This window comes from Sarcophilus harrisii, chromosome 5 (assembly GCF_902635505.1).
Source record: "Sarcophilus harrisii chromosome 5, mSarHar1.11, whole genome shotgun sequence".
In the NCBI taxonomy this organism is placed as follows: Eukaryota; Metazoa; Chordata; class Mammalia; order Dasyuromorphia; family Dasyuridae; genus Sarcophilus; species Sarcophilus harrisii.
The window spans coordinates 4960074-5248431 of NC_045430.1; the positions used below are offsets into that span (position 1 = coordinate 4960074).

Genomic DNA, 288358 nt, shown 5'->3' on the forward strand with positions numbered 1-288358 from the left:
TTGACCACATGTATAACAAAATCAACATAAATAATGTGGTTATTCCAATAGATGCAGAAAAAGCTTTTGACAAAATACAAAACTCATTTTTATTAAAAACATGAGAAAGAATAGGAACAAATCGAACTTTCCTTAAAATGATAAGGAATATCTATATAAGTAAAAGCAATAACCATCAGCAAACATTATCCATAGTGGAGATAAGCTGGAAGCCTTTTCAAGAAGATGAAGGATGAAGGAAAGGTGCACCCAGCAATACTATTACTAGATCTATACCCCCCAAAGAGGTACAAACATAGCAGCTCTTTTTATGGTGACAAAAAAAAAAAAAAAAAAAAAAAAAAAAAACAAACTAGAAACTTTGGAAATGTTCCTCATTTGGGGAATGGGTAAATAAGGTGTGCTATATGATTGTGATATGATACTATTGTCTTATAAGTAATGGGTAGCATAATGATTTCAGAAAAGCCTGGAAAGACTTAAATGAACTGATACAAAATTAAGAAAGTAGAATGAGGAAACTATTGTACATAGTAACAGCAATCTTGTAAGATGATCAGCTATGATCGACATCTCTTCCCAGCAAAACAATGATCCAAAACAATCCCCAGAAGTTTCATAAGAAAAAAGATATGTCCAGAGAAATAACTGATGGAGTTTAAATCTAGATCAAAGCATGCTATTTTTCATTTTCTTTCTTTTTTTCCTTTGAGTTTTCTTTCACAGAATGACTAATATTCTTGCACATGTATAACCTATATCATATTGTTTACCATTTCAGGGAAGGGACAGGGAAGGGGAGAAGACATAAAATTTGGAAGTCAATTTTTTTTAAAAATTTAACGTTAAAAATTGGAATTTTTAAAACTTGAAATTGGGGGGAAATAAAATATTATTTTTAAAAAATTAATGATAAGCAGGATGCTTTTAGAAAACCCTGGGAAAACTTACATGAAGTAAAACAAAGTGAAATAAGGAGAATATTGTACACTGTAACAGTAATATTTTATGATGATCAGCTTCAAATTACTTAGCTGCTATTTTCAGCAATTCAATGATCCAAGATAATTCCACAGGATTTATGATGAAAAATGTTATTCACCTTCAAAGAAAGAACTAAAGAAATCTAAATGCAGATAGAAGCATATTTTTTAAACTTTCTTTATTATTGTTGTTTTTGTTTTTCCTTTTCACCTGTGTTTTCTTTTGCAACCTGGCTGATGTGAAAATGTTTTTTTCATGATTGCACATGTGTAAATTATATAAAATGCTTGTTTTCTAGGGGTAAAAGAAATAGAGACAATTTCAAACTTGAAATTTTAGAAAATGAATGTGAAAGATTTTTGTTTATATGTAATTAAGGAAAAAGAAAATTAAAAATGATTTCCCTATTTTGGCTCTTACTTCGGAGGATCAAGGCTCCAGTTTTAATTTTGATTCTTATAATCGCCATCATCTTAGCAAATCACTTCTTTAGGTTTCCATTTCCCTATATGTAAAATAGACATCTTCTCAGGCTTCTCAGTCCATGACCTCAGGAAGTTTGTATTCTCCAGGTTTTTGGAGACAATATATTGAAAGAGAAAGATCCTACAAAATAGCATGTTACAAATGTAAAGGAGAAAATGTGGGGAAAGAGGAGGAACAGCCTATGAATATTTGAATAGAATTCAATCTCAATGGTAGGATATCTGAGAAGGCTTCATGGAGGAGGTTACATTTGATTTGAGTGTTGAAGGATGAAAAGGACTCAGAAATGTTTTGCTGTGTCGGGAGAGCATTGTAGGAAGGGATGAATACTGCAACCGCAAGAAAGTAATATCTTCTTAAAACAGCCATTTTCATTTTGGGCCTTTTCTAATTACCAAGGAGTTTATACATCATCCAATTTAAAATAAATTAACACCATCAAATTATTTAAGTTAAAAATCAGAATTAGTTTAAAACAAATAAAGAAGAAAAAACAGAACAAGAATATTGAGAAAATAATAGTGGAGATAATCCTGCCCCCCAAAAACTTAAACAAGTGATTAAATATTTACATAAAGGAAATGAACAACAGAAATGACATTAACCTGGTTATAATAATGTTATTCAAAAATTTAACCAATGTAAATCAATTGGCAGAAAATGGAGACCAAAGGAGCCCAGAAAGCATCTTAGCATGCAAACACATAATTTACTTGGCAAATGAAGAAGAGACAGAGAGAGGGAGGGAGGGAAAGAGAGAGGAAGAGAGAGAGAGAGAGAGAGAGAGAGAGAGAGAGAGAGAGAGAGAGAGAGAGACACTGCCAAAATCAGCACTATGTTAGAATATTACCTTGTTTGCAAAATATCATGGGGAAGGATAATGGATGATTATGAGTAGAGAAAAGTTGTAGAGGATAAAACCACTTTAAAGCTAGTGGCAAAATATCAAACTTTCAAAGTCATACGATGGATATTTAAGGAGAATAATAAATAGGAGGGGAAAAACAACAAATTCACAAAAATAATGATTGTAACAAATTTTCTCAATCAAAACCAATAAAACCAGTACCCTTAGATTATAATATTGCTGATGTAATTATGCTTGTTGAAGAGGCAGGAAAATAAGCATTAGGAGAACCAAGATAGCAATAGCAGGAATATTAAATCAATTACATATAGTAGAAATCCATGCTGGAGGTGACATTATTATAGGCACACAGAAAAGAACAGAAATCATGTGAAGGAGGGGAATACACCATTTTTTTGGGGGGGGGGGAATCTTGTACTTTATTCATAAAAAGGTGACCTAGAGACTAGAACTATTGACATATATGCTTATTTTTCCATTTGTACAAAACTTTTGTAAGTAATCTGTACATAAATCAATACCCATTGAAGATTTTATCCAGGAACAAATAAACTTTTGCAAGTGATATTCAACATGGATCATATAATTTCCACTTCAGAATTAACTGATATATGTGAACAATACAAGCTCTCATTCTGCTTACTGATTGTTGATTATGAGACAAAACACACATTTGATTCCGTAGAACAAAATGACATCTAAGTTAATTTTACCTAGATTTATTTCTCATCCATACGTACAAATAATGCTCGATTCTTTGTGAGATATAACAACTGAAATAATTTCATTCAACAGCCCCTGAAATACACATCAGTTGTGGCATACCACAGGGAGAAGTATGCTCACCAGATTTATTTGCCATTGTGATGTAGGAGATCAAATGCAGAATTCAAGTTGAAGAGGGATCCCCTAAGGATGGTGGAATTCTCCAGATGCTCCTATTTGGGAATGACAAATTGTATTGATTCTATCAAACTTCAAAAGATTGCAGAGCTATATAGCCCAAAATCTAACATAAGCATGAATGGGCAACGTATAGATTTTGTTCACCAGTAGATTTAGCTTGGATAGACAAAACAGGTGTTCAGTGAGCTGAACCCAGGGTTGAACAAGAGAAGAAAAAGGTCTGAATTATCTTTGGAAATGTCAAGTCTCTTTATTATCCCAAAGTTTTCCAGAGAAGCTAAGACTCACTTTTTTAATTCAACAAATTCTACCCTGAAGTATGGAATCCTATGTGACTGACAAATAAAAAGTCAGTATCGTTATCAAAGCAATGTGGAGACACATTCATGATGGGAAAGAACAAGATGCACCATATAATCAACGAGGAGCTCCAATGAATAGCAATAAAATACATCCACAGAAAAAGCATGCTAGGAAGAGAATTAGAGCCGATTCCTGGTGAGATCGAGAATGTAGGGCCAGAGTTATCCACTGGTGACTTTAAGAAAAATTAGAGGAATGCTTCCAGCACGTTGGAAGAATTGTTATCAGTACATTTATGGAAAGTCATAGCAGGGATACAGGAAGACAGGTTGTGAGCAACATCATTGTTGGAAATTTCAGACATGGTGAGATTCCACATTCATTCAAATGTCTGAGTTCAGGGAGTGAGAGAAAAGGATCATAGAATCCCTGCTAAGAAGATTGTTGCTGAAGTATGATCTAAACAAAAGACAATCAGAAGGGGATAAATAAGCGGAGTATAAAGAAAACTAAGAACAATAGTCCAAGAAACAAAGAGACCAAATGAGAGGAGGAAGGAGATAAGGAAAGATAAGGATACACAATATGTTTGGGAAAAGGTCATGAAATCTAGAAACTTCATAAAATCTAAGTGTAACTTTGTAGAGGACAATATCAGCCAGGTGGTGAAGTCGAAAGCCAGCTTGCAGGGCATAAATACGTGTGTGAGGAAGTAGAGCAGTGAGTGCAGAGAGTTGTTCCTAACAATTTGGACAAGGGATGAAGAAAATGGGTAGGATGTTACCTTGGGAGAAAGATAAGGTCTAGTGAACCCCTTTATTTGTTATTTGCCTGGGGGCATTGTTTGTTTTAAGCATGTTTGTAAGTAGTATGGAAGGAATCAATAGAGAGAGAGAGCTAGAAGAGATAGAGGGCATGTGCAATGGGACAGACTCCAACTAGTAGACAAGGTCCCTTCTTCTTTGGGCATTCTAAATCAATTTGGTGATGGAGTCAGGGGACAGAACTTGGGTTTTGGCATCAGGAAGGCCTGAGTTAAAACCATCCTCAGATGATTACTACCCGTATAACCTTGGTAACACATTAAACTTCTGTCTACCTCAGTTACCTCAACTGTAAAATGAGGATATTAATAGCATCTGCCTCGCAATGTTTTGAGAATTATATAAAATAATATTAGTAAAGTATAGCACAATACCTGGCATTTAGTAGGTTCTTAATAAATATTTGTTAGTTTAGTTTTTTCCATCTCTCCCCTCTTTTTTTTCAAGGTTTAAAAGTATTTATTTTACATGCTAGTATGTGAAGGTGGCACTTGGCTACTATTTACTACATTCATGTGCTTTTAGAATCCCCACTAGATCTCTCAAAGCCATGAATTCTTTCTTTGCTGAGCAGGCTTTGAAAAGTGAATTGACTGGTGATGCTCTTGACTTATTCCTTGTTGATAGAGGTGAAGTTGAGGTTTGGTCAGCATTGCAATGATTTTTCTCAAATTTTTCCAATGATTGCTATGAGGATTGGAATTTGGACCTGGTCTATGGGTAAAGAAAATACTCTATTGCTCTGAGATTCCTTTCATTCTAATTTCTATGGATGTTATTTTCTGCTTCTATTCTTGATGATCAAATTTGATCATTAAATGAACTCTGGAAGATGTCTTTCTAACCTTATCCACTGTAACTAGCCACAATGTCACCTGACTGCTCTAAGTATTCTATCATGATTGAGACTTGTACTTATATTTTCCTGTCTTCTATGACACACTGACTCTAAATATTACTCGGTTATTATATTTAAAAGGATGAAAAAAAAAATAAAAGTGGAATAGAAATGTGCAATGCTGGTTTTGACAATGATTACTAGAATTGCAAGGAGTCCCCCTGAAAGTTGGAATCAGGTGGGCTCACCTTCCAGAGGCTCCAGGAGAAACACTTTGTCTGCCTGTCCTGATGGGCAGGGATATAAACCTAAAGTGGTTCTAGAGTTGGGAGATCACTGGGTTCCTCAGTTATGTTAGGAGAAAAGGAAACCACAGGTCCGACAGTACTCTGCCTTCCTCTTGGGAACCTGAAGGACCCTTAAGAAATCAGAGGCTTGGAAAATCCATTAGAGATATATATTTGGATAAGGAAGAGGGAAATATACATTTTTTAAAGCATAGATTCGAGGAAAATCAATACATTCAATTTTAAAATTTTTGTTCAAGGGCTAGGCTCTCTAGATTGGGAAGTGAATAAGGATAAATTTACCTCACCTACCACATCAAGCTAGTGCCAATCCACCAGAGCACACATCATATCCCAATGAACCACACACCCGAGCTATCTTGTCATTTGAGCTGCTAGACTGATGAGCTACATCCTTTCACTTGAACCTTATCTTAGCTCTTAGTCCTTGGGAAGGTGAATTCACCAAATTTTGTAACTCCCACTCAAGGGCTGAATTGATTGAATGAATGCAAACTCATCTAGATGCTTCAAATGCCAATCACTCAACTAGGATATGGGGACATCCATCCCATCCAAGATGAGAACCAGGACATCTGTCCAGATGTTCAATGTTGGAGCCTTTTGCCTTCACTCTCAGAAGGAGGCTTGTCAACTGGCTGCCCTAAAATCAATAAAACATCCCCTTAATGCCTTGGGGGGAAAATAAAAACACCTTTTATTGATAAATGCTTCCATATAAGTATTGGCTTCCTTATTAGAATATAAACTTATTAAGGTAGGATCCCTTTCACTTGTTTTCCCTCTGTTTATTTTTAGTGATTAACCCAGTGCTTGGGAAAATAGTAGGTGATTGAGAAATACTTTTCACTCCCTCATTCCTTCATCCATACATTCATTTATTCATTCATCCAGGGAGCATAAAATAAATTTATCAATTTCTGCTGGATGATTCATATAATTTCAATCATTAATGGAGGAAGAAAATCAGTGAGAAAGACTAAGATGTTGTATAACCTGCAGCAAATCATTACCTCTCTCTGGATCTCAATTTTCTATCTCTGAAATTATAGGATTGGACCAGCAAATCATTACCCCATCTGGATCTCAATTTTCCTCCTCTGAAATTGTAGGATTGGACTAGCTTGTTTCCTAATTCCCTCTCAGCTCTGACTACCTCTGTCCTAAGGCCCCTCCCAATACTGACATCCCCTGTTCTAAGCTCCCTTCTACCTCTGATATTCCCTGTGCTTTTTAGCACCTCCCAGCTGACTTTTTGTGATCCCCAAATGCCCATCATTACATGCAAATACTCATTTAAAGAACTGGGGCATAATTTGATTCCAGCCTGCCTTGGTGTTTTTATTTTTTTCAGGCAGGTCTTCGGCCAGTTTCATCACCAGCGGATTCTTCCTGGTACCCTGCTAAATCCTAGTTAGTAACTTCCCTTCTTGATCATTCAATCCTAGAAGAACCTGAGATTGGGGAAAACCAGAACTAAATAAAACAATTTTGCCAATCAGATCCTCCTTCAGCCTCCAGTCTTCTTCTCCAGCACTTTGAACCAGGCCCCACCACTCAAACACCTCCTTATATTCTTTCTCATGACTCCAAGTGATGGTGAGTTCCTGAAAACTCTTCCAAGGATATTCAGGTGCCGGGAGCATCCAGGGAACTTGAAGACAGGCCCCACATGAACAAATATTTCTTTGATGCTCTCTGAGACTAAATCTGCCAAATATGAAGTTTTTTATTTGTAGAAACCTGGACACTGGAGAATGATATTTTGTCTATAACAAAACCTAAAGTCTCTGAAAGCATGGAAGAGATGCTATCTATCTATAAGAAGGGGCTTCCCACACAAATGGAATCATGGAAAATCTTAGAACTTGAAGGAACAGAATAATAATGGCCATTGCTGCCAATTAGCCTTGGCTAGGCAGTGACATGGGGTTTGAAGGGGTCAAGGGAGCAGGAAGCAAAGTTGGAGGGCTCTGTTTGCAGCTGGCTGGAGAGAACAGGGGAACAGTCCTTCAGCTTCTTCTCTTTCTTCCCTCCCTCCCTCCTCCTTCCTTCTCCATATCTCCCATGATACCCTTCCACCCTGGCAGGTTCCAGAGACCTGCAACCTACAACAGTACTTCCCCGGCCTTTCTCTCACAGGAGCTAAAGCACAGGATTCAAGCTGGCAGCAAGGGCTTTATCATGCAAATATCCCCTTCCAGAATGGGCAAAGCCACTCTCTCCTTCGTGCATTCTGCATCTCTCCCATGGACACAGGAACAGCCTCAATTAAGCTGCTTTTCACTCTAATTAGCATTTTTAAAAGAACTAAAGAAATTGCTGAAGGAAGGAACAGAAAGCAGGATATGATTGCTCCAGTTCTTTTTGCCAGCATGCTAGTGGAGGCTCTGATCTTTAAACAGAAGAGATCATCATAATGGATAATGAATGTTGATGAAGAAACTGACCTCCATTCCCTCCTCTATCCCTCTTTTCCTCCCTTCCCTTACTCTCTCTCTCTTTTTTTCCTTCCTTTTTTCCTTCTTCCCTTCCTGCTTCCCTCCCTCTGTTCTTTTCTTAATTCCTGGCTTCCCTGCTTCCTTCTTTCCTTCCCCCCTTCCTCTCTTTCTCTCTCCTTTCCTTCCTTCCTTCCCTTCTTCCTCCTTTCCTTCCATCCTCCCTTCCTTCTTTCCTCTGTCCCTCCCTTCTTTCCTTTCTTCCTTCCTTTTTCTCTTCTACTGTCTTATTGACTTCCCCCTTTTATTGTTTTTCTTTCTTTCTTTCTCTTTCTTTTTCTAAATTCAATACCCTTTTTAAAGAAATGTTTTCTTTTTAAATCTGTTTATAATAAACATCTACCCCTTTTCCTTCATCTTCTTCTGGAGAGCCTTCTTTTCTAACAAAAATAAGAAAGGGAGAAGCCAACAACCCAAAGAATGCTTGACAGACTATTCACCATTTTCCATCTGTAATCCTCAACCTCTCTATTGAAAAGAGCTCTAAAGCCCATTTAGTGTGACTCTTTCCCTTACAAAAATAAAGCTGAAATCGAGAGATGGGGAAGCAACTTGCCCAGAATGTTATATAGTTAGTGGGGATAATAATAACAATAATAACAAAGACAAAGTTTGAAACCCCGATCATCTGACTTCAAATTCAACCCTTTTACACTGCTGGGATTATTGTCTTCATTTTTGTCAGAAAGAAATTAAATCTCAATTGATCAAAGCTGGAAAGGAGCCTCAAAGGGGGAAGTTGGATGCTCCTTATTTTCAAGTATCTGAGAGACCTCAAGCATTAGATCTATGGGCAATGGGTTCATCACATAAGAAGGATTGGTACAAGAAGGAATTCTTCAATGATTAGAGTTGTCCAGAAGTGAAAGATACAGCCTTGGAAGTTAAGAGTTTGCCATCACTTGAGACATTCAAGCAGGCAAAGTGACCACAGGAACAAAATGCTATTTAGGGAATTCCTGTTTGGGGAAAGGGATTAAATCAGGTTCTCTCTGACATTTCTTCCAAGCCTGAGTTTTTGTGAAACTTTCCTTGAAGTATAAACTGAGCCTGCAAGCTGGGGATATTTGATAATGGAAGAAGAGTTAGCAAAGAGATGCTGGACAAGGTCAGCTCCCCCGCCCCCTGGGGTCACTGACAGCTTCTGCAATTAGTGGTGGTTGAGAAATAATGAATTCAGTCCTCCCCGGATACACTAACAGACCCATCTAAATAGCTCCAACAAATATGAATCCATTAATAGCATACTAATAACTTCAATTAGGCAGGTGCTGTGGCGTGGATCAGAGAACAGCGAACTAGCAAATAGCAGTGAGGCAGCCACAACTTCCCTGGGCCCTCACCAACTTGCTCTTCGTTTTATAATACTCTAGACTATTTCCCAAAGAAAACTCATTTCCAGTGCCTACCAATGGACTGGGATCTTTTCCCCTCAGACTGACATTCAAGGTCACCTAGGAGCTAGCCCTAACAACTCACAAGTTTTACAAGCTAGACCCTGTCAGTCTCTGCTCTAAACAGGTCAGTCTCCATTCTGCTTCCCACACATGCCCGTGCTCAGTCACACCTCTTGGCTGATGCTATTCACCCTCACTGAATCCCGTCCCTTTTTCTCCTAGCCTACGGAAATTATACCTTTCGTTTGAGTCTCTGGCTCCATTCCATCTCTTCTAAGAAGCCTAAATGAATGACTAAAGTCACCACTCAAAAAGATTATACAATGACAGTATTAAACCTAAACCCATTCAACCTTTGCAAGACCAGAAGTCTCTTCTGCAATAGCCCCTAGAAAGTGGTTACCCATCTGGATCGTGGATATTTTGAAGAACTAAAGAACTCATAAATTAGCATATTGAGTTTTGGGACAATTTTTATTGTAACCATCTTTTTTTTTTCTTTCTATGTATATAGCATAAACCTATCTTTGGAAAAATCCCCCAAACCCCATTTGCTCCTGGATTTGCTCTCTGAAGTTAAGTAAAATGTGTTGACATTCTGCTCCAGTTGAAAGTTCACCAGATAAGTAGAAAAAGTGATCAATTATTGTAAAGAATTGGACAAAGTGCTGAGTCTGGTATCAGGAAGACCTGCATTGACATATAGCATCACCTATCTTTGGAAAAATTCCCCAACCCCCACTGCTCCTGATTTTGCCCTCTGGAGCTAAGTAAAAAGTATAGAGACCCTCTTCCAATTGAAAGTTCACCAGTTGTTTGGAAATAGTAATTAATTATTCTAAAGAAATGGATAGAGTGCCGAGTCTAAAAATAGCACTTATTAGCTATAAGACAACTCAGCCTCCATCTATCTCAGTTTCCTTAACTATAAAATGGGGATATAACAGTACCTCCTTTTTGTGAGGATCCAATGAGAAAACATTTGTAAATCACTAAGAACAATGCCTGAAGCATAATAAGAGCTTCTGTTTTTCTTCCTTCTTCCTTCTCCAATGTACCCTACTAACCCCAGCACTTTTTATCTGTTCTCCAAGTAAATCAAAATTTCTCCACAATATCTCATCCCTGGTGACTATTTTCTATGCTTTGTTCTGTTTTTACTTTCTCTAAATCCTGAGTAAAGAACTCACCCAGAATACTAAATTCCTTTCTTTTACTATCTTTATACATCCACCTGTTGTCTCAAACACTCAGATGATGACCTGCCGGCTTCCTGATCTGGCATTGCCTCGAAAACCCAAAATATATTTTACAAAAACCCCACTGTTGAAACATTCATCAAAAGGCCAAGTTCCATCCATAATTGAGCACCCAATGAAGGGTCAGTGAGAGAAGCAAGATAAGGAGATGGAAAAGAATGGCAGAGATGCTCTTGGTTCAGGCCCTTTCTCGGTGACTGACCGATTAATTGACTTTGGTTCATCCCCTTTTCCTCTTTGGGACTCAGTTACCTCTTTTGTAAAATGAGGAGGCTGGTCTTAATGGTCCCCAAAGTCTTTGCTACAATGTCACTTATCACTGCTCTGTCAGCAATGATGAAGACACGAGAGAGTTTTATATCTAGAAGCAGCTCTTTTCTCATGAGTGTCTTACACTGGGAGTGATAAGCTGTGTATAATGCCAGCTGGAGATGAGAGATAAGGTTCAAAGGGAAGGATCCCTGCTGTAGAAACCTGACAGCTCTTGGCTCAGCTTCCCTTGGTGACAACAGGCCAACCGGTGAAGGAACAAAAAGGCTGCCCAGAGGGAGAAGGAAGAAGCATCGCAAAATGGAAGGAATGAGTTGGGGTGCAAGGAGGGGGGCACTTATGTGTCCTATTTGTTCCTCCAGTCCCTCAGGAGTGAACTAACAAGCTGGAACTCACCTCAGAGGCTCCAGTGGAGAGAGGGAGCATCTTCTCAGCACAATCAGAAATTTGATCCATGCCATTATGTATGATTTAAAAGGGTGTCCATAAGAATTCAGGGGTAGAAGAGGTCTTGGGAAAATGTGTGTGTGTGTGTGTTTGTGTGTGTGTGTGTGTGTGTGTGTGTGTGTGTATGTGTGTTCATGCTGTGGGGAAGGATCTTAAAGCAGAGAAAGTTAGAAATAATAAGTATTGTACCCTCTATCTTCCAACATGTTATAAAGAGCCTATTTTTTTAACCTCAAAGTGGTGCATAAATGCAAATGCTTTTTGTCACTATTGTTCTCAAGAAGCATGGAGTTGTCATGTACTTCTAGTACTTGGAAGGAGTTCAAAGTGACAATGAATTTTCTCTTCTATTTTTTCCATACTGTCCTCAATCCTGGAGAGAGAAGTGTCCATATTCCCAGATGACTGTGGCAACCCAGGTGTCTGGTTCCCATCACTATATTTGGGTGTCTAAAGAACTCCATGGCCCAACTAGTTGATATAAAGTGCTTTTTAATCATTTTACTTTTCTTGGTTCAATAGACTTCATTCTAAGTACTTCCTATGACTATATATTTCACTGGGAACCAGGAACATCCCAAACAAAGAGTGGGAGATTTTTAAAAATCCGAAAATGGAAACCTGCTTTGTAAATTATCATACAAGATCACTCAATAACTGACCTTCAGGACCTCTGTGGAGATGGGAACTTATCTATGCTCTCTCTAATGGATCAGAAGTCCGCTCCTCCAAGACTTTTCATCTTGGGGTAAACATTAAACACCCTGTACCCTTAAGAGATATAGAGGTTACCAGGGCAGCACAGGGCATTTCACTATCTCTCATCCTTGAGACACAGCCAACCTGCCTCATCTCTGGTCATATATGTCCAGAGGTCTTTCATACTGCTTTCTTCCTGGACATCATTGCTGGTAATTTGTCAAAGATTCTCAGCTTTTATCTGCTCATTAAATCTCTCACAAATTCAGTTCTTAGATCATGACAATTACAATGACTTGTAGTCATGGGACATCACCAGGAGAATATTAGTGCTAAGATGCTTGGATTTTGGGGGGAGTGGGCAGCTTGGAGTTATGGAAGATACCAAAAAAATGTCCCAAATGTCATCATCATCATCATGGCTAGTATGTATATAATGGAAAGTTTGTATTTTACCTGTGTCATTATGTTTGATCTTCACAGCAACTCTGTAAATTATCTGCTGTTATCATCCACATTTTACAGATGGAGAAACTAAGGTTGAGAGAAGCTAAGGGATTTTCCCAGCATCATGTGGCTAAGTATTTGGGGTAAGATTTAAAATCGGCTCTTCTTGACCCCAAGTCTAGCAGTCTATCCACCTTGTCATCTGGCTGGCTGTCCTCCCTTATTTCTTCCTGTTTCATTCTGAGCCCTTATCTCACTGCCTACCGACCCACTGATCCAGGAGCCTTCCATCTCCAGCAGCAGGGCCATGCTGACATTGTGATTAAATTTTATCATTGTGATAACAAAGGTGTGGGAGCCAAATTCAGCTGCATTCCACCGCTCAGAAAAATCTCCTGTTTCCTCTTCTTTGGTGTCTTGAATATCCATGGAGTTGGTGGATTTTATTTAGAAGAAGCAGCCAGATGGGACAACCATTTTGTGGGCGCTCGATTATTTTCCCATATGAAATAGGAGGGCATTTGACTGAAGATTTATCACTTGACTCAATGACACTGCATGGCCAGAGCCCTAATAAGTTATCAGGCTTGTTGAAATATCAATTTTGCACATGGCTTCACTTGGCTGCTCCCATTCCTACTCTGAACCGCTTACTTTATTCTTCTGTCATTAAGAAATTAAATCGAGGATTCTAGTCTTCTGGGCTGGGGGTAAGGAAAGGAAACTGCATAATAACGCTCAAACCATCTGTTAATTGTGACTTCAAAAACAGTATGTAAAACCAGGAAAAAATGAAATGGGGAACATTTCTGGAGATAAATGTAGTCTGTTATGTCTGGAATATTGTATTCAAGTCCTGAATTGGACACTGTCTGGGTCAGACCTCTGTGTGCCATCAGTTGTGGGGACATAAGGCAAGGAAAAAGATAGTCCCTCCCTGTCTGCAAGGAGCTCACCATCTAAAGGGAGAGACAGTATACAAACAACTCCCTACAAACAAGCTACAGACAGGATGAATTGGAAATAACCAACAGAGAAAGGAACAGAGAGTGTCAGCAAAGGCTTCCTGTAGAAGATACGATTTTTATCTGGGACCTGAAGGAAACCAGGAGACTGAGATAATGACAATAATAATAATAATAATAATAATAATGACAACCACACACCAAAAATTATAGAATGTTTATGGTACTGTCCCAAGGTTCTGTGCTATGCATTTCATGCAGTTATTAGACTATTCCATCCTCACAACAGCCTTGGGAAGATGAGGAGAGAGAACCTTTCAGATATGAAGGACAGGATTATGGAGTGTCTTCTTTACAGAACAGCCAATAAACCAGTGTAACTGAATTGCAGATTATGTGGCAGAAGTGTATTGGGGGTGTGGGCAGGGTGATATAGGGAACAGGAAGATTGGGAGTAAAAAGCAAGTAAGTTGCATATACACACACACACATATACACACACACATATATACACATATATGAAAAAGAAAATTTAGAAATGCAAAAAAGCTTTAGAAAAGCCATTTCCCAGAGATGGAGCCAAGATGGTGGAGAGATTGTAGGAACTCATTCAACTCCTCCCACAAACTGCTCCAAATACCTTTAAATAATGACTACACAAATTTTAGGGCAGCAGAACATCCAAAAAGATGACGTAGAACATTTTTCAGTTGAAGGTAACTTGGAAGCTCTGCAGAAAATTCTGTGATATCAGGGTGGGAATCCAGCATGCAATCCTGATGCAGACCACACCAGCACAGCCCCAGTCCTACTGATTTCTCATAAAGTCCACAGCACAGCCCCAGCCCCAGCCCCACCCCACTCGACCCCATGTCAGCTAAGTAGGACTTCTGAGTCAATGGCAGTGCTAGAGACTTGTGGACCTCTCAGCCTGGGAACACCAGCATCCACAAAGCAGGACTACAATGGGGCAGGGACACTCCTAACAGTTACAGGGCAGGAAACAGTGCTTGTGATCAGGTTCCTAGAAGGATCTCTGAAAACAGCTGCACAAAACCTCTGAAGCTCAGGACAGTGCACCCTCCACCCCGGGAAACATAACATTAACAAACAGTTAAAAGCTGAGTAATAGGCTATGGTAATGAAGAGAAAACATTTCTGACCATTGAAAGTTATGATGACAAGGAAGATCAAAACACATACTCATATCCAAAGTCTCCAAGAAAAATAAGAGCTGGACTCAGGTGATGGAGGAGTTCAAAAGGGGTTTTGAAAATCAAATAAGAGAGATAAAGGACAAATTAAAGAAAGAATTGAGAGTGGTACAAAAGGAAATACAAAAAACTAATAAGGAAAATAATGCCTTAAAAAAACAAAATTTGCCAATTGAGAAAGGAGGTACAAAAGCTCACTGAGGAAAATCATTCTTTAAAAATTAAAGTTAAGCAAATGGAAGTTAATGACTTTATGAGAAATCAAGATGCAAAAAAGCAAAACCAAAAAAATGAAAAAAATAGGAAAAAATGTGAAATATCCTATCTGAAAAAAACAACTGACCTGAAAAATAGATATAGGGGAAATAGTATAAAAATTATGAGTCTACCTGAAAGTCATGATCCAAAAAAGAACCTGGACATTATCTTTATCAAAAAATTATCATGGAAAACTGATCTAATATTCTAGAACCAGAGGGTAAAATACAAATTGTTCTTCTTGTTGTTATTGTTGTGTCAATGACTTATTCTTCATTGGAAAAAAATTTATATTTCAAGCATAGCATCAACTAAAAATTGATGACAACTTCAAGTATGGTACTGGATACAATAGTACAAAATGTTAACATTTTCTGCTACAACAAAAAGCAAAGTACAATGAGATACCAACAGAGACAAACAGTTTTTTTTTTTTTTTTTTTTTTTTTATTTAATAGCCTTTTATTTACAGGATATATACATGGGTAACTTTACAACATTAACAATTGCCAAACCTCTTGTTGCAATTTTTCACCTCTTACCCCCCCCCCCCCTCCCCTAGATGGCAGGATGACCAGTAGATGTTAAATATATTAAAATAGAACTTAGATACACAATAAGTATACATGACCAAAACAATTATTTTGCTGTACAAAAGAATCAGGCTCTGAATTATTGTACAATTAGCTTGTGAAGGAAATCAAAAATGCATGTGTGCATAAATATAGGGATTGGGAATTTAATGTAATGGTTTTTAGTCATCTCCCAGAGTTATTTTTCTGGGCATAGCTAGTTCAGTTCATTACTGCTCCATTAGAAATGATTTGGTTGATCTCATTGCTGAGGATGGCCTGGTCCATCAGAACTGGTCATCATCTAGTATTTGTTGAAGTATATAATGATCTCCTGGTCCTGCTCATTTCACTCAGCATCAGTTCGTGTAAGTCTCTCCAGGCCTTTCTGAAATCATCCTGTTGGTCGTTTCTTACAGAACAGTAATATTCCATAATTTTCATATACCACAATTTATTCAGCCATTCTCCAACTGATGGACATCCATTCAGTTTCCAGTTTCTAGCCACTACAAAAAGGGCTGCCACAAACATTCGTGCACATACAGGTCCCTTTCCCTTCTTTATAATCTCTTTGGGATATAATCCCAGTAGTAACACTGCTGGGTCAAAGGGTATGCACAGTTTGATAACTTTTTGAGCATAGTTCAAACTACTCCAAAATGGTTGGATTCTTCACAACTCCACCAACAATGCATCAATGTCCCAGTTTTCCCGCATCCCCTCCAACAATCATCATTATTTTTTCCTGTCATCTTAGCTAATCTGACAGGTGTGTAGTGGTATCTTAGAGTTGTCTTAATTTGCATTTCTCTGATTAATAATGACTTGGAGCATCTTTTCATATGACTAGAAATAGTTTCAATTTCTTCATCTGAGAATTGTCTGTTCATATCACTTGACCATTTTTCAATTGGAGAATGGCTTGATTTTTTATAAATTAGAGTTACTTCTCTATATATTTTGAAATGAGGCCTTTATCAGAACCTTTGACTGTAAAAATATTTTTCCAGTTTATTGCTTCCTTCTAATCTTGTCTGCATTAGTTTTGTTTGTACAAAAACTTTTCAGTTTGGTATAATCAGAAATTTTCTATTTTGTGATCAGTAATGATCTCTAGTTCTGCTTTGGTCATAAAGACCTTCCCTTCCACAGGTCTGAGAGGTAAACTATCCTATGTTCCTCTAATTTATTAATAATTTCATTCTTTATGCCTAGGTCATGAACCCATTTTGACCTTATCTTGGTGTACGGCGTTAAGTATGGATCAATGCCTAGTTTCTGCCATATTAGTTTCCAATTTTCCAGCAATTTTTATCAAACAGTAAGTTCTTATCCCAAAAGCTGGGAACTTTGGGTTTGTCAAAGACTAGGTTGCTATATTTGTTGACTGTTTTATCCCTTGAACCTAATCTATTCCACTGATCAACTAATCTATTCCTTAGCCAATACCAAATAGTTTTGGTAACTGCTGCTCTATAATATAATTTTAGATCTGGTACAGCTAAGCCACCATCATTTGATTTTTTTTTCATTAATTCCCTTGAAATTCTTGACCTTTTGTTTTTCCATATGAACTTTGTTGTTATTTTTTCTAGGTCATTAAAATAGTTTTTTGGGAGTCTGATTGGTATAGCGCTAAATAAATAGATTAGTTTAGGTAATATTGTCATCTTTATTATATTTGCTTGTCCTATCCAAGAGCATTTAATATTTTTCCAATTGGTTAGATCAGACTTAATTTGTGTGAAAAGTGGTCTGTAATTTTGCTCATAAAGTTTCTGATTTTCCCTTGGCAGATAGATTCCTAAATATTTTATATTATCAGTAGTTACTTTAAATGGAATTTCTCTTTGTAACTCTGACTGTTGGATTTTGTTAGTGATATATAAGAATGCTGATGACTTATGTGGGTTTATTTTATAACCAGAAACTTTGCTAAAGTTGTGGATTATTTCTAATAACTTTTTAGCAGAATCTCTGGGGTTCTCTAAGTATACCATCATGTCATCGGCAAAGAGTGATAATTTGGCTTCCTCATTGCCTATTCTTATTCCTTTAATCTCTTTCTCAGCTCTTATTGCTATAGCTAGTGTTTCTAATACAATATTAAATAGTAACGGTGATAGTGGGCAACCTTGTTTCACTCCAGATCTTATTGGGAATGGTTGCAGTTTGTCTCCATTAATATGATGCTTACTGATGGTTTTAAATAGATGCTGCTGATTATTTTAAGGAAAAGTCCATTTATTCCTATACTCTCAAGTGTTTTTAATAGGAATGGATGTTGGATTTTATCAAATGCTTTTTCTGCATCTATTGAGATGATCATATGGTTTTTGTTAATTTGGTTATTAACATGGCCAATTATTGATAGTTTTCCTAATATTGAACCAGCCCTGCATTCCTGGTATAAATCCTACTTGATCATAGTGTATTATCTTGGAGATGATTTTCTGTAGTCTTTTTGCTAATATCTTATTTAAGATTTTAGCATCAATATTCATTAGGGAGATTGGTCTATAATTTTCTTTCTCTGTTTTCAGCCTACCTGGTTTAGGTATCAGTACCATGTCTGTGTCATAGAAGGAATTTGGTAGGACTCCTTCATTCCCTATTTTATCAAATAATTTATATAGCATTGGGGCCAATTGTTCTTTAAATGTTTGGTAAAATTCACATGTAAATCCATCTGGTCCTGGGGATTTTTCTTAGGGAGTTGTTTAATTGCCTGTTCTATTTCTTTTTCTGAAATGGGACTATTCAAGCAATTTACTTCCTCCTCTGTTAGTCTGGGAAGTCTATATTTTTGGAGGTAGTCATCCATTTCACTTAGGTTATCAAGTTTATTGGCATAAAGTTGAGCAAAATAACTCCTTATTATTTCTCTAATTTCCTCTTCATTGGTGGAAAGTTCTCCCTTTTCATTTTTAAGACTACTAATTTCATTTTCCTCCCTCCTTTTTTCTAATCAGATTTACCAAAGGCTTATCTATTTTATTGGCTTTTTCATAGAACCAACTCTTAGTTTTATTAATTAGTTCAATAGTTTTTTACTTTCAATATTTTAATTTCTCCTTTTAATTTTAGAATTTCCAATTTAGTATTTGATTGGGGTTTTAATTTGGTCTTTTTTAGTTTTTAGTTATCAAGCCCAATTCATTAATCTTTTCTTTCTCTGTTTTATTCAAGTAAGCCTCTAAGGATATAAAATTCCCTCTTATTACCGCTTTGGCTGCATCCCACAAATTTTGGTATGATGTCTCATCATTGTCATTATCTTGAGTGAAATTATTAATTGTATCTATAATTTGCTGCTTCACCCAATCATTCTTTAAGATGAGATTGTTTAGTTTCCAATTACTTTTGGTCTATTTCCCCCTAATTTTTTGTTGAATGTAGTTTTTATTGCATCATGATCTGAAAAGAAAGCATTTACTATTTCTGCTTTCTTGCATTTAATTTTGAGGTCTTTATGTCCTAATATATGGTCAATTTTTGAATAGGTTCCATGAACTGCTGAGAAGAAAGTATATTCCCTTCTATCTCCATTCAATTTTCTCCAAAGATCCAACATACCTAATTTTTTCTAATATTCTATTTACTTCTTTAATTTCTTTCTTATTTGTTTTGTGGTTTGATTTGTCTAATTCTGAGAGTGCAAGGTTGAGATCTCCTACTATTACAGTTTTGTTGTCTATTTCTTCTTGCAACTCTCTTAACTTCTCCTTTAGGAAGCTGAGTGCCATACCACTTGGTGCATATATGTTTAATATTGATATTGCTATTGTTTATGCTACCCTTTAGCAGGATGTAGTTTCCTTCCTTATTCTCTTTTAATTAGATCAATTTTTTACTTTTGCTTGATCGAGATAAGGATGCTACCCCTGCTTTTTGACTTCACCTGAAGCATAATAGATTTTGCTCAGCCTTTTTACCTTTACTCTATATGTATCCCCTGCTTTAAATGTGTTTCTTGTAAACAACATATTGTAGGGTTCTGACTTTTGATCCAGTCTGCTATCTGCCTCCCTCTTTATGGGGGAGTTCATCCCATTCACATTTACGGTTAGAATTACTAAATCTGTATTTCCTGCCATCCTAATAACCCCAGATTGTGCTTTACTTATTCTTGCCTCCCCAATCCTCTTTCCCCTTTTAAACTTATACCCTCTTGTATCACGATACTTATCCTCTTTATAATCCCTCCCCCCCTTTGAGTCTTTCTCCCTTCCTTCCCTTATTACTCTTTTCTTTTCCCTTTTCCTCTCCCCCGTTTTTAATGAGGCGAGAGAGAATTTTCTCTAAAACAAATGTCAATTATTTTTTCTTTGAGCCAACTCTGATGAGAGTAAGATTCACACAATGTTCCTCCCCCTCTCTAAATTCCCTCAGATATGATAAGTTTCCTTAGCCTCTTTTGTGGGATGTGGTTTCCCTCTTTTATCCTCCTTCCCACCTTATTCTGCCATCATCCCTTTTCCATATCTACTTCCCTTTTTTATGTTATATCAGTACAATCAAATTATACATGTATTCTTTTTGTATATCCACAACAGAAATACAATTCTCAAAGAGTTATTTTTACCTTTTGTGCATCTCTTGAGTTCTATTCTTGGAGATCAAATTTTTTGTTTAGTTCTGGTTTTTTCTTCAGAAACAAATGGAATTCATTTGTTTCATTAAATGTCCATCTTCTTCCAGGAAGAAGATGCTCAGCTTCAGCTGGGTAGTTTATTCTTGCTGCATCCCAAGTTCTTGTGCCTTTCGAATATCATATTTCCAGGCCCTTTCTTTCCTTTAATGTAGAGGCAGCCAGATCTTGGGTGATCTTATTGTGGCACCTCTGGTATTTAAATGGTTTTTTTGGCTGCTTGTAAAATTTTTCCTTAATCTGATAGTTCTGAAATTTTGCCACAATATTCCTTGGGGTTTTTATTTTAGGGTTTCTTTCAGAAGGTGTTCGATGAATTCTTTCAATGCCTATTTTACCTTCTGATTCTATTACATCTGGGCAGTTCTCTTTGATGATTTCTTGTAAAATAGTATCTAGGCTCTTTTTTTTCATCATAGTTTTCGGAAAGTCCAATAATCCTCAGATTATCTCTCCTAGATCTATTTTCCAAGTCTGTCGTTTTTTGCAAGTAGATAATTCATGGTTTTTTCCAGTTTGTCATTTTTTTGTTTTTGCTTGACTGATTCTTGCTGTCTCAATGAATCATTAGTTTCAATTTGTTCAGTTCTAATTTTTAAAGAATTATTTTCTTCATTAGCTTTTTTTACTTCTTTCTGTATATGTCCAATTGAGTTTTTGAATGTATTGTTTTGGTCTGTGGAATTTTTTTCCATTTCACTAATTTTTTTTTAGTGAATTTTTCTTTTTCAATTCCACCGATCCTATCTTTGCGTGTTCTTTGTCTTTTCCAATTCACAAATCCTACTTTCTAGTGAATTCTTTATTTTTTCCAATTCGTATTTCAGGAAATTGTTGCTCTCTTGTAAGGCTTCTCTTTCCTTTCCCCATTTATCTTCTAACTCTCTTTTGAGACTTTTAATGGTCTCTTCTATGAGAGCATTATGTAAAGGAGGACAGTCTGATGCATTTTTGCTGTTTGAGGTCTCTTCAGGTTTGCTGACCTGCTCTTTTTCTGCATAGAAGCTGTCCATCGTTCTTTTCATCTTTTTATTCATGTTTTAAAGCCTTTAGGGTAGGTCTCCTAGGCAAGGGGGTTACCAGCTTCCTCTGCAGAGCAGGGAAAGATTTAAACCGATTTCCGGCTCCAAGGTATGGGAGTGCTCTGAGTGAGAGTTTTCCCTTCCCCCAACAGGAAGTGGATTCAGCACTGGCCGAGCTATCAAACTGCTTAGTAGGGCTGAGTGGATTATCGATTGCCCTCGGCTAGAGACTAAGGGGTGAAAGTGTCACTGCCCCAGGCCGGAGCCTCTTGTGGGACTGTGAGTATTAGCAGCTGACCGCAGACGGCCTGGAACTCTGCCCCAGTGTCTCTGCCTGATGCAAATCGGCCCTGGAAAAGCTCTATGGCCCCAAGCTGAGCTCCCCACTGCGCAGATTGGAGGCTAACCCGGGCTGCGTCCTCCTGCTGTGCAGGATCACAACTGCCCCAAGGAGAAGCCCCGTACTGCGGGTTGGGGCTGCACGCTTGTGCTGAGATCTGTGCCTTCACCCTGGGTTTGAGACTCTCCTCGGAACCTAATTTCTCTCCCTGTCTGCGCCGATCTCCCCCCTGGCCCCGGAACCAACCTTTTTTGGCGAGACTGCAGATTTTCTTTGGCCGGTGAGTTGTTCTACTTCTTATCTTTACGAATTGTAGCAGTCAAGACTATTTTTGAGGCTCGATATAATATTGATAAAGAGGGTAAGAGAAGAGCTTAGAAAGTCGCGTGTGTCTTCTCCGCCATCTTGGCTCCGCCCCCCGACAAACAGTTTTCAACAAAATCTACACATTACAATTTGGATATACTTTAACATTACAGTTTTCTTTTGTATTTATCTATAAAGTTGTATCAGTTTCTTTTTAAGAAAATAAATATCAGCATCTTTATCTTGGGGAAGTTAAAATACAAACTGAAAGAATCCACTGATCTCCTGAAAGATTGCCGAATATTATAGCCAAATTCTGGAACTCCTAAGTAAAGGAGAAAATATCGCAAACATCCAGACAGAAACAATTCAAGTATACTAGAGCCGCTGTCAGGATAACACAAGATTTAGCAACTTCTACATTAAAAGACCAGAGGGCTTGGAATATGATATTCCAAAGAGCAATGGACCTAGGATTACAAATAAGAATCACCTAACAAGTAAAATTGAGTATAATCTTCAGAGGAAAAGGCTGTCATTCAATGAAATACAGAATGTTCAAGAATTCATAATGAAAAACCAGAACTGAATCAAAAATTTGATTTTCAAATAGAGGGATTTAGAGAAGCATAAGGAGGCAATAAAGAAAGTGATGTCATAAGGGATTTAATAAAGTCTATCTGTTTATATCCTTACATGACAGGATGACCCTTGTCACTCACTAGAAATTTCTCATTATTATGACAGTTAGGAATATATATAGACAGAGTATATGAAGGAATTATATCTTTTTTAATGATGAAATGAAGGGGTAAAATGAACTAGGTACTAGGAGAAAGAGAAAGGGAGAAGTGGAATAGTGCAAATTATCTGTGATAAAAAAGGCAAGAAAAGCTTTTAAAGTGAAGGGGAGAGGAGAGGAGAAGATGAGTGAGTGAACTTTACTCTCATTAGAATTTGTTCAAAGAGGAAACTCATTGTAAGTATAGAAACTCATTTTAAGTATAGAAATCTATCTTATACTGCAGGAAAATAGGATGGGAATGGAATATGGAAAAGGAGAGAGGATGATAAAAGAGAGGGCATATTTGGGGAGGGATTGTTAGTGCCAAAATACTTTTGAGGAGGGACAAGATAAAAGGAGAGAGAATAAATGAAGAAAAATACTGTTGGCAATAGTAACAGTAAAAAGAATTTTGATGCAAGTTTTTCTGATAAGGACTAGTTCTCAAACAGAGGGAACTGAATCAAATTTATATATATAAAAAAATTGAACCACACCCCAGTTGATAAATGAGGGCTCTCCCTCCCTCTCTGTTTTTCTTGATTTAATTTTTCTTGAGGGCTTTTATTTTCATTAGTGTGAGCTCTATGTTTTCTTTCACAACTTGACTTTTATGGAAATATTTTGCATAACTTCACATGGGATTTCTTAATTGTGGGTGAGGATAAGGGAGAAGGGAGAAAACCTAGAACTAAAAAAAGAAAAATTAAAACAAATGTAATAGAATTTTATTTTGAATGTAACTAGGGATATATTAAATAAATCAAATACAAAAATGAAATATTTGTTAAAATAAATAAGATCAAAATGAAAAAATTACTTTTCTCCAATTATATATAAAAACAAATTTTAACATTTATATCTTTTTTAAGTTTTGAGAGACAAAGAGATAGATACAGACAGAAATAGAGAAGTTCTGTCCTTTTGCCTTATTTCAACATATTTGTCAATAGTTCATATGAAGCCATAAGAGGCATGGCCATCTAATTGTTTGGTATCATAAAATTAGAAGGAATCAATAATATCAATATCAATAAAAGGAAATAATAATATATTAAACTACAGAATTAGGTTAAAATGTAATAGGCAAGAACAATGTTACATTTGATAAGACAGGCTTTAATAAATATAAACATGTACAAAATTCAAACTGGGGCTCAAAATAATGATCTTCACAAGTAAAAAGATAGAGGAGTCATGTTGGGATAAACAAAAGTTTTCATAATGGAGTTGGATAAGTTTTTATTTTATTGAAATCTTCTTTTATATATCTTCTAAACATCCACCAAGTTATTTCTTCCTCCTGAGAATCATTCCATATAACAAAATATATTTAAAAGAGGAAAAAGAAAGACAATAAAGAAGAAAAAAATCAGTCAAGTTAATTAATACATTGAACAAAACTAGTAGTCCTGCCACTGCCACAAAGGAGTAATGAGAAAACATCTTCTCATATGCTTAGAAGATTTTGTTCTTTAATTCTAGAATATAGCTTCATGTATAAATTGTTTTCTTAGTTCTTCTTACTTTATTCTGCATCAATGCATATAAATCTTTTCATGTTTCTCAGGATTCATCATTTCTTACATGATAGTAATATTCCATTCCATTTATGCACCTTAATTTCTTTAGACATCAAGATAAGTTTTTTTTTTTTTTTTAATGGACTTCAATCCTAACATGAGAAAAATGTGATAGAACTGTCCCCAACCCTCACTCCCCAAAAGGTGCATGAAGTCTTAATTTGCATTAAGAAATGCATGGTGCCAAGGTGAGCAGGATGATAAAAAGCCTAACCCTTCTGTGAACTACCTTAATCAAATCCATCTGTTGTTCTCTTCATTTCTGGGCACCACATTTTTCAAAGGACACTGACAAACTACAACACATATAATAGTGGGTGATAATGATTAAGATTTTAAAATGTTTCATAGCTGAATGTATAGCAAAAAACAAGATATTTTTGATATCTTGTACACATCATATCTTCTAGTAGAATATAAGCTATTTGACAGCAGGAACGGCTTTAGTTTAGTCTTTACATCCCTACTGCTCAGAGCAATGTTTAACGCATAGTAGGTGCTTAATTCATTTTTCATGTTTGACTGATTGTTATTGAACCTGGAGCAGACATACCTTAGCCGTGCATAATAACTGTATTGAAGTACTTGACAGGTTGTGTGGTAGAAGAAAGAACACCCTTGTTCAGCTTCATGTCAGGGACAGAATTAGGATTAATGCCTGGAAGTTTCAACTACATATAAGGAAAAATGACCTAATCCATAAAACTCTCCAAAAATGGAATGGTGTAATCTAGGCAGAAATAAATTCTCTATTCCATTAAGTTTCTAGGCAGGGGCTAAATGTCTGTGGAAGACATTCTGACCCAGATCGAGTGCAACAATGAGGTCCCTGAAACTGGTTCCTTTCTTGTAGGGAAGCACACAAAGAATAATTATTAAGTGCTTATTGTGTAATAGGTAGGGCAACTAGGTGGTACAGGGGATAGAGTACTGGGTCTAGAGTCAGGAAAACTCATCTTCTAATGTTCAAATCTGTCCTCAGACATTTACTGGGTATCTAAATCCTGGACAAGTCACTGGACCCTTTTGGTCTTAGTTTTCTCATCTATAAAAAGAGCTGAAGAATAAAATAGCAAGCCATTCCACTATCTTTGCCAACAAAACCTGAAATGGGGTCACAAAGACTCAGATATGAATGAAAAAAAAAGACTGAATAACATACATAGCTTTGATTTCTTCTTCTATAAATGGGGTCACAAAGACTCAGACATGAATGGAAAAAAAAGACTGAATAACATACATAGTTTTGATTTTTTCTTTTATAAACTGCCTGTTCCTATATTTTGACTATCAATTATGGAATGATTTGTTTATAAATTTGTCTCATTTCTATATATATTTGAGAAATGAAGCTTTTATCAGAAAAATTTGCTGTAAAATTTTTGATATTACTTCATTGTCTATGATACTTTTTAACAAAATGCAGTTTCCATGACTACCTCTTTCAACTAGGTCAGGTTTTGTTTTTTTGTTGTTGTTGTTTATTTGTTAATTTTTTTCTTCTTCTTGTTCTTCAAAGAGGTCCAGAAAACCAAGAGATGGAAATGAGGGGGGAGGAAAGTTTAGGCATGAGAAACAATGAATCAAAATGCAGAATTAGGATGTGAAATGTTATGAAGGGTTTTTAATTCCAGAATATATTCCATTTGATCTTATATATAACATTGATCCATACAGTATGAAATCACTGTGTTAACTAGCTATTGAGTGATCAAGCAAAATAAATTTACATATTGACTTTGTAAACAAAAAGTTTCACTCTGTACTCTTAGACTTTCACATCTCTATCAGGAGTTGGGTAGTGTGTTTCATCTTTAGTCCTCTAGAATAGTGGCCATTCATTGCAAGAATTAGAGTTCCCAAGACTTTTGATTTTTATGTAATGGACATTTTGTCATTTTGTTTGTCTTTACAATATTATTGTCATTATTTGAATTTTTCTGCTAGTTCTTCTCACTTCACTCTGAATCATTTCATAAAATTTTCTCAAATTTCTCTAAATCCATCCCTTTCTTACAATAAAATGTTACATCCCATTTGTATACCATAACTTGTTCAGCTATTTCCCAGCTGAAGAGGATCCCCTAAATTTCCAGTTCTGCACTGCAGAGAGCCACGAGTATGTTGTACAATTTTAGAATTTATTTTTCTTAGAACTAATACCTCCCTTCATCTGTCCTCTCTCTAATTCTTCCTTCTTTCTTTTTTCCTTTTTCTCTTCTGTGAATGAAATGTATGATTTGTACATGTACATTCTTCACTCCTTTAACCAATTGACGTGACAATGAAGTTTAACCGATATATGTTCTCTTCACCCCTCCCTTCTTATTTATATTTACTTCTACTTGTGTATCTCAATTTTGTGAGATAATTTCCTAAATATCCTGTCTTTTCTGTCTCTCTCACTATATTCCTCTTGCTCTACTTTTCAATTTCTTGATATCACCAACATAATAGAAACACTTCTGTGTCCTATGTCTAATTGGAATTTTTCTGTGACCCTTGAAGGCAATAAAATTCATAAGAGACATTATGCATTATCTTTCCATATTTGATTGTAAACAGTTTATCCTTGCTTGGTACTTTATGATAGTTCATTATTTTTGCCTTTCTGTGTTTCTCTTAATTCTTGTGTTTGAATTCCAAAGTTTCTATGCAGCTCTCATGTTTTTCACAGGAGTATGTGGAACAATGAAATAAACATTGAATATCATTTTTCCCACTGTAGGATTAAATATGTTTTTGGAGGTAAGTTTTTATTTTGTTTTGTTTTTTCCTTTTTTTCTGTAAGCAAAATTCTCTGCCTTCTGGAATATCATGTTCCAAACTGTCTATTCCTTTAGAGTGGTGGCTTCTAGGTCATATGTGATCCATATTTTTTTCCTTGGTACTCAAATTCTTTCTTTCTGGATCCTTACAGCTTTAGTTCCTTTGAAGTAGGAGTTCCAGATTTTTTTTTTTAATTTTATTTGGGAGGTTATTTTAAGAAGTGGATTCTATGACCACCTTTGATTTTTACATAATTAACATTTTGTCATTTTAGTTGTCTTTACAATATTGGTTCTAAGAGATCTGAAGTTTTCTTTTCTGTTTTCTTGAAAAAAAGATGTCTAAATGACTAAATCAGTTAGCAAAATTTTGTGATTTATTTATGTTCAGTTCAATAACAAAAGAGGCCAATGGTGAGCGTCATCAGGCTCTAGGGTTTCACTGGTATCCTGGTAGGGAGGGATAAGAGGGTATATAATAGTATGAAGCTGACTTGGTTCATGGAAGGGTCAAGATACAATAAAAAATAGATCTAGAGCAAAGTTGCTGACTTGGGAACGAAAGAACAGAGATGAGAGGGGGCATGAAATTCAGGGCATGTTGAGGATGAAAAACTTCATCAATCAATGACCTATTATTTGCCAGGTAATATGTGAAGTTCTGGGAACACAAAGAAAAGCTAAAACCAAAATTAAAAATAAACAACAGTCCCTTCTATCAAAGAGGTCACTGTCTAATGGATTAGTTCGGCATCATGAGGCATTGAATTGAATTGAAGATTGAATGATAAAAAATTATAATTAGTTAAGGGAATTGTGGAGTTCATAAACATGAAAGTGGAATAAGTGGGTAATGGCAAGATCAAGTTTCTTGGAAAATTATTTCATCTCTTTTCCTTTTAGTGTTTGTCTGTTGCCCCAGTCACTGCAGGAAGCTTTATTCCTTGCTGGTGTCTGCGGTATCACTTCTGTTGTACCAAATAACACTTGCTTCTCTCTCACATTCCTTGGGGCCCTGCTAAATTGTTCCCACTCTGAATACTTCTACGTTTTATTTCCCAGCCCATTAATCATCTTCCCTGCTCTCTGCTGTACCCTCACCAGCACTGAAATTAATCCTTTGTGCACACTGACAGTTGTCCAAAATCCTCTCCATTTCTGTTTAAGGACCTGGGAACCCAGGAAGCCAGATCTAAATTTTTAATAAGTCTTGAAACAAACAACTATAAATGAGTAATTTTCTTTGTGATTCAATACTGAGCAGTTCTCCCTCTGTTTTGGAGACCTGGTCACAGATTTCCAGAGAAGCTGTTGGAGCCCATCTGTTGCATATAAGTCATTTGGCCTTTTGCCAAGGCAACATACCTGTGCTGTTTACAATTCTCCTTTCTTCTTTCTACTTTTTCCTAGTTTTTAAATGGATTATGAAGATGAGGAGCAAGCTCCCAGGTCTTCCTCCAATTGGCCTAATTTGGAACAAGAAGCAAGATTGTAGAGCAAATTGAGTAGGGAAAAAAAAAATTCTCCCTACAATGATCTTTCCTCTTAACCATCTCTTATCTGAAAGTACCAGGAAGTCACAAAACATGATCCTTCCCCCATTTGCCATGTTTACATCTCATGGTGAGCATGCCGTGGGAAGGCATTTTTCCAGATGCATCTCCTGCTTGGAGATAATTTTAGCATCAGTAGCTCTGTCATATTTACAGGTTGGCAGGGTCTCCACTAAGCACTATGTTGCATTCTGATTTAAGTGAGGAAGAGAACAGGCTTCAATAGGAGCTGTTAGTCCCAGGTGGTTTCAAGGATAATCAAACTCTTGTGTCTGGTACAAGCTTCTCCTTGCCTTCTCTTATGTGAAAAATCAAAGTTTCCAAGCCAGAGCCAAAGTGTCAGTCTCTGTCCTTGGTTTATCTTTGGAGATTGTAGTGGGAAGCAAACCTAAATAATAGGAAACCCCTTGGAAGAGCCAGCACGGTAGAAATGAAAGACCACTGTCCTGTGTAAGAATACAGGTTTGGAAGATCTACCTCCAATAGACTTTTTTGTGACTATAGCTAATTTTGTTCCTAAGTCTCAATTTCCTTTTTTGATAAAATTTGCACTGCCAAGGACGGTTGTGGGGAGAAATGTTATGTACAGTCTATTCTGTTCAGGAGTAGATGGCTTAAATTGTCATTTTGCCAAGAGATGATGAAGCAAAGTAGAGAGATTCAAGCTTCAGGACCAAGATAATTTGGTTCAACACTGTCTGAGATACACACTAGCTATGGGATATTACACTGAACTCCCAGTAGAGAGTTCTCTAAGACCCTAAGTAGGCCTGAGCTCTATTGAGAAAAGTCTACTGAGGAACCAAGGAAAAGGCAACTGTATTGTCAAGTAGCATTCAGAGTCTAATATGGTAGAAAGAGCAAATGTGATTGCCCCAAAGAGATTTCACTGGAAGCCTTGAGATGAGCATCCTATCCAGGATAATATCCTGAGACATTCAGGGAAGTTCCCCTTCTCTGTTCCCTCAATCACCCTTCAGTTCTTTCCAACTGAGACATAGTGACCCAGATCTATTGGAGAGAATAAGGGAGATAACTTCCTACTTCTCCCAGCTCCTGGGGTCCTTTGGTTCCAATAAAATTCCCGGGGCTTTACGAGCAAAAGTAACTTCTCTGTATCAAGAGTGATAAGGATGGTAGAGCTCGCCAGTAACTGGAAGCTCACTGCATAAGAGACCCAGCAGCATGACCTGGCCAGAATTTCCTGCAAATATACAGAAGAAAAGGCTCCAAAGGCTAATCCAGTGAGAGAGATCTTACTACAGAGAAGAGCCTGACCCTGGGAATTATGGGTCTTCTCTGATATAGAAGCAAAAGCATTTCTCTATATTAATATGGACATACAGCCTAATTTAATTACCTTGTTTTATCTCAATTCTTTGACCCTTTTAAAAAACATTCTCACTCTTTTTCTAGCTGCCAAGGCTTCAATGAACATTTTTATGGCAATCGGGACAAATCTCCATTTTCATTACCTTTCCAACTGTATTATTTCTTCCCATCATGGACAGAACAGGAGCTTCAGAGTGACCCTTCCTTTCTTGAACTTGGCAGGTTCCAACAGGGATGTCAAACAGAGCTTGTTCCCGTGACATGTGTGTGGCCATTACTGAAAGCAGATCCTACCACCACTGCCCTGCCCACCATGTTTCACTGCCTACGCAAAGCCCACCTGGGAATCAGCCAAAACAGAGAGAAAGATGTGAGGGCCCTGGTGCTGCTCCATTAGTAAGGACACAACTCTTTCTCCCTCTGGGCATGATTAAGGAAAAGCTTCCTAACAAACAGGAGAGTTCTCCAAAGGAATGGGAGCCAATCTAGCCTCCCAACTTTGGACATGATGGGTTGTCCTGTAGGGGATTTCTTCTAAGTTATGGGTTGGAATAAGTGGCTTTGAGCCTTTATGTCCCTATAATGATCATCTCTAATCATCACATACTTTCAAAAATCTACTTTCCTTTGGGAATCTATGGTCTTCTTTGCCAACAAAGCAACCTCATGCACCATCATTATCTCTCTCTGACACATTTCTGCCCTTCATAGTTAGAATGTCTTCCTTCTTTGCCTCAGCCTCTTGGAACCCCTTACTCCCTTCAGTAATGACCTCAGAAGTCACTTTCCTTAAGAAGACGTCCCTGATTCACTCCCCACTCTCATTATTAGTGCTTCTGCCTACATTTCACTGATTACCTTTTTTTTCTTCTTAATTCCTCTATTCACTTATCTGTGTGGGCATAGATGGGCATTTGTCTGTGTAACTCCAGCACTTAACATAGTTCACAGAATTTAGTAGGGTTTTAATCAATGTTTGTTAATGAATTTCAATGGGGCAGCCAAGGAACCAATTCAAGAATTAGGCAAGCTGGTCCTGCCCAGGGAAGTATATATGGGAAGATATAATAAGGAACCTTCATTGATAAGACTTGTTATAAATGAAATAATTTCTGATTCCTGGAAACATCTACATAGAATTTGGGGATAGATTTTGTGATATACCAAGAATTATCTATCACAATGGTGACTGAAAAGTCAGAAACTGCTAGTAATGGATGGTGGATACAACTGAGCACACTACTGAGTTGTCTTATTATGATATTGCACTAATGGATGACATAGGCCATCTCTACTCCAGAAAATATGTTAGAACAGATAAGCTTTAGGATTTTGCAAGATTTTGATAGATTCTGAGGTCATTTTGAAGGTTGGTTCTGACATACAAGTATTTCTAAAGTGAATCAGCCAATCAATACATCCTCATTATATCTCTGATCTTGTTCAACATCAGTTTTGGAGCATTCCCACAATGCTCCAAATGCTCACAATGCTTCTATGTTTGTGCTGATGAGTGAAGACAGAAAAAATCATAAAACCATACTGATTGTATCTACTATAATTTTATTTTACAGAACCTCAATTGAGCCCTCAATGCTACAAGACAATTTTTCTATAGCTCTCTGATCAACTCACTATCCTAATTATGGCAGCTGATTTTCTAATCCTTCTTATCCCGCCTCAGATCTCTGAGTTGCTCCTATATCTCTACCTCTGCAGTTGAGAAACTTTCCTCATGTTTTATTGGGACAAAATTGACCCATTTGCAAAAAGCTCTTTCTTCTCTGTTTCTCTTCATCTAACATCAGTGGATGCCTTTTGCCACTATCTCTTCCTTCACCCCTGTCTCTTGAAGTGACCTTTCCCTAACCACTTTAGATGAATGTAGAGGGATTAACTAAGTCAAATCCTTTTGCATTCATATAAGTGATGCTATTCAACCTTTTCTTCCCTAGTAGATTGCCCCCTCTATCATCCCCACTTTCTCACTTGTCTACTATCTCCTTTCCTACTCCCTACAAACATTCCCAAATCTCCCATCCTTAAAAAAACAAAACAAACAAACAAAAAAAAAACCTCCCTTGATCTGTTGATATCTATTAGCTATTATCCCATATTTCTCCTTCCCTCTGTGGCTAAATTTCCTGAAAGGAGAATCTACAATAGGTGTCTGCATTGCCTTTTCTTTTACCCTCTTCTGGCTTCAGGTATCATCATTCAATTGAGACTGCTTTCTTCAAAGGTACCAAGAATCTCAACATAAAAAGTGATTCCATAAAGAAATTAGGGATCATGAAATAGCCTGTTGGATTTATGGATGTGAAGAATTAATGACCAAAAAAGAGATAGAGAGCATTGTGAGATGTAAAATGGATTGTTTTGATTGCATTAAGTTAATATTTTTGCACAAATAAAGTCAACATAGTTAAGATTAGAAGGATAGCAGAAATCTGTCTTTTTACTTTTGCAGCATATATGCCTGATAAAGACCTAATTTCTCAAATATATATATTTATATTTATACTTATATATGGCCAAATTTATAAGAATATGAATCATTCTTCTATTGATAAATGGTCAAATGATATGAACAAGCAATTTCAAGATGAAGAAATCAAAGCTATATATAATCATATTAAAAAGGTTCTAAATAATTTTGATTAGAGAAATACAAATTAAAATAACTCTGAGGTATCATCTCACACCTAAGAGATTCATTAATGTGACAGAAAAATAAATGACATATGTTGGAAGAGATGTGGGGAAATTGGGGCATAATTGCACTGTTGGAAGACTTGTGAATTGATCCAGCAATTCTGGAGAACATTTTAGAACTATGTCCAAAGGGCTATAAATCTGTACATAACTTTTGACCAGCAATGATATTACTGGGTCTGTATCCCAAAGAGATTTTTTAAAAGAAAAAAGGACTTGTTTGTACATAGATATTTATATAAGCTCTTTTTGTAGTGGCAAAGAAATAGAAACGACTAATACTTTGGAATGGTTATACAAACTGTAGTATATGATTGTGATGGAATGAAATTGTGCTGTAATAAATGATGAACAGGATGGTTTCAGAAAAAAAGTGGAACAACATATGCTTTGATGCAAAGTGAAATAAGAAGAATGAGGAGAACAGTGTACACAGGAACAGCAATATTAGACAAAGATAAACTGAGAATGGCTTAGTGATTCTCAGTAATACAATGATTCAAGACAGTTTCCAAGGATTCATGATGAAAAATGCTATACACCTTCAGAGAAAGAATTGGAGTCTGAACATAGATGAAAACAAACAATTTTTCACTTTATTTATTTGTATGTGGTTTTTTGGTCTGTTTTCTTTCACAACATGATTAATTTGTAAATATATTTTGAATGAGTACATATGTATGTTGTTGTTATTCTGACTCTTTGTGGACAATCCAGGCCCTCCTATCCTCCATTATTTCTCAAAGTCTGACCAAATTCATGTTCATTGTTTCCATGACACTATTTGTATCATCTTCTGCCATGCCCTTATCTTTTTGTTTTTTATCTTTCCTAACATTTGGGTCTTTCCCAATGGGTCTCATCTCCCCATTCATTAACCAAAATATTCAAATTTCAGCTTCAGCATAACTGATATCAAAAGACTACCTTCTAAGGGAAGAAAATGTAAAATAAAAAAAAAATAAATGTTAAAAATTCATTTTGGTAATTGGGGAACATATTTTTAAATGCTAGCTATTAATAATAGTAATGACAACAACAACTTTATTCTTATGGTTTAAGGATCAATAGTATACTGGTGGTAAAGGAAGGATCTGGGTCATATTTTAGTCTGTGATAGATACAGCTTCAATAACACTTCCTAGTTGAAGTCTTCAAGACATTTTCAGGTAAATGTTTGTATTAGGAAAATTTCTCAGTCTGAGAAAAAAAAAAGAAAATTGCTGATATGATATTCTAGCTACCAGGTCATGTCTTTTTGCATTTGTTAAGTCCTAAATTTTTATAGCCTGCAATATGTTTCTGCCATTTTCTTACATGAACTATATTGAATACTAAGTTTTTTTTTAAAACAATCTTTCTATTATTTATGGTGCTAATGATTTGGTCACAAATTACCACCATAATCTGATTTATTTCCTCAAATAATTTTGCTTGATCCATCCACTTATTTGGTGCTCTTTTGGCAATATATTGTTGTCTTAGTTCCTGTAGATATCAACCATGGCAGGTCTTCAGATTCCATTTTTGGAACTTAATCATTTCATAAGCTCCATTCAACAGTAAACCATTTTCTGTTATAAATTATCAATTAATTGGTTGATCAAAATTTAGATAGATAGATAGTCAGACAGACAGACATAAAATTAGAGCATCATTAACCCTTACTATGTGTCCAGCACTGTGCTAAATGCTGGAGAAAAAATTACAATCAAACAAAAATATCTTAATCTTCAAGTAGGGTACATTTTTAGAATGTAATTAGACAATACTTAAGAGTGATACTGGAAACAAGGGTGGTAGGTTAGAAGAATATAAGCAGTAGCATGTTGAGGAGACCTCCGAGAAATAGCTTGGAAGTCTGGGTTCCCTTAAAATAATGTGAAAACTCACCTATAAGAGCTTGGAGACCTAGGGACAGAATCCAAGTTTCCAGTGGGAGGGAGATGAAGATGATAGCTAGAAAACAGAAGACATAATATGGAGGCTGTCAGGAAGTGGTATGGAGGTCTGTGCTTACTTACTATGTCTTTACTATTAATCTTATTCCAATTCTTATTAAGCTGTTTTCCAAATTTTTGTGAACGATTTTATTGTTCCAACTGGGTACATTAAGGCTGACTTTCTCTTCAGCTAAATATTGGAGTAGATTCTACCACCCTCCTTCCCTACTGAGCTCCTTTCCTATTCAGAGAGATTCTGTGACACTGCAGAGAGACCTTACCTGAGATTAGAATTTGAAAGTCCAAGTTAAAAAACCATAATACAGTTTCTGATCAAAAACTCCCAACCACACAAGCTCACATAGATAATGACTGAATATTCTTGATTTTCCTGAGGACAAGACCCATCCATTTCAGCTGCTTCTAATTCAATAGCTTACTAAAAAGTTGTTTCCTGGGCATATTTTCCATCACAGAGCAAACAGTTCTCAGAAATCCTCCAGTTACCTTATCTCGGAAATTTCATCTGAGCCCTGTGCCTGCAGCCTCTGACAGATCAACAAACAGCAGCCATCTCCCTGGCAATGGGCACTATTTAAATCATTTGAATTTCTCTTCTTGGAATATTCCAAGACAGTATTAAATTAGTTCGTTTCTAGGCAAAATAAAGAACAGTCAATTGGCTGACACACTTTCCTCAGAAAATGTAGCTCCATCATTGGAAATTACCAGAATGCATCAAAAAGGAGTAATAATAACTTATATTCAGGCAGCTCTTTCACATACAGTATCTCATTTAGGCATCCTAGCATCCATGTGAAGCAGGCAGAACATCCAGTATTATCATTGTTTTGAATATAGGGAAACTGAGGCTCAGAAAAGTCGCTTGTCTTGAATAGGGCAATTTATTTTGTAAAGGAGCAGAGCCAGTGCTCTGGGAATCACATAAATGGAAAACCCCTATTTGGGAGCAGAGGAAACTGCATAGAGAGAAAGAATTGTAAGGGCTCTGAGATACCATGGAGTCCAAATCCTTAATGTCTAGAGGAAACTGTGCCCCAGAGAGAAGGGCAGGAGGAAGGGGTAGTTACAAGGGAAGTAGACTCAAGGGGACGAGGAGACCGAGAAGCCTGACCTTGAATCCTTCCCACTGTGAGCCTGAGCAAGTTCCTTGCCTCTCTCAGTCTTAGTTTCCACATTTCTTAAATGAGGACAAATCTGCTGCAAGGATGAAATAAGATTACACATATAAAGCTCTTTGGAAACCTGAGAGAGTTACAAAAATATTAGATGAAGAAGAGGAAAAAGAGCTTATCCTTGACCTGGTACTGATTCCAGCTGTTACTTTGTGAATCTCGGTCATGGCATGAGACACTAGGGCTGATTAGCTGCTCACTGGGACAAAAGGAATGGCAGGGGGGAAAGGGAAGGCCATTTAAAGTTCTTATGCTGCCCCACAAGAGAGTAACCCAACTAAAGAAAGTGTCTGTAGTTACTGAATATCCCCAGGAAAGAAAAGATTACATCTAGGTCTAGATATACATACATAGACACATATGTATGCATGTGTATATACATATATATATATAATTTTGTGTATATGTATTTATATACCTATATAAATTTTGTGTGTGTATATATATATATATATATAATTTTGTGTATATATATTTGTATATATATATGTATATATATATATATATATATATATATATATATATATATATTCAAAGGCAGGAGATAATAGAAATCTATGAGGTTAGCGAGGGATTGGGCCTGGGGCTAAATATTCTGCACATCCCTACAAGTATAACAGAAGGCCAGAGAGCCCAATGATTCCTGCCTCCCACTCCCACCCTCACCTTCTCGGCCATTAAACATGGATCCACAAAGTTAAGCTGGGTTTAAAATGCCTATTGATCCAATCTCTCTGTAGACCACAAGTGGAGCAGCAAATATTCCCTCACCCCTTGACTGGACTTAGAGATTTAGCCTTCAGAGGCTGAGTAAAGTAAAGTAAAGAATGGAACAGAGCTCCTCAGTCCCTCCATGAACCCCAAAATTCAGAAGCTCTTTTATATTTGTGGGGCTCTCAAACCCAACTTAAGTTTAAGCAACCATTGCCTTGAAATCTAATCTCATTTTCTGTTGTCTCTGCATGCAAGGTCATTCAACAAGCCTTTAAGAACCCCTTAGTGTGTGCAAGGTACTGTGCTAAGGCATTGCCTCTCTCCAGGAGGCAAGAAACTTCATGAAGATTGGGATTATGTCTTATTCACCTCAATATTCTCCCTATGCAGCACCTCTCCTGCATACAGCTAGCACATAATACATGTCTGTTTTATTGCATTGTTGCATTTTGGGTAGTTATGTATTCTTAAATCTCTCAAATGCCAATTTTTTCCTCCTGGAGAAATGAATAAAGTAATGTTATATGATCCAGTGTTATGTAATAAAACAAACATAATGGATTTGGAGCCAAAGAACTGGGTTCAGTTTCCAGCTACCATTTGTCACCTTTGTGACCATAGGCAGCAAATCTTTCCCATTCTGAACTTAAAAGCCATCGTTTCACATAACAGATTTGTACTTTGATGGGCAGAGATATTTTTGTTATTATACTATGTTATGGAAGCGCTTGTTTTATTCCATACATTAAAAATATTAATAAAAGAATCCATCCAGTCCTCAGTCTCCTCTGACAAGCGCTCTCTCTTGTCCAATTACAAGAATGGAGTATACAGTGTCTTGGTGTCAGGCGCATACCCTGGGCTCTTCTCAGAAATGTCTTGAGAGCTTAAGATTTCCACATTTCTCTTCTATTCTCCCACACATTCTCCGTGTCGTTGCCTCTCCCAAACACACACATTCACACACACACACACACACACACAGAATCCCAGCCCCAGGTTAAAACTGATTCTTTGGGAGAGAAATAATGGCCTCAAAAGCAGAGTTGCTCCCTGTCATACCGTTTTCCCCCAAATCTCCTGCGTGATGAAACAGTGAATTTCTTGCCTTTTACTTTCTGAAAGGAGCTCAACAGTGATGAAGTCTGGGTGACTTGATGGGTAAAAATAGATATAATGAGGTTCCAAATAGCTCCATTTCTTAGTCTCCCTTTGTAGTATCTCCTCAGAATAGTGTCTATAACTCACTAGTGGGACCAGAACTGTTGGAGAATTCCCCAGGTCAGAACAGCTCTGCTCCCTCTTCATTTAAGTCCACTTAAACCTGGTTCACATATCCTCTAGACTGAGTCCCTTGTCTGTTTTGACGATGAAGGAGACACTGCTCCATCCTTCTCCACAAGATTGACTTGCCTGTCATCATTAGCTCTTGCAAAACAGAGAAACCATCAAAATATGTCACTCTTTTCTTTCTTTCCATAGTCATCCAATTGTCACAGATGACACAGGGATCCCAGCAGCCTTAATGGTGTGCCAGCAATACAGTGATGCAAAAGGGAGATGATGGAAAGGGAGGGAGTGACCTTCACCTGCTAAAAGAGAAGATTTCAAAAAAGTTGGTCACCTGAGCTAATGATGCTAAAGAATAGGAAAGATCTTTCATAAGAGCTTGGTAATTCTGTTTACTTTAACCCACAAAGGAAGCAAAATGAATGTCCAGTAAATGGGGAATGACTAATAAATTATGGCACGAGAACATATTTATATACTATTGAATCATAGAGACAATGAAAAGGGAACCCCCCCCAAATTAGAAGTAACACAGAGACACAAAGATTTAAATGTTTTTTACTAATTGACTTACACAAACCTTTCAATTAAATTAAACAAATCCAGAACACTCTACAAAGCAATTATTTTCTTAATATTGTTCTTCCTCTGATACATTATCTTCATGATGATGGACTACTCATTTAACATCTTTAAACCTCAGTTTCCCCATGTTCTAAATGAGAAGATTGGACCTGAGAGTTTTTATGGCAGTAAAATCAATAACAGAGCAACCTCATCCAAAATTGCACATAGTATTATTAATCTCTAGTACCACTCAACCTCTCTATTAAAAGAATAAAAGAAAAAAGTGTACAATATGCAAATATATCCTGCTTTATATTCATCTATCTGTCTATATATTCACATAGACAAGTCTTTATATAAGCCTATATAACTAAATTTTATTTTTAGATATATTTATCTATTTAACTGTTGCTGTTGTTCCATCATTCCAGTCATGTCTGATTCTTTATGACCCCATTTGGGGTTTTCTTGGCAAAGATACTAAAGTACTTTCATATCCTTTCATATCATTTGACCATTTATCAATTGAGTAATGACTTATATTCTTTTAGATTTGACAAAGTTCTTTACATATTTGAGATATGAGACCTTTATCTGAGAAACCATTAAAGTTGTTTTTTCTATTTTCTGCTTTCCTTCTGATCTTGGCCACATTTATTTCAGTTGTTCTTTAAAAAAAAAATTAATGGTTTAGAAATTATCCATTTTACCCCTCACAACACTCTCTATCTGTTGTTGATTCATAAATTGTTTACCTATCTATAAGTCTTTTAGATAATATATTCCTTGTTATTCACATTTTCATATAAAAATGCTCCAAATCATTATTGATCAGAAAAATGCAAATTAAAACAATCCTGAAGCATCATCTCAAACCTATCAGATTGGCTAAAATGATTGAAGAGGAAAGTGACAAATGTTGAAAGTGATGTGGAAAAATTGAAACACTAATTCACTGTTGGTGGAACTGTGAAATGATCTAACCGTTTTGGAGGGTACTCTGGAATTATGCCCAAAGAGTTATTAAACTGCCTGTATCCTTTGACCCAGCAATTCAACTACTAGGTCTTTTTCCCAAGATGTTTACAAAAAAAGGGAGGAAACCTATATGTTCTAAAATACTTGTAGCAACTCTCTTTGTGGTGGAAAAAAAAAAAAGGAAATTGCATATATGTCCATCAACTGGTGAATGGCTGAATGAATTGTGGTACATGATTGTGATGGAATACTACTGTGATGAATCAATGGATGATGAAGTTGATGATTTTAGAAAAACATGGACATAGTTGCACAAAATAATGAAGATGAAATGAGCAGAATCAAGAGAACATTGTGTAAAATAATAGCAATATTGTCTTAAGAATAACTTTAAGTGACTGTCATTTTGACTGTTATAAATACCCAAATTAACAACAAAGAACACCAGAAGAGGCTGTCTACAAAGAAAGAACTGATAAATAGAAATACATATAAAATGGTTTTACATACATACATCACACATACACGCATGCACACACACTCACACATACACACGTCTGTAATGATAGTCATCCTAGAGTGTGAAAGGAAAGAAAAATTGGGGAAAAAAAAGAAAGTTACATAATAACTTCATAATACATTTAAAGGGAATAACAAATTATCCATAATAGTTTCATGTACAATCATCTTCTTTCTTCTGTTTCATTGTTATGGAAAGATTATTTTATTTCTTTACTTCAATATAAAATAAACAATTTTAAATGAAAAAAATATATATATATATTGGAGTAGTTTGCCAATTCATTCTACATCTGAGGAAATTGAGGCAAATACAGTTAAGTGATTTCTATAGGATCATACAGATATCTGAGGCCAAATTTAAACTTTAGTCTTCCTGACCCATACATTACATGCAGTTATATCTTTATACTTTTATATAACTGTATCTCTATTATAAAAATCTACATTATATTATATAGAGAGATCATCCATATAGACTATATGATCCATATAGATAATAGATAAGAGAGACACACTGAGAAAAGAGAGACACATAGAGAGAGACAGAGGGAGACATACACAAAAAGAGACAGAGACAGACAGACAGGATATCTCATTGGATACCCTAAATTTGTTATTTTTCTGTCACAGCTAACAAGTTTCATCATTAGTTCCCTGGAATAATAAATGGCCATTCTATTAATCATTCTGTTGGTCATCATTGTTACCTCTTTCAAAGTCCTTTGTTTTTTTCCAGCATTAGTGTTAATGTTTAAATGATTCAGATTATCAGAATCCTAAAAACAGCAATTTTATTTTTATCAATTTGTAAAAATATTGAAAATTGTTCACTTTTTCCAATAATGCTTATGCTATAATATGAATTGTTCTTTTGGCTCTGCTCACTTCATTCTGTTATAGTTCATATAAGTCTTTCTATTTCTCCCTGAAATTAGTTTTCCATTTCTTAGCACAGTAGTTTCCCAATACATTCATATACCACAACCTACGTAGCCATTCCTCAAATGATGGGCAATTCCTTAGTTTGCCACTATAAAAAGAGGTGTTATAAAAATAAAGAACTTTTCTCTCTTTTTGATCTCTTTTGAGTGTAAGCCTAGGTGTGTATAGCTGGACCAAAAGACAGATATCATTTACTGATATTATGTGTATCATTCCTAATTATTTTGCAGAATGATATCTATTCATATCAGCAGTGTCAATGTTCTTGTTGCCCGACATCCCTTCTAACATTTATCATTTCCCTTTTTATCATCCTTGCCAATCTAATTGTGGGAAGTAAGATCTCATAATTGATTTAATTTTCATTTCTCTAATCATGATTTGGGACCAGTTTTTCATATGACAATAGATAGCCAAGTTATTTTCCCCTGTTGATAACAGTCTGTTCATATCCTTTGACTTTTTTCACTGAGGAAATTGCTCTTTTTTCTTTTAAATTTGAATCAGTTTCATATATATCATGGATGGGATATCTTTAACAGAGAAATTTGCTGCAAAGATTTTTTAATCCAATTAATTTCCTTTCAGTTTTAGATTTATTATATTGTACAATTTAAAAATGTTTATGCAATCAAAATTATTCACTTTGTCTTCTGTGACCTTCCATATTCTTTCTCCATCATTAACTTTTCTTCTGTCTATAGGTCTAATTGGGAATATTCCCCATCTTTTTCTAACTTGTTTGAGATGAATCTTTTTATAACTAGTTCATAGCTATTTGTGGTTTATCTTTTCATAACATGTGATATTCTGAGCTTATTAAAATTTATTCCATATTGCTATCCAATGTTCCCAGAAGATTTTATCAAATAGTGAGTCCTTATTCCAGTAGTTGGGGTCTTATTTAATACTAGAGAATTAGATACATTTTAATGTGCATTTCATCTGATCCTTTTAAAAAATCTGCTGGTAGGTTGCCTATGATTCCATATAAATTTTTTCCTACAAAGCCCATTTTTTCATTGCTATAATTGTTTGTGTTTGTGTGTGTGTGTGTGTCCTCAGAATTCCATTCTTAAAATCTTCCCAAAGTAAGGATCTGACTTTGTTACCTCCATGCTCAAAAGTTTTCAATGGCTCCCTCTTTTCTCTAGGAAAAAAAGAACTGACCACTCTTACATTCAAATTTCATTGCACTCACCTTCCTGCTCTAGTCAGTAGTTGCACAGTGGGAAGAAAACTAGATTTAAGTCAGAAGAATTGGACTCAAATTTTATTTTTACTCCTACTGACTTTTCTGACTTCGGATACGGTATTTCACTTTCTAGTTGTAATGAACTTCTGCATCCTTGAGCATTTTAAAGTGAAAACTGACTAACTCCAGGTTGTGGATGTTCTAGAAAGGATTTATGTGAGTGTTATCCCTGCCCTAGACTCTAGGCCCTTACAAGGTTCTCTCAAGTCCAGAAAACCAATCTTTAATAACCTTGATAATTAAATCTATTCCCATATTTTTCCCGTTGCTTCTGTGAAGATTGAAGTTAAGGAAGGATGGAGATACAACCATTGCTCTGATGATTAAAATTAAGCAGGATTATTTATGATGACTCGGTATCTCCTAGGGTACTTTTGTTTCCTCGGGTTTGTTTCATCAGTTGGAATTTGGTTCTTTAATTAATCCTGAACAGAAATGCCTTTTTTTTTTTTTTTTTTTTTTGGTTTGGGGTAAATCCATTGTAAGCCATTTTATACATATTCTCAAAATCCAATACATGTATTGCATCTGAGTATTTTTGGATTTATAACCAGTGTAACTTTTATATTTGCATAACATTTTGAATCTTCTGAGATAGCCAGGGCAGGGATTATCATCTCTAATTTACAGATAAAGGAAGTCATGTAGCTTGCCTGGGGTCAAATGAATAGCAAACAACAGGCCCCTCAAAACAGGGAATGTCAGAGACCTTAGCCATCATCTCATACAACTCTTCTTCCTTGCTCCCATCTTATGAGGGAGGGAAGCGAGTCCCAGAACCACAAGGTCACTTGACCAAGGTCATTTCACAAGATGGTGGGAGAGTTGGAACAGCATCCAAGATGTCCTAAATCCTAACTTGGAGCTGTTTTTGCTGCATGATGTTGCCCTTCTTGCTCTTGGCTACTGCAGGTGGCTACTCTTGAGCTGCTGGAAGATTATACGTAGGGCTGGACGCATGTGTTGTGTTTGGCGATCACTGTGATTTGGAGGTCCAGAAGCAATTTGCCAAAGGAGGGAGGAAGTGCCCACAGTGAAAGGTAGGATGGTCAATATCAAAACCGAACATTTGGCCACAGCAGATGTGTCAGCTGTCAACATGACTGGGCGACTCAGCACCCCTCCATCTGTGGCTTTCATTCCAGGGGCAGCTATTATCCTGGACCATTGAAATACACCCAGGGAAATGCCAGCTACAGAAGATAATAGAGCATTGGGCCCGGGAAAGGGAGCATTAATCTCTTTTTTTGTGCAAATCTGTGTGTTCACCTCATTTGCAGTGCCATGTGGGCTTCATTCAATTATGCTCTTTTTAATCAAGCAGTCTGGGTGTTATTAGGGCTTGTTGACTGCCCAGTGTTTCCTATATTCATGGCGAGAAAATCAATTGGCCCATCGGGTGCAGCCAGAAGGTGCTTTTCTGATTTGTGATCCAAGGATCTGTTCACAAATACTGATTTTGTATGACAATCCTAAATGAGCAATTACCTTCTCAGGTGGGTTGTCTCCCTTCCCCCCAAATAATACCCTTTTAAAACAGACTTGAAAAAAGTATTCTGCATCTGCTCTAGCTAAGTAACAAAGACCATTGGCCTGTAGGCCTCCATTTAAGATCCAAGATTGTTTTTGCTGATAAAATACAAGCAACATTCTGGCTTCCAATTACTGAGCCTCAAGGGGATAATGTCATGTGTCTTGTAGATGCAACAGGCTATTTGGAAGAGTTTGCAGAATTCCCCTTTGAAGGATACATAAAGAGATAAAATGTCCAGAGTAGAATGGAAATAAAAAGGCTTTTTTTTAAATTAAATGCAAAATGGAGAGACACTCAAAATTACCAAAGTTTAATCTTTTCAAGGGTTGCAAATATGTTAGCTTCTTACTTGTAAAGGGATGAAACTCTGAGTAGGTGCACTGGAATCAAACAACCACAACCGAGCACTTAAGGCTAATTACTGATTAGACAATACTCTATTAGCATATGCTTGAAAAATGGCCCTTCCCACTATTCTGCACTGGCTCCATAATTGGTGTATACAGAGAATTGTAGGAGGTAATAGGGGGTGGAGTAAGATAAGCCAGAGTCATTTTTGCAGTGGACAAGAAGGGAGCTAGTGGAGATCCTGCGTCCATCCCCTTTACTTCTACCCCTAAAAACCAAGAATAAAGACCAAGAATTTTTGCTTATCCTGACTCTGGCTGATTCTAAGGCATCCAGGGTGCTAATTTGGTCTTCACACTTATTATTTGTGGGGTGGGAGTTAGAAGAGGGAGAGAAGAAACACAGTTTATGGTCTTTGTCTTTAAGGAACTTTATCAATAGTTGGCGATAGTATAGATAAAAATACAAGTAATTAAAAGACCAATTGCCAAGGGAGAGGCTCTGATAGTAAGTACTGTAGGTGTATAAATAAAGAAATGACTAACTAGGACAAGTTTTCAAGAAAGACTTCTTGATAGAGATAGGACTTAAATGGAATCTTGAATGGTGTCTAGAACTTAGTCAAATGGAAATGAGGGGGCAAGGCAATTAAGGAAGGTCAAATTATGACAGAGTTAGAAATGTTCACATTATGTTTCATCTCCATTATTCTCACTAGACTTGCTCTGCCATGCCCCAGAAACCCTGAATTTCATGTACTGGATGTACCCTCTGATTGGATGGCTACTCCTAGAAGCTCCATCAAAGGAAGCCACAGGGCAGTCATGTCTCCTTCTGCTCCAATCTACACTAAGGACTCCCTCTTTCATAGCTTTTATTGGCCACCAAAGTCCTGACCCTTTGTCAGCTTCCTTCAGTGTGCTGTCTTCCACCACAGGAGGATAAGCTCCTTGAGGAAAGGAGCTGTCTTTCTATCATATTTGTGTTCCCAGAGTTTATCATAGTGCTCAACACTTAGTAAGGGCTTCATAAATGCTTGATGACTGACTGATAATATCTCACAGTCTATGTATTGTCTAGTTAGAGAAACATCTGAGCGTATGGAGCAATCTCTGTAGTTTACCTCCCATCTTGGGAACTATCTTGAGGATCCTATTGGAAGAAATGATGAATGAGAAAGGGCTTACCACTAACCCTGAGGAAGATTATAAAGGGATTATTGTAACCATTTCCAGAGTGTGGAACTGAGGCACAGAAAGGGGAGGTGATTTGTCCAAGATCACACAGCTAGTGAATATCATGATTAGAAACCAGCTTTTCCTGACTCTAGGACCAGCAATCTTTGCACTATATGCAACATGACCATCTTTAATATTACTAGAATTGTGAAATGCTTTGGTAATAAGGATCTGCAACTTTTTTAGAAAGAAAGGCTGATTTGAAACTTAAATGTCTTGGAGAGTCTCTAAGGGAAAACAAGTTCCTAAAAGCTGTTTTTTGGTGGTTGTGGACCAACTAAGCCAAACTGATATTTCCTATGACTTAGAAACAAAACCTTATATTTTCCATAGATAAAAATTTCCAACCCAGTTGATGGAAATGAAGAAATGAAGAAGTTTCCCCTAAACTCACGTGAGAGAGTTGAATGAATGGTCTTCAGCGTAGCTGGTGAGCCCTCGTCACTAAGGAGCACACTTAATAGCACAGTTATATTTTTCTATGTTGAAATAATTATAGCGGGTGCGGTTAACACTATTTAATTAGCATGACATTTATCATACTTTGGGAAAATGAGGCTGCAATTAATTTTAGTTAGGATGGAAAGAAGTCTGCCATTAGAGGGGGCTTAACCTATTCTGACTTTCTAAATTCCTGGCTAATTGAGTTAAATGAAAAAGTATTTAAAGCAGGCTGAGGTGGGAGTAAATGCTACCCATTGTCTGGGATGAGATGATCTGATTGTAACTGAAGCCCTCTGTTTGGCTGTGAGATGATAAATATCAATTCAGCAGCTCCAGCACGACTGGCTTATTAGCTGGTAATTATGTGATATTGGAGAAACATTAAGTGACATAAAATAATAACTTCTTAAGGATGCCCTGTTAATCAGGTTTAACTCCTTGGTTTGTGTCTTTCTCTAAGCTAACAATTTCAGGGTGGAACTGAACACTCCAAAAAGAATAGAATACACCTGAGGCATGCTGATGACCCAAGCAATTGTCCAGGGCAATTCTTTAACAACCAAAGGACGGAATGATCTTCTCTTCTCTTCTGGTCTTGAGTCATCACAATTTGTCAAATACTAACTCGTTTCCTACATGATTCGTTCAGATTTATGTGTTTCAGGTTGCTTATCCAAGCAGACAGAAGTGGATGTAAAGTGCATCTATGGGCATATATGTATATGTGTACACACATCTTCTAGTTTTTTGGGCTTTTTATCATATGAACATCCCTGAATCAGAAGAAAACCACTCAGACAATGCTCCCAGAGTGTTAGAACTATTCCAAAACAGCCAGTCCAATATGCATTTCCTAAGTTCCTATTATATGCACATAGTAGGTTCTGATAATATGAGAATGAAGTTTTAGGAAAAGATGAAAAAGTCCTGTTTCTACTCTCAAAGAATATTGGGAAAGAGTAGAAAGAAGGGAATACAATATACAGAGTATCCTAAAAGGCTTAATGTATTTTTTTTATTTAGATTTTTAAGAGTATTTTATTTTTTCTTATTACATAGAAAGATAGTTTTCAACTTTTGGTTTTTTAAGATTTTGAATTCCAAATTTTTTTTCTATCCCTCCTCCTCAGTATTACAAGCAATCTGATATAGGTTATACATGAATAATCATGTAAAACATATTTCCACATTGGTCATATTATGAAAGAAGAATCAAAACAAAAGGGAAAAACCATGAGAAAGAACCAACAAAAACTAGAAATATTAATCTAGGGTCCTCATTCATACTCCATGTTCTTTCTTGAGATATGGATGACATTTTGCATTATAAGTCTTTTGGAATGGTCTTGCATCATTGTATTGCTGAGAAGAACTAAGTCTATCACAGATGATCACACAATGTTGCAGTTAGTGTATACAATGTTCTTCTGGTTCTGCTCACTTCACTCAGCATCAATTCTTGTAAGTCTTTCCAGGTTCTTCTGAAATCTGCCTTTTTATCATTTCTTATAGCACAATAGTATTCCATTGCATTCATGTACCACAGCTTGTACATCCATTCCCTAACTGATGGACAATCCCTCAATTTCCAATTCTTTGCCACCAAAAAAAGCGCTGCTATATAGGTTTTTGTGTATATCCCTTTCTTAAATAGTTTTTTTTTTTCTTTCTGATCTCTTACTAGTAGTGGTATTGCTGAATCAAATGGTACACTCAGTTTGGCTGCCGTCTGGGCCTAGTTCCAAATCGCTCTCCAGAATGATTGGATCAGTTCACAACTCTACTAATGATGAAATCCCAATTTTCCCTCATCTTTTCCAACACATCATTTTCATTTTCTGTCATATTAGACAACATGATAGGTATAAAGCAGTATCTCAAAATTGTTTTAATTTGTATTTCTATACTCAATAATGATTATTTTATTATATTATAATATTTTTCATATAATCATGTATTAGCTTTAATTTCTTCATCTGAAAACTGCCTGTTCATACCCTTTTATCATGTATCAGTTGAGGAATGATTTGCATTCTTATAAATTTGACCCAGTTGGCTATATATTTTAGAAATGAGACCTTTATCAGAAACACTGGCTGTAAAAAATTGCTTCTCAGCTTTCTGCTTTCCTTCTAATCTTGGTACACTGGTTGTGTTTGCACAAAATAAAATTTAATATAGTGAAATCAAAATTATCCATCTTACTTTTCATGAAATTTTCTATCTCTTATTTAGTCATAAATTCTCCCTTTCTCCACACACCTGACAGGTAGAATAGTTAATGTACTTTTAAACTATTATAATTCCACCCCAAAATGCACTAAAACTTTTGGGACACTGTAAATAAAAACACTGGTAAGTTTTCGTTTCTTTTTGGCCAGACTTGTCATATCATGAGTGTTGGGGTTTCCCATTGCAGAAATAACTTCTGCCAAAGCTGATCAGCACCCATTCCTAAACTTGGAGGTTTTACCTGGATAGATAGGGAGGATCAATGAACTCTTGGCCAGTCAGTATATCACAGCTAGTACACAAATACATGTCTTCCTAATTTCTGAAATTCAGCACAATGCCTTGAACATAGTAGGCACTTAATCCTTGACTTAATTTGAGTCTGTGGTTGACCCTTCTATCCTTTACAGTAGTGGCAAAATTCTTTGGAATTTCCTAACTCGGGTCTAATAACATTCAAAATTATTTCATGATGACTTAAGTAGGAAATAATTGTAGACTATCCTGAGTACATATGAGATTATCCTGTGGGTTGTTGAAAGGGATTTAGGAAAAAAGAACAATGTTCTTTACTCTCTAGTATATATGTGGATTTTCCCTTTCTACAGGTGAATAAAAAAAAAGATTATGATTTACAGATGACTGAAAGAATGCTAATAAGGTGATCATGAGCATGTGATTCATTAGCTGAGCTTTGAAAGAAGCCAGAGGTGTTCAGGGTGAAGGGAAGAGAGAAGTTCAGGAATGGGGTACAAGTAGGAAATAGATGGTCAGCCTACAGAACATTGAATAGAAATGGCTGGGATGTAGCATGTGTGAAAAGGGATTTCTTTAATAAGACCAGAAAGGTAGGAAACAGCAGACTCTGCTTTAGTGGTTCAAATCTGGGAAGGACTGAAGAAGGACTCAAGACCAATATCTACAGGAAAGGAAGAACTTTGGGGAATCAGAATGAGTCCAACCACAGCTTCTTGACACTCAGAATTTTTGCCTCAATCCTTCTGAAAATCAGTTTTCCTACTTGTCTCTCAGCACGGATCTTACCTGCTTCACAGGTACCCTGGTATCAACCCAGCATGGCTGGGGATTTATACATGCTCTTCTTGCAAATTGGACTTTACCATCACTTACCCTCACTACTATCATGTCCCTCATTTGGTTAAATTTGAATCACCACACCAGAAAGGATGTGACTCCTGACTTTTCTTCTCTGTATTCTAATGGCCACTTCCTTCAGCCTTTCTCATGTGGAGGTGCTTCTGACTCACCTGCTGAGTGTGATTGTACTTTCCCTTATGCTGAATCTTTCACCAGCTGAAGTCCTGTTCACCTCAGGCTCCTGTTTCCAATATCCCCATTGGGTCTCAGCCATTCCCTTTCCTGTGAGAGTTTTATAGTCATGATGACAAAGATAAACTATTTGTACTGAATTCAGTTAAAAATAACAAAAACTCCACTTAAACAATATATTCTCTATAATGTTTATGAAATAGGATACATACATGTCCTCATCTAATCCTTATAAAGACCCAGTGAGGAAGGCACAGTGATTATAGTTACTTCTGTTTTACACTTGAGGAATACAGGGGGTCAGAGTCAAGTGATTTGCCATCGCTGGAGGCAGGATTTGAATCTTTCTGCCTTCATCTCTCCCTGTAACTGTCTCTTGGTCTACTTGCCTCATTCCTTCTTTCTCCTTACTCTGTCTCTCTGTGTTTCTCTGTCTCTCTGCTGCCTCTGTCTCTCTTTCTCCTCTGTCTCTGTTTCTCTCTATGTCTCTCTGTGTCTTTCTCTGTCTCTCTCAGTGTGTCTTTTTCCGTCTCTGTCCTTCTGCTGTCCGTTTCTTTCTCTCTCTTTCTCTCTCTCTCTCTCTCTCTCTCTCTCTCTCTCTCTCTCATATTCAGTATTATTTCTATTACATCACACTGCCTCTCAAAAAAAAAAAATCAAAACCTTGCCCTCAATTCCATCCAACTCCTTGTCTTTGGATGGGAGTTTTTGCTTCATCCCATGGTTCTGGCACAGGCAGGGTTTTGTACAGACTTGCGGCCATCTGGAGGGAACATGAAAAAACCTGAAGTGATGAATGCTCAAAAAGGGTAAGTTTATTAACTGAGAAAATGAGATCTGAACTTATTGAGTGCTTATTTCTAACACTAGGTGTTTACATACAAAATAGGGTTTTTTAAGGTCAATCCATGAGGCATGGTATGGATTTGGACTTTTAATATTTCATATTTCCAATCAAAGCTCAGTTTTGTAGCAACCAAGCATATTGTAAATAAAGACTGGCTCCCTTCATTCTCTTGTGACACATTCTCAGGTTTTTTCCAAGACACTCAGGAGCCCCCTTCACCCCCACATCCCTGTGTTCTACCACTTCCCTCACAACACCCAGAGGGAGAGAGAACATCAGATGTGGGAAGTAGTTCACAGGGCATCTACTCCAAGTCTTATGTAATCAGAGACTTCCTTTCCAAAAATCAGTATTTAGGGTATCTGGGTGGCAAAATGAATAGAACATTGTGTCAAGTCAAGAAAACATGAATTCAAATCCAGCCTCAGATATTTGAGAACTGTGCGACCATAATCAAATCCTTTAACTTTTGATTATCTCAGTTTCTTTGAATGTAAAAAAAAGGATATTAATAGCATCAACTTCCCAGGTTATAGAGCTTATTGTAAAATGCTTATAATACCAGGTACTTAGTAGACCTATGATAAATGTTTATTTCTTTCTCTTTTAGTCTTTTCCTATCTCTCACTTAAGTGATCATACAAGTACTGTTGGAAACCTTCAAATGAGGGAGAAAGCTGTATCCTAGAAGACATCCCATCCTACATTGAAAGAGTTCTGATTGTAGAGAAGGGTTTATTTACATTTAAGCTAAAGTTATCTCTCTATAACCTACTTATTGCCTCTGTTTCTGTCCTTTGGAACCAAGGAGAAAAATATCTTGCTTTTTCCATGAGGCAATCCTTTAGATTCTTATGCTTTTTATGTCTCTGATAGTCATCTGTAGCCTACATGCACTTTCTCAAAACAAAGTTTTATGTGCATGAAATGAAATACCTTGGATTAAAAATAAATCTATCGTATCAAAATATAGTTATCAAGAATATTTTTAAAAGAAAAGGAAACAATTAACTTAAAGAATCTAATAACTCCTGCCTTAAAACAATGACTGTATTTATCTTTTCTGTGCCTTAAACATTACCAATTTTTTTGGCTGACCCTCACATGAATAGCCTCAGCTTTCCTGACTCCTAATTTAGACCTGTCCCAGAATTTATCATTTCCTTTCCTGAAATTTGTTTACAAAGGAACACCATTGAGTTCCATAGTAGGTCTCCTGTTCCATTCCTTCTTATTTCTGCTATGAATGCACCAATCCTGCCCGATAAAAACACTCTGGGTTGCTTCCAGTTATCCCATGACCTTACCTTAAACAAGACAAATACAAGAAAATATTCCCTTCCATCTTGGTTAATAGATCTCATCTTTCTGGAAGGTCCATTTGTTCCTAGCAATGGATCTCAACAAGAGGTCTCTCTTTTGATTTTCTCTTTTAAAAAAACCACCTCATTTTTGGAATACTGTGAATTGAAAGTTTGCAGGGATATCCCTTGGTACCATGCACCATTCTTGACTTAAAGAAGGAGATAATACCCCAAAGCACAACTGAGATTTTTGAGAGCTTCTGACACAATGAGTACAGTCAAAGCTTGGACAGTAGGGGGAGATGACATGATGGAAAACAATGCTCTGCCTTTGCAATATTCTAACATTGATGACTGCATTAATGAAAGTACATGTCCTTATTCTTCAACTGTTTAGTAAATTATTAAAAAATCAGCCTTCCATTTCCAAAGTGATCTAAAATGATAAAACTCGGTAGGGGGAAATTCTGCCAAAACACTTTCTTATTAAAAATCATGATGTCAAAAAAAGCCTTAATATCTTTTGAGAGAACTCAAGCAGTCCAACTGGGTCTCCAGAGTAATCTCCATAAAAGGTTTTCAATATTTTTAGATTTTTATTTGCTATTTATTTGAATCACTGTGAAAGCTCAGCATGATTTGGAGTTAGGGGGTTTGATGAGTTTGTTTAATGCCCACTGTCTGAGTGTTTCAGTCCATTAATTCTCCGGAATCTGAAGGCCGCTATGGACTATTAACTCTTTCCTTCGGTTTCTCTCTGGATCCTGGCCCACTTTCAGTGCCGCCTCCCCTTGACTCATCGCCAGCAACTTTGTACTTTATATTGCTGACTCCTCACATGACCCTACCTCTAACTTGATTTCCCTCTGGATGGTGTGAATGTTTCCTTGTCTATCAGTTCCTTCACCCCTCCAAAGATCATGCTCTCATCATCACCAACAATGCTCTTCCCCTCTGGGTTCCATCTTTGACCCCATTATTGATGGCCACAACAGCATCCAATTTTGCTTTCATTCTTTATCCTTTAAGTGTCCAGTGCTCAGTGGCAGTTAAGTAATCATGTATTCACTTTTCAGAGCACTGGGGTCATACAAGACAAGCGACTGGAATCCTTCAGAGAGCTGGTGAGCCCCAGTGGGTTTACCTTCAACAATAACAGTTATCCTCATGACCCTCAAAAATATTAGATCTGGGGCCTTATAGTTTTACAGAAGAACCACAGTGTAATGGTCTTAAATTCACAAAGCCCATGTTTGAATCATGTCTGGTAAGTCAGTTTTTTTCTATGAGTCTCAGTTTATACTTCCATAAAATGAGGTAAGTAATCCTTGTACTGCCTACTTCCCAATAGTATGTTCAGAAAGTTTTATAAACAGTAATTTATATAGAAGGATAGATTACAAAGACCATTATTAAGATAATGAAGAAGAAAAAAAAGATGATGATACTGATACTGATGATGATGATGATGATGATGATGAAAGTGAAGGTCATACTAATGGAAGTAATCATACTATGAAAAGGAAGAAGAGTTGAAGAAGATGAAGAGGAAGAAGCCACACAAAAATGAAGAGTGGATGAGATAACAGAGATAGAAATGTATGTGGAGGTGGTGAAGATGAATTTGGGATGGAGATAGAGGTGAATATAATGGTCTAATGATGGAGATTCAATGATGTTGGTGATCAGATTTATTTGATGAGATTTTTTTTCCTTCATACAAATTAAGTCATCTCACATTAATATATAATATTAGTTCTCTGCTTCCTTTACATGGATTTGTAGGCAGCATCTCTTTAGGGTACTGCTATGGTCTATTAGAAGAGGATCTGAAAGCACTGAAGCCTCTCACAAGAGACATATGGTCTTTCCTGGGACCAGTGGGCCATGGTTGGCAGAACTTCTCTGTTTTCTGTGCCCTCCCTCAGACTCACAATCAACCAAAAGATTGAGATTGGAGAGTTGTTCTCTCATCAGGTGCCCCCTCAGTGTCCTCTGACTATGGTTTTTGGATGCTCTTATTATTCAGCTTCCACAAAGACAAGAAATGGGTGCCAGTACGCTGCTACAGTCGAGTCTTAGATACACTTGGAAACATGGCTTTTTATTCTTCTTCCACTACTACCATCTGTCCATTCATAGACAAAACACTGAACCTCTTTTTGCTGCAGTTTTCTCTTCTGCAAATTAATATCAGGGATAACAACACTCATCTAATGGCTTTCATAGGAAGAGTTTCAGGTTTAACTTTAATATTGAATAGAAAAGGTCTTGGAAAATAGCATTACAACGGAGGAATGGATACTGTTTGCAAGGTTTTGTCAACTAGAACTGACCCGGTTATCCAATCCAGCCAGGCTTCCTGGAGGAGGCGAGATTTGCTTCTGGAAGGTGAATAGGGAATGAATATAGATTAACACTGCCCTTCAACTGGAGTGAGGATGGGGGAAGTGAGGGTATAGATTACTGGGTTATAACTTTGATTCCATTCAAATGTTCCTTGAATCATGTATTCAAAACATTCCCTGAGCTTCTGCTATGTGCAAAACTGTGTGACAGGCACTGGAAGAAATTAAACAGTCTCCTTTTTTTTTTAATTAATCACCTACTATGTATCAGGTGCTTGACTCTGTACCAGCAATACAAAGATAAGAATGAAATAATGTCTGGGACTTTACATTCTATTGAATGTGATAGAATTGGGGAACTTAGATTCTATTAGATGGTCAGAAGGCATGTTCTCCCAGCCCATTTAGAGAGAATATATATACACACAAGTATACACATACAACACACACATATATACATGTATGTGTGTACATGCACACACTATTTCCACTAACATACATATATACATGCACATGCAAAAACACATAGATATCATATATACATACACATGGAGAAAATTTATTTGTTGCATGGACAGTTAAGTGGTTCAGCAGTAGAACATTGAGTCTGGAAGCCAGAAAGACCTGAGTTCAAATTTATTCTCAGACACTTAGACTCCTCATCTGGAAAATGAGCTGGAGGAGGAAATAGCCATTCCTGTATCATTGCCAAGAAAACCACAAAAGGTATATCACAAAGAGTAAAATATAACTGAAGCACACACAAACACACATGAACAACATATTTATTCACATATGCAATAATGCATTAATATGATTATGACCAAATGATGGACACAATTGAGGACCAAGAAAATATCAGAGCTTCTTGAAACTGGGAAGGTCTTGAGTGGGAAAAAGCTTCCTAAAGGATCTAGGATTGGAGTTGCTTCTTAAGGGCTGAAAAATGTGTGGGGATACAAAAGAAAAAGGGTCAGGTCACTTCAGGTCATAGAAAGATTGACCAAAGGTATGAAAGAGCCTGTCATTTATAAGAAGCATTAAGGAATCTGGAAACATGGTGGGGAATAGGTGTTTTAGGGGGAGGAGAGATCATCTGAAGCCCAAACCAGAGAGAAATTATGGATGCCCCACTTCCCCTGACACCACAAAGAACATGGTGACCAGGAGATATGAGTTTTGCTTTCCCCAGCCTGGCTCCCTCCTGATTCCTCTCTCTTCCCTTCTACTTGCACAGACCAAGTCCCAGGTCAATGGGATGATTCACTATTCCAAGAACAGCTCCCTCCTGCCCCAAGCTTCATCTACTTCCTGTGATTGCCTTCCAGTTACTAATGGGAGACTTTTTCAGATTTAGATTGAAATGAACTTTCTTTGAGATCCCTTCCAATTTGGAAAACCTTCCTTTTTAGAAATAAAAAAAAAATTCTTCTAACCCTCTTATCCTGCATTAACTACCAAGGACTCAATTAACAAGCATTACTTACTAGGTGTCTATTACATACCAAACACAGTGATGGGCAACAGGAATAGATAAAGAAAGGAGAAAGAGCTTCTCACTCAGGGAATTCCCATTCTCCTAGACAATTCAGCGTTTCACTGATAAAGAAGGACCATTGCCAAAATAATCTAGGAGGAATTATCATTAGCTTAGCCCTCTATTGAAATATAAACTTCCTGAGAATAGAGATCAGGTCTTATCCATTTGTGAATGAATTAGCCCCAGGCCTAAAATGTAGGATGCAGAGGGGTCAAAGCCTTCCAAGAAGCATGGAATTGTGTCAACTCTTGTATCCCCTTATTTCTGCTCAGTTAAACTCTCCATCCTTTTCTCTGGGTTCTGACAGCAGTCACCCACCATTTCTTCACTCTCCACCATCCCTTCCTGGCCATGTTGTTCTTGTGAAGAACTCCACTGGTTTCTTCATCTGCCGAGAAGGGCCATGTGCCTGTCAGATCAATGATGCAGACTGGCTTTAATCAGGGTCAGTGCTGTGCACAGAAGGCTAATTGTATTTGTACACTGAAATAAGCCTTTAAACAACTTGTCAATACTACAAAGGGATCCAATGGGAAGCCTTGCCTTTCAGTCGGAGAGCCAGCCCATGGCCCCAGCCTGGCCCTGGCCAATCTCACTCTACTGTTCGAGCCGAGGATCAAATTAGACGATGTTGGACTCTTCCGAGGTGTCAAAGTGCCCAGATGGCCAGGTGTGCTTGCTGAGATTGTTTTATGCTCAACTGAAGCACTTTTCTAGGCAGACTTCATGAAAGGGGGTTTTCTTACAGTGTGAAATGTTTTCCTTGTCCCATATGTTTACACCTAGAAATAAGCAGTTCAGGCTGTGTAGAGAACAGGGAGGAATACTCTTGTCCTAAGATATAGGAGGTCACCTTGGGATGCATCTTGACCATTTGTAGTTCTGACTTATACTCCCCAAGTCACCCACATGATTTAAGTCTAGGGCTACCTGGCAGTCAGTGGCATCAGCAGGCAGAGAACAAGTATTTATCAAGTGCTTGCTATGTGCCAGACACCATGCTAAGAAACACAAAGAAAGACAATTCTTGCCCTCAAGCAATTTACATTCTAATGGGGGAAAGAATACCTAAAAGAGAGATGAAAATATATGTCCATGTACCGAGGGCAGGGCCCACAGAGTATACCCAGGAGCATACTTAAGGCTGGTTGTTCTTGGGGTCTTTCCTCAAATGAAGGCACAAGGAGGAGCTCCCCCCTGATAGAAGGGTCTGTATGGGCAACAGCATGTTCCAGACTGAAAAGGACCTGAGGGAAATTCTTCCACGTGAAAGTCATAAATGCAAAGTCCAGAAATTCAGAACAAAAGTTGTGAGAGGAAGAAGAGATGATGTACCTGAGACCTTTCCTCAAATGAAGGCTCAATGAGGCAATCACTAATAAGAGAAAAATACTGTAAGAGAGGGGCCATGCTTTAAGATGAGAGTGAGGCAGTAGAAGACATGGGGCTGGTTTTGGACCCAGAGGACCAGCTTCGAATCTTCTCTCCAATGTTCACTGATCTGAATGATCTTGGAAAAGTCATCCAACCCATATAGACCTTAGTTTCTTCCTCTATAAAATGCTAGGGATGGTCTAGTGGACTCTACAGTGTCCTTTCAAGCTATAGAACCTCAATCCAAGGTTCATTTAAGAAGAGCAAACATTTATTAAGTTTCAATCACATCCAATGGCAATGGTATATGAGCCCTGTGCTAATCAAGGGAGAGGATGGAGGTAGGAGCATCAGAGGCCTCTTGACCAGACTGCACATTAATGAGAAGACTTTCCTTTGACAATCTTCCTGAGCCTCTGTTTGATAAACTGCAAGAGGGAGTCCCCAAGGGGTAGAAGGATCACGTATCCCAAAGCAGCCCATTCTATTTGTAAACTGTTCCAACTGTTGTTTTTTCCTAATGTGAAGCCTAAATCATTCTCTTTGTCCCATATCCCTATCCCGCTTCCCAATTCATTGATCATCATTCTGGAATCATGAGTCAAGCAGAGAGATTTTATTATGTTTGCCATATAAATGAAATTATTCTGGAGGATCTGGAGTCAAATCCAAACACTGCCACTTTCTATAAGGGTGACCTTTCCTATCTCCTTCAATAAATAAACCATGAGCTCTGGTTTCTAATCCTCTCATTACACACTTCTCCTATTGTTTCATGCAATGGTACTTCCACGCCTTCCTAAAACGGGAAGTCCAAAATGAAATGCAGTTCTCTATACCTTACAAGACTCTCATTACAGGCTTTCATCTCTCCAGTCCCTAGTTTGTTTTCTTACAGACTCTCCAACAGCTGGGTGCATGTCAATCATTCAGGTAATAAGCATTTATTATACACTTATTATATGCCAGGTAATATGCTAAGTTCTGGGGATCAAAAGGAAGACATCAACTCTGTGTGTGTGATATGTAAAGGATTTCTTGTGTTCTAGCCTCTCGTTAACCTTCAGCATATGGGAGGCAAAGCATAAGGGGATAGGAAAGTCCATCCCCTATTTTAGAGCCCCTTCTAGGCACATGTTATACTGTGTAAGGGAGGGCTTGGGACTCCCTACTTGCTCAGTAGCAGATGGCCCCCGAATACCTCCTCAGCCATTGCTTATTAAAGAGCATCATTAATGATGCTCCCAGACTCACCTCAGCCCTGAGCAGGTCCCAAGCACACATCCTCCTGTCTTGCTGATTACAGAGGCGTTGAGTTAAAAAACCTCCCTCTGAAATTCCTCAGAAGCCATTCCAAGCTCTTTTAACCCACAAAGAAGCCACGGGAACTATTGTTAACCCCAGGTTTGGGTTTTGTTCCCCAGAAAATCCCAAACATTTTAAGGGCATCTGTTCAAACTTTTCTCCTAGGAAGTGTAGGGGGACTAATTTTTCCTTTTAAAAAATATGAGGAGGAAACTGTCAGGAAGGGAAGCAGAACTATATTCTAGAGGGAAATCTGAATGTGAGTGGGGGACTTTCAGACTTGGGATTAAGACTCAACTCTGGCCCAACTCTATGGATCCCTTTTACCTTTTTAGGACTCAGTTTCCTCCTCTGTAAAATGTGTGGGTTGGATTTGTTGATACATAAGGTCCCTCTCCACCATGAAGTAGAGTCTGTGAATGAACTGAGGGCAATACTGAAGCAGAAACACTGGCCTAGAGGTATACTTTGAGATGGAATTGACATTTCTTGAATGTGTCTTAGCAACCATAAATTTAAGGTCCTCATGCAAGAAAAGCCTATAGAACAAGGCAAGGAAAAAGGAATGGAGGCAATGAACTAAGTCTCAAGACTTGATTTCATCTCTCAATGTGGAATGGTGGCTAAAGTGCTGGATTTGGACACATGAAGAACTAAAGCTAAAATTCTGATTTTAACCTTTTGAAATTGTGTTTCAGTTTCTTTGTAAAAGAGTGAAAATAACACTTGAATTACCAAATTCACAAACTTAGACTGTAGAAAACTCTTGGAAATCTAAAATAAAGGATTATAAAACTAAGTTTTTGTGGAGATTTTTTTTTCCTCCCTGAAATAACTATGGTGAAACCCATTTGTTCCAGACCTCTCAAGTTAAAAAGAACTTTAGGAAACTAAGAAAGCTCCCTTATTGTATCTTTGAATGGGAATCAAGGAGTTTTGAAATTTCATTTTTTAAAAAGAGAGAGAAAGAAACTATTTTCCTTGATTGTTTCATTTCTCAAGTTCCCAATGTTATCCAATCAGGAAGCCTGAACAATTATGCTGTGGGAGGAGGGAGGCAGTAGCTGCTGCCAATAGTTCTAATGAAAGTGTCAACTTTTTTCCACTGGGAAACTATCTTTAGGCAACTGGTGAAATCAGGGAAACACAAACCAGTGGATGACATTATCTAAACCAGCTTGTAAAGTATGATTGTGGAAGCAAATAAGTTAGGTTAGTAAAGAGGAAATGAAATCTCTTCAAGCAGGGCTTCCTGACTCTGGAGAGTTGGCTTATTTGACTACCTTTAACCTATTCTTCTGCTTCACAGTGTTGTTATTTTTTAAATTTACTGCTCCTGAGTTCAAATCTCATTTTCCTGCCTTGTCCCTGATATGAGACATGAATTTACAATTTTGCTTCTTGGATCTATAGTACAGTCTATATTCTGAAATATAGCAATGTGTCCAGACCACAAATTAGACTGAACTCTTCAAACATTTTTTATTCACCCATTTCCCACAAAATGTTGGCCCCCTTCCTGGACTCTTGGGTTCATCCTGGGCATGTGTCTTAAACTTCAACATGACTTTTTGTCTTTGAGCAGCAATTGTTAACTCCAGGAAACAGGATATGAAAGAACTAACACCCACCTTGGTTATACAAATCACAAAAGCCACTCATTGTAGGTCATATTGTGAAATATGACATCTAAGATGATGTTCCAGCCATGGCTGACATCTTCCTTTGCTCTTCTAGCCTGGATGGTGTCTATAACCAGTGCATAAAATAGCCACCTATAAAGACCCATCAATTCCCCATGGGGTATTTAAAAACATCAAGAAATAGACATTTAGTTTGCTCACTGCCAGAGTCTCAGTGTACTATCTCTGCCAAAATCTCTGTGAAACTTGTTCCACGCTCACACCTGCAGCACATCAAAGTCTGAATGCATGCCTGCTGTGTAATGATAGTTTAGTCACCTTATGAGAACTACCTGCAGCCACTCTGACCTCCTGATCGTCCAGGGACAAAAGTCCAGACACCCTAAAGTTGGTATTACCATCATTAGTGAAATCATGATTCCTTGGCTGCCCACTTCTGGAAAGAAATTTGAAATGTGAAAGAATTGATGAGTCTTTTCAAGAAGTGATTAGGCATAATAGAGTATGTCTCCAATGAGTGCAGACCTGAGCAAATTAAGCCCACAATTCCCATTAGCAATCTGGGGAGTCTGAAAGCTGAACTCGCCTATTATCGGGATGAGAATTGATTGCCTTAAGCCTGTCTTCCATTTTTTTAAAGATAGGAGATAGGGGGAACTTGGATAAGTTAAAATCACACATTCTTTCAGGGTGGGAGTCACTAAAAATTAATAGAAATTTGATTTTTCATCACCCCTAAATAGGACTTTCAACTTACCATTTGCTCATATACTTTGCCCTTTTTTTTCTGTCTCCTTGCTTAGAGACTTGGACATTTTCTCTAAAAGGATGACCCATACATTGATTCAGTAAAGAATTATTAAGATCAATATCTTATACCATTTACCAAGCATAAGGTCAAAATGGATGCATGACCCACATATAAAGGGAGATAGCATAAGGAAACTAGAAGAATATGGAACACATTACTATCAGAGAATAATTTATGAAAAAATAAAAGAGAGAGAGCATTGGAAGATAGAAAATGGGTAATTTTGATTATATTAAATTAAAAGAGGTTTGTACAAATAAAAGTCAAGATTAGAAAGAAAATAGAAAATTAGGACAAAATTTTATTTTTTCCCAATACAAGTCCCATATCTCAAATAAATAGAGAATTTTGTCAGATATAAAAATATATCATTCCCCAAATGACAAATGATGAAAGGATACAAAAGTCAGATTTTTCTATAAAGAAATCAAAACTTTATAAAATCATATAAAATGCTCTAAATCATTATTGATTAGAAAATACACATTAAAATAACTTTGAGATATCATACCTATTAAATTGGCTAAAATAATAAAAACAAGAAAGTGACAAATGTTGAAAAGAATGTGGAAAATTGGGACATTGATATACTATCAGTGGAACAACCATTTTGGAAAGCAATCTGCAATTATGCCCCATAAGTTATAAAGCTGTGTATATTCTTTGACCCAGCAATGCCATTGTTAGGTCTGTTTCCCAAGATGAATGGGGAGAAAGGAAAGAAACCTTTATGTTCTAAAATATTTATAGCAGCATTTATTGTGGTGGCGAAGAACTGGAAATTAAGGGGATGCTTGTCAAATAGGGAATGACTAAACAAGTTGTGATATATGATTGCAATAGAATACTACTGTATTGTACAGTATACTATACTTACAGTATACTGTAAGAAATAATGAACAGATTGCTTTTAGGAAAACATGAAAAGACTTACATAAAGTAATGAAAAGTAAAGTGAGCCAAACCAAGAAAACATTGTATACAGGAGCAGCAATATTGGATGAAGAATAATTGTGAACAACCAAGTTATTCTTAGTACTATAAATATGCAAATCAACTATAAAGAACCTCTGAAGGAAGATGCTATCCACTGCCAGAGAAAGAACAGACAAATAGAATACATATAATAAGCTTTTATATATGTTTATGAATCTTCATCAAATGATGCAGAAAGTATGGAAGTTAGAAAATTTGGAACTTAAAATGTAACCAAAATGAAAATAATTTTTTAGAAGAAAGAACTACTGCATTCAAATTCCTGTGCTGGGTACAGGAAGAGATATAAGGTTTAAGTGGGAGATAATTCCTGCCCTGGTGGAGAACAAGATCAGAGTCTTAGCAAGATTTCTTAATCTAGACTGAAGAAGCTTTTAAAAAATATTTTGCAAACTAAACTTCTGTTTCCTTCTTCTATATATATGATCCTTAAGGATTTCATTTTATGTATTTAAAAATATTTGAGTTTTTGCGGTTCTTGATGTCTCAGTTCTTAGCACATTGCCTAGAAAGTAGAAATTTCAGAAATGTTCAATGATTTGAATTATTCTGAAAAGAGAGTCTTAAGATCCAATAAGGTTTTTTGGGGGGTTAAGGATTTGTAGTAGAAGAAAAGAAACAAAGAATTATAATGCGCAGCATAACATGTTAACTGCTTTAGACTTTTAAAGACGTGCTTTTCATCATCAAAACTCAAATATTGGTAAAGGTTTATTTATTAATACAACTGATTCAAAATTATTTCAAAAAGACTTTCTGAATTTTTTTATGATCCTGACCAAAATCTCGGAGGCATCCAGTGAGAAGATGATTCAAACACGTGAAGATTCTGATGTCTGATTGTTATTTAAGAATTACCTCTCTCTGTACACCAGATGCCTGTAAGGAAGTTCATTGCTTAAAAACATGAGTTGGCTGAAGGAAAGGGAAGACAGGGAAGGATGTTTGAGCTGGCAATGTCTTTCATTATATGGCATAATGCTAGTGTCTCTCACAAAATAGTCACCAAAGGAGTGTTTACTGGCTAAAGAATAATCTGCCAAAGGAGATTCTAATCTTCTTAAAAGGTGGATCACCTCCATCCCTATTTTCACCTTCTCTTCTCTTTTATCCCCTTAACTCTTCTTATATTTAATCATCACTACATTCCTAGACATCCTGATTTTGCCTCCTATTTACAGGGAAACAAGACATACTTCATGCAAGACTTATCCCCACATAAAGATCCAGAAATTCCACCCTGGCCAGAAAATCTTTCTTGAAAATGGGCCAAGAGGTACCACATGTTTGAGTTTCCTTGTAAATGGATCTCAGGATGCCCTTCCACTAGCTGAGTACTACAGACACCAGCCAAAGCCGAATCATCATTTTAAAACTGAGAATTTCAAAGTAATAAATTCCATTTAAGAATCTTTTCTTTCTCATCTTCTCCTTTATGGATGCACCCATCACCATACGCTGAATTGTTGTCAAACCAGAAGCCATGAAATATAAATTCTTAAAATGACCTCAATGTTTTTTCCTCCTTTTCTTTTATAGTGGAAAATGGAAAGCTAAAAGCACAGGTCACAAGGCACAGACTTCTGAGAACATTTCACACTCTGAGGAGAGAAATAAAGTGCAAAGATTAAAAATAATGTTTTGGCATCAAAGACTAAGGCCAACGAACCGACTAGCTGAGTAAAATCTGGGTAGAGTTGATGTCTAATCAAAAGAGATAAAACAGAAAAAAATGTGAGGTAGTAGGGATAAATTGTCCTGGGAATTCAAGATCTTTCTCTGCTATTCACTGACTATGTGACACTGGAGAATTCTCTGCCCCTCTAAAGAACTCAGTTTCCTCATTGTAAAATAAAAAATAAGGGGATTGAGCTAACAAATATCTATGGCCTCTCCTATCTCTGGCATTCGGTATTTAAACTCCCTCTCAGCTCTGAAATACAGTGCTTTAAAGCCTTTTCTGCCCTTCCAAAAGAGGCACTTGTGATTTCAGAAAATAGGGTAGATGCAATGCTATACCCATCTTTATGAGGCAGGAGATGTACAGGATAAGGGCTTGAAGTTTGAAGAAAGGTGGTTTCACTTGTGGCTCAGGGAAATCAGGCAGTCTGGAAGAAGTGAAGGATTTTTAGTGCTGGGAAAGACCTTAGGGAACATTAAATAACTCATTTTTCAATAGTACTTTAAGTTCCCAAAAAACATTCCTTGTAACATCCCTTTGAGGTAGGAAGTTTACGTATTCTCTCCAGTTTATGAAGGTTCTCATAGTAAACACAGATACAATCTTGAGGTCCACTTGTCCTATGTTTTAGCACAATGTGATGAAATCATAGATCCTAATCAGGCTTAGATATGCTGCAAAGACACAGAAGCTGATTTATAAAAATCCCCATTGGGTTCCCGAGCAGAAAGAGTGGGTCAGTTTCAGCAAGGCAAACGATTTAAGGCAGTCCAGCAAGTGTTAAGCAAAGAGAGCTTTCAATCTTTGGTGACTCCCATTAATAATCATAAATTCTCTAAACTGGAAGGTACCCTTCAGTTCAGAAAGTCTTTGAATCCACTCCAATAGGAATAAGTTATTCAAACTTGGCTGAATACTTCTGGTGATTTAGATTTCACTCCATTACCATCCCAGATGTGGACTGGTCTATTGTGTAAAAAGTCTCCCTTCGGCCTCATAAGACCTAACGCACTATGAAGTAAGTAAAACCAAGTAAGCAGCACACATTGGCCACAATAATGGAAAGGGAAAGATCAATCAATGACAACAAAAAAGGAAGTGATCGTTTAAGGCTTGGGAGTATAATGGTCACGGTTGGATAGAGGTAAATGTAACTGTTCCTATCCCCCACCACCTTTTTTGCAGAGATGAGGGAATGAAGATGTCACATTTCACGTAAGCAAGAGATTGTAGATCCTAAATATGTTTGGGAAATTTGATTGAACTACATTTTACTTCTTCCCTGTGTATATATGTGTTTATGTTTATATTTTATTGTATATTTTTATTTCTAATTTTTGTTATTTTGGCTATAAGAGATGGTTTGCTGGAGAGAACATATATATATATATATATATATATATATATATATATATATCAAATTAATGAATGAATAGCTGTTGGTTGTCCATTCTCAAAGAGAAGCATGTCATCAGGAAGGTATACATCACTATTATGAGAGATGGCCCTGGATGCACTCAGAGATCTTAGCACTTTTAAATCTAAGATCTTTTCCAGGTCTCAGTGTGACTGATCCATTCAGTGATCAGGATTTCTTCCCTAGGAAAAAATGTTTGAAGATTTTGGCTATGATTTTTTCCCCTAGTTCCTATTTTTCCTTTTCCCCTCTAACAATTAGAATTGTCAAATAATGAAACAAATTTTCTCTTAAGATAATGATCTTTTTGCCACTAGATGGAAATAATTTGGTTTACTGGAAAATGCTATAAATGTTAAGACAGAGAACATGAGTTGAAATCCTATTTCTGTCACTCATTACCTTTCGCACATTGGACAGATCCAGTTCCCTCTTTTTCTAGACCTCAATATGTTCCTCTTCATAATGGGGAGATAGGACTAAATGGCCTCTAATGTCCCTAGCTCAGGACACCTGCCATGATCATAACTCCTGGACCTTTCAAAACTTGATTTTGAACTTCTTCACTGCATCTATCATAGGCTATAAAACAGTTTATTCATTATGTTTTGTTTCTTACTCTGTAAGCTCCATTTCTTCCTATGCTTTCCAATGGAAAAAAAAAATATTCTTAGAGAGTTTCTAACCTTTTTTGTTGCTATTGTTCTTTTGCTTGCTTTTGTCCTTTAATTTTTGTTTTGAATCAACATATGCATTTTAATTGGTGTTTTCTTTTCTATATTTTAAGTTCTGGGCGATTTTCTTGTGTTATCACTTGCATCCTAATGTTCAGGTTTTTTGACATTTATTCTCCTAAGAGATAATATAATACATTGCTTCTGTATATCTTTATGTTTTGCTCACATGGAGAGCATGTTTTCTTTTATTGTTATTTCTTTATTTTTCTTCTGGATTATCCTTCACTTCTGTGTATTTGCATTCCTAAACAGTTGTTTCCTTTTTGTTTTTTGGTGAAGTTTAGCATTGTAAATTCAAGTGTCTCTATTATACCAATTATTTCTATTGTGGAGGCCACAAATTATGCTTCCATAATTCTCATATCTCATTCTACACAGGAACAGTATATTGGGTTCCATATTATCAAATTCCACAGGGTCCTCTCTCTCATCCACTTTTGAGCCATTTTCTTTTGTTTTGCGTGTTTATTCATAGAGGTCTGAATTTGTTTGTTAGATCTGGAGGCTGTGCTCCTCTCTACTATTAGTATTTTCCCAGCTAATTTATTTGTTCATACTCAAAGGCACTGAGTTTTTCTTCATCCTGAAATGCTGGGTAATTTCACTCTTCCCCCCATTAGTAACCCTTATTATTCATGTTCTAACTCCCTCCTCTCTACTGGTCCCTTCCCTAGGGGCTGGATCTCAAAGTTTCTCAGGCTCTTTTCACATTGGGGGAAGGAAAAAGAAGGGAATAAACATTTACATAGTGTCTACCACAGGCCAGGTATTGTAGGGCAAGTCATGTTCCATCAGGCTAAGTCCACGCCTCAAGTGACTTTCAGCTGGATGCTGGCCTCTTTTCTTCAGAATTACTCAAGTGTCACATAGCCCTTCTCCTCCTAAACACATTGTCTTGTTCTGCTCCCTCGGTTCTTCTGTTCTCTGACCCAGAAGTCCAAGGGATGGTCATGCTGGTGGTTTTACAGTCTCAATTAGACTGCATTTAGAATTTGGGATTTCCAAGACAGAGATCGAGGCATAAGGATGAGTTCTGTGCCATTCCTTCTCTTCCTCTGCTCTCCTGCCCACTCAGCAGCACCGAATGTTATTACAGAATTGGTTATTGAGGCTCCTGGAGCTTGGACCACCAAAGCCCAGGAAAGGGAAGGCGGGACCAGTCTGTGGGGTGAGATCCTAAGCAGAATGGGATAAAATATACTCTTCTTCCATTAGAACATACATGAAACCAAAGCTACTAGGGAAGTTATAACAAGGGTACATGTGTTTGAAGGCTCTTAAAAGGAAAAAATGAGGGAATTTGCAGGGTTCTTGGGACATGGAGGTCAAAGTCCTCAAAGGACTTAGACCAGAACAGAACAGAACAGAACAGAACTTAGAACGGAAGTTCTTAGAACAGAAATGTCAGGAAGGACCTTTGAACAGCTAGGTAACACAGGAAATGGACTGATGAACTTGGACTCAGGAAGATCTGAATTCAAATTATGAACAATACACAGAATGACTTTATGACCCTGGGAAAGACTCTTAACCTCATTCAATATCAGTTTTCTTATCTGTAAAATGGGTAGTTTCTATCATTTACCTCAGAGAATTATTGCAAAGATCTACTGAGATATAATATGTAAGCATTTTGCAAACATTCTAGAAATGCTAGTTATTTTTGTTATTTTATTATCATTATAAAACAGAGAATGTCAGTGTTTGGAGGAATCTTCAAAATAATTTAGCCAAACCCCCTCATTTTATAGAAGAGGGCAATTAGGCCTGGAGAGGCTTTGATTTGTACAAGGGCCTCATTTAGTCAATGGCAAGCTCAGGAAAATAATTCTGCTCTCTTAACTTTTCTGAGGGTAATTTGTCCAGACCTTCCATTTGCTTTTCTGGGTATATGATTTCCCCCTCTCTGGCATATTTTTAAGTATCTTTAGGCAAGGATTGTGCCATAACAATAAACAAAAACAAAAAAGCTTTGTATCTCCTCTACTAGCCCAAGGAACTTCAAAACTAGAGTGTTTTAGAAATGATTGTTAAATGACTTGTACCTATGTCTCAAGGTCAACTGATCTTTCTACTACATCTCCTAGAAAGCAAAAGCATACTTTTAACTGCCTCATCACATCAGCAAGTGTTTCATCCATTAGGAATACAATGGCCAAAGTTGGATAAGGATAAATATCAGATGGAACACAAGGGGGAGTTTCCCAGTCTTCTCTCCAGAATGAACATCATTCAGAACTTAAAGGCAGCTCAGTGTAATACAAAGGTAGAAATATTGGAGAATTCATTATAAAGACAAGTTTCTAATGGGTCCAAAGGTGAATGGTCATTGCTTTTTGCAATGATTTTCCCCCTGAATTGATGTGAGGAATAGGTTGATAATTAGCTACATTTTAAATGGAAATCAGAGTTTTTGTGGGATGGCATTTATAAGGAATCAAAGGCAGATTGATTTGGCCAGTTGGAAATGGGCTTGCCTCTACTGGTACAAGACTTGGAGTTATTTCCCAACTAATGCCCTTAAAAAGCAGGAGATGATGCAGAGAAGTCTTTGGACCACCATCTTGCAGTTCTTACAATGCCCAATCTCTAAGTTTGAATAAAGGATGGAGTATGGGGCATGGTGGGCATTGTAATGGAAGCTAAGGACAAGAAAGATCACAGGATCAGTCTCTAAGTCCCACATCCCTTGTATCCTCTGTGTAAAGACTTTTTTTTTTAAACACAAGGATGTGACTTAGCAGGCCTTTTGTGATTTCTTTAGGTTGACAAAACTCCTGGAGTGTATGTGAGAATGTAAATATGGGTGGGTCTGAGTAAATGAGAAAAAAGAATATGAGAGAGAGAGAGAGAGAGAGAGAGAGAGAGAGAGAGAGAAGGAGAAACAGAGATAGAGAGACAGACAGAGAGACAGAGACAGGGAGGAAGACAGAGAACTAAAAAAAAACAAAGAGGCATCAGACAGATTGAATTGTCAGAGAGATAGCAAAACTGGTTTTACTCTCTGTATTCAAGAGCTGATAGATTATTGTTGAACATTGGAGCTAGAGAGATCTGTGGAAAGGGAACATCTAATTCAATCCCCTAATTTTACAGATGAATAAACTGATCTCCAGAAAAAGGAGGGACATACCTTGGGTGTCATGGCCACTTCCTCTCCCATTTTAGAACCTCTCCTACAACTGCCAATTATTCTTTTCTTATCCATGAAAATGGAATCATGATTCTTGTGCTCTATGTCTCCCTGGGTGTATGTGGGGGGAATAAACAACTGTGTAAACCTTAAAAGGTGCTAGAAATGGGAGTTGTTATTATTATTATCTACCATATTTTCTTGTCTAACTGTTTGTTTATGAGAAAAGGACTATGTGAGCCTTAAAGTGATACATAAAGGAAAACTACAAAATATAAAACTCTTTTGCTCTAATGTCAGCGTCTTATGAATCCAGAATGAATGGCAGAGGGGCCTGGAGTGGGCAGAACATGACACTGGAAGGCTGAGAGACCTGGGTTCAAACATCTCCACAAGCATTTGCTGATTCCATGGCCATAGGAAGGCCATTAAATCCTCAAGTATCACCCTAAAAACTCTTAAGCGAAGGAACAAATTGGGATCTATACTGAGAAAGAGACTTCCCCACACAGGGATCTCCCTCTTTTGATTCATCCCTGATTGCATAAAGTACCAGAGAAGAATCCAAACTACTCTCTCTGGGCTGTGACATTAGCTGGTTTCAGAGCTCAGTTGGCCCCAAGTCTCTCAAAGCCACAAAGCTCCCAGAAGAGGTTTCCACATCACTATTCTACCTGCTGAATGGCCAGTGCTAGGAACACAAAATCAATGATTATCAAATTAGAGCGAATTGAATTGAGATTGATGAAATCAGATCAATTTTCCAGTATCGTGGACCATGGAATCACTGATCTAGAGCTGAGAGGGACTTCCAGAAGCCATTGATAGTTGGGAAAACTAAGGCACAGAGAAGGCAAATGGTTTTCACAGGTTTGCACAGCAACTAAGACCCTGTGGCTGGATTTGTACTCTGATCTTCTTGAGTCCAAGTTAATGTGTGACCAAATGCTCTTATTGGCTAGAACAAAGGCCCACTGTTCTCTAGACTTAAGCTAAGAAAACAAATATTCAAGACCAGACTTGTCCTTATACTGTGGAGATAATTACTGCAGAACAAGGGGGTGGGGGTTATCTATAAATGACCAAGGAGGTCAATCTGAGACCATCCTGGAAATATCAAGCTTTTCTCTCCTAATAAGCAGAGTTTTTGAGTTAGCTAACAGCTGTCTCGGTGGTCTTAGATTCCCTCTTGTTTTGTTTTGCTTTCTCTCATTTCTAGAATGATGCAAACATTATAAATAGCTGCATTAATTCATTAGTCAAAGGTCACCATGTCCTGCAGCTCTGGAGAACACAAAGGAAATAAAATAGGACCTTGTATCAGGGCCATCTGTCTCCTCTTGGGGCAAGATGTTCTTTCTCTCTGGACAGTGCACGCCTCCCTGCCCAGCCCTTTGGGGGAATCCTGTGCCTCCTGCCAGTAGGGCTTGTTAACATCTTCCCTGAGGGATTCCTTCAGCTGCTGTGTTCCAAAAGGGCCTGGTAATTATGTCATTAAAAAGTGTTAGGGCTTCCTACAGCACAGTGGCTGGTATTCCCTGCTTGCCTCCTGAACGAGAATTACAATGTTGGATGACATTAATCAAGACCCCTTTTATGGGTAATTATTTTATTAATTATAGCAGTGGATAATAAATAGAAAGGGTCAGTTGTATTTTCTAATGCCAAAGACCCTTCATATAACCATTGAATGCCTATATGCCTTAGGAAAAAGTGGGTGTTCTTGTGCGTAGCAATAAATTCTGATTGGTTAATAATTAATGAGAAGAATAAATATTATAATAAAAGGTGGACCCATTCTAAGGGGGTGGGGGACATAACTTTGCTCACTCTGGCTTCCAGACTTGGGTCATCTAGACAAAGGATTCGCCCCCACCCACACCTGAGAAGAACCCTTTCAATACAGAGGTTGAGAGTTTCCTCAGGTTTCTCCATCTTTGATAATGACAACCATGAAGATGAGGTGGAGGGAGATTAAGATGATAGAAAAAGGAATAAAACTACCAACCATCATGGAGTTCACAAACCATGTGTGCATCTCTTTGCTTATTTATCTGTTCACAGGGGAGGGATTATTATCTGGACACCATGTCAGTTATATTGCTTTCCTCCCTTACATGCAGACATTCATAATATTCCCATATATACACATGTACATGTGCACACATTCACATAAACACTTAATTCATGACACCACAAATTCTTGGTTCTGCTCTTCATTTCCCCAGCTCTTTTAGGCAAAGTTTCACTTTATCTCACCATGGACAGAGCTTCCAAGCCATTTCTTGATCATTTGAAACCACATCGCTACACATATACTCCCTTTAATCTTCTTTCTGTGTTATTTTCATTAAAATGTATGCTCTTCAAACATTTTTACATTCAAAGGTCTCATTTCCAAAATATATAGAAAATTTACTCAAATTTATAAGAATTCAAGCCATTCTCCAACTGATAAATGGTCAAAAAATATGAACAGACAATTTTCAGATGAAGAAATTGAAACTATTTCTAGTCACATGCAAAGATGCTCCAAATCACTATTGATCAGAGAAATATAAATTAAGACAACTCTGAGATATCACTACACACCTCTCAGATTGGCTAAGATGACAGGAAAAGATAATGACAAATGTTGAAGGGAATGTGGGAAAACAGGGACACTGATAAATTGTTGGTGGAACTATGAATGGCTCCAACCATTCTGGAGAGCGATTTGGAATTATGCTTAAAAAGTTATCAAACTTTGCATACCCTTTGACCCAGAAATCTTTTTACTGGGCTTATATCCCAAAGAGATCTTCAAGGAGAGAAAGGGACCCACATGTGCAAAAATGTTTGTGGCAGCCCTGTTTGTAGTGGCTAAAAACTGGAAGCTGAGTGGATGCCCATCAATTGGAGAATGGCTGAATAAGTGATGGTGTATGAATGTGATGGAATATTATTGTTCTGTAAGAAATGACCAACAGGAGGATTTCAGAAAGGCCTGGAGAGACTTACATGAACTGATGCTGAGTGAAATGAGCAGACCCAGGTGATCATTATACCCAGCAACAAGAAGACTATATGATAATCAATTCTGATGGGTGTGGCTCTCTTCAACAATGAGATGATTCAAACCAATTCCAAAGGACTTGTGATAGAGAGAGCCATCCTACACCCAGAGAGAGGCCTGTGGGAACTGAGTATGGTTTATAAAATAGCATTTTCTCTCTTTTTGTTGTTGTTTGCTCGCATTTTATTTTGCTTTTCTTTTTTTTTTTTTTTTTGTTTGATTGATTTGAATTTTCTTGTGCGGCAAGATAATTGTATAAATATGTATACATATATTGGATTTAACATATATTTCTACCATGTTTAAAATATATTGGACTACTAGCCATGTAGGGGAGGGCATGAGGGAAAAGAGGGAAAATTGCAATATAGGGTTTTGCAAGGGCTAATGTTAAAGAATTGTCCACTGTTTTGAAAAATCAAAAGCTTTAATAAAATAAATAAATAAATAAAAAGGGAAAGGAAAATAAAAATTATGATCTTGAAGGAAGACTCATATATGCATCCTTGTATGTGTATCCTCCAAGGCTTAGCACCTTGCTTGGTACTCAATAAGTGCTTAATAAAGGATATAGATCATGTAAACATTATGGATACAAAGGCAGAGACTCTCCTACCATCAGCCAGTCTCAATACTGTTGAGGATCAAATAATATTATCTTAAAGCACTTCAATCATTGTCTTGAATATAATAAACACTTAATAAATGTTGGTTTGTTTGAGGCAAAAAGAGAATAGAGTCATAAATCTTGGAGGATCTTGGCTCCCAGTCCTAGCTATTTTACATGAGAAATCATTGAGTCTCAGTTTCCTTATCTCTAAAATGAAATAGAACAAATAAACATTGTCTTGAGGATCAAATAGAAAAATGAAAGTGAGTCATCTTGTAAGTTTTAAAAGCTTTGGAATTGGTCCTTCTTGGTAACTCATGGACAGTCCCTAGAGTGTAGCTATTCTCCTTTGCCTTCTTTCTTTTTATCTAGAGTACTTATATGAATCCTGGTATATAGTAGGGATTTATTACATGCTTGTTGCCTGACCTCACCTCATCAGGATTGAGTGATATAGTGCTTCTCAGTCTGCTGGATTTTGTAGGAACTGGAAGAAAATAGGATACTGCTAATTTTCTATTCCTTTTGTGCTCCACTTCCATGATCACCACTTTTTATTCTATCCATCACATTCTGTAGAATATTCTCCGTGAAAGAGAAAAAAAAACAGAAAGAAAAAAAAATAAATAGAAAGCAAACAATAAAGATTGATTGTGTGCTCCTTGAGAGGGGACATGATGTCTTAAACTTCAAGTGTCTTATTCAGGCCTGCACAGAAAGTACCCAGTTGACAAGTGCTCTTAGATTTGCTCACTTACATTGAAGGGAAGCTCATTGCTTCACAGTGTGGTCTTTTTAGACAGCCCCAATTATTAGGAAATTTTTCTTTTTCTTTGGCTGACATCTTCCTCTTTATAATTATGCCCCATGGTTCCTCATTCTATAGGCAGAGGACAAAAAGATAATCTTTGTCCATTCTCAACATAATGCCCTGAGATAATCGTTATTTCAGTTATTATTATAAAATGTTCAGGAACATTTTTGTGAGCGTCAGTGATCAGTGTGATGTCACTTTGCACATATAATTAGACCCTTCATAGATCTGTAGTTGCACAATAGACTTGGGTTCCTATTAAGCTGACCCCTTGCTCCCTGAGGCAAAGCTTTTTGTGGGTAGAATCACAGAATCTCAAAATGGAAATGAACATCTGAAGATTGCCAGAGTAATTCACAGAACTCAGGACTCCTTTCTCTCACCCTTAGCAATATCCATGATGACTGAATATTTGCCCCTTGGGTGCAATTGTCGGAGATGGTGTGGACATTGTTTTCCAACGCTATCTTCTAGAAGACCATGAAAATTACCTCCAGGTGCTGTTCTCTCCTGAATCTCAGCCATTATTACATTATGGAAAGACTGCTGGATTTGAACAGGATACCAGTATTTGTATCCTGACATCAACTCTTGCCATTTCCTGGACCATATTACCTTAGATATGTCTTTTGAATCTACTGAGACTTACTGGATTTATCCATAAATTGGGAATAATTTCATCTGCACTAACTACTTCATAGGGCCTTTGAGGAAAAGTTAAATTATAAAAATAAGACCCGAGTTCTTAAATCTAGAACATGTCCCGATCAGTGTCGATTATATTTTGTAGCTCCCAAAATCCTAAAGAAGAGTGCCATTCTGATGATGATGCGCCCACCAAGAAATAGAAGAAAGGAAACTGAATACTTAAGTCTGGTTTTCACTTTTTCAAACTCATGTTAAACCAATTCTATACTATGAAAACCCAAAGCAGTGACACCTGCAAGAAGGAGAGAGTTCATTTATCACTCAGACAAAGCCCCCAGGCTGAGCTGCCCTTGCAAGAGTTGCAATTGAGATAGAAAATTGGGTGTGTGTTAGCGGGGCGGGGGTAAGAGGGTGGAGAATGAATCTTGAGAGAAGGGAAGACCAACAATCACAGATCTGGAATATTGCAGCTGACAGGCTGGGCAGAATTTGAACACCCCTGGGGCTTATCCATTTACCCAACCAAGTCTGGCAACCAGCGATCTCTAGGTCAGCCATCCTTACCAAGGGCATAAACAGAGAGAACCTGGAGCCTTCACACAGGCTCAATTTCATGGCTGATTGAATTTGAGGTTAGCCTCCTTATGAGCAATCGCAAAGGAAGCAAATGAAAAGGCATGACCTGTCCCTTTAAATGAGGCAGACGTGGGGGGTAGGTATGTGAACACAGATGATCATCACACAAATGTGCAGTTAAATCTATCCCCCATAGCTCGTGAATGTTGAAGAGCAGGCTATTCTGGAATTTCAGGGGAAAAGAGAGCAGCCATTGTCTAAACAGTGTTTAGTCTGAGTGAATGAATAAAAAGTCTTTGACCACAATTATTACACCAAAAAATTAGCACTTGGGAAAGTGGTTTGTGCATCAAGTGATTCTACAATCTTGTATTGATGTTAGGGATTCTTTTTTTTTTTTTGAGAGAAAAAATATTACATCAAAAAGATTGTAATTCTAAGATGAAGAAACCCATATGTTGTAAAGGAAATTCAGTATGGTATTGGTAAGAGTAAATCAGTCACCAAGTATTTCCTGAGCACTTACTATGGGCCAAGCATAGTGGCAAGAACTTGGGATATCAAGAAAGATCAATAATAAATAAGTAAAATTAAAAAACAAAACAGACATTAGCTACGTAAAGCTTAGATTCAAAAGAGACAATATATAAATAGCCAAATGCATAGAAAATATCTGCTCATAGATGACAATTTATAGAAGTAGGAAAAGGCCATTGGCATAAAGTGGCATTTGAGCTGAATCATAAAGGCCAGGAAACCAGAAGGTGAAGGTAAAGAAAGAGAGCACATCAGACATGGGGACAATCACTACAAAGATACAGGGGCTGGGGATGTAGTTGTTATCGTTGTCATCATTGTCTTTGGTGGTAGTAATGGTAGTGGTGGTAAAGGTAGCAGCGGTCCTTTGTTCTCAAAGAAAACCAGTGATAGGAAAGTGATGTCTAGTAAGAAAACCGCCATCAAGTTTCTAGAAATATAGAAAATAGCCAGGCTGTGAAGGGATTTAAATAGCAAATAGGAGTTTTTGTTTGCCAGCATCATGTTATTTGACCCTAATAAAATGTCATGAGTCAAGCAGTAAAAGGATTACATCCACATTTTAAAGATGAAGAAGGCTCCTCAAGCTCAGAGAGGTATCCTTGCTGAAGATAACAGTCAAAACAGACAAAGCTGGGCTATGACATTGCCCTAATGTCAAGTCCAGTGCTTGTCCCATGATCACGGCTGTCTTCGAGACTTTCTGATTCACCAAATTCAGTTAAGTTCAATTAGATTCAATGAAACAAACAATTATTAATTTGCTATTATTGTTATTTGGCATTTATTATTTTTGGAACACTGTAGCAAATGTGGCAAAGTAGTAAGATGGCATAATCAGGAGTCAAATTCTCAAGCACCAGTCCCTGTCGTGACACTTAATTGATGTGTAACTTTTTGCCTTCTATTCTGTGAGTCTCAGTTTTCTCATCTGCAAATTCAGAGCATTGGCCAATGTGTTTTCTATGATTTTCTTCCATCCAGTGACTTGAAATGGACAGTTTGCACATTATTCATATTGCAAGATGAGTTTCCAATTTACTTCTCAGCTAAGCAATCTCTATAGGCTCTTACTACTTTAAAATTCAAGGATTTTTCTAAATAATATCACCCAAGGTGCATTTAAGTGTTTGTTTACAAATCATTAATTTTAGAACAGAAAGCCTGAAGACTAAGGATTTTCAAATTCAATTCACAGGACTCAGTCTGCCCTGTAAAACACTAACTGATAAAAATATAACATATGTATTTGCACTTTTGGTGATGATGGTGGGGAAATGATTGAATAAATCCATTAACTTATGCTACTCCTTTTAAGCTAAGTAATACAATTCTATACAGTGAGTTGTTCAGTCAATAAACATTTATTAAGGATCTTCTATTGGAGAACACTGTGTTTAGCACTGGAGGGTACAAAAAGTGTCAAAAGTTCCATGTTTTATGAAGCTCACAACATAATGGGTAAGAAATAAGCAAATAAAAGTGTACAAATAAGCTATATACAGGAAAAATAAAAAAAAACAATTAAAAGAAGAAAGTATCTAGTATTAAATGGAGTTAGGAAATGGTTCCTATAGAAGATGAAATTTTAGTTTGGAATTGAAAAAAAAGGTAAGGAAGCTAGTAGATAGAGATGAATAGGAAGAACATCCAGGCATTGGAAATAGCCAGAGAAAACACCCAAATCAAAGACATGGAGTGTCCATTTGGAGAAATAGATCTAGTGTTATTGGATGAAAGAGAATGTAGTGGAGAAGAGGATACAGAAAGACTAGGAAGGTGGTGGAAGGGTTTAAGTTATGAAAAGCTTTAAGTACCAAACAGAGGAATTTATATTTGATCTTGGAAGCAACAATGAATCACTGGAAATGATGGAAAGGAAGGATGGGAAAGATGGAAAGTGAAGGAAGGAAATAGAGGGTAAACATGGTTGCATCTGCACTTAAGGAAAATCAATTTAGTGGCTGAATGGAGGACAAATTGGAGTGAAGAAAATTGAGGAAGGCAGATTCTCCAGCAGATTATTGCAATAATCAAGGCATGAGGTGATGAGAAGTGGCACCAAAATAGTGGCAGTGTCAGAAGAGAGAAGAGGACTTATTAGAGAGAGATTGCAGAGCTGAAATTCATAGGCCTTGAAACAAACTGCTTATTCTTATAAGGTGAGTGATGACGAGGAGTTGAGAACATGAAATACGGGGGTTGAGAATCTAAAGGACTAGGAGAATAATATTGCCCTCCAAAGTAATAAGAATGTTTTATGATTTCAGAAAGGCCTGGAGAGACTTACACGAACTGATGCTGAGTGAAATGAGCAGGACCAGGAGATCATTATATACTTCAACAACAATACTATATGATGACCAGTTCTGATGGACCTGGCCATCCTCAGCAATGAGATCAACCAAATCATTTCCAATGGAGCAGTAATGAACTGAACCAGCTATACCCAGAGAAAGAACTCTGGGTGATGACTAAAAAACATTACATTGAATTCCCAATCCCTATATTCATGCCCACCTGCATTTTTGATTTCCTTCACAAGCTAATTGTACAATATTTCAGAGTCTGATTCTTTTTGTACAGCAAAATAACGGTTTGGTCATGTATACTTATTGTGTATCTAATTTATATTTTAATATATTTAACATCTACTGGTCATCCTGCCATCTGGGGGAGGGGGAGGGAGGTAAGAGGTGAAAAATTGGAACAAGAGGTTTGGCAATCGTTAATGCTGTAAAGTTACGCATGCATATAACCTGTAAATAAAAGGCTATTAAATAAAAAAAATAAGAATGTTTTTGGGGGCAAGTTTGGGGGAAATACTGTGATCTTAGTGTTGGAGATATTGAATTTATGTACTAAAGATTCAGTTCAGAATAGCTGAAAGATATTGGAAATGTGAGGTTGGAGATCAACAGAGACGTTGGGGCAGGAAAAATAGATTTGAGAATCATCAGCATAAAGCTGGTAATTAAGTCTATGGAAATAGATGAAATCATCAGATGGAACACTAAGGAGGGAAAAGAGAAGAGGACCTAGGAGAAAGCTTTATTTAAAAGGCAGGGTGTGATAGCATGACCTTGGCAAGGATCCAATAAAAGAGACTGAATAAGGAGCAGCCTGATAGGTTAAAAGAGAACCAGAAGATGCAGATGTCCCCAAAACCCCAAAAGAAAAGAGGATCAAGGATAAGAGTTTGTCAAGAGTGTCAGACATTTTAGAGAAATCAAGAAGAATAAGGATTGAGAAAAGGTCATTGAACATAGCAATTCTCTTAATTAGGGAGAGAAGTTTTGATGGGATGATGAGGTAAGAAATCAGATTCTAAAGGGTTAAGAAGAATGTGAGAGAGAAAATGGAAGTACTGATAATATCATATTAATACAATATTATTATAAATTACAAATACAATTAATACAAAGACCCCCGTTACCCCTGAATATCTAACCAGGTGAGTGTGTATCTAATGCCTTATACAATCAATCACACACTTTAAACTAACTGTAAAAAGGTGCTAATTACCATTGTATGAATCAAAGGAACATTGACAGAAAGTCTGTTTTGTTTGGAGAAGGAACTTGATCATGACTTGAGGAGCTTGTATAAAACTAGGAACTAAGTCAGAACTTAGAGATTCAAGCCAATGGCCATTGATTTCCAAATCCATGAGAAAGAATCATTGCAGAATCAGGGGCAGAGAAAGAGTAGTCAAAGCTTCAAACTACAGGTATGATGGTTGTTGGACTTCTCATCTATCCAATGATTTCCTAGCAGTGTTCTCCACTTTTTAAAATTAAATTAAATATTATTTGGGGGGGGGGCGGCAGCTAGATAGAGCACCAGTCCTGAAGTCAGAAGACCTGAATTCATATCTAATCTCAGACATTTAACATTTCCTGGCTGTGTGACCCTGAGTAAGTCACTTAACCCCAGTTGCCTCAGGGGGAAATATATATGCATATATAATTTTTCTTTATAATATTTAATTTTTCCAAATATTTGCAAAGATCACTCTCTTTCTCTCTCTCTCTCTTTTACTGAGGCAATAGGGGTTAAGTAACTTGCCCAGGGTCACACACCTAGGAAGTATTAAGTTCTGAGACCAGATTTGAACTCAGGTCCTCCTGACTTCAGGGCTGTTGCTCTATGCACTGTGCCACCTAGTTGCCCCAAAGATAATTTTCAATATTCACCTTTGCAAAACTTTGTGTTCCATTCATCCCTCTCTTCCCTGCCAAAACAGCAAGCAATCTGATATAGGTTAAATATTGTTTTTGAATAAGTAAATATTTATTTTGTCTTCCTCACACTACATTTGCCCACTTGACAACAAATAAATAAAACAAAACCTTTGTAACAAATATCCTTTGCCTAGCAAAACAAATGTCCATATTGACTCCATTCAAGATTGTCTCTCACTGACCATGTTTTGTCTATCTCTTCTGTCAGGAGTCCCATTCTTCATCGTCAGTCTTCTAGAATCTTGGTTACTCAGCTCTCAATAGCAATATGAGAGGGGGGATGTTCCACTTGTGTTTTTAATCTTACCCTCTCCTGACTCCCTGATTATTCCCATCTTTCTTTCAATGTCAATTTCTCTTTATCCATTGACACAAACATGTCCAGCCTCCAGCCATATTTCAAAATATCTGTTTCTTTCCACTCTTCCCCAGGTTATCAGTTTCTATTTTCTTTTCCTACTAAATCCCTAAAAAGAGTTTTCTATGTCCACTCTTCAATTTTCTCATGTCCTTCTCAGTTTTCAATCTTTTTCTACCTGGCTTCCAAACCCAAACCCATGGTCTTTTCTAGTTAATCATCCTCCTTGATCTCTTTAGATTTTGACAGCACTGACTAATCCTGAGTTCCTTGTAGATGCATTCTCCTCCTGTGATTTCCAAAGTGCAGATTTCTCTTATTTCTCTTTCTCTTTTTCTAGCTTTTCCACTTCTTTTCATCTTTTTTATGTCTATTAAGTTTGTAAATATCAGAAGTATCTGTCTTGGAGTTCTGTCTTCTCCCTCTCTGAGCCCTGCCTCAATGACCTTGTTAGCTACCATGGATTCCATTAACGTCTTTAAGCAGATGGTTCCTAAATATATAAATGTATGTGCATATATTGTATGCACATGTCAGTGCTTAATAAATAGTTACTGACTTCAGATACTCCTGGCTTGTACGCATAGATGCCTATGAGGCGATAATGTGGGAATAAATTCCACATATCTGCATCTACCACTACTTTTATCTCTCAATATCAATATCCCTCTAAATAAAAATAGGTGGCGTTATTAGCTATAGATGCTAAATATTGAGCTGTATGTGAGCAATCATGTTGGATTAAAGGAGAAAATATAGACACATACAGCAGGGCCTTCACCTCTATCCCTTCTGAACTCCCATCCCACATGATTCCTAGACATTTATACCTACATCTATTTTGTGGTTGTTGTTTGATCCTTTTTAGTTTTATCCAATTCTTCACTACATTTGGGGTTTCTTTGGCAAAGCTACTGGAATGATTTGCCATTGACTTCTCTAGCTCATTTTACAAATGGAGAAACTGAGGCAAACAGGATTAAATAACTTGCCAGGATCATATAGTTAGAAAGTATCTGGGGCCAGATTTGAACTCAGGAAGATGAGAATATCTGCTTCCCAGCCTGATTTCATGTCTGTTACTACATTCATATTTTCATCAATATCATTTATATATATATTTATAACTATATCTATTTATATTTATATCTATATAGCTATATTTATTTATATCTATATGTCTATATTTATATTTGTCTATAAATAGAGATCTATCTATATATTTGTGTATTTATATGCATATGTACACATTTATATATATAAATGCATTTATGTATCTATGTGTACATGCACATGCATCTACACACAAATTCTATACCTTCATATTTACATGTCCATGCTTGGTACAAGTGTTTTATAATTGTTACTTATGATTATGATTATTTTTTAATAGCTTTACCAGTCTAAGGCTCGGTTTCCTTATTTGTAAGTAAGAATAATGTGGGAGAAAAACATCCTGTACTGTATTAAATTAAAGAGAAGTGGTAGCCATTACAGTTTTTTTGTGATATGTGAGCAGCCAGTCACAAGATGGGAATAAATTTGAAGCCTTGTGCTTAAGACCTTCAAGAAATATCTTTTTCCACTAGACTGCACACACAAAATGTTATGCTTTTTATAAGGCTAAAGTTCAAGTTCACCTCCCTTGTGGCCCAAGTTAAAGAATTCTTCATTTTCTCTTCTATTTGCTTGGGAGATATTTTAAACTTTGGCTCGTTGAAGTTCAGCCTCCTCCGGAGGCCATTGGAGAAAATCTAGTGGTGATCCAGCCAGAAGCCTTCCAATCCCAGCATCAAATTCATCAGCTCAGATGGAGGCCAAGTCAACAGCTTGCCAATTCAGTCAATTTTCCCTGCCAGTCAATTCAGAGAAAAGGATTACTGGGAGGCCTTTAAGGCCACACAACCCAATCAGGCCTGGGTAACTGAAATGATTGTGTTGAGTGAGATTTCATGAGCCTAAACCTCCCTGTAAGAGAATGAATTTCTTCTCTTCTATTTCTGCCATAGTCAAAGAATCCATCGGCAAGTGTTCTTTAATCAATACAGCAATCAAACAGCAAGCATCTCCTAAGTCCCTGCTCTGTGCCAGGCCCTTCCTGTTTGCTGAAAACACAAAGAAAAAGAATGAACATTTCATATATAGGAAAGACTTATAAAGTGTTTGCCTGCTTGCTTGATTGAACAGCCCCTGCCCAAAAGAACTCACATTCAAGGGAGGAAGAGAAGATGTAGAATATACCTAATATAAATATATGAATGAATCAAAATGCATACAAAATAGTTTATCAGGGAAGCCTTGAACTCTAGAGAGATCAGGAAAAGCTTTGTGTAGGGGAAGATATTCAAGATGAAGCAAGAGATCTGAGAAATGGAGATGAAGGAGAAGGAAGGAAAGAAAATAAGCATTTATTAAGTGTCTTGTATGTGCCAGGGAGGATGTGAATTAAGGAATTTATCTCACGATCTCCCAACAACCCAAGAACTATTATAATTCCCATTATAAGTCAGTGAGTTTCCATGACAGAATTTGTACTCAGGTTTTCCCAGTTCTACGTTCAGCAATCTATTCGGTCAATCTACCACCAAGCTGCCTAAATGAGGGGGGAAAGCACTCTAAATCTAGAAAACAATCTAAAGACACAAAGAAGAGTAACAGATTGTCATGTGGCAAAGAAAGTGAGACAACCAATTTAGCTAGACCAAATCTATTTAAACGGTAGTAATAATATGAAATGAGTCTGGACAATTAGTCTGGTGCTCAACTCCATGTAAGTGCTTAGAGTATTTGCTTATGTTAGGATGGGGGGGGGGATAATTAGAAGGCTTCTGTTGTACAAATGCTAGGGAGATGAGACAGACATGAAAGCAACAGCTTTATCAGCTTACAGAACATCCATGTCTCACTCACGGATTGGGCTTTAAAATTAACACAAAAGGCACTGAGGCAGAAAAGCTGAACTTGGGTGAAAGGAGAATCTATGGGGAAACAATGGGCATCTCAGAGGAGGAATCCACCCTCATGAAGCCCCAGTCATTAATGCACTAAATCGTTAGAACGATTACTTTTTTGAGCACAAAGCACCTTACATGCAGCATCATAGGACATCTTACAGGTGTGACTATCTCCAATGGATAGAGAAACTGAGCTTCCAAGAATTTTTAAAAGACTTGCCTGAGGTCCCATGACTCTTAAGTGTTAAAGGTGAGACTCAAATCCAGTGCCCTAGCCACTATCCCACTTCACCCGCCTTCCTCCATTGCACTGCGAGCATTAGCTGGTTTCCATTTGGATAACACTTGATCAAGCATCAGTGGCAGCTGGGGAAAGGAGAGAGATATTCCCATGAAGCACCACTGCCTGCTTGTGCTCAGCCCCGTGCCTCAGGAGTACAGGAGTAGCTTGAGGCTGGAGGCAACATACAGATGCATGAGTGGCTTTTTACTTACTCTCTCAGATCCTCCTCACTGCACAGCAGCATCCTGGAATTCAGTCTCTGCTCCATGTCTGGCTCTATCTTAGGGCTCAGTTCTTTTCTTCCTGCACCACTTTGCTTCCATGATAACACAATTTGCTGCTACTGACAGTCACTACCGTTTCTTCTATCTTTCCTGAGGAGCAGCGAAGCTATTTGCCTCAGCTTATTCATGTGGCAAAGGGAAATCCAGATGCCTGAGAATTTGGAAGCTCATTTATTGCACGGAGAATAGAGATGGGTTTGTTATGTCTCAGGTTAGAGGAGCCCCACACAGTTCTTGGCAATTATGCTGGACAAATATGACACTGCTGAAAGTTAATTATGACCACCATCCCTTCTTCTGACCTCCTGAGAGTTCCTATGATCTCAACTTCTGGGCCAGTGGAACTAAGCCCTTGGATGTCCTAGAAAGCTTCCAGGACTGGATTGGAAATGATCTCTGTGTCTAATGTCTAAAGACTAGAGTAGGCCAATGATGAGAGGCCCATTTTCAAAAGGCTCCAGCCTATCAAGGGATGATTTGTTTCCATTTCTTCTTCCCAATTTCCCTTCTAATTTCCTTCTTTCACCTTTCCTTTATCTTCCCTTCAGTTACCTTGTCTTGCCTTGCCTCCATTCTTACTTTATAAAATTATATACAAGACATAGATTTGGGGAATGAGGATCCATAAAGAGACTATCAGATGTCTCGAAATGTTGAAAAATTCATGATGTTTGAAGTCCATGCCAGGTTCAAAGATAAGAAAGAGAAACTCAGGAGTGAAAAGAAAGCCACAGACCTTGCACACCAGAAAGCCGAAGTTATGGCATGATTGATATAAGTCCCTTATAACAGTCACTTGGGCCACATGGAGATAGAACTAGAGCATGGCAGTAAGTCTGGGGTCACTAGAAACTCAACCAGTTCAATGAGGAAACAATATTTTATTAAGTGAATAGCTCCCAATGTAGTCTCTCTACTCCAGTCTCTTCCCTCTTCAATCTAGCTCCTATATCAAAACAGAAAAAAAATCCTCCTAAGGCCAATGGACCAATGGATTGGACTTCAATGTTCTAAAACCTTTAGTCATGCCTTAATGCTTCAACTTTCCCATCTAACACTTCAGATCATCCTTAATATTATTCTACTATACTTATTATTCTCCCTTTCATACATTCTGCATTCTGTGTAAACTGTTCTCCTAGCTCTGCCTCCAACTTGGAATTCTTGATCTTTGAATAGATCAATCCTAGTATTCATCCCTATCGTTCCTATAATGAAATATTATTGTTCTGTAAGAAATGACCAGCAGGATGATTTCAGAAAGGCCTGGAGAGACTTACAGGAACTGATGCTGAGTGAAATGAGCAGAACCAGGAGATCATTGTACAAGGCAGCAACAAGATTATTTCATGATCAACTGTGATGGGCTTGGCTCTATTTAATAATGAGGTGTTCTAGGCCAGTTTCAATAGAATTGTGATGGAGAAAGCCATCTGCACCCAGAGAAAAACTGTGGGAACTGAACATGGATCACAACATAGTATTTTCACTTTTTTTGGTTGTTGTTTGCTTGCTTTTGTTTCTTTTTTTTCCTTTTTGATCTGATTTTTCTTATGCAGCATGATAAATATAGAAATATGTTTAGAATAATTGCACATTTAACCTATATTAGATTACTTGCTGTCTAGGGGAGGGAGGAAAAGGAAGGGAGAAAAATTTGGAGCACAAGGTTTTGTAAGGATGAATGTTAAAAACTATTATTGCATGCAATTTGAAAATAAAAAAAAGCTACAATTATTTTTTTCTAAGTGCATGTGGTCAGTCCTGAGTCATCTGGATATTTGTCTTGCCTAACTTTCTCTCCACCCTAACCGTTGCTGTTTTCTACACAAAAAACCATTGCTCACTCTAGCATGGCAACAGTGCCTTTATGTAGGAATGTAATAATGATCACTGTCCTCAATCTTCACAGTCAGAGGATTGTTGGAACTAGAATTATCGATACAGATGTTTGTGTCTAATTCCCAACTAAACTGTAAGTGATCCAGGACATTAGTTTGGGGATAATTTTTATATCTTACCTCTTACCTTTTTCCTCAGCCTAACACTCCACACACAGTATACATGTTTGGGAAAAGTATATCTGGGATGTCCTAATAGAAAACTTCAATAGCTCTTACTGAACAACCCAGAGCCCTGTTGAACTGTGTGGGCAGGAGGCAGTTTGGGTTCTGATCAAAAAAGCTGCAGAAAACACCACCGACAGACTCCCGAGCCTGCCTGAAAATGAATTATTAACTCGACCACTTCAGGCCAAAGGGAAGATTTTAGCCCAAATCCCTCAAATGAGTGTAGTTCATTGTAAGCAGGCAAAAAATGTGCCCATACAACCCTGAACAGCTAGTTAGAATGGCTCTAATTTTCCCCTTACTCCATTCCTTGAATTGACTGGCCGGTTTCTTTGGCAGATTAGAGACAGCCAGGAGAAATAAGTGGTTTTCCAGGGTCTATCAAGGTGTAATGCTTCAGAGACCTGATTGGTCACTAGACCCTGTTAAATGCTCACTCCCCGGGACTGGGGATGCTCCTATTGGAAGGCACTGCCCTCTTGTCCCTGTCAATTGAGGCGAGCAAGAGACTTTTGGGTCCATTGCTGCTGAGACTGTCTACTTCTCAAAAGGCAGGTTTAGCAAACCCATGCTGGGCAGGCATCAGATGCTGCATCCATGTTGGACAAGGTGGGAAAATGCTACTTATCTGTTCTGACTATGACATATGATATTAAAATCGTTGGTATTAAAAAAAAATCCTCAGTGGTTGCCTGGTTACAAAAATTTCCTGTCGGCGTCCAAAAGGAGCGAAGGATTCCAAGCAAAACATTTTATTTTCTTCAGCACAGCAAGTACAGGCTCCCAGGCAAATACCCAGAGCATTTTAAAACCTAAGGTGCAATGGACCCTTGTTCCAGCATTTTCCTAATTAGTCCCAGAAGCCAAATGGACAGCAAAGGGGAAACAAACCCTTCATTTCAAAGGGGGAAACTGAGGAAATGAGGAACTAGCATATATATATATATATTATATATATATATATATTATATATATATATATATTAACCCAAAGATTCCAGTTTTTGGGATAAGGCATATATTTCATATATGAAATAAATCAGAAAGGCTGAATTGGAACCCAGGCACTCTAGCTCCAAATCAAGCCCAGTTAGCATTATATCATGTTGCTTTTCCCTCTGAGTTCTTTCATCTTGAAAATTCATTCTTTCAAATTCATTACATACTCATGTATGATTTGTGATAGAGCCCTGTGTAAGGACTACACTACAGATCAAGTTTGAATAGCATAGGGAATCCAGGGGAGCTCCCAGAATTACTCTGCCTGTCTTTGATTCAGACAAAACAATCTTCTCTCTGCTTCTCACTCATGATACTCCATTTCCCATCTCTTTAGCATTGGCTTCCCCCCTCGAATGGAATGTACATCCTTCGTAAGTCTGCCTCATAGAGTCCATCTTTTCCTTAAAGATACACCTCCTACAAGAGCCTTTTCTCCCTCCTCCCTCCATGACTTCTAATACCCTCTCTCCCAAACTGCCTTGTAGTCAATTACTTTGTAGTTTTATTTGTATTGATTCTCTTTGGATTTATATTACAGATATATGAGTGTAGGTATACTTATACATACATGCACACTTGTGTGTCTATCTCCCTCTTTAGAATGACATGTCTTGGTGAACAGATATTGTTTGGTCTTCCTTTTTGAAAAGGATCAGTGCTATCACAGGTAATGTCTTGGGTTACTTTTGAATTGGATTTAAGAGAGGCAAAGTTCCACAAGTCATCAATCCCATTCTCTTCCATAATCATCAAAGTCCAGTGGCAAGAAAAAAGTCAGGACAAAATTGTCAATGGTGAGAGATGCAGTGGGTGATTTGGAGTCTACCATGTATGGCCAAGTTTTAATCATTCTGCAGTACTTATTGTAGCCATCTTTAAGGCTGTTGGAACAAATTGTTCTCATCTGCCCATTTTATTTTTTCCTGCCACACAAAAAATAACAAATGCTTGGAAGTTGATTGATTGGTTGGTTGGTTGAAGGGAATCAACAAAGACACAAAAAGTTCTCTATGCTGCCATACCTGATCAGTGCATCAGAGAGGGGCAAATTCATCGATAGTTCAGATCTGAGCTTAGGCAGATCAGGGAAGGCTTCCTGGAGTAAGGGGCATTTGAGAAGACCCTTAAAAGGGTTAAAATTTCAGCAATCAGTTTTATTTGCAGAAAGCAAGGAAGCTCTTTCTTTTTACTTTTCATTCCTGGTGTGTGATTTAGGATTATAAGCTTTGGACTTTAGAGAGTTTTTTTCTTTCTTTTTCCTATGTATCTGTCTCAGTAGGAGTCATTCCAAGCCCTGCTGGGTGATATCATTAATAAATCATTAGATGGTAGCAGTGTCTTATATGGTCATGGGCTCACAAACATCGGAAAGATGTGGGAACAGCTCTGGCACATGAACAAATCTTGCCTGGCTGGCCCCACAGTATGTGGGGAGAGTGGCAGGTGGGTGAACAATAATAGAAGGAAATCAATGAGTGGCCTTCTGCTCTGTCACATCCTCATACGTCTCAGGTGTGCTTCCTTCTCATGGAAAGAGTAGAATACTGAGTGCATCTGAAAGTGATCTTGGTAATCTGATTTCCAAGGAAAAGCAATCAGATTTCTTAAGAGCCTATCTCCATGCTGCAGCAAAAATAAACTTATATTTGTAGAAGAAAATCCAAGTTTAAAGACTTAATCCTCCTACTTACTTCTTGTGTAACACTAGAAAAGTTTCTTTCCTTCTCATGAAATTAATTTTCTCATATATAACATGTATGGCAAAGATGGCTTCCTTTCCAATAGCCACCCTTTCCATGTTCTTGTCCCTTTTTCAAATACACAGGAAACTGAGATAGTCTAGAAAATCACCAACAATAGGCACTGAGATAAATGTTCCTGTTCCTTCTATGAGCAAAGATCAAAATCCTCTGCCTGTTGGCCAAAGTCCTCTGTCATCTGGCTCCACCCTCCCTTCTTCCACCATTTCTTTATATTCCTCCCCTCCACAGACCCTATGCCCTACACAGTCTGAGTTGTACAGTAGAAATACGGGACCTATCTATTTTCCACTTTTTCCCTCACACTCACTATCTGTGTGACCTTGTTGGTGGTCAAATCATTTCCTGGGGACTCATTTTCCTGACATAACATAAAGAGGTTAGAATAAATGTTCCCCAGGCTTCTCCATCCAGGTATAAATTTGTGATCCTATCGGTGACTGACATGTATAACTCTCTGTCCCTTGAGACATCCCATACTTGCTCTCCCACTTCCATTTGTCCCCTCCATCTGGTAAATGGCCTCTCTTCTTACTTTATGGAGGGACTATTCCAATGATACTTTCTCCAGGATATTTTCCTGAACATCCCCATCAATGATGCTTTATCCATGTGGTAAGTTTCTTTAAACCTCCATGATGTACTTAATCTATCAATCAATATTTATTACTTAGAATATAATATTATGCTGTAATTCAGCTCTGACCTCTCACTAGACTTTGTGTTCCTTGGGGGCAAGGATTGGGTCAGATCTAAACAGCAGCCCAGTACTTTGCATAAACACTTAATTAGCACATGTTCCATGTGTTGCTGATTCTGTAATAAGAATGGCTTCAATAGCATAGATGGAGGCCTTTACCATCCCTTGCTTAATTATCTACTCTGCCTGGGCCCTGGGAGGCCAGCCCAATTGAGTCAATAGAGGCAAATTAAAAAGAAAAATTATTGTTTCATATACGTGAGATTTCAACTGGGGATAATCAAGGATGAGTACTTATCATATTTGGACACTAGCTGTTCTATTTATAGATTTTCTGATTCAACAGCCACACGTCTTCAGGCAAAATCCACCTGGAGACTCACCATCCCTTAGTACAATCCCAGACTCTGAAGGGACAGCTTAACATTACAAATGGTGGACGGCAGTCTGCTCTTCTGCTTTCCTCTGGGAACCCACTTCTCTCAGCTCACTATGAAGGGCAAAGGCTTGTTATTCATCAAAAGACTCACTCGGTTATATGATGCTCAGAGTTGGAGACATAAGGGACAGATTTATCATGTGGTCATTGAGGTTTCTGAGATAAATAGGAAGGCCAGAAATCGCTGTGGGGTTTTACAATAAGCGATGATTCTTCAGGAGGAAATTTGGAGAACTTCCTAACTTCTATCATGATAAAAAGAATAAGGAAAATATGTGCACACATAACATGTATGTGTATATATTATCATATTCTAGGAAGGTTGGGGTCAAATGCCAATGTAAAGAAAAAACTTCACCAAAGAATCTCTCAAATCTCTTGCATCTCATCTGCCCACACAACCACTATTATAGCTCAGGTCTTCATCACTTCTCATATAGAATATGATATTAGCCTCCTCACTAACCTGCCTACCTTTAGTTTTTCCTTACTCCAAGTCATCCTTCGCACATCTTCCAATAGTTCAAGTATGACTTTGTCAAATAACTTTAATGGCTTTTTTTAATGCCTTTTTGTCTTTCAATTTAAAAAAATCAGTTTATTATTCATTTATATTTAGCATTCTTTCTTTTTTAAAATTTGAGGTTGAAATTCTCTCCCTAACCTCCCACACTTTTCCACATTCATTGAGATGGCAAACAATGTGATATCAATTATACATGTGAAATCATGAAAAAACATATTCCCATTTTAGCCATGTTGTTTTTAAAAAAGCAAACAGTGAAAAAATTATACTCTAATTTGCATTCAGTTTATCAGTTCTCTCTCTGGAGGTGGTTAGTATTTTTTTTTTATCCTAAGTTCTTTGGAATTATCTTAGATTACTGTATTCTTCAGAGCAGTCAAGTATTTCATAGTTCTTTTCATTTCAGTTTTTATCAGTTCATATAGGTAGCACCATGTTTTGCTGAAACCAACCTCTTGTTTCTTCCCACAACACAATAGTATTCCAACAAAAATCATATAGTACAGTTCATTCAGCCATTACCCAATTGATGAGTATTCCTTCAATTTCCAAATCTTTGCCACCACAAAAAGAGCTTCTATAAATATTTTTGTACATATATATCCTTTTCCTTTTTCTTTGAGCTCTCTGGGACACAGATCTAGTAGTTTTATTGCTGGCTCAAAGGTCATGCATAGTTTTATAACTGTCTGGACATAGTTCCAAATTATTTTTTTGGAATGGCTGAACCAGTTCACTATTGCACCAAAAAATTCATTTGTATACCTATTCCCCTTCATCCATTCCAGCATTTATCCTTTCTTATAAGTGTAAAGTGGTTGCTTAGAGTTGTTTTAATTTGCATTTAACTAATCAATAATGACTTAGAGTACTATTATATGACTATAGATAGTTTTGGTTTCTTCTGAAAACTCTTTTTCAGATTTCATATCTGAAAATACTTTTTCAGTATTCATATCTTTTGACTATCAATTAGGGAATAGATATTATATTTGTAAATTTGACTCAATTACCTATATGTTTGAGAAATTAAGCCTTTTTCAGAAGACTATTTTCCAAATCAGTTGCTTTTCCAATGAAATACTTCATCTTTTCTCTTATTTTTCATTGTTTTGACTTAGTTTTATTGTTTCTTTATGTCTTTAGTTTCTACTTGTCCACTTCAAATTTTTAAGAAATTATTTTCTTCCTGGAAACTGAGTGGATGCCCATCCATTGGAGAATGGCTGAATAAATTGTGGTATATGAATATTATGGAATATTATTGTTCTGTAAGAAATGACCAACAGGATGATTTCAGAAAGGCCTGGAGAGACTTACACGAACTGATGCTGAGTGAAATGAGCAGGGCCAAGAGATCATTATATACTTCAACAACAATACTATATGATGACCAGTTCTGATGGACCAGGCCATCCTCAGCAACGAGATCAACCAAATCATTTCCAATGGAGCAGTAATGAACTGAACCAGCTACACCCAGCAAAAGAACTCTGGGAGATGACTAAAAACCATTACATTGAATTCCCAATCCCTATATTTTTGCCCACCTACATTTTTGATTTCCTTCATAGGCTAATTGTATAATATTTCAGAATCCGATTCTTTTTGTACAGAAAAATAATGGTTTGGTCATGTATACTTAGTGTCTCTAATTTATATTTTGATATATTTAAAATCTACTGGTCATCCTGACATCTGGGGGAGGGGGGGGAGAAGGAGGGGAAAAATTGGAACAAGAGGTTTGGCAATTGTCAATGCTGTAAAGTTACCCATACATATAACCTGTAAATAAAAGGCTATTAAATAAATTTTTAAAAAGAAATTATTTTCTTCAATGAGATTTGGTGTCAGAATAGTTTTCATGGTCATTTTGTTGTTATTTGCTCATGTTTCCAGCCTATTTCTTGACTTTGGAGATTATGTTTAAGCTGAGCTCTGCTCACCTAGGAATGGGAGGCAGGATATATTTTGTCTCAAGCTTCAGGTTTTTTCTTGCCACAGTTGTCAAAATTAGCTTCAAGGGGGTCTTCAAGTTTTCTTCTAAAATGATATGCTCTGGGGAGAAGTTTGGGGTCTGTGTTCTGGTCTTTAGTCAGAAAGGTTCCCTGCTCTCCTGTAGCTACAAATGCTAGCACTCTTCTTGATCTTTGACTGTGACCGGGGCCCCTGTTCTGTTGTGACTGAATGTAAGCATTTTTCTCTGCCCTGGAACCATGCTCTAGTACTGCGTATGGACAATAGTGTTGCTGATCAGTGCCACCAATGAGTCCCTGGTCACCTGTACTCTCTGATCAGTTGTCTGATCCTCTTACCATCTTTGAGATGAGATCTCCCAAATCTGCTGCTGTTATGTCTGCTATTGCTGCTGCTCCAGGTATGTCTACTCTGACAGGTTTCTACCCCAAAGACTTCCTGAGTCTTCATAGGCTAGAAAAATGTCTCACTCTGCCTTTTTCTTGGATCTGCCACTGCAAAATTTGATTGGAGACATCATTTTAAAGTTATTTAGATAGCAATGTTAAGAGAGTTCATCTGGTTAAAGCATCTAATTCACAATCTTGTTCTTTCTATTGCTTTTCAAATAAAAGAATATCAGCCCTCAGGCTGATATTCCAGGTTCTGCAACATATGGTTCAGACTTACCTTAATAGCTTTATGCCATATCTCCTCCCCTCTCGCTTCTTTGCTTTATAATCACCAAATATGGGGCTGTTTAAGTATCTAGAGAGTTATATACTAAAACTGAAGGAGGGGGAAGTGAAGGCTATATCATAGAAAGAAAGGAGGGAAGTAAATTTGAACATCTATAGCACACAGTAACAGCTCTGGTGGCTTGGTATGGGAGGTAAATGTTTCTAGAAGCACAAATATAAAGCTGAAAGAGACCCCAGGACTATTCAATATAAAGTCCCTATTTTGCAGTTGAAGAAGCTGAGACTCAGAGAATCACACAGCTTGCAGATTTCCGAAGCAGTATTTAAACACAAGCCCTCAGAGTTCAAATACAGTGTTTTCCCCCATGGTACCTGAAAATCAACAAATATTTGTTAAGTGCCTATTAGAGGGTGCTTGGATGAGACAGAGAAAGCAAAGACAATTCTACCAACTTCATAGTCTTTTTTCTAGGGTTTATCCTAGGAACAAAGGATTTTGGAAGATACCTAAGGAATTTCTTAATTGTAGTCCCTATGAAAACCATACCCTATTATTTCTGCAATTTTGTCAACTATACATTAAGCCCCTTTGAGTGTAGATACCTGTGCTGCAAGATGAATGGGGAAAGTTTAGATAAAAATGTATTTCCTGCCTATGTGGTATAAATAGTCTAATTAGAGAATATACCAACACAACTAACAGCACTGCAATATGACAGACTTATTAAGAATAGGAGCCTAGATTTGTAGCTCAATGGAGACATGGAGGTGATCCAGTGATACCATTTTTATTTTACAGATATAGAAACTGAGATGCAGAAAATGGAAGTGTTGCTTAAAATTACAGAGGTTGTGAGTGCAAAGCTGAGATTTGAATCCAGGCCTTTTGATGTCAAATTTGTCACTGTTTCCCACACACTCGTCCATAATCGGGAATTATGCCTTAAAGAAGTGGCTATGAAGTTAGGATTTATTGTGGTTGGGAATCAGTGGGTCAAGAGAGGGAAGGGGAATATTATAGGCATTGGAAAAAGCTATGGAAGAAGAACACAAGCCATGTCTAGAATCAATCAGGCAGCCTAAAACTGAGGAGTCAAAGGGAGGTAAATCCCAAAAGACAGAGTGAGAAAGGGAGGCCTTGAATGATGGACAAAGGAGTTTGAGCATTTCTTGGTTAGCAATAGGGAGACCTTGGAAGGTTTTCAGTTGAGAAATGACATTTCTAAACCTGCACAGAAAGGAGATGAAGCTGGCAGCATGAGGAGAGACCAAATAGGGGGCAGGCCTATTTCATGATTGTAAAGACACATAAAGATGAGCTAATTTCAATTTTAACTCTAGGATGATAGTTATGAGAAGAGAGAAAAAGTCATTTAATAAAAAGGGAAACTGAGGCCCAGAAGAGATGAAGAAAATGTCATCATTGATAAAATAGCCCTGTTTCAAATCCATGGCTTGACACATAACCTACTACTTGTGTTTATTCAATTGACAATTTGGAGCAAAGAAGAGGAAATCTTGAAACTAGTCCTCTTATAAAGAAAATTTTTGTGAACCAGGAGAGACCAACATCCAACTATACCTCTCTTATGTTGCCACTGGACCTGCTATGTGACTGACCCCCGGCTCTTCTTCCCCATTAGGGAAAATATTGTAGGAATAAATGATAATGATGAGAAATCGCTCTGGGTATGTTTTCAGCGAAACTCAACCCATTCTCTTCAAATGTTTACTGCTGAACTAAGATGGTGAGTTGGTGAAGCACAACGAAAGAAGAGGCAATTTTATTCATAGTCTTGTGTCTGAGCAAGACTGTATCTGCATTTTAATTATCAGAAAGCACTTACCACCATTCTCTTATGAAATATCTAACACTATTATACACATGCAATTATATTTGAGAAATACCAAACTAGTAGCAATGAGCTTTTAGACCATTAAGCACAATTGTTTTAATTTTCTGTCCCTCACCTTCTCACCTCTCCTTTTACTATGCCCCATGAAAGCCATTCTCTAGCTTGTTTCCACTTCTCCTGAATTTCCCCTTGTCTTTTCCCTCAACATAGTGATGATGATGCCTTGTCCTCAAAGACTCTGCCCACCAATTTAAAAGGATAAACATTTACTCTGTCCTCTCCATGTCTTCCTTCTATAAAACCTTTAAAACTAAAGTCTTAATATCACAAATCATCTTTCTCCCATACTCTTCACCTTTGTTCTTGATGACTCGAATGAAGGCATGGATGACTACTCAACAAATTTACAGATAACAAGTTACTAAATATCTCATACATACAAATGTAAGGATGGAGTAAAAACCACCCCATCCCATTTACACCTTGATAGCTTAACTAAGTGAGAACATATCAGTCAATCAAGCAACATATCAGTGTTATAAGGATTTGTAACTAGGAATAAGAGCACAGTCATTATGACTGGGTAGGTTAAAAAAATTTGCCAGATTCATCATTTGAGACTTATTTCCTAAATGAGGTTGTTTATCCATTTATGAATGCCCTCCAGATTTTCACTGTCCTTCCTGAAACATGGAGACAAAAATGGAGACACTAACTATTCCAATTGAAGTCTAACCAGGGCAAAGAATAATGAATTTATTGTCTCCCTCATCCTGAATCATATACTTTTCTGATGGATTTAATGGTTGCCCCCTCACTGTACTTTGCATTCATATTTATCTTGACGACTACTTCACTTTTTTGGGGTTTTTGTGGAATTGTGTCTATCCATGCCTCAGTCATCTTATATTGGTAAGTCTATTTGTTTCTTAATCCTGAATGAGACTTTGCATTTATCCCTATTTGATTTCATCTTTGTAATCTATTCTATAAGTATATTTTTGGATTCAGGAGTCCATCCTAGCTGAGTTACCACTAACAGTTTTGACCTACCTACACATGTGATAAGATGTCCTCTATGTCTAGTGAATGCTTGCTGATCATTCCTTTTTCTCTTCTTTCTCTCAGTTGGTTGGTCCAATTCCTTACATCCTGAGACATTAGAAGCTTCTGAGATAGGCCTAGTTTAGTGCTATAAGTAATCTTAACAGTTCTAGGGGTGCCAACTTTCTTATTAGTATAGGCTAAATTTTCTAATCCCAACTGACAATTCTCTATCAGATGCAATTGCAAAACAGAAGGCAAAGCAAAAAATGATGAAAACAGCAATCTGAAAGTAAAGTGGGGATCCACTCCTTTCCTTCCACTGTACACAGTGTTCATGAGAAAGATTGACCAGAAACTTACAGAGCCATGGGGAACAAGTATAAAGAATATATGGCACTGTCTGTCTTCTAGAGTTTGGAGGGGCCGTTTCTTTGCTGTCTTGCTTAAGCTGCTTCTTCTCTGAACTGCTGACAGACTTGAAGTGCTTCTATCAAAAGTAGAAACCTTGTCATGAAATGAAAGAGCTTTACCGGATCTGACTCCATGCCTAAGCTCTGAGAAATTTCCACCTGTTAGACAGTATGGGGCAGGAAAAGGCAAAGTTCAATGCTTCTGTCATGTCTTCCAAGTAGGAAAAACAAAACCTCTTCTCCTCCCTAACAGCTCTTACAAATGTCAAAGACAATATTTTTTCTTCTTGTATTGAACTCATCCAAGAACAAGGGAATTGTATGAGTCTCTCCTCAGACTAGTTCTTCTTGAACCCCAGCTTCTCTAAGGACTGTGCTTTTTGAGCTCTCTCAACCACACTGTTCCACCCCCAAGAAGCCATTTTTCCAATAGTGAGATGATTCAATTCTGTCTCATAGTCATACTTACAAATTTACAAATATTTACAAATCTTCCATCTAAGCCAGAGTTATTTATTCTAGATTTACCAAATATTTTTAGAAATCAAGAATTCTCAGTTATTAACTTTAAAATCCTCATGACAATTATATGTACAGAAATGTTTTCAAAGAATTGTTTTCTTTATTCTTTGCTTTTTCAGCCTTTAACTCTTGATGGCTTTGATACTACATCTTTAAAAGAGCCATCCCCTTACATATCAATTTTATAATTCAATGATGATTCCAATCTTCTCTGGGGCCCTTTCTTTTTACCTAGAACATTTAAAGCTGGAACCTTAGCAGTGGCTGGCACATTGGATTTGGAATTGCTCCAATCAAAAAGGACTGACTATAGAGGTAGATTTAAAAAAGAAGCCAATGTGGGACTACACAAAGCTCAAGTAACTAATGAAAATTGAAAAAAAAATCAGTTAACCTGATTACTAAGTTAATTATAGTTCAATGCACCAAAGGAAAAAATATCACTTCTATTTTTATCTCTCTACTTCTCTCCTCCCCCCAACATTTTCCTCAAGAGTCTCATCTCAGTGATGACACAGTGATGACACAGAATACTCTCCTGGTTTATTGGTGCTCATGTAACCTGTTTAGTTGCCAATCTAATGTTTTTATGCCATCAGCATCATTGAAATGAAAATCTAGATGTGTTCAATGGAGTATGTGTTTGTTTTGTTTTTTAATGTTCAATATATGTTATATTTCATATACACAAAATTTACAAGATTAATTTTTAAACATCATGTAGTGCACACTGGAACACATTCAGAAATAAAAAACTGGGATAAAGAAAGTCCATGATGCGAGACCCCAAGTGGAAGAGTTGAAGGAGTTAGGGATGTTTAACCAGGGAAAAAAGTAGAGATGAAATGACAGATATCTTCAAGAATTTGGAGAATTACACATATAGAAAAAATTAGTCTTGTTTTACTTGACTTTAGAAGTAAAAATAAGAAAAACTGGGGAGAATCACAGTGGAAAATCACAATTTTGAGATCAATATTAAGAAATAACTTTCAAGCAATGAGAGCTATGCAAAAGTGGACGGGGTTGCCTCTATTACTAACAACAAATTCTGTGTATGTTCTCATCAGTGATATTATAAAATTATAAAAGGAATAGTAAAAAGGAATACTTAGTCAATTTTCCATTTGGGTAACCACAGCCCACTGAGAACCTTTCCAACTTTGCAATTCTCTTCTCTTGAGGCAATATATAAAACAGTTGCCTCTATCCCCTCACTAAATATTTGGCTGTATCTACTGGAAAAATCTAGTGGTTTTTCTGATGTGTGAGTGTGAGTGTGTGTGTGCGTATGTGTGTGTGTGTGTGAGAGATTATGTGTCCCAAACTTCAACAGTCAAAATTTCATCAGAGAGAAAATAAAATTCACATTTTAAACAATTCTCATAAAAGAAAAGGCAGCATCATGCTTGCCAATGGCTTTCCTGAGAATGTCATTTTTCTTGAAAACCAATGACAGTTATATTAGAAAAGACCATCATTTCTGAAAGTGATGATAGCAAGATTTTTAATTTGTTCCAGTGACTCACTGACCTAGATGAAGATCCACATGAGAGTAGTAGGTTGTCAAGATCTAATTTCTTATTACCTTTATATGCAAATATTATTACAACAACGAGAATCACAAATATCTTCCATGTGCTTAAAGTTAAGTACTTTCCAATCTTTCAAGTTCTCCAATGCCCCATAAGCCCTAGCTGGTACTGCCTGGCAACATGGATACAGTTGTCCAGGCAATATGTGTTGCAATCAACTCGCTAAAGTCCATTACCATCCCATTCTCTGTCATATACTCTATTGCTTATCACTTATTAATAGGAAGTGAAGTAGAAGAAGATGATATTACATCAAGATAGCCACTGGTTTATAGATTCCAACCAGGTCCATTGTCAGCAAACAGCAGCCCTGTCATTAAGCACTAAGGCACTTACGAGCCATTATCAGTGAGGCATGTGCCAGGGGTGGCTACTCTAGCATTTTACTTAATGGGTTTACATTTACCAAGGATATTGTCAGCCTTTCCTGTGTCTGGGCTACAGTTCCATTAAACCATTCACAAATTTTTAACTATTGATAACTAATCCTGCTTCCTTAGTGGAAGGATAATTTAGCTGGGGAAAATGGAGTGTTTGTTAGACCAGTCAAGAAGCTAAGTTATTCTTGGCTAAAGTATTTAATGTTATGGAACTCTGAAACTACTTAATACAAATAACTTCCATTTTCCTACCACTTTAGAGTTTACAGAGCACTTTTCTCTTTTCTCATAATATTCTTGTGAGGTAGGGAATGAGAAGGATTGTAGAAAGAGAACTGAATTTAGGAAAGGAAGATAGGGGATAAAGTCCAAGTCTACCAATTGTGTAGCCTTGTACAAATCCCTACATCCATCCATACACACACACAGAGAAATACACATGCATATGGACACAGACATGGTTATAAATCCAAGAATTTAATCACAATACATATCAGTCTATTTATCCTTCCATCTTTTTATGAGTCATGTAGAAAGGGAATAAAATTAAGGAATTTTTTTGTTTCATCAAGATTTTTTGTAGCTGTTCACATCTTTGGCAAAATCTAAATTAATCTGGGTATGAAACCAAGCTGTGGCCCTTCCCCTCCTGGACATAAGTTAGTTGTCAGCTCTGCTGGCCATTTGAAGCAAGGCTTTAATTTACTCCTATTTTTATCTTCTCCCATATCTTTATCACAGAAATAGTCATCATCATCTTGCCACATTCTTGGGAATTAAAGACTTCACCAAGATATATGTTCTTGTCTTCATGCCTTTCATTGAGTCAGGGAGAAGAGAAGTGATTCACAGGGGAGGAAGACATTCCCACCAAGTTAGTTTTGTTCAGTGTGATATAGCTTCAGCATTTTCTTAGCACAGTATAGCAAGGCCATGTGACTGGCATTGGTGATATTGGAGATCCCTGCCAAATAGGAATTTAAATTGTAATAGGAATAGGAAAGATAAGACATATGAGCAGATAAGGATGATTCATGTATAGTGTAGAAGGAGCAAAAGCAATGAAACCTACCCATTTCCTTTATCATACCCATTCTGGAAGGTCTGAAGGTCTGTCCCCCTCCAAGATCAGAAAGATGTGGTCACAGATACTAAACAGCTACAATGAAACTCTCGTGTCCTACTGGCAACACTCATGTGTCAAGGAAATACACGTATATACTTATGACTATAGTATTTTTGTGTGTGTGTAGACACCAAAACATACATATTATTTTTTCCATTAAAAATATCAATCACAATAATATTAACTCTTTAAAAAATATTCATTTTTGCAATATCTAAATTTCTTCTTCTATAAATGCTCCCCCTCCCAGAGAGCCTTATAAGAAACCAAAAAAAATGTTTCTACAAAAATTGGTATTTTTGAATTATTTTCAATTATGTCTGACTCTTTGTGAATCTATTTGGGTTTCCTTGGCAAAGATATTAGAATGGTTTATCATTTCCTTCCCCAGCTCATTTTACAGATGAAAAACTGAGACAAACAGGATTAAGTGACCTTCCTGAGACCAAATTTAAATTCATACTCCAGGCACACTACTCTATGCACTGTGCCACTTAGCTGCCAAATATTTAAAATAAGGCAAAAGTATGATAATCAAAAACAGTTAGGTTGTACAGTGGATAGAATGCTGGGCCAGAGTTAAGAAGACTAAACTTCCTCAGATCGAATCTGGCTTCAGATATTTTACAGCTTTACTTAACCCTGTTTGCCTCAGTTTCCTCATCTGTGAAATGAAGGGGAGAAGGAAATCGCAAATTACCCCACTATCTTTGCCAAGAAAAATCCAAATGGATTCATGCAGAGTTGAATACAATTGAACAACCACAAAACAAATGGTTAACACATAATATTGTAACCATAGAATCACACTCTCCCATCAATGTCCATGGGAAGAAGAATAGACATAAACTTGCAGGAATCCAGGAGAAAGGAAAATGTTTAGGGAAATCCAGGTAGCTGAAGAAATTCATAATTGTCGATTGCAGCACTGTTTCCTCTTTTGAAGAAATAGTTTGTATCACATGCCATCTATTGGGGATTTACTTCTCTTCTCATCCCCTCTACCCTCCTGCTGAACCAAAATGCTTCTCTGGTGCTCTTAGTTACCTGCTATTTTGTTCTGCTCTTTTAGGAAATAGCAACTTAAAGCCTTAGATCTGTATATTTTCCCAAGTCTGCTCCCTGAAAGCTACAGTAGCTTGAAATTTTCTGGGAGGAAAAAGCATTTCTTTTTAAGCCTATGATCATCAAAGCTAGTCAAATTATTTCTCTAAATCCTTTGGGAGATTTTCCTTCTAGCCATGGATAGTAGTAAATGGTAATCTTGTCATTCCTCTGGAAGTTTTGACTCTTTCCAGCTGTAGATGACACTAGAGAGCAAAAGTCATTCTCAAGCACTTCACAAGCTGGATTCTTCTTATTCCATTCAGTTCCCAGCATCAAAATTTTCCTCCAAACAGTTCAGCTCTCTTCCTTAGCTGTCTCTAGTCTCTTGGTCTAATCTACTTTTGGCATCTCAGCTCTGTTGACTTCTATGTTCTGTCTTCTGATGATTCATCTTATGAGATTTTCTCATTGACTTTTCTCAACAGCTTGCCTGTAAATTATCAAAATAACCTAACCTAGCCAAATCTTAGGCCTTAAATTCATATTTCTGTCAGAAATGGCACAAATAGTTAATATAAAGAGAATCCTATGTTCTTAAAGCAGTTATTTGATTCAGTTTTCCAGCAATAAATACAGAAGTCCTAAAATCAAAAATATCTCAATTAGATGCTGAGGAGCAATGCTTTGTAGCCATTTAACAATCTGTCAGTATTTTTGCCTCTGAGGGGCATGTTTTCACTCCAGCACTTTTAGAACTTTTTAATGTAAATAGTATTTTTTTTTCAAATTACATGACAGTTTTCAACATTCATCTTATATAAAATTTTGAGTTCCAGATTTTTCTCCCTCTCTTCCTTTCTTCTCCCATCCCAAGATGGCAAGCAATCTGATGTAGATTATATATGTGCAATCATGTTCAACATATTTTTATATTAGTCATGTTGTAAAAGAAGAAACAGAACAAAAGGAAACACACACAGGAAAGAAAAGTGAAAACAGTATGTTCCAATCTTAATTCAGACTCCATCAGTTCTTTTTCTTGATGTGGATAGTATTTTTTCATAATGAGTCTTTTAGAATTATCTTTGATCATTATATTGATAAGAACGAAATCTACCATAGTTGATCATCATAAAATGTTGCTGTTACTGTGTACAATATTCTCCTGAATCTGCTTACTTTACTCAGCATAAATTCATATAAGTCCAGATTTTTCTGAAATCTGCCTGCTCCTCATTTCTTATATCACATTAGTATGCCATTACATTTATATGTTGCAACTTGCTTAGCCATTCTCCAGTTGATGGGCATCCCTTCAATTTCCAATTCTTTGCCAGCATGAAAAGAGATATTAAAAATATTTTATATATGTATATCCTTTTCTTTTTTATGTTTTTTTGGATATAGATGTAGTAGTGATATTGCTTGGCCAAAAGATATGCAGAGTTTGATTGCCCTTGGAGTATAATTCCAAATTGCTCTTCAGAATAGTTAGATCAGGTTCACTACCACCAATAAGGCATTAGTATCCCAATTTCCCCATCTTTTCTCCAATATTTATAATTTTCTTTTTCTGTCATATTAGCTAATCACTTTCAGAAATCTTTGCATTTCTTGTATCTTGTAAATCACTTGTATCTGAGAATGATACTTTTCTCTCAAATGCCCCTAGAATTATTTGGATTTTTCCCCAACCTGTTTTCCCCATGTATTTAACATATAATGTTATTTTTGTGCCTCTACATAAGAAATGGCAGGAGTGTGAAAGGTAAAGAAAAAATGGAGAAAAAATATTCCTATGATTAGAAGTTCCACATCAATCTGAAAAATCCAGTGTGTATTTCTTTGGGAAATTATTTTACAATTTAGAATATTTGATAGAAATAATGCTATTGAAGAAGCTATATTTAGAACAAGAGATTTTCTATTTCATTTTTACCTAAATGTTTTATTCATCTTTAAAACATTAACTCAATCTGATAGTGTATGTAATGCTACATATCCATAATATCCCACTTTTCTAAAAGGAGAAGATTAGTTTCTTAACTATTCAATGATTCAGTTACTGAATCTTTACTGTTACTGAATTACAGTTACAATTACTGAATTCTCTTAGTCTTGGTTACTATAATAAAATAAAATTATAGAGCTATGACCATAAACATTAAATAATATATTAATAAATTAATATCATAAATTACCATATAAAATAACTATAAGTAAATTATTTTTGAAATTAGCATTGAGACTAAGCGATTCACTAGTAATTGAATTGTAATGTTTCTCTGATAGGTCGACAGATCACAGACTTGATTCAAAGAATCTCTAGAGGTTATAGAGGTTGTAAAGATTATCTCTTTTGCTCCAATCTCCTTTGGAAAAGTGATACTTCTTGACAAGAGTAACTGTATTGATTTATGTTATAGATATCACTTTTTTTTCTGTGGGAGAGTGCCTCTTTCAGAATTTCTAATCTCTTTTCACCTGCAATTTGTCCTAATCTGTTAGGTCCTTCCCCAAAGCCAACAAATATTTTAGGATTTCCCAAGTTAAAATATAATCATGACACCAACCACAAATCTTTCATTCACCATGTTCAGTTTTCCCATCTACAGAATGAAGGAATAAAATTGTTTGAGCTCCACAAAGAGAAACTCCTCCTAATTGGAATGCTTCGATAGATAATCAAAGTCTTTTTCACTAAAGGTCTTCAAGCAGAATCTGGGAAGCTATTTGTCAGAGATTCTTAAAAGAGCTGTAACTCGGGCCCAGCTTTCAGTAGATGTTGCTCAAATCCCAGCTACATGCAAGTCTGTGATAAGAACATATTGGAATTAGGTGCACCCTGAAGTAACCTTCTCCCTCACCCCCGCCCCATCTCCATTACCACTACCAAGGCTTGGATCCTCTATTTTTTTCCTCAGAAGGCTTTATAGAAATTTGCTTCATGAATCTTAGAGCAGTTAAAAATTAGAAACTAGGCACTTTACATATCTGAATATTCCAGGAAATTGGTATCCAGATTCCAGATTTGTAGCTTCTGGCATCCACCAAGAAAGAACAAACATTGGGTTTGAGCCTCCCTCTATGGTTTTACTACCATCTAATAATATTTAGCATCTGCTATGTTCCAGGCACTATGTTAAGTACTGGGAATACAGAAAGAGACAAAAGACAGTATTTTCCCTCAAAGAGCAAATAGTCTAATAGGGGAGACAACAGGCAAACAGATATATACAAATATGCTACATACAGAATAAATGGGAAATAATTAGTAGAGTGAAGATACTTAAATTTAGAGTTAAAAAATGCTTCCGATAAAAGATGGGATTTTAGTTAGAATTTAAAGACTGCTAGGAAAGCCAGTAAAAATGGATGAAAAGAAAGTATAATCCAGGTATGGGGGGCAACCAGAATAAATGCTCAGAGCCAAGAGATAAAACATTGTATTTGTGAAATAATCAGGATTCCAGAGTCACTGGGGTAGTCAGTAATGTATAAGAAAACTAGAAATGTAGCAGGGGACTCTGAATGCAGACAGAGACTTTTGTATTTGATCTTGAAGATGATAGGGAGCCACTCGAGTTTAATTGACTGGGGATGGGGGTTGGGGATGGCCAAACTTGCATTTAGGAAAGTCACTTTGGTGGCTAGATGAAAGATGGCTTCGAATGGAGAGTTTTGGCAGGCACTCCCACCACCAGCTATTGTAATAGTGCAGTGAGGGGCTGCCCCAAATTGGGAGCAGTGTTAGAAGAGAGAAGAAGGTATATTTGAAAAATGTTGTAAAGATGAACTCCAAAGTGACAACTGATTATGTATGGGAGCCAGTGATTAGATATGGGAAGACTGAAATGACTGAAGGAAAGTCAAAATGTATGTTGAAGCCTGAAGCATGAAGACAAGAATTGAAGAAGAGAATAAAATCCTTCCTTTTCCTCACAATTTGGTTGTGTTCATCCCATTTTCAGCTACAAAAATACATCTGGATGACCTTGTCCACACCCAATAATCATGGAGATATCAAAGGATAGGAAGCTGACAGTCCTTGTTCCAGAAACTTATTCCTCATCTCTTTGATCCTTCCATATTTCACCACCATGAGATAGGTCCCTTGGATCTAGATATTTGAGACTTAGTTAAATACAGCAAATATTTAGTAATTACTGTATTCTGCCTTGGGAACAAAAACTTTAGTTCCATTGCTTAGTACTGTGTCTGACATAGTAAGTGATGAATAAATACTTTTGTTGCTTTTATCTATTTGTTGTTTGACTAGGTCAGACATAGTTCCGATTATGGAACAGAGCTTTAGGAATGACACAAATGCAAATAACTGTAACACAAAGTGATTCATTCACTTTGGGACTGTATAGGAAAAGGATCAACAGGTAAAGAATATTGGAAAGTGTGGCATAGTGGGGACAGTAGGAAAAGTGAGTTCAAATACCCCCTCAGATATTTAAGATTTTATTAATTTCTTTTGAATTCCTGGATCTCAGTTTCTTCATCTGTTAAATGGGTATAAGCAGTTTCAGAAAATACATGAAGGCATGAAGGTAGAAGACCAAAGTTGATTTCCAGGATTTGACCTCTATTTGACCTGATCTACTCCCCAATCTGTCTGCCTATGTCTTTGAAGAAAAGTCAAGGGATGAGTGAGCCAAGATATGCAGCAGAACACTTCACTAAGAGAGATTCTTTTTTTTTTTAACTAAAGCTTTTTATTTTTCAAAACATATGAATAGATAATTCTGCAATATTAGCCCTTGCTAATGTTTCTCTCCCTTCTCTCACCCCTAGATGGCAAGTAGTCCAATATATGTCAAACATGTTAGAAGTATATGTTAAATCCAATATATGCACACATATTTATACAATTATCATGCTGCACAAGAAAAATCAAATCAAACCAGCAAAGAAAATGATGAAGAAAATAAAATGTAAGCAAATGCAATAAAGAATAAAAATGCTATGTTGTGAGCCACACTCAGTTCCCACAGTACTCTCTCTACGTATAGAAGGCTCTTTTGATCACAAGACAATTGGAACTGGTCTGAATCATCTCATTGTTGAAGAGAAACATGTACATCAGAATTGATCATTGTATAATATTGCTGTTTCTGTGTACAATGATCTGCTGGTTCTGCTCACTTCACTTAGCAGGAGTTCATACAGATCTCTTCAGATCTCTCTGAAATCATCCCTGCTAATCATTTCTTATATATAATATTCCATACCTTTCATATACGATAACTTATTCAACCATTCTCCAACTGATGAGCATCCATTCAGTTTCCAGCTTCTTGCCACTATAAATGGGACTGCCAAAAACATTTTTGTACACATGGGTCCCTTTTCCTTCTCTAAGATCTCTTTGGGATATAAGTCCAGTAGAAACACTGCTGGATCAAAGGGTATGCACAGTTTGATAACTTTTTGAGCATAGTTCCAAATTGCTCTCCAGAAAGGCTGGATCCATTCACAATTCCAGTAACAATGTATTAGTGTCCCAGCTTTCCCACATTCCCTCCAACATTCATCATTAATTTTTCCTGTCATCTTACCTTATTGGAGAGGTGCATAGTGGTATCTCAGAGATGTCTTAATTTGCATTTCTTTTCTCAATAATGATTTAGAGCACTCTTTCATATGACTAGAGATAGTTTCAATTTCTTCATCTGAAAATTGTCTGTTTACAGCTTTTGACCATTTATCAATTGGAGAATAGCTTGAGTTCTTATAAATTTGGTTCAATTCTCTATACATTTTAGAAATGAGATCTTTATCAGAACTCTTGATGTAAAAATATTTTCCCAGTTTATTGCTTCCTTTCATTGCTTCCTTTCTTATCTTACCTGCATTAGTTTGATTTGCACAAAACCTTTTTAATTTAATATAATCAAAATAATCTATTTTGTGATCAATAGCGATCTATAGTTCTTCTTTGGTCACAATTTTCTTCCTCCTCCGCAGATCTCAGACGTAAACTGTCCTATGTCCTTCTAATTTGCTTATAATCTCATTCTTTATGTCTAGATCATGAACCCATTTCAACCTGATCTGGGTATACAGTGTTAGGTGTGGATCAATGTCTAGTTTTTTTCATGCTAGTTTCCAATATTCCCAGAAGTTTTTGTCAAATAATGAATTTTTATCTCCAAAGCTGGGTCCTTTGGGTTTGTCAAACACTAGATTGCTATAGTCAATGACTATTTTGTCCTGTGAACCTAACCTGTTCCACTGATTAACTACTTAGTCAATACCAAATGGTTTTGATGACTGCTACTTTATAACATAGTTTTAGATTTGGTACAGCTAAGCCACCTTCATTTGCATTTTTTTTCATTAATTCCCTTGAAATTCTTGACCTTTTGTTCTTCCAGATGAATTTTGTTATTATTTTTTCTAGGTCAGTAAAATAATTTCTTGAGAGATTGATTGGTATAACATTAAATAAATAGAATAATTTAGGTAGTATTGTCATTTTTATTGTATTTGCTTGACCTATGCAAAAACATTTGGTATTTTTCCAATTGCTTAGATCGACATTTATTTGTGTGGAAAGTGTTTTGTGGCTGTGTTCATATACTTCCTGACTTTGCCTTGGCATACACATTCCCAAATATTTTATACTATTGACAGTTATTTTAAATAGAATTTCTCTTTATAGCTTTTGTTGTTGGACTTTGTTGGTGATGTATAGAAATGCTGACAATTTATGTGGATTTATTTTGTATCCTGCAACTTTACTAAAGTTGTGGATTGTTTCAAATAGTTTTTTGGTTGATTCTCTAGCATTCATTATGTATATCATCATATCATCTTCAAAGAATGAAACTTTGGTTTCCTCATTACCCCACTCTAATTCCTTTCATCTCTTTTTCTTCTCTTATTGTCAAAGCTAACATTTCTAATACAATATTGAATAGTAATGGTGATAGTGGGCAACCTTGTTTCACTCCTGATCTTATTGGGAATGATCTTACTTTATCCCCATTACACATAATGCTTGCTGATGGTTTTTAAAAGGATACTACTGATCATTTTAAGGAAAAGTCCATTTATTCCTATACTCCTAGTGTATTTGATATTTAATAATGGGTGTTGTATTTTATTAAATGCTTTTCTGCATCTATTGAGATAATCATGGTTTTTGTTGTTGTTGTTGTTGTTAGCCTATTGATATAGTCAATTATGCTAATAGTATGCTTATATTGAACCAGCCGTGCATTCCTGATATAAATCCTACTTGGTCATGGTGTATTATACTGGGGATGACTTTCTGTTATCTTTTTACTAATATTTTATTTAAGATTTTTGCATCTCTATTCATTAGAGAGATTGGCTATAATTTTCTTTTTCTGTTTTTATGCTACCTAGTTTAGTTATCAGTACCATGTCTGTATCATAAAAGGAATTTAGCAGGAATCCTTTTTTACCCTATATTTCCAAATAGATGTACAGCATTGGAGGTAATCATTCTTTAAATGTTTGGTAGAGTTCACATGTAAATCCATCTGGCCCTGGAGATTTTTTCTTAGGGAGTTGATTAATAGTTTGTTCTATTTCTTTTTCTAAAATGGGACTATTTAAGTAATTTACTTCCTCCTCTGTTAATCTGGGCAATCTATATTTTTGTAGGTATTCCTCCATTTCACTTAGATTATCAAATTTATTGGCATAAAGTTGGGCAAAATAACTTTTAATTATTGCTCTACTTTCCTCTTCACTGGTGGGAAGTTCTCCCTTTTCATTTTTGAGACTAACAATTTGATTTTCCTCTTTCCTTTTTCTTTTTTCCCATAAAACTATTTCATTAGTTTTATTTATTAATTCCATAGTTTTCTTATTTTCAATTTTATTAATCTCTCCTTTTATTTTTAGAATTTCAAGTTTGGTATTTGATTGGGGGGGGTTAATTTGTTTTTTTTCCTAGCTTTTTTAGTTCCAAGCCCAATTCATTTATCTTCTCTTTCTCTGTTTTATGCAGGTATGCATCTAGAGATATAAAATTTTCCATTATTAATGCTTTGGATGCATCCCACAAATTCTGGTGTGTTATCTCATTATTGTCATTCTCTTGGATGAAATTACTGATTGTGTCTATGATTTGCTGTTTCATTCATTCTTTAAGATTAGATTATTTAATTTCCAATTGATTTTTGATCTATTTTCCCCTGGCCTTTTATTGAATGTAATTTTTATTGCAAAAAAATGCATTTACTATTTCTATTTTTCTGCATTTGATTTTGAGCTTTTTATGCTTTAATATATGGTCAGTCTTTGTATAGATTCCATGAACTGCTGAGAAAAAAGTGTACTCCTTTCTTTCTTCATTCAATTTTTTCCAAAATTCTACCATACCTAACTTTTCTAGTATTCCATTTACTTCCTTAACTTTTTTTGTTATTTATTTTGTGGTTCGATTTATCCAGTTCTGAGAGAGCAAGGTTGAGATCCCCCACTAATATAGTTTTGCGGTTTATTTTGTCTTGCAGCTCTCTTAACTTATCCTTTAGGAATTTAGATGCTATAACACTTGGTGCATATATGTTTAGTATTGATATTTCATTATTTTTAGTATCCTTTATCAAGATATTGTTTTCTTCCTTATATCTTTTAATTAGATCTATTTTTGCTTTTGCTTGATCTGAGATCATGATGGTTACCCCTGCTTTTTTTTTTAGTTCACCTGAAGCATAATAGATTCTGATTCAGACTTTTACCTTTACTTTGTATGTATCACCCTGCTTTAAATGTATTTCTTGCAAACAGCATATCATTGGGTTCTGGTGTTTAATCCTGTCTTCTATCCACTTCTGTTTTATGGAAGAGTTCACCCCATTCACATTCCCATTTAAAATGATGATTTCTGCATTCCCCACCATTTTATTTACCCCAAATTATGCTTTTCTCTTTCCTTTTCCTTTTTCCCTCCTTCCCAGTATTTTGCCTATGAGCTCACTTACCTCAAGGAGCTCTCCCCCTGCATAGTCCCTACTCCTTTCTTATATCTTTCCCCTATTATTTCTCTTTTCCCTACTATTAGCCTCCCCCTGACCTTTTCGTTTCCCCCTGCAACTTCCCTATAAGGTAAGAGAGATTCCTCTATGAAACCAACTATGTCTAATATTCTTTCCTTGAGCTAAATCTGATGAGATTAAGATTCATACAATGTTAATCCTCTTCCCTTCTTTCTCTCAATTATAATAGGTTTTCTTTGCCTCTTTGTAATTGTTATTTCCCTTATTTTACCTCCACTTTCTCCCTTTTTTTCCAGTACAATTCCCTTCCCAGCTTTAGTTATTTTTTTTAATATTATAATAGTAAAATCAAATTATACATGCACTCTCTATGTATACCCATAACAGAGATGTAGATATCAAGAGTTCTTTTATTTTTACCTCTTTATGCTTCTTTTGAGTTCTATATTTGGAGGTCAATTTTTTTGTTCAGCTTTGGTCTTTTCATTAGAAATAAATTAAATTCCTGTTTTATTGAATGTCTATCTTCTTCCCTGAAAAAAAAATGCTCAGTTTAGCAGTGTAATTTATTCTTGACTGCATTCCAAGTTCCTTTGCCTTTTGGAATATTAGATTCCAGGCCTTTTGATCCTGTCAGGTGGAAGCTGCTAGGTCCTGTGTAATCCTTATCATGACTCCTTGCTATTTGAATTGTTTCTTTCTGATTGCTTGTAATATTTTTTCCTTGGTCTAATAGTTCTGAAATTTAGCCATGGTATTTTTTGGAATTTTCATTTTGGATTCTTTTTCAGAAGGTGACGGGTGATTTCTTTCAAAAGCTATTTTACCTTCTGATTCTAAAACATCAGGGGAGTTCTCTTTGATGATTTCCTGTAAGATAAGGTCTAGGTATTTTTTTTCATCATGGTTTTTAGGAATAGTCCTTAGCGTGTCTCTCCTAGATCTAATTTCCAGGTCAGTTGTTTTCCCAAGTAGGTATTTTACATTTTCTTCTAGTTTTTCTTTCTTATTTTTTTCCTTTGATTTTGCTTGACTGATTACTGATGTCTCATTGAGTCATTCATTTTCATGTATTCAGTTATGATTTTTAGTGAATTACTTTCTTCATTTACCTTTTATAGTTCTTTTTGTATTTGACCAACTTAGTTTTTACAGGAGTTGTTTTGTCCAGTAATTTTTTTTCCATTTCATAAATTCTGTTTTTCAAGGAGTTGTTTTATTTTTTTCATTTCCATTATCCAGTAGACAAATCTATTTTGTATGCTGTTATATGCTTTTTCCATTTCACTATATCTATTCTATAAAGAGTTTTCTTTATATGATTTCTGTGTTTCTTTTTCCAAACCCTCTTGCAAAGTCCTCATTTCTTTTCCCCATTTTCCTTCTAGCTCTCTTTTAAGTTTTCTTTAATTTCTTCCAAGAGAGCCTTGTAAGATGGAGACCAATTTATATCACTCTTTCAGGCTTCATCTGGAGACAATCTGCTTTTAGTGACCTCAGTTTAAAATCTGTTCTTCTCTTTCACCATAAAAACTATCTCTGGTCAGTGTTTTCCTAAGGGAGTTTACCTAAGATTCCTCTCCAAGTGGCAGTAGCTATTCTGGATCAGTGCTGACTGACTTCCCATGCTGGGTAGGCATGTCCAGGTCCCATGAAATTCTGGCATTTTGGAGTTCACTATTTACTTTTTCTGTTTGTGTTTGGTGTTTTATAACTTCTTTGCTGATCTACTGGCTTGCAACCAGAGCAGAGTAGCCAACACTGCTGTAGATTCTTCCCGTAGATTGTCCACCATGAGGAACCCACATCACCCTGGAACTGTGCACTGCCTGCAGGCAGTGTCTGTGCTTGGCCTGCTTGCACTTGCACTTAGCCTGCCCCTCTCTGTGCCTGATTGAAACAGACCTTTTCTGAAGATTTTTGAAATTATCTTCTGCTGGCAATTTGTTACACTCCTGATATTTGTGGGTTCTGATAGTCCAGAATTAATTCGGAGCTTAGATTTGCTAGTTAGTCTGAGGGTCATGAGAAGAGCTCAGAAAAAACTGTGTGTCCTCTCTACCATCTTGGCTCTGTCCCCCTAAGACAGATTCTTGATGCTCTTCCAAAATGTTGTAGAGGTAGGTATACTAAATATAGAATCAGAACACCTGAATTTGTGGGCAAGATAAAGAGATAGAGGTCAGGCAAATAGAAAATTCATGCAATATTTGTCCTGGTGGAAATGTGAGAAAATGTACTTCTGATTTTTATTTGTAGAGATGGGGAAATGTGATCATGACTCTGTTTGTAAATAGTGTTTCATAACAGCTTCTTACATTTTTTTCTATTCTTTATTAAAAGACATAACTTATTGGGAATATATTCCAAATTGTTGAACCCTCAAAAAAGGAATATTTTAAAGACATTTAGTCTCACCATTGGTTCACTCATCACACTCAAAAAACAAAGATTTAGTCGTTGATGGTTTTGAATCCATTTGGAAAATATGGAGCACCTATGCTATTTTTATCAAAAACTTGATACAAGCTTAGATTGTTTGCACATAAAAGTTGCAGATGAGAAAACACTTATGGGGAAAGGAAAAACATTGGCTAATAGGATGCCAAAAAATCTGGGAAAAGTAGAATTTTGGAAGAAATCTACTAAGATGAAATTTAGTAGTGCAAGATGCGAAGTATTGTGATTGAGGCCAAAAATTTATTTGGCAAAAATGGAATGAGAGAAACATGGAGAAACACTTATTTGTCTGAAATAAACAAAATATAATGTGGTTACAGAGGGCCAAAAGGTTAATATGAGTCAACGTGATATACTAAAAAAAATCTAATTCAATGTTAGGCTACAGGCTAATGTAGAAATAGGATTTGCATGACTTCATATGTGTAATGGGTATTGTATTTCTTTGGAAACATGGAGAAACACTTATTTGTCTGAAATAAACAAAATATAATGTGGTTACAGAGGGCCAAAAGGTTAATATGAGTCAACATGATATCATAGTAAAAAAAATCTAATTCAATGTTAGGCTACAGGCTAATGTAGAAATAGGATTTGCATGACTTCATATGTGTAATGGGTATTGTATTTCTTGCCTTTTCAATGAGTGAGACTAGAAAGAGAATATGGAATAGAAAATAAAAATAAAAATCAATGCTGTCTTACATAGAGACATAGCTTCTAAGAATGTTATATGATCATCTCATTGTCTGATGAGACCATATTTGGAGCATGGCAATTAATCCTGGACTCCTGTTTTAGGAAGGACATTGATAAGCTCCGATGTATTATGAAAAGAGAGACCAAGATTGTGAAGGACTTTGAGTTCTTGCCAGAGGAAGATAAATTAACATTTATTTAGCTTGCAGAAGATAAAAATGGAAGGGGAGAGGAAGAGGAGGTGATTTCAAAAATCAAAATTCAAATTTCAAAAATTAGAAAGATCATTAAATTTATTCTCTTTGGCCCCAGAAGGAAGACCTAGAAATAATATGGTGATTGCAAAAACATTTAGACTTGATGCCAACAACAACAACAATAAAAAATCAAACAATGAAAGTCATCTTGAAGTGGCAGAAACTTCCCTGAGAGGTGGTGATTTGCCACTGCTTGAAGATCTTCAATCAGAGAATGGATTGTAGAGGGCTGAAACTAGGGTTGATGCACTGAGGTCGGAACTGCTGAGCTCTTGAGGCTAACCTGATTGGACAATACTCTATGGGCATATGCTTGGAAAATGGTCCTTTCCACTATCCGTACTGGCTCAATGACTGGTGTTTAAAGGATTGTAGGAGGAATTAGGGGGTGGAGTAAAGCTAGCCAGGGACACATTCTTGGCAGTAGACAAGGTGGAAGGCAGTCACAGAGAATCTGCTTCCATCCTGTTCAATCCTGCGTCTGAGGACCGAGAATAAAGATTGAGGATGTTTGTTTATCCTGACTCTGGCTGATTCTGGGGTGTCCTGGGTGCTAGCGCAGTTATTACAATGGATGACCATTTGTTCCCTTTATTCTAGCAGGAATTTTTCCTCCCTACCTTTTTCTTCTTTCTTCTCTCCCTCTTTTTTCCTTTCCTTTTTTCTTTCTCTCCCTCTTTTTTCTTCTCTTTTCCTTCCTTCCTTCCTTCCTTCCTTCCTTCCCCTTCCTTTTTCTCTCCTTTCCTTCCTTTCTTATTCTTCCTTTGTTATGAATTCCATTGCTTAGTCCAGGGATCCTCAAACTACGGCCTGCAGGCCAGATTCAACAGCTGAGGACGTTTATCCCCCTCATCCAGGGTTATGAAGTTTATTTAAAGGCCCACAAAATAAAGTTTTTGTTTTTACTGTAGTTTGGCCTCCAACAGTCTGAGGGACAGTGAACTGGCCCCCTATTTAAAAAGTTTGAGGACCCCTAGTAGTCACTAAGGACCTTCTACCTCTAGAGTTCTAGATTCTGTGAATCTTTGCTCTCTCTGCAAGATCTCACTGTAAGTCCCCTGAGGCCTCAAATTTCTCTTTTCCGAAATTATAATTTGGGAAGATCCAGACTAAGGTCTCTGTTCATTGATGAGGCTCAATCCTGTAAATTTCTTCCCTTTCATAACACCTGTCATCCTTCATTTTCAAAGAGGAGCAAAGGCATCACAGGTGACCTCTTGGCTTGCACATGAATTAGATTTAAATGAGGGAGAGCTGTATGAAGTCATCAGCTTTGTTGTCTCTTTCAGAGTTGACAATGTCCAGTGGCAGGACAATATTCAGGCCAACTGGTGATGATCCAGAACACAGTGGATGGCATTGGCAGCTTCAATGTCTGACCAAGCTTTAAGTGCTCACAACACCTGCTTCGGCTCTCTTCAGTAATATTGGAATAAATTGTTCCTATCTTCCATTCCACTGAGAAAAGTTTTCACAAACTTGGGGTAGACATTCCCCTAACTCACCAACAGATGAGGCTTGTCAGTTAGCCTTAACCTACCCATCTGCCAAAATGGCTTTATTTGTGTTGCTTCTACACATGCTACAACTTCTTGGAGTTATAGGTGAGAGTTGGGTGATGAATAGTTGGTGGGTGAGCAGCCCTCAAAATTCAACAGCCCTCATACCAGAAGTTCTAGTCTACCATAAACACCCCATCCATCTTTTCACAGGTATCAAGTAGCTTACAGGAAAAAGGAAGCTTGGTATTAAAATGTCATAAACCACAGGTCATGCATAAAGCAGTTGGAAGGAGAAGTGGGGCCATCCCAAAGCAAATATCTCCTCCAATTCTCTAAGGGGACTTTTTAAGATCTGAGGCAAATATAAAGATGAATAAACCTAAGTTAATGCCTCAAGAAGCTCTCAATGTATTCTAAAAAATGTGTCTGGAGAATGGTAAGGTTCATATAGAGTAAACCTTCCCCAGTTCCTTCAAATAATACTCTTCTGACACATCTTGAAGTCTTCCAGGAGGCCAGATGGGGCAGGAGATAGAATGTTGGGCCCAGATTCAAGAAGACCTGAAGTCAAAACTCCCCTTGGATACTTACTAGCATTTAAGTGAGCTAAGTCACTTAACCTCTGATTGAATTTCTTCAACTGTTTAATGGGCGCAGTGATAGTACTTACTTCACAGGATTTTTGTAGGGTTAGTTGAGATATTTGTAAAGCACAGTATCGAGAACATAATACACATATAACAAATGGCTTTTTCTTTCCTTCTTTTCCCCTCTTGCTCATCTTCTTCTGGACAGTCTCCAGTTTGATACTGAACTTTCCAAGGCATTGTATGAGGACTGGCCCCAGGTTTCCAGATGGGGGTCTGAGGAGTAGGCAATAAACATTGGAACTATCTCCTCCTTCATCCTTCACACTCGGGTCACCCAAAGCAAAGTCACAACTTTGTCATCATAGTCATCAAGAGATTGGAATCTTGAGTGCCTAATGCAATAATGTAAGGCACTAAAATGTAGTTCTGTAATGATTCTGTCTAATCCCCAAGCTGATTAGTTTATAAAGTGATTGCACATTTAGATTACTTTTATGAATTTTTAAACTTGCTATGGATTGGCTTGTTAGAATATCATTAATGTGTCTGAGTCTGTATGGCAAGAGTAAAGACATTTTTACTGTTTTGTGATTAAATATATATCTGGAATCTGGGGAAAGGCTAAGAGGAGGTCAGCCTACACACTGATGTATGGGCTTTCACGTGGAACCTTGGTAAGAAAGGTTCCACTCAGTAGGCACTTCCTTTCACTCTTCAGGATAGGAGCAAAAACTGACTTTAATGAGAGGAAAGGTACAAAGAAACATTCAATGGTGCTCTTTATTAAAATTCAGGAGTATGTGCATAATAACTATGGAATATGAAGTGCAGTGAATCAAATCACCATTTAACAGGCATGTCTTTTTATTCCTGTATCCTGTGCTTGTTTTTGCATTCTATACCACAGCAAAATTAGAATGGGAAACACCTGTAATATGAAGAATCCCAAGTAAGGAGTGACCTCAAAGGCACATAGCCCAACAAGAATAAAAATCTCCCAAATTTCCTGCTGAATGCTCTCCATCCTCCTCTGTAATACCTCCAAAGACCAGGGGAGTCTGCCTCCTAAAGGAGATTGCTCCACTTTTTGTAACACTCTAATGAAACCCTCAAGAAAGATTTTAGAGTAAAGAAATTACTGTTTATAAAAAGTTAATATAGATGTATAATCAGAAAAATAAAACAATTAATTAAAAAAAGAAATTACTGCATGATGACAGATAGAAGAATATATTGAATCAAATTAGCTTCGGAAGCAAGAAGACAAGGTTAAAATGCTATCTCTAACATATGATTTTGCAACTATGGGTAAGGCATTTAACTTCTAAAGGCCTTACAATATTTCCCCCCATTTTTTTCAATTACCAAACATTTGTTATTTTAATCTTTCCATTTCCTCACTGGAATGAAGGGGGATGTGGGAGGAAAGAAGGAAGGAAAAGAAGGAAGGAAGGAAGGATGGATGGATTCCAGTATCCAGAAGAATAGTGAATATTTTCACTGATCAAAATTGTTAAGTCTTTCAAAATTGTTTTTTTTTTAATATTGATATTATAGCATGTTCTCTGGTTCCTCTCAGATCATATAAATCTTTTCAGATCTCTTTGAAGCCATCTTTTTTCTTCATTTCTTACATTATTACTTATAGGAATAAGCATTCCATTACATTTATATACCATAATTTGTTCAGTCCTTCCCTATTGATTGTTTCTAGTTCTTAGCCTCCGCAAAAAGAAATGCTATAAATATTTTTCATACATATGGTTCTTTTTCCTTTTTCTTTGGTCTCTTTGGGGTAGAGGGCTATGTTATTTAACTGGATCAAATAAAATGAGTTCAGTGATTTTTTTTTAACACATAAATGCAAATTGCTTTTCAGAATGTGTGGACTTGTTCACTGCTCCACCAACAGTGAATCTGTGAGCCTGCTTTCCCACAGCCCCTCCACAATTTGTCATGTTCTTTTTCTGTCATCTGTCAATCAGATGGGAGTGAGGAAGAACTTCAGAATTGTTTCAATATCTGAAGTTATTAGTGACTTGGATTGTTTCTTCATATTCTTCAGATAACCTCAGATAACCTGAAATTTTTCAGTTGAAAACTCCCTTAAATTCAATAGGTATATCCTTAGACTCGGTTACTTTCTAAAATTATATATTGTAATATAATTGCTCATCTATATTGGTAAAAGTAATTTTCTCACCAGGAGTTCCAAACTCCATTAAAATGAGAGGTTCAATGGAGAAGCAGATCCTCCATTACCATCACCACCCACATATCAAATCATTCAAAAATAGTTCATTGAACAGCTGTGATGTGCAAGGTCCTGTAGGAGGTTTCCAGGAGATGAAAAAATGAAAGTGGAAAGATCTCCATCCTAGCAGTGAGAAGGACTGAGGCTGGATATTTGTTCTGTCACTGTGCAGGGGTCACTCTCTGAACCAATGTTTTCTCCTGTATAAATTGAAAAAATTTGCTCTGTAATTCAATGTGGAGAAAAAAGTCTCTTTTTTCAAGGAGTTCCATTCCAGTGGGGGAAACTGAAATGTGGATTCTAGTCAATAAGATGAAGGGAACTGGAGGGAATGCACAAAAAAGTTGGGAAAAGATAAAGATTTTTATAAAAAAAGATTAGCCATATAGTCCATTATGAAGTAGATGTCGGTTAAAATGGATCTTGAAGAAGAATGTTTATTTCATGAAATAGAAATGAAGTAAATGGAAAATAGATCATAGATCAGGAAAATTTCAAGCTAAAACATAAGGCATATGAAGAGAATGGAACATTCTATGTATTTTATAAATAATGAAAGACAAGGCTAGACTGTAGAATACATAGAATGTAGACCATATCTCCAAATGATGCTAGAAACCAAATAGCTTTTCCTAAAATCATATACCATGGTTAAGAGGCAATGGATAGAGTGCCTGACCTACAGTCAAAAAGACTCATCTTTCTGAGTTCAAATCTCTCCTCAGATATTTACTAACTATGTCATTCTGGACAAGTCACTTCACCCTATTCCCCTCAGTTTCCTCTGGACCTGTAAAAAGGAAATAATAAGCCACTCCAGTATTTGTCAAGAAAATCTCAAATGAGGTCATGGCGAATCAGCTATGATTGAAATGATTGAACAACAAGAAGGAAACAGAATACAGAGGAGTGGAATAATAATTTTCATCTGAGATTAGAAAGTCACCCAATCATGAAATCTCAGTTTTAGAAGGGACCATAAAAGACAAAATATCTAAAGAACTGAGTAGAAATTCCCTTTGCACCATCTCTGGTCATCCAGTCTCTTATAGAACTTCCAATGATTGGGAATTCACTATGTCCTGAGGAAGTCCTTTCAAAATTAAAGATCCCTGATTTTCTTCTTACTTACTGGTTTTTCTTTTCTTGGTTTATTTTTGTTTGTTTGTTTTCATTTTCATTTTGTTGTTGTTGCTGTTTGTTTTTGCTGACCCTTTCCCATTCAATAGGATGTGAGTGGATTTATTGTCCTAGCATCTCACTCATCTTCCCACTTGAGCAGGGTGCTTTTGTACTTTATCAAATTTTTTGCATGAAAATGAGTTTATTTTCATACTGGACCACACTGGACCACATTATCTGACAGAACAACCTATAGGTAATTAAGAACTAGGGGATTTAAATACCTAGATGATAGATGAAATCTCTCTTGTTCTCAATCAGAAAAAGACTTTACAAAGAAACTTGCCTTTAGAAATCTACAAAAGATGGATTTTAATACAAATGAAAACTTGGTCAGTACAATAACAATGGTTATCCAAGGACCACTCTTGAGAATAAGGGGATGGAAGTACAAACAGGGTCCTGGCCATCATGCAGAAAGTGGAGTTATTGACATTTTGGTAAATGACATTCTTTATCAGCCATGCCAGGCACTGAATACATAAATCTAATTATTTGCTGTATTAAACTTAAAAATAAATTCATACACACACCATTTACATCAAAAAGATGCCAATGGGTGAGCATCCTTTTGTAAAAATCAGAAACAAAGTGAATAGTGAGACATGGCTTTTAGTTTCTGGAGAGTACCTTGAACTTGAAGGTTGTTTTGAGTCCTTGCTGTGCTCTGTTCCACACATGCACACACCCACTTTCCTGCATTTTCCTTGGACTTTAAGTAGCAGCTAGTGAAAGCACTTAACAGCAATGGTTTCAAGGTCATCAGCACACAATCTCACAGCTGGAAAATACCTCGATGACTATTTTGCTCTGCATTGGAATAAGAATATCACTTAATATATATTCAACAAAGTTGTCATCCAGCCTCTCCTTGAAGGTCTCCAGTGATGGAAACTTACTACCTTCTGAAAAAGCTTATCCAAATAGGGCCTGGATTATCACGTGCAGGAGTTATCATTAAAAAAAAATGCCAATATTGCAATTAGAAGTTGAACTTGTGACTAGATTTCTAAGCTTGCTCATTTTTTTTTTGTTTGTTTGTTTTGAGATACTGTAAAATGACTCTGAGTCTGTGATTTGAAGGAGAGTTTTCTGTCTGTGTAGGTGATCTCCAGCATCTAAGCTTGACTCCTCCCAGGAGACTATAGGGAAAGCACTTAAGATGAACAACCATCTTCTACAATGCAAAAAAGAAGATAGAACCAAATTAAATAGAAGCTCCAGGGAATCTTACATAGTGTTCAAAATTGGACTTTGATCTCCTAAAATGTGCGTTTGAAAACCATTCAGTTTTGGAGGAGCGCCATGGCATTTAACAATGTCTTTCCAGAATGATGAGGGTGGGGATATGTGTGTGTGTGTGTGTGTGTGTGTGTGTGTGTGTGTGTGTGTATGTGGTTAAACAAGGTGTCATGGGCTACTTTTGTAAGTGTTCCTGATACCAGCTCCTTTAGACTCTATGGAAGTTGGGGCATACTCACCGGGTTGCGGAAACTTGCATGTGTAGGTCTAATAAAAATTAACAGTAAGGCTAGGACCAAACCTTTGTGTGTGTGTGTGTGTGTGTGTGTGTGTGTGACAGAGAGATAGAGACAGAGACAAGAGAGAGACAGAGACAGAGACACAGAGAAAGTATATCAGAGAGAGACAGAGAGATAGAGAAAGAAAGAGACAGAGAAAGAGAGTGAGAGGAAGAAAGACAGAGACAGAAAGAGAGACAGAGACAGAGCCAGAGCCAGACAGAGACAGAAATAGAGAGGCAGAGATAGAAATAGACTGGGGTTCAAGCCTTCTCTTTTATATTTACTATCTTTGTGACCTTGGATCAATCATACTATCTCAGTGCTCTAGGCAACTCTAAAAGATATTATTTTCAGGGTAAGTGCCCATTTGCATGGGCAAAAAGAATTTCACCAATAAGAACTTCTCATATCAACTGGATAAGTCAAGACCTAAAATAAGACAAAACAAATCAGAGAAACTTTAAACTAAAAATTTCATTGGGATCTCTTTAAATACTATCTTCACCACACATGTATAAAGTAGATATGAAGAATATTGTCCCCATTTTTCAGAGAAGGAACTTGAGCTTCAATAAGGTAGAAATAGGTGTTCTTGGTCCCTTCACCTAGTTGTATCAAAGCCAAGACTAGGACTCAGTAGACTGAACTTAATTCTGATGCTCCCCATAAAAGTCAATCAGTCCCCTGGGCCAGGTCTTTGCTAAAAAATATTTCTAACAATAATCAAGGAGTTTTAGGGAAACCTGGGCAAATTATCACCCATTCCTTTAATCTCAAAAGCTAAGTGGTGAAAGAAGTCTCTCTCACCCCTAATGGCTCATTAGAGAGTTTCATAAACTTATTTCATTCCTTACTCAAATTCATCATCTTTTCAGGCCAATGATTAAGCCCAGATAGGTTGGAAAAGCGAAGGACACAAAAAGAGATCTCAACAAGTTTGGCTGTGTTCAACAGTCAATGGAATCACAGGCTTCTGAGGATGGCAGGTGTGGGGGAGAGAACATGATTGGATCTCAGAGTCATATTAGGTATTATTTATCACAGCTTACAAGACCGGGGAGATAAGTGGCCAAAGATTAAACAAGGATGTTTCCTTATAGCCAGAAAGTAAGGTGTTCTGCCGAACTGACTTTACTAGACAATTTTTCCTCATAAGTGCTGACCCTTTCAAATTCTGACATATTTTATAGAAATGTTAGCAAAATACATTCCAAGCTTCCTTGCCCTCTTAAATATATATATGTAAAAGTATCTCTGTGTGTCTCTCTGTGTCTCTCTGTTTGTCTCCCTTCCTCTCCCTCTCCCATTTTCTTTTTCATTCTCCCCCTCCCATTTTCCCTTTCCCTTTGTCTCCTTTTTTCTCTTGTTCCCCTCAGGACCACCATCTTAAGCAAGACATGTACATAATCTATGCCTTAATTCCTCTCCAAGCTTCATTATTGATTCTACAGACTTTCTGATCCATGCCCCCATTCTAGGGACTTCCAGTCTTTCTCATCCTAACGTTTCAGTTTCTTTTTACATTTTACCTTTACCTTCTCCAAGTTAAATATAAGCTACTTGAGGACAAGGATTGTATTTCAGCTTGTTTATTTTCTTGGTGCTTATCACAAAACCATAAAAATGGAAAGTGCTTAATAAATGCTTTTTGATTTGGTTTGAATTAGAATACCCAGATTCAAATCATAACTCAATTGTTCATCACTGTGAGATTGAACAATTTATTTTCCTTCTCTGAGCCTCAATTTCTCCATCTGTTTAGATGAAGAGTTTGGGGTAGATGATCTCAAAAGACTTCTTTAGTTCTAAACCACAGAGCCCTGGTGTCCTTGCCAGTACAATTAATCATCAGAAAAGGATCTTAGCAAGGGCCAAAATGGACCAGACTATAAATATTTCTAAAATTGATTCTTCTTGGTTATTTGGAGAAAAGTCACAGTGGGGAATTCCCTGAGAACAAGCCAGATGTCAAGACTGTACGTGTGTGTGTGAGTGTGAGTGTGTGTATGTAAAAAGCCCCTTGCAAGCTAAAAAGACAAGTTGAAGAAAATTTGCCCATATTCAATATTACTGGTAACACAATGCTTGGGATGTTTCACAGCCTCCAAGTTCCCAGCAGAGGACTTTGGGGTCTCTCTCTTAGAATGAATGCCAGATGTGTTATAAGCTTTATAATCCAAGGACCAGATCACTAAAACAAGGAAAGCAAATCAAATTATCATGGTAAGTGGCTTCTAGGCAGCCTTATTCTTTTCCTCTTGTGCTTTGCCTTCCCTTTACAAATCAAGTCTGACCCTCTTCCAAGCTGAGCTATCTGTCCCCAAAAGGGAAGACTTTTGCTATATTGTGGTTTTGCAAGCAATTTTGGGTGGACTTCGCCAAATTGCCTGAGATCAGGATTCCTACGTCCTGTGGAACAATGAAAGGTACTTTAGGGCCTCAATGATACTCAAAGATAAAATGCTGGAAAACTAATAGGAGCAGCAAATTCATGGAGAAGCTAGATCCTCCTTTTAACAGAAGATTCTCCCAACTCTCATTAAACTTTTTTTCCTGTTATTAATTTTTATTTTTTATTTATTTTTAAAGCTTTTTATTTTTAAAACATATGCATGGATAATTTTTCAACACTGATACTTGCATAGCCTTGTATTTCAGATTTTCCCTCCTTCCCCCAACCCCCTTCCTTAGATGGCAAGCAATCCAGTACATATGTTATACACATTAAAATATATGTTATATCCAATATGTGTAATTATATTTATACAATTCTCTTGCCGAACAAGAAAAATCAGATCAAAAAGGAAAGTAAATGAGTAAGAAAATAAAATGCAAATGAAAAACAACAAAAAGGGTGAGAATGTTATGTTGTGATCCACATTCAGTTCCCACAGTCCTTTCTCTGGGTGGAGATGGCTCTCTTCATCACAAAATCATTGGAACTGGCATCAGTCATCTCATTGTTGGAAAAATTGATTGTTGTATAATATTGATGTTGCCATGTACAATGATCACCTGGTTCTGCTCATTTCATTTAACATCAATTCATGTAAGTCCAAGCCCTCTAAAATCAACTTCCTGATTTTTTTCTTATAAAACAATAATATTCCATAACATTCATGTACCATAACTTATTCAGCCATTCTCCAACTGATGAACATCCACTCAGTTTCCAATTTCTTGCCACTATGAAAAGGGCTGCCACAAACATCTTTGTGGGTCCTTTTCCTTCCTTTAAGGTCTCTCTGTGATAGAAGCCCAATAGAAACACTGCTGGATCAAAGGGTATTCACAGTTTGTTAACTCTTTGGGCATAGTTCCAAATTGCTCTCCAGAATGGCTGGATCCAGTTCTACCAACAATATATTAGTACCCCAGTTTTCCCACATTCCTTCCAAAATTCATCTTCATCTTTTTCTGTCATCTTAGCCATTCTGAGAGATGTGTAGCAGTATCTCAGAGTTGTCTTGATTTTCATTTCTCTGATCAACAGTGATTTAGAGCACCTTTTCATATGACTAGAAATGATTTTAATTTCTTCATCTGAAAATTGTCAGTTCATATCCTTTGATCATTTATCAATCGGAGAATGGCTTGAATTCTTATAAATTTGAGTCAATTCTCTATATACTTAGAAATGAGGCCTTTATCAGAACCCTTAAATACAAAATTGTTTTCCCAATTCATTGCTTCTCTTTTGGTCTTGTCTGCATTTGTTTTGTTTGTACAAAAACTTTTTAATGTAATATAATCAAAATTATCTATTTGGTGTTCAATTATGAATTCCAGTTCTTCTTTGGACCCTTCTTTCTCCATGGATGTGAGAGGTAAACTATCCTATGTTCTTCTAATTTGCTTATAATCTCATTCTTTATGTTTAGAGCATGAGCCCATTTCAACCTTATCTTGGTATATGGTGTTAGGTGTGGGTCTATGCCTACTTTCTGCCATACTAGTTTCCAGTTTTCCCAGAAGTTTTTGTCAAATAGTGAATTCTTATCCCAAAAGCTGGGGTCTTTGGGTTTGTCAAATATTAGATTGCTATAGTCACTGACTATTTTGTCCTGTGAACCTAACCTCTATTCAATGATCAACTTTCTCTTTCTTAGCCAGTACCAAATGGTTTTGATGACCTCTGTTTTATAATGTAATTCTGACCAGTATCTGTGAACAAAGATTTAGGCCAAACTAACATCTAGTGGAGTCCTTTATCAAAATTAGCCTATCTCTTAAGGAACCATAAGTCCTGTCAGCCCAAGAAATCCAGAAATGTTGATGAAAATCACCTGATGGAGAAAGAACTTCAAAGTGAAGAGTCTGAACATTTGGATTTATTTTCTAGCTCAGCTATCCACCATTTTCTTTGTGATTTGGAATAAGTAATGCACCCTTAACCTCTCCAGAGAACAGCATTTTTATGAACAAAAGTTATGGCTATCTCAAAGATCTCCTCCATCTTTGGCCTTTGGAATCCATCCATTCTTTGTCTCCTTAAGTCTCACTTCACTGGTTTTGTAGCCTGGGAAATTTGTTTTGTTTTGTCTCCTTCCAATCCATCTTGTCGTCCTTTTTCTGTCCAGAATTATTCTTCTGCCCACTTTCACCTCACTCGCCCCTTCTTTTCTGCCTAGCCCTGTTCCCTTTTTATCATGTCTTATATTTAGACTCTTTCATTACATATTAAAAGTTCCCAGGTTCCTACATCAGGGATGAAAGGATTAGCATGGTTTTCTCTACCTGTGCTATCAAGAAGTGAGGCGGGAAACCAATCCCATCCAACACAATCTCTCCCCTCTCTATAAAACAACCTAATGAACTAGTCACAAAGCCTTTCTTTTTTATTGTTTTTAAATTTTTATTTAATATTTTAATTTTCCCCTAGTTACATGTAAAACACATTTAACATTTGTTTTTAAATTTTTGAGTTGCAGATCATTTCCCTTCCTCCCTCCTCACCTCACCCCCATTGAGAAGGCATATGTGAAAGTATGCAAAACATTTCCATAAAAGTTATATTGCAAAATAAAACATAAATCTCTGTCCTCCTCCCAAAAAAAAGCCCTCAAAAATAAAGTTTTAAAAAAGTATGCTTCAGTCTGTATTCAGACACAAACAGTGTTTTCTTTGGATATGGATAGCATTTTTCATAATAGTCTTAGATCATTATATTGCTGAGAATAGCAAAGTCATTTACAACTGATGATCCCACAACATTGCTATTACTTTGTACACAGTACATTTCATTTTGCAAGAGCTCATGAAGGACTTTACAAATTTTTCTGGGAGCATCCTGCTCATCATTTCTTATACAACAATAGTATTTCATTTTAATCACATACCACAATTTATTCAACAATTCCCCAATTGATGGGCACCTTCTCAATTTTCAATTCTTTGTCCTGAGAAAAGAGCTACTATATGTATCTTTGTACAAATATGTTCTTTTTTAAAAATCTATTTTAAGATACATTTGTGCATGATTTTATAGCCCTATGATCATAGTTCCAAATTGCTCTACAGAATGAATAAATCAGTTCACAATTCCACCAACAAAGCATTAATGTCTCATTTCCCCCCATCTTCCCTCCAACATTTACCAGTTTCCTTTTCTGACCCCTTAGCCTGTCTAATAGGTATAAAGGTAGAATTGTTTTAATTTGCATTGTTCCAATCAATAGTGAGAATATTATTTAATATGGATAAATAGTTTGATTAGTTCATCTGAAAACTGTCTATTTCTTTTGATCACATCAATTGTGGAAAAGCTCTTTTTTAAAAAGCTCTTTAGAATATCATATCCCAAGCCCTAATCTTTAACATAAAAGATGCTAAATCTTGTGTTAACTTGACTGTGGTCCCAATATACTTGAATTGCTTATTTCTGGATGCTTGTAATATTTTCTCCTTAACCAGAGAATTCAGAATTTGGCTATTATATCCCTGGGACTTTTCATCTTGGGATCTCTTTCAGGACGGGATCACTGGATTCTTTTAATTTATGTATAATTGCCTGAAAGATGATAGTCTAGACTATTTTTTTATCATGGATTTCAGGTTGAACAATAATTTTAAATCATCTCTTCTATATTTATTTTCCATGTCAGTTATTTTTCCAATGAGATATTTTAGATTTTTTTCCTATTTTTCCCAATTTTTTGGTTTTGTTTTATTGTTTCTTATTTTCTCATCATGAAAATCATTAGCTTCCAACCACTCACTTCTAATTTTAAGGAATCATTTTCTTCTGGGGGTTTTTGTACTTACTTTTCCATTTAGACAATTTTGCCTTTTAAAGCATTCTTCTCATTAGTTTTTTTATTATTCCTTTTGAATACTCTCATTTCTCTTCACAATTATCTTCTACCTTTTTGATTTGATTTTCAAAATTCCTTTTAAGTACTTCCATGGCCTGAAGTCAATTCTTATTTTTTCTTCTTGTTTTGAATATAGAGGCTTTGACTTTATCTTCTTCTGAGTATATGGAAGATCACTTCCTTGTCACCATAGTAACGTTCTATGATAAGAATCTTTTTCTGTTATTTGCTCATTTCCCCAGCCTATTACTTGACTTTTTGCTCTTTTTAAAAGTAGGGCTCTGTTTCCAATATACAGGGTGCAATGTCCCAAGCTTCGTACATTTTGTGCAACTGTTCTCCGAGATCCTTCTAGGGACCTGTAAGTTTTCAGTTCTTCCAAGGTGATATGATCCAAGGAGAAGTGTGTTTATTATTCTTCTAGATGGTGTTTCTCATCTGAGAGCAACCACAAATACTCTTTTCTGCTTTGGTACTGTGACTAGGATTCTGATTCACTGTGGTTTTAAGTTTTAGTGTGCTAGTGTTCTACCTCACCCTGGAATTACCTCCTGGATCTGATTGTGAGCAAAGCAACAGAATTCTGCTCAGTGCTAGCAAAAAGACCCTTTTAATATCCTTCTTAACTTCTTATAAATATTTGACCCCCTTATTGTCTATGTGTTGAGACCTCCAAAAGCCACCACTGCTATTACCAATGCTGGGACTGCCATTGCTGCTACTGTCGCTTCTGCTAGTCCAGTGACTCCCAAGGCCCACTCCTGATTTACCAAGGCACCCCTCATGTCCTAGTGTGACAAACCTTTCCTTCTAACTTTCAAGTAATTTTTTGCATCTGTGGGATGATAGATCTTGAAACTGTCCCTTTTGTCACTACTCCTGGTTTTCAGGGACCAGCACTACACTGCTCTTCACCCTACTGAAACAGACCTTTCCTGCTGAGCTCCTTAGTTGTTTTCAACTAGAAAATTGTCCCTCTCCATTTGTTTGTCGATTCTGATGCACTAAAATTTGTTTAGAAGGTATTTGGTATCTGTTTAGGAAGGTATTTGGAGATGTTTGGGGGAAAGCTTACTCTACTCTAAATTGTGAATACATCCAGCCATTCTGGAGAGCAATTTGGAACTATGCTCAAAAAGTTATCAAACTGTGCATACCCTTGATCCAGCAGTGTTACCACTGGGCTTATATACCAAAGAGATTTTAAAGAAGAGAAAGAGGCCTGTATGTGCAAGAATGTTTGTGGCAGCCCTCTTTGTAGTGGCCAGAAACTGGAAACTTAGCGGATGTCCATCAATTGGAGAATGGCTGAATAAATTGTGGTATATAAATGTTATGGAATATTATTGTTCTGTAAGAAATGACCAACAAGATGATTTCAGAAATTCCTGGAGAGACTTACATGAACTGATGTTGAGGGAAATGAGCAGAACCAGAAGATCATTATATACTTCAACAACAACACTATATGATGATCAATTCTGATGGACGTGGATCTTCAGCGATGAGATGAACTAAATCAGTTCCAATAGAGCAGTAATGAACTGAACCAGCTATTCCCAGAGAAAGAACTCTGGGAGATGACTAAGAACCATTACATAGAATTCCCAATCCCTCTATTTTTGTCCACCTACATTTTTTATTTCCTTCACACTATTTCAAAGTCCGATTCTTTTTGTACAGCAAAATAACTATTTGGACATATATACTTATATTGTATTTAATTTATACTTTAACATATTTAACATGTATTGGTCAACCTGCCATCTTGGGGAGGGGGTGGGGAGAAGGAGGGGAAAATTGGAACAAAAGGTTTGGCAACTGTCAATGCTGTAAAATTATCCATGCATATAATTTGTAAATAAAAAGCTATAAAAAAAGGAAACTATTCTGTGATGGCACCCACAAGATCACAGTATCCCACAGACAGAGGGAGTAAAGTATACAATAAGAGAAAGAACAGGTTCCCCACAGCCAGGACAATAGCTTTTCAGCATGACATGCTGGGCACCCACCCTCACTACAACCATAGCCCAGCTCCCCTGTCAAGACACAACATATATACTGGGCAAGGAAGTGGAGGAAGTTTATTTCACATTGTGTGGAATTCTTGAATTATTTTTTTCTGGACATGGGCACAGAGCAGCAAAGACTGAAGCAGCTACCTGTACCAGTACAACAACCTGGGAAAGGGCATCAACACCTATGGGTATATGATAGGCAGAACCTTTTCATTGCTCGTTCATGCAAATATGTTATTAGATGACCAAATTTCTCTGGAGATGAAACAAGGGATTAAGACAGAAGTCACATAAATCAGTAAATGACATAAAAGTAAACTAAGAATCTTATCCCACCCAATACTTAAAATATGCAAGATTTATAGTGATAGTGGCTGGCCATGGAAACCCCATCATGCTCTGTTCACTGAGAAATTTATCCAATGGATTGTTCAGTCTCCATCATTCAACCTGCCACTAGTAACAAGAAATATCAGCAAACAAGGAACCATTTTTCAAAGCAAGGTAAGCAACCATGACCTGTTACTTTTGGGGACCAGTATTCTATTGAAACAAAGAGCTTCCATCCAGAACTTCCCACCACTGTTTTTTTCCCACAGAGGCAGACAATGTCAGCTAAGTGGTGCTGTAGTGGATAGACTGTGGGGTCTAGAGTCAGGAAGACTTGAATTCAAATCCAGCCTCAGACAGTTGTTAGCTGTGTAACACTAGGCAAGTCACTTAACTCTATTTGCCTCAGTTTTATTATTTACAAGATGAACTAGAAAAGGAAATAGCAAACCACTTTAGTATCTTTGCCAACAAAATCACAGACAGGATCACAAAGAGTCTGAAATGACTGAACAATAACAACACATATATACACAGAGCAAGTCTCCTTTATTTGAATGTGGTTCATGCCATTATCTCTGTAAGTCTTGTCTCCAGGTTGAGGTAAGGAATCAACCAGAAGTGTTTGGTACTAGAGGACTCCTCTTGCATTGACTATAGCAGTTCTATGGAGGGAGGCCCTGAGAGCTTCTAGACTTTACTTTCTGCCACAACTTGAGAATGGCACAGAGTCATACAAAAGGCCAATGGCTGATGGACAAAGATCTTGTAATTAATAAAACGAAAGGATAGTGATGTCTAAAGGAGGTCTGGGAAACTTCTGAGAGGGGAACAGAGGAAAGAAAATTCAGTGTATAAATAAAAGGGAGGCCAAAAATGAATAGATTGGAGAAGGCCCTCATCTGCAAGTCAAGACACAGATGCCACTGCTGACTCTGCCACTTATGCGCTAAGGGGCAACTAGGTAGCTGATATCTTAGTAAATTCCATTAATTTAGTTTCCCCATTTCTTTTTCAATCTTTGATTCATAATTTGGCTTGCTTGAATGGGGGGATTTTTCTGGAGATGAAATAAGAATTGAAATAGGAGCCATATAAATCAGTAAATGACATGGAAATAAACTAAGAAAGTTGCCTTCTAATCCCATCCAAAATTTAAAATATGCAAGATTGACAATGGTTATGGATGGCCATAGAAACCCCAATGAGATGATTGGAAGTGACACAAAAACAAAATGTAAATTTTTTGTAATTAAAAAAGAGAGAGAATAGAGGTATCCGATGGGGCTTGGCTGAGGCATCCAACAACCTCTTTTTATTGCATTCACCTGTGGGATCCCAGATGTTGCCCTTAAAAACTTTTATGAAACTTGAAGATTTGAAGGGTTGGAGGGAATGAACAACATTCTTGAGCTCATAGCATTTGTGTTGATCACAAACCAGTCACAACCACTGATCGCCATGTAGAACTCTTAGTTTTGCCAAGTCTTTCACCTAGATGACCTTATTTGATCTTCAAGATCCCATAAAGGGGTCCAACACCAAACCAGGACACAATGGGATGTGCTTTTTCTATGTGCCCTAAATAAACATGATGGGAACTTTGAAAAAGGAGTATAGATAGAGAGATGCCTAGGCTCAGATAGTATAACCCACTCTATTTATGGAAAGGGAATCTGAGATCCAGGGAATAAAGAAAGTCCTTCAGATACAAGACTTTTTCAACATGCCAAACTGCTTTCTTTAAGAGAAAATCAAAGAATCTATAGTTTAAAAATAGTCACCACATCCATGGTACTTTCACCTTGTTCCAACCTTGAAAAGGATTTGCAAGGTTGCTTAAGTGGTCCAGAGCCCTTCTCTCCTCTCAATGGCACTGAATTGTAAGGAGAAAAATAAGCCATGTCTTCAGGTTGCTGGAAGGGTCAGGGACGAGCATTGCTGTCAAATACATAGAGAACTATTTTGGGGATGCTAGAGTATTATCTGAAGCATCTGAGTGATGGGCAAGCTTCTAATCCTGCTGAGTTGATGTGTTCAATGGTAAAATGATTTTTGCCTTGTGATAGAAATAGCATCCTCCAAGCACACATACCTACAAACCCTCATATGCTTGTGGAAACTATGATCCACTTTAATTCAGTGATACCCATCAGGAGACACAATTTACAACCAGCCAATACAAGCTAAAATGGGTCATAGCTGTCACTGGGCTTTCAATATTTGCCCCGTGAGCTCCCCAACATCCACTTCTCCTGGGCCTGGGCAACTCCAACCAACTTGTGGTTATGCATCTCTAAAAATAAACAGCATCTGGGGAGGGGTTGCATCGGCTACCTCTATTGTATTATACTTTGGGGTACTTTCAGCCTTATTTCTCAATCTCTACTTTAGACTCTTGTCTTTACAAGGTGAGATGAGATGTACCATCCTTTGGTCCCTGATTGTAGGTTTTAATTTTGGGCTCTTTGTGATGTTAAAACTATCACAACCTTACTTGAGGAATGAGACTTGGATGCCCTTGGCAAAACTTCTGATCTCATCCAGGAGGAGCTCCATGAAGGAATATTCCCAGAACAGTGCCAAGCCAGTAAAGGCTTGATAGATGTCTTCACCTTCACATATTCCTTTCATTGGAGTTATGTGGCAGATCAACTTATAATGCTTTCTACATACTTTCCCTCCCAAGTGACACTGCTTTCTCCTATCTCTGTGCCTCTGCACTGATGTTGCTTCATACCTAGTATCTTCCTCTTCATCTCAGGCTCTCAGTTTCCCTAGTTTCCTTCTAGACAGTACTCCAACACCTTCTGTGAGAAGCCTTTCCTAGTTCTCCCAACTGCTAGTGCTTCTAACTCTATGTTCCTTGTAGTTGCCTTGTTGCGCTGCACTGGGATCCCTCTGGGTTACTTTGGAATTACCTTGTATGTATCCTGTATGTAACTATGAATGTGTATGTTGTGCTACACTGGGATCCCTCTAGGTTCCTTTGGAGTTACATTGTATAAATCCTGTATGTAACCATGAATATGTATGTTAAGCTACACTGGGATCCCTCTAGGTTGCTTTGGAGTTACATTGTATAGATCCTGTATGTAACCATGAATATGTATGTTGTGCTACACTGGGATCCCTCTACATTACTTTGGAGTTGCACATATTTTCTCTCCAATTAGAATAGAAGCTCCTTGAGGCAAGTAATTAGTTTCATTTTGTATCCCAAGAAACTTCATTAATTGGTTGTTGACTTCCAATAAAGCCAAGTTTTTTCAAATAATGAACCTGACTTTTGTACAAAATGGGGTCTCTTAGGAATCCTCAAAGGAGTTTCTTGAACAGAGGATACAGATCGTGAGTTACGGATGAATTCTTAAAACCTTCTGACACCTGGCATCCATCAAACCATAGAATCTCATAGAATCAAGTGTCTACTCTGATTTGAGACTTGCTTCTGCCCCTTACTTTATGTGCTTAGTCAAGTCATTTTGTCCTTTTTGGGGCTTGGTTTCCTCAATTTTTAGTCCAAAGTGAAGATGCCAAACTCAAATATAAATAGATCTCTACAGGCTGCATATTGACTAGAAAACCATAAATTAATATTATCTATGTTGCATTGTATTTTTATTTATTTTATTAAACATATCCCAATTATGTAGGGTTAACCTTGCCTACAGACTGTGGATTTTACTTCTTTTAATCTAATTGACTTCTAAGCTTTCTTCCAGCTCTAAGTCTATGAATTGGCAATAATTAGCCCCATTTTATAACCCTCAGCTAGTAGATCAGTGAATAGAGCATGTGAATAGAGGGGCTCATCTTCCTAAGTTCAAATTTAGCCTCAAATTTGTGTGACCCTGAGCAAGTCGCTTCATTCTGTTTGCCTCAGTTTCTTCATCTGAAAAGTGAGCTGAAGAAGGACAACAACTATATCAAAGCCCAATTCACAGAGCTAAGAACAAAGAAAATCCTACTGCCTTTGCCTAGGTCCAAAAGGCAAAACCAGAAGCAAGTAAGAGAGACTACGAAAGTTAGTGACAAATAATTTCACATTTAATAGAATCAATTACTGATGCTAAATGAATCCAGCATTTATTTTCTTAGAAAACAAGGACCTCATTTCCTGAAGTTATATTTATCTTTGTTTATACCTTATTTCCCCCCTAAAATGGGAGGTGCTTGAAAACAGTTAATTGTCTGAGCTATGCATTGTCCCGCTACTCAATCACAGCTTAGACCTTATGCAATGTTTGTTGAATGAATGAAGCATACGGGAAGCCTCTGATGCTGCTAATTGCATGATGAAGCCCACCAGATTCTGGGCTAATCTCCAGAGTGACCACTGCATGAAAGGACTCTTGCCCACTGTTATTTCCACTCCTTCAAATAAAGCATGCCACATTTTGATCAAAGTGATTTTTCTGCCCAAGCTATCAGGCCTGGCATGTAATTCCCATTTGCCGGGATGGTTCCGAGAACAAACACTTCTTCTATAAATCATGGAAACAAGGCGGAGGATTTGAGAGCTGTGGATTCCTTGAACCATACTAAGTGTTTGGCCTTTCATTAAAGGCTGCCCCTGCAGAACGGCTCAGCTGAGGCTCCTCAGTACCAGCGTCTGATACTTTCTCACTATTAAAGGAATTATTTTCAGGCCTTTTGATGAATAACCTGCTTTGATAGCCATGCCCCGGCATTATGAATGGCTAATGCAAAATGCCACAGGGTACCAGGAACTCAATTATGGCCTGGCTTGGCTATGGCTAGACATTGGAAGGAGGCTGTGTGACTAGAGTCATAATTCTCTAACTGGCACAAGATCTACTGGATGGGTAGAAGAGGGAGGAGCTAAGGGATTGAGAGCTAGGAGCAGTAAAGGATCAACTCATCCCATTCCCTTAAATCTGCTCATCCTCTCTTCTCCATCTCTGTGAGAGAAAGCATCATCCTCCCATGAGCCTTGCTTAAAACTTGAGAGGCCCATCCCTTTTACTTCACGCCTATATCTCATCATTATCCAAAGGCTGTGACTATATATATCACATCCATTCAATTAATCAGTTAAGTATTTTTAAGTGCCTACTAAGTGCTAGGCTCTACAGATATATACAAAGAATGAATCAGATCCAATTTTCAGGGATCTTATATTCTAATGAGGGAGATACTAAATGCATTTACAAATATTGCACAAAGTTAATAGATATTTATGAATACAAAGTAATTACGTCCCTCTCCTTTTTACTCACACTGCTAAAACTCCATTCCCATGTCTTAGCTCTTCTAGCCTAAATTTTTGTTGTAATTGCTTACTGGTTTCATTTGTTCCTTCCTTTCCCTATACCGATCCATCTTTTTTGTACCTATATGAGCCATCTTCTGAACACACTGATCAAAGTACTCTTCTAGTCAAAAGCTTCCCCCATTGATTATTCCCCATTACCCTAGAATAAAGCATAAACTCTTGTTCCTAGAATTCAAGGTTTTCTGCAATCTGACTCCAAGCTACTCCTCCAAATTTGTTTCATACCACTAATTTGCCCCTTGCCTATAATGCATCCATTATGGTTGGTACATCATCTCTAATCTCACCATTCCATTGCCCCTTTCTATGCCTTTGCCCATAACGCTTCAAATGCCTATAACTGACTCTAGTGCCTTCTCAGACACCTGAAATCTCCTCCTTTTCATTGTCTACACTCAGCTGTCTTCTTCTCCTCCCTGAATCCTTCCTTCTCCTCCTTCAAATGAAATTACTCTGTCTGCTTTCTCAATTTTTTATGGATAAGTTATATTTCTCTTCTTTCATGCTTATTTGTGATTGTGACACACACAACATAAACTAGATTATATAATTGTATGATGAGATGCCTCATACTTTTTTGGAGGGGGTAGTAAAGGAGGTGAGGAGTTTGCTGAGACCTGTGATTCTGGTATAGAAGTACACACATGGGGATACCATCTACTAAAGTAGATTAGTGTCTTATTTTAGATAATTGCCTAGCACATCACAAGTTTAGATGATTGGCCCAATCAGGTTCATAAAAACCAATACATTTCAAAAGCAGGCCTTCAACTCTTTTTGACATGCATTTATTAAGTGCTTACTATATGCCAGACACTGTATTCAGTATTAGGATTCAAAGAAAGGCAAAAGAGTTCTGCCTCAGTGGAATGTAATGAAAGAGATAGCATAGAAATAATTAAGTGCATATCAGGTACATAGACTGTAAATGAAAGGTAATTTTAGAGGGAAGAAGTTAACAGTGGAAGAGCCTATGAAAAGTCACCAGTGAAAATGGGATTTGAGCTGAATTTTGAAGGAAGCCAGGGAAGTGAAACATCTCTAATTTATTATTTATTTTTAAAGAGTGCTTAATACATAGAGAAGGACAAACCTGGGACATCTATAAACCTTGAAACCATGATCAAGGTGTTAAATGAAAGAATCTTCATGCAAACAACTGTCAGGATAATTACATTTTAGTTGAGAGAATCAGCTTTAGGAGTTCCAGATTAGAGAACAGTGGATAAATAATAGTCGCAATGAAAGATGTCCTGAGGGTTTAGTGGACTACAAACTCTCCAGGAATCGATAGTGTGACATTTAAGCCAAAAGTGTGTGTATTCTCAGGTTACATGAATAGAAGTAATGACTAGAATTTAGGAGACAATGCTTTTGATGAATCTGGCCCAAGTTAGACTAAATCCAGAAACCTTTTTCTCTTCTAGGAAGTCACATTTTAAGAAAAGAACAGACTGAAATGTGTTCAGAATGTAGTGTCTATTATGATGAAAGCATTGGGGAATGTTTCACATGAACAATGAAGGAAGTGGAGCTATTTAGGCAACTTAAAAAGAGAAGAGCCAAGGGATATAATGCAGCAGTTATCTTCATAGCAGAGCATGAAACATACAGAAATTGAGATCAATCAGTAAAGATCATGGTCCACATGGGAAGCCTAATCCCAACATGATCTTGTACAAATTCTCTAGCTTCACCTCATCTCTGAAATAAGGAGTTTTGACCTAATAGTCTCCAAAATCTTCTGTTCCAAATCATGTCTTCCATGGGTCTCAGTTTAAGGCTGCACCCATTCAGTGATTAAGGATAGGAATCAATTGAGACAAAGGCTCTCTTCTATCCCATCAAGCTACCATTTCCACACCATTTCCATCTCCCACACTATTTCCCAAGGATTCCATTCCAAGGCTGTTGGGCATCTCCTTATCTTTATCTTTTAGAAGCTCTAGTTCCTTTTTTCCTTCAAAGATTTTCCCCTGATTTACCAAAAATCAGTTCTCTCCTCTTCTTCTAAATGATTTCATTCATATTTCATATTTATTGATCTGTGTCCATCTCATCTCCCTTAAGTTGAATGTAAACCACATGAGAGCAAGAACTGTTTCATTTCTGGCTTTGGATCTCCCACATGTTTGGCACACAAGTAGGTATTGCATAAATGCTTACGAATGACTTAAGATTGTGCTAAAAGACAGCAGCAAAGCTGTGGAACCAAGGGTCACAAGAGTGAGTTTGAGTCTGCCATTTACTTAGTCAGTGACTGGAATGATCACTTTGGTTATGAATGTAGCTGATTGAGAAAGGACCTTCCGGCCTCCAAATCCGATATTTTTACACATGGAGCCACCTAGGCAACAAAATGATTTTCCTATTGGATCATGTGACTCCCTTACTCAAACAACTCCAATCTGCTACTTGCAGCCAGTATCAAATGAGGAACTCAAATTTTTAGCTTTTTAAACTCACAAACTGTCTTCAACTCATTCTCCCATCCTCCTTCTATGGAGAGTAATCTCCTTCCCCTATATTAAAATGTAGCCAAATTAGTCCCATTTCTATTTCTCAAATATTATCATCTCCCTCTATCTCTGAACTTTTCACTGACCATAGAATATCCATTTCTCTCAGCTTTACCTCATATAGCTCCTCTCTTCCCTCAAGTAATAGCTCAAAGCACTGTCTCCTACATAAAGTTTTGTCTAACACCTTTCCTCAACCTTCAGGTGCCTTTCTTCCAAAATGACCTTGTATTAAACTATATTGTATTTGTCTGACTATATATATATTATATGTATTCTGTATATATTTCTTTATACTTATCCCTTCCACAATGTAACATTCCCCATCATGGCTTCTATATATCTCAATTTTGTAAAAGGAATTCAATGGGAATTTTGGAGTTTTATGGAAGCCATGGACAATATGAAAAGGCCAGAAAAAGTTTAGAAATTCAGAAACGCATAAAATATGTTTATAGTTTTATATCAACATATTTACCTTTTAATACCATCATAATTCAAAATTCCCTGGTACTAACAAGTGGGCCAAAAATTTATGCCGATTTTCCAGATTGCAGGAGCATTTGGTCCCTAGCCTCCGTGATGTAAAAGGGTTATATGTATGAACATAGATACACACATGTATTTGTGCTTATCTCATACATTAAAATATATATTTCTTATATAATTCTTATGAGTATTTTTTCTCATTCTTTGTATTTGCATCACCACAGTGAACTAGGATTGGCTTTCCAAGGTTACTCTATGTAATTTTTGTTGCATCACTGGCCTTTCATCAAGGTTAAACATGAGCCTTCTACAATGGATGGAGATAGGATATCTCTGTAGATAGAATAAGTTAAACAGTACCTGAAATGTTCTCAGATCCTCCCCAGTCCTTTGCAGTCTTCTTAGGGTATGAAGATCTGTGTTATGCCTGGGATTGCTGGCCTCAAATTTAGAGATGAGAAAAGTGAGGCAGAGTTTGCACAAATTCATTACATTTTTCTTTGTATTTTTTCCTAATTCATTTCCCCTGCCTTCCACCATCCCATCTGCTCCTTTACTCTTGGTACCATTTTAAAGATTAGAAAATTAGAGATTTTAGAAAGATTTTATATATCTAGATGTCTATATCAATTGATAGATGATAGATTGAGATCAATAGATTGAAAGAAAAAAGGAAGGAAGGAAGGAAGGAAGGAAGGAAGGAAGGAAGGAAGGAAGGAAGGAAGGAAGGAAGGAAGGAAGGAGGGAAGGATAGATAAGTAAATACATAGATGGATGGATGAAAGGGGTAACTAATAAATGTTTCATCCACAAGGGCAAATGACTTCATTGGGTATCTAGGGAAATCTTTGGAGGAAAGGATGGAGCCACAGGGCTCTCAATAAAATCTGAAGCTCTATATTGCCATGAATACAATTGCTCAAGACATTATTTTTTCTTCTCCCTCCTAAGTCCCTGATAAAAGGATGCACATCACTCCTTGTTGTTTCTAATTTACATCTCTAGAGATGGACTTTATAATTTTTAGCTGATATGGCAATAGAAAAATAAATATTATTTTAAAAATGAATATGCTAAAATACTTCGTGGTTTTCATTGTAAAAACTCAATTTGGCTTCCTCTGCTTCTCCTTTTATGAATGTTAACATCTTTAGGAGCATCTTTATAGATACAATGTTCAGGATAATTGTGGGGAGGTGGGAATTGGAGAGTGCTGATGACTACATTTGACCAGATTTACAAGGAAGTAAAGAATGAGAACAATGAATGTTTATTAATGATGACTTTCATTTCTGTAGCACTGGGTGGTTAAATACATTCCTCACAGCAATTCAAAGGGGTGGGGAGTGCAAGTACCCTTAATCACATTATTAAAAAAAATTGAAAAGTCAGGGAGCTTACTAAACAGCCCTCAAATCTCACAGCCAGCAGTTGTTGTATCCAAGACCCAATCTCCATGTTTTGATATGTTCAATCCCACCACAGTGTTTGAAGTATGTGTAATTTGATGGGGGGGGGGGAGGTGACTGATAATTTTTGTTATTCTTTTTTTTGGGGGGGAATGGTAAATTGGGATTGTGTGATGGTATATATTGCATGGCAAATTCAGTCCACAAGGCAGTCACTTCCTAGAACACATAGACCATTGAAGTGAAAGTCATGTCTTTGGAGAGAACAATTTTGAAATTGCTGCAATTTGCCAATCAGCCTTACTGGAGCAACTTGCCCTTCAATTTCCTGGTCAATATGGACAGTAGGAGTAGACCTTCAGCTCCTGGAAAGCAGAGATGAAGCTTTAAAAAAAATGTATCCACTCTGCCCAAGACTTTGTATAATAATAGCTTAATAAATGATAGCTGAATGGTTTTGGAGCGGTCACCTGCTACTATAGGAATAGTGTAGGAGATCTATCTGTTTGAATAATAATTGAATAATATAAGCATCACATATATTGCCCAATTTTGTCAATGTATTAATGTGTTTTGCTGATTTTCCCTCTCTTACTCTTTTGCTTTAAAAGAAATTTTTGTGTTATAAGATGGTGGTAGACTGGGATAGAGGAATAAAGGAGGAAATTAGGAAATGTAAAAACAAAAGATAGTGATTGCTGATTTTAGAGAAAAATAATTTGATTTGTAGTCAGTAAATCCAGGTTTAAATCCAGATCTGTCACTTATCATGTGTATAACTTGGAACAAGCTTCCTAGACTCAAGGAGTCTCAATCTTGTCATATATAAAAGAAAGGAGTTGGAATGGCAGACTTCTTTCTTTGCTGCAAATCTTCCCGTGCCTACCCTGAGAGGCCAAAAGGACTGATCAATTTTTTCATGTGCTTTCTGAGAAGATTCACTTGACTACTGCAGTATCTCCCAATGTTCTACTGACTCACAGAGTCCTGGACCAAAGGGAAGGCAGGCAGTATGGTCAATTGCCTGGTGTTTGCCAGTACCGTGAGGGGATGTCGAATGTATTTATTCCCTAATGGGTGAAGAAATATATTAAATAGGAGTAACCTAAGAGCCCCTTGCCTCGTTTTGCCCAGGCAACTGACAACTATATTTATGCCTAGGCTTATAATGGGCACAGCCTCACTCCCTCAAATTAATCCATTTTTTACCCAGATGGGAATGGTCACAGAGGTTCTCAATGAGCATAAGCCTGTTCTTTTATTCTCTCCCGCTTCTGGTCCTAAAATAGCTGCCCATTGACCATAGTTTTGGCATTAAGTTTTCCATCTTCATTCAAACTCATTGTCCCAGAGTTTTATTCTGCTACTTTGGCAATGGAAGAATATAATTTAGAAGTGATTAGCGTCTCACACTCCATATCGGGGAAAAGAAATGTTAAGTGGCAAAAGTAATGAATGCAGCCCATTTATCTCCAACCACTTTCAAAGCACCTGTCTCTTTAAAAAACTCTATAAAAAGACATTGCTCAAAGACCTCTGATCCTTCCCACGCTGTGGCCATTAATAGGCTGGCTCTGGAATTATTCAGCTAAAGAATCCTTAAGATCAGCATTCAGCTTGTTAGGTACAGTCAGGGCTTATTTCTACTCTGAACTGGGTTAATACCTCCATAGTTTATGCCTCTTTGCTGTGTGGGGTGTATTTAAAACAACATGCTATCCATAGACAAGTACATCCAAGTCATCAATGACCGCAGGCAAATTTGGGATTTAGAGGAACAACGGTCTTCTCTTTCTCACCACTTTATTTGTCTTTGCACTTCTGGGCTCTGGAGGCTGGACTTCAAAAATGAATAGGAATTTGCAAGGGAGAGTGACAGACTTCAGAAAGAAATCCCTGTGTCACTTCTTGTTTTAATTCACACTTCCAAGTCATTGAATCTTAGAGCTGGCAGGACTGAAGAGGATGGTCAGGGTGGCTTGGACCTGAAAGAGAATCCCTTTGGTTCAATCCTATATCAGTAGTCTTCAAGCTCCTTATCAGGCTCCCATTGACAGAGGGCCTCCATAGCTGCCCTTACAAACTCTGCATCGACTTGTTAAGGTCATCATGGCATAATGTCAAGCAGGGTGAGAGGTGGCTCTCCTCGACCTTCATTCAGTGTGCTTTCTGCTGCTTCTCTAAGACCAAGAGTAGAAGCCCTTTATACCATTCTTTGAATTTGAATTCTCATTCTTTGAATACTCGTCCAGTCTTAGTCTCACAGAATCTCAGAACAAGTCAGGATCTTGATGGCCTCTAACAAATCTCTCCCAAATAGTGGTTATGAAGGTTTTGCTTGCAGAACTACAAAAAGGGAGCTTACTCCCCCAACTCACACACACACACACACACACACACATACACACACACACACACACATGCTCTGATTGCTCACTTTTTTAGACAACCCTAATTGTGAGAAAGTGTTTCCTTACATCACAAGCAAATGTTCTACTTTATCATTTCTGTTCTATCCATATGTCATCTGACCTCTGGAAATCAAGAGAATGAGTCTAATCCCTTTACATGAAACGATGCTTAAAGACACATGCATACACACACATGCACAGCCATAAAAATTCATGCCTGTAAAGGCACACATACACACAAACTCATATATAACACACTCATGGGTCTTCCCTTCAATTGTGCTGATTCCATGTGGCATAAATACAAGACCTTTTAACCACTTGCCTTCCTCTGAATGTTCTCCATCTTATCAGTGATTGAAAAAGTGGCACAAGAAAATAAGTCACGAAGCTCCAAATATGACCTAAGCAGGAATGAGCACAGAGATCCTTCCTTATCCAAGAAGTTCTGCCTTACAATACATCTCAAGATCAAATTATTTTTTTGGGGTTCCTTACCACATTATTGGCTTATCCATTTTAACTATATCATGTCCCTCTTAGACTTGTGAAACTGATTTTGCTGTTCTTGTACCATTGTTTTCAATCATCTCTGAATCTTGGTGACCCTAATTTGGGTTTTCTTGGCAAAGATACTAAAATAATTTACCATTTCTTTCTCCAGCTCATTTCACAGATGAGGAGACTCAAGCATTCAAGGTTAACTGACTTGCCCAGGGTCACAATGCTAGTAAATATTTGAGACTAGATTTGAGTTCATAAAGATGAGTCTTCCTGCCTACAAGCCTAACACTATCCATTGTACCATCTAGGTACATTAATGTGAAGCAGAGTCAAAAGTGACATCTTATCTTACATTTACCCCAATTAAAATTATTTTGTTTTAACCTAATAGTCTATTCTGTCCACATTTTTTAATCTTTTGGTCTCCAAATCCATAGAAATCTAAGTGTCTTCAGTCAAATGGATCCATATTGATGAATAGCCATCTTATAAAGGAGAACAGGCCTTGGCTTCTGAGGCATGTACATCCAGATGTTGTCTCCTTTGTCCTCAACTGTGGTTCACAAATATTCTCTGGTCTATTAGCCAAGAATCTGCCACCCCCATTTTTAGCCACTACATCTCAAACACAGAGTAGCCACTTTAAGAGCAGAAATATAGAGTCTAATAAAAACAGCTGCAGATGTTCCAGTTCATGATATGGAGTATAGGCAATCTACAAATATCAGCCTTCCATAAACCTGCTTCTTTTTTCACAGAATCCCAGCTGTTATCAATACCAAGCTATTCATTCATATTCATTTGTTTCATAATAATATGTGCTTATGTATGTGGGTATATATATATAAAGAGAGAAGAAGAAGAAAGAAGGAAGGAAGGAAGGAAGGAAGGAAAGGAGGGAGGAAGAAAGAAAGGGAGGGAGGCAGGGAGGGAGGGAAGGAGGAAGGGAAGAAGGGAGGAGAGAAAAAGGAAGGATATATTGGTCATCTGGGCATTTATCAGGGATAAAAGAACAAGTAAATGCTTAGAAAAAGGAAAAAGAGGATCACTCTCTGGAAGGGGATCTGGGAATGAACACCATTAGCTTCATTTTTACTTCTATCCCATCTCAGCTTTGGAAATAAGAGGCTGACCATTGCTTTAAGAATCCTTCATGACTGCCTCAATCATACATGGCTTTCAGGTAGAGATAAGAGAAAAAAGACAAGACTCCATAAATCCCTGAGCAGATCCTCTCTGGGAGCAAGGAGATCCATCCAGAGGGGTACAAGTTACACAGGATTAACTGCCCTTGGGGAAGAGGAAAGAAGAGATTACATTATAGTTAGTCACTTTAGTTCTTCAGAATCTCCTGAAACACTTATATGATTGAAGAAGAGGGAAACTATCTCTACTAGCCAAGGGGGTCAACTCTACGGAACTTTTTCCCATGATACTGTTAACTGGAACAACTATAATGATAAGAGATAGCTAGAAAAATCTCAGTAGTTTGAAGTTGTGGGGAGGGAGGGAAGGAGAAAGGGGAGGGAGGGAGAGCCAGACAGACAGACAAACAGAGAGAGAGAGAGAGAGAAGGAGGGAGGGAGGGAGAAGAACAGGGAGAGGGAGAGAGATTTTGTTTCATATCACTTTTATTTCTGAATATTCTCCCTTCCTTTTCTCATCCATTAGAACGGTTTTTAATTGTTTTACTCTTTTCTGATTATACACGCATATTAACTTTTTTAAAGACATTTCTTTATGAATCATGTTGGGAGAGAAAAATCAGAGCAAAAGAAAAAAAAACACAAGAGAAAAAAAAATACAAAAAAATCGAACATAGCATGTGTTGATTTACATTCAATCTCCATAGTTCTTGTTCTAGATGCAGATGGCATTTTCTATCCAAAGTTTATTGGCATTGCCTTGGAGCACTGAAATACCGAGAAGAACCAAATCGTTCATAGCTGATCATCACATTCTTGCTATTATTGTATACACTGTATTCCTGGTGTTGCTTCTTTTGCTCAGCATCAGTTTGTGTAAATCTTTCCAGGCCTTTCTAAAATCAGCTTGTTCATCATTTTTATGGAACAATAATATTCCATTACCTTCATGTACCACAACTTGTTCAGCCATTCCCCAATTGATGGGCATCTACTCATTTTCTGATTCTTTGCTATTAACATTTTTTGCACATGTGGAGTCCTTTTCCCTCCTTTATGACTTCCTTGGGATACAGACCTAGTAGGAGTACTGCTGAGTCAAAGAGAATGCAGTTTTATAACCCTTTAGGTATAGTTGAAAATTGCTCTCCAGAATGGTTGAATCATTCCACAGCTTCACCAACAATGTCCCAGTTTTCCTACATTCTCTCCAACATTTGTCGTTATCTTTTCCTGTCATTTTAGCCAATCTGAGAGGTTGAGGTGGTACCTCAAAGCTATTTTAATTTACATTTCTCTAATAAATAGTAATTTAGTGCATTTTTTTTCATATGACTATAGATGGCTCTAATTTCACCATCTGAAAAATGTCTGTTCATATCTTTTGACTATCAATTGGGGAGTGACTTATATTCTTATAAAATTGACAAAGTTCTTTATATATTTTAGAAGTGAGACCTTTATCAGAAACACTGACTATAAAAAAATTTCCCTGGCTTTATACTTCCCTTTTAATCTTGTTTGTATTGACTTTGTGCAAAAACTTTTTAATTTAATGTAATCAAAATTGTCCCATTTTGCATTTCATAATGTTCTCTAGTTCTTTGGTCATAAATTTTTCCTTTCCCTAACGATCTGATTAAATTATCCCTTGCTCTCCTAATTTGCTTATGTTATCACCCTTTATGTTCAAATCATGTACCCATTTTGACCTTATTTTGGAATGGGGTGTTGAGATGTAGGTCTATGCTGAGTGTCTGACATTATTTTCCAGTATTTTTTTTGAAATAGCAAATTTTTACCCCAGAAGCTGGAATTTAAGGTTTTATCAAATACTAGATTATTATAGTCATTGATTATTGTGCCTTGTTTATCTAACTTGTTCCAGTGATCCTCCACTCCATTTCATAGCCAATACCAAATGGTTTTGATGAGTGCTGCTTTTATAATATAGTTTTACTTCTGGTACTGCTAGTCCACCATCCTTTGTGTTCTCTTCATTTATTTCCTTGATATTCTTGACCTTATATTCTTCCAGATGAATTTTGTTGTTATTTTTTCTAGCTCTATAAAATAATTTTTGGCAGTTTGATATGGCACTGAACAAGTAGACTAATTTCGGTAGAATTGTCATTTTATCATATCAACTTGGCCTACCCATGAGCAATTGATATTTTCCAGTTGTTTAGATCTGACATTATTTAAATGAGAAGTGTTTTGTAATTAGGTGTGTATAGTTTCTGGGTTTGTCTTGGCAGGTAGACACCAAATATTTGATTTTGCCCATTTATTTATTTATTTATTTATTTTAATAGCTCTTTATTTACAGGATATATACATGGGTAACTTTACAGCATTAACAATTGCCAATCCTCTTGTTCCAATTTTTCACCTCTTACCCCCCTCCACCCCCTTCCCTAGATGGCAGGATGACCAGTAGATGTTAAATATATTAAAATATAAATTAGATACACAATAAGTATACCTGGTGAAGGAAATCAAAAATGCAGGTGTGCATAAATATAGGGATTGGGAATTCAATGTAATGGTTTTTAGTCATCTCCCATGCAGGTGTGCATAAATATAGGGATTGGGAATTCAATGTAATGGTTTTTAGTCATCTCCCAGAGTTCTTTTCTGGGCATAGCTAGTTCAGTTCATTACTGCTCCATTAGAAATGATTGGTTGATCTCGTTGCTGAGGATGGCCTGATCCATCAGAACTGGTCATCATACAGTATTGTTGTTGAAGTATATAATGATCTCCTGGTCCTGCTCATTTCACTCAGCATCAGTTCGTGTAAGTCTCTCCAGGCCTTTCTGAAATCATCCTGTTGGTCATTTCTTACAGAACAGTAATATTCCATAATATTCATATACCACAATTTATTCAGCCATTCTCCAACTGATGGACATCCATTCAGTTTCCAGTTTCTAGCCACTACAAAAAGGGCTGCCACAAACATTCGTGCACATACAGGTCCCTTTCCCTTCTTTATAATCTCTTTGGGATATAATCCCAGTAGTAACACTGCTGGATCAAAGGGTATGCACAGTTTGATAACTTTTTGAGCATGATTCCAAACTACTCTCCAAAATGGTTGGATTCGTTCACAACTCCACCAACAATGCATCAATGTCCCAGTTTTCCCGCATCCCCTCCAACAATCATCATTATTTTTTCCTGTCATCTTAGCCAATCTGACAGGTGTGTAGTGGTATCTTAGAGTTGTCTTAATTTGCATTTCTCTGATTAATAATGACTTGGAGCATCTTTTCATATGACTAGAAATAGTTTCAATTTCTTCATCTGAGAATTGTCTGTTCATATCCTTTGACCATTTTTCAATTGGAGAATTTGCCCATTTATTTTTAAAGGGGATTACTCTTTCTATCACTTGCTACTAGGCTTTATCAGTAATATATAGAAATGCTGATGATTTGTGTGAATTTATTTTATATTCTGCATCTTTGCTGAAGTTGTTAATTGTTTTGAGTAGGATATAGGATGATTCTCTAGGATTCTTTAAATATATCATCATATCCTCTGCAAAGAGTGATAGTTTAATCTTCTCATCACCTATTCTAATTCCTTTAATTTCTTTTTCTTTTCTTATTGCTAAGGTCAACATTTCTAGGACAATGTTTGAATAATAGTGGTGATAATGGGAATGCTTGATTCCATCCCTAACCTTATTGGGAATGTGTCCAGCTTCTCTCAATTACAGATAATGTTTGCTGTCAGTTTTAGATATTGCTTATTATTTTAAGGAAAACCCCCTTTATCTCTTTGCTCTCTAGTATTTTCAATAGGAATGGGTATACCTTGGATAGTACTCCTGTGCTAAAATTATGAAGCAGTAATACTCACACTATATGGACAATCAGGGAAAAGATGACATTTGCTTCATTGAAGAGAATGCCCACATCATTGGGGTCCCTGGATAGTTTGAATAAGTGTATTTGAGTATTTATATTCAGTCCAGTATTTGAACTATTTTTTTTCTTTATAAATCCTACTTCTGTCTTCCAGTTATCTCTTCGGTTTTGTGGCATTAAACAATTTAATAAAGATACATTTATGGCTTTATACAAGTCATTGATTTTAAAACAATGTCAAGCAGCAAGGGGCCAAGCACAGCCTCAGGGCAGACACCTAAAGAACAATTCCAGGTTGACAATGAGCCACTATTGACAATACTTCGATTCAGGCCATTTACCAGCTCCAAATTGGCCTAATACAGTTGTATTAGCATCTTGCCAACATCTTTCTGTCTTTTTCCCAAGAGGGGAGGATATCGTTCAATATAAAAATGTGTTTTCTTATTCCAACTAGACATTACTGCTATAAAGAATCTCTTCACTTTGCAAATACATATCATTTTACCTCTAACAGAATGGAGGCTCTCTTAGGGCACAGACTTCTGCGTTTGTCTTTCTATCCCCAGAGCCTACCATAGAGACCATAGCACACAGTAAATGCCTCAAAAATGTTTGGCTTATTGATTAATTGAAAAATTGAACTCATTAATGCTTGTCTAAAATCTAAGTTGATAGATGGATAGATAGATAGATAGATAGCCATAGTTTCCCAATGGTCTAGTCTAGTTTTAAACACTTATTTTGGTAAGACCCATTTCATCTCAGCTAGGCTGGCTCCTTGTGATCAACCTAACACCTCTAAGTTCACTAACCATTCTTTCAAATTGCCAGGAATCAATGTCAAGGTCATTACTCCGTAGTTTGCAGAATTAATTTTCTTCCTATTTTGAAAAGTGAAATTGCATTTGTTCATTTCCAAACCCCATTGCCTTTGTTTTGTTCTCCATATTTATTCAATTATCACTGACAATGATTCCTCCTCTTAGTCTCTGAGAATATCATGGAGCATATTAACTTTGTCTCTTCCCATCTTTTGGATTATCTTGGGTATTAACCTTCTATTTGTGATTTCTGTTTTGATGTTTTCATTCCAACAATGTTCCTCCTTGTTCAAAAAAAAAAAAAAAAAAAGCCAAGCAAGAGTTGAGTGGCTCTTACTCCTTGCAATGTCTGTTGCAATGAATGAGATACCTCTTGCAAAGAGAGACTTTCTAGCTTATCTTTTCCTGCTCTCTTTTCCTCAGTGTAACTATTGTACTTTTCTTCACTAAACTGTTTTGTGGAGTATTAATGATCTCAACACTGTTCTTCCAGAACTGAACTACTCCCTTTTCATCATTTGCTTTTGCTTCCCATTTTTGTACATATCTTTTAATGATCTAAGGTGATTAATGAGTTCTCTTTCCATCTATATCATTTTATACACACACACACACACACACACACTCTCTCTCTCTCTCTCTCTCTCTCTCTCTCTCTCTCTCTCTCTTTATCTCTCTCTCATTCATTCATTCACTCCTCATCAGAATTATCACTATTCATACCTTCAGAGTTTTTTTCTTGAGAGCTTTCTAGTGCTCATGGGCCAACCTGCCTTGAGTAATTTAAATCTATTGTTTCTTGAATATCCTTTTGCTGAACTTGTCGAATCAATCCCTCTAAAATTGAGGGTTAATGTTAGACTGTGCCCAGCTTTTCTCTCCTTCCCTATGACAAATTCTGAGATGGAGAGACAATTTCTCCCCATGTCTCACTACATGTTCACTCCAGCCATCAGTTTTTTGTCAGTGAAAATAAGACAAAAAAGAAAAGATTTCCTTTGGATCCTTCACTTTTTGAAGGATAAAATTCACATTAAGGTTCACCAAAATATATATATTAAGGGCCCTATTTTAGATAGAAAGAACAACTGGAGCATATTTATGGATAACAGAAGTTCCCACTACCTCTTTATGAAATCAGTGCCAGGACTGTGATGTTTCTTAAACTTCTTCTTTTGCTTCATCTTTCTGTTGTTATTTTGAAGTATACTCCAATAGCAATATCCTTTTTCTCTCGGTTTCTATTGATCTTCACTCAAATAACCTCTATTATATTCCACTCTTTTATCCCTAGTCCTCAACACTTGAGCCAATATTTTGAATGTACACTGTTCCACTCTCTCCCATCTAATCTACCCCATCTTAACTATCTTGTTTCTTTTTCTTATTAACCCTGCTTTGTGTATTTGTTTTCATATATGATTATATGTGTATATGTGTGCATTTATATGCATATATGACTTTTTATATGTACATATTGTTTATTGTTGTGCATATCTACATGCATATATGTATATATGACTATGTCTACCTATGCATATATTGTTTATCTATACAAACATACACAAAGGTAAATTACTATAAAATGATAAACAAACATTTATTGCTACATAGTAGATACGATGCTAGGTGCAAGGGATGCTAACATATTTATATTAGGTATGTAGGCACATATGTATGTCTACTTTAGGAGTAGACATACATTCATACACATTACACAAATGTCCTGGACCATATGGTTTATCATTAGCTTCTTTGCTGTACTTTTTGTCCCACAAAATTTGTGATAACAAATCACACTAGTCAATGACTATGGTAAACAAGTGTTTCATAAGCCCAAGGACCCTAGCTTCTGGGATAAAAACTCACTATTTGACAAAAAATGCTGGGAAAATTGGAAATTGGTATGGCAGAAACTAGGCATTGATGCACATCTAATACCTATAGCAAGATAAGGTCAAAATGGGTTCATGATTTAGGCATAAATAATAATTCTATAAACAAATTAGAAGAACAAAGGATAGTCTACCTCTCAGATCTGAGGAGAAGGAAGGGATTTGTGACCAAAAAGAAAAAAAAAACCTAGAGTACATTATGGAATGCAAAATGGATAATTTTGAGCATATAAATTTTAAAAAGTTTTTGTACAAAAATATAGAGAATTGAACCAAATTTATAAGAATTCAAGCCATTCTCCAATTGATAGTCAAAAAGATATCAATAAACAATTTTCAGATGAAGAAATTAAAACCATTTCTAATCATGAAAAAATTCTCTAAATCGCTATTGATCAGAGAAATGCAAATTAAGACAACTCTTAAGTATCACTACACATTTGTCATATTGGCTAAGGTGAAAGGAAAAGATAATGATGAATGTTGGAGGGAGTGTGGGAAAACTGGGACACTAATACATTGTTGGTGAAACTGTGAAGTGATCCAATCATTCTTCAGAGCAATTTAAAACTATGCTCAAAGGGCTATCAAACTGTGTATGCTATTTGATCCAGCAGTGTCTCTACTAGGCCTACACCCCAAAGAGATCATAAAAAAGAGAAAAGGATCCATATGTGCAAATATGTTTATAACAACCCTTTTTGTAGTGGCAAGAAACTGGAAATTGAGTGATGCTGATCAGTTGGAGAATGGCTAAATAAGTTATGGTATATGAATGTTGTGAAAAATTATTATAATATAAGAAACAAGCAGCAGGATAATTTCACAGAGGCCTGGAGAGACATGAACTGATGCTAAGTGAAGTAAGTTGAACCAGGAGAACATTGTACACAGCAACAAAATGATTATACAATGACCAGTTCTGATAGAAGTGGTTCTTTTCAACAATGAGATAATTCAGCCAGTTCCAATGATCTTGTGATAGAGAGAGCCATCTGCATGCAGAGATGACTATAGGGGCTGAGTATGGATCACAGGATAGTTATTTTTCACTTTTTTGTTGTTTGCTTACATTTTATTTTCTTTCTCATTTTTCCCCTTTTTGATCTGATTTTTCTTGTGCACCATGATAACTATGGAAATATATATAAAAGAACTGAACATTTTTATTATATATTGGATTACTTGATATCTAGGGGAAGGGGTGGGTGGAATAAAGAGAGAAAAAATTTGGAATAAAAGGTTCTGCAAGGGTAGGTGTTGAAAATTATACATTTTTTTGAAAATAAAAAAAATTTAATAAAAAATATGTGATAAGAATTTCTGTCTTAATTTCATAACCACCATTTTAAATCAAGCTGAGATTTCATCTCTAGCCTGATGTTAACTAGTTGGAACCTTCTCTATCTTCAAATCAACAGCTTGAAAAATCAGCTATAATCTTGGTGTTTCCTACAAGTTTCTTGTTGTACCTGATACAAATCTTCCTTGTCCATCATCTATACTTTGGTCTATGTGGATCATTATCTTTCCTTAGTTACTCTTTGAAATTCTTGAAAATCCACCATTATCTATCCTGCTTATGGGATCAAAACACACAAAGGCACTGAAATTGCTTCTCAGCGATCATTGATTTTTTTTTTCTTTAGTGAACTTATGTTCTCAACATAATAAATTAGTATTTATCAATTCTCCATATAATTGATTATGTGATTAGAAAGCAGTATATATTAATGGTTCCTCAATTTTTTTGGTCACAATTTCTTTGGTTGTTGTCCTTTCTCAAAGAGAACCAAAATGACATCACCATGTTAGACTCCAATTACAATGCATCCAACTGCGGATAATCAGACCAGACTAATGTGAGCCCAGAAATCTATGCCACGGGCTGGACACAGGTAGTCCATATGAATATTTGATTTAGATTTTCTAAATCTGCATATCTCACTTTTCTTTTGAGCTACTGCAATTCTGTCCTGTCCATGTATAAAGGCAGTTTCCTTCCTTTCACTTTAAAGTCCTCTCAATCAGATTCCCAAGCCTCTAGGCAAATTCAATATCTCCAAAGCAGAATGGAAGGTCCTTGAAGAGGGAACTTGGTTCACTTTAAGCACAGTTTAGGCAATCAATACTAGAATATTAAAATTATCTCTAGGATGCATCTATATTAATGAGGTATAATAAAGATAAATAATTTGACTAATATTAATAATAATAAAATAGTAATTCAAACTCCCAGTTTCTTGAATTATTTCCTTCAAAACTTTTTTTTTTGGTGGTTTCAGTTATTTTTCAGTCATTTCAGTCCTGCCTGACTCTTTATGACCACTTTAGGTCCTAGAGTTATTTACCATTTCCTTCTCCAATTCATTTTACAGATGAGGAAACTGAGGCAAACAAGATAAAGTGACTTTCCCAGGGTCACACAGCTACTAAGTGTCTCTCACTGGATTTGAACTCAAGAAGATGAATCTGCCTGAGTCCAGGCCCAACATTTTTTCCACTGTGCTACACTAGCTGCTTTATAGATGGTTTAAATAGCAAAGGATCATTCTTTACATTTTATAAAAGTGGAAATAGAGGTTGAAACCGATTAAGAATAATAGAAACAGCTTGTATGACAGTGATACAAGGTTTGCAAACCTCTTTTTATATACTATGTCATTTAATCCTCACAGAAGCTTGTGAAATAGATTTAACAATTATCTTCAGTTTACAGATGAGGGAGCAGAGGGTCAAAGAGATTCAGGGACTTTCGCAGGTAACACATAGAGCAGCAAAAGGAAAATCTGAACCCAGGTCATTCTTCCTCTAAGTCCAGAACTAGCCATTATACCTTATTGTCTTTCCGTTAAGTAAGAAAGATCACGTTCATATTATAAAGTTTCCAGGATACCTTTGTTAATCAGTTTAAGAGCCCAAACTTTTGACAGTGAGATCCCTGTTCTTTATCTGAACAATTCAGTTCACAATCCATTCATTACCCTCCCCCCTCCCCAAAAAAGGCCAGTAATTGAAATGGAAGTGGCTTCCAGTCTATGAATTATCAGAATGATTGCTCCATTTGGGAACCCCACTTTGATAGAGTAACTTTGCCTGAAATTACCTACAAAAGAGAGGAGAAAGGCTATGTATTCTGGGTGTCCTTTTCCTTCTAAGCATAAACCTCTGTGTATTAAGCTGGGTGTTTTCCTGCCAATAGAAACCAGTTGACAAGCATTCTCAGCGTGTGGAGATGTGCCTCAAGAAGCAGGCAGCACCTCGGGGCCTGTGCCATTCATTGCCTATTTATGTCTCATGAATATTCATGATTTTTTATTTCTCTCTGGGTCCTGCAGCTATGTAAATAAATGCAGTGTGATGTGGCTTCTCCAGCAAAATGAATTATGGAATGGTCTTCCATGAGGAAAACTTGATTCCAAGTAGTGATTTGGCCAGTGGTTCAGAGGGATCAGGGAAGCAACTAGTCTCCCTCTGTTGAGGGTGTAAGTATACCATGCAGATTTTCTGAACATCCAGGACTCAAGAACACAATGTATCCCAAGTGTCTCTGTTCTACGATCCAAGCCCCTCTTCCTACTGTGCTTCCCAGAACCTCTTTATTTGAGATCAGCATGGATGGAGCATTGAACTTGGAAACAGGAAGACCAAGTTCAAATCAAGTCTTCAGATTAAATGTGTACCAGCTGGGAAAGCCAGTTCCCCTCCTTGAGGCCATCATCTATAAAACAAGAGGATCAAACTCTGTGGTGCTTCATGTTCCTTCCCATCCAAATCTCTGATTCTGTCTCATCTCTCATCTCATCACATCTAATGAGTATTTCTTGATGTTGAATTAACCAATTAACCAACCAATAGCTTGATTAGTCTTCACAAAAGAGAGAAGATATATATTGGTAGAGATGAATATAAAATATTAGCAATATGGAACATATCAGACACAGGAATATTGAATCAAAGCAATGAAGCAACCATTTTGTGAAAAGTATGATTGTAGGCACCAGACATACAAGAACAAAAATAAAACAGCCTGCCCTGGAGATTTACAATCTAGTGAGGATGTAGTGAAGATACAAAGTTTTCAAAACTATACAAAACGACTGTTATCCCCTCCCACTGACAAAAATAAAACAGAGCCTGCCCTGGAGATTTACAATCTAGTGAGGATGTAGTGAAGATACAAAGTTTTCAAAACTATACAAAACGACTGTTATCCCCTCCCACTTAAACCCAAAACATTTGGTTCGTTCTAATGTGGTATGAGATCTTGTGATGGAGTGTGGCAATGTTCATATAGCAATGAATCCACAATAGCTGCTTTATCATCTGTAGGAAGTCATTAAGGTGGTGGAAATCAGCGGTCCCCCTGGATGATAACTTGCTCACAGGAGTCACCAAACAACCAATGAATGAAGACAAATGACATATAACCTCTATCCTCTGGGAAATTGCAATCTAATTGGGCTAAAGGGCATGGATAGATAAGACAATCAGAAAGTCCAAGTTACGGGTGAGTTGAAAAATACAGATTTTTCATGCTATAGACATTTTGAGGTGAGCAATTATTAAGGCCTGGGCTGATCAAAAAAGACATTGCACAGGAAAGAGTGTGAGTTGGGCGAAAGAATATGAACCAGTGGACACAAAGTGGAGGGGAACATAGGATTTTAACAATATGGAACATGCTGGTATAGGAATATAGAATCCCAGCAATAAAAAAATGGAAGTGCTCTTAATCATCATCTGAATCCAAACCCCTTAATAAATCAAGCATGCAATCAATGAGTGAGGACTTATGCTTTTACTACATACTGGGTGATGGGGATATAATGAAAACCTTAAATAGTTCCTGCCCTTAGGGAATTTACATTCTCTGTGGGGAATGGAGATTAGATCTCATTCAGGCTAACCTCATTTTATAAAAGGAGAAGACTGAATTATTGAGAGGAGAGGAGACCCATACAAGTTCATGGAGAAGAGCCAGGGCTACTTTCAAATGGCATTGTTTTCTTTCTGAATCACAATCACTGAGCAATTTTCAGCATTTATCAATGTCCCTGACTAACTACCCTTTCAAAAGAAGACTCTGGCTTATTACATGTCCTTCCTCCATACCACCACCATTGAGTCAGGGATCTTGACAAAGTATTTCTGGACTGTCACTCAGCAGCCCCACGATGCCCAGGGTTTGCTCAAATTTTATGGGTAATAGATCACATCAAACATGAGGAGAATTAATAATATGGATATGAAGAAAAACAATTTATTAATGTTAATAACTCCTCCAATAAAACTTCCAGGAGGACCTATAGTGATAAATTGAATAATTATGAGTATAATTATGACTAACTAGAACCATAATTTCATGCTAATGCAATCATAATGACACAAAGTGTAGATCATGAATTTTAACTGCTTGGTTATTTCACATTTCTACCAGTGTGGACCCAAAAAAAGCCCTTCTGAAATCTGATCAAATTATGGTTGACTGAAAAAGAGAAAGTATTCTTGCTTTAAATAGACATCATTTTGATTATCTTTACTGAACTGAGAAAAAAGCTTTTGTTAATTAGAAGCTTAGAGATATTGAAATCAGGAAATAGACTCTCAGATGAGTGGCATTTTTCTGAAACATAAATCTTGGGTTAAAACAAGAGGTACACTGAAGAAGAATGAAATTCCCAGGAAGAGAATGACATAAAGATGAGGCTTTGTCATGAACATGTTCAATTTCCTGAAATGTTATTTTCTATTTTTCTAGGATTTTAGACCTCTCTGAAGCATTTATCTGTGATTGGATATTCTAGTTATCTATTAATGTCTTATCTTCTTCCTAGACAGCCCTATGAAAGGGGGAAAAGACAGGAAAGGAGCACCAATAGGCACTTGATTTTTGTTCTTGTTTTTGTTGTTGTTGTTGAATAAACATATGCACGTAGGCATTGACAAATGAATATATGGACAAACATATGAATGGATTTCTCTGGGACAAAAAATATGTTTCAAGAAAATATACATTGAATCATCAAGAAGTGGAGGTAATCAAAGCACAAATATTTATTAAACACTTAAAGTGTGTCAGGCATTGAGCATCGAGACAAAAGCAAAGCATTCCTTGCCCTCAGGAAGCTTACATTCTATCAGGCAGCAAGATAGCAAGATTCCTATTCAAAGCACACATAAAACAGATAGAAAATAATTTTGCAGATATAGACATCTGGAGTTGAGAAAAGCTAGAAAGACTATGCAAAAGGTGCTACTTGAGCTGGAACTTGAAGGGAACTAAGACTTTTGCTTAGCAGTAATAAAAATGGAAATTAGTTCAAGCCAAGGGAAGATCAAATAAATGATCTGTACCTCTGCCCTTGGCTAAACCAGTAGACTATACCAGAACCAAGATTGGTATGACTTAATACTCTGTTTCTTAGACTGCATTAAGAGGCTGAAACTTTCTTGGATGCCAACAGATATTAATCATCATCATCAGGAGCACAGCAGCAGCACCACCACCACCACCATCATCATCATCAACATCAATGCTAAATGCTTTGTAAATATGCTTTCATTTCATTCTTACAACAACCCTAAGATATAAGTGCCAATTTTATAGTTGAGGAAACTGAGGCAAAGAGAGGTTAACTGATGTGCCTTAGCTAGTATGTGTTTGAAATTCTATTTGATTTCAGGTCTCCCTGACTCTAGGACCAGCATACTCTATTCACTGCACCATTTTAATTATTCTATTACATTATTATTTTAATTCTATTACACTCACAATTAATTCATAATGAACATGCAATCCATTAAAAACCTTATTTAAAAAAATTATATATGCTGCTTACTTTTAATGCTGCAGTAATTCTCATCCCATCTCTTCCACCTCTTAGAATTCTTCTTATAATCCTTCAAAATTATTAAAGCAAATCAAACTGAATGAAAACACTTTTGACAGTAAAGGAAACATTCTGTATCCAAAGCCTCCCTCCCCTCAACTATGAGGAGAGAAGCAGTTTTCATGAACTCTCCTGAACCTAAAAAGAATTGTCATTGCATTTAATCAGAACAAAGAAGCCTCAGATGTTCATTTATAAGATTATAGTCACTTTGTGTATTATGTTCCTGAGTATCTTTTCTTCACTCTGCATCAATTCAAATGAATTTTCTCATGTTATCTGTTAACTATGAAACCAATTTAAGTGTTTATTTCAAAGGTACAAAATCTGAAAGAATTCAAATGATATTTCTCATGTTATGTGAGGAATTTCATATAAATTCCATTTTCTCTAAGTTTCTCATATTAATCATTTTATAATAAAATGATATTCTATTCCATCAATGTACCCAGCACAATTTGTTCATTCATTTCTCACTTAATGGGCAACCACTGTTTCTAGCTTTCTCTCTGTAAGAATCAGTGACATCATTGGTATAAAGACCATCCAGATAGGAAACTCTCTCCATCAATGGGAGCTACACAGCCATCCTTAATCTTAGAGAGTTGCTATGACAAGGAGGGTTAAGTGTCTTGCCCAGTATTGGGCTGATACTGTATGTGAGAGGTGGATCTTAAAGTCAGCTCTTTGATTTTAAGATTTGTAAAGTTTTCTTTTCACCACACAAGGATGAACGGTTTTATTTTTCTAGAACAAATAATGATGCCATTAATATTTTGATATCTATGGGATCATAGTCTCTTTTATCATCGATTTCTTCCTCTCTGTTCCTTCTCAGACAAACTTGTCTAACAATCTTGTGAAATTGATTTGCTTAAACCTAAGAGTGAGACTTTAAATTGATTTCATCTTATTCTAAACAGCTCAATGTTTTAGCCTGACAAGACCTTTTTGAATCTTGATTGTCATAGAGTATATTAGCAACTCCCCACAGCTTTGTGTCATCTGCAATTTTGACAGTGTGCCATTTATACCTTTATCCAAGCACTGATACAAATGCTAACTACTACAAGACCAAGCACAGACCCATAGTGACATTCCATTGGCCATATCCTTCCATCAAATCAATAAAAGTAATTCTTTGGGTTCAGTCATTCAAACAGTTTTAACTCACACCTTACCACCTTTTGTACAGGAATATTATGAGAAACATCACCAAATATTTTGCTTAATGCATTCATATCATTCTCCTTGTCTGTCAGTAATCGTGCCAGGTTTTCCAGTGAAGAGAAGGATGGATTTAAAAAAATATAGAAATGGTAATATATTGTCTCTGGGAGCAGTGAAAACAAGGAGACAGTCAAAGATGACTCAGGTTTTAAACTAGAAGCATATCTACAAAAGGGCTCATCAACTAAGAAAAAAAGGTTGGGTTGTTTAGAGAGGGAAGAATTTTGGGGAAACCGAGTTCTATTTCAGGCATATTGAGTTTTAATTCTAGAAACATTTTCTGGACATCATCATTTTAACAATTTAGGGAAGAATTAAAATAAACAATATAACAATAAAACTATATTTTATTTTGTATTCTCAGACCTCTTCACAGTGCCTGATAAATAGTAAGCGTTCTTTGACTGATTAGCTAACGCAGAATATTTAGAAGGAAATACTGGGTAATGTGAGATAGGAGAGCAGAAGGAAAATTCAACCTGCCTACATAGCTCTGAGACTTAGTCACAAAAAAACTGATAACTGAATTCATAGAAGCTAGCTATCTTCCTGAATTCCTAGAATCATGCTGTCATGGGAATTTGACTTGGAAGGGCTTAGAAGTTGAGTTGGAATGAATTTAGTTCAAATTCTTCATTTTAAAGAAGATAAAAATGAGATCCAATGACTTTAAGTAGGTCAAATAGATAATGTTATCTGGAATTCTAGGAACTTCTCTCTGCTGCTTGCTTAATTTGTTCAGTTTGTCTTATTCTTCATGACCCCATTTGAGGTTTTCTTGACAAAGATACTGGAATATCTTTTCTAGCTTATTTTACATGTGAGGAACCTAAGACAAACAAGGCAGAGTTACTTGCCCAGGGTCAAACAGCTAGTAAGTATCTGAAACTGGATTTGAAATCAGGAAGATTAGTCTTCCTGATTCCAAGTGCCATGCTCTATCTAGTACACGAGTTAGCGCCCCCTTCTCTCTGCTAAATATTTTAAATGGATTATTTTCAAGTCCCTCCCCCTCTTCTATATGCTCTCCTTCTTACCAAAGAGTCAGGCAATTTTCCCTGTTACCCCTCAATCCAGAATTGAGTCATGTTGACATTTGCTTGGTTACCCTTGACATGAGTTTCAATTAACTAAAACCTCAGATCCTTTGAAATGATTTTTTAAAAGATCATATTAGTCCTATTCTGAAAGAAAAGGTTTCTAAACAGTTTACTGCCTCCATCAAACACTGGTCTTGCCTCCAATAATCCTTGATCTTCTCATTTCTTTATTGCAGATTGCCCTGATTATCAGTATCACTCAATAACTGCTTGGCCACAAAACCTTGGTCTGAGACACATGATGAACGGATAAACCCAGGGCCCAGAATTTTGTTTCTAAAATGTAATTCTAATTACTTCACATATTCAAGCTGTCACAAATGGGAAAATTCATTGTTGAAGGGGTTGTGGGAAGATAGGCAGATAGGCACATTAATTCACTAATTGTAAGGTGACCAAACAATTCTGGAGGGGGGTGGGGGAATGGAGCTATTATAAAAGCAAAAAATAGAAAGGATTTATATAGTTTGACCAGAGAGATCTATATTCCAAGGTGGGGGGGAGTTGTCACATACACATGTGTGAATATATGTATATTGTGTGTGTATATAAATAAATATATATTTTTTAAATGAGGGAGATATATATGTATGTGCGTTTGTATGCATTGAATGTTTTTGTGTGACCCAGAAATCTCTATATTCTTACACAGATATGTACATACATATATGCGAATACAAATAAAAGTGCATACATCAACATTCTTTGTGAAAACTAGAGGCTGTAAACAGCATGTGCTTCTAATAATTTGTGAAAAATACAATAAACCTTGTGGAATGAATTGAGTAGAATATTCCTATACCAAAAATAATGAATATGAAAAATGCATAGAAATGTGGAAAGAATTTTATGAATTGGCATAATATAAGGAAAATAAAGGCAAGATATGAACACATCCAATGACTACAATAAAGATGTCAAAGGGAACTTGGAGGAATAACCAAACTCTGATCCCAAGCACAGAACAGTGTTGATACCATATTAAGGATACTACCTCGTTCTCTCCTAATCCGTTGTTTGTTGTTCTTCATCCTGGAAGAGGACCAACATGGCATCACTATGTTAGGGTCAAGTTAATGTGTTTGTCTGTGGCTGATATGAGCTTGGAATACTCTACCACAGGTCAGATACAAATAGTCCCTATGAACATTTTAGGTGGATACTCTAACTTTCCTCATTTTCTATTTCTTGTGAGCTAATTCAGCTCTACTTTGCTCATAGAGCACAGCATATTCTCTGATGATGGCACATCGTATTGGACAGTCCTGTGTCAGTATCTCCCATATCGTACAGTCAGTGCTAAAGTGCTTGCCACTCTAATAATTGATCATTGGTACTCTTTTTTTAGTGGGGAGTATATATATTTCAAAGAAAAGTTTGAATATTTGAATGGGAAGAACTATCTTCTCTCTCAAAAAAATCTATCAGCAAAATATATTTTAAAAATGAAAAAGAATTTTTTAAAATCCCAAATGACTCCCAAAAAAATGATATTGAATGCAGAATCACATAGAAGAATCTGGAGAAACAGACACAAACATCATAATAATAGCTGCTTCTGCTGCAACCTCACTTTTAAGATTTACAAAATACTTTCTTCCTAACAATCATTTGAATCACCAAAAATATTGCTATCTCTACTTTACAGATGAGAAAACTGGTTGCATGGAGTTAGGAAGAGTCAATCATAGTTCATCACTGTTTAGTGAATCATGATTCCAATACAGATCAGGAGGATCCCAAGGACCACTATTATTAAACTGACTATGTCTCATCATTCTCCCAGAGTACACATGTATATATACAACATACATATACAGCATAGATGTATAACATGTGTTTATCTACAACATATACGTATAGAGTTCTGGATTAATCCTGAGTTATGGAAAGATGTTGGCTAATTTGTCAGACATATTAAAGAAGCACCGTGGTTGTGCCACAAGACTAAGAAACAAAAGACCTGGTTAGTTAAATTTTATTTTAATATGATTTTATGTATTCATCAAATAGTCATTCAATTAGGTTTAATTCATTGGAAATTTATTTAACTCCTACTATGTGTTAAGTCTTTTCAGTCAAAAAGTTGAGATAGCATTTGAATTCTATTAAGAAAATATATGTTTGGGTCTTGAAGCCAGGAAGAGTCAAATTCAAGTCCTGCCTTGGAGTATCTTTGCTGTGTTACCATGGGCAAATCACTTAATCTCTTATTATTTGATGCAGCTCTTATAAACTATAAATTACTACCCTGGCAAAGGAGCTTCCTCAAGTCAACAAGTCAATGAGTTTTATTGAGCAGCAGCTGTGTGCCAGGCACTGGTGCAGCCTCCAGGAAATCTCTAGACTAAAAAAGCCTCATATCCAGTTGTTATCTCTTTTTAGGCACATAAAAATCAAATCTTAAACCTAAATATCCAAGTATCCCTGCTTCCTAACTTTAACCCTAATCCTAAATCTAACCTTAATCTTAAAAATCTCTCAAAAAACCAAAGCAAATACAACAAAGAGAAGAACAGGACTTGAAAAAGACTTTTTCCTGCCTTCAAATACAAATTTTAGTCTTGGTTTCACCATTTTGTAGTTGTATGAGCATAGAATTCTCTGAGCTCCAGTTTATCAGTACTAAAACTGGGGACATTACCCTCAGTCTATGTAATCTTTAATAGGAAGAGTCTGGATAGCTGTAATTCATTTTATGTTGAGATATTTAAGGCAGGGAAGGAAGGAGAGAAGAAGAAAAAGGAAAAAAGAAATTTCCCTGATAACTCTAATAAATATTTGAAAGGAATATCAAGTTATACATAATAGATTTGTAGTTTCTTGTGCAATCATCTTTTTAAATACACTGTTATGGAACTGCTTTTTTGTTCCATAAATTTAAAATAAAATAAATAAATGTGGATTTTTTTTTAATTAAAGAAAATAAGAGAGAAGTTTTTAACCATTTTGATGTCATGAACATCTTTGCCAGTCTAGTGACAGCTATGGACCCATCTTAGCATTATATTTTTTAAATAATAATATAAAACGTATAGAATTGCAAAGTAAACTACTTATACTGAAAATCAGACATCAATTTAAAAAAAAAGTTCATAAACTCCAGATTAAAAACTCTTTCTTTAAATGAATTTTTCTCTCTACCTTCCAGGATCACAATGCCTCCATGCCTGATTGTCTAGCCTAGCCTAGTTGAATGAGATTCTAAGGAAAGTCAGGTTAGAATAGAGGACATCCCTAAATCTAGTACTAGAGACTTGGATTTGGACATTTATTAGGACACTTAAAGAGAGTCATTCACATTCTCTGAACCTCAGTTTTTTCCTCAGTGTGTGTCATGTGGTAAAGTACCCTGCCAAATTTAATGTTACTCTTTTGCTTTTTGATCCTATATGTCACTGAATTTCTCTGGAGGCATTTTCTCTTTGAGGGGGGTGAGGCTAGATAACTTTGCAGTCTCTCCCAGATCCAGATGGATCCCATGATTCTACAGTGGGTTTGTACTTTCTCCTTTACAGAGTAATATTCATAATCATCTGATGCAAGAGACACAAAAGACCCCAAAGTACCCATCTCACTAAGGGCTGTCCTGCTGGTGATGAAGTTCCTAGCACTTATCCAGGCTGACCAAGAAAATGACATTGTGCCTAGAAATAAGAGGGTCTCAGTTTTCAACACATCCTTGCAAAACCTTGTATTCCAAATTTTTCTCCCTCCCTTCCCTAGATAGAAAGCAATAGATGTTAAACATGTGCAATTCTTCTGTACATATGTCCACAATTATGCTGAACAAGAAAAATTAGAACAAAAAGGGAAAAAATGAGAAAAAACAAAAACCAAGCAAACAATAGCAAAAAAATGAAAATACTATGCTGTGATTCACATTTAGTCCCCACAGTCCTTTCTCTCGATGCAGATGTCTCTCTTCATCACAAGTCCATTGGAGTCACCTCACTGCTGAAAAAAGCCACGTCCATCATAATTAATCATTGTGTAATCTTGTTTGTTGTTGCTGTGTACAATGTTTCCCTATTCTCTCTCACTTCACATAGCATCAGTTAATGTAAGTCTCTTCAGGCCTCTCTTAAATCATCCTATTGATCATTTCTTATAGAACAATAACACTCCATAACATTCATATACAATCACTTAGCCATTTTCCAAAAGATGAGCATCCACTCGGTTTTCAGTTCCTTGCCATTACAAAAAGGGCTGCTACAAACATTTTTTTACACATATGGGTCCTTTTCCCTCCTTTTACATCTCTTTGGGATACAGGTCCAATAGACACTGTTAGATCAAAGGGTATGTATAGTTTGATAGCTCTTTCGGCATAGTTCCAAACTATCCTCCAGAATGGTTAAATCAGTTCACAGTTCCACCAACAATGTATTATTGTCCCAGTTTTCCCACATCCCTTCTATCATTTATCATTATCTTTTCCTATTATCTTAGCCAATCTGAGAGGATACCCCAGCTTCCTAATAAAAGCTTTTTAATTAATTAGCTTCACCTAGATCACAGTCTTAGAAAGGTCCTCAAAGACCATCTCAAGCTATGATAAGCAATCCCCACTATCATATTACAATTCAGTCCTCACTAATCCTCACAATCCAGTCTTCTCAAAGATCTATCCCCCACTTCATTCCACTGCACAAATGGTATGAATTTGAGACCCATTTACTATCTTGGTAGTACTAATGAGTATGGTAAGGGATAGATATGGGATACATACATACATACATACATACAGATAGAGAGATAGATAGATAGTCCAACGTTCTGTGCCATAGCTTCAGAGTATGCCTTTGATGTTCCAGTTTCAGTCTGCTTCATAATATCAATATTGGTTGATTGATAGTTAAAAAAAATGGAAGCTGATCAATGGAGGTTTTTGAGAAATCACCATGGAACTTCTGGATTTTTTTGTTGCTGGAAATCTGTGTGGGCCAGTGAATACCCTGGTGCTTCAGCCAGTAACCCTCACAGCAACAGTCATACTTATTTATGTTTTAGGAATGTTAGCACCAGAGACCTCAGGATATACCCCAATTCATCTGTGTAGCCATTCAGGAAAGGATTGGTAGCCTCACTTTTTCATCAATAATGCCAGAGCAGACTTCTAAATTGCATCCATTTGTTAACTATTCACCACTGGGAAGAGCAAATGTGATTAATCATTTTCAAGGGAAGGACTGTCATGAAAGCTTGGGTGCCAGAGAACCCTGAGTAATCAGGTACACCTGAGGGTCCTCACCAGCTGGAAATAGCACGAGACAGGCCGGGAGACACCAGTACAAGTCTCTGATCTGACATTTATGACATTTGCAATGGGATGAGTCATGGCATCACTCTGAGATACAATTCTCTCATGTGTAGGATTAGGATGCTAATAATTTTTGTACTTTCACCTGATTGGGTTGTGACAGAAGCATTTTGCAAAACTGAATATGCTAATGACATAGCTAAAATGTAAACTTCTCAAATATGGAGACTTCCTATCTGCAGTGACATATCCATAATGCTGACATATTCAAAAAGCTTCACAAATAGTGCCTTGCTTGAATCCATAAATGGGAATTTATTATTATAAATATATAATTATATATTATAATTTATATTTAAATATAATTATATATTATATTTATTATAACGAAATTATTAATTAGTCATTATTCCTCCTATGAGATATTAAAAATGAGTCAAAAATGTAAAATTATACAATGAAAATTAAAATGATGTCTTAATTATGCATTCATTAAACACCTTCTATTTGCCAGATAAGTCCTGTGCTACTCATTGGGGATGTGAGGACAAAGTAAATCAATCCCTGCCTTCTAGGAACTTATCTTCTACTGAAATATCACAGAAGAGGACCAAAGCCATCTTGAAATCACCTAAGTTAACCCAATCTTTTTACAAAGAAATAAACAGAAAGGAAGGGATGTGACTAGGCTCATCGAGTGAATTAGTAGTTAAGCCAGGACTGAGAAACAGGCTTCTTCATCTCTAGCCCAGTGTTCTTCATTATTTCCATTATCAGGAGCAGAGCTGGATTGGAGAAGGCTTAATGATTCCTTAGTTTCACTTGTTTCTCCTCAGATATTCACAAGGGCACGAGTTAAACCGAGCCCATCCATCACTGTTTACAAGGCGGGGATGAGGGGGCTCGCATGCAGGTTTCTAGGAATATTTCCAATTACCGTTGGTGTGCAGGGTACATATATTATGCAGATTGGACTGCCTCCTAGCAATACTTGTGTCTTCTTTTGGGGAGTGAATGCAAATATAATGGCTGGATCTTAATTGCTGCCGTCAAGCTCTGATATCAGATTTATTGTTGGTGAATTTTGAAGCCTTCATTAGCAGTTGGAAAAATGGTCCCAGTTTCCTATCTCCTCCCAGGATAGATGGTGAGGGGAGCAAATGTTTTATAATCATGATTATAGGACTTCCTTTTGGGGTTCAGAAATGAGCACATGAATTTAGCAGGTAACAGCCCAAATGAAGTCCATGATCTCAGTGTATAGGACTGAATTGCCTTAGTCAGGGAGAATGAAGACTTACCCAATATTTAACTTTAAAAAATTGTTATTCAAGGGAGTTGGAAACTTTGTTAATATTGTGTGTGTGTGTGAGAGAGAGAGAGAGAAAGAGAGAGAGAGAAAGAGAGAGAGAGAGAGAGAGAGGAGAGAGAGAGAGAGAGAGAGAGAGAGAGAGAGAGAGAGAGAGAGAAAAGAGGTACCTGTTGTCTATCATTGAAATCCAAACTCATTGAAAAATTGACAAAAGGAACTCTTTCAATTTTGTCTTTATATTTCCAGGGCCAATTAAAGTGCTTCAAATTTAGATGCTTAAAAAGTTCATGTTCATTAGTAGAAAGACATCTGCTTATATGCTAAAAGATGTCACAGTGTCAGATGTGTCACCAATTATCAGTGTAGCTGGAGAACACCACCAGTCACAAGGCAAATAAACCATCAGACCTGACCTCGAAGTTCAGTTCTAGGAAGTCTTTACCTTCTACATCTGCTACTGTTACTTCATGGGACTGTAACACTACTAGTCAAGAATCATCAGTAGATCCCACTTGCCTCTAGGATAAAATGCAACTTCTATATAATCTGGCTCCAGTTGAATTCTCCAAGCTTCTTATGAATTATATCCTTTTGCAATTCCAATAAAATTTGTGATGAAAAATGCTGTCTGCATCCAGAGAGAGAACTATGGAGACTGAGTGTGGATCAAAGCATAGTAGTTTTACCTTTTCTTATTGTTTGCTTGTTTTTTCTTTCTTTCTTTCTTTTCTTTGTTTTTTGCTTGTTTTGAATTTTTTGATCTGATTTTTTTTGTTCAGCATAACAAATATGGAAATATGTTTATAAGAATTGTATATTTAACCTATATCAGATTGCCTGCTCTCTAGGGGAAGAAGGAGCAAAAGAAAAAGGAAGAAAAAATTGAAACACAGGGTTTTGTAAAGGCAGATGTTTGCGGGTGTTTGGAAAAATAAAATACCATTAAAGAATAAATCACCACCTTTCATGCACTCTGTGTTGCAACCAAATTGCATACTTGCATTACCCAGAGTACTACATCTCTATATCTCTGTGGAGGATGTTTCTCCACATATTTTCTTCATCACCATTTCTTAAACTCTTAAGCTTCCTTCAGGGTTCAGAACAAGAACTATTTCCTCTGACAAGTTTTTTACTGCTTTGATGGTTAGTGCTCTCTTTTTCCCTCTTAAATTATCACATATAATTTATTTATTTTTAATTTATATTATATATTTAAATTAATTGCTGATTGATTAATTATTGTTCAATTATTATTTAAATTTATATATAATTTATAAATTATCACAAATAATAATCCCATATATTCTTCACTGTTCATGTCTTCTACTAGTGGATAGAGGGCCTGACTCTCAAAGTCAGGAAGACCTGAATTCAAATTAGCCTCAGACACTAACCACAGAGAGATCACCTAGTTTTGGTTTGCCTCAGTTTCCTCATCTATAAAATGAGACTAAGAATATCAGCACCTACCTTTTAGAATTGTTAAGAGGTCAACTGAGATTAATTGTAAAGGGCTTAGCCCATTTTCTGACACTTAGTGGGACTATAGGAATGTTAGCTACAATTATTATCTCTTCCATTAGAACTGAGCTCCTTGAGGGGAGAGACTATATTTGCCTTTCCTTTAAATCCTCAGGACTTAGCACAGTGTCTGCCTAGAGTAAGTGCTTTATAAATGCTTATTGACGGACTGCCTGATTTAGCCTGCTGTTTAAAGCCCTCCATAGTCTTGGCTGCTACATATGTTTCTAGACTCATTTTGAAATGGTTCTTTATACATTCTGCATTTTATTCCACTGATACCTACGTCTACATAGGTACTTTTCCCAGGATGTCTTCCCTTCTGTTATCATACCCTTCCCTTTCTTCAAAAAACAGCCCAGGTCTCCCCTTCTCCATGAATTTGCCCTGTGCCCCTCAAGCTGATGACAATCTCTCAAACCAATTCAACTGAGCAAACACTTGGGAAGTTCATTCCTGGGCAAGGCGCTGTGTTAGGTGATGAAAATGCAAAACAAAACAAGGGGAGAAAATGCCTCGTCTTTCAAGGGGCTTCCATTTTATTTGGGGACACAAATGAATTCTAATACTTTAATAAATCTGTGATCTCCTAGATACACAAATCCATGTTGACAATATGGATCTTACCCTACCCATACCTGTTCAACCCTGGACAGTCTTGTCTGTTCCCTTTTATCAGTCCACTACAGGGGTCAATCAAATGTCCCAAGGGTATAGGAGGTTATGGCCGCTCTACATTATCCTTTGCTCTCAGCCTCCCTACCGTCCCACCCACCTCTCTTTCTTCTATCAGACCACTCCCATTATCATTTCTAAAAAGAACATATTAAGATTCTAATTTTAAAAAAATCTAATTCCATCTCCCTTATATGAATGTGCACATGTCCAGATATTTAGGGGGCATTATTAAAATTATATTCTTAATTCATAGAAACTATTTTCTGATTGATTTGCTCATTCATATTAATTTTCTCAAAATAGTCCAGGAACTTTTTAATTCTGTGCCATCTAGAAATAGTTCCCGTTCAAGACTTTTTTTTCATGTGATTTATTGGGGTTCAGCCTATTGCTGTTTAAAAGTTCTAGGAGTTTGGGGGAACTCAAAACGAAAGGGATATAAGGAGAGACTCTTTATATCCCACCAGTAATTCTGGCAACATAGTCCTCCATTGTGCATCTCTCAGGGCAGATGCAGGAGGAGGAAGTATATGCTATTGATGAGAATGGAAGGTAAATTTCAGCTCAAAGTAAAGAAGATTCCTATTAATCAAAGACAGGTACAAGGGGAATGGGCCGTGCTGATTTCAGGGGTATTGAACTGGTCATTTCTGGAGCTTCTGCAGAAAAGTTGCATGATATCAATGATGCTGCAGAAAGGCTTTGTGTTAATGTTCCAGGTGAACTAGACCACTTCTGCAGTTCCTTCCCAGTCTGGGGCTGAGATGATTTCAAAACATGATCAGTCTACTTTGTCAGATGGATGGTAGCTTCTTTCTAGAGTTAGCATCACGCAGTTACACACATAAATACATACATATGTACATCTTGTACCTGTCTTTGGTAAATAGGAATCTTCTTTACCTCGAGCTGAAATTTACCTCCCATCCTTATCAATAACTTATACTTCTCCTCCTAGGTCTGCCCTAAGATATACACAATGGAGGACTATGTTGCCAGAATTAGTAGGGGGATATAGGGAGTCCTTCCCTATATCTCTTTCAAATTGACTCCCCCCAAACTCCTAGAACTTTTAAACAGCAATAGGCTGAACCCAATAAATCATATATATGTGCATATAGATAGCTGCAGGTGCATGTCCCTCGTGGTTTCAAATTCAAAAACTCATTCTTCACTCATTCCACAGAGGAATTCTTACTGTGAATTTTCCCTAATACAATCATTTCTCCAGATGATTTTTGCAATTTACCAAAGATGCTGAAATGATCTGTTGAAAAGATGTGTTAATTTCTAGATGCACAGTAGAGGATATGGTTTAAAAGTTGAAATGTAAAAGACTTGGAGGAATACATGAACATCAGGTTCATGCACATCCCCTGGTCTGGAAAATAGAAAACACCAAGGAATGAGGAATAATGTATTGTTAGATAACACAGAGTCCTAGAGTGGCAAGAGATCTTGGGATCTGATCAGATGATTCTTCTACTCCCAACTCTCCAACAAGCCATCTCTAGCCCATACTCCAAGACTCAACCAAATCCCAAGTCTTCTCATGCTGGAAGTAAAATGCTCAAGAGACCTAGCTTCAAAAACTGATACTTATCTCCTGGCTATCCTGTACATACATGCATACACACAAAGAGACATATCTATAATATACATAGACATATCATATTATATTGTATGCATATATTATGTCATATATAATATATTGCACATATGTAATATTATATATATAATATATTGCATGTATGTTATGTTATATTATATATATAATATTATATCATATAAACATTATAATTAAATATTACACATATTTTTATATATATATATGTATATATATATATATATATATATATATATATATATATATACTTCATTATACACATTCTGTCTCCCCCTCCATGGGAATATGAGCTCTTTGAAAATAAAGACCTTTTTCACTTTTATTTTTATACCCAGTGCTTATTACAGGTCACAGTGTGTGACCCAAGGAATTAGTTAATAGATGCTTTTTATTGTTTTAATTATTTTTTCTATTAATGAATTGTTTTCTTCCAATTTCTCCCTTCCACTGGGAAAAAAAAGAAAATAAGCAAGCCTTATAACAATATACATTATCAAGCTAAACAAATGTCCACATTTATCATGTCCAAAAATGTGAGTCTGATTCTGGACACTTAAACTGTCCTCGGCCAGGAAATGGGCAGCCGCCTTTATCATCAGGACTCTAGAATTACAACTGATCATCGCATTGATCTGAGTTATTTAGTTGTTCAAAGCTGTTTTTATTGACAGTTTGATTGATTGATAGTCCTGAGACATTGTGTCAGCCACTTGCCCTTGCTTCACATCCTCCTTCATAGAGATAGAGCTATCTTCTTAACAATGATGATTCAAGGCAATTCCAATAGACTTGTGATGGAAAGAGCCACATGCATCCAGCAAGAGAGAACTATGGAGGCTGAATGTAGATCAATATGTAGTATTTTCACCTTTTTGTTATTTTTGTCATTTTCTTGTTTTTCCCCCCTTTCTTTTGCTTTTTGCCTTTTTGATCTGATTTTTCTTGCATAGCATGATGAATATAGAAATATGTTTAGAGAACTGCTGATGTTTAACCTATATGAGATTCTTTACTGTCTTGGGAAGGAGGGAAAGAGAGAGAGAGGGAGATAACTTGGGAACCCAAGATTTTGCAAAGGAAAATGGTGAAAACTATCTTTGTATGTATTGGAGAAAATGAGATACTATTTTTTAAGCTATTTTAAGCTTAAAGATATAATAATGGAATATTATCTATTATCCATAAAGATATAATAGAGCAGCTAGGTGGCGCAGTGGATAGAGCACTAGCCCTAAAATCAGGAGAACTCAAGTTCAAATCTGCCTTTAGACACTTAACACTTAGCTATGTAACCTTGGGCAAGTCACTTAACCCCAATTGCCTCAGCAAAAAAAATAAAAAATAAAGATATAGCTATGAAGAGATCTTTATGGGCTATCAGCAGCTCTTGAAGTATCATTTTTGTGGTCCCTCAAATTGCCCTTCCTCCTTCCCCAAAGAGAGTTCAGTGTCAGAACAAGAGGAAGTACTTGGTAAACAAAACTTATGAGATTGGAACTCATACTGAAGGCCCTGAGGGCTGACTGTAGGATTTTTCTGAAAGCTTTATTTTGTTTTAAAAAAAAAAAATTAATAGATAACAGACTCTTGGAGTCAGAAGGAATTAGTGGCCTCCCATCTAGTTTATCCCCTGTATACCACTCCCACCACTGGCAGTATAGTGTCTACTTGGGGCCCTCCAGTGAGAAGGGACTTTCTACCTCCCCAACCCACCTCCTCTGCTTTCCAAAACAGTCCTTTCCATTTTTAAACAGTTCCCATCATTGGGAAGATAAGCTGAAGTTTGATTCTCTGCCACTTTCACCCTTCCTTTCTCTTTTTTTTTTCCCTAAGGTCAAATAGAAAAAAAAATCCATCCTTCCTAGCATGACAGCTTTCCAAATACATGAAGACAGAAATTATTTTCCTCGTTGAACTTTTTTTTTTTTCACCCAGGATAAATTTCTTCAGTTCCTTCAACTGATGGCCATAGCACATGATTGCAATACCCTCACCTTCCTGTTCTCCTACTAGCCATTTTCCAGGTTTCCTGTCTGTCCTGAAATTTGTTTCCTTGGAACTGAATGCTATTTCAGCTGAGCTCTAGAGAGGGGGAATTCTACAGGCTTATCACTTCCGTAGTCCTGGATACCAGGTTTTCTTTGAGTCAACCTAAGAAAATAATAACTACTCTATCCGGATATTGATTCAGATTTATAATATAATATATAACCAGGATTTTTTTTTCAAATTGGCTGAAAAATACTTATTTTCCCAGGCCCACAATTTAATTATGAAGTTCAATTTCAACCCCAGGTATAAAAGTTTATATTTGATCTCATTCAATTTTATCATACCTCTCATTGCATGGACGGCTAGAATTCCTCCTAGCTTGAAGATTCTGTTTGATTTAAAAAATCATAATAATAATAAATGGAGGCTGGAATGGAGGTTAGAGGTCAGATAGTCTGGTTTGGAGAGGATCATAATTAAAGAAAAAAATAAATATGCAGCCATAAATAAACGTGCACTTAACAAAATCATAGCATTGAAGTGACTTGCTCATATTTAACCAGCTAGAAAGTCTGAGTGTCAGGCCTCAAACTTTGCTTTTCTAGCTCTAAGACTTGAGTTCTGATCCTTACGCTATGTTTGTAACATGTATTTATCATATATAACATGCAACATGTCATCCTGTGTGCATGATATAATATGTCGCAAGCATTTCCTTTCACACACACGAGAGGTAAACATGCAGTTCTTGTAGCTAAGTATTATGCATATATCTCTCTCCCAACCAAAACTACCACCCCTCCATTTTTTAGAAGCCATTGTCAACTGAGAAACCTTTGAGGTGTTTTTTTTTTGTTTTTTTTTTCTGTAAACACCGTCCCTAAGCTTTGATTTTTATCATTTCCCATACTTTCACATCCCTCTGATTCCTCCAAGGACCTGAGTCCCTGGAACATAGGAGCAAGGTATTCTATTTCAACTTGTCTCAAATCCAGGGTGACTAAGTGTTGACCCACGGATGTTGCCTCAAGGAAAGCCCAGGTACCTCCTATAGAGTACACACAGAAACATCCTCAGGCTTTGCCCCTAGAACTAGGAGTCCTCAAACTACAGCCCACAGGCCAGATGTGGCACCTGAGGACAATTATCCCCGTCCCCCAGGGCTATGAAGTTTCTTTATTTAAAGGCCCACAAAACAAAGTTTGTGTTTTTACTATAGTCTGGCCCTCCAACAGTCTGAGGGACAGTGAACGGGCCCCTGTTTAAAAAGTTTGAGGACCCCTGCGGCCTAGACAAACACCATTGCTGAGAATGGTGAATTCAGACGCCCCTTTATGAGGCAGAGAATAAATTAGTGGGCATTGAAGTACTTTCCCTACATGAGAGTAATTTGCTGCCATTATTCTGAAAGTTAAGAAATGAAGGTTAAGATGGGGTGAAGGGTAGAATCCTAGCAATTATTCTGGGACCCATGTGATAGAAATTGAAGAGATGAACCCAACTGGGCCATCTAGGCTCCCCATGAATCACTGTCTCGTCATTCCCACACTGGAAAGTTAAGATCTTCCTTTTGGTTCTGACTGCCACCACCTTTCCTCTCCTTTGGGATGCTCATCTGATGGAGCCACAGGCTAATCCATTCATTGCTCCATATACCCTAACTTTCCCCATTTTCCTCAAAGACATCTCCCTTCCTCACTGCAGAGAAGTATTTAAAAAAAAAGTTTTACTAGTTACTATATAACTCTAAGTCCTTCCAGCTCTAAATATATGATCCCAAGTCATTTGATCATCTCAGGCCTCAGTTTTATGTTCTGTACAATGAGGGCTGTACCACAAGACATTTGAGTTCCTGACTATTTGGAAATAAATTCTTGATCCTTGTCACAAACCCTGCTCAGGAAGTTCAGGCACTTCTAAACACATGGAGAATCCTCTACTATTTAGAGTAGTGGAAGAAGTTTGGAGCCATCACCATCTGCTAGCCCCCACCTCAGTCTTACAGATAGGAAAACTGAGATCCATTGAGGAGAAATGACCACCCCAGACCCAACCAAGATCTCCAAGCAAGTACACTCTCAACTCTGGTTCAGAGAGGATCCATTTCTTTCATATGGTCAGTGCTGGTTAAGTGCCGTTACTTTTACAATTTACAATTACAATTGCTTGTGCCCCAAGCCCTACACATACCCCAAGTGATTCCTGTGTTAAGGAACTTTTAATGAGTAATCTCCCTTGACCAATGTAGATTAGCATGAATTCACAGTCACAGAGAGTTGCCTTGGGGACCAAATGGCTAAGTGCTGTACCCAGGTTCACACATCCAATAAAGGATAGAGGCTGGACTTAAACTCAGATCTTCCTGACAGAAGCCCACTCTCTATACACTACACAGTGCTGTCTTTAAAAGAGTCTCCATGTTATATATGGAGAAAGTGAAACCCAGTGAAGAAAAGTAACTTAAGTCAGCCCTGATTCTCATGAAAGTTCCCATCTCCTCACAGCTGAACTATTATAGTTGTCTGTGGTGGATCCACTTGCCTCAAGTCTCTGCATTCTATTACATCCTCCACTCAGCTGTCAAAGGGATTTACCGGAAATGCAGTTTTACCATGTTAGCTCTGCCCTCTCTTCCACTTAATAAACTCTGACTCCCTAGTATTTCTAGGATCAAATGTAGTGTCTTCTATTTGTTCACAACTTAACCCACCCCTTGTTTTTTTCTTTTATTACTGCAAGAGGCAGAACAAATAGTTAATAATGTGTCAGCCACCCTGCCACTCCTGCCCCCAGAGAGATCAACTATTTGTTTATTGAATCTGCCATTAGAATGTGGAATCCTTCAACCCAGCAATGGTGTTTTTGCTTTTGATTGCATTCCCAATGCTTGAGTTTAAACAAATGGTTGATGACTGACTTACTCAATCAACTTGATCTTTATGCACAAATATAGTCCTTGTACTTGAACCACAGAATGATGAAGCAAAACACTAGAATTATAGACTAATATTACTAGTGAGTAGTTATACATAAATTGAAATATAATACAAACCCCAAAAATCCTGTAGAAATTTATCCTACTCCCCTCCCCACAAAAACCCAAATCATTCATTATGTGCAAGTTAGAATTATAACCAGCCATGTAAAAATGGCTAGAAATTAAGAAAATAATCAACATGATTATATTTAACTATTCCAAGCTGCATGTTTATATCAATAGAAGAAAAATACCTTTAATAAAGTATAACACATGCTGAAAATTTAAAAAATATATAAGTTTAGGATATCAAAGCCCATTTCTAGTGATGCCATCTTTTACTAAACTAAGGCATGGAGTTATTTGTCGATAAATACAAGCAGCTTTGAAAAAAAAAAAAAAAGGAAGCAAAGTTAGGTTATCCCCACCCCCTGTTATTGGATATAGTTCTGGAGATGCTTGCAATAACAAGAGAAAGAAATTAAAGTCATAAATATAGACAGAGGAGACAAGATGATCCCTATTTACCAATGACATAGTTTATTTGAAAATCTTAGGAAATCAGCAGAGAATCTAATTGAGACAATTAATAGCTTCAGTGAAGTAAAAGGCTACAAAAAATTTAAATATGAAGGTGATGGCATTTCTATGTAACAAAAAAAGAAATCTAGTGAGTCACAGCATCAAGAATAAATACAGAATGCATAAACCATAGGGGTAATTCAACAAAGACCTACTAAATACCTCTATAGACACAATTACAGAATTTTCTTTGAAGAAATTAGAACCAACTTTAGTCATTAGAGATGTATTTCATGCTTACAAACAAATTATTGCAACAGAATAAATAGTGCAATACTGTTAAAAATAAATGAGCAGGTTTAGTGCTATCTACCTAGCAAGATGGTACTTTTCAGAGCTTTACCCACACCCCCAGAAAAAATTGAAATTATTAAAAATAGATTTAAAATATTAATAAATAGGACTGTGGGTAAGGAAATATGTTTCTGACTTCAAACTTCATCAAAGTGCACTACTCATCAAGTTAGTATTTTTTACCTGATTTTTTAGGGAGCAAAGTAATTGAGGTTAGATGACTTGCCCAGGGTCACACCAGCTAGTAGTGTTAAGTATCTGAAGTCATATTTGAATTTAGGTCCTCCTGACTTCAGAGCCTATGAAATCTAGGTGCCCAAAGTTACTATTTTTTAATTGAAAATAAAATAATATTTATTTTTCACTTGCTTTTATATAATACCTTTTGCAAAGAATTGTACATATATGATTTCATTTGATCTTCACACCAATCCTGTAAGGCAGGTGTTGTCATAAGATGAGGTAACTGTGGCTAGGAGTTTAAGTGACAGAGTCACTTTAACTTTCTGAGGTAGGGTTTGAACTTAGATCTTCCTGACCCCAAACCTTTTAAACCACTTGTTTAAACTCAAGACTGTAAGTCTCCTACCTAGTAGGAAAAATCATAAATACTTGAATTCAATAACCAAGTGCTGATAAACCCCAAAATGTGTTACCTATCTAAGAACATCCTATTAGACAAGAATTAAAGACAAAATGGAAAATAACCTGGTAGAAATTAGGTTTAGGCCAATATCTTACAATATGTATATCACACAAAACTCAAAATGGATGTGACTTGAATATTAAGGATTATTACACTAAATATTAATATTACTGAATAAGCATTTACTAATAAATATTAATATTACTACCAAAATATGAATGATAACATGATTAAGTACCTTTCCCAGCATTGGTAAGGAGGTAAATTATAAGCCAAAGAGAGAGAGAGAGAGAGAGAGAGAGAGAGAGAAGGAAAATAAAACCCATATTAAATATCTCTAATGAGCAATTAATCATCGAGCTTAGAGCATAATTGGTCAAAGGGTATGAATTAAAAAAAAAAACAGAATTGAAAACTATTAAAAAACCATTTCAAATGGTCATCTAAATCACTACAAATAAGGGAAATGCAAATCAAAAATATTATAAGGTTTTCTATCACAACCAGCAAATTGGCAACCAGAGGACTAGTCAATTTTGGAAGGCTTGTAGAAAGATGAGCACACCAATTCACTATTTTTGAGGCTGTGAATTTGTCAGATCTTCTGTAAAGTAATTTGAAATTATGTGACTTACAGAATTAAACGTTCCTATTCTTTGAACCAGATATTCTACCACTAGACATATAACTCCAGTAAAATCAATTCCAAAATACAAGTTCCATATATATCAAAATATCAATAGAAACACTTTTGTTGCAAAAAAAAAAATTGGAATAAAATGGGAAAAAAATTATAAAATGTTTTTATATAAACAGATTGGTGTTAAGTCCTGAGGATACAAATAGAAAAATAAAACTATCTCTGCTTTTTAAAAAGTTCCTATTATAAATAACACATGTAGGGAAATTCAGCTATAGGATGAATAAGAGGATTCAGGGGTCTTAGTGTTAAACAGGAGGGAAGAAAGCATTGAATGTGAGCATCTAGCTCCACTGCTCAGCCAAGAGACTCACCTCCAACTCTTAGAAAGAGGGTATCCTTTTGGAGTTTAAGCAGGAAAAAGTCTAAAATGTTGAAGGAAAAGTCTCTTCCCCCAACTGATAAGTAGTCAAAGTATATGAATGCAGTTTTAAGATGGACAAAATGAAAGCCATCAATAGTAATATGAAAAAATGCTCTAAATAACTATTTATTAGAAAAATGCAAATTAAAACAACTCTGAGGCACCACCTCAATCCTCTCAAATTGGCTAAGATGAAAGAAAAAGATCATGATCAATGTTGGAGGGGATGTGGGAAAACTGGGATGCTAATACATTATTGGTGGAATTGTGAAATTATCCAATTCTTCTGGAGAGCAATATGCCCAAAGGGCTATAAAATTTTGCAACACCCTTTCACCCAACAGTGCCACTGCTGGGTCCGCATCCCAAGGAAATCATAAAGGAGAGAAAAGGACCCACGTGTGCAAAAATGTTTGTAGCAGCTCTTTTTGTGGGAGCAAAGAATTGGAAAATGAGTAGATGCCTATCAATTGTGGAATCACTGAATAAGTTGGTATATGAAGGTAATGGAATGTAATTTTTCTATAAAAAATAATTTTAGAAAGGCCTGGAAAGATTTACATGAACTGATGCTGAGAGAAACAAGCAGAACCAGGAATACATTGTACACCTTCTCAGTTCTTCTCAGTACTACGATGATCCAATAGACTTTGTATCGAAAATGCCATCTGCATCCAGAAAAAGAACTAAGGAAACTGAATATAAACCAATACATTCTTTGTTTACTTTGTTCACTTTTTTTTTAATTCTCTCCCATGTTTTTTTTCCCCTTTTGCTCTTATTTTTTTCATTTTCAACATGATTCATAAAGCTACATATATGTACATATATATATGTATATGTATATATATATATATAAAATATTTTCCCCCTGAGGCAATTGGGGTTAAGTGACTTGCCCAGGGTCATACAGCCAGGAAGTACTAAGTGTTTGAGACCACATTTGAACTCAGATCCTTCTGACCTCAGAGCTGTTGCTCTATCCACTGTGCTACCTAGCTGCCCCATAAACAAATATTTCTTTTTTTTTAAAGGAAGGCTCTTCTCTGCTCAGCTAGACTTTACCTTCTGATAACTAGTGGAATAAATCTAATAAGCAAGGGTAGAAGATTCTTGAATGATTGGTGGGTGAGAATCTATATAGATTAGTATTCAAATTGGGTCTGCTGAGGAGGGAGTCTTGTGTTAATGTAATGCTCTCCAAGTGATATTTTCTTACATCCAGTGATAGGAATGTCAGTGTTTCACCTATATGTATCATGTGAGTCTATTTATGATCTAAGGATGCTCTGAAGTATGTATAAAGATCTCCATACATTTAAAAATATGTTTATCTCTGTAGAAAATGTAATATTTATTTTGAACATGGTTGCTTATTTTCTTTGATTGTCATAATATAATTTATTTAGAAAAAAAAAAAAAAACAAAGGTTGGCTATTAGCCATGACACTAATATATAAATACATATGCATATGTAGGTCTGTATAAAGATATCCACATATTTTTAAGTGTACCTTTTTGTATGTAGGTACATATATATGCATGTATGTATATGCCTGTATCTGTATGTGTGTATATGTATGTATATTTATATATATATAAAATGTATATGTATACAAATGTATAAAATATGTATATTTATACAAATGTATAAAATGTATATAATAAAATTATATACATATATATATATAAATATAAAAAATTTACAGAAACTGCATTTTTATATTTAGTACATTTGCAGGTACCACCAATGGTCAGTCCATCTGACCCTCCCTCTTTTCATCCCTTCATTACTTCTTCTCTCTTGTCTCATCCGTCCCCTAGTATCAGCATGTTTAACAGACCCCTTTCTAAAAGTCACTTCAGAGACACAAGAACTAAAGCCTGCCTCTGTACATCACAGGATTCTGAATCAAAATAAAATTACCTGCCTTGAAAAATGAAATAAATAAATAAAACCAACCCCCCCCTTCCATTCTGAGGAGCCTAGAAGCCCACAAACGCATCCACCTCCCGGTGTTTTGACACCTCTGATTTTCTCCACTCAAGTGTGCTCATCTTTCCATCAGATCAAAATCCCAATATTTTGATATTTCTCTGAAGTGAACCTTTCAAGTCCTCCCTCAAGTTTTCAAGTTGTACTGGAAATTAATTGGCATTGAAGGAGTCCACACCATGTGTCTGATAGCAGGAAGCTGGTATGTACTTAAGAAGGGCTCTTTGACCAGGAGATATCATTGTCAGGTATAGATGGCTGGCCATGGATGCTTTTTAACTGTTTAACTCCTCCTCTCATTAGAGTGTAGCCATGCAAAGGTACTTTGGGACCCCAGTGAGATAACAGAGACCGCTCAGTTTGATAGCAGACAACCTGCCAGTCAGAAGGGCAGCTTTTCAGCACGCTGAGGGGAATAGACCCAATTGACAGTGGGGGGAGCTGGGTAAAGCTTGCATGAGGTGGCAGCACACAGGGAGGAAGACTTCTACCCATGGAGCCTTGCATTATGCAAAATCTGCACAGGGGAGGAAACTTGCTGTTCTCTCCTTCCCCCGCCCCAAACCTTATAAATGATGGATCAAAACACCCTGGCTCCAGCAGATACCTGTTGGTTCAACTTTCCTCTTCAGGTAATTGAACAGTAATTTCCTTAGCTCAGGTTTTGATCAACCACCTTTTAATGATGTACTGAGAATATGTATATATGTATGAGAGGGTTTGGCTTGCTGAGAACCCCAGGTCTCCACTTTCCTAAGCCAGCACACCCCCTAGCTTTGCTCCCCAATTCTGTCACTGAGGTGTTGAAACCCACCATTATCTTTCTCTTGATTTGATGCCTCCTACTTGCTTCTCCCTTCTTGGAGGAAGATACAGATTATCCCTCCTTCCTAGCCCCACTCTCTAAAATCAGCCCAATGCACAAACATCCTGTGAGTTTACAAAATGTTCTGTTCCTTTTGGTCCATACTTTGAAGAAATGTCCAGGTGTTCAAAGGAACCAGTAGAGGGGACTAGTTCAGTCTTAACAATCCCTGATTTGCCATCCAAATCCCTAGAGTTCTGGGCTTCACGTACACATCCCTCCCTCCCAAAAGATCTCATGACCATTCTCAGTCTTTTCCCCAGAACCAGCTGGACAAATCTGCTAATAAAGATTGCTTAAGGTACTGAATTCTCACCCTTCCTCTGTTTTCTAGCTGACATAAATTTACCCATCAAAGTTTGTTAGCATCATTGGACATGAGGACACTCTTACAATTTTATTAGCTTGGGAAAGTGCTGCTGAGGAAACTTCTTTTTTACCAAAGCATATTGGGTATTTCCTTCTTGAAATACAGATTCTGCTAAATTCAGTGACATTTCTGGGATCACAGAACCAGGCTGCATCAGAGCAAGATTTGAACTCTCCCAATTGTGAGTCTAATACTCTCTACTATCCACACTGCCTCTATTTAGTATTTTGTAAGTCCAATGTTGGAATGGACTTCAGAGGCCTTATAATGGGGAGGAAGCATGAGATAGCATCCCTGAACAGCATCTACTGAGAGTTTTCCAGAAGTCCTCTGAAGACTCTAGTTCCATAATCAGACTCCTGCATCTGACAGCTTTATCAGATGACCCTGAGTCACTTGCTCTCTACCATTCTTGATCCTAGTTTCATCCATCAAGTCCTAGCTGAATAAGTATAGTTTTCCTTTCATATGAGTGACATTTCAGCTATTTGAAGATAGTTATTATGCCCCTTTCTTGAGAAGTCTTTTCTCCTCAATCATCTTAAACTAGATACCCACCATAGGACAATCTCCATTTTATCTATACTCTTTCTAAGACATAGATCTAAAAGTGGACATAAAATATAACCTACAAAGTATTAACTTGGGGGTAGAATTGCTGTAACACCCCATTTGCTCATGATAAATGAAGTCTACCTCTATGTGCCCTTCATACAATTTGTTGTCTAAGTAAATATTTCTTGAATTTATCTCCAGCAGGTGTGGAGAATTGTACTTATTATTATTAATTTATATCCTAACAATTTTGGCTTTCATGAGAGTTTACAGAAAAATTTTGTGGATATTATTTTCAATGTGTTAGTGATTTGCAAAATATTTTGAGAATCTACTTCTTGGTTCTGACTATAATCATGATTTTAATAGTTGTGTCTTCCCTCTCTAAGACAAATTCACTGCCCCCCATTTTTTTGCCATGTTCTGATATCTATCCCCTATTTCACTCATGAAGCTAAAGTCACCAATACTCTTCAGCTAAGACATTTCCTGCTACATTTCTTAAAGATTCTAGTTTCCTCCACAGTCAGAATTTGAAACTCCTCTTGGCATACCCTCAGAAAAATATACATTTTGCTCTGGATGGGATTTTGGTCTAGTCTTCAACACATTGGCAGATCTGAAGTGCCAGGAAGAAGCTGCCAACAATAAGTGAAACAGGTAGTATGATGCAATGAGATAAACATTGGCTTAGGAATCAAGAGATCTTTATTTTAGTGCTAGCTCTGCCATTTTTGGATGTGTATTCATGTACCAAAAAACCTAGCTACCCCAGATCTCAGTTTCTCCATTTGAAGAATGGCAATAATGATACATGTCTTTTTTATGTCTCTTATGAGCACCAAATGATATTGATGGATATAAACTACTCTCAATTATTTTACCAATAATTTCCATTGAACAGCCCTATTATGACATTAGAAAAAAAGATCTTGTAACTACCACAACTATAGGCCCATATTGGGCCTGAGTGGCCAGCTGGACACACAACTTCCCACTCATTGATCATCCTCTGCTTTGCTACAGCACACATGAATCCCTCAAGATGGCTTGTACATATTTAAGGACTTTTTGCCTCTTAGATCTTCTATGGAAGCAGAGTCACAGTATTTGTAATAATGAATGAAACATTAAATTAAAAGCTCTTTGTAGTTAACACTACCTAATCTAAATAACTTTGTGAGCTATATGCAAGAGTTATTAAACCCATTTTACAGTTGGTAAAACTGAGGCAGAGAAGTTACAACTTGATCAGGGTTTTACAGCTAGTATTGAATAATAAATAGTGAAGATAAGCCCCTACTTGCTAAGTCAGAGATATCAAAATCAGAAGGACTGAGTGGAATATGCAAATATTGACATTTAGGTTTGAGATGAGAAAATATTTTTTAACAATTGGATCTGTCCCAACTGGATAGTCATGGGTTCCTTCTATAGGAATGGTTAACTGGCCATCTTATGGAAAGAAGTCTTCAGATATTGAGATGATCAGATGTTTAGAGTCCCTTTCAACTCTGTGATTCGGTAGTCACAAAAGTCCTTTGTGGTGCTTAATCTGATTATATGTTTGCTTGTTTGTTTTTTTGCTTTTTGATATTCAGGTTCATTCAACAACAATCAAGCACTTATTAAGAGAAATGGCAGACCATGTTTCAACCTCATTCCTCATGACTTTATCTTCATCATCCTTCACCATCACCATTTTTAATGTGAGAAAAAGACAGCAATACACACACACACAGAGAAAGAGACAGAGAGAAAAAAGAGGGAAAGAGAATATAGATCAGGATGGCAGGTTATTTATCAAAATCAGGAAGGCAAATACTCCACCCTAGTATGTGTATGTGTACATAATGGGTATACGCACAAAATCTCACTTTGTACACATATCTAACTTTAATTTGATATCCTTATTGAAAGGTTTCTGGCCCTGTAACCATCTCAATCATTCTGAGGATATAGTACCTAAGCAAACACAGGATGCCAGGTGAAATCTGTCAAGGCCAGAGGAAAGTAGAACTAACAAGAAAACCGACTACAAGAGTGTGGAAAGTATCCTGGACCTGTTGCCAGAGAACATGGGTTCAAACATGGGATCATCCATTTTAGCTACAGGATCCACCATTTCCCTTCTCTGGGCCTCAGTTTTCTTATCTGTCAAATGAAAGAATTGGACAATGTAACTACTGAGGTGCATTCCAATTTTGTGTTTTTATGATATCCAGTATGTCATCATTGTATTTATTGTATTTTTAGGTAGAAGGAACCTTAGAGTAAGTCCAATCTAACTGTCTCATTGTGCAAATGAGAACACTGTGACCCAGAAATGTGAAAGTATTTGCTTAGAACTTCAAATCCAATTAAAAAGCAGAAGAAGGATTAAAATGGAGACCATCCCAACTCACAATGGAAGCATTCTTTAATGCTACTTCCATCATGAGGAATAGTGATCAAATCCTGATTAATCAGCAAGCTGAGATTGAGGAATTCTAATTAATAGAACTTTTGACTTCATGGAGGATTACCCCAACCTGAGGTGAAAGCAGGGAAGGTAACGAGGCAGGTCTCCTAAAACCAATGAGTGAAATAAAGAAGATGACTTGCCAAGATGGCTTGCTAAAAAGGCCAAATAAAAGCAAACACTCGATGGCCACTTGATCAGCATAGTATAGAGGATTCTATTCAGGTGTGAATTAGACTAGAGACCTCTGAGCTTCTATCAAGCTGTGATATTCTTTGACTCCACAATAGTCAGAGTCCACTGAACAGAAGGCACCATGCCAGTTAAACATCTAGTTTGAAAATCTTAATCAGAAACTGGGTATGGAAATAGAGAGCCATCATCCAAGAGAAGTACAGCAAACAGGGTAAAGAATAATGAAATAGGGTCAATGAGCTATGGATTCTCATAGCTACCATAACCAGTCCTTTGACTGGCTGAACCTGTACCATGGAAGCATCTATTTATCCTGCAGTGAATGAGCCAAGCACATTGCAGCTCTTTGAAATCTTGAAAGGTCATCAGTATTGACAGCAGCTAACCTGGTTGATGCAGACATTCAATTCAAACTCCACATACTTGAGGAGTGCTGTCCTTGGTACTAGAGGTTGGAAAGGGCATAGGACAATGGAGATCAATATGACTCCATTCTTGTCTTCTCAAAGCTCATACTTTGTCAATAAGCAGATGAGGGCACCCATACAAATGACTACATTATATACTTAATCCAGTTAAGCTCACAATAGCTTTCATAGCATTAGAGCTCAAAAGTCCTAAAAGGACAACTTGTTAAATGAATCCCTCTTATTTTATAGGTGAGGAAACAGAAACCCAAAGTCTTAAAGTTATTTTGCCAAATATTGCAGATTTCAAATTTGAACCCTTCTCCTCTGATCTGAAATCCAGTGAAGGTTTTTTTTAATTATTATAATTTTTATGAGAACATTTTCCTGATTGTTTTACTTGTGGGATCCATATAAATATTAATTTTTGTTTATAGTGCTATGGCTTAAATCTCATGCTATCCCTTCAGGTTATGAAATCAGAAGTGAGGACAGAGCAATGATAGAAAGATGGGCAAAGTCATCCTATGTTAAAGAGGTGCTCTGAAAGTTGCAGGATTAGTGTATCAGCAGGAACTAAGGGACTTTTCTATTTTTTCCTCATATCCAAAATACCTAGCACACAGTGGAAAGTTAGTAAAGGATTTTTTCTTGAATCAACTTATATCCCTGCTCTGATGTTGTTGCCTATTATCTTATTCATTAATAGAAGGTAGATAAAAATGTCATAGATTTGAGGGTCTGGCTGGGCTGGCTCCTACCTTTATAAGAGGAGGATAGTTTCTCCAGTCTTCCATGGCTTGATAGAAACAGTCATCAGTCAGTTTCATCAATCTCTCACAGAGGAATAGATCTCATCCTGGGACTTTAAAGTACTGAACAAGGAATGTCCCATTCCTTCTTCTTAGTTACTTATATTCAATCCCAGGATAGGACTGTCCATACTTATCAAGAACATAACACAGTTTCTAGTTCCTTCCCCAGCACCTTTATCAAAGAATACTCCTATGGGGACTTTGTTGTCAAACTCTTGCCGCAGAACAGATGCCAATAATAGCCTCTCGGTGCTCTTCCCTGTTACTCACAACTACCACTAACATGCATGCTGCCATGTGGATGACATCACAACTAGTTTGGACATTTGGAGGTCATTTCAAAATATTTTATACTGGCTACTTCTCTGCATGTTTCAGGTGCCAATTTGTCTGGCTGAGGCACTAAGAAACAAGAAGAAAGATGCTGGAGATTACAGAGTATGTCGCTCCTCCAAATGATTGTTCATTTTGTGTAAGTCTATTTTCCTCCTTCCCAATTCTTCCAGCTGCTAGATTTTGCCTGTAGCCAGAGCTTATTAAATTTTTAGGTTCCCCAGACTACCTAGTGCTGTGTCTTTTCTATATTTAATGCCTCCAGCATATCATAACTGCATAATCTAATGTGCCCTCTGTTCCATAGCTGTCTTCTAACAATTGATCATTTCCCTTGTGTTAATTTTGGGGGGATAAATGAAGAGCAGACAGAAGTTGGACAGGTCAGTTTCAGCAAATGAACTTTTAGTTTTTGGCACTGGACATTTAAAAAAAAATAGAGGAGAGAGAGAGTTGAAAGTTGTTGCCCCAAAAGTACTTTTACATAATCCACATCAAGTAGATGTTAAAGATCCAGATCCTTTACAAAAAGTATTTTTGTTTCCAAACTAATACCTTTTTCCAAAGTGAAAAACTGTTCTCCTCTCTCCCCTCTCTCCAGCCCCCCTCCCCCCTCCCCCCCCTCCCGCCCATGTTAGGCCTGAATCTTTAGAATACAAGTAAGAATATGTCTGGAAGAGTCCACAAAGTTCTAGGGATATAAACAAAAGTGGGCTTCTAAATACTGAACCTTTCAAAAGCAAAGTGGTCTTAGGATGTTTAAGTCAAAGGAAAAGTAATCAGGGCAAGAATCCTGTGATAGGGATATTGGGATAAGTAAATTGTTCTTTGGCTTACTTCCAAATTCTATCCATATTTTGGTCAAATGGACCAAGACTCTACAATATAATAAGATTTCTTTGAGAAATCAAATGAATACATTATATTCTCCATAATGAATTATTAGACAGTTCCTTCAACATCTGTATCTCAAAAAGACACTGAAACAGGAAATGAGTTCGATGTAGAACTAAATAAAAGAGGGAAAGTAGTATGAATTGCTTTGGGGAAATTGCAAAGTTCATTTAAATTCTCCCTGAAACAAATCCCCCTCCTACCAACCCCACCCCAGTTCTTTAAAAAAAAAAAAAAAAGAAAGAAACATTATTCTTTCATCCCTCTTTGATAATTTGGAGTGGAGGATCATCTCAAAATCAAGAAAAATGTTTTTTTAACCTTTTTTAAACAAGTTATAGTATGTTACAAAACATGAGTGTTAAAGTGAGGAAGTATAAATAATGTCATAAAAGCCATCTGACAACCAATTTCCTATGTGATTCTGGGTAAAAGTCATTTCGCTTTTCAGTGCTCTGGACAACTCATGATGAATGTAAGTTGGAATGAAGTTTCTGGCATGAATTGTTAGAGGGAGTTTCCTTGCCTGGGATTCTATATACATATCAAATAAAGATAGGAGCAAAGAAGTAGATGGGCAGGTCACATGATAAGAGTGTTGGCTAACCAACAGGCCAACTGTTTCATTTTTTTGTTGTTGTTTGTTTGTTTGTTTTTTGTTTTTCAAAATGTAAAAGAGAAAATGAGGACTACCTCCAGCATATTGGGTAGAACTTTTGTGACAAACTTATGAAAGAAGTTGGAGAAGAGTTACAAAAGGTTAGCATATGGAGATGGATTATGACATTGTTGGAGACAATTCCCATAATGATGAAATCCTTGATTCATCGGGATATTTTGAATATAAACTATGTCTGGACATGTAAGTTAACATTACTTCTTTTTTTTTTTCTCTTTCTCTTGAACCTATCCTCTTCTCCCCTTTCCCTGAAAATTCTCATTACAATTATTTCCTCAAGATTCAGGGCATATACGTATTTGGGCTAAAATCTCTCAATTCTGGATTTTCGGTAATAGAAAAAAAGGATTTTGGGCTTTTTTCATTTCTTAGATTACGAAAAGAAAAACAATATGAGCAATACTTAAGTTGGGAGAGTTCCCACAAAACAGATAATTAGGACAATCTTACAAAGGTAGGTCTGCAATTCACACAATGATTGTGAAATTTGTCAGTTATCCCAAAAATATAGTCAAAATAGACAGTATGGAGGCACTCCATCACAGGCTGAAATTTTAAGGATATTCCAAAAGGAGCCCAAAATGTTCTCTTCCTCTAAACTCCTATGTCCTTCCATCTAAATACTATTAGCAATTTTATTTTTTATAATACATATGCCAACACAAAGTTATTAATTTCTTTTAAAGATATAGTTAAACCCAGCTAACTCACACAAAGAACACGGAAGAAAAAGAAATAAGGTCTACTTACAAAACACTTGGCCTCTGGCCTGATGATGATGATTCAGCTTTAACTTGTCATGCTTCAAACTAAATTTAGGTATTTGAATCTAATATCTGGTGTTTAAATAATAGCCAGCACCCTGTTGGTCTTCAGTAACTTATTAAAACTTACAATGCTCTGAATTCATCTGTTGAATTCTTTCTTGGTCTCCAGTGCACTCTTTTTGCTGAAATCTTTCTAATTGATTCAGCAACATTTCTCCCTTACTGCCTCTTCTCTGCCTTTGCAACTGTAGGTAGAGGCTGCCTCCTTCAGCTGTTTTCAATTAACTTGTGCTGGACATTCCTGAGCCAATGCTCAGTGTGATTTGGCAACCTGGAGGCAAGATGGCACAATGAAAATTACACTGGATATATAGTCTAAGGACATGGGTTCAAATGCCAGCTCTGCCATCTGTACACTCTTCGGTGAGTGACTTCTGCTCCTATGGGCTGTTTTCTCACCTTTAAAATAAGGGAAGATACTATAGTATAATGGAAAGCGTGTTGATTCTGAAGTGAGAGAATCCACTTTCAAGCTTCGTCCTTGGCAATTACCATGTATGGGAATTTAGGAAAGTCATTTTGCTTCTTTGAGATTCATTTATTCATCTGTATAAATAGTGGGTAAGAACAAGTAATCTCTAAAGAAACTTCTATACATCGTCATCATCATCACTCTTCCAAACCACTTAGAAAAAAATTCTTTCCTCACAACAGCTCTGTGAGGGGAGTACTAAAATAAAATAAACCTTATTTTACCTACAGGGAAACAATCTCAGAATCTCTAAAATATGGTCAAGTTTTTTAAAGTGGCAAGACTGCTTTATTTCACAGTCAATGTGGGTTACACACACTAGTCGTCATAGATTCAGAGAACCATATTCATAGAAGGGACCTTAGAGATCCACCGTATTGGCATCAAGAAGTATTGTCATGTCCTGTGTTTTATATTGGGTAGGGAGAACCAAAGGATCAAAGAAATCAAAGTCCTTTCTCTAAAGCAGTTTACAAATTAATAGGTGGGATGAGCAATATATAGAATAGGGTTTGGATTTGTCATTTAATTGGAAGAGGGAATCTTCAATGATGAAACTCCCTCAGCCAACATAGTTCAATACTTTCTTTACAATCTGGTACCAAGATGTCAGGTGACCTGTTTAGACCCCTACCAGCTGACAAAATCCACATCTTCCTGATTCTGAGATGAGTTCTTTAGGCATTGCATCATGCTGCATCTCAAATATACACAGAGGTATCCATTGCTATCTTCCAATGTAGGAAGTGGCAGAAAGGAAAGAAGGGTCAAAAAAAATTGGAAATTTGAAATTGGGGATGAGATCCCTTTTAACTGGCAAGGATCAGGACAGTTCAGAGGAGCAGGTGGTTGAGCTGTCACAGTCGATAATATATAGATCTATTCTAAAAAATGAATGAGTTTTTCAAAGACTGGAGAGGGTAGAATAAGAACAAGAAACTTGTAATCAAGTTTCAATGAAACAGAGTATGTTACTCATAGGTTACATGTTCAATATTCAATATGAAGAAAATATTGGAATTGGGCACCCATTTAGTGTCTTTATTACTCATGTCTGATCTTTTAAATAGCAAAGTATTTAATTAGAACAGCGTAGGAAAATACAGGAGAAGAGGAAGAATCATGTTACAAAAACAATCTCAATTTCCATCCATGAGTGACTACAAATGAATGTGAATGAATTAATACAAATGAAAATGAGTGAATAAGACACATATAAAGTGCTTGTTGTTTACAATGCACTGTGCTAAGCATTGGAGATACAAACAGGAAAACAAACAGAACCTGCTTTCAAAGAAGCACAATGTCATATCCTGGCGAAGAAAGGATGAATTTCTTTTAAAATGATGATTTCCATGAGATTAGAAGGTGTTTTGGCTCTTCTTGAGTTCTCAACAAGTTCTTTCCTAGGAAGATAGATCTACTTTGCTGCCTCCCATCTCTGCCCTCCCCCACCATGATACCTGAACCTAATCTGAGAACTCCCTTTGATATTTTAATCTGTTTTAATAAAATTTCAGTTAAAACCTGTTGTAAATTTGGGGGAGAAGGGGAAAGAAAGCTTTTGAGATGAAAACTACTTTAAAAGTATATTTTCTGTCATAGACATCATATATTGTTAATTGGAGCTATTAATAGCTAGATCAGTAGGAAGTGCCAGTCATTTGAAGCCAAAGAGGAATGTAAACTTCTGATGAAATATTAAATATAATTATTGAAATGAATATAAGATCTTGATGCAGTAGACAAGGCACCTTTTGTGTTAATAGGTTTTACAAGACCATTAGGTGTTGTGACAATATATTTTACTTCTATGTTGTTTGGACAACAGATGTATGTAAAGATATATTTTCTGTTTATTAGCCTGGAATTTTTCTTTTTTCTTTAAACTTGTTTGGGCTAAGGTGTCCTTTATTGATGTGAAAATAATCAGAAACAGTCTGAATTTTGGAATGTCACTATTAAATTAAATATAAGACAGATAGTGGATACAGCACCAGGCCTGGAGTCAGGAAGATTGGAATTCAAATCATGTATCAGACATGTGACCCTGAAGAAGTCATTTAATCTATGTTTGCCTCAGTTTCCTCATCTGTAAAATGGGTATAATAATGGGGCCCTAGCTCCCAGGGCTATTGTAAAGATCTAATGAGATAATCTTTTGAAAAGACTTTGCAATCTATTAAGCACTTATATAAATGCAGTTGTTCTGCAATTAGCTGCCAGAGCCCTACCTTCTGTTTTCTGAATCTAAAGCCTCTTTGCCTTGAGGTTGCTGTTATCTGGCTCCTTTGCTCCCCTCTGATAAGATTCTCCTCTCTTACTTCCAGCACTGGCTTTTTTATTCTGTGCTCACCAGAGTCACGTGCCTCTCAGTTTGTCATCACAGTGTTCAAAGTGTTCCCAATTGACCTCAGAGCTCTGCCTATCTGGCAAACAACAGGGTCACTCAGATAGCGGTTGGACTGGAGTTTGGGATTCGGAGCTTGGGTTTCCTCCTCACCCTTCTGCTAGCTGAGTTCTGATAGGTGAATTGTTCTCATTTCTCTGCCACCAGTGCCCTCCCAACATGAGCAATACCTCAGACTCGGTCTTTTGGGAGGCTCAGAATAAACACGCTCCACGCTTCTTAATTTGCCCTTTCCATTTCTGTCATGCTCTCCTGGCAACTTGTACTTAGTCATCACATTCTCTTGAAGTTTCAATAAGATTCAAGAAGGCATCAGAGCAATTGGAGGAGAGAGCAATATACTGCTAACCTCTATGGTCATAGCAAAGTTTGTTGTTTTTTTTTTCTCTCTCCTAGAGGAATAATGTGAAATGAAGCTAGAAAAGTAGGTAGATGCCAAGTGGGTGGCAGGTTTTGTACATCACACAAAAGAAGTGATACTTTACCCAAAAAAGCAAAAGGAAGATATTGAAGATGGCTTCTGAGCAAGGGAATAACAAGGTAGCATCTCGGCTTTAATGGATTCTTTTTGGAAGCGTATGGATGATGCATTGGACAGCTGCCATTAGACTCCAGCACAGAGTAGATGCCATGTTGTAGAGTTTGAGTTATTAAAAAGACAAGAATTACTATGTGACTAGATTAAATTGATTTCTTTCAAGCTCACACATAGCCCAGAGTGGTAGGTGACCTTTAGAATCCCTAAGGGTTTAAATCCCTGATCCTATGAACCTGCAGCCTTTTCCATCTCTGAGACTCAGTTTCCTTTTCTATAAAGTGAAGTTAGAAGAGTGGTCCAAATGTCCATGTCTTCTGATCGAAGGAGTGTATGAAGTAAGGAGATCATTGATAGAAAGACTGAAGCTCTCTTATGTTTCAGAAGGTCTAGGTCAGTGAATGGTAGCAAAAAACTGGAAACCATGAAAATTCTCATTGATTATGGAATGGCTAGACAAATTGTGACACATGAATGAATGTGAGACCATATTATTATATAGTAATAAATGCCAAATATGAAAAATAAAAGTATAAGAGCACAGATGAACTGATAGAGAATGGAGTAAACCTAGCCAAGGAGATAGGATCTGCCACAATAGCTATGATATAAATGGAAATAATGAAACAACAGAAACTGAATGATACATGTGAGACACAATATATGCTTATGCTTATTGTTGATTAAATGCTTTGAAATGATAATGACTGAGCTTGAACTCAAAGAAGAGATATGAGAAGATACTTCCCCCTGCTCCTTTACAGAGAAAGGAACAATATCTAAGGGCATGAAAACTTGCAACTTTTCTAAATATATATTGATCGGTTTTGCTTTTTCGTCTTTAAACAAACGATAACTTTGTTATTGGAGATGGCTCTAGGAGAGGGATGTAAAATAGGAGAGAATCTAGGATAGTAAAAAACAACAGAAGTCAATAAAATTTATTTTTTAAAGGGGGAGGAAGATGGAGTAGATGATCTCAAAGGTTCCATCTACCTGGAAGTTGATTCAAAGATGAAGCCATATAAGTGACTGCCAACTGAACTTCTTGTTTTGAAATGGCCTCTTTCACAAAACATCCATAGATTTAATTAAGGCCATTCTTTCCCAAAGGGAGAATGTTTTGGGGAGGAGGATTTACTGCCTTGAGTGTTTTGCTAGCAAGTTCCACTGGATGGAGGAATTTTCACCTTTAAAACACAATAACCATTTGGAACAAATGTTCAAGCAGTCAAAATTGAACTGTCCCTAGTAAAAATGCCATTGGATATCTCCTGAGTGAGGGACCAGCCAGTTATTTTAGACAAAGGGGGAGGTAGAGCGTTGACGTGTTCTACTGAGGTCTTATGAAACCTTCTGACTTCACTGCAGAATCAGGACTAGTTATAATTTCTTTCTCTCCAACTAGTGGAATGGTAATAGACTAGAGTGGAAACAAAGGCACATACAATTTGTACTTTCAATCAGGTTTTCTAAATGGTCTCAGAATGTAACTCTCTGAATCTCATGCATCAAATCCATAGGTTGAAATAGCTGTTCTTAGCTAGCTTTGTTTCTGTCTCTTTCTCTCTGTCTCTCTGTCTCCTCTCTATCTCTCTCTGTCTCTTTTTCTGTCTTTTTCTCTTCCCCCCTTTTTTTCCTCTCTCCACCTCTCAACAGGGAATAGAAAGACTGAATATGAATCCTGACTCTAGCACTAAGTACAAGGCTTTGAAGACTTCCATTCTCCTCTCTGGGTCCCAGTTTATGCTTCGTCAGAGCAAGGAAGGCATCTTATTTGTCTCCGCTAAACAGTCTGTGAATCTGTGGATGGGTTCCCTTCCCCCAGGGAGAGTAGATGCCCTTACTTGACTAATCTTTGCATTGCCCCCAGGGCCTAGCAAGGTGTTCTACACATATTACACATTTAATGAACAGTGAGTTATTACTAAATGGAATAGCATTCTTAAGCCTGTATTGCTTAATTAATTAATTAGAATAAGCCTTTTAGCTTACATTTATGAAGCACTTTATGGGGATAAAGGGCTTTACATCCATTATCTTTTTTACTCCAGTTTTATGGATGCATTTTATTTTTATATCACAGTCTCCTCTAAATAGGCAGCCCAGATCTCACAATGCTAAGGTCTTTCCTCATGACAAAGAAACTCAGTTTATCAAAGTCAACCACCACAGTGACTATGTCCCATCCATAGTTCCCCACCTCTCTGAGGAAAAAAGGAAGATTTGTTTCCTCTTCTCTTCCCCAGAGATAAAAATTGTTGTGATGCTTTTTGCAGCCATGAGTTTTAGTATTCTTACTTCCCATCATCCTAATCTCTGGATGAACAGTTTTGGCTGACTCTATTAATTTTGTATCAGTGTAGTATGCTTCCATTGTAATCATTTACTTTTTTTTTTTTTAACCATTCCTCAATTAATGGACACCCACGATTCTGCCACCAAAAAAGTACTGCATTGAACATTCTGAGACAAATGGAGTCTTTCTTTATGTCATTGACTCTTTAGGCTATGTGTCCGGCAGCAGAAGCGGAACAGATTAATCAAACTTCTATTGTTGTTGTTGATCAGTCATTCAATCATGTCTGACTCTGTGACCCCACGGACCACAGCATATCAGTCCTTCTATTGTACACTGTTTTTCAAAGTTTGTCCATGTTCATTGTTTCCATGATTCTCTCTATCCATCTCATCCTCTAACATCCCCTTCTGCTTTTGTTTACAAATTATCCCAACATGAGGTATTTTTTTTCTCTCTCCAATGAATCCTGTCTGCTGAAATGTGGCTAAAATAAGCTTCAACTTCCATATTCAATCTTCCAGTGGGTAGCCTGAATTAATTTCTTGACTAGCTTGATCTCTTTGACATCCAAGGAATTCTTAAAAGTCTTTTCCAGAACCACAATTCAAAAGTATCAATTCTGCTGTAGCTTTTCTTTATAGTCCACTTCTCACAGCCATACATAACTATGAGAAAAATCACAGCTTTGATTATACAAACCTTTGTTAGCAAGGGGATGTCTCTTCTTTTTAGTATGCTGTACATATTTCACATGGTTTTCCTTTCAAGGAACAAGCATCTTTTAATTTCATGGCTGTAGTAGCTGTATGAGATCTTTGAGTCCAAGAATACAAAATCTGACACTGCTTCCATTTATTTTCCTTTTATTCACCAGGAAGTGATAGGAATAGTTGCCAAGATTTTACTTTATTTGGTTTTTTAATGTTAAGCTTTGAGACAGTTTTTACACTCTCTTGTTTCACGACCATCAAGAAGTTTTAAAATTCTTTTTCACTTTCGTCATCACAGTAGTATTGTCTGCATATCTGAGATTGTTGATATTTCATTTCCTGGCAAGCTTAATTCAGGTTCAGATTCATCCAATCTGGTACTTCACATAATATGCTCTACATATAAGTTAGATAAAGTGACAATATACAGTCTTATCATACTTTTTTTCCTACTTTTAAACTAATCAATTATTCTATGTTTGGTTTTAACTATTGCTTCTTGAACACCATACAAGTTCCATAGGAGACAAGTAAGATGATTCGGTACTTCCATTTATTTAAGGACCTGACACATTTTATTTGACTACACTAAAGTCTTTGATTGTGTAGATCACAAGAGCAGAAGTAAATTTCTTTTTCCTGGAACTCCCTTGCTTTCTTCATATGCCATTGAATTTTGGCAATTTGGTCTCTAGTTCCTCTGCCTCTTTGAAAACCACATTTCTCTAGTCATTACAAAGTTCATTCCAGAATGACTATACCATTAATTTGCAGTTCCACTAAAAATGCATCAGTATACCTTTATTTTCACAACTCTTCCAACCATTAATATTCCCATCTCTTGTTGTCTTTGCTGGATATGAGATGAAACTCAGAGTTGTTTTCATTTCCATTTTCTATTGCTAATTTGGTGCAATTCTGCATATGTCTATAGTTTCTTTTTATTTTTTGGGAAAAGTGTCTTTTTTTAATCTTTTTGCCATTTTTGTCTGAAATCTATGTAATTTTATATTTCTGAATTGTTTTATTTGCATTACATTATGAGCTTTATTATAGCCCTGTTAAATAGGTATTATATGGATTGATATATTCTTTCACATCTAAGGAAATTGATGTTCAAGTAAAATAAAATGACTTGACTACCAGGAAGTATTCATGGTGGAATACAGATCCGATTCTCACCTTTCTTCAAATCAAGCACTCCACTGTGCTAAAAAACTATTGTTAATATTCTTGTATCACAGTCCAATCAATGAATAAACATTTATTAAGCATTTACTATGTGTCAGTCACTGCAGAAGAAAAAGGCAGACCATTCCAGTATCTTTGCCGAAAAAAAAACCCTATGGACAGAATTCGCCATGAGTCATAAAGAATCAAACATGATTGAAGACCTGAACAACAACAACAAAAAAGCAAAAGTGCCAATCACTGTGCTAGGAGCTGGGAATACAAAGAGAGACCTACCCTTGAGAAACTCAAAATCTAAAGGGACAGAAACTATATAGAAAATAATTAATAGATAATAGATGGGATAGACTAGCAATGATCACTAGAGAAAAGGCACTAGCATTTTAAGGGATCAAGATTAAATTTCTTCCCCAAGTTGAACTATTAGCTGGACCTGATCCAAGAAGGATTGGATGATGAGAGAAAAGAATATTCCCAAAGTGGAAGACAGCCAGGAAAAAATGCTCAGAATTGGGAGATGGAGTATCTTGTTCACGGAACAACAACAACAAAAACAATGTCATGGGTTTTAAGTGGGGCAGGTATTATTAACAAGTCAGAATTTAAGTAGATGTGTTTATCTAGCAAAATGTGTAAGCTCCTTGAGGCCAATAAAGATTTTCATTTTTATTTGTGTTTTATGGATAGGGAAACTAAGACCCAGAAAAGCTATGTAACTTGAATAAATTTAGCAAATCTTCAGTACTGGGCCTGGGCTATGAAGAAATGGCTTCTGAATGAAAGATAGGGACTCTTTGTGCCTGAAACAATTCCATCCACAAATCCAGATAATTTGGCAAAGTCATAATCAATCAGTTCTATTTCCTAATGCTGCCCACTTTGGGTACTTTTTAAAAAGAATTCTACTGCAATAAAAAAAAAAAAAAAGGTTTTGTCATTGTGTTTTGTTTAGTTTTCCATTACAAAGAATTACAGATGGCTCTCATTTTATGAGAGATGTCTTATCACAAAGAACACAGTAGAGTAAAACTAATAATACAATGATCTCATATAAAAGTGCCTACAATATTTCATATCTCTAGTACACAGGCCTCACTCATCTATAGATTTTAATAGAAATCTATTTTCTCTCCCTTCAACCCATCTCTCTACTGGTGGAAAAGAAAAACAAATTTCTTATAGCTAATATGCATAACAAAGCAAACCAAATTTCTGCAATGGCTGTATTTTACCCCCCAAAAAAGTAAACGTCTATAAACTGTGGTTTTTATTGAGGCATTTGTGATACCTTCAGTATCACTGGCCATTCTTCTCCCTAAATCCATCACCCCTCTATAATAGATATCATACTTTATCTTTAGAACCTTGGAATCATGATGATCATATCATATACAAATTGCTTTCCTAGCTTATTTCACTCTTCATCATTTATAAAAATCCTCAAAAATATTCATTTTTAAAATATTGATGTTATGGTATAAAGTGTTCTTGGTTTTGTTCTCTTCACTCTGAATCAGTTCATATAAATCTGTCCATGTCTCTTTCAAATCATCCATTTCCTCAATTCTTAGTGAACAATAGTATTTTATCACATTCAATACCAAAACATATTTAGTCCTTCCTTAATTGATGAGCATGTCTTAATTTCCAGGCCATTTTTTCCACCATAAAAAGAGCTGCTATAGATACATATAAGCATAAATTTTCTATGTTGACATAGTACTAAAAATGAGAGCCATAGCATGAGAGAAGAAAAAATTGACATAATAATGAGTTAAAGAATTATGATATAATATTATTACATATTTAAAGAACTCTTAAGAGCCAAAAAATAACAATAACAATTTTAACAAACTTGGAGGATATAAAATAAAATAATCCCATATATCTCATCAGCATTTCCACATAATATCAGATAGAGACAGAAAGAGAAATTCCATTCCATTTTACAATAATGTATGCTTTTTCCATTTCATCAAATCTATTTGTAGGAAGTTATATGCTTTCCCCATCCCTTCTTGTAAAGATCTGATTTCCTTTCCCCATTTTTCTTCTAAATCTTTTTAAAGATCCTTTATGAAATCTTCCAAGAAAGCCTTGTGAAATGGGGACCAGCTCATATCTCCTTTTGGGGCTTCATCTCGAGTTGATTTTCCTTTAGGAACCTCAGGATTTCAGGTCTGATCTTCTCTTGCTTCATAAAAGCTGTCGATGGTGAGAATTCTTGTTGCATTTTTATGCATTTTTTAAAGGCTTGAGGTCTGCTCTTAACACAACAGCTGCTTTAGTTTGCCCTGGAGAAGTTCTACTGGTTGGCTTCTGGTGCTGGGTAATCGCTAGGTCCCAAGTTCTTCCTGTGTTCTTCTGGGGCTCAGTGGTTTACAATTTGCCTTCTGTAGTAAATCTGCTAGATCATCTGCTTGCAAACAGGACAGAGTAGCCTAAGAATCTTCTCACAGAAGAATCCCAGGTGAATGAAAGCTGCAATGTTCTGACTCTCCACCTCAGCTCCTTGCCCCATGCTCTCTGTGATACAATCTGGGCTCAGCAGACAGTCCCCCTGCCCATTTGAAACAGACCTGTTCTGAAGTTCTTCCAAGGTATCTTCTTCTGGAAATGTGCTATACTCCAAATATTTGTGAGGTCTGTGACTCCAAAACCAGTTTAGAGGCTTAATCTACTGAAGGTTTGAGAGAAGGTCAGAGGAGGTCACAGAAAGCTGTAGCTGCTCTCCGCCATCTTGGTCCCACCCCCAAGCCATTTTAAGATACAGTAAAATATTTGGCATTATATTTTTCAAGATATGTATAAGAGTCATACTTCAGCTACAAACAAATATTTACAGCAGAGATGTCAAACTCATTGCCAGCAGTTTGGAATCAGATTAAAATGTAATTGGGAAGCATTTAACAAAATAAGTAATGCAACATATATAATGTCAATTTGTGATTTTCTAAGTCAACATCCGGCTGACTTCTAGTTGAATTTGACACCACTAGTTTACAGAAATAGAAATGGACCTAAATATTTTTTTGGGGATTAGAGGTAATTTAATTGACCATGGTTAAGGCAAACCAATATAGTAAAACTGAGAATACTACCTAAATCAATTTATTTATTCAATGTCATACCAATCAAACTACCAAAGGATTACTTTATTTAGTTAAAAACAACAAAATTTTTATAGAGAGAGGAAAAAAAGGTCAAGAATCTCAAGAAAATGATCAAAAGACTTGGGGATGAAAGGGGTTTGCCAGTAATGATTAAAGCAATTTGATACTTCTTATAAAAAGAGAGATCAATGAGTAGAACATACTAGGTGTATGATATACAGAAGCAAATATATCTAATTCTCTAGAATTTAATCAAAACAAAAACCCCAGCTACTGTGATAAGGTTTGACTTTTTGACAAGAACTGCTAGGAAAAATTGGACAGCAGGATGGAAGACATTAGATTTAAACCAATACCTCATACTTATGCCAAGATAAGCTCCAAATGGATACATAATCTAGATATAAACATTCACATCATAAACAAATTAGGGAAACATGGCAGGGAAAATGCCCATCATATCTATGGATAAGGGAAATATTCCTGGCCAAATAAGAACTAAAGAATATGACAAAAGAAAATTGATTATTTTGATTTCATAAAACTAAAAGGTGTTTTTGCCTGAATAAATTCAATAAAGCTGAGATTAAAAGGGAAATAATTGATTGGAAAAAAAATCTTCACAGTAAATTTATCTCATTAAGTCTCATTTGAAGTTCAATTCAAACTTATAAGAAAAAGAGCCATTCCCTGAATGAAAAAGTAGTCTAAAGACATGCAGAGTTCTCAAGGGAGAAACCCATTCAACTTAGAGCCATATTTTTAAAAAGTTCCCCAAGTCACTACTAATTAGAGAAATGCAAATAAAGTCATGCTGAGATTATATCTCACATATCCATCAGTTTGGCAAAGATGGAAAAAAAAGATAAATATTGGAGAGATTATGGGAAATCATCATATTAAGGCATTATTAGTGACCCTATGAGTAGGTACAACCATTGTTGACAGTAGTTTAGAACTGTGCATTAAAAATAAATTAAAAGCACATTCCTGGGGGCAGTTAGTGGTGCAGTAGATAAAACATCAGCCCTAAAGTCAGGAGATCCTGAGTTCAAATGTGACCTCAGACATTTAACACTTCCTAGCTGTGTGATCCTGGGCAAGTCACTTAATCCCAATTGCCTCAGCCAAAAAAAAAAAATCTATTAACTAAGGTAAGCTTATAACCATGAGATCAAATAAAGAGAAAAAGAAAAACAACTAAATAAATATCTTTGTACTTCCTCCTCAACCAATATCTGGGTTATTTTGGTAAATGATACGTTCTAGGATCAACCCACCCTACAGAACAGTTAGATGCATGCAAAGAAATTGACTTTTGGAACTATTCCAATTCAAATGGTGTTGTATGCCAATTACTTCCATGCAAGGTGGAGAGAGGGTATTCTCTTCAAGGACAATGTCATGTTTCAGAAAGATACTGTGGGTATTCAACCTGTATAATCATCCTCAGCCTTGTCTGTTTTCTTTGTTTATACTCATAAACTGACTTTTCATCACACTCTCTCCTCACTATGGACTGTCCATTCTTGTCAATAAATAAACCAGCTCAATCCCTCTCCTCGGATTCTCCTAATGTCCTGTTGTTAGAATAGAAATTTCTTGAGAACAGATGCTGCCTCACTTTTTCCTACATATTCTCAGCATCTAGTACAGTGCCTAAGACATATTATTAAAAAATGTTTCTTAATTGATTCATTGGACTCTTCACTCCATTCAGCTTTTTAAGTCAATCATAACAATGAGGGTATATCTCTGGGAAATATCTAAGTTTTATAGAGAAAACCACCTGTATCTATTTCTTTGTAAGGTCTCACAGTGACTTATTCTCTCCATTATGCTGAAAAGAAAATTCAGATTATAACTCTGAAATGCCTACATGATAGATACTCATTAAAGATATGTTGAATATGCAAACAAACCCTGCTTCCCAGAAAACAAGAGGCACCTTCCTGTCCAGACAACACATAAGAGGGCATTTTTACATGAGTGGGCATTGTTACAAAAGCAGCTTAGGATGTACCAGGAGACAGAGAGGAGGTGAGATCTCTTAGTGAGATCAGTTACATATGTTTCCTTGAAAAGTGAAAGCACTGGAGTGACCTCAAGAAGATCCAGGACACAGAGAAGATATATTTATATAGTTTAAATAACACTCTTTTTCTTGATAATATAAAATTAAACTTTAAAGAAAGCCTAGATTAGGGAATTATTGCAGAAATTGTGATTTTTCATAATATTTAAGAAATGATATGGGAGTTCCTTAAAGGGGAACTGCTAGGAAAGGAACCTTGCTTTGATCTTGCTTATTGGAGCCTCCTCTGCACTTTACAATCTCAGAGAATTTCCAAGGACACTGAGAAGTTAACTGACTTGTCCAAGCTCCCACCCAGAGATAAAATGAATTAGTGGAATCTCTTGAATCTCTTGATAGCTCTTCCAAAGGCAAAAGCTGGTTGCCTACTCAATACACACAATTCAGAGAAACTGAGAAAGATTTGTACAAATCAATGCAGAGAAAAAAAAGCAAAGAAAAAATCTGTAAAGGAAGAGCAAAGATTGAGGTGTTGTAAAAGGGAACTAGGGAAGTAAATATCAAAGAGAATGCTGAAAATGAATTTATCATTTTGCTTTGTTTTTCTGTTTTCCTTAAATACAAAGGAGGGTTAGAAATGGGGAAGGTTTTAGGGGAAATACTGTGAGAGGAAAAAGAGGCAGTAACAAAACTTTTTAAAGGAATTATTAATGAATTTTTTTTAGATCATTCAGAGTTCCTCTCAACGCCACTGAAACCTCCCTCACAACAACTTAAAAGAGTTGTACAAAAATAATTATAACAGCAATTGTGTCTTACAGTGTTTGTGATACTCAGCAGTCAGAGCTGCCCTACTTCTTTCCCAAAAGGAGAAGAATATGCTTCCTCATCGTTTCTGCAGCCTTGAAACTACATATTGAATTATCCAAATTTCTTCTAGCTTTCTTTTTATTCAGCATAAAATAATGGAGTTGTGTGTATTGTTATCATTCTGCTTCCTTCACTCTGTATCTGTTTATACAAGTTTTCCCAAGCTTCTCTGAATTCTTCAGGTTGAATTTATTGTATGTTTTTTAAATATATAAATAATATCCTATTATATGTATATGCCACATTATGTTTAACCATTTCCCAATTCACAGGATTCCAATTCCTTTTTTATGCTTTAATTTTTAAAAAACCACTAGTGAGAATGTCTTAGCCTTTATAAGTAAATCAACATTTTTTAAGAAACCCACAATGTACCAGACACTGTTGAGTACTGGGGAGACCAAGAAATCCTTGCCCTGAGTTTACATTCTAATGGGGGAGACAACATGGAGATAACTATGTGCAAAGAAGCTATATACAAGATTTAAAAAAGAAATAATCAATAAAGAACAGGAACCCAAATTAAGAGAGATTGGGAAAGTCAGAGAAGTGAGAGGATAACTAGGATGGAATAGAATTAGAAAAACCTAGAGTGAAGACAATATTACAGGATGGAAAGGGATCGATCAGAGGCTCTTCTTTAGTCCTACTTGGGGTATTTGCCCAGCAGGGCCCTTGCTGGGTTAAAAATTATTAACAGTTTAGTAATTTATCTTGTATAATTCCAAATTGATTCCAAAAAACATTTCACTTAATTCACAACTTCATCCCAATGCATCAGTGGATTTGTCTTCTCCCAGCTCTTCTGTCATTGATCATATGGCTTTGATCCCCTCAATTTGAGGGGATAAAAGGAATCCTGTGAATTCTTTTATTGCATCTGCCTCTGTCCTTTGGAAGAATTTTTGATAGAGTTAACAGTTTCTAATTCTTTTGAAACTGGTTTCTTTTATGCAAATGAAGGTGGCCTAGCTGTACCAGACCTAAAGCTATATTATAAAGCAGTGGTCATCAAAGCCATTTGATACTGGCTAAGAAATTGAGTAATCAATCAGTGGAATAAGTTAGGTTCACAAGACACAATAGTCAATGACTATAATAATCTAATATTTGATAAACCCAAATACCCCAACTTCAGTGATAAGAACTTAATACTTGACAACAATTTCTGGGAAAATTGAAAAATAGTATGGCAGAAACCAGGCATTGACCAACACCTAACGTTGGACCAAGATAAGGTCCAAATGGGTTTGTGATTTTGGCATAAAGAGTGATGGTATAAGCAAATTAGAACAAAGGATGTTCAACCTCTCCGATCTGTGGAGAAGGAAGGAATTTGTGGCCAAAGAAGAGCTAAAGTACATAACAAAATGCAAAATGGATAATTTTGATTATATTATGTTAAAAATGTTTTGTACAAATAAAATCAATGTAAACAAGAATAAAAGGAAAACACAAAACTGGGGGAAATTTTACATCCAAGCGTTCTGATAAAGGCCTCAATTCTAAAATATATAGAGAATGGATTCAAATTTATAAGAATACAAGCCATTCTCCATTTGATAAATGGTCAAAGGATATAAACAGACCATTTTCAGATGATGAAATTAAAACTATTTCTAGTAAAAGGAAAGAATGCTCTAAATTACTATTGATGAGAGAAATGCAAATTAATCTGAAGTACCACTACATAGCTCTCAGATTGGCTAACATAACAGGAAAAGATAATGATGAATGTGGGAGGGGATGTAGGAAAACTGGTATATTAATATATTGTTGGTGGAGTTGTGAACTGATCTAACCATTGTGGAGACCAATATGGAACTGTGCTCAAACTGTGCTAATATCAAATTGTCTCTTTAAGGACAATGTCATGTTTCAGAAAGATACTGTGGGTATTCAACCTGTACAATCATCCAGCCTTGGTTGGTTTCTTTGTTTATTCTCATACAGCTGACTTTTTAATCACTCTCTCCTCACTATGGATTGTCCATTCTTAACAATAAATAAGCCAGCTCAATCCCTCTCCTCAGATTCTCCTAATATCCTGCATGTTAGAATAGAAATTTCTTGAGGACAGGTGCTGCCTCACTTTTTCCTACATATTCTCAGCCTCTAGTGTAGAAGAAAGGAATTTGTGGCCAAAGAATTGATCCAGCAGTGTCTCTACTGAGACTGTACCCCAAAGAGATCATAAAAAAGGGAAAAGGACTCATGTGCAAAAAATTAAAATGTTGCAGTCCTTTGTAGTAGCAAGAAATTGGAGACTAAATGGATGCCCATTGGAGAATGGCTGAATAAATTCTGGAACATGAATGTTATGAAATATGATTGTTCTATAAGAAACAATTAGCAGGATGATTTCAGAAAGACCTGGAAAGACCTACATGAATTGATGCTAAGTGAAATGAGTAGAACCAAGAGAACATTGTACATAACAACAATAATATTGTGTGGTGATCGATTCCAATGGACTCTACTGAGCTTTTTTTCAATAGTGAGGTGATTCAGGCCAGTTCCAATGGACTTATGATGGAGAAAGCCATGTGTATCCAGTAAGAGAATTGTGGAGACTGAGTGTGGCTCACAAAATAGTATGAATGTTGAAAACTATCTATACAAATATTTTGAAAATAAAAAGCTAAAAAAAGAAAAGAAAATAGTTATTCCATATACTAGGTATTGAGGGAAAGGTTCTTCATCTGGCATATGGAGACCAATTCCCCATATACTATGGATATCAGGTTTGAATCATAGATGCCTGTGGTACAAAGATCCCCATCCTATAATTGACAGTTACTATTCTGATTCTAGTTAACAACTGATTTTGGTCAAGGAAACATCATTTATTTGTGTTTAAATGTATGCAATCAAAATTACTTTCTTCATGCTTTGTGGTGACCATAATCTCTGGTTTGGTTAAGAATCCACCCCCTCTTCCCTTCCCAGCCTCCTTTACCAAAGAGGCCAATTGTAACTTCTTCCATTGTCCTCTTATTTTTTTTTTTAAATTATGAGACTGTTTAGTGAATAAATATTTTAAACAAGTTTTTTAAAGCAACCAACAATAACCACATTGATTGTGAATGTCAGGAAGTGATATAGAATGAAGTAGAAACAAAAAAATGCATAAAAGATTATAGCTATGCAAATAATATTATTAATAATAGCAGCAGCAAGAATATCTTTTAAAAAAAACACAGGAAAAAAGAAATATGAGGAGATGTAACCATGATCCTTTGCTGTTATTGTTTAAATAAGTGCTTTTAAAACAAATTATAAATATTATGTTTTCTATGATTTCATGTACAATTAGAGTAATGAATAAAAAGGAAAGGGGATATTAATAAAGCACAGAGAATTAAAACACACTGGCTCTTGCCTGTACTATACAGTTATTAACCATGTCTTGTATAGAATAGAATAGAACAGAGTGATCCTAAATTAGATAAAATTTCATTGAGATGTCTATTTGTGGGAGAGGGGAAGGACCAAGAAAATTTGCTAATGCTTCCAATAATCCCTAGCAAAGAAATGTACCTTTTAATGGAAAGCTTTGAAAATTCAATCATGTCAAGCCCCAGATTTAAGATAGGACAAAATCTCTCTCTCTCTTTTCTTCAAAGAAATGAAGAACTAAATGGTGTTTGAATAGCAGATATTTCAGAGTTTTGGTCTCCATTGCTTATTTTATCAATAGTTTCCCACCCACCCCCTTTTTATTATTTGTTATAAGGAATTAAGGGTGGGGAAGGAGGAGAATAATTTTTGGAAGTGAATGTTGATTTAAAATAAATACTTTTATCATTCAGTTAGTCAGTCAAGAAGCATGTGATGAAAATTTGCCAGACACTGGGCTAAGGCTGGGGATATAGAGAAAAAAAAGTCCTCACCCTCAAAGAGTTCACAATATAATGAAGAAAACAAAAGGCAAGTAACTATGTACAGACAAGAAATGAACAGGATAATTTGGAAATTATTTGAAAGGGATCACTCTAAAAATAGCTCTAGCAAATATCCAATCATTATGTACACAGAGTCAAACACAGTAGATGAAATCAATTATATTTTTTCTCCAAATCCAGATATCCAGACATTTGGACCCAAGGACCAGAGACTCTAGACCCTGGGCGCCATAGTAGCAGGAGGACTTTCCTCAGCCCTGGAGAAGAGGGGGCAGAGATTACAGCTCTCCATGGCAGGAATGAATGAAAACAAGGGAACCCAGGGGAAGCCTTTTTTTTTTTTTAATGAGATTCTAGGTAGACCTAAAGAGAGAGTGTTATATTTGAAACTGGGAAGGTCTAAATTTGATTCCTGCCTCAAGCACGTATTAGCTATGTGATCCTGAGGAAGGCATTTAACCTATGCCTATCTCAGTTTCCTCATCAATCACATGGAGATCTTAACATCTATATCATAGACTTGTTGTGAGAAACCATATGTAAAATGCTTAGCAAACCTACATGTGCTATATAAATTCCAGGTTTTATTATTTTTATTCTTAGCTTTTCTTCAAAGTAGCAGACATCACATTCTCCAAGTCAAAGGTTTATCCTATCGGAGCCTGACAATCAATCACATGCCATTTATTAAATGGCATTAACCATTAGGCATTCTGCTAAATACTGGGATACAAGGACAAAGAATGAAACGATCCCTGTTGCCAGAGCAGAGGTAGCGTAAGCTATTAATTGTGTGTATATATAAATTTTTATACTCTGACAAATAAATATAACAAATGCAAATGCATGCATATACACAGGGCTGGAAATAGGATTAGAGATATGGCATGCTATGATATGTGACATGATATGACATAATGATGTGATACAATTTCTATGATATTTTATAATATGACTAATATAAAGAAAAGAATATACATATGTGTGTATCTTATCTATCTATATGAGTGCATATATATGAAGATTTACATTTATATGTATACACATGCACATAGATACATACATACTACTTTGTATACATATAAGGTCTTCCTGTTAGGATTTTCGAGGACAGGGACAGTTTCTTTTGGTTTCCTAATTTTGTCCTTGTAACCAAGTGACTAGTAAATCCCGGGTAATTAATAAATGTGTATTTATTGCTTGGGGAGTAGAACTAGGAAATCTGGCTGCTACCAAGAACTAGAGATTCAAAGACACTCATAAGAAACCAGGAGTACTATTTGATTTGGAATGAAGGGTGTGAATAACATAAATGATATTTGATATAAAGGTATGAAAATGAGTTTATGAAAAGTAATGTTTTCTAGAATCATAGTTTATATATTTATTTTTAATGTTTCCCTTTCAGGCTTTGACATCAGGGCAGTAAAGCCCAAGCATACAGTGGTTGCATAAAAATATTTAGCTTTCATGGACACATACATATTTATGGTTTCTGCTGTTTCTGCACCACCTATTCAGGTCATCTGTGACAAGTGTGTCATTGTGGGAGTTAATGCATGCTGATGGAGTGAGGGAGAAAAATGACAAAGTGTTTGGGAACTTAAAACAGTCATTTTCTTTTGATTGCCGTATTCAGGATGTGCTAGAAAGTAAGAGAAAATAGTCCATGAAAAACAACAACAGCAATAAAACTAGATTAAAAATTAATTAATCTAGGAAATAGATAAAATCTGGGCAAAGAGGGTGTGTGTACATGGCACTGAATTTGTTATTTTCCAATAATCAGATTTTTTGGTCTGGTGTTTGACGATATATCTTGATGCTTAGCACCATTTTTTTCCTTTTTCATATGTCAAATTAGCATTACTTAAGAACTATTTTTGTAAAAGTTTAGGAAATGAAGTGTTTCTGAACGGTCATCTGGCTATTTTTTGAAATACTGTTAGCACCATAGGATAGGCAGAGCAGTTGAACTGTGAGGGTGGGAAAGCAGCAGCTATTGTCAATTATTCTTAAACAGCAAACCTCTCATGCTGGAGATTCTTGCAGCCAGTAGTTAGAAGCAAGGTAAAACTCTTCATTGCTAATGTTTTCAATGAATTGCTTGGTGTTTCTGGGGCAGCAAAATAAATAACATTAGAGAATGTAAGAACATGGAGAAAACTGGAAAATGTGAGAAGCAACTACAGGGTCAGGGAATTCCAATTTTGTTTTTCAATTTTGTGCTTGTTTCTACATAGGGTTCTGCTATGAGGTTAGAACTAATTTTACATGCTTCTGTGCTAGGCTGTGCTGCCAAGATTCCTGAGGTCTTTGGAGCAAAAATATTCGAGGATATTACAAAAATGTTTCTATCAAACAAAGTTAGTGACACCTGTGTCCTTGGCAAGACCTGTAGGAAGTTCTTCTCTTCATTAAGGTCTTTTTGGTTCAGGAGCCACAGGACCCTGATAATCAAAGGTTGTAGGACACTCACCATGGCAGTTTCCCCTCAAAATGTCTGTGTGTGTGTGTGTGTGTGTGTGTGTGCGTGTGTGTGTGTGTGTATAAGAAGGAACAGGGTGAAAACATTTTTATAAAAACCATTAAACAATACATTTTCCTTCTGACATGAACCAATATTTCCTTAATAAGATTGTGTATATTTTGAGCAGTGGCAGTTATATAGTAGGTGTTCATTTTTTTTTTTTAACCTGTGTATGTGTCTAGTTTCCCTTACCCTGAGGGTAGGGAAAATTTCTAATTCATCTTTGTCTCTCTAAAGGCATCTAACACAGAGAACAGCAAACAGAAGGTGTCAGAAAATGTTGAATAAATAAGGGATTACTGAGCCTCTGCTAGTGATTTAAGAAAAATTACGGAGAATGGATGACATAATATAGAAGCAGGCAAATGTTTCTCTAATGTTCAAAATAAAGAAAGTGAGTGAATTCTTAAACAATTGACCAATGAGTTTGCTTGTGATTTCATGACCCACAATCATGTTGTAAACTTTAAAAAATAATAACTATTTGCCAGACAACTAGATGGTACAATAGACACAGCACCAGTCCTGAAATCTGAAGGACCCAAGTTCAAATCCAGCCTCAGATAGTTAATGCTAACTAGCTTTGCAACCCTGGGCAAGTCACTTAATCCTGATTGCCTAATAATAATAATGATGATGATGATGATGACTATTTGTGGGACAGCTAAATGGTGCAATGGATAGAGCAACAGACTTGAGTTCAAATCTATTTTCATGCTAGCCTTAATGCTAACCAGCTGTGTGACACTAAGCAAATCATTTAACCTTAATTGCCTTGCAATAATAATAACAATTAATAACTACTTGCAAAGTGATTTGGTAATCACTACAAGTCAGTATATCAGGAATAAATTATGTTTGATTCATCTCCTTTCCTTTACACTAGATCTCAATATATTGGAAGAATGTCACCATGTACCTGGAAATCAGCATTTCATTTGGCAATATCTCCTGGTATGCCCATAAAGGGAAAATGGAGAGATGGGGATTCAATAGTTAATGATGGTAGCAGAAGTAGCAACTAGATGGCACAGTGGATAAAGTGTCACCTCTGGTCAAGAGGTTCAATCTGTTCAAATCTGTTCTCAGACACTTAATAGATGTGAGATCCTGGCCAAGTCACTTAGCTTCATGTGCCTTAGTTTCTCATTTAAAAAATAAGCTGGAGGAGGAAATGACAAACCACTCCATTATCTTTGCCTAAAAACAAGCAAGGAAACAAACACCACCACCAAAAAATTTAAAAATGGTGTCACATTACCCAAGAGTAGAGTCATATGAGTTCAAAACTGTTTGGACAATGAGACCCAAATGGTGACTTAATAAATGGATATCAACTTGAGACTAGAAGTGTACCTCAGCACTCTGTCTTTGTCTCTATTCTTTTCTAGACTTTTATTACTTATTTGAATTAAGTTATAATCTATCTGTTTATTGAATGCATTGATAACAATGGCAGTACTACAGCCACTTCAGGGATCTGAGAATCCAGAGATAGAGACCAAAAGCTGCAGTAGAAGGCGCAAAATCAATATCCAATCAGACCCAACATCCCTTCAAACATAAATGCCTACTATGTGCAAAGCACTCACTGAGTACTAATAATTCATAGATAAGACAAAACATAGTCCTTCCACTCAAGGAGCTTGAATATGACTGGGTCTCTAATACTTGTGCAATGGTGATAGCAAGAGACAATTATTTTTTCTTTTATTTGTGCAATTTTTTTTAAATTTAAGTGCTAGGGCAGGCTCCGACACTGAGATTGTTGGGAAGCTATGGCACATGTCCACTTGAATGGCTGCATTCATCCTTCAAGAATATCTACAGATCTTTTTTCTTGGTCATTACCAAGTCCTGGTTCCCAGCTTCCTCTGAATTTGTCTAAGCTATAGAGTACTTACCAGTGCCACCCTCATCATTCTCCATGGCAACAACCATCCCAACGTGGCACCGGACAGGAATGCACTGAATTTGAAGCAACTGTACCTTTATAGATTGGGTTACTTTGGGGAATGTTTATCCCTGAAATGGAAGAAAATTGTGGGAAGGATGCTTTGCATAGACTGGGAGATTGGGATGTCATGGTGTTTATTAAGATCGCCTGAATGCATGATTGCCTGGCTTTCAGAAATGATGTGGCAAGATTTACATGCCGATGCTCTCGCAGTGGAAAGGAGGAAGGAGTCATTATAATACATGCTTCTCATGCCCACAGGCTTATAATAAAAGCATCAAGTTGAGTCCATAAGTGGAACAAGTCATTAATTACTGACGGGATTGGAAGAAATGAAAGCCCAAGGTGCCATCATGAAGGGCTGTCAAATTCTCACAGAGAACAAGGAGAGGGGGACACTGGCTTTCGATTAGTCTTTATGATTTAGCAAGTCACTCAGTCAACCAGTGCTCTTCAGGAAGCAGCTGCACGTTGAGTGAGATAAAAAGGCATAAAAATAGGAAACAAAAGGAATATTAAAAATAGGGCCTGCCCTCAAGCACCTTACACTCCAGTGGGGGTGTACTGAAGTACATAAACACACACATTCATGCTTTGGTATATATTCCCATGGAAGCATAAAGGAGACCAAGAAATATTTTTAGAACTATATTTTGTAACTATAAAATATTATTAAATATTTTAGAACTATCAAATGACAATAATAAAAGACTATTGTAGAAGAGTGAGTGGAGGCCTAACCAAGCAGTCAGGACACTGGGGTGGAGATGGTCAGAGAAGATTTTCTGGGAGGCAGATATTAAGGCAGCCAGTCTAATCTGTTTTGTTGTTGTTGTTGTTGTTGTTTTTCTTTTCTTTTCTTTTCTTTTTTTTAAGAATGAGCCAGGGAATGGTATAAGAGCATAAAGTAATGCATAGGAAGCAGAATGCTAACTCTTGGACCCCTCTATATCATAGCATCATATTGTATCAAAGCATATTCTGAAATCAAATATTTATTACAATTTATTGAACAATTCCTAGATATAATCCTGTTCCAAAGTTTGGGAGACTAAGGAAAATGTGCGTGTACATGTATGTATGTATGTATATGTATATGTGTGTGTTTGTATATATGTATATACATATGTATATATACAAGTGAATGCATAAAGGAAATGAATACTTAAAAGTATCCTTTGCTGACAACTAATTCAACTAGAGAATTTCAAAGGATGAAGAAGTCACTGTTGTTTCTAGTGGCCACAAATCTATTTGGATATTTGAATAACATGAATATTATATCAGAGGCAGCATGGTCTACTGGAGAGAGATCTCATGTCAGCATCCTGATGGCCTGCTTTGCATTCCCAATTCTGACACATATTGGATGTGGAACCCTGGGCAAGGCACATAATCTCTCAGTGCCTCCAGACAACTTTCAACGTGGCAGAGAAAAGGAAATTTGCTCATCAGATATTGCCTATACTAATGAAATCACAGGCTAGATCAAAAATAAAAGCAAATAAACCAAAACAATATGTGATTAAGTAGCCCTTTTACAAAACAATTTATTCTAGCCCTCTTAGCTCCAGACTAGACCCTCAGAGACCCCACTTGGGAAGAGTCAGTCATTCAGCTCATAACCACCAGAGGCTAAGAGAACTCTTCTTTATTCTGTCATTTTTCTCCACTATTGTTTCAACTTCCCAGACCATGATTCCCTTCTCTGGTCCTCATTCCCTCTAAATGTGTCTCCCTCTTCCGTCATAAAGTCCTTCATGGCAGACCTGTCTCACTTTGGTATTTTCATCCACCACATTTAGCACAGTGCTTGGCATAGGGTAACCACTTAATAAATGCTTCTCATTCATTCATCCATCATAGCATTCCTGGGAGATGAGATGTACATTCATTATTATCCCCATTTAGAAATGAGAAAAGAGATATTTGGTTGAGATATGAAAAGCCTTAAATAGCAGGATGGATAACAGACGTTATCCTGAGGTCACTGTGGTACAGAAGGGAAGAGAGAAATCATGTCACATGATTCATAGTGGGTGATATAATACTCTCCATTATTGGGTAGTAGATTCCTTAACCAGAGTCACTTGATCAGATGATGTGGAAGGTAGTGGGTTCCCCATTAATGGAGGTCAAGTAGAGAATGAATGACCCCTTGTTAGAGGAAGCCATATTGAGAATAATTATTCAGTGTGTAGTTTAACTACCCACCATCTGAAGATTCTTAAAGCTCAAGAACTACAAAAGTACAAACCCCTGAACAACTTATAATGAAGCATATCTTTAAACTTTCCAAGAATACCCCAGTGATACATGAAGACCTTCCCCTCATCACACACTATACTTTAACCAGAAGTTTTATGAAAAACAGGTGCTGCTACAGACTTAGAAATAACACATGGCAATTTCAAAATTCAAGTGGCCAGAGTGGATCTCGAAATTCTAAGTACCTTCTTTGTACAAGTTTATATGGTGCTAGGAATAGAAAAAGGGCATTGTCTCTCTCTTCCCTTGAGACATTCACAAATGTGACTCAAGGCCTAGTGCACAAAATTCTGGATTTACATAACCCATGTCCAATTTGGGATATGGAATCTTTATATTACCAGCTCTTTAACTAATACTGCCTATATCCAAAGAATATTCAGGGAAATATCAAGTCATATTTTAAATATAACGTATGTGGAGGGAGGGTTTCACAGATGTAAATAAAAGGATCCCCAAATATGATATATGCACACTCAGGATAGCAATGCCTGTATTTATATATAGAACAGCCTTTATTCTACCCCCCCACTTCCCCCCCCCCTTCTTTCTCTCTCTCTCTCTCTCTCTCTCTCTCACACACACACACACACACACACACACACACACACACGAGAAAATAGAAGAGGAGTCAAAAAAATCATAAAAATTAAATCAATTACCTTACCTCTCTATGGAGTTCTATTTTCCTCACAGTCTTAAGATTATCCATATTCATATTATCATTCTCTACTTTGGATTGTTCTAAGAAAGGAAAAAAAACCCTTGGTTACAGGACAGGCCAATCATTGAAATTCTGATGAATATTATTTCTTTTTACCCTGGAGATATCATTCAGTCTTTTGGCACTACCCTTAGAATATGGGTTTCCCTAGAAAGGACTTTCCTAGACAGGCAACCTTCCCATTTTGGTGAGTTCCATTTTTTACAGAGCTTTTAGTTCTCTGGAATCAAAGGATAACTGGGAATTTGACTCTCTTAGAAAGAGCAACATCACTGGGCTGCTATGAATATTAACTTATTGGGAACTATTTCTGGTTAGAGATAGGAATCAGACAATTACTGGTACTACATAGCTAATTTTCTTGCTTCAGATATCTGAATCAGGGTTACCTTATATCTGTTGGAATGTTATATGGATATACCTCTAAATTCCTGTTTCTTTTCTCTATTAAAACGTACTGCTTGAGAAAAAGAACTATTTTGGAATTACTTTTGTATATCCAGCACTTACAATGCTTGGTATATAGTAATTACTTAATAAATTGTTGTTGTTTGATGAACTGATTAGTTCCACAGTTATAAAATAAAACAAAACAAATGGAAAACTAAAAGTGCTATGATTGTGGAGAAGACAGAACCTAGATGGCAGCATATCTGTTAAGATGAATGGCTGGATGCCCAAGGGATGCTTCCTCCATCACTGATCTTCCCCTTCTTCCTCCTGCTGTGAGCTGAGGACCATTGCATCTGAGAGAACATATTCTGGATAATGGTCCTTCCTACTAATGAGCCAGATTGATCTAACTTATTGGCTGAATCAAATCAAGTGTTTATTAAGGTCTCCTTATGTATCAAGTACTCTAAAATTGCTAAAACTACAAATAAAGAAAAAAAATTAACCCTGTCCTCAAAGAGCTCACAATCTAAATCTGCCTTAAACCTGTCCTCATTCCCACCTTGCATTTAATTTAAGACAAACCACAGGTCTTCCATTCTGGGAGCTAAATATACACCAGAGAAAATGGTCTTTTGCTTTGGTTATTTCAGACTTCCCTGGTATATTGTGAACATTCTTTTATTCCCAGCAACCCTGGGAGAAAATGGAAGAAAGATTTGAGTGCAACCTCCAAGTCCAAAGTTCTTTCTATTATCTCATGCTGTCTTGGTCTCTTCCCATGCAAAAGGGTCATTTGGGATTATTCTGGTAAATAGAATATGTGTTGACTCCCTAAGAATCTTTTTCATTCCAAAAAGCCATTGAGCTTCTCAACCAGTTGGCCACTGTCCACATCCAATTCAGGACCTGCTTCATTTTGGATCTTAAAAGATTGAGTCAGTCAAGCAATTTGAGAAGGTGAACAAAATCTTTGAGGAAGAAAACTTTGCCAGCAGAGATGGCATTAGATAATATGGAACCTGCAGGGGCAGATGGTTCTGGGTACCACTTGTACTTTGGGCTTCAGGCAAAGCAGGTAGCACAGATGAAGGAGTGATGGGCCTGAAGTCAGGAAGTCCTGAGTTTAAGTTTGGTCTCATTATGTGACCCTAAGGAAGTCATGTAATCTCTATTTGCCTAAGGTTTTCCCAAAATTAGTGTAACAATAGCACCTACCTCATAGGGTTATTGTGAAGATCAGATGAGATAGATGAGATAGATACCAGATTACATGGTAAGAGGAAGTTATGCTCTAGGAGTTATAGGATATTGCCATTGTCCATTTTTATAAACCTAGGTAAAGGAAATAGATTGTACTATGGCAATCTCTTCTAGTCATTGCTGGCACGATTCTTGCCAGAGTCCTCCTTAATAGGCTGGTCCTACATCTAGAATAAAGTAATCTACCTGAGAGCCAGAGTGACTTCAGAAGGGGCCGAGGAATGGTCAATAAGGTGTTTACTACCTACCACCACCAGGAAAATATGATCTAACCAAAGTCTCTGATACTATCAGTCATGAGAGCTTATGGAAAATTATGTCAAAATTTGTTTGCCCAAAGAATTTCACCAGTATAAATGAACATCAGTTTCATGATGGCCATCTTGCCTGAATATGTGTAAACTACTTAGTATCGTACCTGGCAGATAGCAGGTCTATGTAAATTTTCATTACTTCCCATTCTTCAAGGGCTGAAAAAATTCAGCCTTCATATAACCTTAGCAGACATTCTACATCACTATAAGTGGGGGTGTAATTAAAGGTGTAACCTAAGTTTAGAAATGACTTTCTCCAGAGATCAGTGATCAATCAGGAAGGCCTTGCAAAGATTTTGACTCTTTGGTGGCAGCAATGATTGTTTTTTTTTTATGAATCCCTAGCATGTTAAAGCTAGGCTAGATATTAGAAAAGGAAATGTCAGAGCTAGTAGGTCTTTAGAACAAGGAGCTGGGGCTTAGAACAGAAAATATCAAAGCTAGAGGGAGGTTACCCTGCATTTTTTCACACAGAAAAGCAAGGTTCAGAGGAGTGTGGGATTCTCCCTAAGACTTGCCTAAATGGGAAACACACAAAAATTGATAATCAACACTCTTTAAAAGACATCCCACTATATATATATATATATATATATATATATATATATATATATTTTTTTTTTTTTTTTTTTTTTTTTTGCAGAATCCCAAAGTCACCAATCTCAGGATTGAGAATTTCACTAAATCTAACCCTGAGTAGGCATCCTATTAATACTGAGTCTGATCAATTATCCTTCTAGACACTGCTAGACAACCTCCAAAGAGGGAAAATCTACCTCTTCCTGTGGTAGACATTTCCATTAGACACCTCCACCCTCTACCAGTTAGCCCCATTCACTTCTTGTCCACATCTTCCTCTCTGTAATCTCTTGCCCCCATTGGTCCTCCTTCTGTGCTCCCAAATCAAACATAAACAATCTAATCCTTCTTCCTATGACAGTTTCTGTAGAGATACTTCTCCTCAGATGTGGTTTGGATTAAATGGCCTCTAAGGCCCTTCCTAGCTCAGAGATTCTGGAAAACATCTATTGATCATCTTTTCTATGCAAGCATTGTTTATAAATGCTTACCCATGGTCTTTTGACTATTATAATATTGTATTCCTTTGGAAAATTCATTGTTTCATGTATGATTGGGGTTCTTAGTCTTTTTCTGTGAGTCATAGAACTCCTTTGGCAACCTAGAAAAACCTATGGCTTCCCAGAATTCTGTTTTTAAATGTATAAAATAAAACACAGAGGATTACAAAGGAAACCGATTATGCTGAAATAGTTTGTAGGCATCAAAGCTGTGATAACATGTAATCTATTGGTAGAGCTGATGACTACAGTAATTTCCAAGTAAACAATATTTTGAGTTATCTGAAACAATGGTAAAATGACATGAAAATATCTGTTATTTCTTTAGTGAAGAAAGGTATAATAGTTTCTTAGCTATATTCATAATTAAAGCAAATGCTAAATTTCACTTATAGGCCTGTGAAAACAAAGATATCCATCTTTTTTCCCCCATCCAATGTAATGGATGCTTTGAAAATTCTTGATAGTCAGTTTACAAACCTCTTATCTATGTGTTTATCCACCCCAACCCACAAATCATAGCCTTTCCCTACTTATCTCCCCATCTATTGCCCCAACCATTCACCCCCTGGAAACTGAGACCTGGCAATGGGCCTTTTCTACTGTCAAATAGACTGATCAGTAAGCATGTACCAGGGATCCTTTTGCTGTCTTTCCAACTATATTGGTATATCTTCTCAGCCCCAATACCCTGGCCTCTAAAGTCCAAGGCCCTCCTTCTTGTCCAAGGGAAAAAGTGTCAAGGAAGGATATCAGTGAAGAGTTAATATTACTATTATTATGTAAAAATGAACCCTTGAGGTAGACCAACCCCTTTCACCAAGCGGAGGTGGCACCTGAGAAAATGGCTAAAACTACCTATAACACTTTTTAACCCTTCATTTTTCCCACTTTCATCCAAGAAACATAGAAGCTTAATAGGTAAAGAGCAGATGCTTCTAAGTACTTGAATAGGACTGGAGTGAACATCTAAGGACAGAGTAGCTATGGACCCAGAACACTTGGATATGTGACTTGGTCTCTCAGTTGACTTTTTCCCTTTCCTCCTTTCAAGGCAGTATTTCAAAGCAGAGTACTATTTGTGAAGTTTGGAAGTCCTGAATTCAGTTTCAACTGCGTGACCTCCCAACCTTAGCTTCTTCATTGGTGAAATGAGGAAATTACCCTCAGTAGAACTCTAAGGTCCCTTCTAGAACTAATTCTACTATCAATCCTATTTTAGCCTGAGGAAGCCTAAGAGTCCAAATGAGATGCTAATCTAAAATGAATTGCCCCACCAAACCATTGTAAGGAATATAAACTCTACCTGTCCCTGTATTATTATTCCTTTTCCATTGGGGAGAAAGGTTGAGGTTGGGCTCTTTTATAATCCTGGGACAAAATTAGACTTCAGACCTGATCTGTAATGAACTTGGGCCCTCATTGATGCAAAATCCTTTCCCTGGCTCACCTTTGTAATGGTCCAGGTGGAGAGTGGAGAGGGAGGGGGATTGTAAGCCAGTGGAAAGAGGCCCAAATTACAACCTTCTTCACTAGAAATGTACCAATTTGGGCATCACTGGAAATGTGTGTGTGTATTTGGGAAGGAGGAGGTGGGAGTTTGTTTTGTCACAAGGAAAGATTCAGATGTGATCTGACTTCCCCTACTCTTGGGACTCTCCAGCCCCCACGTCTCTCAGCCCACCCCAACACTCCCAGGAGATCCAGCCTACCTTCTGACCAGCAGCACCCAGTTCCCGTCTCTGGGCCAAGGCAGCAGCTGCATTCAGCACTCCTCTCTCCTTGCTGTCAGTCCTCCCGCTCCAGTGTGCAGAGAAACATGGGGCCTCTCTTTACTATCCAACAGTGCTCTCTGGTGGTGCTTGGTCCACAACGCCTTCAGCTACTCTGCCCAAACAGAATGTGATGTCCAAGCCCTGGGAGAGCCAGAAGTGACAGGGATTCTCAACATGTTTCTGGGTGATAAGAAAGGCAGAGCCATAAACAACTTTAAAATCAGCAAGGCGTGAAATGCGAGTCCTGGTTTAGGAAGGTAATGTAAATATAGAGGTTAAAAATCCTCCTTCTCGTCCACCAGATGTGTATGTTCTGTCTGTAATGTGTTTGTCATGTAATGCAGAGCTGGAAATCCAGCAGTCAGCATGAACCAGAAGAATTGGCAGCTGTGTTCAGGGAGAGCCACTTTCAACCAGGTCCTTTGATGAGCATCATGGTTCTGAGGTAAGGAAGCTCCATTGCCATGTGAATTAAATACCTTGATTTAAAAAGGTCCCAGGAAACTGGCCTGCCCCGACATCCCCAGGGGTATTCGTTCCAGATTGCAACTCATGGTCCCTAATATGCTTCTGCAGAGCAGCCAGTTAATCTACAGAGCCCAATCCATCAAGCAGTTTGTTCTCATTGTCAATGGCCAGAACCACAGGCTATAGGTTGCAGAAGACTTAATACCACCTAATGCAAACCTTCATCAATGAACAACTTAAGGCTGTTTGAGTCAGTCAGAGTATAGGCCCGCACATCAGGATGCCTACCGTGCCCTCAATATCAGGCAGTGTGCTTTATAATCTCATTTTGCTCTATCAGATGGGACCATTTGGCCAAAGCTAAACTGCCTCTTTCTTCCCACCCTGGATTTACTAGTTTAAATTAGTCTCCAAATTTATGTTTAAGAAAAGTATTTACATTGACCCTTGTTGTCTCTTTTAAAAAAAAATTATAACTTTTGGCAATTTGAACTGACACTTGGAGAATATTTTGAGTTTGTTTGGCATTTGATTTCCAAATGAATTTATTTTAAGACAGAATTTATATAATGTTAAGGCATGAATGAACATCAGATCTCATTAATTTTCTTTCATTTTGCAGTAAAGGAAATTGAGGCACAGAGAAGGAAAGAGATTGGTACAACAATAAAGATTTATTAATGAATAATATCTGTTGGATAAGAGATAAATTACAGTAATTGTTAAGGACCATGCCTTAAGGGTGGCATGTCATGGTCTTTAATAAGTGACTACTGTTATTACTGATTTTCATGCAAAATCATGTCTTATCTGTTAAGGATGAATGATATTATGATCATTTTGCAGGTAACAAAATGGGCCAAGAGAATATAAGAGGAACAACAATAAATCTCTAACATTTATATAACAACTTTAAAGTTTGCAAGGTATTTTGCACATAAATAAAATTCATGGGCAATGTGAGATTTATTTTGTTTTATTCTTTGTATTTTTCAATAGGTTTGTTTTTCTTTTAAACGGAAGGGAGGGAGGAAAGAAGGAAAGGAAGGAGGTAGGGAGGGAAGGAAAGAGAGAGGGAAAGAGGGAGAGAAAGAAAGAGGAAGGGAGGAAAAGAGGGAGGGAGGGAAGAAGAAAAGGAAGAAAGTCACATTTGAAGCCAACACTTCTGATATCAAATCCCATTCTTTTACTACTCATCAAATTGCTGTTGAAATTTATTATAAAATGTTTGAGTCAAGAAGAAGCACTAGAAATGCCCATGCCTTTCCTTTTTCAGAGCACACAATTGAGGCAGACAGTGATTAAGTGACTTTTCTAAGGTCACAAAGCTGATAAATGTCTAAGGAGCATTTGAATTCAGGTCTTCCTGACTCCAGATCCAGCCCTCACTGTACCGTAGCTCCCCCTGGCAGTCAGAACGTAATCTTCCTTTTCATGGGCAAAATAATTGTGATGCAGGCTAAACTCGTGACAGCTTTATTCTTCAATGTGAAGTCTTGGTTTCACATAGTACTTGTCAATTTATACTTATGGAATTCCCTTACAAGGAACTCTAAAGGGCCATCACCATTCTTTTATGGCATTGCAATTTTTACTATATCTACTTGAGAACTTAGAATGTCAGAGCTGGAAAGAGCTTTAAAAGGCCTCCTGTCAAACCTTCTCATTTTAAAGGGAAGAAAACTGAGATGCAGAAAAGAAAAGAGGCTTGATTGACATGAAACAAATAGATTACATAGCATTCATTCATTATGTGTATCTAAGTATACATGTATATACACACGGATAGATAGACTTAAAGACAGACAGATAGATATAAATATAAATAGATGGATGGCTGGATCAATGGATAGATGGAAAAACAAACAGTTGTTTCAGAGGGAAGACACTACATTAAGAGGAATCAGGAAAAGCTTCTTGTAGAAAATGAAATTTTAACTAGATCTTGAAGAAAACTTAGGAAGTCAAGAAATATAGATGAGGAGGAAAAGAACTCTAGAAAATTTTGTGATTCAGAAGATGGATGTGTCTTTCATTTGAACATCGCAACAACTTTGTGAGGGAGGTGCTACCATTATAATCATTTTGCAAATGGGGAAACTGAGGCTAAAAAAGGATGACTTGCAAGAGTCACACAGGCATTAAGTGTCCAGTTTTTGAACTCATTTCTTTTTGAATTCAGTTCAAATATTCTATGACTCACCTAACTGCCACATTGATTTACCTTGATGATACTTGTTGAAGTGAAGAGCTAAAACATGTGTTTGTTGAAGCAAAAGGTAACTTATCCCCAAGTGAAATAAAACCTGAAATCAGAGGCTAGCATCTTTCACATCTTCCTTCCAGACTGTGTCATTGTGATATCTTCTTCCTAACAAAGCAAATCTGACTTCAAGGCTTAGAAAAATGGTCTTCTACAAACTCTCTTTTTTTAAACCTTTATTTTTCTTAAGGTTTGTTTGTTTGTGTGTTTTACAATGGAGGCAGAGTGGGAAGAAGGAGGAATTGTTTTCTTTCACAACATGGATTTCATGGAAATGTTTTGTATAACTTCACATGTGCCTTCTTAATGAGGAAATAGGATGGGGAGGGAGGGAGAGAGCCTGGAACTCAAAGTTTTAAAAGCAAACTAAAAAAATGTTTTACACGCAACTGGGAAAAATAAAACTATTAATCAAACCAACAAAAATGAAACTCAGAGTCAGGATGACTGAAGCAGAAAATCTTCACTTGTTGCCATTCTCTCTGGAAATGAATTTTTCTCCATTCAACAATTCTATGCTTTGGGTGACACACATATAATTTATTACTGACTCCATAGTTGAAGCCTTTCCATCCAGAGGTGATACCGTGCTAGAACAACCTCTGAGAATTTAGAGTCATTGGGACAGGAGAAGTAGCCTTTGGAGAAGGATTGCTGAAAGAAAGTGAATATTTAGAAAGGACCCCAAGTACTTTTAGCTCAATCCCCAGGGAAACTTATTTGTAAATCGAAGAAACATTTACTAAGCAGCAAAAAGTAACTCTATTAGGCACTAGGGATACAAAGAAGTAACCAGACATAATCTCAGCCCTCAAAAAGCCTATAATATAGTAACATGAGGAGTCATTAGTCAGTAGCTACAACGTAAATCAGAACATATTCCATTCAAAACTTCAAAGACATATGATTTCTTTGTATCCTCTCCATATCCTGAACCATATATTCATGTTTCTTTCTCTCTTTCTTTCTCCTCTCTTTCTTTCTTTCTTTCTTTTTTAAGAGATAAAAGAGCCCTCATAGCCTAATCTTTTTTTTTTTTTTTTTTTTACATATGAAGAATGTGGATGCAGAAAGGTAGAGGTATTTGCTCATGGTTTCCCATGTAGTATATTAGAGAGCTCATTTTCCTCTACCCAAACTCAGCATATTTGTGCCTCTTTCACCTATTAATGGGTGAAAAATTAGATGAAAAAATTAATAGGCAGGTTGTGTGCATAGGAGCAGTCTTTTTTAGTCTTAAAACTCAGAATTGGGGGGGAGAAAGTAACAAGGTCACCACGTGTAACCTCCCACTCCAAGGCTACTGATTGCCAGGGCCATACATACCAATCTTCCCCAGATAGACATGAAGACAAGCTGATCTTAAGGTGCCAAACAGCCTTTCTTTATTGGTAATCTCAGCAAGGGTTAGCAGGAAGCAAGAGCAAGTATATATATGTCTCTGTGTCTCTCTTTCTGCATCCCTGAACCTCTCTACATCTCTATCTCTCTCAGAATCCTCATCCTTTTTGCCTATGGATTCAAAACTGGTTATTTATATTTACTCTCCTCTGGGATTACCCTGTGCCTATCCCACTCAGCACTGTGTAGGTGGATCCGCAGAAGGGAGACTTGTGCTAAGATGGAGTTAGTGTTGAGTCCTAAGAAAAGATCTAGCAAAAGGACACCCCTTGCCATCTCAAGGAAACATTTGTTAAGACACAAGCTCCTGCCTCAGGGGCCAACCCCCTTTTTCCCTCCTAGGTCTACCTTACCAGCAATTTTCAGAAGTCCCTAACATATCCTAACATATCCCCCTTTCTGTCTAACAAACATGCAATTGACCATGTATTCCCTCTACAATAACATCCCCACCCAATAAGGGATTACTTCATCTTTTATAAAGGAAAGTTTTGGGAAGAGTTTATTGCTCCTCCTTCCATCTTTCCAATAAGACGGGAGAGATGCTGAGCAGGAAAACTGAGTTGATTTACATGATCAGATTCCAAAAGGTGAACTTATCCTGAGGATGCTGATATCAGTGGAGTCCAAAGGAAGCAGAACCAGTTTTAGAAATCAAAAGTGACCTCCTCTCTGAAATCATGGTCTTTCTTTAGTGATTGCTCTTTAAATTCATTAAAACAATGATCATCAGACATATCTAACTCTGTAGCCTGTTGAGAGGAACCCGTTCAGCCTTGCTTCTTATATCCAATAATTCCAAGCTGTGCTGTGCTTACTATACTGCACGTTCTTAAGCCTCCTTAAATGTATCTATATCAATTAATAACCTCAGAGAAGAAAGACCCAAGATCTTCTGAGCTGTGACAAAGAGGTGATGGGGTGTACTCACTGCCTACTGCAGTTAGAGGTGATTCATGGGGTGGCTTACCATCTGGGGTCTTCACATAAATATATGTCTCTTACAGAATCCCTGGGCTGCTATTTGCTTCACTGCCTGGCCCAGCTCTAAGTATTTAGTAAATATTTAATCGCAATAATAAAAGATCAAGTTCGCACAACTGGAAATTCTTGTTCAGGGACTCTTGGCACTACTGTGGGTCAATAATGAAATGCATCTTGGCAGAAAGGACTGGCTGATAAAGTCTCAGCAGATAATAGCACACCAGGAACGTGAACTGAGGACTGTCTCACAGAGAAGTTGAGCTTCCGGCTGGCTTATTCCATTCTTTTGGAAGGAATTTTGTGCTAAGATGGGGTGACTATTGGAAACTATTTCTCTAGTCCTGAGCTTTCTGTCCTCCCCAAATCTTGCCTATACTTATCTGTTGTTATGGTAGGTGCATTCACCCAATAGAATTTCAGTTCCTTGAAAGTAGGGATTTACTTTTTCTCTCCCTAATGCCGAGCACAGTTCCTTGCATGTAGTTGGTACTCAATAAACGATAATTAAATTGAACTGGATTAGAATTAATTGCTCTAAACTGGATTATTGTACCCCATATTTGTCAGGAATTCCAGATGTGACTTATTATGTGACTTTGTGGGAACATTATCTTGTTGCTTGTCTGTCCAAAAACAGAATTTCATTTTTAAAATTTTATTCTTTTATCTTTTCTGGTTATAAATGTATGGTAACTTTTTTATACACATTTCTTTAGGAATCATGTTGAGAGAGAAAAATCATAGCAAAAGAGGAAAACGAAAAGAGAAATTTTAAAAAGGGAGGGGAATATACATAGCATGTGTTGATTTACATTCAATCTCGTTGGTTCTCTTTCTATATACAGATGGTATTTTCTATCCAAAGTTTATTAGGATTACCTTGGATCACTGAACCTCTGAGAAAAACCAAATTGTTCATAGTTGATCTTCACATAATCTTGCTATCACTGTGCCAAATATATTCCTGGCCCTGCTTATTTCATTCAGCATCAGTTCATGTAAATCTTTCCAGGCCTTTCTAAAATCACCTTGTTTATCATTTTGTATAAAACAATAAGGATGGGGTTTCTTCACCAGGGCCCTGAAATGTTGAACTAATCCCTGCCTTTGTTTTACACCCAATTTCTCTTTCTCCAATGAGAGTGACATCTCCTTCCTCAATTAAAAAAAAAATATTCCCCGGGCTTCCGGTCCCAAGCAATGGACTTTGTAAGATAGTAGCTGATATGTATTGCATGGCCCTCCCAGCAGAATGAAAGCCTATTGAGGTCAAGAACTGTCTCACTTTCCATATCCATATTGTCAAGAAATATTCATTTGGAAGAATGAATAAAAAGTTGAGCCAACCCATCCAATTAATCAGTTCCACTGAATGGTCATTTGTTCCCTGACCACTATTTTTAAAAGTAGTATCATCATATAATGGCTAAGCAGGCAGTTTCAAAGAGCATGACTGTGACCTCTCTGATATTTAATACATAGGACTTGTGTGATCTGGGACAATTCACTCAATTTTTCAGTGTTTTAAGCAACTAGACTAAAGGTTGTAATATGAATAAGTAAAAGTGTCGTTCCCTACCCATCCCCAGGAGATCCCTGTACCATAGAAATCATTAGTCTAATCCTCTTATACCCCCCAAAATATGCTGAATACTATACTTAGTGCTAAGGATACTAAAAGAAAAAGAAAAACATTCTGTTGTCAAGGAGAGGAGGTGCAGCTGGAGAGACCTAGAGTTGACCACAAATAGAAAATGCCAGATAAGGAAGAGCAGAAATGCCAACAATTGATGAGCAGGGAATCAGATAAAGTCCCTTATGGGAGGGAATAAATCAGGACTGAAGGTAAGGAGAGGAAGGTGAGAGCACTGCACACCTAGTGAACAGATTGCCATGCAAAGGGAATAAAAAAGGCCATTTTGAGAAGAACATAGAGCACATACGTGTTTATAGAATGCCATGTGGAAGAACCGGAAATAAGTGGACTGGAGATATAAATGACAAACACAGGAGATGGCATTTAATCCTACAGGCAAAAGGAAACAATCGGAAACTAGTCAGCAACAGAGTAATTTGGTTAAGCAGATAAATTTGTCAGGTGTATGGCTGATGACTGGAGAAGGGAGAAAGTGGAGATTTGGGGAAGGATATTAGAAAGCTATTGTAATAGCCCAAGTTAGAGATGATGAACTGAACTAAGGTGGCTGTGGTATGAGGGAAGAGAGGTCATGGGGAAAATGACAAGATTTGGAAACTGGTGGGATATGAGGAAGGTGAGACAGAGTAAAATCATGAATAAATGAACCTGCATAATTAAAAGTGTGCAATTGCACTCCTCAAGAATTAAATGAAGAAGTTAGGAGGATGTGAGACTGTGGGGGGAAATGGCCAGTTTTAATTTTGTTCTGTTTTATTTTGGTTATAGTGAGTTTGAAGTGTTGTTTTTTGGTGTGCTGGAGAGCCTACAAATACCCTTGGGTGATCACATATAGTGGTTATTTTGCAGTATTGGACAGAACTTCAAAAGAGAGCTTGTTGTTCAAGAGCCATAAAAGTAGAGACAATATTTGAACTCATAGGATTTAATGAAATCATTAAGAGAAAGACTCAGGCCAAAACTCGAGGCCAAAACACCTATGCATTGAGGATAGAATATGAATGCCAACTTAGCAGTGGAAGCTGAGGAGGAGTGAGCCAAAAAGAATCAAGAGGGAGCAGGGTCCTGAGAACGAAAAGAAGGGAGTCAAAAATTGGCATCCACTGATGCAGAAAAATCAAGAAGGAAGACTAAGAAAAGGCTTTGAATTCATGAACAACTATGACTGGATTCTACAAAATGTAATGAAGTCAGCTTGTAAAATGGTTTTCTATTGGCTTTCAGGAACAGAGTTATTAGCCATAGGTCGTTAATATGCTCCTTAGAATAAGTAAGATGGAAATTAACAAAATATGTCCTTCATTCAAGATGTTCTAAATTAAATCCACAATGTAGAGCAGGCACTTTGTGTCTGGAAAAAGCAGTGGATTTCAAATGCTTTTAGAACCTCCAGATTGTTACACACTAATGGTGATATTAGGCAAGTCACTTATCTCCATGAGCTTCAGGTTCATTATTACCAAATCAAAAGGACTTTAGCTATGTATGTAATCATAGAATATGTGTCTACTACTCAAAGACTAATTTAACAAAAGTGCAAAAAGAACTAGATATTTTGGGCCACTGTAATGAAGGACAACTTTCATCTATGGCATGGAGGATCTGGTATCTCACATCATGGAAGAAAGTATTATCTATTTTCCTAGTCCCCAATATTGTATTAAAAAAAAAAAAAAGAGGCTTGATTAAACCCTTGGAGATGCTCAGGGCTTTTGTACCCATGATAAACTGAGATTTCCATTTATAAATCTCCTTTCCTATATGAGCAAAGCTTTCTCACCCATGTGCAGATTCAAAAAACATGAATTTGTGGAAGGAAGACTGGAATGAAAAGAAAACAATTTTTCAACAATGTAAAAAAAATAGCTTTTTTAAACAGTAATATTTTGATAGTACATGATATACAGTACAGGTCAGTATCATTGGCTATTTTGAGAAAAAGGCTTATTAAGTAGAGTACCGCTAATCACTTCAAAATCAGCTACTTCCTGGTAACAACATCTCTCACTCAGGCGTAAACAGACATCGGAAATAGACATGCCAGAAAGATGAGCTTTCTTCTCCCTTTAGTGTCCCTGGCTTCCCACAGCCCAGTGTACTCAAAGTTCACTGCAAATATTAGATTTTTCTCTTGGCTCAAGGGAGCCTTCTGACCTTCTCTGTGTCCATTAGACAATACTCTGGTTTTCTAAAAGGAGACCTATCCATTCCCTTTTAATGATGTTAGAAAAATACACCTTACCAGGGATGGTGAACTTTACCTCTTCCCTCCTGGTTCTAACACTATTGACTGACTTCCTTCTGCTGGAGAGCAGTTCCTCAGCCCCTCACTTCAAGTTCATTCATAATATTAGACATGGAAGGGACCTTCTAGTCCAGTTAATCTAGCTCCGACATGACACAGTAGAATTAGCACAGATTCTAGAGAGAGGATCTAAATTTGAATCTTACTGTTGATAATGATTAACGTGTCTAGACATAAACAAGTCACTTACACTCCCTGGGTCTCAGTTTACTACTATAGAAAAAGAGGTGGATTCTGAAGTCTCCACCAATTCAAGAACATTTATTCTGTTCTTAAATTCTGGAGAGAAGCTTCCTTATTACCAGGACACTAGTTTTAAATAGGGGCAGAACTCAGATGAATAATAAATTATATTGAGCTATCACTTTCCATAGGATGCATTTTTTGTTCCCCACAATAACCCTCTGAGGGAAGTACCATTATCTCCATTTTACAGATAAGAAAATTGAGACCCAGAGAAAGATAACTTCATGTGATCACACAGTAAGAGCCAAAGGCAGGTTTGAAACCAGGGATTTCTCTGCCTCCACATTAACATTGAAACTACTATACTATGATGCTTTTCTGGAAAGTATCCAAATTAGAAGTCAGGTCTTCTGATTCCATGCTGTTCTTTCTCCTGTGCTTCAGTAAAGACATGCGAGCAAAAGAAGGAGAATGGCACCAGTAGGGACGATTGGGATAATTTCCATATCATGGTTTAAGCAACAGAGCCATGTCTTGGGTGGAAAGGACTAATAAAGAATTTAGAAAGGCTTTAATCTTTGTCCCCTTAGATATCCCAGCCTGAGGTTGTTTGTCCTTCATTTCTCCACATCAGGGAGGTGATCCGATAACATGCAAGTGAATTGGATTTAAATGAGGGAGGCCTGGCAGACTTTCCCCTCTTGAGCCATCTGGGTCCAGTGACCAGATATATATATCAGGATGGCTGGAGATGACTCTGGATGCAATGGGAGACCTTGGCTTTTGTAAGCTAAGGTATTCAACAAGTCTCAGCACAAAAACTCTTCAGTCCAGCACAACAGAGCATGGGAAATTTTTGAGAAATGCTTGAGAAAGGGGACAAGAAAAGCTCTGTCTCAATAGGAAGTTACTTTCCACCTGGAGATTCCAGGATGACTTCATGGGGAAGGTAAATTTTCTTCTGTTTCCACCTTCTCTTCCCTACCCCACTTCAGGCAAAGTAACAATCAACTACACTCCAACCATAACAATTAATTCACATTTTGTGTAAGGGCCAGATAATGGCCTCAGGTCCTTTCCTCTCTGGTTTTAAAAAGCTTATACCTGAGTAAAAGTTATTAGTGGAAAAATAATAGCCCAGAGCCCCCAATAAAGAAAATTCTAAAGTTTTGCATTCTGGTTCTCTTCTCTAATTTAAATTTTTGTGTATCTCCAAGTCACTCCTGAGCTCTGTTTGAGGGATAATCAAGGGAATGTGTGGGAATGTTTGGAAAGCCTTTGGGTGGAGAGGGGAATAATTAGCTATTTCAGGTGCAGAACAGTGTGATAAAGGCCAAAGGACAGTCCTGGCTATTTTATGGACAAAGAAACAATGGCTTAAGGAATTGAATTTATGAGTCCAAAGTCACAAAGAGGCAAGGAGAGTCAGAGGCAGGTTTTCTAAGGTCACTTATCATAACAGGAGAATTGACTTCACCATGTGCTTTGCAGTCCACAGGGAGAAGACTGATTAGGGACTATTGCAGAGTTTGAGCCAGAAGGCAAGCTTGAGTCACGAATGTTTGTTGTTGCTGCTTTTGCTGTTGTTTTTATTTTTAGAGACAGGGAGACTACAGGAAAGAAGGAGAAAAAAAGAAGTGGGGAGATTAAAATGTTGGCCCCACCCAGGATTTTAAAAGGTGAGCTGGAAAGACTTAGTATGAGGTAGATAGTTAAGAGAAGATAAAAATAGAAAAAAAAAATGTAAAAACAAAAAGAAAGCTAAGAATGAACCATGTGACCCTGCAGACATATCTTAATATCAGAGCAAAGATGACTGAAATTATTGACTCTGGACTCATTCTTCAAGGACAGATAGAAGTTCCAAGATCTATTCTTACCCACCTCAGTCTCCCCCTTTGTGCCTACGTCACTGCAGATAAGAGAGAAAGAGACAGAGAGAAGAGGCAGAGAGACAAATAGAGAGATAGAGAGTGAAAAAGAAAGAGAAAGGGAGAGAAAGAGAGACAGAGAGGGAGGGAAGGGAAGGGAAGATGGAGAGAGAAAAAGAGGAGAAAAGAAGAGAGAGTAAGTAAGTACTATTACTTAGTAAGAGAAGACAGTCAGACAGATAGAGACAGATAGTGTTTGGAAAAGAGGAATCCTGTTTTTGTTGTTGTTTTCTAACTTCTAGACAGAAGATATGTGGTTACAGATTTCTTTCAGGAAGAGACTCCTAAAGGGAAAAAAAGATTCTGGGATGAAGTCAACATGTGGAATCTATGTTCCTCTGGGATTAAACCTGGGATTTTCTTTTTTTCTTCATTGAGCTAAAATATCCTATTCTCAATGGGAGAACACACTCACTTTATGTACATTCTCATCTGAGATAATTTTTCTAATTTTTGTTTGTTATTGTCTTGCATATATTGGCTTACTTCCTATTTGTTACTTATGCTATTTATGAAATGCATTTGGTAGAACGGGAATACAGCCTCGCATATATAGCTTAAGACACTGCTTGACCAATAAAGGTTATTAATCAGAAGTACAGCAAGAGTCTAAATGTTATTTCACCTAGACTAGCATTGGATGCTCTATAGAGATGTCCATTCATGCCTTCCTGGGAAGTACATCTAGATAGAACCAGATGGACACACATATACTCCCCTGCAAATAAATGGTTTATCTTCCATAAGCATACATTACAATTGTTTTTATTAATGTTGTTGTTGTTGCCATCATCATCATCACCAAATCTTATAGTCAGCTTCAATAATTAATAATTTCAATGACTAGAGAGGTGTATTGACTTATGGTTTTGGATCTTCACAGCTAGTACTTTGAAGTATCACATACAACGTGTTTTAAAAAAAAGTAATTGACATATCTTTCAACTCCCCTACAAAAGCATAGACTCTTGCCTACAAGAGATGCTTAATAACGCTTTACTGAATGACTAAATTTTGTCAGTATTACCTCTCGAAATTTATAAGGACACTGGGCTGTTGAATAGTATTCCTCTGAACTAGAAATCACTGAAAATGAAAGCTGTTTTGATTTTTGTGTCCCTTACTGACCTAGACTTTTTTTGGCTTTTGCTCTTCCTAGTCCTGAGATTTGGGTACATCGTTCACAAACAAAAACTCTTATTCTTATTAGAAGGGGACCTTCTTCACTTTCCTGTAAAAAAATGATAAGATTGTGATATGTCCACATGGTGTCTATCCCTTCAACTTTGGTTAAAATGCAGCCATCTCAAGAGACTGTGACACTGCATAGAAGATATAATAATAATACTAATAACTAAAATTTATATAATGCTTTCTATGAGCCAGATACCATGGCAAACAGTTGACAATTATTATCTCATTTAATCCTTGCAATAATCCTGAGAGACTATTATCCCCATTTCACAAATGAGGAAACTGAATCAGAAAGTGATGAGATGATCTACCCAAATAAATAAGTATCTGAGGCCAGATCTAAACTTGTCTTCCTGACTCCAGGTTCAGCACTATCACCACTGTGTGCTGACACTGTGCTCTTCAAGATTTACAGTTAGAAAAGACTTTAGAACAATAGAACACAGAATCACAGAATATTAGTACTAATGGTACATGTGAAACACAGAATAGACTGTCAGAGGTGGGTATGGCCTTAGGATATGAAACAGGAAATGCCTAAACTCAATGACCCCAAAGATAAAAGGTGACTGAGACCAAGAATCAAAGAATGTATTCTATGAAGAAGGCATATTGGAGGTCACACAGTACAGCTTCATCATTGACAGAGAAGAAGGTAGAGCCCCAGAGGCCTTAAAATGACTAGTCTCAGGTTCTTCTTCTTAATAAGCAGCAGAAATTCCATTTCACTCAGGTTAAAGGTTTCAATTCTATTCCAAACCCAGTAACCTTTCCTTTACCCCACCTCAGCCTTTTCTCATGTTAGTCATGATGGTCAAATCTCATACTTTTTCCTGCTGTAACTAAAATCAGTTATAGGTTATTATTGGTAATGGGCTATATGCCTTTCAACATTTTCCAGAAGTTAACATTCCCTGTTTCTGCTGAACATGTTTCTTCCAAACATGTTTCTTCCATTGTTCTCCATTTCATTATCTCCATCCTTCCAATAATATTCCACCCACCCTCATATGTGTTCTCACATAGTTCAATCCGATTTCACAAATATGGATGGAGGAGATTAAAATAAAATGCTTCCAGACCTCTGTGATGCTAGTAGGGTAGAAAAGACATGTAGTTGTCAGAACAGGAAGATATGGGGGAAAGGGGGAGAAACTTTCTAAATGCTAAAGAACTTTAGAAGAAGGAGACTTCACTGAAAGAGGGGGTGAAGAAATTTCAGGAATTGAGATGAGGAGGTTTCCTCTTGGAGTTAATAGCTGGGGAGGGGGGAAAAAACTAAGGCTTGGCAGGATTTTAACATTACAACATTTTAACAGGTATAGAGTATCCCAAGCAAAGGGAACAAATACGAAGGAGGATTCAGGGGCTAAAATACACTCAGTGAGGGAACAGTTAGGAGTCATCAAACAGTGAGTCCACTAACATTTGTTGTAAGATCTTATTTAGTGTCACAGTCTGTGCTGAATAATGGGAACACAAAGCAAATATTTTAATTACTCTTACTTTGAAGAGGCTTCCATTCTAAGAGTATTGAAAAGAATGGGATATTTATATAAATAACTGGACACATACAAAATAATATGTATTTAGAAAAGATGGAGTTAATCTCAGAAGGAAAAGTATTAGCTGCTTTGAGACTGGGGATGGGGTGAGGAAGGCCTCCTGCAGAAGGTGGCATTGGAGCTGGATTTTGAAGAAATCCAGTGGCTCAAGAGCCACTAGGTAGAGAATGTGACAAGAGAAGATTCCTCAGAAGACTATAGAGTGAAATAGATCAGACTTTAGGCTTAAATTTCATGAAGTCATGTGATTTCTATTCTCAGAGATCTGTAAGGCAGTAAAGGTCAAATCTTAGGTCTAAGTTTCAGGATGTCAGGTGACCTCCAGGAAAGAAATAGCTTTGTTGACCTTTGATCAATAGTTTCATCCTTTTCTATCCATCCAATGAATTTACAAATCAACAGGAAGAATGGGGATAGGTGTACCCGTGTCTCTTCTGCTGATTAATCCAGTTTCTGCTTCTGCACTGGGTCAAACACCATATTGGGCTGCCCAGTTGCTATGCTTGGCCCACTTCTTGCAAGAAGCGAATAAAAACTTTCTGTTTCTATCTGGAGACACCTCTGAGTAGTCAATTTAGGCAAAGGGGGTCCAGCACCCCATCCCACACAGTAGGAACAAGGAGGAAGATCATTCCAGGTAGCTGGGATAGTCAAGGCAAAGGCTTGAGATGTTGTGTAACAAACGCCGAGAAGGTCAGTACAGCTGGTTAATAGAGAGTTTGGATGAGATTGAGGGAAGATAGGAAGATTATGAGTTCTAAAGGTCACAAAGTAGAATTTCTCTTTAATTCTAAAGGAAATGGGATGGAATTGAGTGAGTATAGTCACATGGTCAGATTTATATTTAAGAGAAATTCATTAAGCATCAGAGTTTAGATAGACAAGATTGGTGAGAGACTTAAGGGAAAGAAAACAATTATTGGGATCTAAATGAGGGGTGATGAAAGTCAGAGAGGGTACCTGGCAGAGAGGATAAAGGTCAGAAGGAAAAGGGATCAGGAAGAAAGAACTGGCAAGATCTGACATCTGGTTGGATATATGGATGAAGAGAAAGTGAGGAATCCAAGACAATGTCAAGGTAATGAGCTTTGATAGATGGTGGTAGAAGAATTAGGATGTCAGAAGTAATTGAAAAGATTGGAAGGGGGTTAGGGGAAAAGATCAGGTTGAATTTGGAATAACATTAAGTCAGAAGAGTTTGGGATTTGTGAAGTAAACAATGGAGAGCCATTAAAGACTTTGGGGAAGGGAAACAAGACATTAGGAATAATTATCATTATTGTTCAATGGTTTTGGTCAGGTCTGACTCTTCATGGCCCTGTTTGGGATTTTCTTGGCAAAGATACTGGAGTGATTTATCCTTTCTTTCCTCAGCTCATTTCACAGATGAGGAAAATGAGGCAAGCAGGGTAAAGTCTAAGGTCACACAGTAGTAAGTATTTGAGAATAAGAATAATTAAATAATAAGATTTATTGTAATAGGGCTTGAGGGCAGGAGACCGCCTAGCCCAGAGAATATGCTATCCCCTTCTATATAGTTCTCCTGAGTGAAGGCTATCCCCCAATGTCATTATTATGCAGACCACATGCCATTGATTGCTGTTTTCTGCTGATAATTCTGTGACAAATCCTATTTCTGCACTTCAAGTGTGTTCGATGGAGATTCGGGTGGTGGATGTGTTCCAATAAGCTGTCCCTTCACATCTCAAAAACCTGAGTTATTATCAGCTCTCCATCTGCTTCAAGAAGCTGTATAAGGCCTCCTCTCCACTCCCTACATTTGCATCCTATCTGAAAGACAAGCACGTCACCTTGGCCTGAGCTTGGATAGCAGATTTACCCCAAACTTGGGGGATTTGTCTATTACAATACTGCTGTGCTAGAAGCCTGGCTTCATTTACCTGGTGAACATCGTGACAACTTCTGGTTTGATGGCTAAAGGTCCATGGGAGCCCTGGTTAATGAAGCTGTGTGTGTATATGTGTGTGTGTGCATGCCCATATGCATGTGTATCCCTCAGCTGATTACACTAATTCACATTTAGTAAAACTGTCCAAAATCCTTACCCTGTGAAGCATTGCTCATTTGAAACACAGCTGTTCTAAGGTCCTACTTGGAGGCAAGAAAGTATTTCCATATTCTTTGGAAACTCTGAGACTTGTACTGTTTCAGAAAAGTCTTTCTTACAGCCAGAGACTCCTTCCCCGAAGAGTATGTAATTTTTAATCTATAATGCAGTAAAGTAACCATTTAAAATAGGCAAATGCAAATTTGATAATGAAATCTTAAATAATTGGATGAAAAGCATATAATAGAAATAATTAATAATCATGAAAAGAAAAGATCATAACAAAACAAGATAACAAGAATCTTGGGATACAGCTAAACTAGTAAATGGGGAAAGATATCCCTGAAAATATAGATTAAGAAAATATATGTTTAAAAACCTCATCAGTTATGATGTGTAGACATTTTTAAAAAACCAAATCAACAAATAAATTTTCAAATAAACTAAAAAAATAAAAATTGAATTTGAATTAAAAAATCAAATGAACTAAAAAAATTGAAAATATACATAAATGAATTAGAAAGCAAAAGAACTACTATTTGCCAAAAAAAGAAAAAAAATTGATTCTTTGAAAATAACAAAACTAATGTTTTTTAAATTGGTTGATTTTTTTTTTAAGAAAGGAAAATAAAATTACCAACTCTTAAAATGAACAAGGTAAAATTAGAAAAGATAAGAAATAAAAGCAAAATATCAGAAACTTCCTGTCTATAGTACTGTATTAGGGAACCTAAAAATTTTAAATATTTCAATATTTAATAAGAAAAATAATAGAACATGGCATAGCTTTCATAAACAGTCTAATAACAGAAATGAAATTCAACAAGCCATAAAGTAATGACCAAATAGAAAAAGGAAATGAGCCAGCTTCTGCTCTGGATGGATTTAGAACTGAATTCTATGAAATGTTTAAACAGTTAACATCTAGACCACACAAATTATTCTTTATAAATTTAGGATGACATACAGTTTATAAAGCAAAGATGATATTAATACCTAAACCTGGGAGGGATAAAATAAATAAAGACAACCATATAGCAATATTATTTATGTATAATGATACCAAAGGAAAAGTAAAACAGGCTCTAACAAAAAGACAAACATGCATGTATGTGCATGTATTTCTTTTGTTATATGTAAGTCATGTCTAACTTCTCAAGATCCCATTTTCCTGATTCCAGGCTTAGCATACTACCCACAGTACTACCTAGCTATATCATATATTCTGTCATGACTGTTGTTTTGTATTGTATCATATATTCACAAAGATTAGTTTGCTTTTATTTATTTGTTGTGATTTACTAGTGACAAAAGGACATTCAAAGCCACATGATATAAATAAATCTGTATGGTTATAAATAAATGTGAAGCTTATGAAAAAATACATCATTAATTTATGTTAAAAATCTTGAAAACTTTAAACATCAAAAGTACAATGTTAATGTGAGAAAAATAAATTGTAGATGGTAGCGTGTGGAGCTCCAAACCCAAAATGTTGTGCCCTAAATTTGACACCTAAAATGCAATGTCCTCCTTTCACTATCAGCAAGGGAGGGAAGAGAATAAAAGAGAGCCACAGGGAAAGAAGTAATTTGACAGGCAGGAAATCTAATGGTATATTTTTTTTCAGTAAAATGTAAAGAGGGCATAGTCCTTAATCTGCTTTTTAAAATGCATACACACACACACACACACACACACTCCTGTCTATAGTATTGTGTTGGTATGTTGGAAACATTATCCTTACGTGTTCAAACTGCACACAGTAGTTTGGGAAAATCGGTTCCCAGAGATCCTGTGATCACTGAGATAAGGACATACTACATCAAGTAAGGTTCTTGTTAGTGTGTGTTTTAAGTGAAAGGTGGGGGCAGAGGGTAGAGCAGAATCCTATATCAATGCTGGACTTTTGAGAGACAGAGAATAGGAAAGGAGTCACCCTTGTGAACAGTAACAGCTGCTGGGTATTTCCCAGAAGCTCTTCTCACCCTCATCCCCCACCCTCACCCCTGCCTTTACATTCAGACATAATCAAGAACCTTTGAATTCCTGGAATTTCAGCTAAGCATTCTAGCTGTCATAGCAATACTATTGTCATCTTCCAGCTTTTACTCTTTTTTAAATTCATTTTTTGTGTTGTTGTCAATCTGAGTACATCCCACCAGGTTGCACTTGTCAAGCTGTGAAATATGGAAATATAAGGCTGAGAACTTGCAGTCTATTCAAGCCAATGTCTTTTCAGGAGTAGAACCTGATGAGAGGTACATGATAAAGGATCAGATAAGAATTGATCAATGAGAGTAATGCTTCTGGACAGCAGTATAGTACAACAGGTAGAACAAGGAACTTAGAAGACCGTCAGTTGAGAATCATATCTACAACTTCCTCTCTACATGACTGTGGATAAATTAATTGGCTTTCTCATGTTTAAAATGGACATTTTAAAACTGTATCAAAGAGTGGTTGTAAGAAACATAGGAGATGACTTACATGGCCCTCATTATTCTTATAAATAGATGGTTCTTTGGTATTCTTAATGGTATCCACTCATGCTTTCCCAGCCTTGAGTCATAGTTTTTCAAATCTTCTGGTAAATCCTTTAGAGAAGAGCCCTTATAACATTGTCATGACTTTCTTTCACGTCTTTTATTTTGCAGAGGTATCAATGAAAAATATGAATTGTTGTTAACAAATGTATTTGTCATTGCAGGAGAAAGTTCATTGGAATTGCTTTTACAGGATCAAGATTTGATTCCAATTTTGGCACTAATCATAAAAGTTTTATCCTATAACTTCTCCTCTCTGAAAATCAATTTCTTCTTCTGTAAAATGATTGGCTCAGAGGAGACAATCTCAAAAGTCCCTTACATTGACAAAATCCTATAATCCACAAGTTCATTGTGAATAATTCTCAAACTCATTGGTTAGGATGGGTAGCATGATCATACATCCATAATCTTAAAGAACTTCTTTAAGTCTTACATTACCAAACATGCTGTTGTTGTTTGTCACCATCATCATTTTCTAGTCACTCAATGATTAAATCAAAGTAGATTGGAGTCACAGATACCTGTGATCAGGTCTAATAAATAATGAAAATGAGTGGCCTGGTCCAGAGATATCTCCTCAAGCCATACATACGGTGGGGCTTATATGCTAGGAATTTTGGAATGGAATGGAGTTTGTCACCAAACATTTATTAAGTACCTACTATGTACTAGACATTATGATAAGCACTGGATATATAAAGGCAAAACAGTCCTTCCTTCGAAGAGTTTACTATGTAAAGAGTGAAAATAAAGGTGGGAGAAGTGAGGGAGAGGATTCATAGAGGGGTGGGGTGAGATTTAGTCCAGAGGAATGCAGCTATATAGGAAATGGATAGATACCAGGATGTTGATTATATTTGGGGAAAACTAATACCTGTGGTGTGAGGGCTGGCTTTTCTTAGGGCTGCTTTCCATCGTTAGTGTTCACCTCTATCCATAGGTCCAAGAAGCTGTACATGTATAGTGGTCATACCCTGGGAAACCACTTCAACAGAATGGCTAAATCAGGGGTATCTCAAACCCATCAGTGAATTAAGAAGTTGTCTATGTGAATGAAGACTTTCCCTTAGTGGAAAGCACAAAGGAGAACAATTTGTTCCAGTTGCCATAACAGCAGCTAAAACAGGCATCATAAAGCACTTAGAGCTTGGTTAGACATTGAAGATGCTAAGATCATTCACTGCATCTCAAGCCATTACCAGTCATTGTGATTCTGTCCTGCCATTGGATTGTGATGACTCTAAAAGAGAGTTGACTTTTACACAACTCTACCGCAACTAAATTGAATTTAGACACAAATCAAAAGATATTACCCATATCATTTTACCTTATTTACCCATCTCAAAATCCTATAGCAACAGGCAAATGATGAAGCAGCAGGTGCTACACTTGGAGCTGTAATTACAATCCTGCAGACAGACAGCCCAAGTAATAGTGTCATCTTCTCACTGGAAGCCACAGTGGGGTTCCACAGCCCCTGGATGACTGAGCAGCCTTTTAAGAATTTCACTCGTCACCTTCTAGTTTGAAGGCAAAGCTAGAAAAGGTGTCCAAAAAATTGCCTGCTTACCCAATCCTGCTCTGATTACCAAGACAGGTAGGGATCCTGCCCTATGGGATTAAAACATACAAACACAAACACACAAATACACACACACACACACACACTACAAAACTTCTGCAAAGATGATTCCACTCACATCTATACATGGAATATGGACACACTTAAAGACAATACAAAATTCAGTATGCCTGAATGACAGCTCTATTTTGGCAAGAGAATTCAGCAGGCATTGCAACCAAATAACAGCCCCGAGTGAAGAAAGTCTGGCAAATGAAGTCCAGCTTATTGAATTTAGAGCTGGATAGACATTTCTCTGGAGTGACCACAGTGAAGGTGAATGTTTTGAGGCTGGTGTAGGTTATTAAATCAAAATTATTCTAGTCAATAAGTTTGTATACTTACCAAAAGGAGTGAATGATGGACTTATGACAATCTAATTGCCACTTGTAGGAAAATGCTATGCCACCATCATCAGTGCCTATGCTCTCACCATGATGAACCCTGATGAAGTAAAAGAAAGATTTTATGAAGACCTGTAAACTTTTATCAGCAATGTGCCAAAAGAAGACAAGCTTATAATTTGGGGGGAGGGGAGGAAAGGGGCTCTAATACTAGAGTAGGCTCAGACTGTCACACATAGTAGGGAGTTCTGGGGAGGAATAGTCAGAAATAGCAATAGCAGTGGTCACTTAATACTATAGACTTGTGCAAATCTTGACCTATGCATCATCAACACTATCTTCCGTTTTTTAAAAAACTTTTTTGTTGTTTATTGTGTTTGTACAATAAAACCTTATGAATAATTCTCATAACAAATGTTGGTATTTAATACACTATGTAGCGATAAGGAGAAGAGACAGATAGGATGTTAAATTGATGACGGTAATATGTGACACAAAGTGCTGGACTGATTATAGACTTATCCTCTCTAAGCTAAATATTTGCATTCAACAAAACCAAGGCAAAATGACTACCACAATTAATGCCAACAGATTAAAACTTTTTTTGAGTTGTCAACTTGGAGGAAAAGTTGAGCCTACACACAGTTGGCAACAGTGGAGCAGTAAGACTGGTTTGATGAAGATTATAGGAAAATTCAGAAGCTGCTAAATGAAAAACAAGAATGCCACAGGGTATGCCACCAAGAAGGCTGAATTTAATTCAATCAAAGTAAAATACTAGCAAGGCTTAGAGTGCTGTAAGATGCTTGGCTCAATAAGAAGGCAAATGAAATTCAGTTTTTTGATGATAGTAACAATCTGAAATGCTTTTATGATGCTTTATGGGACAAAGACCTACAAGACATCTCAATTACTCAGTGCTGATGGAGCTGATTAGGGATAAGAACATGATCCTAAAAAGATGAGCTGAACACTTTCATAATGTTCTCAACACACTGTCATCAATCAATGCTGAAGCTATTGACCATTTACCTTAGATTGAAGGTTATCCTTCCCTAGCTAGAGTTCAAATTAAAGAAAATGTTTTTAATGCCATTAGGCTCCTTTCATGCAGCAAATCTCTTGGTGCTGATTCTATTCCAACTGATGTTTACAAAATACAAAGCTCATTATTCATATAAAAGCTGACCAAAATTTTCTAGGTTATATGGCAAGAGGATGTTATCCCTTAGGAGGTCAAGAATGCCTCCATTGTTCATCTCTCTATATATATTTAAAAAAAAAATAGATTGTCCTTTGACAATAACAAGGGGATCTCTCTCTTAGTCACTAATTAATTACAAGATTCTTGCCAGAGTCCTCCTCATTAGACTGATCCATCATTTGAAAAACCATCATTTATCTGAGAGTAAAAGTGGTTTCAAAAAAAGCCAAGGAATGGTGCATAAGATGTTTGCTGCCTGACAATTCCAAAAGAAATGCCAAAAGCAGAACAGAGATCTGTACACATTTGTTTGTAAATCTGACAAAGGCCTTTGATGCTGTCAGTTGTAAGGGCTTATGGAAAATTATGTCAAAATTTGGTTGCCTAAAGAAATTCATTAATATTCTACATCATTTTCATGATGATAGGTTTATCTATATTCTGATTAATGAATGATGTTCTCATTTTTTGCCAGTCATCATTGGAGTGAAACAAGGCTGTATGCTTCACACATTTTCACATGCTTTTGAGTATGATACTTTTAAATGAGTTATCAATGAGGATGAATGCAATAACAAGGTCAACTAATTTCACTGATGGTAAAATTTCAACTTGAAAAGGCCACAAGCCAAGATTAAAGTAGAGGAAATGTTCGCTTATGGCTTTTTGTTTGCAGATAATTCTGTATCCAATACAGTCTCTGAAGCTGAGATGCAACAAAGTATGGATTGATTATCTGCTGCTTGTGCTAATTTAGCCTAACAATTAACACCGAGAAAATTCAGGTGCTCCATCAGTCAGCACCACACCAACGATATATGTAGTTATCATCCACAGCAAATGAAGTTTTGAATGCTGTGGACAAGTTCATTTAGCTTGGAAGTATACCTTGCAATGGATGTACACAGAGATAATGAGATTGATGCACACATTGCTAGACTTAAATCAGTGTTTGGGAGACTCTGAAGGAAAGTATATGAAAGAAGAGGATTAGATTGACTACCAAAGTGAAGGCCTACAGAGCCATTGGGCTGACTTTATTTTTCTATGCCTATGAAACCTTGACAATATACCACTGCCGTGCCATTCAGGAAACTGAGTCACTTCCATTTGAATTGTCTTCAGAAGATTCTGAAGATCAACTGGCAGGATAAGATATCAGACACTGAAGTCATTTTCCAAACTAAACTGCCAAGAATTCAAAGTTTACTGCAAAGAACACAATTCTGATGAACTGGGCACATTGTTCCAATGCCAAATGTGTTCTTGTCTAAAAGGCTATTTTATGGAGAAGTCACAGGGCAAGTGCTCACAATGTGGTCAGAAAAAGTGATGCAGGGACACTCTCAAGATCTCCCTTAAGAATTTTGTGTGACATGGGAGGCATTGGCAAAATACCACCTAGAATGTGGTCAACCATAGATTTAGATGGACTTGAAAAAGACTTTAGAGGACACGTAGTCCAGTCTTCTCATTTCATAGAAGAAAACACCAAGGACTGGAGGTAAAATAACTTGCCTGGTATCCCACAGATTGCTGAGCAAAAATTTGAACCTCTGTCCTTTAACTTCAAATCTAGCACTTATCTTATTGCGCCATCCTGAATCATTCAATATAGGAAAAACAGAGTTAAATTTATTAAATAGGAAAAACCAAACACACACAAAGATAAATATAATTTGTTGAAAGTGAATCATATAATTTTCCACTAGTGAGAGTATACTAGCAAGGGCCTGTACTTTCATTTAAAAAGGTGCTATGCTTTATGGGAAAACAGAATTTGAAGTAGTTCAAAAGAAATGTGAGATATGCAAACTTAGAGAATTCAATCTAAATGTTTACATGGACTATTTGTACCTGATTTGTGGTAGAGCATTCTGGGCTCATATTGGTCTGATCAGCTACAGGCAGACATCCTGTAACTTGACTCTAGCATAGTGATGTCATTTTGGTCCTTGTTGAGAATGAAGAACATCCTCCACTCCCAAGAGAAGGCTTGGATCCCATTGTCAGAATGAAGGGAGATAAGAAATCAGATTTGCTTTTTTTCCCCAAAAAAAGCAAAATTTTGTCCAGAATTTCTCCCAGATTGTAAAGATCCTGATAGAAAATGGCATGGGACATCCTGAGGTGAAGTTGAAAGAAATAAGTGACTGGAAGTTAAACAACAGAAAGATTCAAAGTATTCTATTTGGCCCAAAGCAAAAACAAACAAACAAACAAAACTAACAGCAAATAGGATCAGGGATGTTAACTTTAGCTTTACTTTAGCTAGCATAAGATAAAAAGTCCTAGAAACAGTGTCCAGCACTAGGACCAACTATTTGATGGATCATATGTTTTTTATCACTGAAAATTTTCAATTTATAACTAGATGACCATTTCATTGAAAACTTGTAGAGAAGATTCCTGTTGGGTACAAGTTGGACCAGGTGACCATAAGGTCCTTATAATACTGTAATATTATTTTTATGAGACTTCCCTTCACATGAGAGAATCAACTATTTCACATGTACTAGATGCCTCTATGAGTTACCAGAACTAACCAAACTTCAGTAGCCAGTATGATTAGATTTACCCTAAATTGTCAGATATATAATTGAATGGGAGGTCTGTGTGTGAAGCCTTTTGTGTGGAAGGACCACCATAGAAAATTTCCAAATCCCCAGCCTTTGAAAACTGGGGGACATGACCCTACAGTGAGACAATGGAAAAGGATTAGAGGTTGACTTAGGTCTGAGTCTCCATCTCTTAGGAATAAAGCCTATGCCTCTCTCTAATATAGGCTGATACACTCAAGGTAGAATCTGCAGATCTCACTTGCAGGAAGAGTTTTCTATTTTGAGGTCATCATAAACATTCCTTCGGAACTGAGGTCCACCCAAGCCCACAATGCCTTCTCACATGCCATCTGCTAGGAAGTCATCTCCGGTAGAAAGTGTCTCACAAAGCAAGGAAGCTGCTATTGCTCTATCTAGGACCTCGTCCATATTATCTAGGTCTTTGGTTATAAGAAAACACTTTTCTGTTTCAATGTCAACCACTTAGCCTCCATAATTAAATTTCACTGGATGCTTCAGACAGCTTCTGGGGACACAGGGAAAAGAGGTGAAAAGACATCATGGTGGAGAATTCAATTTTTAATTTCAGTTCATACTATCTAGATAATCATGGAAAATATATCTTTTTCTGGGCTTCAGTTTACCCTTCTATAGAATAAGAGCATTTGTTTCCAGGGTCTGACTCTAACTCTTGATTCTAAGAAATAGCTGTTTTGTGGCTCTGATATTTAGCAAATTTGCATATGAAGTTTATTACAACAGAAATATCTTAAAGTGATCTATAAAGATATACATTTTTTTAGGCGACCATAGAATGGCCAGGCAGGTATGGCTTCCAGACTTCAGGATTTGATGCCCAATCTGCCTTTGCCATACCATCTGTTTCAAGTTAATTGTTCTCCACCAATCCCTCCTATGCTATTTCATCTCTCTACTTTCTTCTGAGCCATTGTTCTGTTATGCATAAGGCAGGCTGACAAGCAGCAAAAGCCAGCCTCTCTCCTGGAGTAGAAATAGAGTGGAAGTACGGTGGGGTGGGAGGGAGGGTGTCACTTTAGGAAGATCACAAGAAATGAAATTAAATGAAACTAAAACTTTAATTGTTTAACCATTTGTGTTCAAAGAAAGGATAAGAAGGAGGTCGTGACCCTGCCATTATTACTGGAGGTAAGTCTCTTCACTCTGCTGTGACTCAGGTTCTTCTTAAAAAAGAGAGAGAGAAAGAAAGAGACAGAAAGAAGTAGCACAATTGATCATATATTTGGCTGTTTTGATCTTATTGATGGATCACTATCATAAGGATGCATTAAACAGGAAGACAAGAATCTGTTTGCACTGAATGGCCAAAGCTATTTTATTTGTAAAAGGAATTTTTTTTTTAAAGTACACTTATTTGTCCAAGAATTGGCAAGTGGCTGAATAAATTATGGTACATTAATCCAAAGAAAGAATAATGTTGGGTTGCAATGAAAATGTGATCCATGAAGAAAAAAACACAAAGAAAAAGGCACCAGCTCAGGAGCAGAGAAACTTTTTTGTAGAGAAATGAGAAACTGGAAGAACAGTATGTTCATTGAATGAGACCCAATTAAATAGAGAAAAGAAATGCAGAGCTAAGCCAACAAGTACACTAAACCTTCCTCATTCCACTGGCAGCTTTGGGCAGAAATGCTGGGCAAATATGGTATTCAATTCAGGTCAGGTTTATGTGATGTTATTATTTTTTACAATCAAAACATAAAATTTGGATTTTATAGCTTTATTTGGAGATTAAGGCTATATTTTGTTTGTTTCTTTGTTCATATTTGTTGAGTATTATAAGGTTTATAATAAACATTTATGTGTTTGTGTGTATACATATAAATAGATTATATGTTTCTGTATGTGTACATTATATATAACTTGTTTTAAATGTGTGTATTATATATTCTTTTATTTGAAAGTGTGCATGTTATATAATTTTATTTGAACATACATAATATATAAATTGTGTGTTCACAGATAGATACATCCAGCCATAGATATAGCTAAATACAGATGTGGAAATGTACATTATGAATGTAGATATAGATACATATGCTCAAAATAAATTATAATACCTTCAGGACCAGTGAGAATATAATCTCCATGATTATATTTTAATGTCTCTCTATCTATATGTATATTTATATCATTTATTTACCTAGCAATCTAGGATTCCAATTTCATCTCTAAACTGAAATTACTTTCTTCAAAATCACCAATGATCTCTTATTGCAAAATCTCAAGCTGTAATTTTTCAGTAATCATTCTTCCCAATTTTTCTATTGCATTTGGTGTTGCTAATCACCCTTTCCTTCTTGATTCTCTTTCCTTTTTGTCTTTCTGTGACACAGCTCTCCTGGTTAATCTTCTACCTGTCTGATTGTTCCAACTCAGTCTCCTTTGTTGGCTTATCATATAGATTGCACTCCTTAAATGTGGGTGTTCCTCAAGACTCAATCCAGAGCCCTTTTTCTCCTTTTCCATATACTCTTTCTTGGAGACCTTTTTAGTTCCTGTGGGTTTAATTAGCTGATTATCCAAGATCCAGCCCCAGTTTCTCCTCTGAGTTTCAGTTCCATATCAATTGCCTTTAGATATTGCAAATTTATGTTCCTCAACCACTCCCCACTCAAAAGAAAAAAAAAGTCTCCTTTATTTTGACAGCAGCACCACCATTCTCCCAGTCATTCATTTTTATAATCTCAGTGTTATCCTCGACTCCACTCTCTCTCTCTCTCACCTCACATATCCCACTAGCTGCAAATCCTTCCCTTTTCCTTGACATCATCTCTTATATCTGACTTCTCTTTCCACTCAAACAGCTATTAACTTAGTTTAAGTCCTGATCACCTTTTACAAAGATGACCACCATAGTTTCCTCATTGGTCTCCCTCGCTACCACGAGGCTTTCCCCACTTCAGTCCATCCTCCACTGTTACCAAATGATTCTCCTTAAGTGCTATTCTGGCCTCATCCCTCTCCTACTTAGTAACATCCAGTGGCTACCTATTCCCCGAAGGATAAAATACATTATCTTCTACTTGGCTTGTGAAATTTTTTACAAGCTAATCCCAATTTATCCTTCTTGGTTCACTGGGTATTGCGTGATTCAATCCCACCGGTCTTTTCATTCCTGACTCAGGACACTATATCCTCCATTTTCCTGCCTGAATATGAAACATCTTCCATACTGCAATAATAACTCCTCTTCTTTGTCTCTGGCTCATGGAATCTTTCTCTTTCTTCAAGATGAAACTTAATTAAGTGACTTACAACTAGTAAGTGTGTAATGCTTTTAATACTGGATTTTCATTGACCAACCTCACATCATTATAAGAAAACCAAAAACATAGTCTCTGCCTCAAGGACTTCACATTCTAATACAAATTACTATTAACTATGCAACCTATAAATAGAATAGATGGAAGGTCACCTGAAAAAATATTGCACTATTAAAAAGACAGGTTCAGTAAAAAAAACAAAACAAACAAACAAAAAACAAAAACAAAAACAAAAAAACAACTCCTGTAAAATGTGAGGTTGCAATTGAGCCTTGAAGGAGGCCAGAGAAATGGAGGTGAGGGTGATAAGCATAGAAGTTAGCCAGTACAAAAACATAGTTATCAGCTAGAGTATTGTGTGTGATGAACAGTAAGGAAGCCAGAGTAGCTAGGTGGGGAGTGTGGGGAGGAAAAATGTGTGAAAAGGCTAAAAAAGGGTAGCAAGAGATCAGATGGTAAATAGCCTTAAATGCCAAGCAGAGGTGTTTACATTTGATCCTAGATAGAGTAAAGATTTACTGGAGTTTACTTGGTAGGGAGGAAAGATAGTCAGATCTGTCTTTGTCTTTCTCTGTTTTCAGTTCTTTGCCTGATATTTAAGGAAAAGCAGTAATAAGTTCAAGCACATTCAGAACAAGAGACTGGAGTCCAGGCCATAGGATAATCATATAAAGGAACAGGAAATGTTTAGCTCATAAAAGAGAAGATGGGAAATATGTTCAATAGTTCTAGGTTTCTGAAGGCATCGAAAAGGGACTAGAATCAATTTCTTTCACCGTTGGAGAACAATGAGTTTGTGTAGAAGGAAAACTTCCAACTAGGGCAGTATGATACAGTGGAAAGAATACTGACTGCAGTCGGGGGCCCAAGTCTGAGTTCTGCCTCGAATGCTTACTACCTGTGTGGCCGTAAGCAAAGCAGTTCATTTCACTGAGTTCTGACTACCCCATCTGTAAAATGAGAATTTCAGACTGGACAACCTCTTTTTTAGCTAGTTGTGGGGGTCTATGAGTAGAGCTTCTGACAATAGAATAAAGAGCCATCTGTTTATTTTCATTTGTGATCTTCAAAGCGGAAACTAGATGACCACTTCACAGTTTTAGGGGTTTTTTTTTGTTTGTTTTGGGGGGGGTTTTTTGGGGGGGTGTTGTTTGTTTGATTTTTGAGTCATGGATACTTTGGCATTTTGTCTGATGAAGTCCAGAGACTCACTTTCAGTATCAAATTTCTAAGTGCATATAATAAAATACAAAGAATTTCAAAAGGAATTAATAGAATTAAAAGGCAATTATTAATATTTATCTTTTTTAGAACCAAGTCCCAGGTCCCAGGTTAAGAACCCCTATGTGAAAGGATAAGAAGAAATGCACCAGGCAGAAGGGTAGGGAATGATGAGATATTTCATGGGTGAGGCAGTGGAGTGAGCCAAATCAGGGAGAGCTGGGAAAGAGGAGGATATGTTAAAGACAAAAAAAAAAAGGTTTCCAGTTTGGTGGGAGGGCAGAGTGATGGTTGAAAGGACAGATGAAACTATGAAGGTGGGGTGCCTGATTGCCATGTGCTTTCAATGTCAAGAGAAGGAGATTGGAACTAAGCTAGTAGACAAGAGATTAATGGTAAACTAAAGCAAATGATCTACTTCTTTCTGTATGATTTTCTCCATTCTTCTTTTCTCCTCTCCTCAGAAAACATGACTTTACCCACACCGGATCAGGTGCCTTCCAAACTCCACAGATCTCTCTACCCCCTTGGCTCTCTTTTATTCTTTTCTTTTTGGAGAATCATTTGCTCTAGCCTTTCCTTGGCCTGAAGATTTGATTTAGAGACAATCCTTAATCATCAGCCTGAAGCTGCTGATTTCCCCTGACAGCACCACTTGTGACTGGTTTCTTTTCAAAACTGTCTCTGCTGAAGTGACCTTATCCCTTACAAGAGAACAGAACATTTTGAACAGAATTAAACAGAAGTTTAAGGAAAAAATAAACACGTTTCTTTTTCATTGAAACAAGATTTAACAAACACACAAAAGTGAGAACAGAAGCCAGAAACAGCCAAGAGAGTGAGTTTCCTGGCACAGACTCAGACACTTTCAGGTCACAAAAAGTAGAGAACCTCCTGATCTTCTCTTAAATAATATACAATCTCCCACCATAATCTGACTTGGTATTCTCACACTTCAGAACTAGGAAGATCTTTCTGACACCAAAGCAGTTCCTTGCTCAGATACTTGAAGGGCTAGCCTATGAAAAATGGCTAAACAATTCACTTAACTTTGCCTCAGTTTCCTCATCTGTAAAAATGAGCTAGAAAAGGAAATGACAAACCATTCTAGTAATTTTGACTCCAAATGGGGTCGCAAAATCAGAAAGGACTGAAAAATTACTTAATACTATTCTTTTCTGTTCAGTAGCACAAGCTGGAGCCTATGAAAAAGTGCTTTACCTTTTGTTGTGTGGCCCCAGGAGACACAAGGAAGAGCAAAGAAAATGCCCATTGAAGCTCTGTGATAGAAATTACTCCCTAACAATGCCCTCTTTCCCTCCTAGTTCTCTGTTTTTTTTTTCCCCATCTAGCTCAGTCCTGCTTTTCCCCAATCCCTGCCTTTCTCTTTCTTCCTTTTCCATTGTGCCCCCTAGAAATTTTGATCCATCAGTAATAAATTCCCATTCATTTTTCACTGAGAGGCAGCATTATGTAGTGCATAGGTGCCAGGAAATCAAGAAGCTCTGAGTTCCAATCTAGCTTCAGACACTTGTGACATTCAACAAATAACTTAGTTTCTCTTGGTCTCACTTACTTGTTTATAACATGAGAAACTAGAGTTACTTGACTTCTCAGTTTTCTAAGCTCTAAATTTATGCTTTTGTATTTCTTGACCACTTCTTTTTGCATTATTGTACTCATGGAAACATGACTTCTGTCAGAAATGGCCACTCTTTCCATTATTGGTTGTACTTTTTCACTTACCACCCTTAGGGTGCCGTTTCCCTTCCTGACACTTGAAACCCACTCCTACATTGCTATTATCCACAACCTTTACTTCTCTAAGGTTCATTCCATTTGGTTATGGTTTCCTGCCCATCACCAAGTCACTTTCCCTCCTTTAGCATAGAGATCACCATTTTAATGGCCTCTTTTACCCCAAACCCCTGCTTTTTAAAACTTGTAGACTTCAACACTCAATATCTATGCCTAGATAGTCAGCTGTAGTTGAAAGAACATTTATTCTGGAGTCAGAAAACTTAAGTTTAAATGCTGCCTCTGATGCTTCCCAACTGTAACCATACATAACTCATTTCTTTTGCCTGAGCCTGTTTCCTCATCTGTAATATGAAGAGTTCAGGCTGAATGGTCTCTGGGCTCCCATTCAGTTTCAGATCAATCACCCAATAATCATCAATCTCAATTCCAGAACCTATATCTTCACTTTCTCTCAGGCATTCATAAGACTGGCCATCATCCACATAACCATGTGACCGCCAGGATTTTGAACTTTAAAATTAATTTCTCTTACCACAACCTCCTGATTTCTCCCTCTAAATTATTTTTAATCTTCATCTTTTCCCATTTCCTTATTCTTTCTGACCATTATTGCTACTCTGGCCTCATTCTCTGCCCTTCAAAATTTTAATCCTATCATGAACCCATTCAGGCATACATTGTGCTTTCTTCCAAAATTGCTTAATTCCTAATGGTATTTCCACTCACAATTTGCCAAACCTCACCCTTGGGTCAAACCCTGCCATCAGCCCTTTCTATTTGTATTCATGAGTTGATGAACATTACTGGAGAAAGACACACAACTCCATTATCCAGGTCTATTGCAAGCTGATACTTCTAACCTTCACTAGTCCATTACTACTATTTAGAAATGCTTTTATTATTCTTTAACTCCAACACTCCATGAAGTGCCTTTCCAAACCTTCTTCTTTCTCTTCAGGTCCTTGAAATAATCTTTTATTTGATCCCTATAAAAAGAGGACCTCACCATTTTCTTTAATGAGAAAAGAAAGATCATTTCTAGTAAAATGCTTCTTCTCTATCCAGCAATATAAGTCAGCATATCTTTAGTCCGAATATCTCCCTCTTGGATGCAGTCTCTGAGGAAGATTTGACTCTATGATGAGTTGTTTTTTGTTTTTTTTTTTAAGACCAATCTCTTTATTGTTCTTTTGATCCTATTCTGCCCCATAGAACTGAAATACAGACTTTTAGAGTTTGAAGGAATCTAAGTGGACATCTACTTCAACCTCCAGAACAAAAAAATTTCCTATACAGGGTACCCAGCAAGTGAGCATCAAACCACTGTTCAAAGACTACTAGTGAGGAAAAATCTAATTCACTTTGGGAATAGCTCTCATTGTTAAGAAGTTGTTATTTGATTATTTTCTTGCTTTTTCCATATATATTGTCTAAATGTGCCGTCTTGAAACTTCCATTCATTTTACTTACTTCTGTCTCCCTTGGGATCATATAGAACAGAACCTATCCATTTTCTAATCAAATATTCTTCAAGTCATCATAGACAACTATGATGTCTCTGTTCCCAGTCTAACTATCCTCAATTCCTCTGGAAATTTTCCTCTCGGATCATTTATCTGACCTTATCATATTCAACCTTTCTTTTGCCATTGGCTTTTTCCTACTCTCTGCAAACATGCCCAGGTAACTTTCCTTCTTTTCCCTCTCATCCTTCTTGAACTAGATTTGTGATTTCATGGGTATAAATCACCATTCACTAAAGGTAATTGGCAACTATCCTCTTACATTGGGTCTTAAGATGTTTGTATGTTTACAACAAAACAAAACAAACCACTACGCTTCCCTCCATGTTCCCTGAAAGCTGTTAGCCAGGATCTCTTCTTACTTCCACAGCCCTACTGAAAGAAACGTTTTCTACGGTACTGCCTCCATTTTACCGCCACTGACTTCTCAGTTCCATGTAATTTGCTTTCTGGATCTGATGAATTTCAGTTTCCACTTTGGTAAAATGAGGGAGCTGGATTATATAACCTGTCCAGTGTCTCTATCTCTATAATTCTCTATCTTCCTCTTCCACAGTATTCTATTCCCTCTTGGATTTCATGGCATTGTTCTTTCATGATTTTTTCCTTCTTTGACTACATTTTAATTTCCTTTGCTGAAGCATTCATATAGATCCTGCTTTCTAAATGTAAATTCCCCTCACTCCAAGACTTTAGTCTGGACCTCCTTTTCATTCTTTACCCACTGTGTATCTTGTAGAAATTTCTGCTCTTTCCATGAGTTCAACTATCAATTCAACATAGATGACATGAAAAATCTAGCTGTCTACCACTGATTTGTCTCTTGAGTTCTAATTCTATATCCCAAGTGATTCTTGAATATCTCCATCTACATATGTCATTCAAACTGAAATCATCCAAATGGAATTTATTATCTTCTTTCTAATCTTTTCTCTTTCGGGTTAGAGGACCACCATCACTTCAGTTACCTAAGTTAGCAACCTCAGATCCATCTTTGACTGCCCTCTCTCTCATTATTTCCAATCAATCACCATAGTATGTCAATTTTGTCTACAAATCATTTCTCATAGGTTTTTTCTTTGTCTATTCACATATCTGCTACATGGGTTCATGCCATTATTACCCGTTTTCTGGATAATTAGAACAGTCTGATAATTGGTGCCCTTATTTCTAGTCTCTCCACTCTCCAATTTATCCACCAGTGCCAAATCAATCTTGATAAATTACAGATCTGATCATATACTTCTCCTGTCCAAATGCCATTGGTAGCTCTAGAGTTTCTCTCCATCCTTACATTGAATGTCCTATCCCAATATGTCCTTCAGATGTATTTGCTATAATCTGCACATTCACATTATTCATTCTATGTTTCAAGCACATGAGAGATTCGGCATGAGGCATAGCTGAGTGGCCATCTCCTACGGGAACCTTTTGTGATTCAGCCTCAGGTCCCAATTGTAAATGTTCCCTCACTCCATATCTCATAGTGGGATTTGGGTTCCCTGAGGACAGGAGATGTTCCATTTTGATAGTTGTATTCACAGTGCTTTGCAGATTAAGTATGTGCTTAATAAATATCTGATGAATTAGGGTTGTATGCTTCAAAAGGTAGTGAGTTCATCACTTAAGGTATTCAAGGAAAAGCTTTATGACCACTTCTTCAAATTCTATTGAGATTTTTAAAATTCAGGTATAGGTTAAACTTGAGGTCCTCTAAGGTTCCTTTCAGCTATAAAATTCTATGGTTCTATAGTTTATTTCTATCATAATCTTGCTTTATCCTCAGAGAAAGCACCACAGCTCAAAACCATATTCACACAACAGTCTTTTATCTCCTCAATGATAGTTATTAAAACCTCCTCCTTCCTTTACCTCATCCTCCCCCATCAACAACATCCAAATTCCACTTGTTCCTATTAAGTGATTTCAATTGTAGAGCTGGTTGGAATGACACGCTCTCAAGGGCCAGGCTTCTCGCTATCCATGAAGTGGAGAGCCGAGAAGGAAATTTGAAGGGAACAGAAAAAAAGAAAATCCGCAATTCATAATCAGAGCTTTGAACAAGGCCACAAATCTCCAACATACATTATTATCCTCCTCAGACAACTCCAAGACCATACTTTATCCTCCACAATAAGTCTTACCATAATGATACCTTCCAACTGTCAAACATCTTTCAAAAAGACAGACATCATCTAACATAATGCTGACGATGAGGGGGCAGAGAGGAATATGGCAAATTGCAAGGTAAAAAAAGGGCTCTTTTCATATCTCTGGAAGATGAAAATATTCTACAATTACCAAAAGCACAAAAGATCAAACTGTGTTTTTAAAAAATCGACCATGCCTGAGTGCTGTCTCGAAAAAAATGAGTGGAAAAGGGAAGGTGGGAGCGACAGATGCTCTCCATGCATTGGCAAGAGGGTGAGAGGGAAGGGGGTGTTGGGACAACATTCTCTTTTCAATAAATTTAATGGGGGAGTAAAATGTTTTGAAATGAACAATATCTTTTTGTATATAACTAAAAGTGACATCTTAACCATGTAGGATACAGTAAGGACAATATCTGAAATATGGAAATTAAGTGTAGGCTGAGTGTCTGTGGTGACAAAAATAAAAGCTAGAGAAAATAGTCATATCCATGGTTTCCATTCAACTAAAGGGATTGATAATGCAGCTAGACTCACAGGATAGAAATCATCCATTAAGACACACTAAAGATGATTGGACTCCTGAGATGGTAGATCTGGGTCTGTGTGAAGTGAGCTATTTACAGATGGATAAACATTTATAGGCAAACTCATGAGCCTCATGGTGCAGTGGGAATAGCATTATGCTAGGAATTAAAAAAAAAAAAGAAAAAACTAGATTAGAACATGGGTTCTGACCTTACTGTCTCTGAAACTCAGCTTCCTCTTCTGTAAAATGGGGATGATAATCCCTGAATTGTCTCTTTTCCAGAAATGTGGATGAAATCCAATATGTGAAATCACAATACCCTCTACAAATGAAAGGATTTATTCTCTGCCTCCTCCTTATCTTCCTCTTCCTTATCATTAGCCTGCAATGAAAAATTATTTTAAACTTAAATTCAAAGGACTTCAAATCCTGGCTTTATTACCTACGACCTCTGACAAGGCATTACATCTCTGTATATCTCAGTTTCCTTATTTGTAAGATAAAAAAAAAAAAAAAAAATCGGCCTATGTGGCCTCCAAAATCCCTCCATGTCCTAGCTGGATGATTTATAATAATGATCATTAATGTTTGTTGCATTATATCGAGGAATTCCCACGCACAAATCCTAGGTGTTGTGATCCTTATTAATATCCCCTATCACTGTGATACCCACAGAAGTATGGGTTGAATTAAATAACCTCTGCACTGCTGAATCCCAGAATTCTAGGACTGCAAAGGAATTCTAAAAGTGTCAGGTTTGAACTCTTCATGTACACACTTTAGCATAATCTTCTCTTCAACTTCCCTGACAAGTGGTCTCTGAAGACTCCAGGGGCAAAAACTTAGTACCTCAGTCCATTTCCTGATGGAAAATTCCCAATATACCAAGCTCAGAATCAATGATAGAATGCAATTCTCTATCTTCCCTTTCTTCAGCTTTGGAAGACTGAGATTGTCTTCAAAATGACTCATGGATTTTTTCATCAGCAACTTACTGCAAATGATGAGAGCTTCAGAAAAAATCTGAGTAGTCTAATAGCATGAGCTTCCATGTTAAGTTTGAGATCGCCTTCGGTCTTCTTCCCAGATTTTCTGTAGTGTTCTGTCATAGCTGTACCCTCTTAACTTTTCCTTCACTCAGCCTCAAGCAGCACTCCCCTGTTGAGGACCATGCCTAAGTGAAGGGGCAGGTCAATTCTCTGAGAGCTTCCATAGCTGTGAATCATAAACTTAAAGCAACCTTTACGGATGCAGGTGTTCCTTGTGGATTGGGAATGAAATAAATTGGAGGCAAGAGGGAAGAGAAAAGAGGTCAGAGAACACAACTGCCTCTCAGTCTCCTTGTATCATTATCATTCTACTCCTCTCACATGAAGAGATCCATTCCAAAGGTCTGAGTTAGTCCTCTAGCAGCCACTGGTAAGTGGCTTCTGTATCACGCAACACTCTCCACTATTCTCCCCTGAACTGTTCCTGAATTTCCTCATAGGAGTACTTTTAATATATGATTCCATTCTGCCTTCCCCTTATATCTAGCCAATTAAAAAAATATATATATATATATATATGTTATAGAATACTATATGACAATATATTCTGATGGAAGTGGATTTCTTCAACAAAGAGAAGATCCAATTCAGTGCCAGTTGCTCAATGATGGACAGAATCAGCTACACCCAGAGAAGGAACATTGGGAAAGGAATGTGGACTACTTGCATTTTTGTTTTTCTTCCTAGATTATTTTTACCTTCTGAATCTGATTTTTCTTGTGAAACAAGAGAATTGTACGGATCTGTACACATATATTGTATTTAAGATATACTCTAACATGTTTAACATGAATGAGACTGCTTGCCATCTTGGGGAGAGGGGAGAGGGAGAGAAGGGAAAAGTTGGAACAGAAATGAGTGCAAGGGACAATGTTGAAAAATTATGCATGCATATGTTCTGTCAATAAAAAGCTATAATAATAATTTTAAAAGTTATAGCCTTCCTATAGAACCATGTTCTAGCCATGTAGCTTCTCTCACTAAAATTTATTTGGTCATACCTCCTAGGCCAAAGGTGACTTTTGATCTATTGAACTATAAGTTATATAAGTTGTTTCTTCCCCAGACTTGGTGAATCTCTGATCCTTTGTTTTGTTCTCAAGTCTCTTGGGATATTTCTTTCTGTGTATTATTAGTCTTCTCTTCTGCGATATTGTTGCATATTTGTCTTCTTAATAATGTTTAAGGCATATGATTTGGCAGATATATGCGAGCAATTTTCTTACAAGTCCTCTATTTTCAATCCAAATCTGGTTTTAATAGGTTTGCAAGAATTGTGTATGTATACATGTTTATTTGTATTTTTTTTTTCCTTGATGCTGGTTAGGGATACACTATTCTTTGTCAAGAATACATTCTGGTGTGGCTCTCTTCAACAATGAGATGAGCCAAATCAGTTCCAATAGAACAGTAATGAGCTGAACCAGCTACATCCAGGGAAAGAACTCTGGGAGATGACTATGAATCACTATTTTTGTCTGCCTGAATTTTTGATTTCCTTCACAGGCTAATTGTACACTATTTCAAAGTCTGATTCTTTTTGTACAGCAAAATAACTATATGGACATATATACATATATTGTATTTAACTTATACTTTAACATATTTAACATGTATTGGTCAACCTGCCATGTGGGGGAAGGGATGGGGGGAAGGAGGGGAAAAGTTGGAACAAAAGGTTTTGCAGCTGTCAATGCTGAAAAATTATTCATATATCTTGTAAATAAAAAGCTATTAAAAAAAAAAAAAGAATCCTGAATTGAAACCCCTCATTTTACAGAGAAGAAAACTGAGGCATAGAGAGAAGTCACTTGTCTAGAATCAATGAGTAATAAGCTTCTGTAATGGGATTTAAATTTAGCTCTTCAATTTTTTGAGATAATGAGGGTTAAATGACTTGCAGCTAATAAGCTAATAAGTATAGCAAGTAAATATCTGAGGTCATATTTGAACTCAAGTCCTATACTATGCTGTGTAGCTACCCTGAACCTAATTGTTCTTGACTCCAAATGCTGTAGCCTGTCTATTTGGTCATACTTCCTCTATTTGCTTTGTTTGACTTGACTTTTCTTTCATTTTTACAATCAGTAGCTCAAATTAGACTCCATCTGGTTGTTGATCTGGCTTTTCTCCAACACAACTGGATTACTTGCTCCCCAAATTCACCTGGCAAAATCCTCCTTGTTCTTCAAGGCCCAAATCAGGGGGAATCTGTATGAAACCTTACCTGATTTCTCCAAATGAAAGTAATCTTTCCTACTATTAATTATCGTAGAATATTCTGTCACATTTTCTCTTTTTTCCTATCATGCTCTCTCATCTCATATTTATGTATGTGTCTATTGAATTTATCTATGTGACTGTAAAACCTTTGAAGGCAGGGACTATGCTAGATTCCATCTTTTTATTCCCAGTGCTCAGCAAAAAGCCAATGTGTACAGAGTAGGTGCTCAACATAATTTGCTGAATTTGATTATTTTAACTACTGACTTTTCCTCAGAAAAGAAGCATTTGAAAAAAAGCTAAAATAAATGAAGTGGGGCTACAGTAAAGTATTTATCTGAGCATGTTAAAATCATGATTAGCATTATCTATTCCAACATCCTCCCCCAAACTTATAATAATTTCCTTCTTTGGTACAGAAACAGAATGACATTGTAGAATGACATAGCAGTACTGGGCTAAGGCTCAAAAAGTGCTGGCTCAGATCCTACCTCTGTCTCTTCACAGCTGTGTCATCATGTAAAGTCACTTCACTGTGACTTAGTGTGTTGCAGGCAACACCTGAAGTCTTATCTACTAAACCATAGGAAGGATGTGATCTATGTTAGTGGAAGGAATTTCCACACAAGGAGTTCTTGTGATTATATGACCATAAATCCTTAGTGTATAATGAAAGATTTGAAAATGGCTTTCCTCCAAACACCTACAGAGGGAATAATGGTTTTCAGCACCCTACTAAAGGTAAGAAATTGGAATTTTGTAAAATGCAGAGAAAATAGAGGACCTGATGGGGAGAACAGTGGTTACTTTCTCCCCCATCTGCCCCATTTTTCGATGGAGGTGGTGGTAATCATGCCTTTGTCATCTCAGGAGTGTTTCCTTCCTACTCAACAACATCATAAAGTGAACATATACTATTCCATTGGTTGAAGGGCAGAACTTGCTGGTTAAAATGTCCAGGAGGCTATTATCTACATTTTAAAGAAGGGAAAACTTTATAAACCCCAATGTGAGAAGTGGTATGGTCAAATCCATGAGAATAAAAAGCTACCCCAGAAACCTATACCAGCATGGTGCTTTTATTTACCCAAGATGGCACAATGGTACTGTTTCAAAGCTGGGATGTAAACTTAAGGGGGGTCTCCTAAAATCCTATAAATTTTTTTCTGTCTCACTACATCATCTCTCAAGAAGATGACTTGAATCAGCTAGATGAAGCAGTGGATAGAGCACTGCAGTGGTTCTGACACTGGGCAAGTCACTCCAATTGCCTGTGAAAGAAGAAAAAGACAAAAAAAAAAAAAGACAAGAAAAAGAAAGGAAATAACTGAACAAAATGGCGTTCTGACATATGACCAACAAGCACCATGAACGTTAGAGTTGTAAGGGATTATAGACACATTTTTAACCCCAAAATGCAGAGTCCACATAGTGTGGTGAATAGAGGACTAGACTTGGAGTCAAGATCTGGATTCTGCTTCTGCTTCAGATTCTATCTATGTGATTCTGGCACTTTTTTGTGCCTCATTTTCCTCATCTGTAAAATGAATTTAGTGGCCTCAAAGAGCCCTTCCACTTCTTGATGGATGTTCCCACAGTTTTCTGATATTCTGGCTTTCCAAGGGAGAAATGCCAGAATCTCAGAGTTGGAATAACCTCAGGGGACCAGTGCCTGAGCAAGGAAACTTTTGACAATATTTCTGACAAGTGTCCATCCAGTGTTTCCTTGGAAACCACCAGTGAAACCACTCATTACCTCCCTAGGCAACCTATTACACTTTTGAACAGCTTTCTTTGTGAATAAGAGTTTCCTGGCAAGTCTAAGTTTGTCTTTTGGCAACTTCTATCTGCTGTTCCTATTTCTGCCCCCCTGGAGCTAAGAAGAAACAAGTTAATCCCTCTTTCCACAAGGTAGTCCTTTAAATATTCCACCCAAACCTTTCTTTAGCCAGATTAAGAATCAGCAGTCCCTTCAGGCTATTCCCATGTGACATAAACTTAAGGTCTTTTGCCATAATACTTGTCCCTCCTTGGGATACACTACATCAATTTATTAAAGTTATTTCTAAAAGAACTGAGCAGATTTTCAACAATGACAGGATCCAAATCAGTTTCAATTGATCAGTAATGAACAGAACCAGCTACACCCAGCGAAAGAACACTGGGAAATGAGCGTGTACCACAACATAGCATTTGATTGTGTTGAGGTCAGGAACTGAATGTTGAGGTGTAGACCACATGTTGAGGTCTACATTTGGGGTACCTAAATGAAATTAGGGTTTAGTTAAGGTCTAGTGACAGGTTTGGGGTACAGGGAGTCAAACAGAGTTCCCCTGCAACCCCCTTAGATTCGGCGCAAGGATACGGCGATATATGAGGTCTAGAAGCGACGCAGATTCCCAATAAAAGCATTTATTAGCCCAGAGAGCTAGATTAATAAAAGAGGTTTATTATTGAGTTTAGAAGTAGGAGATAGGTGCAAGGTAGAGATAAGGAGGGCACTGGACAGAGGGTCCAGTGGACAGAGGGTCCTCACATGGCGACCATGTTTGGAATCTCTGCAAAGAGGGTTCCCAGTGTGGTCCTTTTAAGTCGGAGACTTAGCTGGAGGGGCTTTGGGGTGTAGCCCCAGAGTTGGCTCAGATCCGGGTGGGGCTGGGACAGGTCCGGACCTTCTATTGGAATTCCAAGGGACCAGGATTTGTGAGTCAAAGGGTAATTTACATTAGCTAGGGGGGTTGGGAATCAAAGATTGGAATCTTTCCCGCATCAATTGCATTTTTGTTTTTCTTCTCAGGTTATTTTTACCTTCTTTTTTTAAAATTATAACTTTTTATTGACATCACATATGCCTGGGTAATTTTTTACAGCATTATCCCTTGCACTCACTTCTGTTCTGATTTTTCCCTTCCCTCCTTCCACCCTCTCCCCTAGATGGCAGGCAGTCTTATACATGTTAAATATGTAGATACAATACATGTGTGCAGAACCAAACAGTTCTCTTATTGCACAGGAAGAATTGGATTCAGAATTTACCTTCTTTCTAAATCCTATTTTTTCTTGTGCAGCAAGATAACTATAAATATGTATACATATATTGTATTTAACATATATTTTAACATATTGGGCTGTATGGGACTACTTGCCATGTAGGGGAGGGGGTGGGGGAAGGAAGGGAAAAGTTGCAAGGGTCAATGTTGAAAAATTACCCATTCATATGTATTGTCAATAAAAAACTATAATAAAAAAGAAGAACTGAGCAGAATCTTCCAGCTGATATCTGACTGGGCAGAGGACAGTAAAAACCATTCCCTCCAGTCTTGGACAATATCTTCCCAATGCACACTAAGATTGAATTGGTGTCAGGGAACTGAAATTTAGACTTGTACAAAGCCATACAGTAAATTAGAGATAACTGTGTTATTGAAAAAAAAGGAAAAAACAAAAACACCTTGGGAAATGTGATCATATCCATTCTTTCTTTCTGAACAATTCACCTAAAGGCAAGATGAAGTTTTCCCTTGTCTCCTTGCCAGCATCCAAAATAGTAGACTTCAGTCAGTGAGATCTGAGTTCAGTTATTTTACCTCAATTAATTCACCTCAATTCAGTTAATTTACCTCAAAGGACAGAATCCAAAACTTCCCCTTTTCTGGGAAAGACAGCCAACTACCTGAGCTAAAAAATGATAGCAATAAATAACGTCTTCCTAGCCAATACTAAATGAGATTTAATATTTGATGTCAGATTATTGGAATATAATGAATTTGTCATTTTAATATTGATGTATAATCAGCCCCATTAAGTAGATGACTATAGCAAGAATTTAGTGCAAAGAATAAATTAATTGCAGGATTAATAACACATATACCTTAATATGATTGCCTCTTAACATAATCCTTAGGTGCTGAGCTCCGACATTGGAATGAGTTCCTGTTACTTGGGATGTGGATGTAATGCTCACTCTGTTTCCCTCCCAACAAGGGTAATGATGGATGTTTTCCATAGAGAAACATTAAAAATCACACACACACACACACACACACACACACACACACATACACAGATGCTCTTTCATTCTATTACTTTCATGTTGTGTTTCAGCCAGAGAATTGAAAGTTGTACTTCATCAAAACTGGAACAAGATACTCCAAACTCCAAATTTTATAAAGAAGGAAACTGAAGTACATAGAGAGGACTTTGCCCAAGAATACTCAGAACTGATAGTACATTTTAGATGAGACTGATTTTTGTGCTTTCTAGCCTATAGTTCTCCACATTTCTCTGTGTATATCATTGCTTCCTAGAAAGTGTGATGATCCCTATGTCTTGTGTTTTAAACATGTAATTATTTGAATTAGATATGTCAGTCGAGCTTCAAAGTGTTCAAAGCTTCAAAATCAGGTGTCTACTGTGTTCCAGGCACTGTGCTAAACACAAGGGATACAAAGATAAAAAGCAAATAATCCCTAGGCTAATGCAAAATTCAAACCTAAATTCTAACTCTAAATTCTAAAGGAGGAAAGACTGCAACCATGGTCTACAGGCTGTGGAAAGACATGGAAGTGAGAGATGAAGGGAGATGGAAATTTGAATCAGGAACATTAACAAAATTAATTGGTTAAACCAAAAAATCCATGAAGGAAAGTAATGTCTCATTTCCCAAGTCTTGTCTTCCCTTCCCCTTTAAATTCACTCAATTTTGCCGTATGAACTTCTTTGTCCTGTTCTTAGATTTCAAGTTTCATGAGGGTAGGGAGCTGTATCTTGTCCAAACTTGATATCTCTCCTCCAGCTTAAAATAGGAATACAGTAAATTCTTAATACAGAATTCTTGGATTCAATAGAGGCTCCATCAATGGAGGATAATGATACTAATTGCAATATAACTGATTATGCATTAACAAAGCATTTTATTACATCATTTCCATTTCCATGTTGAGATCAACAAGGTGAAGGCCAATGTCACAGCAAGAAAAGATAAATTAATTCTACTGGATGAGCACAAGCAGTTGGCTAATGGCTCTTAACAGCTGCTTTCTGTGTTTATCAATACCAAGCTCCCTTTTCCCCAGCAAATTAATGTGGCCACAAGCTATTGTCTTTGCTGTTTTTCACCCAAAACTGAATGATTAAACTCACATCATAGCCCATGTAACTAGGGTGGGGCAAACAACATTTTGCTCAAGAGTACTAAATTAAAATGGTGATAGCACTTCAGGCCTTCAGCAATATAGAAAAAACATAACTAGGAACTTGGCAAGAATGAATTAAAATATAAGAGGGCATCTGGAACGATCCCTTCTCCTGTCCCTCCTAGCTCCCCTCACCATGATGTGGAGCTTCCTAGTGAAGGCTTTAAATCTCTGTAATCCTTCCCCATCCCGAAATGGCATGATTCAGGCTACTTGACCCGCATGCTGGTTTAAGGCTCTTGCCCTAGGTAAAAAACCTGACCGTTCCACATCTATTTGGGGTTTTAGAACTAGAACAAGAAAAGCCTTCAGAGAGTATTCCAAATCCTGCTCCAGTAGCATAGTCAAGTAGCCATTCTTGTTTGGTTGAAGTATTTCCAGGGAGAGGGTGAAAGGAATTTAGCTCCTATCTAAGACACCCTATTCTATTTGGGGCAATATTAGGACATATTCCTTGATGTCAGGTCTATATCTGCTTCCTTAACAGTACCACAATTGTCCTTAGCTCTGCCCTCTGGAGCCAAAAAGAATATAATTAATCTCTCTTCTTCATGATGAATCTTCACATAATTGAAACTTTCTCTTTCCCATCATCAAATCTTTCCTAAAACAATCCCTGGTTTTTTTTTTTTTTTCCTTTATTTCCATACACTTTGGGAAAATGGATTCAGAATATACATCAATGTAATTAATGTCAAGTAATTGAGGTAAGACAATGGCATTAATAACATAATTAGTTAATCTCAAAATTAAGCATAGCCACACAAGCACAATTCAGGTTTTAGGGATTTGTCCTGTTATGAACTTTTTTCTTTTTTTTTTTTTTTTTTTTTTTTGCAAAGATGGGGAGGGGTTAAGGGCTAAATTGTACATGAGGTTGTTTGCCAACAACTTCAAGCATGATTTTCTCTTTCTGAGTACCAACTGTCTCAAGCTGCTCCTGGTAGAGTGAGGGCTAGCATGGCCTCCACCAAGTTTGTACAATGCACCATACTTCCAATCTTCTTGCCAAAGTTTTATCAAAATTTACCATTACCAAAATCCTTTTCTTGGGGGCCTCAGGTGAGGTTGGATAATAATTCAATTCTTTAAAGAGCTATTACTTTATGGGTTAAAATAAAAGTTACTACTAAGAAAAATTCTTCTAGTCATATAGAACATATGTTTCGTACCTTAAAGTCGAAGAAAATTGTTGAGAGCAAGGAGGTGATTTGACTTATGGGTCTCATGTATATGTCAGGAAAAGGATTTTCAATTCAGATCTCACTGACTGAAGATGCTACATCATATATTTGTATGCTAGAGAACCTTAACAAATATAAAACAGTATTGAAAACAGAGTAAAATCTTATTCCAAATCTTGTCTTTTAATAGAGTAAATCTTAATGACATAAATTGTGGATAAACTTAGAATGCTTGTGCTGGGTGCCCTTTACAAGGAGACCCTAGAAACCTTCCTCTCCTCAGGGAACCTTCCTCAATCTGGGCTACCCCGCCAAGATTGTCAAGAATTGTCAAGATTGTCAAGGTTATGACAGCTAGATCTGAGGATGCATAATGGGTTAATTAAAGAACAAATTCCTGCCCTTGGGCTAGACAGCTTTGACACTGCCAAATGAAACCCAATTCAGATTTGGATAGGATCTCAGACAGAGGTCATCTGGACTAGACAACATCCACCTGTCAGAGGTCATCTATACCACTTAACACACTTTCTGAAAGGTCATCTGGACCAGATCATCTGCACATCTTCCCCCCCCCCCCTCCGCCCCCCCATACACACACCCTGGCTACCACTATGCATGAAACAATTCATATACCATTCTTAACACATGGTTAGACAGTTGCCACTCCATCCCTCCCTGATTAGAGGGGTACATTGTCTCTGCTGAAGTGACTTATACTTTTTTTTATTGAAGCATTTTTAATTTTCAAAACATATACAAGAATAATTTTTTGATCCTAGCAAAACCTTGTATTCTAATTTCCCCCTTTCCCCAACTCCTTCTCCTAGATGTCAAGTAATACAAAATATATTAAACATGGTAAAAATAAATGTCAATGCAATATAGGCATATCTATTTATAGAATTATCTTGCTGCACAAGAAGAAAGAGATCAAAAAGGAAAAAAAAAAGAAAATGTAAGCAAATAACAACACAAGAAGTGAAAATACTATGTTGTGATCCACACTCAGTCCCCACAGTCCCCTCTCTGGATGTAGATGGCTCTCATCATCACAAGATCATTGGAACTGGCCTGAATCATGACTTACACTTAACAAGCTCTTTTTTGTGTGTGCCCTGTTTCAAGAAAGAAGCTACCTGGCTGGAGTATTTATCAGCAAGCATTTATTAAGTACTTAGTATGTTCCAGCCACTGTGCAGAGCAAAATGAGGAAGGCTGTCCAGAGAAAAGTGCCTGGAATGATGAGCAAATGCCAGAGTGAGCAGAACAAGCATGCATTTAGAAGAGTAAACAGGAGGACTTTATTTGGCCCCAGAGGCATGAACTGGGACCAATGGTTGGAACTTCCAAGAGGCAGATTTTAGTTCAATATATGGAAGATGGATATATAGATATATAGATAGATATGGATATGTATATATCTATATCTATATCTATATATATACAAGTAGCTAGCTAGTTGGTTTATGTATATATGTATAAATATTTACACACACATATGTATGTGCACATGTGTACACACATATACAAATGCACACATATATTTTCCTCCATGCATGTGCATAATATATTCATAATACATGTATATATTCACACATGCATTCATGTATGCGCACTTATGTGCACACACATATATTCATAAATACATGCATTGTGTTGTGTATATGTGTATATATATTTATATATCAGAACAGTTGAATGGTGCAGGTGGTTACTTAATAAAATAACATCATCATCAGAGGGATTCAAGCAACAGTAGATAAAGTATGATTCAGGCTCAGGTCATGTAGGCAACGTACCACAGAAATATGGCACTGAAGGTGACAATGACAATGATTAGGACCATATATCCCACAGGTGGTTCTTTCTTCCAAGTGGGGAAAGGGCAGTTTGACCTCTGAGATACCTTTCTACTTTCTTTTAGCTTCTCTGATAAGAGTTGCTGGCAACATCAGGAGCTATTCTTGGCTCCAAATAGTTGGTGGAAAGTGACTTTCTTATTCTATACATAACTAGGTTCAGACCTTGGAATTAGGACATTATAGAGACCTCATGTAACTGAACCTCATTGGAGAATTTTGATTTAAGAGGCATCCAAGGCACTGCCCTGTGGAGAGATTCAAAACCAAACAATTTTGAAGGCTTATCAATTACACTTCAGGCTGCTTTAGCATAGGAGGATAAATTGTGTCCATCCTCCTGTGATATTCAGGGGAAAATGATAATATGCTGAGAACATCTATATGGTCATTTACCTTTCTCTGAGATCCTAAATGGGCTTAATGAAGCCTAAGTCATTCCAGCCTCAAAAATATGCCCTAAGAGATTCTTGGTTCTTCCCTAAATCTATTCTCTAACCCCCAATCTATTACTAGGTAATATCAATCTTTAATCCTGGATCTATCTTGTACTCTGGCCACAGCCACCAGCCTGGTATAGACCCTAAGGACCACTGACAATAACTACGGTGCTGCCCTTCTGTCAGATCTTTTGTTTAAAGGTGTCTCCCCTCTCCGACCTTCTTCTCTGCTACTGTCACAGTTACCCACCCTTTTCATGTCTCATCAACTTGAATCTGGAAGGAGCCCAGAAGTCATTTTGTTAAAATTTCTCATTTTACAGATGTGGAGACTGAGACCAAGAGCAGTGGAATTCCTCAATTAATCAGAAATGAATCAGAAATGCTAAACAACACTATTCACTGCCTATTTAGAACCCTCTCTCTCTCATATTTGGGGGAGGGGCATAACCTACCCAGAATCACTCACCCTTGGGATGAGTCTGGGGCAGAGCTGACCACAGGAATAATGGAAGAACAAACCTGTGCTTTAACTATCAAGAAGAACCACAGATTTATCATCTCATTTTCCAGTGAACATCTCACCAACTTCCCATCTCCTGCCCAAGGGCTGCCCTCTTGGGCAGAGCTGACCAGAGGAATGATGGGAGAGCAGACCTCTCTGCTTTGACTATCAGGAGGGATCACAGATTTATTATCTCATTTTCTACTGGACATCTCACCAACTTCCCACCTCCTGTCCCAGGGTTGCCCTCTTGGGCAGAGCTGACCAGAAAGATGATGGGAGAGGAGATCCTAGCACATCATTAGCCTCTGCTTTGACTATCAGAAAGGATCATGGATTTATCATTTCATTTACCCCTGGACATGTCACCAACTTCCCACCTGCCCAAGAGCCTTTGAGGCCAGAAAAAGGCATCATAGTCTAATGAGAAAAATATATATAAAACACTTTACAAAATTTAAAGTGCTTTATAAATGCCAGCTATCATTATTATTGATATTCTTCTTCATCCACTTATTATTGGTGTCCTATGACTCTACTCAGAATCCTGGGATTTTGAATTTCTGTGACTAGGAGTTAAGAAGATCAAGACTTCTTGCACTGGTCACCCTCGGAAGATCTGGAATACCCTTCTGTGTTAGTCCCACCCCATTCCCATGCCCCAAACCATTCTTCCCCACTTTCCTACTGGGCCTCTGGAGCCCTTTACTATTGACAACCTGCCCTTCATGTCCACACTTCTCAATTCTAGAAAAATGACTTGCGATAAGTTTAGTATGTGATTTTCTATATACACCTTATCTCCCCCTCCCCCCATAGAACACAGGATCCTTATGGTCACAGGTCCTCTTTTTGTCCTGTCTCCCCAAAAGCCAGCACTGTACCTGGGAGAAAAAAAAAAAAAACTTAATACGTTAAGCTGTGAGCTTCTTGGAAGCAGAGAATACCGTTGTTTTTCTTAGATACCCTAGCACTTAGCACAGTGCCTGGCAAAAAGTAGGCATGTAATAAATGTGTCTTGAGTTAATAAATGTTCAATCAACTTGACTTGAAGTCAGTGAGATCTTAGAGTAGATACAAGACTAAATTTAGTGTGAGAAAGTCATATGGTGAGGCAGGATTATGGCAACATTGCAATGTAGGATTCTGAGACAGGCAGCCCAGCAGCCTTTCAATAAACAGTATCCCCCAATATCAAAGAATTGAGAACAAAATCTGGGTCAGAGATGAGCTTTTAGCTCAGAGCTAAGAAGGCTGGTGCAATATGAATATTCCAAAATTTGCCTGAAGAATACTTATTTATTTGTTTGTTTGTTCATTTATTTATTTGTTTGTTTGTTTGTATTAATTTGTTGGGTAAGGCAATTGGGACTGTGACTTGCCCACAGTCACATAACTAGGAAGTTTTAAGTATCTGAGGCTGGATTTGAATTCAGGTCCTCCTGACTTCAGGGTTGGTGCTCTATCCACTGTGCCATCTAGCTGCCCCCTGAAGGATATTTAAAATATTATATTAACAAAGTCCATGTTTATAGATCATATCATTATATTCTATTATATGACTATTGCTGGTTTTCATTCATTCCATTCACATTCAACTCTGTGATGGCATTTTCGAGTCACATACTGAAGTAGTCTTCCATTTCCTTCTCCAGATCATTTTATAGATGAGGAAACTGAGGCAAGCAAGGTGAAGTGACTTTTCCAGGTGAAGTAACACAACTAATAAGTAATGAAGATATATTTGAATTCAGTTCTTCCTGACTCTAGAGCCAGTCTTCTATCTACCAAGTCATCTAGCTGCCCTTCAACGTGCCCCTCCTTTCCCCAAAATTGATATAAGATTAAAAAGGAAGCCCAATTCTGTTGAAATACAGTTAGACTCATCCTCATCCTCATCATTGTTATTAACATTTCCCCAGTGAAGAAAGCCTGCTATCTGAACCCTAAGTTACAGCCTTACTCCAAATCTAGGACCCTGGGGTCCTTTGGGGAGATTCCTCTGGCACAGAGGCTCCCTGGAGGCCCCCAAGAAGGGGCAGAAGACAGAAAAGACCTTTGTTTTTATTTCTTCTGGACTGGAAGAAATCCCTTCTAATCATGGCTGCCAGCTTTGAAGTTACCCTTCACAACTCACTGCTCCACTAATGGTAAATGAGCCCGCATGAATCCCCTTGCCTTTGTCCTAATTACTCTCCTTAGTCCTCAATAAAAGCCTGCAGCAACACCCAGTCCCAGGACCAGCTAATTTTCCAGGCTATGGACCGTGGGCTGGGCTCATTTTCATTTGGGACGTCCCTAGCCTGAACCAGCCATTGCCTGCATCATGGACCTAGTCAACAGGTCACAGCGTTAACCATGGAGTAATGACTGCAGTCAATTCGTGGATCCCAAGGGGTGGAACTGTGTGCCCATCCATTGCTATAGGCTGTGCCTGGCTCCCTTCTTTACCCTCTTATCTTTGGTCCATGCAGATTTATTGGAAAAGGCTCCAGAAAAGTAATATCTACATCCTTACAGGGAAACGCAATTCACAGAAGTGGGTGGAAGGAGCCTCTTGATGCAGTGGTACCCTCTGCCAGGGGCCTCATGGCACAGTAGCACCCCCAGCCAGGGCTGAAGCACATATTCCTCTTGCCCTCTACCCAATGACCCTCCTTACCAATGCCAACATCCAGCGTTACAAGGTTTCTCAGGGTTATGCTACTAAGGCTCAAAGATTATAAAAAAGAGCACAGGAGAGAAGATAAATCTCTGATCTCCTTCTTATCTTTTAAGCACTGAAATCATTTGTTTCTTATTTAACTAAAACTCTAATGAAAAACAATACAGAGTCAGGATGATGGTTGGTATAAACTGGGTGGAAGATTCAGTTTAGTCCTGAACATGAGAATCTGATCATAGAGGAGATTTAGAATCCTAGGAGCACTGGATGGTGCAGTGGATAGAGCACTGGGAAGCCCTGAATTTAAATCTGCCTTCAGACATTTGCTGTGTGATCCTAGTCAAGTCACTTAAATCCCACTTTCTACTCTGTCAAATAAACTGGAAAAGGAAATGGCAAACCATTCTAGTATCTTTGCCAAGAAAACCCCAGATAAAGTCACACAGAGTTGGACACAACAGAACAATATAGAATCCTAGGAAGAAAACAAATCTATTTCTATTGCCACTGGAAGTCATCCAGTTTAGCCTTCTCTGTATCATCTTGGAGAATTAGTTGTTTAACCTCTCCTTGAATACTTGCTGTGAATGGAACACTCGCTACCTAACAATCCATTTGATTTGATATTGGTTGTTGTAATATCTAGAACATTCAGATAAAGAACCAGAAGCCCGGTGAGAGGATTAAGCTTGCTTGAGTTCCTTACATTTGTATGGAAATCAGATCTCTGTTTACAAATCCATGTTTCTTACTCTTCTGGAATATAGTGACCTTTTGTTTTCCTCCTGCCCATGACTGCTCATTGGTTCTAGTACTCTGAATTTTAAAACTAAATAGTAAGGGGTGAGGTGGAGTTTAGTTTTTCATTGTACTTTTATTATTATTATTATATTGTCATGGCAATAGAATGGTACAATTCAAAAAAAGTAATCTTGATTCGGAATCGATATATAGAGTTAGAGAACTACCATTTGATTTCAAGCTTTAGAAGCTCTTATTTACTTACCAATGAAAACTTGAACAAGGAACTTCTCTTTTCGTTCTTCTTTCTTCCTCTTATAGTACAATAAAGGAGACAGCACAGAGATCCCAATTTGAAAATGGGGTTGCCAGTTTGCCTGGAGACTATGCCTGGAAAGAGGCAGAAAAAATATTTGGGGATCTCCCCCATGACCTGTGCATTTCCACCCATCATCTGGGGTTCAGATGCCTAATCACTGGGGCTTGTTAGGGACATTGAGCTGGCAATGAGTTTATCAAGATTAATAGGGTGGGCAGGGAGCCCCCTAATTTTCCACAGATGAGGAGTTTCCTCTGGGGGTAGTATATGGTGAAGGATTAGGGAAATGGTATAAATTGAACTTTTATCCATACTTCATGCTCAAGGGAAAGGGAAAGGGAGGAGAGGGAAGGAGAGGAGAAGGAAGGAAAAAAGGGAAAGAAGGAGAGAAGAGAAAGAGAAGGAAGGAAAGAAGGGAAGGAAGGAGAGAAGAGGAAGAGAAGGAAGGAAAGAAAGGAAGGAAGGAGAGAAGAGGAAGAGAAGGGGAGGGGAGGATAAGGGGAAAGAAGGAAAGAGGACAGAAGAAAGGAGAAGGGAGGGGATGGAATGATGGAGGAGATAAGGGAGGGACAGGGAACAGGAGAGTACAAGGGAGGGGATGAGACCTCTTCAAGTCCAACCCTAGCTTCACCCTTGAAACTTGGTCTTACAGAGTGATTTTTCCACATAAGAGAATCACAAGATTTGAGACATCTCAAGCAGGCATATAGCATCCCTGACCACAGCATCTACAGTTTAACAAGTGGTATTTATCAGGAGGTCTCCTTGGAGATCCATATTTGCCCACACCTCAGATTCTGAGAAAGTCCTTTGTTTCTCTCTCTCTCTCTCTCTCTCTCTCTCTCTCTCTCTCTCTCTCTCTCTCTCTTTCTCTCTCTCTCTTTCTCTCTCTCTCTCTCTTTCTCTCTCTCTCTCTCTCTTTTTTTTTTTTAAATGAAATTTTCTTCCTGGCACTTTTCCTGTGTGGTTCCTCATTTTTTCCTTGGGAAGGCTAGATGGATCAAATAAGACATTTTCCCCAGCAGCCAATTCCTTATTGGAGGGCATGACCTATCTGTTTGTTCTCAAGCTTGCACCATGTTCTGACTTTCTATAGCCCATTTGGGGAAGTGGATTTAAATCCCATTGTAGCACTTAGGACTTTATCTCATATTCATTAAGGCATTTATTTGCAATCTCTGAATGGATAAGAGGAGCTTATTCAAGTAAAAGAATTTCCTTTTCACCAACATGCATTAATTCATTTATTCAGTAAACAAGTATGGTTTATTAAGTAGCCCCATAGCTGAACCACTGCTTCTCAGCTTCCATGGCTTCCTTCAAGACTCATTTCAATCCCACTTTCTGTAAAAGAGTTTTCTTGTTTTCTGCTCCCTCCCTGCCACCCCCATTTCTACTGTTTTCCCTCTAGGAATTCTTCTCAATTACTCTGATTATATTCTAGATGTACCCAGATATTTTCATAACTCTGTGAACTCCCTGAGGGCATGAATTTTTAATTTGTATTTCTTGATATTTTCAGTAATAAATTCCTGGTACCCAGTGGGTGCTTAATAAGTACTTCTTCACTAAATGATTAGCTGCCAAATGCCAACTACTGGGGAAACTGAGACGAATTGGAACTGACCTCAAGAAGTTTGTCTTCAAGTAGAATACAGAGGAAATTCCAAAATGACCAGGAGGACTTTTAGCAAGACTTTCTTCCTTAAAATCATACCTCAAAATAATTATGTGGTCAGGTCTACTCTGTTTAGGACAGGGTGAGTCCCAAATTACCTTCTTGGATGATTTAAGCTGAAACATTTGGATGACTCCATGTCCAAGCACCCAGACTGTCCTGGGAAGTATGTGATGGAGACCCAGCCTGCACTGGCATTTGTCTGGGCTGGGAGCAGCATCCACAGACTAATCTTTCCTTTCCAAGCTGGTGGGGGAGGTGACTTGATGCAGTCAAAGGGAATCCCAGATTGTATCAGGGCAAGCAGCCCCAGAGGCCTGTCCTCTCTTCAGAAAACATCACCATGGAAACCCTGCCTCCAGCCTGGTGATGCTGCAACAGTTTAATTTTAAGTCACTAACAACCAATTTGCAATTTTTAAAATAGTAGTTGGCCTAAAGGTTTAGTTTTGCCTTTGTTTAGTTTAGTTTTATTTTTTCCTCTCCTTTCTTGAAATTTTGTACATTTTTTAGGGAGGGTGTTATGTGGTGGGTGGGAATGGGAATAAGATCATGCAAGAAGAGAGGGTTCTGATGTGCTAATTTACCTAAAAAGCTATGGTATCAATAAGGGACTCTCAACAATTCAAAGTCTGTGTCTTCCCTTGCAAAACAGAGGAGGGAAGGGAATCATCTCCTTGGGAGGGTAAATACAATCAAGGCTCACTTAGATAAAGCTGTTGTCTTCATCTCTTCACCCCCAAAATCACCCCCAATCTTCATGTGGTGATTGGAGGACAACCTGTGAACTTCCCACTGATACCTTTGTCCTCCGACCTATCTATCCAACATTTTCTCATCTACTGCTATCCTTGGAGGGACTGGGCATAAATCAAAGAACTCCATCTTCAGGATGCATTGAGAAAATGGGGAGTCCCAGGAAGGAAGGAATAGGACCTCAGGACTCGGTCCCTGGGAGTAAAAGAGAAGAGGAATGGGAGTAAATTGCACCAATATAGATCAGGATAATTGAGGACATATTTCTCTCTGTACCTTCTTTTTGGTAAAGTGAAAGGCAGGGAAGAAAGAAGGAAAAACATAAAAGGATAAAATGGATTGAGATAGAGAGCAATCATAACTATTCCTGTAAATGAGTATACTATACTCATCCCCAAAATGGAGAAGGGTGGCAGAATAGATTAGACAGCCAAAATCAACAGCATGTTATTTATAAAAAACATCTTGGAAAGAAAAAGGTTCATATGGAGTAAAAATAAGGGACTGGAATAAAAACTATTATGTTTGTTAACTTGAGGAGTAGCAATCATGATCTTAGACAAATCAAAAGCAAGAAAAAAAATAGGCTTGATTAAAAGAGAAAAGCAAGGAAGTTTATCTTGCTGGAAATTACACAGAAAATTAACATAAATACTTAATATGTATGCATTGAATGAATTGCATAGGAATATTTAAAGGAAAGCATTTATGAAATTGCAGGGAGGAATAGATAATAAAAACATAATAATTGAGAATTTCAGCATAATCCTTCTCAGACTTAAATACATTTAACCAAAAAAGTAAACAAAAAGAATTTAAGGATATATTTTTTCCAAAAAATATTAGATATGATAGATACTTGAAAATTACTAACCATGTATACTTATTGTGTATCTAATTTATATTTTAATGTATTTAACATCTACTGGTCATCCTGCCATCTGGGGGAGAGGGTGGGGGGAAGGAAGGGAAAAATTGGAACAAGAGGTTTGGCAATTGTCAATGCTGTAAAGTTACCCATACATATAACCTGTAAATAAAAGGCTATTAAATTAAAAAAGAAAAGAAAAGAAAAAGAAATTACTGATCAAACATAAAAGGATTATACATATTTTCTCAGTTGTGCAAGACACTTTTACAAAGATTGGTATACACTGAATATAAAAGCCTCCCAAAATTAGGGACAGAGAAATACTCAACCATACTTTACTGACAAGAACACCATACAGATGATTGCCAGTAAAAAGTCTTCGGAGAAACAATTCAAGAAAAATTAGAGCTAACTTAAACCTAAAAAAAGTGACTCAAAGAACAAACCACAGAAACAATAGAAAACTTCATTAAAAAGAATGACAAATAATAGACCCCAAACTTCGGGATGAAATTAAAGGAGTCCAAAAGCATGGTTTTGTTTTTTGTTTTTTTTTTTTTTTTTGATACATACTGGGATGGGGTGGATGAGCTTTTTATGTAATACATTGTTTTCTATTTAAATATCTGTGTAAAGCCAAGAGCTAGTATTATGTGTAGTGGCGATAAATTTGAGACTTCCCAATAAGCTCAAAGTAAAAGCAGAAATGTTCCCTAGTATTTAACCTAATGCTAAAAATGATAGAAGCAGTTAGATAGCATGGTGGATAGAGGTTAGGACCTGAAATCAGAAAGACCCTGAATTTAAATCTGGCCTCAGACACTTACCAGGTGTGAGACCCTGGATCTGTTTGCCTCAGTTTCTTCATTTGTGAAAATGACTTGGAGAAGGAAATCGTGGACCACTTCTGTGTCTTTGTCAATAAAATCCCAAATGGAGAGTTAAACATGACTGGAAATGACTAAATAACAAGAAATATTAGCTAGAAGGGTGGAGCCAAAATGACAAAGAATGGGACTTGGCAGAATTCTCCCAAATAACACTTTAAATCATTTTGGGGAGGTGACAGAGTCAACAAAAGATCAAAGAGAAACATTTTTTCTAGTCTAAGAAAACTTTGAAGGCTCACATGTATGACACCAAAATGAGCACAGTCCTTGAGGATAATAAGACCACAGGGGTGGGTTTTGGAGATGAACACAAAATGGGTAGCAGCTGCATCAGCTGTAGGAGCTCTCAGCCCAGAGATTGTAAGGGGATTGGACAACTGATTAGAAAATGGACCATTTGCTGGCATTGGGTGCAGCTGACAATGATTGTCAGGTCTATTGCCCATAAACAGTTCTGGGTCACTGTTCAAGGGTGAAGAAAAATACTAGTATTTTTGACTGCAGATGAATAGGGGCTTCCTATGTAAAGATCAAAATACAGACTGTGAGAATAATGATCACACCTCTCTCAGGATCACACCACCTTGGAAGCACCAAAATCTTCCAGACCTCTAGAACTAGCTTTGAAATAGCAGCAAAAAGAAGTTATGGTTCCTTCCCAACCCCAGGTGAATTGAGAAGAAATAGGCTGAGAATATTTTTTAAACTATTTAAAAATAGAACTGATAATAAAAACCCATTGTAGTGGCAGAGAAGACCAAGATGTAAATTTAGAAAAAGACAGCAATGTGAAAAGCTTCAAAGAAAAAATAATAATTGGACCAAAGCCCAACAAGAATTTTAGAAAGTTAAAGAAAGAAATAAGGTAGGAAATTGGGAAAAGAAATGAGAAAACTGTGAAAAGAAAATTAATAGCTTGGTAAAAGAGGTTCAAAAAATACTGAAGAAAATATCACCTTAAAAACGTGATAGTCCAATGATTTAAAAAAAGGCATAAAAATTTCAATGAAGACAAAAAATTCCCTAAAAATAAGAATTGGGCAAATTGCAAAGTTGGGTTTGGGAGGGAGGAGAATGAGGTACAAAAATTTACAGAAGAAAATAATCCCTTAAAAATTATAAGTAGGCAAGTGAAAACTAATGGTTATGAATATGAATATATGAATAAAACAAAGTCAAAAGAATGAAAAATAGAAGACAACGTGAAATATCTTATGGGAAAAAATCACTGATCTGGAATATTGATCAAGGAGAAATAATTTAAAAATCATTAGACTACTTGTAAGCCATTGTCAAAAAAAGAGCCTAGACATGATATTTCAAGAAATTATGAGGAAGGAAAAATGCCCTGATGTCTTAGATCCAGAGGGTAAAACAGAAATTGAAAGAATCCACTAATCTACCTCTTCAAAGAATTTTCAAAATAAAAACTCCCAGGAAGAATAGTACAGAAAAATTTCAGAGCTCCAAATAGAGTATGTGTATGTATACATAAAACATATGTGTGTATATATATATATATATATATATATATATATATATATATGTATATATATATTGCAAGCAGACAGAAAGAAACAATTCAAATATCATGGAGCCACAATCAGGATCACAAAAAATTAGACAGCTTCCACATTAAAGGGCTAAAGGAATTGGAATATGATACTCTGGAGGGCAAAAGAGGTAGAATTACAACTGAAAATAATGTACCCAGCAAAACTGTGCATAATGCTTCAGAGGAAAAAATTGGATATTTGATGAAAAAGAAAACTTCCAATGATTCCTGATAAAAAGAACAGAAGTGAATAGAAAATTTGACATTCTAAGACTTAAGAGAGATATAAAAAAGGTAAACATGAAAGAGTAATCACAAAGGACTCAATAAAGTTAAACTATTTATATTGTATATAAAATGTTGACATATGCAATCCATAAGAATTTTATCATTATTAGGACAGTTAAAAGAAGTTTTAATAGACAGAGAACATGGATGCAAGTCAACTGTGAATTGGAATAATGTCCTCCAAAAAATGAAGAGGTGAGAAAGAGGGATGTACTGGGGAAAGGGGGAATAGAAAAGTAAAATGTGGCAAATTTCCTCATACAAGGGAGACATGCAAGGAAGAACTTTGGTAATGGAGGGGGAAAGAAGGTGAGGTGGGGTAGATCTTTGAATCTTACTATAACTGGAATTGGTTTAAAAAGGGAAGAATACACACACACACACACATATATATTCATATATATAAACAGAATATAAATAATAGGAATATATATAAACATATATACAACTGAGTATGTGTATGTATACATAAAACATATGTGTGTATATATATATATATATATATATATATATATATATATATGTTATTTGTGCATACATACATATACATTGAGCTGGGTATAGGTATCTATTTTAGCCAATTGCAAGATAAGAGGGGAAAAGATAAAAAATATGGGGAGAGAGGAGTTTGATAAAAGGGAGGGTAAATAGTGGGAGGCAGTGATCAGAAGCTTTGAAATATTTTTGAAGAGGGAAAAGATAAAGAGAGAGAGAGAAGAATAAACAAAGGAAAATGGAATGGGGAGGAGGTGGAATGTACAGTTAGCGATCATAACTTTGAATGTGAATGTCATGAGCTAACCCATAGTAGAGAAGCAGCAGAATGGATTGGAAACTAGAATCTAAAAATATATATTGCCCAAGAGACACTCTTGGGACAGAAAGACACATACAGAGTTGAAATGAAGGGCTAAAGCAGTCTATTATGCTTCAACTGAAGTGAAGAGGGCAGGAGTAGCAATCATGATTTCACACAAAGCACAAACAAAATTAGATGCAATTGAAAGAGATAATCAGAGAAACTACATTTTACTAAAAGATATTACAAATAATGAGATAATATAAAATTGATAACAGCAAGTTTCTTTGATAAAGGCCTTATTTCTCAAAAATATAGGGAATGATTCAAATTTATATTAAAAAAAAAATAAAAGCCCCTACTCAATTGATGAATGGTCAAAAGATATGGACAGGCAATTTGCAGAAAAAATAAACCAAAGCTATCCAAAGTAACATTTTAAAATGCTTTAAATCACTATTGATTAGAGAAAGGAAAATTAAAACAACTATGAGGTACCATCTCACACTTATCAGAAATGGCAAATGCTGGAAAGAATGAGAGAATGTAGACACATTAGTTGATTATCAGTGGAGCACGGAACAGATCCAACAATTCTGGAGAAAAATATGGAATAATGCCCAAAGGTATATAAAGCTGTATGTACCCTTTCATCCAGCAATAGGTCTATATTTTAAATAGATCAAAGGAAAAGGAATAAAGACCCACATGTAGAAAAACATTTGCAGTAGGTTGGATTTTTTTTTTGGTGGCAAATTGGAAATTAAAAAAGATGCTCATTAATTTGAGAATGGATGAATATAAGTTGTGACTTTTGATTGTGATAAAGCACTATTGTGCTGTGAGAAGTGATAGGGGGTGGGGGTACTTCAGCAAAACATGGTAAGACTTAAATGAACTGATGCAAAGTGAAGTGAAAAGAACTGAGACAACACTGGGCATAGTTTCAGCAATGATGTAATGATGACCAACTGTGAAAGATGGCTCTTCTGATTAATACAGTAATTTAAGACAATCCCAAATGACTCATAATGAAAAATTCACTCCACCTCCAGAGATAGAACTGATAGACTTTAAGTGTAATTTGAAGTATAATTTTCCCATTGTTTTTTTTTGCTTTTTCTTTACCATATGGCCAATATGAAAAAAAATAGTTTGCATAATTTCACAGGTGTAATTGATACCATATTGTTTTATATCATATTGAATGTATAAAGGGAGGGAAAGACTATTGAAATAGAAATTTAAAAAGAAAATACTTTTAAATAAATATAAACAAAAAAAAATTCTGGCTATAGCAATAAAAGAAAGGAAACTGAGAAAATAAACATAAACAAAAAAAGGAAATAAGGTCATCATTTTTTGTTTATGATAATGGTTTACATGGAGAACCCTACAGAGAAAACTAAAAAATCACAATAAATTAAAGCCATAATTAAAAATATATATATAAAATAAACTCACAAACTGTCAGTGATCTCTTTTTATATATGATCAATGAATGAAGTCAAATTGAAAAAGAAAATTCCTTAAAAATAAATATGGACTAATAGAATGTTTAAGAGTTGCTATGCTCTTAAAGATCATACACATGAACTACAAAAATGTAACTATAAAGCACCTTTTGTAGAAATAAAGTTCAGTATGCTCAAAAAGTTATAAAACTGTACATACCCTTTGATCCAGCATTGTTACTACTGGGCTTATATCCCAAAGAGATCTTAAAGAAGGGAAAGGGATCTATATGTGCAAGAATGTTTGTGGCAGCCCTCTTTGTAGTGGCCAGAAACGGAAAGTGAGTGGATGCCCATCAATTGGAGAATGGCTGAATAAATTTTGGTATATGAATATTATGGAATATTATTGTTCGGTAAGAAATGACCAACAGGATGATTTCAGAAAGGCCTGGAGAGACTCACATGAACTGATACTGAGTGAAATGAGCAGGACCAGGAGATCATTATATATTTCAACAACAATACTATATGATGAACAGTTCTGATGGGCCTGGCCATCTTCAGCAATGAGATGAGCCAAATCAGTTCCAATGGAGCAGTGATGAACTGAACCAGTTACACCCAGCGAAAGAACTCTGGGAGATGACTAAGAACCATTACATTGAATTGCCAATCCCTATATTTTTGCCTGCCTGCATTTTTGATTTCCTTCACAGGCTAATTGTACAATATTTCAGAGTCTGATTCTTTTTGTATAGCAAAATAACTGTTTGGACATGCATACTTATTTTATATTTAATTTATACTTTAATATATTTAACATGTATTGGTCATCCTGCCATCTAGGGAAGGGGGTGGGGGGAAAGAGGGGGAAAATTGGAACAAAAGGTTTGGCAATTGTCAATGCTCTAAAATTACCCATGCATATAACTTGTAAATAAAAAGCTATTAAATTTTTTAAAAAAAGAAAGTTCAGAAATTAAATAAAATTAATCATATTAATTAAACTTCTCGACTTCTGGATCCTGAGACCAACAAGATGGAAAACTAAACATTTTCTCTGATCCCATCTCTTCTCAAATCTCTCCAAAAACAAAAAAGAGAAATTATGTACTGAAGCTAAAGCAATTTTAGCTAGCTATGACACCCAAAATCCAAAAGAAAGTTAAAAAAAAAAAAAAAAAACTTGAACCAAGGAAGTGACATTTATTGACTTTGAGCTCACCTAACAGCCCTCCCCCAAACCCCTTGCTCTAGGGAACTTCTACTTGAATTTCTAGTGCCAGGCTAGAGAACTGAGGGAAAAAAAGAGTAGGTGGGACAGGTCAACAAGATAGGACAACATTCCACCAAACCACAGAATCTCACTAGGACCAATTTGTTGTTCTTATTGTTCAGTCATTCAATCAAATCCAACTCTATATGACCCCATATACTTTTGTCCATGGGGTTTACTTGGGAAAGATACTAGATTAGTTTGCCAATTTCTTCTCTAGTAGGCTTTAACTGTACAAATGGAAAAAAGAGGCAATTAGGAGTTAAATAGCTTCTCCAATATCACATAGTTAGTAAACATATGAGGCCAAATTTGAATTCGATCTTCCTGACTCCAAACCTACTGCTCCATCTACTGTACCACCTAGCTGCCCAGAGAACCATCCAAAATCACTTGGGTAGAAGAGTTAATTGGTGAACTGTGATTATCCATCATGGGAGGAGTAGGAGATGATTTGAGATCAACCCCAAAAGGAACCAAAATCAGAGAGGAGGGAATCAAAAAGTGAATGATAAATAAAATAGGGGGAGGGGAAATGACTGAAAAATACTGAAATTACCAAATTTTTCAGGAAGAAGAAATTCAAAAACTTTGAACACAAACAGATAAATCAACAAGAAAACCTGTAATAACAGAAGAACAACATGGCCTTCAGGTATAGTCGATGAATTCAGGCATCTAATAACAATTATAATACTGCCTAAATTAATTCATTTATTCAATTATATACCAATAAACTATAAAAGTATTAAAAGATATTGTGAAATTCATTTGGAGAAAAATAATTATAATGTAATTTTAATAATTCATTATTTAATTATTAATGAATTAAATGTTAATAAAGGTAACATCAATGATTAATTTTTAATTGTTTAATATAATTGGTTTATTATTAAATAATAGCATTTATATAGCACTTTAAAGTTGTCAGAGTACTTTACAAATATTATCTTATTTATGCTCATAATAATCCAGGAAGGCAAGTGCTACTATTATACTTAGTTTATTGATAAGGTAAATGGAATAGAAAGATATTAGGACTTGTTGAAGGTCACACTACTAACAATGACTGAACTGTGATTGGAAATCAGATCTCTCTGAGTCCTGATCGATGCTCTATCCACTGTATTGTCATCTAGAGGAAACAGTGAGAAAGAACTAACAGCAAGGAAGGAAGTGAGAGGGGTGAGTTTATACTCAGATCTTATAGGCAGATCTAATACCAAATTACAGCAAGAAGTAAAATCCCAAAAGAACTTGGTACTGATTTACAATTGAGTTTGATTAATTGAACAAGTTGGGTTTGGTACTACAAACAGAAACTAATGTACAAACTAGCAGTTAGGAAACTTTAGGGTAAAGACTGGTTATTTGACCATTCCTGCTATATCTGGCAAATTCATTTTAAAGCAATATCTCATACCACATAGCATAACAAACTCCAAATGAATCAGTCACCTAGATATAAAAGTTTCAATAATGAAGAAATGAAAGAAGCAAGGAAGATGTTTCACAATTATGGATAGGGGAGGAATTTTTGACCAAAGAAGTGATAAAGAAAAGCGTAGAAGAGGAAAGGGACATTTTCCAATTACATAAAATTGAAAACTTGTTATATAAACAAAATCAGTACAATTAATAATTAGGAGCAAAAATTAGAAGGAAACTCGTCACATGGAGGGAAAACAATCTTTGCAGCCTAGTTCTCTAACAAAAATTAAGACATATAAGTAAATAACTCAAATATATCAGAATGATAGGCGGTCAAAATTAGAAAGAGGGTCAAAGAATAGGAAGAGGCAACTCCCAAATAAAGGTGCCCAAGCAATCAATAAATATTTTAAAAATACATATTCATCTATTTAAAACTTAAATACAAAATAGAAAAAAATTAAAAAAGAAAGAAGACTGAAAAAGAAAAAAAATCTTTGTCATGTGCACAACATAAGAGAAGATACGAAATATGTAATAAATTTTCATATCAAGAAAGCATATATAATGAGAGAAGACTGTATTCAGGACTTTTCATCTTTTCTTCCTTGTATATATTTTTTAGTTCTCTGCTCTGCACTTTATGGTTTTGTTTTTATGGTCCAAATAATTAATAGAGTTAAAACAATTCCAAGGTTTGGATTCACACTCACATCAGACTGGCAGAAATAAGAGAAAAAAATGAAGAAAATGAAACTTGTTAGAAGGCCTATAGGAGGACTGGAACATTGTTACATAATTAGGTAATCTATGAATTGATACAATAATTAGGAAAGTAATTTGGATCTATGCCCCCAGAGTTTCCAAACTATACTCTCTTTGACCCAGCAATACTATTTTGGGATCCATGACACAAAGAAAGAATGATTAAAGAGGAGGAAAGAACCTTATATATAAAATTATATTAGTAGTACTCCGGAAACAAAAGAAATGCCCCTTAATTGGGAATAACTTAACAATTTGTGGTATGAACACAATGAAATATTATTGTGCTTGCTGTAAGACATGATGAAAAGGACAGCTTGAAAAAAACCTCGGAAGACTTGTGTCAATTAATATAAAGAGGTTAAGAACAATGTATAAAGTAATTCTAACATCGCAAAGGAAAACATACCCAACTTTGAAAATCTTAGTAACCCCGATCAAGGCAACGGACCAACAAGAATTCCAGAGGACCAATGACAAAGCCTTCTACCTGTGTACTTACAAAGTGTGGAAGGACAGCAATAGAATATACATATTTTGGCATAGCAAATGGGTAGATTTGTTTTGATTGTGCTTCTCTGTCATGAGCATTGTGTTTTTCTTTTGTACTGGCTTGGGAATTCCAGAGAAGGAAAGATAGCAATATCATAACTCTCCCCAGAATATTAGGTCATTACAAGGTTCTTACACCATTTCTTAATATAAGAAAAAAATGATAGAAGTTTTGAAAGAAACAAGAACAATTGAAAGCAATATAATGAATTTGTTGTATTCTTTTTTTTAGAAAAATGTGTGTAATAGGCTTTTGTGTTTTCACATATAATCCTCTTCCACTATTTTATTCTGCATATAAAATATTATTTTATTCCTTGTTTATGTATTCATTAAATTCAGAATAAGAATTCCTAAATTGTCTCCTTAGCATCTATCCCAAGAAGCCTTTTGCCCTAGGCTATTGGAAACCCACTATCTTTGCCCTCTCCCTACCCCCCCCACCCCAGCTCATGCTACTTTCCCCAAGGAATCTGTTCTCATTCTTTCCATCACCACCCCATATACAAAAGCTAAGGCAATATTGATCTGAAAGGGTCAATAGGGATCAAACCTCTTTATTTTATAAATGCAAGAACAATCTAAAATCTGAAGGATTGAAATGACTTATGGGAGACACACAGTTAGTAAGCCACAGACTGAAGAGAGAAGACTGTTTCCTTACCATACAGTCATCTGCATTTAATTGAATTGAAGAAACAATTATTATGTTACAGCTGCTTGTGGTCTTGCCTCCAGGTACATTAACAATTGTTTGGGAGCTTCATGTCCCAGAACATGGTATGGAGAAAAGCATTCTTAAGTTTCTCATTAAATAAATGAGAATATAAACAAACAAACAAATAAATGAGATAATCAGTAAGCTTCTCCACTTGACATTCAAGGGCACTGATGGTACCATCTTACCTATCTAAACTTAACTCTTATTTCATGCCAACTTCTTTTCCCTTCTAGAATGTCAATCTGTACAGTGATAATCTCCATCATTATTGCTATTGCTCACAGGGCTCATGCTCCTCCCTCCACCTAAAACGTTCCCAACCATTATTGACCATGTAGCCCACTGAGACACAGCAAATCATTCATGGCCCAGATTAGGTTTCATGAACTCCATAAAGCCTGCCTGAACATACTGTCTCACAATTATCTCATCAACTCCCATGGATTCAATTATCATCTCTGTGCAGATGACTCAGACATTTATATATTCAGCCCCATAATCTCCCTGAGTCTCATCTTGCATCCCCAATGATCTATTTTTGACTTTTGCTGCTATTTAATCGTGTCTGACTCTTCATGGCCCCATTTGGGGTTTTCTTGGCAAAGATACTGGAGTGGTTTGCCATATCCTCCAGCTCATTTTAGAAATGAGGAAACTGAGTCAAGCAGGGTTAAGTGTCCGGGGTCCATTACCCATTGCAAACTGTACCAGAGACATTTTGAGCTCAATATATCCCAAAATAATCTTCTCCCCAAAATTCTCCCCTCTACTGAATTTTCCTGGTATACTCAAAGATACTATTACCCTACCAATCTGCTAGGCTTTCATTCTCTACAATCTCACCCTGTATAATAACATATTATAAAATCTTGCAACTTAGTTATCTACCCCAGAAGTAGCAAAAATGAAGCCCATAATATTCTTAGTCCCTAAAGAGATTCAAATGTACTTAAGACATATTTAACAAAATAGATAAGTATACAATAGAATACAAATAATGTTAATATGTGATTTTTAAAGTCAAAATTTGGCTCACAGAGATCTTTGTCTGATTTAGTAACCCTTGTTTCTACCAGCTGTTTCACACCACTGCTGTAGAGTGCTGGTCCTAGAGCAGAATTCAAATATAGCCTCAGATGCTTCTTAGCTAGGCCAGTCACTTAACTTATTTGAGCCTCATTTGGCTCAACTGTAAAATGAGGATAATAATAAAAGTATTTATCTCATAAGGTTCTCATAAAGATTAAATGAGAGAGTATATGTAAAGTGTCTGGCATATATTAGGTGCTTTATAAATGGTTATTCTGTTGCCCTTTGTTGCCCATGTTCCCTTTTCTCTCTTCATCCAGTCATCCACCCTAAATTCAGTCTCTATTTCTTGCCTAGATTATTATAATAACCTTCCAAGTGGTTTCCCCAGTTTCAAGTGTTCCCCAACTAGAATCCAACTTCTATTCACCAGACAATATAATTTTCCTAAAGCACAGGTCTGATCATGTCATTCCCTCCTCAGTAAATTTCAGGGGCTCCCTATTACTCCCTAAGATTACAGAAATAAACAATTTTTGATTTTTTTTGTCCCATCCAGGTCCCTTTCTCCTTCCCATTCTTCTCATGCCTTATCCTCCTCCACAGTATACCACTTGCTGCCCCACACACATCTGCATTTCCCATCTCCTTGCTCCCCCATAGCTAGAATGTTATCCCTCTTTTTTTTCCTGCTTCTCAGTCATTCCAAGTTCCCTCTGAGACATGCCTCACATACCTACCACCTTCCATATAAAGCTTTTCCTAATACCCTCAAATGCTAGTGCCTCCCTTCAACTATCTTGTGTTAATTTTCCATCTACCCGGGCTCACAGGATCATAGATTTATGTCCAAAAGGGATCAAAAATGCCCTTTAGTTCACTGGTCTTTCCTTCCCATTATAATATGTTTTATAGATGCAATGCCCAAGGGGGTGAGTTGATGTATGTACAATGTTACACAGATATCAAATACCAGAACCAGGATTTGAACCCAGGTCCTTTGACTTCTGAGTCAGTGCTCTTTCTAGTATAGCACACATCTCCCCTGCTAGAATATAAGCTCTTTGAGGGAAGGAAATACTTCAATTTCATATTGAAATTTCCACCAATTCAACCACTCATTCCAAGGACATTTACCTAACATCTTTGAGTTGTTTGGTACCTTCTTTCTCCATCCTATACTTTTTTTCCTCTCTCATTGTTCAGGGTCCTTCTCAGGAGGGCAGCAGAGAGTGATTTCTTCATCTTGGGCATCATCAAGGCGAGATTGAATGAACCCTCATCAAGGGATTTTTGTTCTGGAACTGGCTTGACTAGATTTCCCTGAGGTCCTTTTCACCTGTGATTGCCTCAGTGCTTAATTGCACAGTACCTTTGAATTTGTTAGCAATTTATTTATTGAGTCCATCACATATGGAAAACATTCCCTTCTGGGTTATGGGAGAGAGAGAGAGCTCAGGTAAGCAAATTCTCTGTCCAGAGAGCTCTCATCCTAAACAGGAATTTGGGAGACAAACCCAAATAAGTATGAGGTAGGAAGGAAAAGGCTAGGGACAGGAGAAGAGGATCAGGTCTTATTCCTTAAGCCTCAGGATTTCCTTCTGGCCGGATTATAAAATGTCTTAGTCAAGGAACCAGGGAATCTCAGGCCCTTCTTTCTTTCCAGAACTGAAAAAATCTCTCTATCTCTCTCTCTCTCTCTCTCTCTCTCTCTCTCTCTCTCTCTCTCTCTCTCTCTTTCTCTTTCTCTTTCTCTCTCCCTCCCTCCCTCCCTCCTTATTTATCTCTTTATCTCACTCTCTCTTCTTTTTTCCTCTTCCTCAATCTCTTCTCCAGTATAGAAATGAGCATCTTTTGAAATCATTCAGCTGAATTCCACTCCTTAACCCCAAGCTGTGACTAGTTTGCAGACACTGGGAATTCATCTGTAGGTGAAACATATCAAGGTGTAAAAGGTATCCCACAAACCACTATGTTAATAAATTGCTCCTGCGGAACTACTTTTCTCTTAATTTATTCTTGTTTCATTTCTACATTATTGGTTGGTGATGGTTGTTGTCCTTTGTTCTCTAAGAGGATCAAAATGACATCCCTATGTTAGAGTCAGGTTATAGTGTGTCCAAGTATGATTGGTCAGACAGAAATGACCTCAGAAAGCTCTTGTGTCAGACACAAATAGTCCTTATGAACATGGGGTGGACTTAATCATTTTCATGTGTCTTGTGTTTCTTCTGAGCCAATTCAATTCTGATTTGCTCATAGAGGGCCATCAATATGGCTTACTCTAATTTCTTACAACTCTCTTAGGGTGCCACATGTTCTGGCCACATCTCCAATTCCAGAAGCACAAATAATAATGAAAATTTCTTCTTTGATATTTAGGATTCACAAGTCCTCACAATATCCCTACGAAGCAGACAATTCAAGCATGTTACAGGAAAGATAACTGAATTTCACCATATTTAATTTACTTGGGTCTCTTCTTACTTTCATGAATTTTTCTCATTATGGTCACTTCATGTTGATTTTCTAGTGTCAAGTTGGTCTTGAAAAGAGAAATTTTGTTGTAAAGATATCCATGATCTATGGGACAGAACTCTGGACCCAGAGCCAGAGGTCCTAGTTCCTCTACTTTCTACCTCTAATCTTGAGTTAGCCACATCAACTCTGTGGACCTCTTATTTCTCATTTATGAAATAAGAAGGTTGAACAAGCTAGTCTTGAAGGCTCTTCCAGTTCTAGATTTGTGATCCAGTGATTAAAGGTTCTCCCAGTTGAGTATCAAAACATGTTTCTTTGGAAGCTCTGTTCCTCACCACCTCTGTACTATTTTTTTTTTCTTTTTTGAATTTCTCCATTCCAAGCTGGCTTTACAACTTCTATTACAATATGCTTTATGGTCAACAGTGAAACTTGACTGCAACATATGGCCCTTTTACATTTTCGTGCATAAAGCATATTTTCCCAAGGCTGAATCAGTAGCTCATCATGCAATATTAAACCCACATCATATTTCCTCCTGTAAGGCATTAAAGAAAACCTCCATTCCTTTGAAAATATTGTGAAGAACTTTGGCTTGGTGAGCGTGAGCCGCCTCAGCATTTGTGAGCATCTCTCTCACAAGGGACTTCATGGCTCTAGGGATTCCACATCTGGGTTCTTGAAGAAGAATCTGCCCTGACAGAGGGCTGGAGGAGACAATATGATTTCTTGTACATAACATAGTTTCCAAGGTGGAAAGAGTATTTTCTACATGGAGGAATAGATGTCTCCAGGGTCTGGATTATATGGAAAATGCTTTCTGCTTCAACTTTGGGCAATGAGATGCCACATCGGAAATTCTGCACGGCTATTTATAATCAACAAGAGATTTCCTGCTGTCTGGGAAGAAATTGAAACAATATCACAAAGCTGTGGCAGTCCTTCTTGGATTAACATTTTGGGTCGCAACAAATCCCTATAAACTCAGCAATGGGGACTATTAGCTACCCCGCCTGATGCATCCCAAGCCTAAAGACAGCAGACTTAGTTTGAAATGGATTTTGACATTTTGCATTATATCTGACACTGTGTGATGAGACCAATGGGGGATACAATGGGTTGGATCCTTTCCCAAGTTATGTGAGCTCAGCTGCTGGGCCCTGGGAATCCCAGAGCCATAAACAGCCAAGCTCAGTGCTAAGGACAGTATCCCCAGAACTCCAAATTATTAGTTATCATTGTTAGGGTTGTCATTATGATTTCTTGCTGAGATTAATTACTGCTCCAATAGTACCTCATGAAATCGCACCCCACAGATTTAGATCGGACCACACTTCTGTTGATTTTTGTTCCTCATTCATTCAACTTCCTTCCTTGAAGAATTAATGAATTCATCAACATCCATTCAAGTTCATCAATATTGTTGGAGGAAGTCTGTATGAATTATTGTGGTTGAAAAACTGGGCACTCTTAGCTGATCCTTAGAAGCTGATCCTTTAGAACCCCTGGTCAAAATTTTTCTAATATGTCAGGATATTATTAAACTTTAAGCTCCCATTCCATAGACTTTGATTACCATAGGCTACTTCCATATAAATAAGCATGGGAAACTGGAAAAGGATCAGAGATGAAAAAATTGGAGATGAGAGAGTTTAAGTAACTTATCCAAAGCCAAGTGCTTTCAAATGAATGATATGCAGAGGAAGGAGCTGAATCCAAATAGTCTGACTACAAATCCAACCCACTTGCCACTGTCCCAAGTGGTCTCAATATAACTAGTCCTATGACCAAAGATTTTTTTCAGTTTCTTCATGCTTTGTTGTTGTTCAGTATTTCTCCAAGACCCCACTGGGGGTTTCCTTGGTAAAAATTCTATAGTGCATTAGTCATTTCCTTCTCTAACTCATTTTACAAATTATTAAATTGAGGCAAATAGGATAAAATGACTTGCCCAGGGTCATGCAGCTAGGAAGTGTCAGAGGTTTATTTGAACTCAAATCCTTCTGATCCTTCTTCATCTTTTATTGAGGATGATAATATTTGACTTACCCAACCATAGGGTTTGGAGAAAAGAATATTGTAAAACTCACAGCTTTGCAAAAGATATGACATTTAGACTAGGACCTTTGAAGTTCTGTGATTATGAAAGCAAAATGTCTCTAGCCTAGAAGAATGCCAGAGGACAAGTATTAATCAGAGCCACACAGGAGGTCCCTCTTCCACCCGAAGTATTCTATAAGTTGACTTGATGATCTACAGTTGGCTTCCAGCATCAAGTCTTGTAAGCTTCTTAAGGGTAGAAGCTGTCACTGGGCTTGTAATTGCATTCTTAGCACCCAGTCCAACACCTGGCTCATATCAGATAATTTTTAAAGGCATGTTACTGCCTTATGGGTAAAGTTCCTTATTTCTATTAATATCATTCTGTTCACTGGCATTATGATCCTTTCTTTGATTAGTTTTTCCTTATACCCAATGATGTTCTGCCTTTTAAAAAGAAGTCCTAAACTTGAATCAGAGCATAAAACTGCCTCAGGACTCTAAAGGGGGTGTTTAATGAGTCACTGAAGGTGAAGAAATGACAAGCTAATTCTACTAATTAGATACTAGGATTTCCCTGGACTGAACCTGTCCACAAACCACACATCTGTGTATAGACTCTGGAGGGGCAGGTAAGTCATGCCCTGTAAATAAATCCTAGCAACAGCAGGAGATAGCAGAGTGAGCCTGGAAAAAACTTGAATTATAGGTTGGTACAAATTCAAAGTGCATCAATCAATCAACAAACATTTATTAAGTATCTGCTCTATGAAAAGGACCACGCTGAGTGTTAGGTATACACATGCAAAGAGTGAAACAACCTCTCTGCTCATAGATCTGACTTCTAATGGATAATAATATAAATGAGTGTCACAGGAGACTAACTGATGGGCAGCCAGTCCTGGAAGCAGGCAATTGTCATGAGTCATCTTTTTCCTTCTCTTTCTCCTTCTCCTCCTCCTTCTCCTCTGTCTACTCTTCCTCTTCCTTCTCCTCTTTCTCTTCCTCTTCCTCTTCTCCTCTTTCTCCTTCTTTTTCTCTTTCTCCTCCTATTCTCCCCCTCTTTCCCTCTCCTCCCGCTCTTTCTTCTCCCCTCTTGCCTCTCTTTCCTCCTCCTATTCAATGGACTAAACTTAGGAAGTTCTTTAAAAAGACTAAATTTGAGCTAAAGGTATTCAGCAGTCAGCAAAGATTTTTGGGCAAAGTAGTGATTCAGAAAGACCTGGGCATTGTCCATCATCAGAAAGTATAAGCCCCAAGCCTCCGGACCCCCTTCAAGTCCACCAAAGACACAATTTGGTTAATCCGTGGTTGGATAGATGCTTCACCTGTCCTGACTTATTACTCTTCTTCCCTGTTGGTGCTCATCCTCAGTTTGAATCTGCAGTTTATCGGAGAAAAACATTCTAAAAACATATTAGATGTGATCTGTTGGCTCCTCTCTAGAACTGAAGAAGGGGAGGGAAAAAAACCACTTGAAAGCAAACACACCTGGTAAGCAAGCTGTTTTTCCAAGGCCCCTGAGGCTCTGAGACAGAGGGAGAGCTTAATTAAAGGCAGTGGAAAATTTTTCAAGTAAAAAATTAAGTAGTAATGGCTGAATTTCCCCATAAAACTCACCCAGGCTGGCTCTAAGCACAGTCTGTATTTATTAATAGTAAGAACAAGCTGAACTTGAATGTCTATAGGTATTTTAAAATTTGCAAAGTAAGTTAACAGTCATTTCATTTGAACTTCCCAACAACCTTGTGAGGGTGGGGCTACTACAGATATAATTGGTGCTATTTTACAGACGAGGCAGAGGAGCAGAAAGAAGAAATGACTTACACACGGTTACCAAGGCATGACTGGGTTCAGAATACTTATTCTCCTATATCAGGACACATCCCAGGGAGTGTTTCTACTATTTGTTTAAGTGACCCTCTAATATACCTCCAGTGACATTGGCCACTAGGCAACTAAAGCTTCCAAGGATATAGATTTCCACTCAAGAGATGAGAAAATTCCTGCAAATCCTAAACGGCCCCTACCCTCCTCACTGGATTGTAAATGGCCTTCTACAGTCCAACAATTTATTTCCAACAGTTTTCAGGCAATACCTGGCCTCCTTCTTGCTCTTATGAATGAAGGGTTTTTTTTTTTTAATTTAATTTAATTTTCTGTTTGTTTGTTTTTAATTTCCACAGCTAGCATTAGCCCCACCCATGCCCTGAGCCCAACTCTTATCTGAATAAGATTGAAATATATGAAAACATGAGACTCTATCATATTGACCTTGGCACTGCCCTCAGCCCCACATATAGAACCCTACCTATAGTGGGATGTCAGCAGATATACTTTGGATCTGTCAATTCCCCTTTGACATAGGGAAAGAGCACTGAACCAGGACCTGATACTACCGAGGTTATTTTCCCTTCTTGGGATCACAGAATTTCAGAGATGGAAGAAAGCACAGAGGTTATTTAGCCCAACCTGTATTGTCTCTATTATTGCCAATGAGTGTTCTCAGAAAGTGTGCTTAGAGACTTATGGTAAGGGATAAGTTATTGCTTTCCAAGGAAGCTCCATTTATAGACGACTCTAATTGTGAAGATTTTTTTCCCCAAAAATTTCTTCTAACATCATTTTTTCTAGTTTAAATAATCCTCTTTAAACTCCTTTTAAAACTCTCCCAACTTCAATTTCTCCTATTTCTATCCACTGAGGTCAATCAAAACAAGTTGAATCCCTTTTCCTCAACTATCTGAATACAGCAATCTTATTCTCTCTTTCAAGATGACCAGTTTTGTTTCTTTTACTGCTCTTATATAGGAAGCTCTCAGGTACCTTGATCTCTGAATATGTTTCAGTTCACCAATGGCCTGCTCAAATTTAGCATTCTTTCTGCCCATAGGACTACCACACCACATTATATCTTTGATCAAGATATTTCCCTGGTTTCTCTCTCTTCAAGTCACATTATCAGATTGACATCCTGTGATACTACTCTTCTGTGGGCCCATCTTTCCTTACAACCACTTTGGGAAAGAGTCATACTTTTAATGCTCTAATAAGAGTGGTTGTGTGATTTGGTGAAAGGAGTTCTGTATTTTGAGTCAGAAACCTGGGATTCAAATATTGAAACCCATAGTTTATTCTTTTTAATTTCTA

The 288358-nt window shown here is 36.9% G+C and overlaps 1 long non-coding RNA gene across 6 annotated transcripts; it reads right to left on the reverse strand.

Annotated features, from left to right (window-relative positions):
• Nucleotides 1-23747: 23747 nt before the first annotated feature.
• LOC116419272 lies at nt 23748-235303 on the reverse strand. 6 transcript variants are annotated; one of them, XR_004229533.1, is made up of 8 exons: nt 235093-235303; nt 215585-215788; nt 210767-210843; nt 136514-136594; nt 49072-49183; nt 34494-34559; nt 28366-28466; nt 23748-23952 (listed from the first exon to the last, which is right to left on the reverse strand). It is a non-coding gene; the product is annotated as an uncharacterized LOC116419272 (long non-coding RNA). The 6 variants fall into 6 exon arrangements; XR_004229532.1 differs by lacking the exon at nt 28366-28466 and having other exon boundaries at nt 215585-215827; XR_004229531.1 differs by lacking the exon at nt 28366-28466 and having other exon boundaries at nt 136514-136589; nt 235093-235301.
• Between the last annotated feature and the right edge of the window lie 53055 nt (nt 235304-288358).